The sequence below is a fragment of the Takifugu rubripes genome, chromosome 13, assembly GCF_901000725.2.
Source record: "Takifugu rubripes chromosome 13, fTakRub1.2, whole genome shotgun sequence".
Lineage (NCBI taxonomy): Eukaryota > Metazoa > Chordata > Actinopteri > Tetraodontiformes > Tetraodontidae > Takifugu > Takifugu rubripes.
In genome coordinates this window covers 6,487,515-6,772,669 of record NC_042297.1, presented here as the reverse complement: position 1 = coordinate 6,772,669, position 285,155 = coordinate 6,487,515, and the positions used below count along the sequence as shown (strand labels likewise).

Sequence of the window (285,155 nt, the reverse complement as noted above, 5' to 3'; positions counted from 1 at the left end):
CATACCAGCACTTAAATATGAAGTTTAAACAGTTTCGACCATTAGCTTACTTGCCATGACGAGTTTCGCTAATGTACGTCTTCCCGCCTTGTGTGTGTCTAGGAACTGAAGCGGGCTGCTAACTGTTTATTCGTATTTTTATTTGTTGCTGCCAGGTATGTAACTAGTTGTATTGTGCCCCCTTTTGCAATATACTCTTGTGGGAGAGGAACTGAAGCGGGCTGCTAACTGTTTATTCGTATTTTTGTTTGTTGCTGCCAGAATAAAAAGAGAATCCTGGACACGAGAGTCTCATTACAACACAACGCAGAGTTCCACCAGTTACAGTAGCAGTAGCAGCAGCAGCAGTAGAAGTAGTAGTAGTAGTAGTAGCACCAGTAGTAGTAGGAGTAGGAGTAGTAGTAGTAACAGTCATAGTAGTAGTAGTAGTAGCAGTAGCAGCAGTAGAAGTAGGAGCAGTAGCAGTAGTAGTAGCATCAGTAGCAGCATCAGTTTTTTTTTTTATTTATTATTTTTCTCACTATTATAGTTACTATTATTACTTTTATTACTCTTAGTAGTAGTATTAGTGGTAGTAATTTTAGTATAGGCATAATTATATTTATTATTATTATTCTCACTATTATTGGTACTATTACTATTTTCATTAGTAGTACACCAACAATACCAATTATTATATTTATTATTGTTTCGTTATTATGATTATTGTCATTATTGTTATGATTAGTGTGATCGTGCTTATTATTTTTGTTGTTATTGTTATTATTATTTTTTCATTCCTTTAAATAAATGCTCCATTGTCATTCATTGTGATGAATGATGACATCTGGCCTCCCTCACTTAAATTTATTCTTACTAACTTGTTGTCACCTCAGATTGCCACTTTAGAAACCTCACTCACTCACTCACTCACTTACTCACTTACTCACTTTCTACCGCTTGTTCCTCCACTGAGGGTCACGGGGTGGCTGGAGCCTATCGCAGCACAATGGGCTGAGGCAGGGTACACCCTGGACTGGACGCCAGTCAATCGCAGGGCTAACACATATAGACAAACAACCATTCTCTCTCACACTCACACCTACGGGCAATTTAGAGTTTCCAATTAGTCTAATCCCCAATCATGCATGTCTTTGGACTGTGGGAGGAAGCCGGAGTACCCGGAGAGAACCCACGCAGGCACAGGGAGAACATGCAAACTCCACAAAGAAAGTCCCCCTGGGGATCGAACCCGGGGCCTTCTTGCTGTGAGGCAACAGTGCTAACCACCACACCACCGTGCCGCCCCTAGAAACCTCACATTAATTGTTTTTTATTTTTGCTTTGTGAAACAGCAAAGCGGTGTGTAATTAAAAACAATACACTGATTATTACTAACAACCACATTAAGATTGGCTGAGTTGTTGGGGGAATTCCTGTGTAATTATCCTTAAACGTGACCTTTGCAGAGAGAAGTTAGTTATTTACTTCAGTCAGAGATGAATTATTAAAGCCTAAAAACAAACCAACTGAACAAATTAGAAATTCAAAACAGATTTTCTCTGTGTATTCAAACAGATCTTTGAACTGTTCAAACATAGAATTGAATAAAGAGTAAAATCACTTTAAAACCTTGTTAATTTACCTACATAACAAAGCAATCATTGTTTGTAATAAATCAAAGGACGATATTTAACATTTCACAATAATCTTACATGTAATTAATTGTGGAAGCAAGTTTGTGTCTGTCAACATAATTTTAATGTTGAGTAAGATTCAACTCAATAAATAACATTTTCTTGAGATAGGTCAAAGGGCGCAAGTCAGATTTGACAGGTGGTCTCCCGGGACAGGAGGACGCTGATATTGTCTAGTTTGCAAGTGATCTGCACCCTTCAAGTCTCACTTTTTGGAGAGGGGAACAAACGTCAAGAATAATGTATGCAATCCCATCATCATTCAGGTTAGTGTGGTCATGTTGAGGGTTTTGGAGCTTTACTATCTGAATGTGTCAGTAATAATGAGACAAAAGCCTTTTTAGGTTGTAAATGTCAGATCAGCCATGGCTCGTGAGGCCTTTTTTCTGTTATTTGTCCTCAGTTGCACTAATCACTCTTCTCCCATTGCTCTTTTACTCTTATATGTTCTTGTCCTCTCCCCCCTCCCCTCCATAACTCCTGGCCCAAAGTCAAGCATGCAGAACAGTGCAGGCAGGTCTTCTCTAACAGACCAGAACACTCTGTTCTCAGAGTTCTCACCTTTCACCCGGGTGAACGTGAGGCGGCATCATTTGGGCCCCTTGAGCTCCACCGAGACCAGAACACAACACCGATGAGCCGAGCAGTGCGGCGAGTCGGCGAAATGCTGAAAGTTCTCATAAAGGAGCCAGGGAGAACAAACAAGTGAGTGACATCATAGCAGATATAGAGACAACGGGGACATGAAAAAGTGGTTGAAGTGTAAGGTTGTTATTCAGGTAGCATGTGTTGGTGTTGTATTGTTCCTCTGTCTGTGAGGACAAGCTGTCAATAAGAACCAACCAAATCAAATCAATCTTTATTTATATAGCGTCTTTTACAATCAAAATTGTTTCAAGGCGCTTTCCAGAATCCCAGGGCCTGATCCCAGACAAGCAACAGTGGCGAGGAAAAACTCCCCTTTAACAGGAAGAAACCTTGAGCAGGACCAGACTCATGTAGGGGGACCCTCCTGCTGATGGCCGGCTGGGTAGAGAGAGAGGAGAGGGAGAGGGAGAGGAGAGGGAGAGGGAGAAGGAGAAGGAGAAGGAGAAGGAGAAGGAGAAGGAGAAGGAGAAGGAGAGGGAGAGGGAGAGGGAGAGGGAGAAGGAGAGGAGAGGATGGGCACAGAGCACAGAAACACATACAAAAATACACTACTTATACAGCGGGTCATACACTGGTATGTCGTGTTTCTGGGGGATCCTCCAGAACTCCTCCGGAGTCTCTGAGAAGTTTAGGAGGATCCTCCAGAAACACGACATACCGGTTCATTTCAAACCCAGCAACACTCTCAGACAGAGGTTAGTACACCCAAAGGACAAGACACCAAGACCCAAACAAAGTAATGTTGTTTATGCTATACAGTGCCAGGAGAAATGCAAGGAACTGTACATTGGGGAAACCAAACAACCTCTCCACAGAAGAATGGCACAACACAGACGCTCTTCGGGTCAGGATTCAGCAGTCCACTTACACTTAAAGGAGAGTGGGCACTCCTTCGAGGACAGCCCAGTAAGGATACTGGCCAGAGAAGACCGCTGGTTTGAAAGGGGTGTCAAGGAAGCTATCCATGTCAAATTGGAAAAACCATCCTTAAACAGAGGTGGTGGCCTGAGACACTTCCTATCACCCACATACAATGCAGTCCTCCACTCCTTCCAACAGAAAAACAAACATTCACACCATTCCAGGAGACCCAGTGACTCACCACCATGTGATCCAGCAGACAAAGGGGAGACACCTCAACAGAAACTAGGTGAACGACCCGACCAACGACCCTGCTAACGACTCTCAGGTGACCACCCAGATCATTAGCATGCAAATGGTCCACAGGGGCTATATATTTTCAAGCTCTCTCCCCAGCGATTTCAGAACTGAAGAAGCCTTCTGGATAGAAGGCGAAACGTCTTCAAGAGAAGAAACCCAGTCCAGTTGACATAGAAAACTTCCTTGGATACAATGACCTGGATGATTGAGAATCTACACAGACACTGTGACTCTTGGTTAATTTGGCCACAGTGCTGAAAAGAAACCTGGGGTTGTTCTTATTATCCTCAATTAAAGAAGAAAAATAAGCTGTTCTAGCCTTGCGGAGGGCCTTTTTGTAAACTAATAGACAGTCTTTCCAGGCTACATGATAGCTGTCTATTTTACAACAATGCCACTTCCTTTCTAGTCTTTGCACTTTCTGCTTGAGGGTCCTGATATGTGAATTATACCAGGTGACACACCTCCTCTGATTTACTATTTTCTTTTTCAGGGGGGCAACAGAATCAAGTGTGATTCTCAGTGAGGTTGCTGCACCTTCAGCAATAGAGTCAACCTCAGCAGGGCTAAGATTATAATGATTTATCCCTGGGGAAACACACAGTGGTCCTGGGATTAGCACAGGGATCGCTTCCTTAAACTTAGCTACAGCATTATCTGAAAGACATCTGCTATAGTGCTCTGAGCATAGAAGAATCCTTAATCATAAATGTAAAAGTGATCAAAGAATGGTCTGACAGGAGTGGGTTCTGAGGAAACACTGACACATGTTCTACCTCAACACCATAAATCAGAACTAGATCTAGGGTGTGGTTGAAATTATGAGTTGGTTGGTTTATCTGCTGGAGGAAAACAACTGACTCAAGTAATGAAATGAAGCCATTTCTAAAGCTGTCATTTACAACATCTACACGGATATTAAAGTCTCCAATGATAATGACTTTGTCCGTTCTAAGGACCAAGTCAGATAAGAAATCAGAGAACTCAGACAGGAACTCTGAATGTGGCCCAGCAGGGGGCCGATATACAACTACAAACAGAAGTGGCTTTTCTGCCTTCCAGTTGAGATGGGTGATGCCAAGAGTCAGGCTTTCAAATGAACTATAGCCATGTTTTGGTCTAGGATTAACTAATAGCTTGGAGTGCTGCCACTCCCCCTCCTCAACCAGTAACATGAGGAATATGATAATTAAGATGGGTAGGAGGAGTAGATTCATTTAAGCTAACATACTCCTCCTTCTGAAGCCAGGTCTCAGTAAGACAAAATAAATCAATGTGATGATCCGCTATCAGGTCGTGCACTAACAGGGATTTATACAAAAGAGATATAATATTTAACAGTCCACACTTAATTGTGATATTAGTTTCTCCAACTTGTGCTTTAGTATTAATTTTAATAAGATTATGGTGATTGACCGCTCCCCTGCTCTGTGCTTGGTGAACTTTTAACCGTGGAACAGAGACTACCTCTATAGTGATAAATATGTTATTGTTGGTGAATGAGGGTTCTATGGAAGCAGCAGAGAGGTGTGTAAGACTACAACTCTGCATCCTGGTCTGGACCCTGGATTGTCAGGTCACTTTGGGTCTAATAAAATTAGCCAAGTTACTAGAAATGAGAGGCACCATCCCGTGTGGGATGGACACCGTCTCTCCTAATCAGACCAGGTTTTCCCCAAAAAGTGCTCCAATTGTCTATAAAGGCCACCTGGTTTTCGGGGCACCACCGTGACAGCCAGCGATGAAGAGATGACATTCGGGTAAACATCTCATCGCTGGCCAGATTGGGGAAGGGACCAGAGAATGCTACGGAGTCCGACATCGTTTTTGCGTAGCTGCACACCGACTCTATGTTAATTTTGGTGACCTCCGACTGGTGAAGCCGGGTGTCGTTGGCTCCAACGTGAATAATAACTTTACCAAATTTACGTTTAAGTCTCGCCAGCAGCCATAAATTTGCTTCTATGTCGCCCACTCTGGCCCCCGGAATGCACTTAACTATGGTCGCTGGAGTCGGCTCACGTAGCGCTAAACATAATCGCCAATTACCAGGGTCGGCCTCCATGGCCGTTAATAAACTACACTTTCTGCACCTATTCCCTTCACTAAAGGAGGCAGAGGAGTAACTAAACATTTTACACTCTGAAAAGACAAAGACACCGGGTGAAACAGACGGTGAGGCCATGCTAATGCTAATAGTCGGCGAAGCCCTGTATTTGTTTAATATGGGTTGTTTCTCACTGTTGTTATCAGGTGACTAGAATGTCCCAAGTGTTCAAATTTTCGGTAAAGTGAATACAACACACCCAGTGTTCAATATTAAGTAAAGTGAATACAACACACAGTGCAACCAACGAATGATTGAGAAGACAGGAAGTGTCGCAATACGTTACCCAAGATGCACCCAGCAAGTGCATGAATTAAACATTACATGTCTTTGGGTCCAGGCTGGTCCTAAATAGGGGCATGGAGTAACCCCCACTGCCCAAAACTGACAATTTCATTTTAGAATTTAAAATACCTTTGGATGTGATGCCCCCCCCCCTTTTCAAAGAGACTCATGTGACACCTCTGCTCAAGAAGACCTCCCTCAATCCTTCTCCAGTTCCTGTCCAAGACCACTGAGAGAGCCGTTCTGAAGCAGATATCAAGTTCCTGTCAAGAAACCTCGATTTTGACCCGAACTAATCTGGTTTCAAATGTGGCACCTCCAGGAAAGTGTACCTGTTGTCAGTGATGGAGCCCGAGGATCACCTCGGTTTTCAGCTCTCGTTTTGCTCAACTCATTGGGTGCATTTGATCCATTCAACCAGCTCACCCTTCCCTCTTCTGCTGATGGTTTTTCATCCCACTGCCTTAAAACTGGTCTCGTTTTCCAGGCCAAACCAATCCATTCATCACAACGCCGACATCAACACTGACACCTTATCTCTGGCTCCTACTGAGGCTGTTGATATCACTGATCATGTAGCCTTGACCTCCTGGTCGAGCTGCATTGCTTCATTCAGCCTCATAAAAATCAGGGCATTACTGATCCAGAATGCTTCCCAGCTGCTGGAACAAGCCATACTGGTCTCCTTCATTGACCACTGCAATGGCCTTCTAACAGGTGCACGACTGTGTGTGGTGAAGCTGCTTCAGATGGTCCAGAATGTGGTGGTACATCTGGTCTTCAACCACTGATGTGGGTCCACACCAGCCCACTGCTGATGGAGCTCATTCAGTTCAAGTCCCTTCTGCTGACCCCCAGAGTACCAGCTGGTTCTGCTCCTCTTAGTGGAGCAGACTTGTTGGAGTCCATCTGCCCCTCGTCTGTTGCGTTCCTCACATGAGTGTTGCCTGATAAAACTGTTTGTTCTCATCCCTTGTTGCTTGATGGTGGAGTGAGCTCCAGAGCTCTGTCAGAGCAGGAGCCACCCTCTCTACCGTCAGAAAGCTCTTGAAGAAGCAACTCTTCTAAGAGGTCCTTCTGTCCTAACAGCACTTCTCTTTCTCCTCCTCTCTGCCTTTCTCCTTCTATATTCCCTATATTCCTCTTTATTCCCTCTCCAAAGTTCTGCTCTGGCAGTCGGTAGTTGTTCCAGGTAGTTTACTCTTTTATTCACATTGGTCTCACTTACATGGTGGCTTGGTTGTGTCTCAGTCACTTTGGAAAAAATCATCTGTAAAAGGACTAAAATGTAAATAAACATGTTTTAATCTTTATCGATACAAAAAAAGAGAATTCTGCTCCTTTCTGGAAGTGTTCCTGGTTGAAGGGACTAATGTCTTTGCTGCTCCAGCCTCAGTGATCTAAAACCCGTCCTGCTGACTGTGAGATTTAAGATAATTTAAAGTCTGGACTGTTGTCAAAATACATTACCCCAAAGTGAGATTAGTGCTATTTCAATTTGTGACTCAATACATCTCAGTCTCCACCAAACTCAGGAATAATAATTATACTAATTATATTACATTTTACATCTGTAATGTGATATTACAGTGTTTTTCTGACCTGTATTCATTATTCATTTAACTTTCAATAGATTGTGCATCAGCTTTAAATAAAAATTACCCAAACTTCCAAATACTTGTGCTACTTTGTGGCCACTGGAGTTAGCACATATGGGCTCTGCTGTTGAAGGGGGGTTGCCCCCCCAGCAGGACTGACAGATGCTTAGTAATCTGTGTGAAAGGCGAGCCAGCACTTAATGGGATTGTTTCTGTTACACCTCAGGAAGAGGCCGTTGTCAGAGCAGAGGCCAGCGAGCGGCCGTCCCTTCTAACTGCTGTCCTGGGGCCTCAGGTGGATGCAGGAGGCACAGAGATGGTGCATGTGTACTGGGCCTCACACCTCAGACTCATAAAACCACGCGCACACACACACACACACACATACACACACACACACACACACACACACACACTGAGCCTATTGTCTAATAACAGATGGCTGACATATTGACAGGCAGCAGAGAGTTGATGTGGTTTGAAAGAGTGAAAAACCTGGGACATATGGACACCCCAGTGCTAGAGGTGCTGTCAAACAGGTGTCTCTCACTCAGCAATACATTTATTATAACTGTGGGTTAGTGGCCAACTCAGACTTTAATAATATATAATACATAATAATACACATTATTCTGTATATAATGTAGAATGTACATAGTAATGTACATAACATAAGAGTATTTTTCTTTTTTCTTTTAGTACTGTACTGTACTGTACACCACGTGCTACCTCTGTAACACGTGAATTTCCCCGATGTGGGATCAATAAAGTTTATCTTATCTTATCTTATCTTATCTTATCTTATCTTATCTTATCTTATCTTATCTTATCTTATCTTATCTTATCTTATCAGCAGGCTTTTCCAACTTCCTCCTGGTGAACAAACCTTGATTTACCTTTTAGAACTCGTATTATACTCTTAATACTCTTAGACTCTAACTACTAAGGCTTTTATTATTCTCATTGTCTCATCTTGCCAACACAGTCCCACAAGTCGTAGATAATTCAGATTCAACCAGGTGATGTTTTCAGTATTAAAACCAGATTTTGAGTTCAAAACAGTTTCAACATTGTTTTTTTGGCCTAAAGAAAAACTGCATTTTTTCTCAAAAGTTTTTTGCATTGTGGCTAGTTTCAGCCATGGAAACTACATTACCCACATTAGTTATTTTGTGTTTGGACATCTACAGCATGAATTATTTAACACTCAGCTGAGCTAGCAGCTAATACTAGCCAGGAGTGCCATGAACATGTTGCTCAGTATGGATGCCGCCCAACATTAACGGTAGATTCCTCAAAAGGTGAAAAGAGAAGCAGATTATATTGTTCAGCCTTGCCAACTTTTGTATTGTCTCTGTAGTGTGTTCTAATGCAAAGTTCTAAAAATTATCTAAAATTTCAGCAGATACAACAGTCTCAAGGCTCTCCAAGCAGCATGTTTGGTCAGGTCTTGCCAGGTGGATTATGCAATCAACAAAACAGAAGCCCTGAACGTACCAGTGTAATCTTTTAATAGCTGGAGTTTTGCTGTCTCTGCAGTTCACTCTTTTGCTGACTTTGCTTGAGAAGCTGGGAGAAACGACTGCATGCACATACAGACATAAGAGCATATCGATGTTCCTGTGTAACCCTAAACCACGGTCAGGAAGAAAGAAGGAACTATAGACTCTAAAATGATTCACATTAAAGGTCACCATGCCTGTCACCATGGTAATCCAAGTTACCTGGTGTGGGACAGGGAGTTTGAAATTAAAGAGATCAAACTGCACACAAAGATGGGGAGAGGCAAAGATCCAGAAGAAGAAAGATTCAAACAGATGACAGCTCAGAGTAATACAAGAAGGAGTTTCCATTCTTCTGTGTATGATGGCGGTAAAACAGCCCATGTCATAACGCCCAGCGTGTCAAAATGATATGTTTAACCATCTACTGCCTATTATCCAGAACAATGGGACCCCTGGATGGATTTCCTCTGAGTGTGAAATGACAGATTCTTCTCCTTTTCTTGCCGAGTGCCCACTCGTCTCACTGTTCCTCTTCAAAAGACCAACAAGCATGTATCACCTTCGTAGAAGGTAAAGACACGTTAGATAGAGTTTCACAGACCACCCCTATTCATGCTTATGATTGCTTTGTCTGGTGGACAGATTTCGGTGTCCATAAGGGAGGGAAAGATGAGAGCTTCTAAATGAGCCATTGCTTTGTCAAAAAGAGTCCGCTTATCTCAAGCAGCACCTGAAAGATTAATGGACTGAGATGATATCAGCGTGCTGATCGAGCCTTAGAAATTAAGAATAAATTAGGATGAAATTAAAAAGACAACTAAAAAGACCTGGTTATTTTGACCCATTCAAAATAGAAATCTAACACTGAGTTCATGTGATATTTAATGGGCCAACATATCCATTTTCAGTTGCATTGTTGTTGTTGTTATTGTTGTTGTTATTATTATCATTATCATCATCATCAATAATACCATTATACATCTATATATAATAATAATGACACCTGTTATTATGGATAATGAGAACAGATTTTTGATAAAATTATGGATGCAGCGGAGAGCGGGATGATCCTGTTGTCCTTGAAAGAAAATAATAACTTGATAACATTAAATGATGAAAAACTATGCTGCAGATGAGCTTAAAAGAGGATCTTAGTGAGTGTGCATGTCTCAAAGTTTTGACCTTCAGTAAGGTCTATAATGTGTTATTGTGCCGGAGTCAGGCCCGTCGTTGGAACGTTCACATGTTTATTGTGCTGCTGCAAATATGAATTAAATCTCTGAGAATTGCTAATCACTTTGTAGAGCTGTGAGTCTGATGTACAGTGAAGGGCAACGAAGGTGCTGTAGACAATCTCCAGTCCAGACACAAACCCCTCTGTCAGCACAGTGACAGGGACCGAGAGCTGGAAACAGCTGCTCAGTGGAATGAGGAAAGACCTGCAGGACCTGCAGATCAGGAATCTCTTCCCTTTACCATGCAGCATTTTCAATTAAGCTTCAGCACACTGGTAACAATTTATGAACATGACCTTCCAACTCTCCAGCTCCTGTACTCAGCTGGAGACCAACCTCTCCCACCCCCAACTACATCAACACCCCCCCCCCCCCCCCCCCCCCCCCCCCCAGTACCCCACTGACCCTCTGACCTGCAGTCCCTACAACATGCAAAACCAAATATGTATTATGTATGTTCTCAAATGCAAGCACACACAGACTCACTGACAGTCCCCTGTGTTGTCATGGAGGGGTCAGTGGTTATTCTTCAGCACAGGCTCAAAGGTGAGTCATAAAAAAAATCCAATACAGTAAATGCACGCAGTCACCAGCATATCAATATATAATAAGGAAAGGGGACAGATGAGGTGCCATAAGAGGATGGAAAGCGATTGAATTCGCTGTTTCTCTCCATCTCCAGTTGCATCAATCTGCAGCTGTTGATAATTGAATTAAGAAGGAGACGTGATTAACAAGTTCTTCAAAAAAGCTGAAATTGCCTCGATTGCGTTCTTTGGGAGCAAAAACTATTTGTGAGATCTCCACAGTTCAGCCAGCTGTCTTCATTTTAATTAAAAATCTTTCAGGGACGTGAGAGTTATGGAAGGTGCAGCGGCGTTCTGGCAGTCGGCTGAATGAAATACCACATCATAAGCTGTGTGTGAATCCAGTAAGCAAAAGCTTCATCAAGCGAACGCGAGGAGGCCACCGACCAGAACGGGGGCAAGCAGCCAACGTGCAATAATGCTGGACAACTTTATTGAAACGATGAAAGTTGTCATTAACGTGATCTCAATGCATTAGCAGTAACTTTAATGCAAAACGCTTCAACTTTAGAAGGACTATTTGATCACCTGACTTTTATTCAACCTGAAACATGATGTCAAACACTGGTTGCAAATAGAAAGAGAACATTTATTGGAAGTCACAGCAGCCTTGCTTTAAGCTTCACGTTCTGGTCGGCTTCTTGGTCAATATTGCAGCACAATAGAGTTCGATCACGTTTTGCGCCTTAAAAAAGAAAAATTAGACCTAACACCAACACACAGCTGGAGTGATGACAAAAACACTTAATATCTGTTTCTTGGCCTTTTCCAGATTGCTGCTGCTGACAGCAAAGCAGGCACAGCATTACCGATGCAAGTGTAATTGCATGAATGATATCAACGTCAGACAACCGGAATTAGACACAAGAGGACAGTGACCATAAAATTAGGTGTCAAATTGCTGATCTCACTGCTTATTATGTCATGTCTGTGTGTGCTGATGAATATAAAAGAGAATATGCCGTATCTGCAATGTAGAGACAGTGGGTAAGTGGAGACACCTGTAATGACTATGTAGAACACTGAGGCCATATTTTGCAAATCATCTTAAATAGCGCTAAATGGGCATAAATGGCTGACCCAGAGCTACAGCTGCACTTTATCTTTACCCCAGATAGCATAACCTCCATGGACAAATACAAGACAGAGGGTGTATCTAAGGGAATTGTCAGGGGTTACCTTTTATTGTTGGCTATTATGGGATTTTTTTTTTTAATGCGCATTAAAGAAAAGTGGAAAAATTACCCTCTGCATTTAATTTCACTTTATTTAAGCCTGAGATCATAACTCTGCTAGGGCTGCTGCACACACCAGAAATCACAGAATCACACACCAGAAAAGTTTTTTTTCTCTTGATTTTTCTCTTGAACAGTTTCAGTTTCTATCAGGTTAGTTTTACAACTCCTAAATAATATTAATATCAAATCTTCCACACAAACAACGAGATGCCAGAGGGAGATCAAAGGCAGGCTGGATCGTAACGGGTCTAGTTTGGTGCATGTCAATTATTTGACCCAGGCAGCTCAGTGGAAAGGGAAGCAATGAATTAGAGTGTAGCATGGAAGGCATTAGAGATTAGGCTCCACTGAGGAATGAGTGCAAGGTCAGGGGTTAGGAATATACCACCAACAGTTGTCAGCGCCCCCCGCCATGTTCATTAGCCAGACATCAGCGGGACGTTGAATAAAAACACAAAGAACCCAAACTTGCACTTCATTTTCTTCCCGATGTCATTCTGTAAGCTGTATTAAACCCTTACCTGGAGATAGTTTCAACATGATGTTGGACAAAGATAAAGGGAAACTTTACCCTAGAACTAGAGCGTACACAGGATGAGATTCCTTTATCTTCCAAAGATTCATTGCTTTGGAGGTCTGATCCTTCCCATTGTGAACATAAAGAAGCATGTCCAGATCCTGCTGGGGTATAAATTGTGCCAAACTCTGTGAGGAAGACCTCATTCTCCCCTCTTGCCCCCGTCGGCCCCCTTAGGTGCGATAAGTAAAGCATGTCCATAAATCTGCAGTCATCAAAGAAGTTCGTATCTGCAGACATGAAGCCCAGAGGGGTCAACTGCGCTGGCCGTCCTTCCTCTCACAGAGGTCGTTCAGCTCTTTTTAATTTGGTTTGTTCTGACGTGCACTTTTGTTTTTCTTACAATGAAACATTGCAGAGAGCGGCGATCTGACGGAGTCGTAAATGAGGAGCAAACCCAGACGTGGGAATGTGAGTAACTGTCTGAGGTCGGCCAGGCTGCATCTGATGTCATTTCCTGCTCGACTGTTATCGATGACATGTTTTTACTGTCCATCATGTGATCCATTTCTTTTACCATTTATAAACGTTCTAAATAAAGATCAAATCGAATAAAACAATTTTAACTGTAGAATAAAAAGAAAATCCACTCTAAACCATCCGTTAACAGACAATTTGATCAGAATAACCCTCTCCTATGTTTCTTAATATAGCCTTTGTAGTTCTGGTGTTATCATGACAAAACCGAAGCATCCCTCCTTTGCATCTGTGGCTAATGTCAATTAAAGTGAGTGGCTTAGTGTCTGTGACCTAAACATGATGGCTGGTGTTTGACCTGGCCAAGGTCACGCCACAACGTTAACAAGATTTGATCCCTCCTCACACTTCTCCTTTCATCCTTTCCTTTTCTGTGCTTTCCTTCCTACTTCCTGGAACCATATTTCACTGTCAAGTTTTTGTTGTTGCGTGTTTTTTGCTACTCCCCCATAGCTCTCTTCACTTCAGCTTCACTTTAATCAAATTGTAGGTGGTGATGGTCACTGTTTCAGCCATTTCATTTTGTCCAAACGCAGTTCTGTGAACTGTGATTTGTGGCTTTGCTGTCTTTCCTCAATCAACATAAAAGTCAATTTATCATCCAGGTCACTTGGTGTTGACTGAATGCACTTAAATGCTCATTTAAATACCTACTTTGTCATGACAGGAGTGCAAGGACAGACCCTCCAAGCTGCTTGTTTCTGAGATCCTTAATGGAAACATCCTGCTTTTATCTGTACAGTTTTTCTCTTCTTTCTGGCATTGATTTACAAATCAGCTGCAACATTTTCCTACTAAAATCAGGCTTATTAGCAGATATAAATAAGAAGATATTTGTATTTTGTGCTATTGTGGGCAAGTTCATGAATGGGATTATTAGAAAAATCAATAATTGGGATGGAAACTTAGTGCTGCTGTTGTTAGGCCCTACAACACAACACATGACACTGAAAATAGAGCCATTCAATAGAATTCCTCATTCCAGCCTTTTGCTGCAGTTGCAGACTCTATAAATAAACCGTTATTAACCTTCCCCTCCTCCCCACACCTGCTGGAGTGCCTTTAGGCAAGACATCAGACATTCAGAACTGCTGCGCCTGACCACAGACAACTGCTCGGACGGCATGGGGAAGGGTACCCACTGTAAAAAGCCTTTTATAAATTAGATAAGCTTTCTGTAAATGTGATTTCCTGCTGTGTAGAGTGGAACCACAGATTACCCTCAAGGAGAAGAGTACAATCCTGATTCTGCTAATCAATATTACATTGATATGGAAGCAATAATTCTAGCCTGCTTTAGAAATTAAAAACAGACTAATATGATTTTATTGTATACAAAATAATTGTTATGGATAATTATTAGTAAATATTATAGTATTAGTATAGTATATTTTTACCCATTAACAAAGGTCAGAGAACACAACTAAACCAGTTTATTATTGATGCTAAAAACAATTTACATCTGGTTACATCAGTTTACATTGGTTTACATCTGGTTAAAAGATGAAAACTTCAACATGTCACAACAATTGCAGTTACCTGATTGTAATCAAGCCTTCAAAATGCTTATTTTGATAAAATGAAGACAGTGTTTTTCAACAGAAGCAGACTTATTGATAGCTTTCCACAGTCGAGCAGTCGCTGACGAAGCAACATTTGAGCAGATTGGTCCATCTGTAGTGGTGACGCTGAGGTCATCAGGTATGAGAAAAGAACTAAAGGTTCAGTGTGACACTGACTTTCATTCTGGTCAGAATCCCTATAATAATAATACACAGGAGCTCCTGTTTGGTCTGAGGTTGGATTTTAGACTTATCTCCTCCATCATGCAGCAGCAGCAGCAGCAGAAGCAGAAGGAACAGCAGCAGATCTCACTCACTTGATATGATTATCTGCTCCACTGGTCTTCATCTCCTGACTGCTTGTCTGGCTGGAACATTAGTGACCACCACCTTTCAGACAATGGTTAAACAATCTGTTGGGAAAATGTAAGAATTTGTATGTAAAATAGGATTTTAACTGTGATGATGGGATGTGTCTTTGAGCAATTCCAACATGTATGTAGGTCAATGCTCAATATGGTCCTGTTAGCAAAAAGAAAACGTCTGGAGGTCCGCAAATGGCACAACTGCAAACACTCGTGTGCATGCGGGCATGTGGCGCCCATAAGGAAATCCCCCCGTGAGCAAAAAAAAATTGCACCAATATGCTTTTAGACAGGAGGCAGAAAAAAGTTAGTCAAACGTGAGGAGCTGAGACCCACCACGGCTCCATGCCAGCCCGCGGGGTGGCTGCCTCCCAGATGCACGAGCATGGTACAAAACAGCCATTCACATGTGCACGCTTCACTGGAGTCACAACAAGTGGGAATGTCTCAGCCTGAGCTCATGTAACATGGAAACATTAATGAATCTCCAGCAGCAAGATGCACTAGCCGATGCAACAGCTAGTGAGGAATTAAGGGGGAAAAACTAGACATTGTCATAAACAGTTTAAATGTCCTGAACTTGACCTTTATGTTTCTCTAACTCATTGGCCATGTCTCACACACTTGTTCCCTGTTCCCTCCTCATGAAGAAGGTTGAGTGACCTCACTGAATTACTCAGAGGAGGGGCTTTAAACAGCGTTGTAGCGCCCCCTAATAATGATGTACCAGAGCAACATCAGCAAAATAACTTTGTTTCTTTCTACTTATTAATAAATATTAAACACTGACTGGTCATTTGTTGATGTACTGTTATGTCTTTAATATTCAAGTGAATCAATAATTAGCCTCATGTCAAGCTTCTTGTGTGTGACCGCAAGGGATGATGGGAAATATTGCTTGGTTACGGAGTGTCAGTTGTGCACTACTTTTTACAATGCATTATGGGATGCATTGAGTGCACCTTGTAGGGTGCAGTGACCCCCACTTAACATTTGGATGCCCAAGAATGATGTTGGCCCTACGTGGTGATTGTCATTGAACATCCTGGTGATCAGGTGACAATCAGGTGACTGGACAGGAAGTGAAGGAGGGAGCTCATTTACAAAAGCTTGTTTAACAGTTCCAGAGATTTAATAAGATGTTTGATTTTTTTTTAAACCCGCTTTGATCAGATCTGTTTATGAAATTGATTTAAAACCAAAGTCAGTTTTGATAAATAAGGAATATGTTTAACACTGAGGCCCGATGTGACATACAGGTAACACCGCACTAATTAACAAAGCACATTTCTCCTGTTTTAGCATCACTTCATTGATTATTAAATTACTTCATTTGCTTTTGAATATCTTCATGGTCTTGAGTGTCTACCTGCCTGACCTGCTCCATCCTTGTGCTTACTTCCTGTCTCACCTGACAAATAAGCCTGAACTATTAAATTGAATGATTTTAGGGGAGAGCAACCATTTATCAAAGCACAATTTATTTTCAAAAATGAGGAAATATCACAGTTAACCAATATCAGTAAAAGCTTGAAAAGTATGTTTAAAAATTAAAACTCACCAAGAGGAGCTTTTTATCTTGGGGTGATTCTGCTGCTTAGGACAGAGGAATTGTGGTGGATGCTCAATGCATTTGATGCAGGGATACTGGGTGCGTCCCAGCATCGCTTGGAGTAAGACACAGGAATACATCTCAGGACATCACAGCATACACACACCAATCAGATACCAAGGAAAGAATTAGAAGAACCTGGAGGAGCCTGAAGAGAAAGAACATGAAGACTCCAAAAAGAAAGACTGAAACATCTAACCACGTAAAAGTGTAAAACATGAGTCTTAATTAATAGAATATTACTTACTGTGTGTGTGTGTGTGTGTGTGTGTGTGTGTGTGTGTGTGTGTGTGTGTGTGTGTGTGTGTGTGTGTGTGTGTGTGTGTGTGTGTGGATGCCCTGTATCTGCTTCATCTCACTCCTCACTTCAGCTCTGGCAGGCAACTTCTGGAAATCTCGCTCCTAATTGATTTAGTGTGCATGTGGGAAAGAGGCTGGGCAGTGAGGAGGAAACCTAGCAAGACAGACCACTCAGGGCTCAGAGAATATGAAAAGGCAGGAAGGTTCTCCCACAGCACTGTGAATGACTGCTGTGTAAGCAGTCAGTCGCTCCTGAATTGCCGTCACAGACCACTTTTTACACCTCTTTCCGTGGCTTTGCCTCCACCCCCCACCCACCGACGACCCTCACACTGTAAGATTAATGGAAGAGTCTCTCTCGGGCCTTTGCTCCCATCAGTCTGTCAACAGATTGCAAAGGTTGGGTGTGTTTTTGTCTGTAAAGGTCCTCCACAGCTTCTCGCCCTCTAGCCTTGGGTTTTATCCAGAGAAACAGCAACACACATGACACAATCTGTCCCCCTGTTCTTGTTTTCCTTTTCCTTGCACCTTTCCTTGCAGATACAACATCGGATCTGGTGGTGGATCGGAAATGTGTTTGACAGCCTGAGTATAAATTATTTGCTGGGATCACCGAGCCTTCTTGCCGTCTTGGTTTTTGGAAGTAAAATATTCATGGAGCCAGAGCAGATGGCCACCTCGCTGTTGTGCTGCCTTTTTGAGGAAATGAAGGTTGACCACATCCACTAGGGATTGGATCACTCTGCCAAATGAGTCCTGACTACTCTCTCATGTGCTATCAGCGTCGACACATCGTCTCCAGTTATGAGGGATGTCAGACAGGTTTAGATGGGCTATCATGTGTAGCCAGTAAGAGATAGACCGTCTCACATCGCCGGCTTGTCGGCTCCGCTGCTGACTGATGCCTCACATTTGGGCTGATGTAATGAAGAAAATACTGGATTCTTTTCCGTAAAAGACATATTATAACAGATGTGTGATTTATATTTAGGCCTGGTCTACAACACAACTTACCAACAAGGTTTCCACAGTACAAATCTGTGTTGGAAAGTCTCTGACGTGTATAAACGTACTGTATATGGTGGCCCCCAGTTTAAAGCAGGCTGAGGTGCATTTGGATTTCATCATTTATAGTTTGGAACTCGCAGCCTGTGTTCAATGTGACAAAAGCATCTTGAAGGTGTTGGAGGCCGTCTGGGTTTAGTTTTGAAAACGAAGCCTCCTGCTGACAGATGAGATTACACTCACATCTCATATTCTTACGTCTGCTAACAAGAGGTGAACAATCCAAAATAAAAGTACTTTAGCTCATCTCAACAGATGAATGATGTTACAACAAAAATAAAAATGTACGGTTGGAAGAAAAATGAATTGTCCATTCCACAATGAGGAGGATAAAACCTTTCCTACATTATTTTCTTTAAACCTGGTGCTGTCAGGATGAGATATTTTATGATGATATATTTTTTACATCCAAATGTGTCAGTTAGAAACAAAATGTCTTCTTTGACATGAATCCACGACCTGTTGTCAGGGTTGTGGATGAAACCTTAGAGCTCTACGCCGGTGGGCCGTCTGCCCCTGTCCTGGTGTCGTAGTTCACAGCATGAGCCAGACCAGCACCCATAGATTGGTATCAATCTCTGAAGGCTATTAAAAAGCCATTTGTCTCAATCAAAATGGCAGCCAGTCATAGGCAGCCTTATGCTGCTCGTTATCCTTTAACCCGTCTCCTCCAGGGTCACACTTGAAAAACCAGGGTGGCTGTTCTCATTGTGTTGATCCTACTTGTGCTACCAAACATGTCGCCCAATTAAATAATAAACATAAAGCTCTCACAATATATTCACACCTATTCTCCAGAACTGAAACACATTTAAATTACAGACAAATCAGAGATTAAAATGATACCTCTACATGATTGAGCCTTACACAAGAATTTTAATGCTGTCCAACAGCTGCACTTATATATATTTAGTAATTGCCATTATGACTATGTAATATCAGTGATGGCGTGTAGCTTCACACTGTACATACACACGTTTTGATATATGTTGCAATGCTAAGTGTCAACAAGATCAAGAGGGTGTAAAACGAGAAGCATGAAAGAAAATATTTTATATACTGAGGCCTGAAAGAAGAGCTACAGGGAAAGTAAAGGCAATACTGGTGCCAGTAATCAGATCAGAGCACATGGTGACCCTCAAACTGGCAGAGTTTCTGCAACAGATTCCAGGAGCAACATCTGAGCTCAGAGGCTCCACACAGATGATCCAGTACAGAAAGCTCTGGGTTCAAGGCCTCTAAAGAAAGCTGCATATATACACATGCGCTCTAGCTGAGACTGAGAACTATTAGACCCAGAGACCAACAAAGACAGCAGAGGAGATAATGACAGATTTCAGTGGTGGGAAAGAAAACAAGATGAGTGTGGGGACAAAAGCAGGGTGAGACAGAGTTGTAGAGAGCAGGCAGGCTGGAGTGTGCTGGCCAGGCCCCAGCGGAACCATCGATCCAGGCTGGCCTTACATCAGAGACAGGAAACCTGAGCTGCATGCTTCATCACCTTCCCCATGGAACCCCCCCTTCTCTCCCTCCGTCCCTCGTCCTCTCTCTCTCACGGCCTGTCATCCTCGACTACAAGCTGCTGTCAATTCATCATTCCATGGCTAAGACTGGCTGCGCCTCGCGCTAAGTGCACATAGTCGTCCATTCACAACCACTCATACATTACACACACACTTAGTGAGTGAGTGAGTGTGTGTGTGTGTCCCTTGTCATTTGTGCCCATGAGTATGTTTATTATGCATAATGCAAGCTCCTTGTTTGCCTGGTTAAGGTATCGTTTTGAATGGGGTGGGGTGGAAGTGCTGTGGAGCCCAGCACCATGTGACCTGGGGTAACAAGGTTTTGTTTTTGAATTTGTTTGGGTGGGGGGATCCCCTGTGGGACTCCATACAAACCCCACTAGTCTATCCTCTCAGAGCCCTAAGTCTAAAAGATCTCAGCTGTCCAGTGCCAAAGACTTTGATGTGAAGCTTCTCTCTTCATTTACACATCATCATTTACTCTGTAACCAGCAAACACAATCAAGTTATTTACACTAAATTCTAAGGAATGCAAACCAGCCTTTGTTGACATTTTGAATATAACTGTCCATCCTCCATACCATTTGCCTTTGAGATGACCCTTTTCCGTTCGTGCTACTGTGGCTCCTCCATTGAAACTGTTTTTATTTAGTACACCAGTCCAACAATAATATCAGGAATCTTCTGTGTATGATGTTGGTGCCAAATTGTAATTTTTGGTTTCTTTAGGGGTATCAGTATTGTAAAAATAAGCTGAACACCATTTTTAAGCTTCAGAGGTTATTCTAATGTCCTCAGCAAGCTGCTAGAATCATTGTTGACTCCAGGTTCAAATTCAGTACTGACCCACTGATAGAAAAGTGCAACTCTTTAACTGTCCTTTGAATCTATGGCCCAGACATGTTGAGTCTGCAGCAGGTTTTTCAGATGGCACATTCTGTGTCTGCAGCAGCTTTTTCAGACGGCACATCCTGTGTGATACGCTCAACTTTCTCCAGGAGACACCAGCCTAATGAGCCACCCAAACAGGACAAACACACATTTTCTCCTTTCTCCCACAGTATCGATTTATACTCTTGATATCAGACCATCTCCCACATATGTACAGTCCCCCCAGAGTCTGCAGACAGTATCTCCAAGTCCAGCATAGAAAAAGTCCCTGCCTTGGTGTCTACATGTCATTTGTGTATGTCCTGATCGATGCTGGTGGCAGCAAAGAATTCAACATTTCCTATAAATAATGCAAGAACTGCAGAATGACATCATGAGGCATGACATTTTTAGAGGTGACTAGAAAAATTCACACTGGGGACGGTCCCGGGGATGGGCAGGATGTGGATATATGCCTAAACCCATAGGATGTATGAAAAAGAAGCCCAACTTGGAGACACAACATGCCTGGTTGAAGCATGCTGGAACCGGTGTATAGAAGTCTTTATGAAATATAAGGATGAGCTGTTTCTGGCATCATGGTTGTGGACCACTCTGGAGGATATTAGCCTATCCTTTATGAATGCATGAATAGCTGGTGCATGAATTTTTCAACATCACAGGTAGGTTCTGGAGCCTGATAAAAAGAAATGCAGACACTAAGAGAAAGTGAAAGCCTGGTCTTCAAATCTGGGCAAACATATTTCGGAGATATGAATAATGTAAAGACCTGAAGAGGAGATACATAAATAGCAAAGAGAGGAGAAGATATGTCTTCATCTCCTGCTGGTGGCATTTATGAGAAAAATATCTGCTGTCCTAGTAGATGGGTTTGGAAATGGATAGAGGTGTCTGTCTCTAAGGTTGCTTTTTTAAAAATTATTTCTTTAACATAAATTCCCCAAAATAAGACAGTAGCTGTCTTATTTTGTTTTCCTTTGTTTCCTGAGAACTTGAGGGTTCATGGTTCTAGCTCAAATTGCAGACACAAGTTGGAAAGTATGCTATCAGAGGTGCCATGACACTTTCAGAGCACTTCTGTGGTGCCTTAGGGAAGTCCCAAATGCTCACACAGAGCCCTGAACCCCCCCCCACCACCACCACCACCACTAAAAATCCTAAAGATCAGACTTTAGTTTCATCACACAAAACTTGTAAGATGTATTTATTTATTCGTTTATCATAGTTTGAGTCTTCCAGAAGCTCATAAAAATCAGACACAAGAATACATAACCCTGAGCATTACTGTAGCACTAAGAATCTTGTGGGTCGGTCTTCTTTAGCCTGTCATGCCGCTGAAGTGAGTAAATGCTCATTGTGATCAATATCTATTTCCTGTTGTGTCAAGTTTCAGAATAATGTCCATATTGAACCAATGTTTCAGCAGACTCCCACCACAGCTTTTCTCTCCCATCCAGGCCTGGTTTCTGTTGCTGAAGGAGAGAAAATCCCTACAAATCAGATTAAACAAATGATTTTTAGAGATGCCATTGATCAACCATCTTCCTGCACTGGCCTAACTGGGAGAGCCTAATAGTGCAGACTGGGCATCTCAGAGGAGAATGTGGCTCTAATCTGGTTTGCAATTCCTGTTTATCCTGCACAGATCAGCAGTGTTAACTTAATAGTTGGAAAGTCTTGATCTCACTCTATAGAGTGGGCGGGAAAAAGCATCTTCAAAGAAGCTTCATCATTTAAGACCATTCTTAAAATCTCAAAAAGATTCTGAGTCACTATTTTATCTCCTTTCATTGGATAGTAATATTCTAAAATTTACTGGGCTTCAGGACATCACTTTATGGCTTATTTACAAAGATATTTACAACAGTGAAGAAGAGTGAGTGTGCTAAATGTGGAAATGACGGTGAAAGAAGTGTCAAGTCAAACCCAGTAAAGTGCTTGTCAGAACGGGAAGACGTGGTGACCTAAAGACACAGAGATAAACACGTTAGAAAAACGCATGAGGAATTAAGGTCTGGACCACTCCTATTACCACTTGTACTGATAAAATGATCTGACGCCGGACAGTTGGTGATGGCTGCTTAAGAGGCCTGCTAATTGATCTGATTAACTGCAGGTGGGGAGGCAACCAGCACAAAAGATGGACCACGCCCCCTAGAGGACAAACAGAGCACCAAACAACCAGAACACATACCAGACATAGGATCATAACAGAAATCCCCCTCAAAGGTCGCCTCCTGCAACCGACCCAGCTTATAGGGGGATCGCAATAGAAATCCCTCAACAAGACCAGGATGTGGCGCCGAGGGAACCATGACTACTCCTCAGAGCCATACCCCTCCCAGTCGACCAGGAACTGAAGACTGCGTCCTTGTCGTTGGACGTCCAAAATATGTCAGACCGTGTAAGCCGGACTACCGTCAATCACACGGGAGGAGGAGGGGACTCAGACATGGGCTTCAGAAGTGACACATGAAACGTAGGGCACACCTTGAGGGAAGATGGCAACTTGAGACGCGCAGCAGTTGGGTTCACCATCTGATCCACTTCAAGTGGTCCAATGAACCGTGGAGCGAATTTGGACTACACGTGGAGGGGAAGGTCCTTCGAGGACAACCAGACTCTTTGGCATGGCTGATAGGAAGGGGCCGGAGCTCTTCGATGGTTGGCTTGCTTCTGAGACTGGTGAGATGAACGGAGGAGGGTGGCCCGTACCTGACGCTAAACGGCTTGGCAGTGTCAAAGGTTGGGCTTAACCGAGGGCACTCTCACCTCCTCCTCCTGCACCTCGAATAATGGGGGTTGATTTCCCAGGAAGGCCATGAACGGGGGACATCCTGTTGGAGGCTGACACAAGGGCATATATCACCCATGGTAGGAAGAAGCTCCACGAGGAGGGATTACAGGCTGAGATGCAGCGCAGGGCACTCTCCAGAGACTGGTTTGACCTTTCAGTCTGGCCATTGGATTGAGGATGGTACCCTGAGGAAAGGCTTACCGTTGCCCCCAACGCTTTACAAAAGACCTTCCAGTTCTGCGACGTGAACTGCAGCCCACAGTCAGACACTATGTCCCTAGGGAGCCTGTGCAGGAGGAAAACATGCTTAACTATAAGCTCTCCAGTTTCAGCAGCAGAAGGCATTTTAGGAAGAGGGATGAAGTGTACAGCCTTGGAAAACCGGTCGACCACAGTCAGGATGGTGGTGGGTCCAGCAGATGGAGGCAGCCCAGTAACAAAATCCACATCAACGTGGGACCAGGGATGTCTTCGGATGGGGAGCGGATTGAGGAGCCCCGTGGGTGAATGGGTGGAGGACTTCCCTCGAGCACATACCGGACAGGCAGTGACAAAGGACCTAATATCTTGTTACATAGAAGGCCACCAGAATTATTGCTGGACAAAGCGAAAGGTCTGGGCATGGCCTGGATGCCAACTGAGCTGCGAAGAATGCCCCATTGTAGCACCTCAGAGCGAACAGACTCTGGGACAAATAGCCAGTTGGGAGGGGTACCTGTGGGACTGGGCTGAGACTACTGCACCTCCCACACCTTCTCCTCTATTGCCAATATATCTGCTGCCACAATGCAGGAGGGGGGCAGGATGGGCACAAGCTCAGAACTGGAGGGATCGGGAGAGAACTGGTGGGACAAGGCATCCGGCTTAATATTACAGGATCCAGGCTGTGTTTGCCGAGAGTTAAGCCACTTCACACTCCAGAGATATGCAATGGTCTGTCCATACCACAACCTGCTGAGCTGACCCTTCCAGTCAGTGCCTCCACTCCTGTAAGGCCGGCACCACCGCAAGGAGCTCTCGATTACCTATATCATAGTTTCTTTCTGCAGGGTTCGGCGGCTGAAGAAAGCACAGGGATGAAGCTTCTGGTCCACTGAATCTTGCTGAGAGAGAACGGCGCCCATGCCAAGATCAGAAGCATCAACCACCACCACGAACTGACGACTGGGATCCGGGTGAACCAAGATAGGAGTGCAGGTGAATAGTGACTTCAGACGGGAGAATGCAGCCTTGCCTTACCTTGTTGTAACCTCGGATAAACCATCAATAAAAGTTGGTAAAGCCCAGGAATTGGAAGAGTGACAGCCTGCCAGTGCTCCTGCTTCTCTGATGAGCTTATTTTGGCCGTGTGGGGCAAGAGGCAATGAAGTGGCCAGCTTGGCCACAGTATAGACATACCCACGAAACCAGCCTCTTCTGCCTCTCTGGACCAGTGAGCCGTGCTCGTCCCAGATGCATGGGCTCTGCCGATGTTGAGGAAACAGACACTGGATCATCCGACTGTGTTGATCAAAAACCCGTCGCAGCTCTGTCACGACAGCTCATAATTAGCTAACGCGAGCGCACGATTCTCAATAACTACAGTGGACTACTGTGCAGCACGACCAGACAAAAGATTGACCACAAAGGCAATCGTCTACATTAAGGTTTGGAGATCAAAAACTAAAGAGCACTGTAATAAGAAGCTACCACACCGACCTACCTCACCCAAGTAGCATTTGGAATGGGGACGTGGTTTTGCAGAATTTAGCTGTTTTGAGAAGTAACGATGAGTCTAAGTTACTGTGTAGTAGATGGTTTATTCAGTCAGTCGGTCAGGATACATGCATGTAAGCATGCAGAGAGATCTCTGACTATGCGCACACAGTTCTGATCTTATGTAGCTGAAGGCCTGCCTCCAAGGCGCGGACACAGGGCGCCTGCACAGCATGTGCTCGCACCTATCTGGCTGGCGCCAGAAGTTGAATGGTTGAAGATATCCCCCTCCCCATTCGTTCGACGCAGGTCTCCTTTGAACACCAGGGCACCTTTGTTTCCTGTGAATGCACGAGGTGCCAGACAGGCTCATGTGCTCACCCAATCTCCGACACACTCTTCCTAATTTCCATTTCTTTTCCTTTCTTTTGCACTCAATTTCCATTACAGTTACCTCCTTTTGATCCTACTTGGATCAACCTGATTTGGACAGTATACTTGATATACTTCAGACGCACTCCTCCTTACATCCGGAATGTCATCCTTCATCTGTTTAAGACGTCCCATCATTGAAGGATTAGTGTGAGGACCAAAGCATTAACATCAACTTAGTTCATCTTTATAACCCTCTTCCAGTTCAGATTCGGATGAATTGTAAGGTCTGGTTTCCTGTGTGGTACTAGGGAGAAGATGGGTAGTACTGCTACGATCGATACCACACCCAGGACAAACAGGAATTTCCTCAGGATCAGGTCGGTCCGTTGCCTGGGATGCAAAGGCTTTCCTTGGAGGCTCATCTTGTTCTTTCGTTGGTGGCTTGGCACGCCACTTATAGCAGCAGGGACGCTAGTTCCACTCCCTACTGACCGGCTCCTTCGGTTCTGTCACCTTCTTGCAGTGGGATGTGTGGATTCACGTTGCTCTCTCGGCCACTTTCACCATGGTCTGAATCACCAGCAGGACTTAGAATGGGCCTTGCCACCTTTTCTGGTTCCAGCTGGTCCTCCAGAAGTCCTTGATCACCACGTAGTCCCCTGGATGTAACGGATGGAGCTGTTGGTCCGCTGGAGACAGCAGTGCTGCTTTCACTCGTGCCCGGATTTCTGAAAGAGATTTAGTGAGATTCCTGCAGATACAGTCAGCAGTGTGATTAGTGTGGGCAGTGCATTTGCGACCTATGAGGGAAGAAGGACAGCGTCCTAAAGAGCCACCACTAGCCGATGATTCAAGATAGGAGCACTGTCAGACTTGAGGAAACCCCTGTGTTTCCACAATGCTCCAAAGTCATGAACTATGCCAAAGGCGTGCCTAGAATCGGTGTAGATGGTAACCGACTGGTTGGCTGCGAGGTGGCAAGCTCTGGTAAGGGCCACCAATTCAGGCTGAGTAGTTGGACGGTAATGATGCAGATTCAACAGTGCCGTGGGAGTCACAGACTGCATAACCGGCTTTGCACTGGCCCGTGTCCGAATCCCGGGATGCTGACCCATCGACAAAGAGAACAAGATCAGGATTGATAAGAGGTTGATCCATGAGGTCAGGACGTGGGGAACAAGACACCGAGAGTTCCGCCACGTAATCATGAGGGTTGCCCTCCTCCGGGTTGGGGAGGAGGGTGGCTGGATTCAAGACATTGCAGCATTAGAACATCAAACAGTTGACAGACACACACAGACAAGCGCAGATCCCAGTACATAGTATCAGTGGTTAGGTGGACTGAGGCTTGTGCATTGTACATTACTTCTTTTTGTAAACCTAAATGAGTACCTTTTCATGTTGACCGATCAATGCACCCTGGAAGGTCAATGTCTGACAAATCGCCTCTGTGTCTGCTGGGTGCATTGTGGTCAGTTCATTCTGTTAGGACTCAAGAAGACAGTCAAGAAGGCAACTTCAGTGCACAACAGTTTATTTACAAAAATATTTACAACAGTGAAGAAGAGTGAGCGTGCTATACATGGGAACGACGGTGAACAATGTGTCAAACCCCAGTGAAGTGCTCATTGGAACGGGAAGACGTGGTGACCTAAAGACAAAGAGATAAACACAGTTCGAAAAACGCAATAAACACGAGGAATTAAGGTTTGGACCACTCCTATTATCACTGGTACTGACAACGATCTGATGCAGGAAAGCTGTGCTGGCTGCTTAATAGGCCTGCTAATCAACCTGATTAGCTGCAGGTCGATTGGCTGCCGGCGGCCAACACAAAAGATGGTTCAGCCCCGCCCAAACAGAGCACAAAAAAAACAAAACACACAGACCAGACACAGGATCATAACATAGAGGCTTTTATCCTTACCAGACCCTTTCCAGTGAACCAGTACTGGTTACTGTGGGTAGGCCCTTATGTAAAGTACATTTTAAAACCAATAAACTCAATTATTACAAGGCTTGTCCTGATACAGTTTTTTTCCCACTGGCCAGACAAAAACAAACACAAAACAAAAGCTTCCGGTTTAATTTTCACCATTTAAGTAATTCCATATTAAAAACATTGCAGCTGGGTTCTAGCCTGTACCGAACAGCACTATATACAGTCTACGACAACAAGAAGCTACGCAGGTGCTGTCACAGGTCCTGCACCTACACATCCACCATCAAGGTTCCCATCTCCCCACTATTTACTCCATGCACCCTCATTCTGCTCGGATGGACAGGAAGTGTCGTATCAACTCAGGATCTTTCAGGAATAATTGTTGGACTAATGTTCCCGGGGAATCCTGGAAGTGTGACATGCCTTCATCCTCCACAAAGAGCAGAAAATGTGGTAAAAATCTGGAAAACAGAAGTTTTCTGGATCTTAAATGATGAAATGACATAAATAAATGTCAAGGACCCTTTAAGAAACATCTTCTACCAGCAACCTTTATCTCCAATAGCAACAGATCAACAGTATTAATGGGCATCAGCAGCAACTAACGGAGCTCTTTGTGGGCTATGTCTGGAAGGGAAGAGGGGGAAGTGGCCCTGTCATAACATTCCTCACTACACCACATTAGGGAGATGAACCTTACATTCAGTCGTGGGCTAGCAGACTTTGAAAAGGATTTATTAATCTCTAAAGAGAGAAATAACTTTGCTTATTGTGTCCTATGATCTGCATTACCATGGTTACATACCACATACCATTTTTCAGACCCTTGATGACATCATCGCAGACACACCCTCTGCGGATAGGGTGTGTATAGCTAATGTACAGTATATAGCTTACAAGTTTCCTGTTACTGGTTGTCAAATCTTGAGAGCTACTGCATCAAGACTCTAATTTGAAGCTTTGCATCAAATTATATGATGAAAGGGGCCACCACCATGTTGAAACTGAATAATGTTGGGCGGTCAGATAAACTAGGCTAAAAATAATCATGTCGTTCAAAAATCACAAAATATCTGGATGTGATGCTATTAAAAGCACTTGATTTTGATGAAGAAGCCTTTTTTAAGCTATTTTGAAGAGTTTCCACCTAGAGTACCTAACTGGCCCCTGCACAGCCTAGATAGGCATCTGAAATTACCAATTAGTTCACCAATTGGCTGCAGCAGATTCGATTGGTTTGTAATTAATTCTAGTTACTGGCCCGTAGAGCAGGACGGATGGCGCCATGCCTTTGTCCCACTGACACACTATCCCACAGAGTCGGGCCTCCAGTGGGGGGCAGCGGACATCAATACAGAGCCCAGCAGCTACTGGGCTTCACCTCCACAGACACTCACACATGCATAAACAGATGCATAATACCTAACACACACTCTGGTGCATACAAACATGTAGACGGAGCAACTAAGACAACAGAAATATTATGTATGGAGATCCTGACTCCTGTGTGGGGGATGTGTGTGTGTGTGTGTGTGTGTGTGTGTGTGTGTGTGTGTGTGTGTGTGTGCGCGTTCATTGGGTGTGTATTTAAGAGACACTACAAGATCCCTGTTAAGATTGAATTTTACACCTTCAGTATAGACTTTACTTCAAATATTTCATCTTGCTTACTGAGCACATGGTGCATAGGAAGAGAGTGCACATGACTGTGACAGTAGTGAGTGGCTGGTGTGGAAGCAGTCACTCTGCATGGAGGTCAGACACTGAAGGTCAAGGCTTGAACACCCAGGATCTGAAGGCTGGGAGGCTGAAAGAGATCGATGATGTAGATAAAAATACTTTCACCTCACAAGCTCACACAGACACACACTGAGCAACACATCTGCACACCTCCAACAAATGACACATTAAATGGCACTACAAATGGTCCCAGTCTGCTTTTAACGAAAGCGATATCAAAGCGAGCGAGGTGACTACTGGCGTTTAGAGTAAGGATACAGTAACTGGAGACCATTAAAAGATCATAATAATCATCGTTTAAACGATGAGGTCTCCATTGTTGCTCCAGCCCAAACCTACAATCAAAGCGCCGTCTGCATTCAGTGCAAAAGGAGACAGCAAGGCAGGTGTTTCGTCCTCGTCTTCCTATATGGGGAGAATCAGCTCCTGAAAGGCCACATGTGATTTATGTAGGCGGCGAGGGGAGTGGTAATTGAGAGTAAAGCTCCACCAAGCTTTTAGTTAATGACAAGTGGACTAGTGAAAGATGTCTCTGCCACCACCGCCTCGTATTATGGATCCTGGTTAACAGTGGGAAGAGCACGCTCATCAGGTAATGAATGAAGAGTCAGGCTCAGGATGGATGGAGGGCATGACAGCTTCGGAACATAAAACAGAATTACCTATTCAAGACCACCTCTCTTAATGGTGAACTGGGCAGTATATTAGAGCAAGCTGCCAAAAATTGTTTGATAATGCTGGCAGGACGAGTGCTGTTGTCCTGCTGAACTCAGGTGCTTAACTGCATTACTGCACCAGCAAACAAGAGGACAATTTTCCACAAAACACTGCTACAGCATGATGAACCTTGAGGCGTCTCAAGTCAGTTGGGTAATGAAACAGCCACTTAACGAATGAGCAACATGTTTGAGCTCCGCCTCATCAGCACAGACAGATGAGTGAGATCACCCAAAATCAATATTTTTACTGTCTTTCAACAGGAGACAGCTGCTGGCATCTGCATGAAGAACATCCTCTCACAGGGCCGGAGGAAGAAGTCCAAACTTTTCCCAATCCCAGCAGGAATATTGATGTGTTCCTTCCACTCTGGCACTGACGGGCGCAGCCACAAATTGTGCAAATAGCTTTTGTTAGCGAGACAGTCTTAAGTGTTGGGTGAAATATGGAGAGACATAAATAACAGCAAGCTGCAGATGGGCCTTGATCAAAACAAATCAGGTTTATGTGCAGGGTTAAATGGGTGACTGTTATCCACACACATCAATCCATCATAATCAGAACTTCAGCAGGACTTGTTAGCATAACTACTGACACACAAACAGTCAACAGCTCTTTCTTTTATCTTCAGTTAATATTAGCACCAAAGTTTATGGAGGCTTTCAGATTAGAAACTTCGGCTCAAGTTGGAAATAGACACTTCATTTTTGCCAGGATAATAAACCTTATAATACAGTTTCTGTCATTACAACCAGAAAAAACATCCAGCAAACTTCACAGCAAAATCACAATCAATAGCTCCAGTGTGTCAGGACAAGAATCTGACAGAAGCAAGCTTAAATACATGACCTGAAACAATGTTGAATGAGATGTCCTCATTCCTGCACCACTAGATCCAAACAGCTCAAGCTTGCAAAACATGCTGGGAGGGGAGGGAGAGGCAGCGTGGGCTGGGGGTGCTCGGAGCACGCCTGTGGCAAACTCCGTCAGATAGTATTTGTGTTTAGCGGTGGGTCATATCAAGAATTGATGAAGCTCTTTGGTAGTGGCGCATTCATCGGTAAGAGGAACAATCAGAGCAAAAACTGCAACCCAGCTTCCATCATCACAAAGTTCCTGAGAGCCATCCATCAGCGCCAGCCATAGGATCCTACTCTTGTGACCAATTTGGTGCTTCAAAGGGGCTTTGGGCTCCAGCAGCAGGTGCTTAATGTAGCCATTCATTATGAAGCTAAAGCCAATATAAGTAAACCTTAACCACAAAAGTCAAATGGTACAGCGATATCCAAAATATTCACAAGTGTGTGTGTATGAGTAACTATGTGTGTATGTTTGTGTGCATGCCAGAAGGAAAAGAGAGGGATAACAATATGGTCCAGACAGATAGAAAACAAAAGGAACAAAATAACAGTAGAAGAAGCCGTGCACACACACAGACTGACGCGCACACGCGTGCCTGCAGGCCCGACTGGTTTAAACTGCCTTGGTCGTCTGTAGGCTAACCACAATCCTGCTCCCTGCAGCTCTGACCACAAAGCAGTCAACAGAGGCACACCAGGCCTCATCCTCCATGACACTCTGGTCGATAATCGTGCACACCACTCCAAAGCAAACGGCCACTGTAACTGCTATAGCTGGGCCCACTTTGTCAGCAGCACAGATGTGCCTGGACGAAGACTGGGGGAAAGAACACACACACACATGCCTGAGCACCTGTGGCAATAAAAGGTCTGATGGGCCAACAACAAAAAGAACTGTCCACGACACACAGGGACACAACAGCAGAGACAGATGTGTCCCATAAAGCTGCTCACAATGTGCATAAATACTCTATACATCTGTGCTCCTCCAAATTACTGAGCCCACTCCAAATAAATATAAAACTTTCATTTTGAAAATAGTATAAAGGATTTGATTGAAAAAGTCTGTTGTTCAATTTGTAGTCTGATTTTTCTGTTAATATTTTTTCTTTGTTAAAGACAGCACACAGAAAATAACTTTTCATTTATTAGGAACCCTTTTTCTTTCAGATAAACAGATCAGTGAAGCTGGAAAGCATCAGAATATTAATCAATATAGTTGTCTGAAGGTTATCAGGTGTGTCTGTAAGCAGCAGAGGTCGGAGGTTCTGTCGGTACAGCCTGACCAGGGTTGGGGGATCAGAAACACGACATTACCCCCTGCTGGTGAACATCTGCATCTCGTGTGGGTTCCAGTCTTGAGTCATTTTGTTGAGAGAAAAATCATAAAACAACTGCTTTATTTAAGAAAGTACTAAAGTGGCTTTGCCTCATACAAATCCAAGCTCAGATCTTTGCTGGTTTCAGTTTTCTTTTTTTTTAACTTTCTTAGTCTTGTTTTAGTTTATTAAGTCAGTTTTATGGAGGATGATAACAGATCCTTAAATCTCTATATGGAAAGCAGAGACAGTAAAATACATTGTTGTTTATATTTAATGTAGTTTTCAAGTCAATTTTTAACACACAATAGTAAAGAGACGGTAGCTGAGGGTAGCTGACCCCCCCAAAACCACTTTAGTGGCCTCGCCTTCCTGCCTTTAGATGGACTCACACTGTAAACATGCACAAGCACACAAAAATGACCTACACAGGGCAGTAAAAGGACAAGTCAACAGAGACCTGCAGGAACAGAAACATGGAGAAGAGAAGCGAGAAACACTGGAGGAAAAAGGAGGAGAGTGAGAAGGAGGTGGGGGTGAGGGGTGAGGGGCGAGGACATGTGCAGCAGAGAAGCATGGGGACAAAAAAGGTGCAACAGAGGTGAAGAAAATATTGTTTGGAGGTTGAAGGGACTTGAGCAGAGAAGAAGGGGAGGACATGGAATCAAGTGTAGAGGACAGGTTCGGCCCCCGTGGAGACGTCGGTCGCTGGGCAAATTAGCGTAACACCAAAATCCAGCCTGCTGCAGGGAGCAGAAGAGGGGCCGAGCAGGGAAGGAATTGATGGTCGATGGATCCCTTTTACAGGGTTTACCACTGGTGCACAAGAACTTAGACATAAGGACACACACTGGTCCTTCACCACCAGAAGACTGGTCTACCATCAGTGGAAAGGTTTACCACCAGTCGACCAGTCAACCACCAGAGGACCGGTTTAAAGCCAGAGGACTGGTATACCACCACCGGTTTACCACCAGCAGACTGGTCTACGACCAGCAGACTGGTTTACCACCAGCAGACCAGTTTATCACCAGTTGGAACGTCACAGTCTTTATGTGTGCTGCTTTCAAACACACTGCTGGTGTAAATGTCCACCTGAGCTGCTCATTCACTCACTGATCACAGATATGCCTGGTCACTAGATGTGAACAAACGTGTGTGTGGCTGCTCGGAGTCCCAGCAGGCAGCAACCCCCACATGAGGGTCAGCTCGATTAAGGCTCGATTAATTGATTACAAAATCAATTTCTTATTCAAATCCAGCCTCGTTCAAATGTGAGAAAGGGCTCTGCTCCTGTCATCCTCCTCCTGCTCATCTTTCTCCTCCTTTTGCTCCTCATGCTTCTTTTGCAATTCCTCCTGCCCCCCCTCCCCCAGCTGTTAGCATGTAGCCCTATTATGACAGTCGCTACAGATTGTGTCACTAGCAACTACAGCCCTCTGCGCTTGTGCCCACACATCATTAGCCATCCATCTGTCACCCTCCTAACAGGTTCCCAGTAAAGCAGCCAGGACTCACTTCAAATCCAAGAAACAGAGTCACCATCAGAGTTGGTCTGTCTTCCACACTCTCCACCCCCAGTCATGTGTAGGCTAACCCCCCCAACTTGTTTTCTGAAGTATCTGCTGAGGTTTAAGATTGGTGCCAACGGGCAACACACACACCTCCATGGAACATTAGCACTTCACCTGATTAGAATCAACAATACCAGAAGAACTTCCCAAAAGTTGAGATGCACAAAGATAGGCACCGCCTTCTTTTTCCAGTCGGGAGAAAAAAGATGCTTGAATAAAGTTTGACGAGTGTTGGTGGGGATGTCCCAACGTTGGTTCAAATGTCCACGTCAACAGGATGGACACCCTGATTGACAGCTGTCATGATGTGGACAATGAGGTTGCTTCTTAACGCACCCCTGGAGGAAGTTGTAACAGTTATGTTAACAACAGAACAATGATAAACACAATAACACACAATAACAAAAAACAATAATAAACACAATAATAAACACAATGCTACAGACAAGAACATGCTGCACAAAGTTACTAAAGGTTGACAATAACACTAAACTAACTAACTAATAACACTACACCTGTCCAACAGTCAATGTAAATGGGGGGTTACAGCAGAGGGGTAATGTGGAGGTTGGATACAACAGAGGGGTAATGGGGTCTCTGACGTGACTCATTTGACACAGTTCAATGACTGCCACTCCAGGGGTGGGGGGGACCAGCAGCAGAGAGGAAAAACACTGGAGAGCCTCTGTGTGTGTGTGTGTGTGTGTGTGTGTGTGTGTGTGTGTGTGTGTGTGTGTGTGTGTGTGTGTGTGCAGCACCCAGATTCCATCCAATGTTGCCATCCATTAGTGGCCTTGAACCCTGAGCTAAAACAGCCACTCACATCAAATGTTTGTGTGAGTGTGTGAGTGTGGGGGGGTGTTATTCTGCTCATCCATACACCCAGTCACACGTGTTTGTTTCTCTAAAAGAAAACAACCTTTAGGTCACTTTTCAGCAGTCATATATATATATATACATCAGAGATCTCTGTCCAGACGAGCGCAGTCCTAGGAACATATAGGACTGCATACATACATACGTACATACGTACATACGTACATACATACATACATACATACATACATACATACATACATACATACATACATACATCAATCAATCTTTATTTATATAGCGTCTTATACAATCAAAATTGTTTCAAGGCGCTTTCCAGAATCCCAGGGCCTGACCCCAGACAAGCAACAGTGGCAAGGAAAAACTCCCCTTTAACAGGAAGAAACCTTGAGCAGGACCAGGCTCATGTAGGGGGACCCTCCTGCTGATGGCCGGCTGGGTAAAGAGAGAGGAGAAGGGGGAGGACAGGATAGGTAGGAGAGGAGAGGAGAGGAGAGGGGTAAAGGAGAGGAGAAGTAGAGTGAAGGGGAGGTAGAGGACAGGAGAAGGAGGAGGAGGGGAAAGAGGAGAGGAAAGAAGGGGAGAGGGAGAGGGAGAGGGAGAGGAAAAGGAGGAGAGGGAGAGGAGAGGAGAAGGAGAAGGAGGGGGAGAGGAGAGGAGAGGAGAGGAGAGGAGAGGGAGAGGAGAGGCACAGAGCACAGAAACACACACAAAAAATATGATGCACAATCACTTCAGCGGGGCCGGAGGTCATTATGCAGCTCCAAGGGCGGCGATACCTGTAAATAAATAGAGGGGGGGGAGAAGCAGAAAAACTACACAAGAATCAGCATAACTAGTCTGCTTGATGAGGAGAGGAAAGGAGAGGAAAGGAGAGGAGAGGAGAGGAGAGGAGAGGAGAGGAGAGGAGAGGAGAGGAGAGGAGAGGAGAGGAAACCATGACCCAGTGGAGTGACAGAGGCCTGTCAGGTGATCATGTTTCAGGACCCCGGCAGCCTTGGCCTGTAACAGCATAACTAAGATGTGACCTAACGATTAGACGACCCCCTAAGTATGATAATTTGTCTGTCTATGATAGTAACTGGAACTCCTGAATTAGTAACAATAAGCTTTTTCAAAGAGGTAGGTTTTGAGTCTGACCTTAAAAGTAGCGATGGAGTCAGCCTCCCGTACCTGGACAGGGAGCTGGTTCCATAGCAGGGGTGCCTGGTAGCTAAATGCTCGGCCCCCCATTCTACTCCTGGAAACTCTGGGAACCACAAGTAGACCAGCATTCTGAGAGCGGAGTGGTCTATTGGGCTGATAAGGTATCACTAGCTCCTCCAGGTAGGATGGAGCTAGGCCTCTGAGGACCTTGTAGGTCAAAAGAAGGGTTTTAAAAATTATTCTAAATTTAATGGGCAGCCAATGAAGCGACGCCAGTACAGGAGTAATGTGATCTCTTTTGTCAATACCTGTCAGAACTCTGGCTGCAGCATTTTGGATCAACTGGAGGCTTCTTAAAGAGTTGTTTGGACACCCTGATAATAATGAGTTACAGTAGTCCAGCCTGGAAGTAACAAATGCATGGACTAACTTTTCAGCATCATGCCGCGTCAGCAGTTTCCTGATCTTTGTGATGTTCCTCAAGTGAAAAAAGGCACTTCTAGAGACTAATTTAATGTGTGAGTTGAAGGAGAGATTTTGATCAAAAGTTACTCCTAGATTCCTCACAGAGAGACTAGATGTTAATGAGATACCATCTAGAGTGATCATGTGATCTAATCTATCCCTGAGAGGTTCAGGACCAAACACCATGACCTCAGTTTTTCCTGGGTTAAGGAGGAGGAAATTTGAAGACATCCAGGACTTTATGTCTTTAAGACAGGTCTGGAGCTTCACTAACTTCTCTGTCTCCTCGGGTTTCATGGATAAATAGAGCTGAATGTCATCAGCATAACAATGAAAATTTATCCCATGCTGCCGAACAATGTTCCCTAAGGGAAGCATGTACAATGTGAAGAGGATTGGTCCGAGTACAGAACCTTGAGGAACTCCATGGCTAACCCTACTGTATGAGGAGGGAACACCATGGACATGGGCAAACTGGTATCTATCAGATAAGTATGATCTAAACCAGTCTAGTGCTGTCCCTTTAATCCCAATCACATGATCCAGTCTCTGTAACAGGATGCTGTGATCAACTGTATCAAAAGCAGCATTGAGGTCCAGCAGAACCAGCATAGAGACCAGTCCATGATCGGAAGCTATGAGAAGATCATTAGTGACTTTAAGAAGTGCTGTTTCTGTGCTGTGGTGAGCTCTAAAGCCTGACTGAAACATCTCAAACAGGCTGTTCCTCTGCAGGTGCTCCAGTAACTGAGTCACCACCACCTTCTCTAGAACTTTAGAGATAAAAGGAAGGTTGGATATTGGCCTATAATTTGCTAAGACATCAGGATCCAGTGATGGTTTTTTAAGCAACGGCTTAATCACTGCCACCTTGTAGGACCGGGGTACATAACCTGGCACTAAAGAACCATTGATCTGGTCCAGGATAGAACTGCCTATCAATGGTAAAACATCCTTCAACAGGTGTGTTGGGATGGGATCTAAAAGACACGTGGTGGTCTTGGATTTCTGAATTAGCGATGACGCCTCAGAAAAATATATAGGGCTGAAGGAGCTTAAGGGCTCGTTGGAGACCCTGTATGTTCCCACAGTCGGCACATCTGGTGATGGTCCAGTTGTTGGGATGGCCTGGTTAGCTTTCTCTCTGATAGCTAGAACTTTATCAGTGAAGAAGCTCATGAAGTCTTCACCACTAAGGGGAAGGGACCCAGGTAAGGAGGAGGTCATACATACATACATACATACATACATACATACATACATACATACATACATACATACATACATACATACATACATACATACATACATACATACATACATACATACATACATGATCATAAATTGGTTTATGGCTTTCATTTCTCCAAAATATAAGATTTACTCTCATAATTCTAAATTCTGTTCAGATGGAGCTGTTGGTGTGATATAGGTTGTAGATTTTTAGCTTTTAGAAGGCATGTAGAAAAGAGCAATAGAAAGAGGCATATTGATCGGTTCTGTTCCTTGAACGTGTCCTGAGCTGCGTGACACTACAATCCCCCGACATCAGGACATTCACACGTCTTCACACGTCTCGAGTGCTGAGACACAACAGCCTGTTCTCCTCACTTCACTAATCAATAAAAAGCTTTCATGTGCTCATCGTTAGAGCTCCGTGTCTTCCCTGAGAAATGCTCGAGTCACTGATTTGTATTCATCTCCGCTGGATTAGAGATTTTAGATTTGATGTCGACCCTCTGAGCAGAGCTAAGAACTCCTGAGTCGGTGAGGATGAAGGTTGATCGCACAACCGACTGCTCCAAAGGGCGAAGCTTTGCGGAGATCTCTCTCGCCCCCGTGTGGTCATGCTGGAGATTTACGAATCAAATTTGAACGAAAACGGTTTGAATAGATTTGGACCGACCAGATTTGGACTGCAAGTCTATTATTCCGATGTGGTCTGATCCAGACACCCACTAACTAAACTTATAACATATAACAAAAAAAGAAATAACAATAATAATACATTAATCCCATTTTAGGTCTCTTGGACATCTTACCAATGCAACTATGTAAATTTGATGCAACCTTTTAACCTTATAAGTTGTGACCGAACATATATCTAAATAACATTTGATATATTTTTTTGTAGATTGGCAGAAATGTGTAAGGATGTTCAAATTTACTCAGCAAATAAACTTTCACTTCCAGTAGTACTCAATGCTTTGCTGTTGTCACATGATTACCAGTAAGACTGCAAACATGAGGGTGAACATTATTCATAACAAAACACCAACAATGCACAACTCCAAATTTATATAAATATTATCTAAAGATATGCTGGCTGTATGAGTATTCATCTGCCATATCTGCTGTCAATAGTTCAATAGTTTTAATAGAAAAAAATATTCAGGAAGGAAGAGGAGACACATGTTAATCTAAGAGGAGGAGTCTGAGTGTGGAAGGAGACCGGTGAGGGAGGTCTCCACAACACTGATGACCACTCTAAAAGAGTCAAAGTTGTAGGGTGAGAAATTAAACTAAACCTTCACTAGAGGTTAGAGGATATTATCTTGTTCATTATTATCATTATTAAAAAGGATCCATTCAATAAGATCTGTGTATTTGTTAAATAAAAATGATATCTAAAAAAGGCCTTGCAGAAAGACCTGCAGAGTTGGGGGGGACTGACAAAGAGGCTGCCGGCTTCACATGTGGCCTCATGTGTTGAGTGACATCAGGAGACCTGCTCTCTTCCTCATCCGGGTGTGAGAGCCACACTGAAGCAGGCCAAGCAACCACGCTCACTCGAGACTTTATGTTGCTTTGTGTGATCAGAGTTGGGCAGCGGAGAGTCATCGTGAAAACTGGGTCGAGCTGAAAGAAGGAAGAAGTGGGATGACAGCGTTGCTGTTTAAAGACAGTTTCTGGGTGAGTTAATCTGGAATTTTACTTCTTAGAGTTTCTGATGAGAGGCTGAGCGTCAGACCTGGATCTGAAGGCGAATTAATAACAACATAAAAAGACAGATACTTGTTATGACATGGGAGACTATTTGTGTTATATTACATAGATGATTTAGAACAATATAGCACATTTACAACTTTTTTTTTTCTACTTCTGCATTTTTATCACAGAGCATTCAGGGTTGACGTAGGGCTGTGTTGCAATAATGGTTGATTTTGTTATAACACAGGGGTCAGATTTTACCTGCCATGCTGGCTACGAAGCTGTGATCCAAAGGTTACGTGATGGGAGGCAAATGTGCAAAGATGTGGAAGAGCTTTTAAAGATGAGGTAACACAAACAAACCAGCGTATGAGACACCTTTATAAGTCCTTTGTAGATTTTGAACAGGCTCCTACAGAACATTCATTTGATCTGATGAACACAGATCTAGAAAGAATAATTATCTGGAGAGATCAAAGTCTGAGAAGAATGGAGCACTTGGACAAGATACCTACCCACTTCCTGATAATGACAGAACAAATGTTCCCATCCGTATCAGCCTTGTGAAAAGGGTTGTTAGTTAAGAGGAATTTTTAACAGGTCCATTTTCAAATCAATCCCTAAAACAAGCTTTGGCTGCTCTGTTGTTGTTGTGCAGGGCTCTGGCAGAGGAGAAATATGGAAAGGAGCTGCTTACTGTTGCCTGCAAAGCAGGAGGACAGACAGAAGTCAGGTAGAGAGAACAGTGGGTAAAAGCCAATGTCATGATGTGCCTATATGGAAGGTGTAGGTCAAATACATGTATGACACATTCTAGTGGGAGAAACGGACCCAGGTAAGCAGGAGGTCATTACCTGTAGCTCTGCTCTGCTGATATCAGACAACCTTCACAGTCACAAGTTCAGGATGTTCACTCACCAGCAGCTTCACTGTGACCGCGTGTGTGTGGAAACCTTCAGAAAGAGGCCCAGTTCAGACTGGTTGTATTTTAATTCTGCTGTTCTTCTCCATGTTTTAGTACTTTGAGAGCATCTTTTGAGCAATTAAGGGCACGTAAGTCAACCAGAGTTCTAATGAGACACTGCTGCTGTTGCTGTTGCTGCTGTTGTCCAAACCAGGAGTGATTCATTTTACTACTTTTGGCTGCAGAACTCGAGAACATCGGGAACTTTCACATCCAGCTATCTGACACACTGAAAGAGGAGGTGAAAAAGATCGAGGTGTTCAGAGAGCGTCAGAAAGAGCAGAGGAAGAAGGTAGCATTAGATTTGGCTTGACCACCGACATGACTGTGATGGCTGTGGGAAAAACTGGCTCCTGCTCTTCCTGATGGTTGCGGAGGTGCAGCTACATTATATTGCCAAAAGCATTCAGTCACCCGTCCAGATTATTGAGTTCAGGTGTTCCACTCACATTATTATTATTATTATTATTATTAATAATAATAATTTTATTATTATTATTATTGTAGTAGTAGCTGCTGAGAAAATCTTGGAGCTGCAGCACACCAAGGAATTCTGGACAACTGAATGCTCCTAACTTTATAGGAACAATTTGGGAATGGCCCCTTCTCTTCCAACATGACTGCGCACCAGTGCAACAGGCAGCATCCATGAAGCCCTGGATGAGAGAGTTTGTGGGAGTTAAGTTCTTCCACTCATGGAAGAACTTAACTAGCCTGCAGTGGAGTCCTGAGCTCCACCTTTAGGATGAATTAGAGCAGACAAAGTGGGCCAGAGCTCCTCATCCAACATCTGTGCCTGACCTTCCATAAACACTCCTAAACCTTGTGGAATGATTTGCCAGGACAGTTGAAGCTGTTATAGCTGCAAAGGGTTTGATCAACATCACATTAACCCCTATGGATTAAGAATGTCACTCAAGTTAATGCGTGCCTGAAGGCAGGCGAACGAATACTTTTGGCAACATAGCGTATTAGACAATTATTCCTAAGAAAGAGGTCACATTTCATGGTCAGAACTGCTCACTGCTGAAGGAAGCTTTGTCCCTGCATGTTCTTTCTGCTTCTTGTTCCTTCTCACAGTTCCAAAGCATCATGGAGAAGATTCACAGGAAAAAGTTGTCTTTGCACAAAAAGGCCATGGAGGTAACAAACAGCAGGCACATGCAGTTGTTGGGGTCCATCCTCACTAAAATCTGCTGTTTGGTCATAGTCGAAGAAGAATTACCAGCTGAGGTGTAAAGATGTCAGTGAGGTGGAACGTGCGGCTCAGAAGACGGACCTCACCACCAAAAACTCAGACAAGGTGCAGCAAGTACATGGGCCCCCTTCCCCAGACTGTTGCCTTTCAGATGCTGAAGCTGTCATCAAGAACATTCTGGGGTGATTCCGTCATGTGTGGAGGGTCAGAACTCAACATACATCTGTATTACAGATCCGACATCGGGCCAAACAGTGCAGACAGTATGCTAATGAAGCAGGTTGGTCTCATCGTTCATTTGGGAGGGAAAACCTTGTGAGCAACCAGCAATAATACCCAGCACATGTGTAATTTTATAAATAGATAAAAGATTGTTTAGAAAATTTCAAGCATTTGGAGTTTGGAGCCTACAGACATAATCAGCCATTAAACTGACCTATCCAGCAAAGAAGATAAGGACAAGTTGGTCTGAGGGGATCTGATCTGTATGAGCTTTATTTTTACAGAGAAGCTGCACTCAGCCACCATTGGTGACCTAGAAGGTATCCGGCAGGATTGGGAGGAAACCCACAAAAGCACATGTGAGGTAGTGTAGAATTGGTGCGCACTACATCTAAATTTATTCACAACACAGTCACCTTAGCTGCTAACCACATCCCCTTCAGTTTTTTTTATATTTTCACTTGCTAAAAATAAGAGCCCAGCCAGTAGAATGATGCATAATAGCATGTTTTCACCTAAAAGAGCCCTGCTGACCTTTAGAATACTGCACAGGGCTTCAGAGAGCCAACAAGTTGTCATGTTTGTCAGGTCTTCCAGCAGCTGGAGGCAGATCGCATTGCCATGCTGCGGTGTGCTCTCTGGGACCACTGCAACCATCTTTCTGTGCAGTGTGTCAAAGATGACCAGGTCAGCTGCATTTCTTTTTCTGTTCTTTCCTTTGTGCAGACTCTGACAATCTCTCTCTCTCACACACACACACACACACACACACACACACACACACACACACACACACACACACACACACACACACACTTTACCATTGTAGATATGTCAGTGATGGATTGTCAGAGAGGTAACAATGTAAAAGATGTAATACATTAATATAATTGCGAGAACAGCTGATTATGCAACTCCTAAGATGTCAAATTCACCTCAGCTGAGTTTTCAAAAACAGAATTTCAACATCTGAGTGGGTGCCATAAGCAGTGCACCTGGCCCAGCTCTCTATATAGCGTCTATAGTGCGAGTAGTGTGATTCCAAACACAGCCCATGTAAAAGCATTTGGTATCTGGTAGAACAAAACCCCAACTGGATCTTGGGCCTCGACAACTGGGTTCAGAGACCTCTGACTTAACAGTTTAGTGTGTAAAGTCTACACAATATCTAAAATCCAGATACAAATAAAGCAGTGCGATGAAGCTCACGCTTCTCTGATTCACAAATGTACAATAAAGCAGCAGCGGAGTACATTCACCATGTAATCACGGCCTGAACATTGACAACTAGTTATGCTCCATATCTTATTTTAGATTTCTATTCAAACACACGAGTACGGTGTTCATTTAGTCAAAAAAGAGGTTAAGTTTCCACAGAATTCACATCTGCTCATTTCAAAAGATCAACTCCTTTAAAGCTCCAGAAAGTAAAGAGGAAAAAAGCACGTTTGACCTCAGATTTTCAAAGGTATCGGTATAAAAAGCGTTATTCAATTTTAAAACATTGTTAAATAAAAGGAGACCAAAATAGTATTTCTTTTACATTCACTAATATTTAGTTCCATTTAAATCAGGGTTATCCAAACCAACGCGTTCAACTAACGCGAAATGTCATTAATGTGCGTTAAGGCTGACAGCAGTGTGGCAGGACGAGGAAAGACTCAGACTGAGCAGATGGTTTAAACGTCTTTATTCCACATCCACCAGACAATACAGAATGGCGCTTCGAACAGTGCATCTAATCAAGGGCTAACCACGCCCATCACCCCATGCATCACCTGGGTGTGAAATACACCCCTATGTGTCCGCCACAGCAGTACTTTAAATATTGGAGTTTCTCCACTTCATCCATTTAAAAAGGTAAAAGAAGAGGAAATAAAAGAAAAAAGAGAAAAGTAAAATAAAGAAACGCGATCAAATCTTATGACCTTACCTTTACTTGTAATTGACGTGCGTGTGGTTTTCTTCTACGGTGGTTGAACATCGGCTACAAGAACCTATGGGCTCACAGCGCCTCCTGACGGTCAGACAGAATAGTGCCGTGCGCTATGCTCCTCTTCACTGCGGTTTTATTTATGTCTGCTCAATAACACTACATATACTGCTCAACAGCACTACATGTTATGCACACAAAGTAAATGTATTAGCCAGACTACAGAAAGTCGGGGAGTAATTAAAGTGTGTGAAAACATGACGTTAGTGACAATCAACAAACAGTCATATATCAATCGCATGTGAAGGATTGCGCAATCCGAGATGAGGCCAGTAGCTGCTTCTCTCTGAATCACTTTTTAAACAGAAAGAACCACAACCATGACCCCCATGTATCCCTGAATGAATTAATGTGCACATTTGACTCTACAACACAGAAGATGTATATTTTAACATTAGCCTTTACAGATATTATGTAGGATGTATATTTTAACATTAGCCTTTACAGATATTATGTAGTAGCTAGTATGTACAGTTGATCCACAGAAACCGATGTGTCAACACTTTCTTTCAAATGTAGGTAATAGTTGGCTATGCCACTTTTTTTTAAAATTAAGTTATTGCTTTTGTTTGAAAAAAAAGTCTTATGAGGAAGTGCGAAAAGAACTGGAAAAGTGCGACATCGTCACAGACCTCAACTGTTTCATTAGGATGAAGAGCACAGGAACAAAACCTCCAGGTGAGCTTGAATACTTTATTTTAGAGAGGTCGCTCAACACTTTAAATGAAAGAGTGAAGTGGATAGAGACACTAACCCTCAGAATTTCTTTTGTAGTCAGCATGCATTTGAAAAGCAACAGCTCATCTCAGTTCTGCAATAAGCCACTTCCTGTTCCTCCACAGACCCTGTGTTGTTTGAGAGCTACAACAGGACCAAGAGGTCCACGAAGGACAACCAGCAGACTGCCTCTGCAGATGGGGATGACCTCACAAGGTTTGAAACAGTCCACGTTTGCAGGGCTGCTCTTAAAGTTCAGCCTCCCATTAGAAAATAGGAGTGTAACATAGAAACACTGTTCAACAATTCCAATCAATTGCTCAGGAGTTCTGATCATCTAGCTCCCAAATCAGTGAATGCCAGCACGGACACTCTTCAGCTCTCCGAATCAGCCTCTCGTAAAGACAGTAAGTTTTAGATTTACTTGTGTTGTACTGGATGAAATTAGGCGCCGTCAGTCATCGTGCTGCTGCAGCTGTTGCCACTGCATCTGCTGCTTCATAAATATTACATTTAAGAATAATAGTGTTTTATTTTTCTGCTATGGAAGGTCATAACCCTATGGATACTTGGGTCAGAGGTGCATACATGGCAAAACCTACACAGCCACAAAGTGTTTTCATGTGTTTCAAGTTCTTTCCTCTCATTTTATAAACCACTTGAACACAAGCAAAATGTGTTGCACTGTCTTAACTGTCATGTTACTTTTGTAATAGACATTTACAACAGACTGCACTGGACTACTTCATGCACTGAAATAAAATGTAGCGCTGTTCTTTTTGAAACTGCATTATGTGTATTAAAAGCTGCTAGAGATATTGTTTTCAAGGAATAACCCATTTCTCTTTCCTTTTAGCTGGGGGCTCAGTTGGAGGTTATGCACCACTCTGCTTTGGAAGATCACTGACCAGCGTCTCAGCTGATGAAAGTGGCTACATTGTTCTTTTTGAATACATGGCACAGGTAATCACCAAACCTTTTTCACCACATCATTCATTTGTACATTCTGACAGTAGTGATGGCATTTGTGTTTCAATGATCCAAGCAGATCTCTTCTGTTCTCATCTCTCTCAGGAGCTTGATGAGCTGTCAGTCAGCAGAGGAGAACATGTCCAAGTGTTGGAGCGTGGGGAAGATGGCTGGTGGATGGTGGAAAAGGAGGGGATGACAGGACTGGTGCCTGGAAATTACCTGGGAAAAATGTAATCCATGTTTCTCAAACCTGTGTTTAAAATCTGAGCTTCTACAAATGATGGCAGAGATTTAATATTTCACACATTGACCTGTGGAGTAAATAATTCATTAGGAAAACTTAATAAAGCAACTCCAGCCCATATCATTTCATTTTGAGAACTGTTAAAACTATGCAAACTAAACTTAAACAAGGTGCTTTAAATTTGCTTCCATGGACAAATGTCAATAGTTCGTCACCAAATGGCTCAAGTCTCATCGTCATCACATCACAGAATACTTTTTGATATATTGAACAGATTTTTTGTAGGTGAAGGGGAGCTGGACACAGTGTTGATTTGTATTTTGGCCTATTGTGCAAAAATGATCATCTACTTCTGTCTGATAACTGTTGTGTTAAATCTGATCAGGACACCAGTCACAATAAAATTTCTCCGACTCTGTAATGTGTACTCAGGTACAAGCACAAGATTTAAGCCCATTCGACACTTTTATTTGTCTCCTCTTAGTTCTAAAGGCTATGTACAATATTTCTTGTCTTGACACTAAATTACTCAACATCTAAAAAATTCACTGAAATATAGAAAAGTGATTCAGGTATATGTCTGGCAGACCAACAAAGGATTCCCATTAACAGGATCTACAGCTACCAGGGATCTCAACTAACACTGAAATTAATATTAAGACTGGAGACACTAAAGTTTCAGTCAAAAGTGACAAACTGGCAATGCTGCACTAACATGCACACCAAAAAGGAAGTTCATTATTCACAAACTCAATATTATCAAAACACAGCTTTGAAAGTTTCAAAGCTACTGGGGGACAAAAATAAAGGACAATAATAGATTGATCAAAGCTATGTTGAAGGATTATTGTACAGATTCTTTGCAGCATTTTCATGGAGACATATCTCCAAATGTGAGATCGATATTGGGAGTGTTGATGAAACCAAACAGGTTTCATGTGTGACATTTCATGATGTCACATTTGTGCTAAACTCTGAGTCTTATTAAGAGAGTTTGTGCCCAAATGCACAGAAACTCAAAATAATAAAAACATCATCCTGATTAGTGCTGATAAGCCATCTACTAATTTAGCTTGCCATCTACTAATTTTAGCGAAAATTTCCATGTAAAAAAGAACATTGAAAGTAACATTAATTATGAAGCATGACAATAAATAACAGATTTCCCCTTAAAGCCCCCTCCACCCAAACCCACATCAGCAGTACTTGTTGTTGTCGGGTGTGTGCAGAGTGTCCGAGCTGATACAACTACAGCACAAATCTACGGTGGACTTGTCCAGAGAAGCTGCCTTCGGATGGCTGGGCCTCTTTCACGCATAGCTATTGGTTGTGACCAGCAGCTCGTATGCCGGGTCGTGAGTCCTCCTGCACAGCACCACGCAGGCGCAGAGCATGCCCAGCATCTGATTGGGGAGAAAACTGCTGTCATTTGGGCTGTGGTGCAGTTCCATACAGGCATCAAGAAGAACAGTTACAGAGATAGAAAAGGCTGAATTATCATTTGTCAGCTGAGATCATGAGAGATCATGAGATCTCATGAGACGTTGTGCTTCACACTAGTTCTGCTTGAAAGAAATTCAGTGTTCATCACAGCTTCTAATTCCTTTTATAGACATATGAAGTGAAGACACTGTGATTCCCTATTTTGCTTTATAATCATGGAACCTCCTACTCCTCCTCCTCACCTGTACAGATGCAAAGGTGAGGGCAGCCCATATGACATACATCATGATCTCCTTTAACTTCTTCACAACTAGAGCTTCACAACCCTGTGCCAGGAAGCATATGAATCAAAAGTAACACATGTTACTGACAAAACAAAACACATGAATGTCAGAGCAGTGCTCTGACAAGTTCTGTGGTTTAGTCAACCTGTTTGTACCTCTTGGTAGAGCTCAGATGGTCGCGTGAGAACACCAGTACAGTTACCGATGCTGGGCTGACAGCAGCTGACTGGGACACTGTTGTTCTTGGACTCCCCAAACCAGCGTGTGTTTCTCCAGTCAGAGTAGTTGTGAATGCCGCAGCAGTGCAGCTGAAAAGGAAAAATGCAACAGAATATCTGCAGTCAGGCTGTTAAAACAATTGTTTGACATCAGTTTTACAATCAAGAGACGATACGTGAAGCAGGTCAAACAGGAAGGGAAAAAAAGGTCTGTGAATCTGATTTGCTGTAGTCTCACAGTAAGACATTTCATAGTCTGACAGTGTCCTTTCAGTCAATTTAAAGAACATTTATTTTGTTTCATCTCTTTCTTTGCCTCTTACCTGCCTCTGGACATAGTCAATGGCACGGCTGGGAGCGTCGCTGTTGGTGCCGTTGTATTCACTGTAAACCTTCTGAATGGAGTGATTGACTTCATCTTCAACCTGTAACAAGACCAGCAGGTGGGATTCTTCCTGTACTTTCCTATAAGTCTTAAAACAACTTGCTTTCATGCATTTAAGTGAAATGTCATACTGTCACTAAATGCAAATGCTGAAAACAAGTGTTCATGTATGAAATATTGCCACCCTAGTAACCATTTACTCATTTTGTATATGGGAGAGCACAAAACTCTGCCAAGCTGCTCATTTCACTACATATTGGGACTTACACCCATAATATAGTGAGAGAGAGGGGTGTGTGTGCATGTGTGTGTGTGCAGTAGTGATTCAAGGTTACATAACATAGTAAGTTGCTTTCTAAGCAAAGCAGCTTACCTTTGATCTTTGCAAGGTGAAAGTCCCTCCACAATCTCAAACATGCCCGAAATTGAATGTCTTCCTTGGCCTGTTATTAATTTTTCTAAAAAATTCTTTGAAATCCCTTCATAGCTTGGGAGTTGTTTTAATGACTTCCATTGCAGAGTTTATAAAGGCAAAATCAAAAGGTATTCAAAATACACACCCTGAAATTACACTGTAAACCTTTATTGTTGATGCTCAACTGCTACTCTTGGAGATATAAGGTATTTAACAATATCTGACAAAAATTCATGTGCTTACCTTTGCCCTATATGTGTAACCGAGCACCACCACCACACATTCTGTTAAAAATACCAGCAGGAGAATGGCTGCAAACTGGACAAAATAACAAAGCTGTTCAGCACTGAGACTAAAGTTGACCTTTCCTACCACTGCATTGTGTTGATGATGTGCTAATGATGCCCACTCACTGTTGCCAGACCACAGGAGCTTTCACGGATTGTGGCGCAGCATCCAATCAGACCGATGATGAAGAGAAGCGTCCCAACTGCTATTATAATGACAGCAGGGATCAGAGTGTACACATCTTCAAAGAAGTGATCGTAGTCGTCATATGTGATGAACACATAGGCTCCAATATAGCATAAGATTCCAGCTGCCGCCTGCAGACACAACAGCCACGTAAGTCAGAGAGCTCTTCAAAAGTCAGTTATACATTCATATAGAGGACATATTTTCAGGCCACCTTGGGACCCTGCAAGGGAAAAGTGGTAGAAAATGGAAGGATTAATTTACCCCCTTTACTGTTATTTGCCCTAGCTAAAAACTCGGTTTCCTACTGATAAACTAAACTAGTTAGGATTTTTTTAAACCACTTTATTTTTTACTAATTATTTTGCTGTACTTTCATTGAAAGACTTAAATCGATATAAAACTTTTCGTCTTTCCTTCATTCACATCCCATCGTACAAAAGCATGCACGCTTTCTTTTACGTTTGGCCACTTCATACTGACCATATTTTGCATTCTTAAATGATGCAGCTAAAACCGCAGCAGCTTCACTACCTGCTGCAGCAGCAACATGACGTCATAGGTACAAGTTGTGAGTGGCACTATTCGGTCAGATTGTTTTCCTTTCCAGAGCCCCCATTAGGAAGTGGCCCCATGTTTTAAACAAAGTCAACCCTAGAAGCGCCTCTAAATCGCTGATCGGTAGACTGCACATTTTTTGCGGAGTTTGCTAGCTTGCTAACGCTAATGCTCTTTCTTGGCGTCACCGGGATGCTGCACATTGTATTCACATCTGTCGACTACTTACCCAAAATATGAGATTGAGAAAAACCAGAACGGTTTTGGAGGATGTAATTCCACACTGCCCCATGGTACTGCGAGCCTTAGACATAACTAACACTATAAACCCACAATTGCACCTGCGAGACCCTTGTGATAATAAAATGGCTTCGGCGGCCCAGCTGTGCGGATCCCTGCACGTTCGAGCAATCGAATGTTTGCAAGCCAGTCACGTGGGCAGATCCCGAAGTCCTCCAAAACAAAGCGGCCGATTGAGGCCTGAAACGGTTCCACAGATCTTTGTTGTGTTCTAGAGTGTTACATAATACACACGATACGGTCCACAGTTTTCTTTTATTATGAAAAATAATTTTCATTCAGAGTCCAACGTTTAATTGATTTACATAGATTTTTCTAGACGTTTTATGATGTTTTCTAAATCAGTCACAGTAGTAGCAGCTTCTTAACAGAGCCAGAAAGTAAACAGATGTTTTCATTTCAATCCACAAACCTAAAAGTCTATACACTCATATGAGAAATTACGTTTCAAGCCGGATGGGGGCAGTGCAACACAGCAGTGCAACTTGTTAATTACAAGTTTGGATCAGAACATAATATACATGTAGCCCCCACATATGAAGGGACGCATGCAGTATTGATTTCTCCATGTTAAATGACTGCATTACAGCCTGGGCTTTATTGAGTTTGCTACATTTGTCTCTGTCACCGTGGTAACCACTTATAAACACAACAATATACATCCACACTGAATTATGCATCAAGGTACAAAGCGAGTCATTATGTATGTCATGACATATGCACAGAAATCTTTACCTCTGGTTCAATATGTGCTCGGATTTATGAAAGTGTGCTCAAGGCTACCTGTGCTTGGATGCCCGGCTGCTCCAGTAACGACGCATGTTGTGCTGAAGCTCATGAGTGAGCTGAAAACTGCAGCCATGTTTGGACAATTGAAACTTCGGCTGATTTCCTTCCTTACATCTGCTGCCTGTGGGAAACATCTCAGCAGCAGCTCACATACACCAACATGTTGGGACCTGCACCATGAATCCAGGAGATAATTGACATGAAGAGTCTCTCTATATTCTCTATATTCCAATCTTTATTGTCACACCGGGTGGTGTTTATTCACTTTGGGGAGCACTTTTCTGCAGTTTCGAGCGCTGATTCACTGTCTTTGGTGAGGTTGTTTGGTGACCACGGTCGCCATGCCCGTCATGGCAGCGGCGCCGGGAGCCTCCGCTTTTGAAAAACTCACCCGCAGACACGGCGTCAAACTCTCTCCACCGACCGGTGTGTCCGTGTAGGAGTGCGCGCTGGCTGTGGGGGACAGTGTGGGGCACGAAGTGTGAAGTCCGCGTCCAGAATGAGTAAAATGGTGGTGGTGTTTGTGGACAACACGGACAAAGCCGATCAGCTGGTGGCGACGGGGGTGGTAATGGTGAACTGACGCCGGTGCTTCCCCTGTCGAACGTAAGAAGGTGGTGGTGTCCAACGTCCCTCCGTTTTTTAAGAATGACATGTTGCGGGAGCTCAGCAGGCACGGGCGCATAGTGTCCCCGATGAGGCTAATTCCTCTCGGGACCAAGTCCCCACTGCTGAGGCATGTCGTGTCATTTAGACGGCAAGTATCCATGGTCCTGAACAATAATGTGGAGGAGCTCCGGCTGAGTCTTCGTTTCAGGGTGGATGATTTCGATTATACTGTGTTTGTCACCACCGACTCCGACACAACACCGACAAAAATGTCTGTGTTGTGGGGAGGAGGGCCACCTGATCCGGTCGTGCCCGTCAGTGCAGCGCCGCGCGCGCACGACGGGCACAGCGAGCCCGCGCAGGGTGATACAGGTAATATCACGCCTACGGGCAAAACAAACACAGGGTCACTGGGACACACACAGGGCACAATGGCAGGCACGACCGTGGAGGCGGAAGAGCCAGCAGGGCTGCAGGGAGACCACCTGGAGCTGGGGAGTGAGTGTACCACCAGGGAGCGGGTGGAGCAGACGGCCATAAGAGTGGCTGAGACTGTCCTAGAGATGGAGGATGCTGTCGTGGAGGAGAACGGCCTCAATGTGTCGATCAAAAGAAAGAACACAGATACAAAGGCAAAAAAATGATAGGATAAAGAAACTGTCCACCGAAGAACAGGTGTCTCCTGCTTTTGGGCCGGCGGTGGACGCACCTGGCCTGCAGGACGGGCAGGTCATGGTAAGGTCGCAACACGCAACCTCCCCACCACAGCACACACAGGTTATAATTGACTCACCTCACACACACAACTCACTGGACACACACAACTCACAGAACGCACAAAGCACCCCAATGGACACACAAAGTGCACAAAACGCTTTGTTAGATACACAGGAAAGCAACGTTTCACAGGACATGCAGGAGACCTTTAATGATAGTGATGACTTTCAGGTGGAGACACATCATCATTATTCTCTCTCAAAGATTAGGCCTTTCCTCAAGAACACAAAGGGGATGAGGTCTGTACAGGCAGGGGACTACTTCCCGGACCTCCAGCTATTTCAGGAGTCCGTCAGGCACCTCATGAGGGCTGGGAGCCTCGGCGAGCCCTCTTTTACTGACCAGGAGATATACCGCCTCAAAAAACTGCTGCAGAAGGTTCGGTCTCGTCTTGAGGGCGCCGACTAGGCCTCACACGTTCCCTCTGTGTTGACATGCAGCCTCATCATGGCAGATATCAGGGTAGGAACTCTGAACATTAATGGTGCTCGGGAGGACACAAAAAGAGCTGAGCGTGACCTTTCTTCAGGAGACCCACAGCACCCAATGGGCCAGATTCACCAATATGTTCTTAAGAATCTTCTTAGATTCTTTCTTAAGTTGTTCTTAAGAAGTTCCTTAAGAAAACCCTACGTCTGATTCACCAACGCGTTCGTAAACCCCAGAATTGTTCGCAGCTGTGTTCTTAGATTGATGAATGCCATCTGTTCGTAAGTTGAAAGCGCGTGCCAGGTGAGTCTAATTAACATATGATTAGCATAAGTCACCGCCCACCAATGCCCATAAAAGGAACTGCAGCAGGACCCTGTAGACAGAGCAAAAAGCAGCAAAATGCCCAAAGCGAAATGCCCAAAGCTTGCCTCTCCACGCCTGATTTCTGACGCCGTGTTGAACAATCAAGAAAGGATGGCTAACATGCTTGATAAAATTGCCTCAACCCTGATGACTATAGCCAACACGCTTAAAGAAATCAACGAGAATGTAAAAAGAATAAAAACGTGTAAAAGCTGTGCTCTGAAACCGGTCTCTCTTATTTTTTCTTTTTGAAGTGAATCAAGACTGTTAGACTAAAACGTGAACCGCGTGCCTGCAGTCTGGCCCCATCATTGCGTCAGGACGCACATCCTCAAGGGGTTGTGGCTCTGTGTCCAAACACATCCAGCGCCCCTTTAAAATGCCGATGGTGCGTTCAATGGTGGAGCGACTGCGCGCATGCATCTGATTGAATAAAATTTCCTGTGGAGTCTGAGGGTTGGTCAGTGGTGTCAACAACCAGGGAGCCAGGGCATATCCTCGATCCCCTAATAAAATAAATCAAGATAAAATCAAATAAAAAGACAGTTTTGGCATGGTTTCCAATTTGGTTGATTAAAGTTAAGTCATTGGCACATTTACGTAATTTTAAAATTCTCCGTGAATCACCAAAAATAGGAAATAAATAAATATGACATAATTATCATTGTAATATTGAATTTTATTGAACTCCACAAGAGAAGAAAACACAACCATGCCAACATGTCGGCACTGAAATGTGCGTAAGAGTACTCCTGAGTGTTCGTAGGATTTGTTCTTACCTACGCATAAATCCAGGATAAGAAGAAATTGGTGAATGCCACAATCTTCGTAAAATGTTCGTAAGTGGGACTTAAGAACAAATTTGTTCGTAAGAACGTTTCGTGAATCTGGCCCAATGAGCCTGACTGGAGAAGGGAGTGGGCAGGGCAGCTTTTTCTTAGCCATAGGAGCAGCAACAGTGGGGGGGTGGGGATCCTTTTCTCCAGAGACTTTGTACCTCTCTCCTCGGCTGTAGAGGAACCTGCACCAGGTAGATTGTTAAAAATAACCGCTGTCTTTGAAAATGTTAAGCTTGTTTTTGTGAATGTGTATGCTCCCACTGCTGGGTTGGACAGGCTGCTTTTGTTAAATGAGATAGAGAAGGTTGTCGCAGGTTGTAACAACAATGAGTTTCTGTTCCTGGGCGGAGATTTTAATTGCACGGAGAACCCCCTGCTGGACAGAAACCACCCGGAACCTCATCTGCCATCCAAAAGCACCCTCACAAAGCTGGTGCAGGCTCGTGAGTTGTGTGATGTGTGGCGGTATTTCCATCCGGGTCAGAGTCAAATCACCTGGACCCACTCCAGGGGGAACCAGCTCTCTCTGGCCAGGTTGGATCATTTCTATTTCTTTAGGCACCATATAAATATAGTTACAAGGGTGTTTTATCAGCCCGGTTGGTCTCTCTGATCACTCTCTCTTAAGTTGTGTTGTTCATATACGGAATGCAAAGTGTGCAAGTGCATATTGGCACTTTAACACCCACCTGTTGCAGGATAACATTTTTAAGGAAGCCTTCAGAACCCTGTGGAGCAATTTTCAAATGACAAAACACAGCTACAGCTCCATCCAGCAGTGGTGGGATGTTGGGAAGGTCCATATCAAACAGTTTTGTCTGCAGTACACCCTCAATGCCAGCAGGGACGTGGCCAGGTCCATGAGAGACCTGGAGAGAGAAGCAGTGGAGCTCCAACTTTTGGCAGAATCCACAGGAAAAAGAGAGCATATTCAGCTTCTCAAGTCTCAAGTCTCAGGGCGCTCTGGTTCGCTCAAGATTCCAGCACATCGCCCAGATGGATGCCCCCTCTCACTTTTTCTTTGGCCTGGAACGGAAGAATGGCCAAAGGAGGATGATACACTCCCTGAGGGCCAACAATGGACAGGTGCTCGAGGACCCTATCGAGATTCGCCAGCGGGCAGTGACATATTACCGGGATCTTTACAGGACGGAATGCCGGGGAGGGTCTGGGGTGGAGCGTTTCTTCCTGAATGGTCTACCCCAGGTAGGTGAGGACAGTAACAGGGAGCTGGATGCTCCTCTGTCCGCGGAGGAACTGACAACGGTGTTGCATGGCCTGGCTGGTGTGAAAGTCCCAGGCATTGATGGGCTTCCAGCGGAGTTTTACAAGGCCTTCTGGCCTGTTCTCAGCGACTACTTGCTGTGCGTCCTCAGGGACAGTCTGAGCCAAGGTCGGCTGCCACTGAGCTGCAGGAGAGCTGTCCTCGCCCTCCTCCCAAAAAAAGGGGACCTACAGGACGTAAAGAACTGGCGCCCAGTGTCCTTGCTATGCACCGACTACAAGCTGCTGTCCAAGGTGTTGGCAACTCGGCTGAGAAAGGTGATGGAGAGGGTGATTCATGAGGATCAGACGTACTGTGTGCCCAGCAGGTTGATCTCTGACAACATAGCTTTAATTCGAGACATTTTGGACCTCTCTGGTTCATTGGATCGTGGGCTTGGTCTGATTTCTCTGGACCAAGAAAAGGCTTTTGACAGGGTTGAACACCAGTCCCTGTGGCGGACGCTGCAGGCCTTTGGATTTAGCCCAAGTTTCACAACCAGGATCCAGGCTTTGTACTGTGGCATTGAGAGTGTGCTGAAGATCAACTGTGGCCTGAGTGCTCCTTTTGCTGTCCGGAGGGGGATCAGGCAGGGCTGCTCAATGTCAGGGATGCTCTATGCCCTGTCTATTGAGCCCCTCCTCCGCAGGCTGAGAGCAGAGCTATCGGGTTTCACCATTCCAGGTTGTCTGAGGCGTTATGTTGTGTCTGCCTACGCCAATGACATCATTGTTTTCATCAACGGTCAGAACGACATTACTAACCTTTGTGAAACTGTTAATAGTTTTAACAAACTGTCATCGGCGAAGGTTAATTGGGCCAAAAGTGAAGCCCTAGCGGTGGGAGAACGGTGTAAGCAGCTAACATTACCGGGGGGCCTCTCTTGGAGGGCAGGGGGGTTGAGGTACTTGGGCATCCACCTTGGTGATGAAGCCTTTATGACAAAGAATTGGGAGGGGGTTTTAGAAAAAGTTGAGGGGAGGCTGAAGAGATGGAGATGGCTTCTTCCAAGGATGTCTTTCAAAGGCCGAGTCCTAGTCATTAATAATCTAGTGTCATCCATGCTGTGGCACCGCCTGGCATGTGTGGACCCCCCCCCCCAAACCTCCTGTCCAGGATACAGGCGGTTATGGTGGATTTCTTCTGGGACCATCTGCACTGGATACCACAGAGTGTCCTTTTTCTGCCGAGGGAGGAGGGAGGACTTGGCTTGGTCCACCTGGAGAGCAGAGGAGCGACTTTCAGGCTCCAGTTTGTCCAAAGGCTGCTGTGTGGTCCATCAGATCTGGTCTGGAGACCTGTGGCTCAAGCCGTGCTGAGGCGATGTGGTGGAATGGGGTTGGCAGCAACCCTATTTCTAATGGACCTAACAGGGGTCAGACTGGATGAACTCCCAGGGTTTTACAACGGACTTTTTAAGGTATGGAAGTTGTTTACACAGGGGAGGCGGTCCGCCTGCAACTCCACTGTTTGGCTTCTGGAGGAGCCGGTGGTCTATGGGGCCCGTTTCAGGTGTGAGGCAGGACTGCAACTGGCCCAGAAAATGCGTGAGGTATTCACACTGAGGCAGTTGGTGAATGTGTGTGGCCCCCGGTTGGACAATGCAACAGCACTGGCTCGACACACAGGCGTGAGGTCAGTGAGGGTCCTGAACCAGATGCTGGGAGGATGGAGACACCAACTGGCGGCCAGTGAGCTGGAGCTGGTGAGCGAGTTCTGTAAAGGACGGAAACCAACCAATCATAATGACCCCTTTCCAGAAATGAGGCTAACGCCTGTGCTGGGGGATGTTCCTGGCTTGCAACCACTCTTGAGAAATGTGCAGCCCGTCGATTTAAGCTCCTCGGCGGGGAAGCTTATGTACAGCACACTGGTCAAGGTCCTAAACCAACGCAGCTTGGCAGGTCGCGTCGATACCAAATGGAGGACGCAACTGGCCCTCACAGAGACTCAGAGGCCAGAGTGGAGGGCCCTGTACAAACCACCTCTAACGTGGAGGGGCGGGGATCTACAATGGAGAATCCTTCACGAGGCCATCGCAGTCAACGGGTTCTTATCGCACATCAACCCAAACATCAGTGCCGAGTGTCCCTTCTGTGACCAGAGGGAGACCGTGTTCCACTGTTTCTCCGAGTGTGATCGCCTCTCTGTGCTGTTCCTGCTGCTAAATCAGATTTTCTCCCTGCTTGGTGAAACTTTCTCACAAACCTGGGTTTCAGATACCACAAGAGAAGGAAAGCTAAGTGCCAGTTGCTGAATTTCTTCATAGGTCAGGCGAAACTAGCCATCTACATGAGCAGGAGGAACAAGATAGACGGGTCCTTGGACTGTAACCTTCAGACCATCTTCGCTCGGATGGTCAAAGCTCGGATAAAAATGGACTTTAATTTTTACCGAGCAACGAACAATATTGAAGAGTTTAAGAGCACATGGTGCCTAAATGATGGACTATGTCTGGTGGTGGGGGAGGAACTGGTCTTTGGAGGCCTCCTCAACTGAGTGTCGTTTTCTTTTTTTTCCTTGTTACTCAGATCATGTTCTTGGTTTTTGTAATGTCAAATTAAATTGAGTTTTAAAAAATTAAAATCAAATCTCTCTCTCTCACTCACTCACTCACTCACTCACTCACTCACTCACTCACTCACTCACTCACTCACTCACTCACTCACTCACTCACACACACACACACACACATATGGACCGCCGCAGAGTTTTGGACAGATGTGATGCCCCTCTGACCCATTCAGTTCTTGCTCAGCATCTTCAGCATTCTCCCATCTGAGCTTGGTCCTGCTCAAGGTTTCTTCCTGTTAAATTGATTTTGTGTTTCTGTGAAGATTGAAGGATGGTGTGAAGTGTTTATATCCCGGTATGAGTTAAGCATCAAACTCAGTCTGGGTTTACTGATTTTTAGCTCACATGAGCTCCTGTGTGAAGCTATTCAAACATGCGACCACCTTCCTCTCAGCCCTTGCTGCACCCTCCCACTGCTGTCAGACATCAGGAAAGGTGTTGTGGGAGGATTATTCAAATAGTCTTCAAAAACACCAGCCCAAGGTGAAGAACGTACCTGCTCACGTCACCGTCCTCAAAGACCATGAAGGCAGAAGTCTGAACCATAAAATCGATTTCATGTCCACATAGCTGGAAAATGGGATTTATATAAGTTGCCTATGTTTGAACTTATATAAGGTTATTGCGAGAAAAATGGCCGGTGGGAAAAGGAAAGACACAATAGTTAGTGTTTTTGTTTCAAACTGCTGAAACGAGAGTGAAAACGTCAATTTAATTTATCACCCAAAGTCAGAACAGTGCAAATAATTAGTTTTATTTCAAATAAATAACTTGACATAAGTCATCAAACAAATAAAAGTCAGTACATTTATGACCAGTGGCGCATGTAGACGTGGCAGAAGGTTACAATCATGACCATTAAACTCACTGGAACCAAACCCAACCGAAGCGAGACGACCTGGTACCGGTCCTGATGCGGTGGCGCTCATCATTTTCTGCTTTGAAAGTAGCTTTCTAAAATCTTCAACAGCAAGTCCGCCTCCTGAAACAACAGCTCAGAGGATGACTTTGAACCGTTCCAGCAGGTGGAAAGAGGCGGCAGCTCACCTGGTTTTTGGCGCCACTGTCTCGTGTCTCCACCTGCTCTCGGAGCGCCACGCGCAGGAACTCGTGCAGAAGCTCCGCGGGCGCGCTCTGCTCCGCCGGCGCATCAGCGGCCTGGGGAGGGGGCAGCAGTGGGGAGTCCTTCACGCTCTTCTTGCCCATGAAATGTCCTGAGGAAAAGAGAAATAATCCATACACTGAAATGAAGGTCGGTTTGGCTCTGCCTAAAAGCATTGAGCATTAAAATGACATAAAAGCATCCAATTGAATTAAACAGGTGACCCGACGCAAGCATTAACGACAGATTTGTTCATTATTCTTACCTGTAGCCCAAAGATTGCCTCTTGGATTGACTTTGATTTTAGCCACTTTATTCCTGAGCTCAGTTAGGTCAAAACTGACCGCAGCGGTAAAATAAAGGAAGGAGAAAAGAAGCAGAGAAGTAAAGACGCCGCACTGGCAGACTGCGCTCGGCGCGAAGCCTCTCATCTCCGCGCGTATCGGTCAACTGTCCTCAGGGCGCCGCGTCGTGGACTGCGCAGACGCTTTTATAGCCCCCGGGAACGGGGAGGGCCCCCTTAATGTGGCATGTGGACACTTTTTATACACGCTCAAATGCGCGAAACGGAATGTTTGAGAATATTTTGCTGGTCAGAAGCAGTTTTAAGAAGAGCATCTTTAACCCACTATTAGACGTAATTTTTTGCAGACGTGTACACGGTTTTCCTTTTTATCAGTATTTTATTCATTTCAAACACATCCACAATTTAAACAATTCTGATACATCGTCACGGTTAAATGAGGCCTCACCGACAAGAAATTTCACGCTACCAGTGAAACCAAAATGTGTGAGCACATTAGTTTGTTGGCCACTGCTCCCTCCCCACCCCAACGATCTTCCTTCAGCATGGACAGCATGATATTTGGCCGCCTGCTGCTATGATTGCCAGCAGTCTTCTGAGGACAGAAGAACCTGCTGCTTCTCTCTGCTCATTTCGACCTGATAAGAATGGCGGCCTCCTTGATTCCCCAGGACGCCAAAGTTGCGCGTTTGGCTAGAAGCTGCAGCTTGGCCTGTTCTTTTTCTAACGTTTGGTATTCATGCTCGCACAATTCTGAGTCTTTCCTCAGCTGAATCTCACAGAATCAATCATACTTGATCATTAGAGGTTTTTCAGCATTAATGGTTTGTTTGTTGCTCTGCTGTAAACAATGTAACTCACCATCTACTTGATTTCTTTATGGAATTAAGATTTCCTTATTTCAATCATTTTTGCTGTTATGTTACACTATGGCTGAAAAAGCTACAAATAAGCTCAAGGTATTCATTCGTTCGTTTTCTCCTGCTTTTCCAGGTCCGGGTCGCGTGGGCAGCAGCTTCAGCAGGGATGCCCAGACAGCCCTCTCCCCGGCCACTTTCATCAGTTCCTCCGGGGGGACCCCCAGCCGCTCCCAAGCCAGACGAGAGATGTAATCCCTCCACCTAGTCCTGGGCCGGCCACGAAGCCTCCTCCCGTACATGCACAGGTGTCCTGAAGGCATCCTGGCCAGATGCCCGAGCCACCCCAACTGACTCCGCTCAATGTGGAGAAGCAGCGGTTCTTCCTCGAGCTCCTCCCAGATGTCCGAGCTTCTCACCCTATCTCTAAGGTTGAGCCCGGCCACCCTGTGGAGGAAACTCATTTCGGCTGCTTGTATCCACGATCTCGTTCTTTCGGTCATCACCTAACGTTGATGACAGCCATAGGTGAGGATTGGGACGTAGATCAACGGGTAAATCGAAAGCTTCGCCTTCTGGCTCAGCTCCTTCTTCACCATGACAGATCGGTTAAGCGCCCGCATCACTGCTGACGCCGTTCCGATCCACCTGTCGTTCTCCCGTTCCATCCTACCCTCACTCGTGAACAAGATCCCGAGATACTTGAACTCCTCCACCTGAGGCAGACCTCCTCCCCGACCCGGAGAAGGCACTCTACCTTTTTCCGAGCGAGGACCATGGACTCTGACTTGGAGGTGCTGATCCGCATCCCTGCTGCTTCACACTCGGTCGCAAACCGCCCCAGCATGTGTTGGAGGTCCCTGCCCAATGGTGCCAGAAGAACTACGTCATCCGCAAAAAGCAGCGACGAGATCTTCCGCTCACCGAACTCGGCACCCTCCACTCCCCGGCTGCGCCTAGAAATTCTGTCCATAAAAGTTATGAACAGAACCAGTGACAAAGGGAATCCCTGGCGGAGTCCAATCCTCACTGGGAACGAGTCCGCCTTACAACCGGCTATCCGGACCAAGCTCCTGCTCCTTCGGTACAGGGACTGGACGGCCCTTATCAAGGGACCACCCACCCCATACTCTCGGAGCACCCCCCCACAGGATGCTCCTGGGGACCCGGTCATAGGCCTTTTCCATGTCCACAAAGCACATGTGGACTGGTTGGACAAACTCCCAACTCCCCTGAAGCACCCCGGTCTGCCAGTCCAAGGGCACTGCCCCCGATGTCCACGCAATGTTGCAGAGGCGTGTCAACCAGGACAGCCCTACAACATCCAGAGCCTTAAGATACCATGGGCGGATCTCATCCGCTCCCGGAGCTCCGCCACCAGGCAGCTGTTTCACTACCTCGGCAACTTCCGCTCCTGAAATTGGATGGTGCACTTCCTGGTTTCCCAACTGTGGATGCGTGTTGGTAGGATTGAGGAGCTCCTGGAAGCATTCCTTCCACTGCTGCATAATTGCCCCAGGAGACGCCAGCAGCTCCCAACACACACCTAGCACGGTGTGAGCAAGTTGCCGCCTGCCGCCCCTAAGGCGCCGGACAGTTTGCCAGAATCTTCTCGATGCCGACCGAAAGTCTTCCTTCATAGCCTCACCGAACTCCTTCCACGTGAGACTGATCCATGTGTGATTAGATGGGACGCCTCAGCCAGATTCAGTCCATGTACCATGTTGGGTCTTGTGAAACCATTCTTTGTCTGACCCTTCACCTAGGACCAATCTGCCTTAGGAGACCCTACCAGGGGCAAACTGCCCCGGACAGCATTGCTCCCAGGCTCCTTAGGGTACACAAACTCCTCCACCATAATAAGGTGATGGTTGACGGAGGAGACGATAAGGTGATGGTTCACAGTGGACAGCTCAAGCTGTCAAGGTCAAATAAAGTCCGTAGAAGAAAAAAAAGGAGTACGAGTTTAAATTCAAATGATCTAAAGTACTTTGGTATAGGCTCTTAGTGAGACTGATCCATGTGTGATTTGATGGGATGCCTCAGCCAGATTCAGTAAGAGTTTAAGGACACTTAAACGTGCTCAAAAGCAATAATGAAGTCCGCTGGTGTGGAGAAGCAGCTTGTGTCACCTTCCAACCTATAAAATATGTATATTTTTGTGGCATTTGACAGGAAATTTCTGACCTCACAATCCTCCTGCAAGGTCAAGGGACAGCTGGCATTGGATTGACAACTCAAAATAACTTCAATAGAATTGAATGAAATATCCAGGAAAAGTTTAAAACAGGTCAAGGAAAAAAATTACCTACCTACTGGTCTATCTACCTACCTGTTTGTCTATCTAGCTATCTGTCTATCTATCTATCCATCTCAGCTTTGTGAGGGAGGTCTGAGCTCTGCAAGTACTTTTTTTCTAGTTTTGGATGAGCAACAATCTTCATTTGACAGACACCATTAAAATCAAAAGACTTGAATCAGTCTATAGTGGATGATAACCAGGCTTCATATTTAATATTATTTATATTCCATTGTGATAAAATATGTAACGCATCTCTTTTGTCAGGACAATAGTTTGAGAGGGAAAGAAAAAAAACACATGGAATGCTGTTTCAGAATCTGAGCTTTACAAAGCAAGATTGATTTCAAACTAAATCTAATTGTGTTCCTCCACAAAAATATTTTAAAGCTTTGATTCTTTTAAAAGCAAACACCCTATCCAACATGTCTACAAAATCAAACAGATGGTAGAAAAAGCCAGTTGAGTTGAAACCTAAAGGAATTCTGTCTAAGAGTTTCTGGACTTCCCAAAGTCTGGCAGCCTCACTCCCGATGGACCAACACAAAGAGACCGAGCATGAAGAGAACGGCATACTGTGGAATAAAAACAGGACAAATTTACAAGTATGTTGAATATGTTAATGTTTAAGAGCAACTGAATGGGCTACGAGCTTGAACAACTTACCTTGAGTTTGGGGTAATCGTTCATGAGAATGGTGACAATTCCGATGTAGGGAACAAACCTGAAGAAGTTAAAAAGCTTGTCAACAACATTATCTACACATAATATGACACTTTGGAAAAGCTCAGTGTGTCTTTAATGCACACAGGTTATACAATATTAAGTCAAAAATATAAACCATTAGTAGCAGCAAAAAGAAACTGCAACTTATGTCAATAAAATTCAGTTAAAACATATTTGTACACATATATTTTGTAACATATATTTTTAGATAGTCCCTGGAACTGAGATTGAGATTAAAAAAATATATTAAGCCAATTTTTCTCTTAAAACATGCAATTTCATGGCTGATGGCTAACATTAGCCTCCGTGCTCACCAATCATATCTGGGCAGAACATTAAAATGAGTGGCTCCCATATGTCCCATAAATCATGTTACACTTGGAAGGCAGTCTGCCTTTACATTAACAGTGATGGTGCTCTGGCCAAAAACAAAAACTGTGGTCTTCCCGACAAGCTCTGCTATCACTTACAGTAAGTCTCAGCCCATTCGGGATATATTAAGTTGAACACCTATAGCATGATTTAACTTATAAAGTGTTGAATGTAAACCTTACCTGCAGAATATAGGACACTATTTTGCCGAGATAAGATGTATGTTTTATAGTTATTTTGGGCAGTTCTTTACTCACCCCCTCGCTCGTCCCACAACATCTTTCTTCTCCAGCCAGTGTTGACCCTGTTTGTACAGTCCTCTGTCATCCACTGCATTATTGTCTCCTTTGGTCAAGAACTTAATATCCCCATTTTCCCTGCAGACATAGTATTAGCTGGTAAACTAGCTGGTAATTGCACATGCTACACATCACATTAAAAAAAAACAATCCAAAACTCTTTATGACAATTTAACACCATGAGTGACATCCTTAAATAAGCAGATGTTGACATTATGAAAATGTGTTTCCTGTCATACTTTTCGTGGATCTTTAGTACACGGTGTACTATTGGGATCTCCCTGCCTTCTATTCTGAAGACAACGATCTCTCCGACTCTGATGGGATCCTCTACCCGATTGGTTAAAAAGAGCAGATCTCCTCTGTGGAAAGCTGGCTCCATACTGCCGCTGTAATGATATGTGCATGTACATATCATCAAAACGGGGTGCTGTCATCTATAACTTTTAAAATAATGTAACAACACTGCTACATAAATCACAAAGATTATCGACAGCAGACGTGTGTAAAAATATGACACATGCTGGAGTTTGGCTGAGATTAAAAACATCAGGTCAGCACAGAGAATTTATTATTTGTAATACATAAAATGACATTATGATCAAACCAAATACATTTTCCAGTGACTTCACTGAATGATCACCACACAATAAACATTCAGCTGTGACAACAATAGAATAATCAATGTCCGCAGCTGATCAGCAGTATATTGTGTGTACCTGGTTACTGTGGGCAACACATCACTGATTTAAACTCTGTTATTATATGTAATAGCTAAATACTACTTCTCTGTCTTTTTTTTTTACTTTAGTCACCTAAGTTATTTTGAGCTGATGAAGAACTGATGAAATTCCTTCCTCCATCTGCCAAAAGTAAAGAAGAAATGTGTCTTATACAGCAGCATCACAAGGTTCTTCAGTTAAACTTTGAAAAAAATCTATTTTATTATAGAACCGAACAGGATAAAACTGATTAGTGCTGACTATGGTAATCTTTATGGCACGTTGATGACAAAAGATAAATATGTGCAGCTGGCACTAAAACGCTTGTCAAATTTATCTTAGTTGTTAATTTTTGAGAACGATCTCATCTGAATCTAACCGATGAGTATCATCCACATTTCAAATATGTTCTGACACACTGATAACCACTGTATTACCACATCCCATTTGATCTGTTTTATTGCACGTTCAAAGGAAAAAATCCAGTCCAGCAGCTAGGTTATATGATGTGTAAAACGGGGAAAGTTACAACGATTCTAGCCAGATTAATCCGAATTGTGATAAACCACCAACTCACCTGAGAACAACAACAATTGGACTTTCACTTCCAGTCACAACCATAAGTCCCTTCCAGATCATTAGCGCGGAGGAGACAATCATGCCAAAATTCAGCACCTGGTAATAGAGCTACAGACAGAGATATTTTGTGAAATAACCTGTTCCACGTTCAAAGGAATCGGGATTGTTAAAGCTTAGACTTCATAGGAGACAAAGAACTCGTGGTCACGTAGCTTTCAAAACCAAGAAAAAGCTAGTATTTCCCTGGATATTTAATTTACATTAGCTTTTACGTGTATTTCTGTCTCGTATAACAGACCAAATGTCAAAAATGTCATTTATGGGATAGGACTCAAACGAGTGGCAAGTTCCTACACGTCTAACCGCAGATAGCGGCTAACGTTAGCGCTGAGCTCGTACAAAGAAGGAGCAGCAAAGTGAGTACTTACCTGCCGCTTATTCATGCGACGAACATCGTCAAGAAAGTCTAAAGATAACATCCCTGCAAACGCGATTCTGTGCAAAGGCCACCCAATTCACAATCAAATGTGTAAAGTAACGAGCATATGGATGCACAGAGCGAGCAACATCCAAATCTTCCGGGTGCGCTACACCGGAAGTCCCGCCTTTCCGGTTGAGGTGTCGTTTCGCTATACGAGAGCGCCAGACCGCGAGGGGACTTCCAACTGAAGACACGTGGTTTCGTGATCAGCTGGGAAGGGAGGGGGTGCACAAATAAGTGCTGCCGCACAATTCATATCATATTAAATCATGGCGGAACAGGCCACATGGAGTTGAGTCTGTACAGCAAGTCAGACATCTGAAGTCGCCTTCAATCAATCAATCAATCTTTATTTATATAGCGTCTTATACAATCAAAATTGTTTCAAGGCGCTTTCCAGAATCCCAGAGCCTGACCCCAGACAAGCAACAGTGGCAAGGAAAAACTCCCCTTTAACAGGAAGAAACCTTGAGCAGGACCAGGCTCATGTAGGGGGACCCTCCTGCTGATGGCCGGCTGGGTAAAGAGAGAGGAGAGGTGGGAGGACAGGTAGAGGATAGGATAGGTAGGAGAGGAGAGGGGTAGAGGAGAGGAGAGGTAGAGTGAAGGGGAGGTAGAGGAGAGGAGAAGGAGGAGGAGGGGAAAGAGGAGAGGAAAGAAGAGGAGAGGGAGAGGAAAAGGAGAAGGAGAGGAGAGGAGAGGGAGAGGAGAGGCACAGAGCACAGAAACACAAACAAAAAATATGCACAATCACTTCAACGGGGCCGGCGGTCATTATGCAGCTCCGATGGCAGTGATACCTGCAAATAAATAGAGGGGGGGGGGGGGAAGCAGAAAAACTACACAAGAATCAGCATAACTAGTCTGCTTGATGAGGAGAGGAAAGGAGAGGAAACCATGACCCAGTGGAGTGACAGAGGCCTGTCAGGTGATCATGTTTCCGGACCCCGGCAGCCTTGGCCTATAACAGCATAACTAAGATGTGACCTAACGATTAGACGACCCCCTAAGTATGATAATTTGTCTGTCTATGATAGTAGCTGGAACTACTGAATTAGTAACAGTAAGCTTTTTCAAAGAGGTAGGTTTTGAGTCTGATCTTAAAAGTAGCGATGGAGTCAGCCTCCCGTACCTGGACAGGGAGCTGGTTCCAAAGCAGGGGGGCCTGGTAGCTAAATGCTCGGCCCCCCATTCTACTCCTAGAAACTCTGGGAACCACAAGTAGACCAGCATTCTGAGAGCGGAGCGGTCTATTGGGCTGATAGGGTATCACTAGCTCCTCCAGGTAGGATGGAGCTAGGCCTCTGAGGACCTTGTAGGTCAGAAGAAGGGTTTTAAAAGTTATTCTAAATTTAACGGGCAGCCAATGAAGCGACACCAGTACAGGAGTAATGTGATCTCTTTTGTCAATACCTGTCAGAACTCTGGCTGCAGCATTTTGGATCAACTGGAGGCTTCTTAAAGAGTTGTTTGGACACCCTGATAATAAGGAGTTACAGTAGTCCAGCCTGGAAGTAACAAATGCATGGACTAACTTTTCAGCGTCAGGCTGCATCAGTAGCTTCCTGATCTTTGAGATGTTCCTCAAGTGAAAAAAGGCACTTCTAGAGACTAATTTAATGTGTGAGTTGAAGGAGAGATTTTGATCAAAAGTTACTCCTAGATTCCTCACAGAGAGACTAGATGTTAATGAGATACCATCTAGAGTGATCATGTGATCTAATCTATCCCTGAGAGGTTCAGGACCAAACACCATGACCTCAGTTTTTCCTGGGTTAAGGAGGAGGAAATTTGAAGACATCCAGGACTTTATGTCTTTAAGACAGGTCTGAAGCTTCACTAACTTCTCTGTCTCCTCTGGTTTCATGGATAAATAAAGCTGAGTGTCATCAGCATAACAATGAAAATTTATCCCATGCTGCCGAATAATGTTCCCTAAGGGAAGCATGTACAATGTGAAGAGGATTGGTCCGAGTACGGAACCTTGAGGAACTCCATGACTAACCCTACTGTATGAGGAGGGAACGCCGTGGACATGGGCAAACTGGTATCTATCAGATAAGTATGATCTAAACCAGTCTAGTGCTGTCCCTTTAATCCCAATCACATGTTCCAGTCTCTGTAACAGGATGCTATGATCAACTGTATCAAAAGCAGCACTGAGGTCCAGCAGAACCAGCATAGAAACCAGTCCATGATCGGAAGCTATGAGAAGATCATTAGTGACTTTAAGAAGTGCTGTTTCTGTGCTGTGGTGAGCTCTAAAGCCTGACTGAAACATCTCAAACAGGCTGTTCCTCTGCAGGTGCTCCAGTAACTGAGTCACCACCACCTTCTCTAGAACTTTAGAGATAAAAGGAAGGTTGGATATTGGCCTATAATTTGCCAAGACATCAGGATCCAGTGATGGTTTTTTAAGCAACGGCTTAATCACTGCCACCTTGTAGGAGCCTTAAATGTTCATGTTTGCTACATGGAGAGAAATTAATAAAAGCTCACCGTCCATAAATCAAATATCATTACTCATTAACCCCAAAACCGGCCAACAAAAACAAACACTCTGGTTCAATGATTGCGACATCCTGACAGCTGCCATTAAAGGTCGACACACTCGATTCTGCAAATGTACGAAGAGAACAGGAATCGATATTTGGTGACATCTAGACCGCTTAAAGTGTAACAATCTGACAGAAAACAGAACAAATCAGGTTTAAGTCCACATTAATAACTATACTGTCTATATCATAGGAAATTATGTATCTAATCATCCAATACAGGTCTGTGAGAGAGAGAGAATACTTGATTATATAAATAGCGAGACCCACCAGTTCTGTTTGGTTATTGACTCAGCCCAAGGGCATCATTACAGCTCCATGTTTAAGACCTCATTATAGAGACAGAATTGAACTGTAAGTTATCATTTTCTGACTCACACTTAGATTAACTGTCCACACTGTGATCTGGAAGGCTGCTTTTACACGGCAAAATAATATATTCAACTTTCAGTCTAACATTCAAGTGACATTATTGGACTAAAGCTGCTGCAAAGTGCAAATGCTGTTTAGTTATTGTAGGATCAATTTAAACCAAATTGTCTATATTTCATCTGCATTATTTAGCGGATAGCGGATCATCACATTGATTTATTTTGTCTTACTGAGACCTGGCTTCAGGAGGAGGAGTATGTTAGCTTAAATTAATCTACTCCTCCTACCCATCTTAATTATCAAATTCCTCGTGTTACTGGTCGAGGAGGGGGAGTGGCAGCAATCTATCACTCCAAGTTATTAATTAATCCTAGACCAAAATATGGCTCCAGTTCATTTGAAAGCCTGACTCTTGGCATCACCCATCTCAACTGGAAGGCAGAAAAGCCACTTCTGTTTGTAGTTGTATATTGGCCCCCTGCTGGGCCACATTCAGAGTTCCTGTCTGAGTTCTCTGATTTCTTATCTGACTTAGTCCTTAGAACGGACAAAGTCCTTATCATTGGAGACTTTAATATCCATGTAGACGTTGTAAATGACAGCTTTAGAAATGGCTTCATTTCATTACTTGAGTCAGTTGGTTTCCTCCAGCAGATAAACCAACCAACTCATAACTTCAACCACACCCTAGATCTAGTTCTTACTTATGGTGTTGAGGTAGAACATGTGTCAGTGATTCCTCAGAACCCACTCCTATCAGGCCATTCTTTGATCACTTTTACATTTATGATTAAGGATTCTTCTATGCTCAGAGCACAGTCTTACTATAGCAGTAGTCTTTCAGATAATGCCGTAGCTAAGTTTAAGGAAGCGATCCCTGTGCTAATCCCAGGACCACCGTGTGTTTCCCCAGGGATAAATCATTATAATCTTAGCCCTGCTGAGGTTGACTCTATTGCTGAAGGTGCAGCAACCTCACTGAGAATCACGCTCAATTCTGTTGCCCCCCTGAAAAAGAAAATAGTAAATCAGAGGAGGTGTGCCCCCTGGTATAATTCACATATCAGGACCCTCAAGCAGAAACTGCGAAGACTAGAAAGGAAGTGGCATTCTTGTAAAATAGACAGCTATCATGTAGCCTGGAAAGACTGTCTATTAGTTTACAAAAAGGCCCTCCGCAAGGCTAGAACAGCTTATTTTTCTTCTTTAATTGAGGAAAATAAAAACAACCCCAGGTTTCTTTTCAGCACTGTGGCCAAATTAACCAAGAGTCACAGTGTTTTAGATCCACGTATCCCTTCTTTCCTTAGTGGTGATGACTTCATGAGCTTGTTCACTGATAAAGTTCTAGCCATCAGAGAAAAAGCTAACCAGGCCATCCCAACAACTGGACCATCACCAGATGTGCTGACTCTGGGAACATACAGGTTCTCCAGCGAGCCCTTAAACTCCTTCAGCCCTATATATTTTTCTGAGGCGTCATCCAAGACCACCACGTGTCTTTTAGATCCCATCCCAACACACCTGTTAAAGGATGTTTTACCAGTGATAGGCAGTTCTATCCTGGACCAGATCAATGGTTCTTTAGTGACAGGTTATGTACCCCGGTCCTACAAGGTGGCAGTGATTAAGCCGTTGCTTAAGAAACCATCACTGGATTCCGATGCGTTAGCAAATTATAGGCCAATAACCAACCTTCTTTTTTATCTCTAAAATTCTTGAGAAGGTGGTGGTGACTCAGTTACTGGAGCACCTGCAGAGGAACAGCCTGTTTGAGATGTTTCAGTCAGGATTTAGAGCTTATCACAGCACAGAAACGGCACTTCTTAAAGTTACTAATGATCTTCTCATAGCTTCAGATCATGGACTGGTCTCTATGCTGGTTCTGCTGGATCTCAGTGCTGCTTTTGATACAGTTGATCACAGCATCCAGACTGGTTTAGATCATATTTATCTGATAGATACCAGTTTGCTCATGTCCATGGTGTTCCCTCCTCATACAGTAGGGTTAGCCATGGAATTCCTCAAGGTTCGGTACTTGGACCAATCCTCTTCACCTTGTACATGCTTCCCTTAGGGAACATTATTCGGAAGCATGGGATAAATTTTCATTGTTATGCTGATGACACTCAGCTTTATTTATCCATGAAACCCGAGGAGACAGAGAAGTTAGTGAAGCTCCAGACCTGTCTTAAAGACATAAAGTCCTGGATGTCTTCAAATTTCCTCCTCCTTAACCCAGGAAAAACTGAGGTCATGGTGTTTGGTCCTGAACCTCTCAGGGATAGATTAGATCATATGATCACTCTAGATGGTATCTCATTAACATCTAGTCTCTCTGTGAGGAATCTAGGAGTAACTTTTTATCAAAATCTCTCCTTCAACTCACACATTAAATTAGTCTCTACAAGTGCCTTTTTTCACCTGAGGAACATCACAAAGATTAGGAAGCTACTGACGCAGCATGATGCTGAAAAGTTAATTCATGCCTTTGTTACTTCCAGGCTGGACTATTGTAATTCTTTATTATCAGGGTGTCCAAACAACTCTTTAAGAAGCCTCCAGTTGATCCAAAATGCTGCAGCCAGAGTTCTGACAGGTATTGACAAAAGAGATCACATAACTCCTGTAATGGTGTTGCTTCATTGGCTGGCCGTTAAATTTAGAATAATTTTTAAAACCCTTCTTTTGACCTACAAGGTCCTCAGAGGCCTAGCTCCATCCTACCTGGAGGAGCTAGTGATACCTTATCAGCCCAATAGACCACTCCGCTCTCAGAATGCTGGTCTACTTGTGGTTCCCAGAGTTTCTAGGAGTAGAATGGGGGGCCAAGCATTTAGCTACCAGGCCCCCCTGCTATGGAACCAGCTCCCTGTCCAGGTACGGGAGGCTGACTCCATCGCTACTTTTAAGATCAGACTTAAAACCTACCTCTTTGAAAAAGCTTATTGTTGCTGTAGTTCCAGTTACTATCATACACTGTTAGAAAAAGACCGTCGTTTTTACAGGAAAATGCTGGCAGCTGGGGTTACCAGAGAATTCCTGTAAAAAACCCAACAGGACAGTAAATTTACAAAGAAAATATGTAAATGGTTTTACAGTGAATGCCAAGGCTGAACTGTTAATTCTACAAAAAAAATCTATCAATTTCATGGATCATTGTTGTATATAAATAGATCATTTCCTGTACTTTTTACTTATTATGCGTCAATAAATTGTAAAATTAACGTGGAACTACCAGGCAAAAAACGATTTAAACTGGTAGAACAACAGTAAAACTTTGCATGTTAAATGGAGCTGTTCTGTATATTATACATACAAGCTACTCATTATATGCAGTAGTTGTATGTTTTAATAATCAGTTTAAAATGATTAGAACTACACCAAAAAAATGCAAAAATACATCATGATAAAAGACAAGAGAATATCACTTTTAGGAAATTTATTGAACAGCCATTGTGATTAGTTGCAAACAATTAGATTCATTTTTTCAAAATATAGAGCATGCAAAGAAGTTGGGGTCCAGGGTTGTGTTGCTGGTTTCTTCCTGCAGTGGCGTGGAGGAGCCACTCATCAGCCACGGCTGGCGCCGCAGGCAGACGCACCTACGGGCTCTCTTCAATCTACCGTGCCATTTAAGGACAGAACTCCCATGTGTTTTGGCTTTGATGCTTTGTTCTGCCTGTTTCCCTTGCGTCTTCCCTGCTTGTTCGAGGTCTCCATGTCGTCTGCTGGACCTGCGAACGTTCACCGGTCCTGCGGACGGCACGGGGACCTCAACCGTGCCGGGAAGACACCAAGGACACAAAGGCAGTCCTCCTGGACTGCAGGAATCTCAGGAGTCCGATTCTGCACATTCACAGATCCAGCAGATGACATGGAGACCTCGAACAAGCAGGGAAGATAGCATGGTAAATAGCATGGTAGATTGAAGAGAGCCCGCAGGCGCGTCTGCCTGCGGCGCCAGCCGTGGCTGATGAGTGGCTCCTCCAAGCAACTGCAGGAAGAAACCAGCAACACAACCCTGGACCCCAACACAAAGAACTTTCAAGCATTGGCTCTTTTTAACTGCTGAACAGACAGAGTTACAGGTCATACTTTATCTGTGTTATTTTTTGCTAAAACATATTCTATTTGAGTAATTGAAGATAGACAAGATTTTTACAATACTGTGGAACATTGTTGGATAACAAGGACAACAAGCAGGTGGCAGAACCTCTTCATAGAAAGTTACAAAATGCACCTTTAAAAACTTGCATGTTGTACATTTAACAAAGTGAAAATTAACAGCACCTCTTCTCTAGGAGTCAACAGAGTCCTTGTTTAGCCTTCACGCCACTCATGATCAGCGAGATCCTGTATCAGGGTCAGAACTCGAGGGTTCACGTTGAGACGACGCTTTGAGTTTTTATTCTCTACTTTGGTTCCTTTTTCTGGGTTTATCAAGAAAAAACACCTGTAGAATAAAAGCATATAAAAACATATTAAGCATTTTAATGAGTTAAAAGAAGACTACAGGAATGAATGAATACACACATCCATATATAAACAAACAGTCTGAGTCTGGGTCCGAGCCAAGACTCAAAGTCGTATCAAAACCAATGCTGCACCCAGAGCCAAGGCCGAGAATCAGACCCACACCAAGACCAGGTGTGATTACGGCTCTTAGTCTGGGTCTGACTCTTGGCCTTGGCTCTGGGTGCAGTCCGGACTCCAGGTCCCAGGAAATGTTTACTCACCTTTGAAGAAACTCCAGTGTAGAAGCCAGCTCAGATGGATAATGGATGTTGAAACAGTAGTAGCTCCCAAACATTAGCCACAATGCAGAAATGAAGGAAGAGATGTTTGTGTTGACAAGGTTCCGATCCAGACTCAGCATGTACCTTGTTGGGGAATAGCAGGACTGGCCTATAATTTAACAGGTTATATTAATAAGTGCATGGTGGTCATAACTGTCACTCACATAACAAATTCAGACACATATGCAAGAGACTTGTGGATTTTTTTGTAAAAACCTGCTTACAACCACTTACTGGACATGACACAGACCTGCCTTCACCAATGTGATCCTTTAAGTGTGACACTAGCTCTTTCACTGTTTGAAAATGGCGGACACACAAAGAAAGCGCACATTTTAAATCCGCAACAACAGAAACAGCTTGTGGCTCAAGTATATTGTGCACACGGTAAAAATGGCCCTTGAAAGCCGAGTAAGTAGTAAAGGTTTTATTACAGTTGGCGCCAACACATTTGAAAAGACAGCATGGCTCATTCCTATGCACTCTGCAATGTTGCACATAGCATCTTAACGTAACCAATTTCTTTTTACAAAAGACACAGGTGATCATTTTTAAAATTTCAAGTGTTTGTCTGTCTCTTTCTGCTTAATAATTACGAACTGATGTACTGAAATATGGAGAATTGCTAACTTAAGCCATTTGCTATTAGCACACATTTTTGCTAGGTCTCCCAAAGAAAGTAAGTTTACCGTGCAAACTTTAGACTTTCCAATTGCGCAGTCACTATAGACCCTGCAAAATCTTGCATGTAGTGTGTCGATTTTTAGTAAAATCTTTTGAAATGAAAAATTTCTGCGATTTCTGCTCTGTTCCGACCCGTTCGCGAGTGGTGTCAGTTGTGTCGAGGAGTTCGCGCCTTTCCACATCTTTCCATCATTATCCAATCAGAGACGAGCTTAACCCGCGCAATTTTAAACTCAAAAAAATAAGTATCGGAAGGAGGCGGCTTTATTGCACAGGTATCAGCCTCTGGAGAGAGGCGCTGTTAGGTTGATTAGCCAGTGATGACGATGAACTGCCCATTACGAGTATTATGAATATTGTACCGGTATTGGCTTTCTATTTGAATTATTATATAAATAAATATTATTATATAAATAATAATAATAATAATTGTTGTTGTTATTGTTGCAGTTGTTATTATTATTATTAACATCAATAATAATAATGGGCTGTAATGCATTCAAATTTAAAGACAAAAAATATATAAAGCAAGGGTTAAGATTGAACAGTACAATAGGCTACTAAAAACAATGTCATTATAAGTTTATATTTTTAAAAAATATAAATAGATAGGCAGTAAACAGTTTCACGTTACAATGAAATTTTGTGTGAAATCACATTTGGTTGACCTCAATTAACATAATTTCATCAATGTTAAAAGGAATAATTTTGGTAAAAGAACAAACTTGTGAAGGGAATAACATATAGTTTTTGTATTTAAAAAAAAAAAAAAAAGACTAAAACAATAGTTTTTGCAATATTTGCACGTCAATTTATCAAAGTTGTTTTGTTATGAGTATTGCAGTATTTCCCGGTTTCTTTTACCAATATTTGTAATTTTAACAAATAAATTCCATTTAAATCACATATTGTTGTAGTAAATCTAACAAAAAATTCTATTTAATAGTTTACAAAATTTCACAGTGATTTAAACAAAAAATATATGTATTTGGGTTTACAAGATTTTTTTGTAGGGATTTTACAATGTTTTATGTACATTTCACGGTCTTTTTTTAGAGTGTAGATAGACAAATTATCATACTTAGGGGGTCGTCTAATCGTTAGGTCACATCTTAGCTAAGCTCTCTTCTCTTCTTCTCTTCTCCTCTCCTGCTCAAGGTTTCTTCCTGTTAAAGGGGAGTTTTTCCTTGCCACTGTTGCTTGTCTGGGGTTAGGCCCTGGGATTCTGGAAAGCACCTTGAAACAATTTTGATTGTATAAGATGCTATATAAGTAAAGATTGATTGATTGATTATTTACTTTACAAATTGTATGTAGTCTTGTACTTCAGGGTTTGTATAAATGAGAGAGAAGAAAGTGTTCAGGCTGAATATATGCATTTTATGGTTGCTTCATGACCAATTGGTGCATGTATTACACTTTATCACTCTCTTCTTTATTCATCTAAACCCTTATTTTACCAAGAAGTTCTTGGTCATGAAATCTGCTTTTGAGGGAGACCAGGTTGAGGCACAGCAGTAAATGAGAACAAGATAAGTCTTTCAATTCTGAAGTCATAGAAGCATCTAAATTTAAGACACTCGTCTTTTTATCTAGAGTTCAGAGTTGGTCCACTGAAGCTCTATTAAGTTTTCAGGTTGTTCCTCGATGAAAGTGAATTACTGGTAAAAGCCAGCCTGCTGATGGATTCTCACCATCTTGATCATCCCTTCTGCTCTGAGTTGAGGGTGGCAGAAGCTGTGAGGAATCTTCTCCACTCCCAAACAATGCTGAGCCTTACAATAATTGTCCATAATCAAAGTGAGAATAAATGTCCTCATTGAAGGATTTAAAGTTATTGTTTGAGTCCTCCTGTGAGAGGATGTTTGTGAGATAAGCATCAGAATATTTCAGTCAGCAAAAGCATCTGTGATCCCCCATACGGTGGGTTTTCTCAACACAAAGTCAGCAATGGCACTAGCACCAGAGGCAGTAGCGGCAGCAGCGCCTTTTGGTGCCCCAGAGATAAAAAATTTCCACAAATGCCAACTAGTCTGTGGCATTTAGCAACGTGCAATCTTTTTCATACAATCCGCCACAACCACCCTGGGCCGCCATGATAATTGAGGTCAGCCATGGAACAACAGTTTGAGGTCAGAATTAGAGGCAGCGTGGGTGGTGGCGGGTGATGGTGGTGGTGGTGGGCGTGTGTTGGATAGCACTCGTCATTCATTGTTGCTGTTACCATTTTCATTTAATGAGACCTTGGCCAGTGCAGCTACTTTGCTGTTTTGTGTCAAATGAATAATGTCGGCCTCATTAAGTTTAAACATTTGAGCACCATTTGCTAATTTAATTTCAATTTTATTCATATGCACAATGAGAAAAACTATATATTTAATTATTCAAAGAAAAATTATTGCGCAAGAGAAAGATATATTATATTTTACATTATTAGATGTTCCCCTCTAATAAATCACTAAAAGTGATTAACCAATAAAAAGGGGAAAAGAACCAAAAAAGTGATAGCTTTGCTCACTCTTGCTAACTGTAAAAACAAAGCCGCTAGCTTTGGTTGCTATGTAATGAGCCAAATGTAAGGCTGGAATGCTGCAAATGTGTTTAATGTGCTTTATCACATCCTCTTAGAGGATTCGGCATAATACTTGGACAGAAATATGCACATCAGACTTCTACATTTAGGGACTGATAATTCTTTCATTTTCAGTGATTGATCATGAGTATTAATGTCCAGATTCCTGTCTTCTGTAGAGCATTCCATCAGAATTATCTCAGAAGAGCTGTGGCGCTGCATTTTCCCTCTTTAATTTCTGTGAGTTGCTCCTGGTTTTAATCTGTGATTCCTTGCAAGAAGTGTATGTGGATTAGTTTGCCTGATTGAAACATTCCTGCCTTCATAACAAACAAAAATCTTAACACTTGATAAGTGGGGTTATCCTACACTCATCCCTGTGCCTTCCTGTGCTTTAGAATGTCAACTTACAGAATAGCCTAAATAAAAACAGACACTATTTGGTAGCAAGCCAAAATATCAGTTTAATATACTTCAATTTGCGTTGCAATGATGTACTGACAGCAGGAGGCAGGAGAGCATTGGCTTACATGAAGCACAATGGAAACTGAATGCCATCACTACCAGTGCGGTTGTGGCTGAACTATCACCAGCATGGTTGTTGGCTGGTCAGGTGAAGATCACACAAAATATTCTAAAAACTGTGCCCCAATATGGAGCCTGACAGGGAATGGACGGGGGTGTTTTTGGTTTCTCCAGCAGCGAGATTCTTCCTCTTGTTTTTTCAACGCAAATTTGTAATAATTAATCAAATAGGAAAAACATGAGGTGCTGGACAGCATCAGAGGCGATGCTCTGAGAAAACCATACATTTAATTCCCCATCACAAGTCCCTCTTGTGTGCAAGGTCCTTGTAAAGGGTGTCTCACTCCTGACAGACTCACAATGACCGTGATGAACTTAGCCCCTTCCCTTGTTAAAAACCACCAAAAAAAACAAAAAGTGCTTTCACACACGGAAAGAAATCAGATTCACCCTGAGTGACATTAAGCACACATGCTATGGTTGACAGAAGAACATGTCTGCAGTGTTAGTCTCTTAACACGCTGCATCAAATCATAAAGTGCATTAAAAAGTGCTCTAATTATTAAATACCCTCTGCGTATAAACATGTATTCTGTTTAGCCACACCACTCTCATGCAGCACACTCCTCTCGCAGCAATCACACATGGTTACTTGTCTTTCTCAAGATTCAGAATCCATTCATTTGTCACTCTCTTGCAACCTTGTGCACATGGAAAGCAACCCGGTGTTTCCTCCAACCCAGAGAGAATATAATACAGTTATGGAGTGAGTGCTGAGGTCACACAGACTGGCTGTCAGTGTTTGCATAGTCAAACTTCATGGCTTCTCACAATATCTACAGATATCTGAGTAATCATATCTTTTCTTTCCCAGCCAGACATAAAGGTGCAGTTTTTAAAAAGGCAGTGTAATCATGACAAGACACATTATAAAAGTCCAAAACCACAAAGTTGTATGAAATGTTGGTAAATTCCCCACTGATCAGGCTGTTTATTTCCAGCCTTTCAAACTGGCTCTAGACCACGCAAGAGTGAAATCACGTCACATCACTACAAAAGCCCAAAATGAAGTGACAGTCAAGAACACAGACCTGAGATTGACGTTGATCACCCGGAAGTACGTGGACTGTAAATACCAGCGCGGCTGTGAAGCAGTAACAGAGAGGAATGGTGGCTGAAAAACTTCAACGGTTCATTATTATCTCATGCGGTCCTGAATCTCCTTAAATGTTAAATTCAACTTCTGAGCAGATGTTTAATCCCGGCTTTTTAAGGTAATAATTATTCAGTTTTGACAACAGTGGGAGCATCAGCGGGGGGGAGGGGGGATGATAAATAGGTGTTTTTCCTGCCATCTTGTTCAGTCTTCCTGGACAGTCTGGGACTGCCAGAGGCCTTCCGGCCCATCTGAGGACTGGAATCAGCTGCCATTTTGCGCTGAAGCAATGGGCTCTTGGAGGCTTTTGACTTTCCTGTCATCAGTAGAGAGTCCACGACCTTGAGGGACCTTAGGCTGAGCAGTCCACAGAAGTAGTTACAGCGGTGCTGCGAGACAAAGTGCTCAAACACTTTGGGACTCCCTTCAACAGACAGACCTTGATGCCTGCAGCAGTGCAAACACACACAAAAATAATGTTATACTTTTCTGCTCCTTAGAAATGTTAATTACCTGTGAAATTAGGTTTCCACACTATGATTTACAAAAGGATTCATCCATACAAACCCTGTTGATTTAACTGAGATTCCAACATTGGTGATCTTCATGTCAATACCTGCAAAATAACATCACAGAACTTAGGCTATTTAATTTCCTGTTTAGTAAATCACCATAATTTTATATTAGCAAAAACTGTATATACTTTACACACAATGTACAACACAACTACTAAGAAGTGATGGATGTCCCACAATGTCCACAAAAACCTGAATCACACCATAATGACGAGCAAAAACGTTTAGCTCAGTGGTTACCATGTCCATTTAATGTTCTCTTTATACGTTTATATTTATATAATTTCTCATGGAAGATGCCAAGCTCTACATCAATTTTGATGACTGTCATTTGCTGCCTCTTCAGGACAGTACTGACATTACACACAGCTGTCAGTATTTTTGTTGTGGACTGAAGGAAGGCACTGGCTTCAGTTCCACTCCATCATTTTATCACATATTATCAGCAAATGTGTGACAAGGTACCTTCTAGTCGAGTGAGAAGCATATTGCCGTTGGTCCACTGAAAGATCCAGTGCTGCAGGGCACAACACTTCTGCTCCACATCTGAGCCAGTCCTCATATCTAGTCTGCCTGCCTGATCTAGAACAGAGAATCTCTGATAGTCTCCCGGTAGATCAGCCTCCACTGTGACATAAGGCACCGCATTAGCTGGTCGGTACATCAAGTAGACAGGAAGCACCCTAGGCAACACAGATTGCCATGTTGTGAATGATCTTTAGCGACCTTTAACGTAGCATGAACAGTCAGCAATCTTTTAGAGGGTGTTATATTTTGATCACTAAACTGATTACACTCACTCAAGCGAGGGGCCAAAGTTGTCAATGACTCTTGCTTCTGCAGAGAAGATTTTGCAGTATTCACGGGCCAAGTTCTGAATTTTACATTCCTCCAAATGAGAAAAGGGTAGTGAAGATGAGCACAGAGACAGGTTATAAGTTCCCTTGACAAATTAAAAGTTCACTTCACCTGTGTGATCATTTCTAGATTCTTATCTGTGAGACAGTTTTCCCCTTTGCCACTGTAGGAAATGTAGTTCCGCACTTTGACGATACAAGTGTGTCCAGACTCAAACACAGGCTCCAGACCATAGATGACTTTAGCCCTCCAGACCTTGTGCAAGCAGCCATCGCCAATGTGAGATTCTTGCATCACCACACGGCCGAAGAATTTGTTACCCCAAACGCCAGAATCAGCCACGCCCTTGCTGAAGATCATGGGTGTCATTTCAATTTCTTCTCCAACTGCATACAGAAAAAGGTAAGAATGGGTGTCAGCAAAACATCTGAGCTCTGAAGAAAAGCCTAAAGATGTCTAAAAAACATCTTACCACCAAGATCCTCACATATGGACATTCCAGTCAGGACTGATGCAGTGAGGAAGATGACAGGATGAAGGAAACATTACTGTCCTTCAATTACAGTGTAATTTTGAGCTAAGAAGTCCTTACTTTCAGCACTGAGTAAACAGTCTGTGGAGTCTGTTCCATATTCGTTTGTGATTGTGCATCTGTAAACCCCCGAGTCTCTGTGTGATGCCTGAACAACAGCCAGGTTAACCTGAGTTTCATCTCCTGCACTAAAGAACAAATTACACAGCTTTAGTAACAAAACCACCTCTCGAACCCACCAGAATGACAACATTAGAAATATACATGCTTCATTTGTTTTATCGAGTCCATTCGCTGTGTTTTCCCTGGAAACTCACCTTCGTTTAACCTGAGCGATGTCCTCTTCATCCCTGGACCATCTTATTGTAGAGTCAGTCAAAACATTGAAGAACTGACACCACAGTTTCAAATGTCCTGAGGCGTCTGCAAATGTTTCAGACCTAATTTTACGAATCACCTGAGGAGCTGGAGACAATGACACAAAGCAGGAAATTTGCCATACAAAGAGTTTAGGAATGCCCAGATATAGCATTCATTATACATGTACTGCTATAAACATGTCTCCTCTTTATTTATTTTTTTAACCATTTTTAATTATGAGCAATTCAGATACCTTTTGAAGGGACTTCGTGGTTGTATTCCAACACTTTCTTAAAGTTTTCACAGCTGCTGGCAATCATGCCCGTGAGTCACTTCGCCCCGCACACCTGTTGTGCATCTGGACACTAATGAGCCCCTTTCTTAATCCCCGGAGGCACACCTGCTCCCTGCCGGATCGCTATTCGTGTTCCGATGACTTTCCAGCGTATTCCTGTTTGCCTGCCTGGTTCCGACCTTGCCTGTTCCTGACCATTCTGTTTTGCCTGCTCCCCGGTAAACCCTGTCTGCCTTCTGCCCGATCTCGACCTTGCCTGTCCCCGACTATTGTATTCTGCTCGCTCCCCGGTGAATCCTGTCTGTTGTCTGTGTCGCATTTGGGCTCTCATCTGGTTCGTGACAGTACGATCTGAACCCGCTGGACTGATGGAAATCATTCAGCTGCACGAGGAGGCGGTGGTGGCTGCCGCCGCGGAGGCAAACCAGATGAGAACCCAAATGCGACACAGGAGTTTGGCTGAACACCGTTTTATTGTCAGACACAGACAACAGACAGGGAGCGAGCAGAATACAATAGTAGGGGACAGGTAGTGATGTTCCCTCTGACATGGGGCTCCGAACCACGCCCCAAAACTCGGTAGTTTTTTTCTGAAGCACTGCTCCGGAGCTCGCTTCAAATCACGTGACTGATGACGTTTGAACCACTTCACTGCTTCATTCAGACTGAATCAGCTGACTGGTTCGGTTCAATGGGCGGGGCTTTGAACAATTGGCGGGTCTCAGTTGTGTTTAAAAATGGATGAAACAGCGCAATACGTTGCCTATATGGTCAATACCTTTTTGGATTGATTTGATTAGCGTTCTTATTGCTTTCGGTTTGCTTTCTTATTGCTTTGCAATGGAACCAACCAGGAAGAGATCTCAAGTCTGGGACCACTTTGAAATGGTGCTGCCGAACAAGGTAGGTGTTACAAACGTATTTTTCAACTCTTATTCACACAGTAACAAATAATAAACCACACACATCTCATTTTTAATTTGCATTTGAAGTGTTTGCTTTGTTCCCGACATCTGGCATATAATAACGCGTCATCAGTGATGAGGCATTACTAGTGATGGGACGAGCGACACTGGTGCGTCAACACTGTGCCGAGAGCTCAAGAGTGAAACCCCGTATCGGTGCGTGTATCGCTTTAAGAATCACGTGACCGATACAGGAATTGTATCGTTTGGATGTGCCGCGCCAAAGTGTGTTTATAAGGAAACAAACTGTATCGACATGTCGTGGGTTTGTTGGATGGAGTTTTGCAGTTGCGCAATTTATGGATCGTTCTAAGAAGTTTTCCCCAGTGTGGAATAATGTTGATCTTGTGACTCCAAACAAGGGAAATCTTTTTCTCCTTTGAGCATTGTTTACTGTTGTATACAATTTTTAACGGTGGCGCTTTATCAGTTTATCAAGTGAATGACCTGTGATACATATGATAGTCAAGTCAAGAGCCTTACAGTTGCTTTATTGATTTTTATAGGGTGTCTATTTTTTTTAACTTTTTTTAGTCTTTACTCTGTTCTAGTAAGAGGTTTGAATTGTTTGTAACTTTTTGTTATTGTAGGTGAAGTGTCGGCTCTGCTCCACAGAGCTCTCTTACATCAATAAGAGCACTTCATCAATGCTGAGGCATTATAGAGCTCAGCATGGCAATGAAGAATTGGCAGATACTCGTGACAGAACCAGAAAACATATCCACATCTGCATCAACTTGCACTTAAAACTCTCTGCTCACCATCGTCATCTGTACCGTGTGAAAGAGTATTTTCTAAGGCTGGGGAGCTGGTGTCTAAGAGGAGAAATCGCCTCCAAAAACTTTTGTTCCCCAATAAAAATTCATAAACTAATCACTTTTTTGTATTTCATATGATTTAACAGTTAAAGAATGTGTGTACATAAGAAATTGTAACTCAAATTTGCTATATTTTACATACCAACTCAGTTTAGCAAACAAGGAATTCCTTTACCTGCAATCATTTTATAACTACTGCAGGGTCACTATCGGGTGACCAATACAGTGGCGACACAGTTTGTGTAGTGTGTCAATACACTCCTTGAGGTATCATCGTCCCATCACTAGGCATTACCGAGCCAAACATGAGAATGAAGCTGGTGGTGCTGCTGTGATGACGTTTCTATCAGGTGAGTGGGTGCTGTTCCAGGCAATATTGATGGCACAGAACTCAAACAAAATGGCAAAAGACCTTGGCATAAACCTCAATAGAATTATGAAAGAAACTCAGTGGAATAGAAACCACAAGCATCTTCTCTTTATCATCATTACTTGACCCAAGATTTAAAACACTCGGATTCCAAAGCCCTTCAAATGCCGAGTCAGCTGTGCACCGGTTAAAATCAGAGTGTGCGGCATTGTTGTGGAATGCACCCACCGAAGAGGACCCGCCATCCACTTCAACAGCACAGCCAGAACCAGCTGCTTCTTCCCAAGGTACAACAATTATAGAATTTGGATCAATAGATTTATTTGCATTGATTCATGTACGGACTAAATTTTATTTAATGTTTTATTTTAAGTCATTGATCTGTGGAAGCTGTTGGACAGGGATGCTGAAGAAGCAAGAGCGTCCAGGAATGCCACCACTGATGCCATAGTGGAGGTGCAGCGTTATCTGTCAGCCCCTCCACTTGAATGATCACAGGACCCTCTGGTGTACTGGATGATAAACAAAGCCCTATACCCAAACCTGTACCACCTGGCAAACCAGTACCTCGCAACACCAGCATCCTCTGTGCCCTGTGAGAGGGTGTTTTCTAAAGCTGGGGAAATAGTTTCAAAAAAGAGAAACTGCCTCAAACCCTCGACTGTGGAGAAGCTGTTTTTTAAATAAAAATGCATAAGCACACCAGTTCACCCAAGCACCTTAGGCCCATACCCCCCATATGTTCCTAAAATATAATACAACATCAAAAGTGCACACTTGCTGGGTCATCAACCTTTTGCATGGCTGCAGTACAACCAATGCGCCAGCAGATGACCCCCGCGTTTGAAATGATTGAAGGTTCGAGTATGAACCAATTTTCAACACAATGGTCCAAAAGGGTTCAAAGACTCATGAAGCCTCATTTGGACATCACTAGGGACAGGCAAGGTCGAGATTGGGCAGACAGGGTTTACCGGGGAGCAGGCAAGGTCGGAACCAGGCAATATGCTGGAAAGTAATCGGAACACGAACAGCGATCTGGCAGGGAGCAGGTGTGCCTCCGGGGATTAAGAAAGGGGCTCATTAGTGTCTAGATGCACAACAGGTGTGCGTGGCGAAGTGACTCACGGGCATGATTGCCCGCAGCTGTGTCAAAGTATGGTTGTGGTAAAAACTAAGTACCAATTACCTTCCAACATTCAAGTTGTGATTGTCTGCTAAGGTTTTCACCTTCTCTTGGTTCTCTGACTATATTATAGGCCCTGACCATAGCATGGCATGGCATGTCATATATAGTTATGTGGGTCAGTGTCCACTGAAGCAACCCATTGTTCAAGAATTCCTACCTTTGAATGGGTCATGCTTCTTCTTTAAGAGTTTGTCCTCTGTTTTCTGGATGTTTGTCTCCTCACTGGTCTTCTGACTTTGTGTTGCATCCTCAGATTGGATTTTCCTCCTGCTGAAGACGGGAGAATGCCTCTCCAAGGAAGGAGTTTGCTCAGCCTGCTGTGATCTTTTCTGCAGGCTGGGTGATAATGGCAGGGACGGTGGACATGCAGAGAACTTAGGACTCTGAGTAGAAGGGTTGTGAATCTGGACTTGGTTATCCACCGGTGATGGGGCTTCAGAAACATCGTCAGGTGAGGTTTTCTCTTTTGGGAATTTGCGTCGAGCCCCAGAAGCCAGCTCTTGTTCATTGGCAGCAGGAATAGATGGAGTATGACTCTTTAACAGAGGACTGGTCTTTGGAGATAGACTGGCTAAAGTGTGAGTTTGCTGGAGGTCCTCCACCATCAGCCTGTCCTGCTTATTAATCTCATTGGGTTGTAAATGTGTGACCTGCTCAATTTCAGGAGGAACCATTTGCACATTGTTTTCCATGTGAAGTTTATCTATTTTAGAATGATCTGAAAGATTTTCAGAAGTTCCATTTTGAGTCATGAGGCCATCTACTGAGGATGATTTTTGCAGGCACTCCACTTGTTTGTCCTGATCGGATTTGTCTTCATCGTGCTTTACAATAGGAATGTGTAATCCTGTGTCAGTTTCTGGACTGACATGTCTGGATAAATCTGAAAGCAGAGCTGCTCCGGTCTCCCGACCAAGGCCATTCATCTTTTTGTTGGTTTCAGGAGTTGTCCCAGTCTCTACGGCAGAGGTAGGTGGGATTTTTTCTGAGGGCTGAACAGCTTCTAAGACTACATCATGGACCTCTAGTTGCTCCTGATCACGTTGTAATTGCTGATAAACCTCCATCAGTGTTTCTTTTATGTTTCTTAGAGGCATATCTTCAGTTTTCCTGTTGGATGTATTCACTTCTGGGATTCTTTGGCCTTCATCACCTTTTAAATTTCTCTGCATTGGTATGGAAGCTTGCTCTTGTGCTAATGAATTTGCCAACATGGAGTCGAGAGCTTTGATTTGTGTTCTCAAAAGTTCAGCTATAGATATTACTTTTGGAGGTGTGGGCTGATGATTTTGGCTGTCTTTTGCTTGGAGCTGGGAAGTTTTTTCTGGTATGTTGGATGACCTGTGCAAAATGTTTTTCTTTAATGTAAGCTCATTCTTTTCAGATTGTTTCTCAGATCTATCTGAATTTTTTTCTATTTCTTTATCTGTTGTTAGTTTCATTTGTTTCTCTATTTTCTGTTGGTGATCAACACTTTCATGTTCTATCTCAACCTTCTCCAGCAAGATCTTGCTTTTAGACCTTGTTGACTCACCCACCTTCATACTACCAACCTTGGTTTCCACTTGTTTTCCCCTCTCTTGAACAGTTTTTCTACCTGTATCAACCTGGATGTGCTTGGTTCTGGGCGAAACCTTACACCCTCTGCTGGTCTGACCAGTGCCAGGGTTTTGGAGCGATGACTTCTGTATGTCTGTAAAAGGAAGCGTACGGCTTCCATTTCCACTGGAATGATCCCATCTGTCCTTTACCATTTTGCCAGTGGCTGACCCAGTGCTGAAAGTCAGGCTCTTGATGTCATCTGCTGGGGTATCTCTCTGTGATGGGGACTTTTGAGGCGGTTGAGCTTCCACTGAGCGATGGTTGAGCGGGACCTCGAGGCTGACGGGTGCATCATTCCTGGACATCTTTTTTCGGGCCTGTGTAACCTTGGGACACAAGACAAGCAGAGTTTTCCAAGCTATAAACACTAATCCTTTATCCCCGGCTACATGGGACAATCACATGTTAGCTTAAAAACAGCAACTGTGTCAGCAGTAACACACACAGATCAGTTTGGACAGGAAGTGAATAAAAATAAAGATTCATTCTGCTCAGTCGAACAAATCCATTTTTCAAAATGGTCAGAAATGAATTTTGACCTCGGGTGCTTTTCTCTCTACTGAAGTTACAATTCATGTAAACCCTTTTACAAAACAAAGAGCTTGTTTATGTGAAGCTATTCTACTGTGTTTCTGCCTGAGCAGAAAAGAATGAGAACCATTTTAAATGGTGCTTTAGTGTTCTCTGAATGCCATCACTGCTCAGACACGTAGCGACAGCTATTCAATAAGCAGCCTGCAGCAAATTCATAGTTCCCACAATCACACAGCTTTTTTAAGCCTGTGAAATTGCAGGTTTAGAAAATGTCATTGAAAATGATCATTGATTAATCATGAAGATTTTTAATACAAAACCACAGATTTTCCATAGCAGCCTGCTGTTCTGCTGTTACAGTTTTTCCAAAACAATATTGCCACCATTCCTAAACTATAGACAATTCTTTGAGGAGCATCGTTAGCTAAGTGTGGCGGAAGTTCACGTCCATTCTTGGTCAAATAAATAAAAGTGGTGAGTGAGAGATGCCACTGGGAAGTTTTATATATTGGATTACTTTTAAATCACATCATCCATCAGGCAACTCTTGTTAGCCTCCATATTTAGATGGACACGAAAGTAGGGATAAATATGCCGATTTGTCTTCAATATATTCTTGTCCCTTGTAGTATTTCATCTGCAGCCATAATGAGAGTTTATTTCTTTAAATTAGCATGAGAAGAAACAATTATTACATTTAATATCAAAACAAATGCTTGATATTCTGGTGTGAAGCAGCCATTGTGAATAACGTTGCCTCCCTACTCATGCGTCATGCAATTCTTGCCACCAGATACCAGGGTGCACTTAAGTTATTAATAGCTGATGAGAGGAGGCCTGTGTTGGCAGGACAAAGCACACACGAGCTGATGTGTAAAAGTTGACTCACCTCCCTCAGCAGTCCTGGACAAGTCTCTGATAGATTTTTCTGGCAGGGCCCAGTTTCCTTGTAGGACAGTTGATCTCCAGCCCATCCACAAAGACGTAACCCAGCTCTGCTGTCAGGAGCTGCAGCAGAGCTGGTTTCTGACTTGTCTTCTGTTTTGCTGACTGGAATAGCATCTGTCGTCTGTGCTTTGCTGGGCTGTAGTGCTGTAGCAATTTGTTGCAGTTTTGCTATTTTATTATCAGGAACAAACTTCTGCATTTGGGAGGGCTCTTCCGTGACTTTATGGTCATGTCCTTTACCTTCAGTTGCTTGTGCAGTTTGACCAGGGCCAGCTTTTGAACCCATTAGATGGGCTTTCTCTGGAGCCCCAATGGCACCATTTTCACTCACTGCCTTTGAAGGCTTCTCATCAGAAGTTAAAACCTCCTTTTCTTTTTGACTTTCGGTCACATTCCTGGAATCCACAACTGCCAATGAAGTAAATATGTCGTCTACTTCCATAATCTCCTCTGAAGTCATGGTGCCACATTTGGAGCCCTCGACTTTGGCTCTTTGTTCCCCAGATACCCGCTGACCCTTTTCACCTTGGGAAATCTTAATCTTCTTTGTGAAGGGTGATTTGGGTTGATTTGCAGTAAAAATCTTCTGGGCAGAGTTGTATGTGTATGTCCCCGATACATTGCTGATGGATGTCAGTGTTTCTTCCAACTCATTCTCTACAGCCTGAGGAGTCTCCTCTCTCCCCTCATCCTCCATGGAGCTCAGCACACTAAGAAAACCCTGCATACTGGAGTAGCGTTTCCTCAGTGTGCGGTCTGGACTGATGGTTCGGAGCGGTTCTAGTTTTTTTTTACCTGCCTCTTCTTTGTATCTGTGAGCCTTTTGTTTCAGCTTGGCGAAGTAGCGCTGGTGGATCTTAAATTCGTTCATTTCCCCCACCTCCAGAAGCCCAAAGCAGGACACAATACCCTTATTGTTACTGGCTGACGCCTGGTAGATCGCAGCATCCTCTAAAGTGCAACTGCACAAGCACAAAGTCGCCATCACTAAAATGTATTGAGCTCAAATGTTTTTAAATATTATTTGAAAGCTAAAACGGTCACAAATGAGGGTTTCATCAGAAATCCTGAGACAGACGTTTTTTTCCTGTTTATACTTGCATTTCTATACTAGGGTTAAGGTTAGGGTTTCTATCAGGGTGTGTCGGGCAGAAACAGTTTTGTTTGCCTTTTTCCCCAAATTCCAGAATAATTACAGTAGAATGTTCATGTTTCCAAACATACGTACTTGTAAATGTGCAGAGAATGGTGGTGTCCATTGTGGGCTATTTCATATTTAGGGAGGCCACAGTATCTGTCTAACTGCACATCTTCTTTATACCAGACGAGCTGAGGAGCTGGATGTCCTAAAACAAAAAGAATGTCTGAAGATGAGGATTTACAGTATTAAAACTGCAGCGCTGATGCACCATTTGCCTTCAATTACATATTGAACATATAATCTCAGACTTTTTCTCTTTTTTTTTTTCTCAGAGTTTTGCCACATCGTCTTCATCCCTCCTCTGATCTAATTTAAGGGGCTGGGTGTGTTTTCATGATGTGCAGTATGCCGATTTACCTGTAACCACACAGGAGAATTTGACGTTGCAGTTTTCAGACACAGCCTTTGACTTGAGGGTGGCTTCAAAGAACGGCTGCGTTTCTTCTGTCAGCTGTGCCTTCATCATGCAGAGCGTGCTCCTGTGAAGAATGATGAGACGCTAATTCTATTTTGATCGTTTTCAAATCTCATGCATTTTTCATCAAAGGCCATATTTGAATTCATGCTCTCTCAGACATTCTTGTCTCCTGTCAGATTTCTGCATTATAAACAGTTGTCTGAAGCCTCCTTACATGGGTCTCAGTAATGAAATCAATTATAAAAATTACGTCCATCCCCATAAATTGAACAGTTGAAAGTCCAGCTTGTGGAAACGTGTAAGCATCATCACGTGGAGCATCTGGAAACATCGCACTGTCACAGTAAAGGATATTATTACGCTTTAGTGCTCTAACTTGGCATTAGATGCTAAGCTGTTGGTAATACAAGAACATTACTCTAGTAGTCAAAAATGTAAGGGAGAAATTTTTATTCATTTTATTCCCCTTCTAAATCAGTCACGTGAGCAACTTATTACAAATTATTACATAGTTCAATGGTTGCACCTATAAGATTTGAAGGGAAAAAAAACCAATGCAATATCTGGGTCAAGGTAAACACTACAGTAGAATCTAGAAAGACTCTGGATGGTCTGGTTCTCTAAAATGGAGTGTGACCTCATGACTTTTCCATGCAGAAGCTGCTTGTTGTAAAATGGGGCCCGTGCTGCATAACTGAGATGCTGCTCCTAATCTGCAGTTTATTTCACCGCTGGTGAGCCCATCTGAAGCAGCACTGCAATAGGCTGTACCTGTTTTCTGGCCTCACGTTAGAGCTGTAGCTGCAGCCATTGGGCCGACTCGTCCCGTTACTGTCCTCCCCACTGCTGGATCTGCCATTGCTGAAAGACGAGCGTGTCATCCGGCGAGAGCCCATTACTTCCACTGACAAAAGGACTAGAAAGGCGGGACAGTTCCCAGATGATAAAAAGCTGATATGGCCACTTGCGTTATTTTCCAAAGCTAAAAGAGAGCAAAGATGATCGAAACCAGAATTACAGAATTGCCGAAAAAAGGAATACAATTTGCAGCGACACATCTTGTCAACCTATTCTGTGTGAACATACACCAGCAGACAGCTATTCATCTGCATATTTAGGGCGGTTACCTCAGCATTCACAGGTTTCCTTCCTCCTTAGTCAGATACCCCAGAGCACTGACTTCAGCCTCTGATTCCCGATCAAGCAAGAGCACGCGGAAGCTGCTCCGCTATTTATAGTCAGCCTGCAAATAGGCACAAGAGCACATCCAAAATTTGTCTTCGGACCATTTCATAAAAAAACTCTTTGCCAGTTTTCTGAGATAAATTGGTAAAAGTTTTGTACAAGCACGAAAAAAAAATCAATCAGTTTGAGGGAGAATGCCAACGAAATCCCATCTCCGTGATACGTATGCTGGAGCCCTGAAGAAGAATGAAGGAGTTTAATCCGTCAGTTAAGGCTTGTTTCTCTTGTAAGAGCTCCACTTGTGTGGTCATGAGTCTGTGCACACACTGCTGTAAAGAATCATGTGAGCCTGTCAATCAGGAGAAGGATGACATCATTGTCCAGGTTATTATGAGCAGAACTTCTCAGATGAGCCACATTGGTACCCTGTTAAGCAGATGTCTGGACTTAGGATGGTGCTAACTGAGGGCTCGCTCCAAATGTTCAAACCAGAAGATGACAGAACGAGAGCAAAACACTGGATTATTGCGTATGTGGTCAGATTTATTTTGCATTATTTGTCCCAGTGAGGGATGATCATCTTGTTGATCCCCTGAGTAAAAGCAGTAAGAATAGAACAGGCTTATATAGACCGACCCACAGACAGTTCCTGTCTTATCTTACACGCACTCATCCTCAGAAATACACACAATACACTTCCTGAAAAGAGTTAATTCAGATGAATTTACATACTGAGCTGCACTGACAAACACATTAACAGTCTCTTTGACGTTTATCAGACTTGTCATTTATATAGAACACCAACAGGTTGATCTTTCAGTCAGTGAGGTATAAAAACATCTTGTGTTTTGTACCTCAATCAAGGTCACAAAGATTTCAGTTTTCTCTCATGTTACGCGCGCACGCACACACATGCACAAACACTACAGATGCCAGTGAGCAATTTTCATTGTCTTTTATTCCACCTCTCCCCATAAAACTGCCATTACCTGCCTCAGATTCCATATTTCTGGCTAGAAATGTTATATATGTCCAAGTTGAAACAGGAAAAAAAGCTGACTGAAAATGTTATTCAATCCCAAACTAGTGAAAAGCTGAATATATCGGTAAGAAAAATATCCTCAGGGGACTTTTAACCCCTCCATCAGCAATCATATCATTCATGTTTCTACTGTCGGAATGCAAAAAGGGAGAAAAAACCCCCCACCTGTTTGTGTGCACCCAACATCAATCCAGCTCTGTGTGTGCGCGTACTGGCTACACATTATACTAGCAAATGAGGACATTTTGGCTTGTCCTCACAACAAAGAACTGTTAGAATTAGACATTAGAATTGGGTTTGGGTAAGGGTTGGTACTGATGGGGTGAAGGAATGTTTTATGTCTCTGTATCATACTTAGTCCTCACACAGGTAAAAGTACAAGGATGTGCATGCATGTGTATGTCCCATTTGGGGCAATCTTAAATTTACAGTTCAAATCCTAAACCTGAGCCCAGAATTCAACCACGCACAACCAGTTGGTGGAAAATGTCAGGTCAGGTGATGTTATTGAGCGAATATGGACAAATTCATGTTTAGAGGCCCGTTGCTGTTGGACACTGGCAGAAAACTAAAAGAGGGAACTGACTTATTGCCCAAATCATCACCTCTCACTGGCCATGTGGTCATGAGCCCTTTCTGGGGATACTTCCTCCTCATCTTCCACCTGCTGTAGTGGAGATGGGCATAGAGCAAATTTGAGCTCAGCAGGTAGTTTGTTGCAGAAGCTGCTGTGCTAATTGTATAACCCCTCCGCCCCCTCAAATCAACTCCTTCAACAGGCAAACACAGTTGGATCAGGGATTGTTTTGCTGTTTGACAGGTCTCTGTGGAAACTGGCTATGTACAGGCTGCCTGTGAGGCTGTGACATCACCCTCTGGATATTCACACCAGTGTCAGCTCCAAGGAAGCAGCAACAGGAGACGACCTGAGGACGCGCACGCATGCACGCACACAGGCATCTTTGTGAGGACATTACCCTCAAACTGTCCTTTGAAGTTAAGAGGACCAGCCAAAATGTCCTCGCTTTCCAAAAATATGATCCAAATTAAAAAAAGAAATCAAGACACTTAAGATTAAAAATCTCTTTTACAATTTACAGACAATATGCAGCAGAAGAAACAGCAGAAAACATAAAGGTCCTCACTTTGTTAGTCGAATGTAGATTTTGGTACTCAATATATTGCAAGTACAAGAACTCACAGACACACACTGGCTTTATGTTGCAAAGCAACCCTATGTGCTGTCATACAGTATATTGACTAATGGACCCTGTTTAAATTGAAGCCTCTGTCCTGGAACTGACGAATATTGTTATTATGATGCATTTGGAATATTTAAGAATAAACGAACTGATTAATAAAATATACTTTATTTATGAAAAGAATCTGCATCAGAGTTAATAATATTTCACTCCAAAATGCTCGCATATGGTTGCCATAGGATTTAATAGCTAAAAAGAGAACAATGAAACAAAGGCGACCGCTTCTGGGTCTGCGGTGTAACACTGACCCCTAGTGGTGACAAACTATAAATGACATCAGCGAATATTTGGTATTACTATTATAGTATAAAAAGCAAAGAATGAAACGATCAAAACGAAAAGCAATTTTGTTTCAGTAGCAATACCAATGAAGTTGAATAAGGAAATGCCCGACAGCCGCATAGCTTCTACCTTCCTTCAGCATGTCCAGAAGTTCAACTTTTTCTGCGATATTTAGCATCTTTCTCTTCCTTTTGGGTGTGTCCTCCAGTGCCTTTGCACCGGTTACAGGTTCATCGACATTGTGGGTTTTGTCATGAAGAAAATTTACAAACGTAAATTTGACAAGCTGTACAGAGACGAGGCGCGGAGACTGATCACGTTAATCAGTCCCTTAGCCAATCAGGATGCAGAACACAATGTACTGTTAAAAAAAAAAGCATAAAAAACTGCACTAAAAAAATCCGCGAAAGAGCGAAGCCACGAAAGGTGAACCGCGTTACAGCAAGGGTTCACTTGTATTGTTTTTTTTTTTTTTCTTCAGCATGTCCACAGAGGAGGATGGCTTTCGTTTTAAACCTGGGGGGACAAAACCAAGGCAAACACTTGAAATGCTGTTTAGTTCATTTAAAACCAACAGAAAATGAGGACCAACTCTATATGGATGTCCTTTGATACCTTGTATTTTGCTCAGGGATTTTGCAGTATTTGCAGATCTCTTGGCATAAGCTGCCTTCATCCTCTGGATGTTCTTCTTGCTGACCACCTCGTGTTGAACGATGGGATGTGGATAGTCTTTGCCTACGATACATCCAGCTGCCTGCTGGACACTTTGTGGTGCCTTCCAGGGCTCAAAGATGTACTCAGCAGGAAACTTTTTCAGATGTGGAAGGAACTTTCTTCAAAGGAAGAGAAAAGGGAAAATTAAAATCTAATAAATAAATGATTACTGAGAACAGTCAGTCAGACCGTACTTGATGTAGTCCCCATTTTTGTCGGTCTTCTTTCCAAAGGCCACAGGAGAGTAAACCCTGAAGAACTGGTGAAAGAAAGCACTGGCAGAGAGCCACTGCCAGTTCCCAGCATTCAGAGCCCAGTCACCATCCAGTAACAGCTCCTCAAAAACCTTCCCAAGAAAACAAAGTTCCAATTGTTGTAAAAGAGGTTGTAGCTGTGACTGAGCTGGCTCAGTTCTTCATTAATAGACAAATTATGTTTTTGCTGAATAGACACATTTACAATATAAAGCTGATGCAGTGAGCAGCACTACCAATAAGGGAATGCAACAATAATAATGTTGTATAAGCAATCAATCACAAAGGGTTAGTGCTATGTGCTGTACTGTGGCGTGCTTTAACCTTTTGACCTTCCTCCCAGCTGATCCACAGGTCTCCCCTGGTGAGGAAACAGGCGACAGCATGCCTGGCCAGGTGGTGGATCCATCCCTGCTGCCTCAGCTGCGTCATGACGGCGTCGATGAAGGGAAATCCAGTCCGAGCCTACGTGGAAACACAGAACATCTGGGTTGAGGGGAACATTTTAACTGGACTCATTTCAAGGTACACTAATAGTTCTCTACCTCTCTCCATGCAGCCAGGTATTCAGAATTTATGTCCCAGTCCACCTGGGTGCACACTGGGTTGTCTACCATTTTATTAAAGTTGGAGATTCCCACGCTGGCGGTGTAGAAGAACTCTCTCCACAGGAGCTGGCCGTGGAGTGAGACTGGAGGAGCCGAATGTTTCTTCTAAAACAAAGATGCACATGGACGACAATCACAGGTCTGGAATTGAATCTTGCTAATTGCTCATTTCCCTGATGGACACCCCCTAAAGGGATCAATAAAGTACTCTTGAATCTTGAATCTGAAGAAACCACTCATCCGTGAAGCCATGGCAACACTCACCCCTTCATAAACATCAGACAGTCTCCACCAGAAGGTGCGCACAGACAGGCAGCCAAAAGTCACATAGGGACTGAGAACAGTAGTGCTGGGACTTAGCGAGTTTGGAGATGTCTTGGGCTTCTCAAAGTTGCAAACCCAAGCCTGGAAAAAACAAAGATCGCAAAAAAACATCCTTCTGTCATTAAACACACAGGGTTCTGCTGATGGTTCAGTCATGCTCCAGTACCGTTCTTTTCATGTGCTCCTCCAGTCTCCTCAGAGCCTCCTGCTCCCCTCCTGGGAACTGCTCCTCCGGAAGATCTGCAAGGTTATGGCCAAAGTCCTCCAGGGTGGGAATCCTGTATTTCTTCTCATGGCTTTCTGAACAAGGTGTGTTCACATCTTTGGAAGTAAATAATGGATTTGAATCAGTTGCCATGTTGTGATTTTTCACAAAACTGTACAAATGTTCTTAATTGTACCTTTCAAATCCTCCATAGAGGGAGCGGAGAGCGGTCTCTTAGGTGGTCCCAGCTTCTTAACTATTGCCTGCATACTCTTATATGTGAGGGGAGTTTTGCCATTGTTCTCCTCAATTATCCTACAAAGAAAGACAGTTAAACAATCTTGAGGAAATTAAATGTTTCACATATTCTATATGAGTGATACCTGTTGATGTCAAACAGAGTATGCGACACTTTGCAGACCACATCAATTCCATGTTCTTCGGCCAGCCTTGTCACGGTTTTGTCTCGACTCAGGCTCAAGGGTTCTGTGTCGTACTCATAGGTCAGCTTGGTGATTTTCCATTGGCAGAACAGCTTTGGAAAAACTTCTTCTGGCTTCCCTCTTACAACAAAGAGCCTGGAGGAGGCACAATATTCACCAATAATGTCTACACAGTTAAAGCTGTGAAATCAGTGCAGTGGCTGCAGACAACAGATACCTGGTGTTGAGTTGCCTCAGGCTAAGGTCAAGGTCTTTGAGAGCTCCAATAAGGAACCTACAGCGGTTGACACCAACACTTTTGTTGTGGAGCTGAGGGTCCAGGATGAACACTGGGTAGAGCTCCTTGCAGTCTCTGAGAGCAGCCATCAGCCCTGGGTTGTCATGCAGCCGAAGTCCCTTGCGGAACCAGTGAATGCACGTATGAGTCATGTCGGTTAAGCTGCGGACGAATCACCACAGCTCGCTTTAACATTTTACAGAGGTACATACACATGTCGACATGACAGAAATCGCGATCTCCATGTGTAATCGCTCAGAAATAACAACTCGTTGCAGAAGCAATAACCCCAGAGGGTGAAACGACAAACAACAAAACGCAAAAGAACCGATCGAAAATCAAAGAATGAACATGGCTGGACTAAGACTTACCGTAAATCAGAGTTCTACCTCCGTTCAGCTGGAAGAAAAGAGCGTTCTTCTAAAATTGGTGTTTGGTAACTGCCACGTTGGAGACGTTACAAAAGCAAATGAACCAATCAGAAATGGCAATAGCAACACGGAACTAAGCAGTGTTTGGAATATGACAGTATGGTTAAAGAGCTAGTGTAAACCCATTGGCTCATCGTAGCTCGCCGTGATCGTATAGTGGTTAGTACTTTGCGTTGTGGCCGCAACAACCCCGGTTCGAATCCGGGTCACGGCATTGTTTAACAACAATACGGCAGGAGAGCTCTTTTTGGCTCTTGAGTTCCTAACGTAAATTATTTTCCACATTTGTTGTCCTCGAGGACAGAGAACTTTCGAACACGCAAACTGGCTGTTTTGTTGTCAATTCCCTTTGCGGCACGTTAGGGCTACATCGAGTTCTTAACTGTACGTTTAAAACGGTATTGTGTCACAAAGGAAAAATAAATTATTTTTGTTAGGTTGTGTTGCGAGTTCCTATTTACATTTAATTACAAGTAGATGCCACGAGATGAAGTTAAAGTAGAATAAAACCGGTTACACTCTTAATTTATCATAACTCATAAATCAAAACAAAACTCATACATTAAAACAAAAAGTTAACCATATAAATCTCTCTCTCTCTCTCTCTCTCTCTCTCTCTCTCTCTCTCTCTCTCACACACACACACACAGTTGAAAAGTGCTATTCTGTATGCATTTCCTCCCTATATTTCCATATTTTTCACAGGAGAAAATGATTCCAATCTGTAGAAATAATGGTTGCTTTGATTTTTGTCATGTATTCACGTTGACATTTTGACAAAGTTTGCCTGTAATTTACAGTAATTTAAGTAATTAATTCATAGCACATTTTATTTCATATATATCAGAAATTAACAATGCTTAACCTTAGCAATGACTAAACTCATATAATTCCAACACCTTTTCGCTAGGTGAAAATATATATCTGAGGGGAAAAAATGTAAAACTCAAAAAGTCTTCAAATCGAAAAGTAATGAGGGTTGTGTTTTGAACTGCGAGGCCTACTCGTTATTTAGTTGAGATGGACAAGAGTCAGTCTGTACCAGAATATAAAACGATATCTTCTGCCAGTTAATCGTTCACACTTGTCTATTTATGATCTTGTTTGATCGAGTATCACGTTGCTCCCACTCTACTAAACAATGTGGCAGAACTGTGTTGTTCCTCCTCCATCCTCCAGGACAGCAGCAGTGTGTCGGAATTTGAGCTGAAGCTCCGCCTCACTGTGCACCGTTGGCTCACAGACTCGCCATTTACCCGCCCCAGCCCGCCCAGCTGCATGACAACGGCGAGGAGACAAGGGGAGGTGTAGTTAGGGGGGAAGCAGCGTTCGAGGAGACAAGGGGAGGTGTAGTGAGGGGGGGCAGCAGCAGCGTTTCCTCCCTCTCCGAAAAGACGCCAGCCGACCGAGAGACGATGCACTGTCGCTGCGCAGCGCCCCCGGAGACAACGTCTCCGACTAGGTGTGGGACCTGCGAACACACAGGTCGTTAGCGTGCCCCGAAATCAAAGTTGTGCGTGCGTGCACAACTCATCTCTCCTCTCCGTGCTCCAAACAGACGCAATAAAATGCTGAGCCGACTGATGAGCAGTAGCGTCAGGAGTCTGGACCGGGAATGCAACTGCACCGTGAGGCTGCTGGACGACTCCGAGTACACCTGCACGATCCAGGTCTGTGATTGCTGTTGTCTGTTTATCTTGTTATGGAGGACACGAATGGGGGTCAGATGAATTCCTCTTTCATGTGGACCAACAACAGCCTTGGCTGCAGACTTTACTGCTTCTGCCTTTAGCAGCAGATTCGTGACTGAAGGTTTGTGAATGACAGAGAAAGATGCATCTTTTTGCAGCAGCAGTTGTGCTTGCACAAATGATTGATGTTCCTTTATGAATCAAGTCTGTTGTTGTCTCTGTGGTGATTTTCTCACTCCCTCAATCTCCATTTAGATGTCTGCTGTCTTTAGTGATTTTCAGATCTGAGGTGTGTCCACTGGCTCTGAAAGCTTTGATAAAATAAATGAGTGATGCATGTCTCTTTGTTTCCCGCACTTGTCATATATTTATGAAAGTGGAGGATGACCTGAGTCAGTGAACAGGGCAGAAGATGAAGTGGCTTGTGTATATTGTAAATCGGGGGTGTTCTAGCTCAAGTGGGATAAATTCTGCTGCATCAGCCTTACTGCTGTTCCACCTTCTAATCAGCCAATCTGTGGCAGAGCTGTGTTTAATGTTTGCTACTCTCAGGGATTCTACTGCTGCTGTTGGGGAAGATGCCAGCACACACAGACTGTCACCACCTGTTCAGTTGTGGGATGTGACAGCAAAGAGAGCCTTTCATGGAGTAACTAATGCAGCAGCACTAGGGTTTTTTCGCAGCTTCTCCACGTCTGAAGCTGGGTGGCCATGAGTGGATCTCATTCCTGACCTGAGAAATTGTGCAGCATCCAGGAGGGGCAACGTTCTGTGGTTGAAGTGTGGCTGAAGTATGTGCAGTTTAACTTTAGTTCTGGTGATGATCTCTGGCTGCTCTTAGGTCCTTGCTTGTTCCTCTTTCATGACATCTTTAATGTCACTCTTCTAATCAGTGAAAGCAATATGAAGTGCTGCTTTGATTTGAGACAGGAGGGACTTTCAGTGATCACCATTGATATACTTTTACAGCTTTATCAGTTCATCTTCAGTGCCATTAAGACCCTAACCCTGCTCTGGCTTGTTAGCATTCACCCTCAACTGTTGCTGTTCCAGTGAAATCACATCAGACGATGAAGCTATGAGGACCTTCATCTGAGTGTTACAGGAGTGTAAATGCTGATTTTTGACAATAAAAGAAAAGTCCAACTCTTTTTTGAAACCAGGTGTTGAGCTTGAATAGTGTCTTGTTTCCAGGGCTTATACAGTTACCGGCCACTAGAGGGTGCTCAAGAATGGCCTTTCGACTGCACAAGCCTCATCTGCTCAGATCCAATTGCAATTTCCCCCACACGTATAATCTGAACATATACAGAATAATCAGAGATCCATCAGAGCACACGTGTAAATCCCTGCTGTGAGGAAGTGCTTCACTCACCTGACTTTGACTCGCGCTGTCAGCACTGCAGTGGGAAGTAGTTATCAGCAGGGAAGCTCCTCACTATTGCGGGACCTTTATGTTTTTATCATTCAAAAGGTGCTCTTACATCTAATGTGTGCATCTCTTTCTCTGGGTCTTTGTTCTGTTTGTTCTGTTGTGAGGGAATTGACAAATAGAAATGAATTTTGGCCAACAGTCCCAAACAAAGATGTTGATCTCACTACAACACTGGAAATGTTTGAGGATGTCCTGACGCACGTCTGAGCCACATTGATAACTATAGCGCACAGAGAGAGCATTTCTGTAGATGGAAACCGTGAAGTTTTGAAAACTGGAAATAAGTTTAAGTCTATTTATTCCAAGTAAATATGGGTCTTAAATGTTGTAGCTGAAATATGATTTAGTAGGAGAGAGACTCTGGTTGATTTGGAATATTGCTGCTCCCTTACTTGGCACAGCTGTAGCAAGTTTCAGAAGATCAGCAGCATGAATGCACCTAAGCCCAACAGTGCTGGTTGTCATCCCAGCACAGGCAGGAAGATCTGAAAGACTTTTTAACAGTTATGTTGTGTTGTACCATAGAGCTGCTGCTCTTCTTTTCTACCTCTTTCATGTGTAACCCAGCTCACTGCAGACTCCAACACATCAGATATGATGAAGAGTACAGGCATCAGCCTTAACCGAATCTGTGTGCTTCCTCTGTCCATCTAAACATCTGATCATCAGCTCTGAGTCTTTTGGAACTCCAACACAGGCTATAAAAGAAAGGATGCTGCTGCCTTTATTGCACCTGTGGTGGATTGTAAGGGACCAAAAGAGAAAAATCATTCTGCTTTCACAAAGCCACCGCGTCACATGCCGCTCCATTTTTAATCTTGTCCCTCCTGGTCAAATAGATGGCAAGTTTAGCCTCACTTATTAAGAAATTTAAAATCAGGCATTTCCCCTTTTCTGCCCTCTTGTGTCTTGTACCACAAATAAAAACAGCAGTGGTGAACATGACATTAAAAAGCCTAAAAACATCAGTTAAAACCCTAAAAAGACCCACCAGCCTACTGCACCCGGTAAAAACATGGAAAACACTATCGTTAAAATCACAGAAAGGGCAGTTGCTTAAAGTGTTCGGATTTAAAATTGACAGGAAGCCATGGTGGCGATGGCTCCATGCAAAATTCTCCATTGACCAGCATTTTCTTTAGGCGATACATCTCCCGGTCGGTGAAAGCGGGTTCGCCGTATCTCTCCATCCTCATGAACATCTTGACATGATCGTGGAAGAGCTGGAGGTCTGAAAAGTAGTCCTCTAATTGTACAGACCTCTGCCCCTTCGTGGTCCTAAGGAAAAACTTAATCCTCTCTAGACAGTAACCAGGGTGTACCTCCACCTTTACGTCATCACCATGAGCTGAAGCCTCCTGTATGCCCACCAAAGAGCTTTGTGCACTTTGTGTGTCCATCGGGGTGCCGTGCATGTCCTGTAAGCTGTGTGTGTCTTGTAGGCTGTGTGTACCGTATAAGCTGTGTGTGACCTGTGAGCTGTGTGTGTCCTGTGGGGTGCGTGTGTCGTATAAGCTGTGTGTGACCTGTGACCTGTGAGCTGTGTGTGACCTGTGAGCTGTGTGTGTCTTGTGGGGTACGTGTGTCCTGTGGGGTGCGTGTGTCGTTTCAGCTGTGCGTGTCCTGTGAGCTATGTGCGTTCTGTGGGGTGCGTGTGTCCTGTGGGGGGTGTGTGTCCTGTGAGCTATGTACATTCTGTGGGCTGTGTGTGTCCTGTGGGATACGTATGTGTGGTGAGCTGTGTGTATGAGGTTCTGCTGTGGACAGTTTCTTTACTTTGTCGTTGTTGACCTTTTGTGTCCTTGCTCTTCCTTTTCGTGGGCACACTGAGGCTGCTCTCCTCCACTCCGACATCCTCCATGTCCCGGACGGTCTCAGCCGTTCTTGGAACCATCCGCTCCACCATCTCTCCGGTGAGACGTTCATTCTGCAGGTCCCGGTGGTCCCCCGGGTGGCCCCCCTGCGGACCTGCTGGCTCCTCCACCTCCTCGGTTGGGCTCATGTCGCCCTGCATAGTTTGTGCGGCCTCTCTGTCCTCGTCGTGCGCGCGCGGGTCGGCTGGCCGGCGGGCCTCCACGCCATTCGGGCACGACCGGACCAGATGGCCCTCCTCCCCACAACCAAAGCATTTTTGGGATTCGGTGGTAACATAAACAGTATAATCAAAACCATCCACTCTAAAACAAAGGGCCAGTTCGAGCTCTTTCTCGTTATTATTGAGAACCATCACTACATGCCGTCTAAAGGACACCACGTGCCTCAGCAGCGGGGACTTGGTCCCGAGAGCGAAGAACCTCATCGGGGACACAATGCGCCCGTGTCTGCTGAGCTCCCTCAACAACATTTCGTTCTTAATGAACGGAGGAACGTTGGACACCACCACCGATTTCGCCGGGTTCAACAGGGGGAACACCGGTGTGTGTTCACCCTTAATTGCCACCCCAGCCGCCACCAGCTGATCGGCTTCGTCTGTGCTCCCCACAAACACCACCACCATTTTATTCATCCTAGACGCGGACTTAACGCTTGTGTGCCCCACAATGTCCCCCATAGCCAGCACGCACTCCTCCACGGACACACCGTCCGGTTGGGAGAGTTTAACGCCGTGTCTGCGGGTAAGTTTCTCGAGCTCGGAGGTTCCTGGCGCCGCTGCCATGACCGGCACGGCGACCGTGGCCACCAAACAATTTCACCAAAAGCAGTGAATACACGGTCGAAAATTCAGAACAGTGCTCCCCAATGTGATTAAACAATAAAGATTCAAATAGAGGAAAAGTTTAGAAAAACGCTGAAATCTGTCTCTCACTCCCAGAGCCGACACACTCACCACCCTCCCGCTCAGAGAGAGAGAGAGATTTTACAATACTTTATTTACAAGTTTACACAGGGGCACAAGCATTCAGAAACACAAAATCAACAATAAAATAAATACATAAATACTATAAAACAGCGATACAACTATCCCATAAGGGGTTGGGCAAATTGCAAATTGTCCTCTTTTAGTGCAGAGTACATCATTATAACACCATATTTCACGAAATCGGCTGAGGTCATTCATCATTTTATAAAAACCAAACTCCAACCTCAGCCTACACCGGATGTTACCACGCCACACTGAGGTGACCTCACAATCTCCGTTTTTCTCAATTTTGTTTTTCCGGGAGATGTAGATTGCCATCTTGGCTTCTCCACAAATAAAATTAAGTAGCTGCCATTTGTTTTCCTGTACCTTGCTCCAAAGATAAAACCTCTGACAGAAAACGTTTAATTAAAACCATTAAAAACACCTTTTAAAACATTAAAAAGTACAGTGAGTTGCTCACACTCACTGTACGCGTGAAACACAGTCTCTTGCCCTGAGCAGAACGGGCACTGGTCCGACACTGCGGGGTCCAATCGAGAGAGGTAGACGTTCAGTGCCACAGCTCTGTGTAGGATCCTCCACTGGAGGTCCCCGGTCCTCTTTTTGCTAGGGGGGTTTATATAGGACCTTCCATTGTGGATTCTGTTTCCCCAGCCTGTCTGTCCACACAGAGAGTTGAGTAGCCCCTGTCCGTTAATTGTCTTTTCAATGTTCACATATATAGTCTTATTGTTAGTTCCATGGAGGCCCAGTTTGTCCTTGCAGAGGGCTTTCAGGAGAGGCCCGCTGAAATCCTTGCATCCAGGGTTCAGCTGGAAGTTACGGAAGATGTCCATGGGGTCCGGCTCAGCTCTCCCTCCGCCGTACCGCAGGAGAAGACTTCTCTCTCTCACAGAGAGCCTCCTCCTCCACAGCTCCAGGGTCCTCTCCACCACCCGTAGTGAACGTAGCCCCAGTACAGTGCTTAGGGTCCGGGCATCAGCCAGTGCTGGACCGGCTGCCTCCACCAGCTGCTTCAGTGTGACAGTCCTGCAGCCACACAGCGCCACCATCAGACCGGGCATGGCGCTGCTGCAGACATCCAGTCTGCCACTGTGAACTAGGGGCTCCTTCAACAGCCAGTGCAGAGAGCTGGACTCCTGGATCTTCTTCCATTTAAAAAGAGCACAGGATTTAAAAACACTCTGATAAAAAGCTGGCAGACCCCTTAAATTGAAACTTTTGAAATCAGTTAAAAACAGAGCAGCATCCAGTCCCAAGTTGCTCACACGTCTGAGTAAGCAGCTGGCCACATCCCTCCACACTAAGTCAGGAGGTCCCATCAGGTACCTCTGCACAAACCGTAGCCTGAAGGTGGCTGTTCTACTGGCCAGGTGGATGAGGCCCTGGCCCCCTTGGTCTCTGGATAAAAACAGGACTGACTGTGGCACCCAGTGGTAGCTGCCCCAGAAGAAGTTAACCAGTTTATCCTGGATCTGGGACAGCAGGCCTGGTGGTGGCTCTAAACAGGCCAAACGGTGCCACAGCAGCGAGGCTACTAGGTTGTTAATAACTAAAACTCTTCCTCTGAATGACATCTCAGAGTGCACACACCTCCATTTCTTTAATCTTTCTTCGACCTTTTAGAGAACATTCTCCCAGTTCTTTTCTACCATGCGTTCATTTCCCAGGTGCACTCCGAGATATTTAAGGCCATCCCTCCTCCAGGTCAGACCTTGAGGGAGAACAGGGAGGCCCTGACGCCCCTCGCTGATGACCAGGGCTTCGCTCTTCCCCCAATTCACCCTCGCAGAACTTATTGGTGACATTTAAAACTACATCAATGTCTGCTTGGTCTTTAATAAAAATGGCCACATCATCAGCATAGGCAGATAAAACCACATTACTGTTAAAACCCAGTAAAAACAGACCTTGAACACAAGAGCGTAGTTTGTGGAGGAGGGGTTCCAGGGAGAGCGCGTCGAGCATCCCAGACAGAGCACAGCCCTGTCGGACACCTCTAAAAGGAGCACACAAGCTGCCATTGACCTTCAGGACACTCTTAATGTTACTGTACAGTACCTGGATCTTGGCTATCAGACCAGCACTGAACCCAAACCTCTCCATGGTTCTCCACAGGAAGTTGTGTTCAACACGGTCAAAAGCCTTTTCTTGATCTAAAGAAAGTAGACCAGCACTCATCCCCAATGAACTGGAGACCTCCAAAACAATAATGAGGCAGACATTGTCTACCATTGACCTGCCAGGTACACAGTATGTCTGGTCCTGATGGATGACCTGTTCCATGGCCTCCCTCAGCCGGATGGCCAAGGCCTTAGAGAGTATCTTGTAGTCCGTGCAGAGGAGGGACACAGGGCGCCAGTTCCTTATGTCTTGCAGGTTCCCTTTCTTCGGCAGGAGGGTGATGACGGCTTTCCTGCAGGACAGTGGTAGGGAACCGGTGGCGAGACTCTCGTTGAAGACTTCTAGGACGTCTTGAGCGAGGATGTCCCAGAAAGCCTCCACCGAGAGTCCATCGATGCCCGGGGCCTTTCGGCCCTGCATTGACTGCAAAAAAAGCTTTAAACATTTTGGGAGGATAGGACTTGTCCTCCTGACTGCCCAGGTTCTTCTGTTGGAGATCACCATCATCAGACACACAGCCCTCGCTGTCGCTGTCTCTCTGGCTCTTCTATTTTTCCTCCTGTTTGTCTACCTGTCTGTCTGCGTATTTTAGCTTGGACAGGACCAGGCCTGTTGCTGCTGCGGAGCGTCGATGGAGCTGGAGACCAACTGGCTTCCTGCTCCATCAACTCCACAGCTTCAGCCGCTCCACTACAGCCCAGCTCCTCTTCCTCACCCACCTCACCTACCTTAAGCCCAGCTTCCCCCTGCTCACTCAGAGAGAGAATACGATACAACATAATGGATTACTGCAACACACTCCTCATTGCCTTCAAAAGCTCCAATAAATACAAGAATGTGCTGCATAGTCTCCTGATGAGGGCATAGTCATCAACACATCGCACCTATTCTCCAGCCCCCCACCGGCCTCCTATTATCACCAAATATACAATAAAATCCCTCCCTGTGTTCATGGATCTGCCCATGGGTACACACCAACCTTACAGTGGGAGATCAGTCTTTCCAGCCTAACGGATTTAGAACAGAAGCAAAGGAACAGGGGCAAAACAAAACTCTCAAAAATCAGATATTCCTTCAAGAGTTCAGCAGGGAAAAGACCAAGAACCTGGCTGCAGTTTGAACTGATATAAATAATCTTTTCTCTTAATCTCTCTTAATCTTTCATCTTTTCAGAAGAGAGACGAATTTCATCATGTGTTTCTGCTTCGTCCCGGGTGTTCTAGAAAGGAAGAGCTGATGTTTCTGTGTAATAAACCCCTCTTTAAATTTCTTCTCATTTCATTCAAGCTTAGATGACTATTCAGAAGAAATACTTGCTGGGCAAATCAATTTAGGAGCTTCTCTTGATGGATCACCTCTTATCATACTGCAGCTGAAACATGCTCATGCATGACCAGATGGGACTTGTGAGCTGTTTTCAGGTCCACCACTGGCACCTCTTCCTCCCGGAGCTCCGCCGCCAGGCAGATGTTTCACTACCTCAGCAACTTCTGCTCCGGAAATTGGATGGTCCACCTCCTGGTCTCCCGACTCTGTTCCTCCTTCTGGATACGTGTTGGTAGGATTGAGGAGCTCCCGGAAGTATTCCTTCCACCGCCGGATAATTGCCCCAGGAGACGTCAGCAGATCCCAATGCACACCTAGCACGGTGTGAGCAAGTTGCCGCCTGCCGAACCTAAGGCGCCGGACAGTTTGCCAGAATCTTCTTCGTTCCGACCGAAAGTCTTCCTCCATAGCCTCACCGAACTCCTCCCACGCCCGAGTTTTTTCCTCCGCGACCGTCTCGGCCGCGTTCGGTTTAGCCATCCTGTACCGGTCAGCTGCTTCCGGAGACCCACAGACCAAGGACAAATTATCTTCACAGCTCATTTAACTATGATCAGAACTCTGTCTGACCACAAGTGGAGCTCACAGTAGGCAAGCCCCTGCATCAGATTGACCCACAACTGCTGCAGGTACACTGGTCATTTGAGAAAGTTGTGAGGTGGGTGGAGAGCATATTTGGACCAGATAGGATCTGCATGTCTACAAAGAACCGGGAGTATCTCTCCTCTGCACAGTCCATTCTATTATAAATGTCACACCTCCTGTCAGTCAGTGAGCCCGCTTGGTGCTGAAAAAACTGACCTATATGACTTTTCAACAGATAATATATTTAAAGAGACAGAAAACATGGTCCACTCCAACTCAATTCCTCCAGCCTCCCTTAGACTCTGGGAGATGTGGGAGTTGAAGACTTCCTTGATGGAGGGCTTGGCCAGACAAGCCCAACAGACCCTCACAATACATATGGGTCTGCCAGGTCTGTCCAACTTCTTCGCCCACCAGTGGATCCAACTCATCATCATGTGCTGATCAGGTGCCAGATTAACCCCTCACTTCACCCACATGTCAAAAACATACAGCCGGAGACCAGAAAAAATGACAAAGTCGATCATTAACCTCTGTTACAGGGTGTCTCGGAGCACTGATGGACAAGCTGTGACTAGCACAAAAGTCCAATAACAGAAATACCACTGAGGTTCAGATCAGAGAGTTTGTTCTTCCCAATCATGCCTCTACTGATGTTGTTGTCATTGCCCACATAAGTGTTGAAATATCCCAGTGGAACAAAGGGGTCCCCAGTCAAGAGCACTGCAGGAACTCCAAGAAGGTGGGGTCCTCTGTATTGCTGTTTGGCCCCGTAGACACATATTACAGCAAGAGACACCAACCTGACCCGAAAGCGCAGTGAAGCAATCCTCTCATTCACTGGGATGAACTTCAAATCATGGCGACAAAGCTGTGGAGCTATAAGTAAGACCACACCAGCCTGCTGCTGCTCACCCTGGGCAACTCCAGAGTAGTGGAGGGTCCAGCGAGCTGGGATTCAGAGCCCATCCTGTGTGTGTGGAGGTGAGCCCGACTATCTCTAACTGGTATCTTTCAACTTCCCACTCTCTGCGATGTGTCATTCCATGTCCCTATGACCAGAATTTTGGTCCAAGGGTTAGGGTATAAGACAGTCATCCAAACCATATTGCACCAGTCCCTCATGGACCTTCTTGTAGGTGGTGACCCTACTGGAATAGGCTGAGCCTAGCCAGGTCCCAACGTCAAAGACCCAGCGACCAGGTGCTCACACGTTTGCTTTCGGCCATTTTTGATACCTATCCCCACTTTCCAGCTCAGCACAGGGCCAACATATAGAGAAAAAACACTCACAATCACATTAACACCTGAGGCCAATTTAGAGTCAGCAGTTCACCTGACCTCCTAAATGCATGTCTGTGGACTGTGAGAGGAAGCTGTAGTAGAACCCACAGAGAGACAGGGGAACATGCAAACCCACACAGATAAGCCCCCTGACAGTCCCAGGATATTTGGAACTACAAAATTTTTGCTTAGCCTTGTTTCATATATGACCTAAACACTGTTTTTTAAACTAGAAAGATGTTTTAGATTATGTCAACATTCTGCATTATAATTACACAGGGGTACACAATTTTTGAATAGAAACTGCGTAGTGCCTGTGGTTTCATGACGCGTTCACTAGATCGAGCTGCGCTAAAAGGAATGTCAATAAAACAGCCAGATAAGTCAGTCAAACTTTATTAATAGAATACAAACTGTCGTTCTCACAACTCTATTCACTCCCAAAACGAATAAACAGCTGTTTTATTATTTTTCCCGAGTGACATAGTGTTTTCGCGTAACACAGTTCGTTTAATAACAGCGAGTTATAACAGGCAGTGCAACATTTTTATCACAAGTGGATAGTGGAGTTTAATAAATCTTCGATTTAGTGCAACATTTTTATCACGTAGTACCGTTGCGGTAAATCAAACGTTAGTGCAAACACAATATACGGTAACTCGAACTCTCGAAGTAGTGCAAAGCGATAGCAATAGCAATATAACAATAGCAATATAACAACGTTGTTCAAACGGTAATTTCCATATTCACAGTATGACCAGCCTTGTTAAGTTGTAAACACACAAAAGAAACACGTAAAGATCACTTTATCAGTTCATTCCTCATCCAGGAATCCCTCGAATTCTTCTTCTTCGGTGTCCGAATTGAACAGTTGTGCGAATACGGCGTCCAACATGGCCGGCTCCGTCTCGTCAAAGTCGTCATCAGGGTCGGTGTCGCTGGTGTTGTCTGGCATTTCAGTGACAATCCCTGCCTTCCTGAAAGCTCGGACCACGGTCGATGCCCAGGTATTTACGATCCACTGGCAGATAGTGACGTATGACGCTCGGCGCCGTCTCCCCGTCTTGGTGAACGTGTGTTCGCCGTTCGTCATCTACCGCTCCAACGCAGTTCGCAGTCTAGTTTTGAATGCCCCGTTGACACCAATATCTAGCGGCTGGAGTTCCTTTGTTAATCCACTTCTTGCTTTGTTTCCTCGGAAGCTCCGTTGAGTCTTCTTTACCTGGCGCAGGTCGTCTTGTTGCTTCCTCCACTTCCGCACCATTGATTCGTTCACGTTAAATTCTCTTGCCGCTGCTCTATTTCCGTGTTCAACTGCGTGACTGATAGCCTTCACTTTGAACTCTGCGTCAAAAGCGCGTCTCTTGCAAGGAGCCATTTTGGGGTCTTTACAGACAGAAATGGTTTGGGACTGAATTTACTGCTGTTACCTCGGCCACACCTACTGACTACGGTAGCCGCGATTAACCAATATTACCGTAATCCATACAAAAGGCGCTCCGGGTCAAAAGGCGCACCGTAGATTTTTTAGAAAATTCTAGGCTTTTAGGTGCGCCTTATAGTCGTGAAAATACGGTAACTGCAATTTTGGAATCAGCATGTCAATTTTAGTTTTTTAATCAGCATAAAAATCGAACTCCACAATTTTTTTTTTTCAAATTGTTACCCAGTGTTATATGCTACCAGTTGATTGTTTAAGCAGATCAAGAACCAAATTCAACAATTTTTTTAAAAATATGTTTCATATTATTTACTTTAGCTGAGTGGATGAAGGTGCTTCACATGTCCCTGGACCACTGCTGTGTTCCTGTGTTCCACTTTCCAATGCCCTTGGATTTTTAGAGAGGCCAGAGGAACCACTGGTCTCTGTCGCAACCACATTATTACTTCACTACTCTGGCTGGTGTCATCAGGATTGTGTATTGTGTTTTGCCAGGGTGTGCAGAAACCCCACAGCCCCCCCCCCCCCCCCCCCCCCCCCCCACACACACACACACACAAACCAAGTTTGTCCAGATACTAAAAGTATTCCGATAGTTGGGAATGTAATATATTCATTATGGTTGTGTTTTATTGAATATATTATTCATGTCATAAAATTTGGTTATACTCTTCATTAAAAGTATATTTAAGGATACAAATGTTTCCCTTCAAACTAACTTATAACTGCTTGAACAATGAAGCCAGACATCCTTATGATAAAAGAGAAGATAAAATTAAAAGGAAGGTGATCTGGTCTCTCACTGTCTTGTTCTCTGCCCCAGTTTGTATCACCTTGGGGCAGGTTGGTTCTTAAAATATTTGGCACTGTTTAAATGGGGTTAATAATATGTGTTAGCCCAATTTTCAGGGGGCGGACTCCCTGTGGACCCTGTGATGGATGGAAACATTAAAGCATCCCAGTTCATGCAGAGGAGGTAGGCCAACAGCCTTGGGGATGTTCTGCTACTCCTCGTCTCTACTGTGTCTTGGCTGCCCCATGAGGCCCCAGGAAGCGTGACCTTGCTGCAGGCCCTCTCTGCTCACAGGGGGTAAAACAGGGTTTCTGTTGGGTCTGATGAATGAGGTTACTGACTTTCATCTCAACATACCATTCTTAGACTGAAGATGTTCACTAGTAATGCTTTCTGACATCCTGTAGTCCACACATCCAAATGGGGACTATCATAACATGCTTGTCTTCACCACCCTTGTGGCTTAGGGTTAAGGTTTAGGTTTAGGGTCAGGGGTTAGTGTTAGAGTTAGGGTTTAAGGGTTGGGGTTTGGGTTAGGATTAGTGTTAGGGTTAGGCTTTTGAGTTAGGGTTAGCGTTAGCATTAGAGTTATGGTTTAAAGATTCCAGTTCGGGTTAGTGTAAGGATTAGGCTTTAAGGGTTGGGGTTAGGGTTAGGGTTTAAGGGTCAGGATTAAGGGTTAGTGTTAGCATTAGGGTATAGGGTTTGGTTACCGTTCGGGTTAGTGTTAGGGTTTAAGGGTTGGGTTGTCCTCAGTGAGCTGTTGTCTCTTTTCAATGTTCTTCTTCAGGGGTTGTGACAGCCTCCCATCATTTCTATTTTGAGGCGTTCTCTTCAAAGGATGTAGTCATGAATTCACAGAAACAGCCTCTTGAAGGAGCTCAGAGAATGGACACAGCCAACAGTTTCCTCTGTTTGGAGCACTGTGAATGCTGCAGCATTGTTCATCCACTCACAATCTGCTACACATAACAAGAGTTGATTTTAAGAACTATTCTTATAATGTGATCTGAGCAATAGTTAATTTAAGAATAAACTATTATCTTGAATAATTCAATGAAAATGAACTAGCTATCACAACTGCAACCAGAATTATTATTCTTTAATGATTTTTTCTATATCAGCTTAATGGGAGCTTATGGTGTTTTTAACCATCATTGCTCAAGATTTTTTGGCCTGCCATTACGAGCAAGTTTTTGGTTGTGATGAACATATAGCAAAAAAAAGCTATTGTGTACCTTTTATAGTGGGCCAAACTAGCCTAAAAAAGAATTTTTATTTCAAAAATAAAAGGCCAAACCAAATTTTTTAAAATGATGTGCACTTAGATGTTGCCGTTCATAATTGTGAAATTAAACTACTTTGGCCATCCCATCCACCTGCTTATGGGGTGTCAGGGTCCTGGGTGTTGTTTTGGTGTTCTTTGTTGGTTCTTTCTCAAGGGGTGTGGTGGAGCCACTTTCCCGCAGCTGTCGCTCGTGACAGTAACACCTACTGCCTATTGCTAATCAACTGGCTATTTAGGCCCTGGGCTCCTATTCACCAGTGTCTGATTGTTTTGTCAGTGTTGATGTTGTGATGAACGTGGACTCAGTTACTTGCCCTTTTGTTTGAAGTTCAGACGTTGTAATCCTTTTTGTTCTCTGCTCGAGGTCACCACACCTTTTCCTTTTCCCCACGTCGAGCGTGTTTTTTCTCCTACTGCGTTCGAGGCTTCTTTTGGTTTCAATAAACCCTTTTGTGAGACCTAGTTGGCTGTTTCCTCTCTGCAATCGGGTCCTGATCAAACTAGACCATGACACAGAAGTTCACGAGCTGGTTCATCTTGTTACTGATGATCCGTGCATGTAGCCCTTTACAAATATTCTGATTTAGGCTGTCCTGTATCTGTACCACATTGTTTTTTTCTTCCCCCTTCCCCAATTTGTCACTCTGACAAACTCATCAGATGATTTCTGTGGGATGTTTTCCTAAAACAAAAGGAGGATTATTATATTGGCTACTCATATCACAGCAAGACATGATTGTTCCTTCAAAGCTGTTCTATGAGCAGGACCCCCGCCTCAATGAGATGATGCAGGAGCGCTGCCACTCTCTCCCTACTGGCAGGTTTCAAACAAACATCAATGTAATTCCAGTGCAGACAAACATGGGAGGTGGCATTTAGCTCTGAAACGTGCTACTTAGCTTCTTGAAATGGCAGACGGTGATGATAAGTTAGAGCTGAAGAAAAAATCTAAATGGACTTTTTACAATGGGCAAACAGGGCTGTAGGGACTGGTTACAGTGGGCCGATAAACAAACAAATATAAAAACTGTCCAAGCTAATGTTAACACAGTTTACAGTGAAATACATTTTCATTTATTCAATAAATATGAGGTCATCAAGTACAATGGCACTAGAAGGAGGTCCTTAAGGTTTCATCCATCCTCTCCAGCTCCGTCTCATGGTAGAGCTCCTGGATTGTTCTAGGATTGTCCTCTAGTCTAGGAGTCCAGTTATTCTGAGGCTACAATTAGAAGAATGCTTTTAAATATCAACTTTTCTTCAGTCAAATCTAAAGTCCTGATATTAACACTCACCTTTCAGCATCCAACATGTGAAATAGCATAAAGTGGCTTTTACTGGTTCCTTCTTTAATAACTCATCAATACGGATTTAAGTATACCAACTGTCACTTAAAAAAATGAGCAGTCCCATATTTATATGCCACTGTACTTGTCCTCTATTGAGCTGAGACAGGATACTTAGTTGAATATGTTAGTCAGAACCAAAAATAGTCCAAAACCAAAAATACAAATGGAGTTAATGAATGATGAGGCACTTTATAGTAAAGTTTTCTTGTCCTCTGTGACCATCGGCAGCACTCTAACACAAATATGATGACATGAAATTCAGCCCATCTCATTGGTTCCAGTATTGCTGCTTGTCAAAAAGATTCCTGAAGACAGACAACAGTCGGACAGTGCAAAGGAAAAGAGCTGCAATGATACAGATTGTTATGGATCAAGGAATGCATGCAGTTTGAAAAATGCATATTTTGGCAAATTGGGGTGCGGGGGTGATCAAAGACAAGCAGAGCTGTTTGTTCTGCATGTTCTTGGCTCTTTCCCACATAGAGAATTTGATGTAGAATTTTTGCTAGTCTGCCTTCCTTGTGAGTGTTTACTTGTCTCTTCTTAGTCTTGTTTTTTCTATTTCTGCAGCTCCTGGTTCATTGTCTGTGTAGATTCTCAGTCATCCAGGTCATCGTTATCCAAGGTAGTTTTCTCTGTTAACTGGACGGTGACATCACTAATGTCATCACTAATGAGAGAGAGAGGTCTTCTCATCAAAGTTTGCCTTCACGCCCACCACCACTCTAGTTTCATACCTCCCAAAGAAATACAAGAATGTAGTTCCTCTGAGCACACTGCACACAGACAGTGACATTAGTGACGGTGACATTAGTGATGTCACCGTCTGTGTGCAGCCTCCCGTACCTGGACAGGGAGCTGGTTCCATGGCCTGGTAGCTAAATGCTCGGCCCCCCATTCTACTCCTGGAAACTCTGGGAACCACAAGTAGACCAGCATTCTGAGAGCGGAGCGGTCTATTGGGCTGATAAGGTATCACTAGCTCCTCCAGGTAGGATGGAGCTAGGCCTCTGAGGACCTTGTAGGTCAAAAGAAGGGTTTTAAAAATTATTCTAAATTTAACGGGCAGCCAATGAAGCGACGCCAGTACAGGAGTAATGTGATCTCTTTCGTCAATACCTGTCAGAACTCTGGCTGCAGCATTTTGGATCAACTGGAGGCTTCTTAAAGAGTTGTTTGGACACCCTGATAATAAAGAGTTACAGTAGTCCAGCCTGGAAGTAACAAATGCATGGACTAACTTTTCAGCATCATGCCGCGTCAGCAGCTTCCTGATCTTTGTGATGTTCCTCAAGTGAAAAAAGGCACTTCTAGAGACTAATTTAATGTGTGAGTTGAAGGAGAGATTTTCATCAAAAGTTCTCCTTTGATGCAAGCAGTGCAGGTGGGAGCTCAGGCTTGTTCTTTCGAACTGTACCAACCATGGTGATCTTCCTCTTCAGGAGCTGCTGTCCAAGTTCATAAGAGGTGAAGAAATTATCACATGTCACATTGTGACCCCTCAGTCCCTCTGTCACATCAAGCACAACTCACATCCCCTGGTTCTTCTCTGGGCATCCACTGGTCGGCTTCCCGGTATAGATTTGCATTTTCCAAGCATAGCTTGATTTGGCATCGCAAGCCACCCATGACTTAATCCCATATTATGCTGGCTTGCTGGGCATATACTGCCGGAAAGGACAACGACCTTTGGACAGAAGACATTAGCATCAGTGATTAGTATCAGTGTCACAGAAAACAGTCAAAGAAATCAATAGTAAAAATCACTTTTATTAGAAATATGTAAATAGATTACCTCTAAATCAGGGGTAGGGAACCCCCGGCCTCCGTATACGGCCTACGAGACCATTTCTACCGGCCCGCAACGCAATAAGATTTTTATATTGTGGCGAGCTCGGGTTCTGGGTTGCGGAAGAACTCAGATGCAGATTTCAGTCAGCTTATTCTGCTGTTCAAATGCAGAAAGAACCACTTTAATTAACACTCAACAGAAAACACACGAACAAAGGGAAGTCTTCAATGACACACATAATCTTGCTTATGGTGTCCAGGTGCAAACAATAATTAAAACAGTAATTAAACACATTAACGACCAGAACTCAATAAATAGAACATTAACATTGAAAGTTACAAAGGATAACATTTACAACAAATAAAAACAGGGTTAACACAAACCTGTACCCACAGAACATACTACTACAAAGCATGCTGGGAATTTCCCACTCTGACCCTCCCCAACACGCTACACTGCCCCCACCTAGGTGGTTAGCTGTCCCCAGCAACCCATGACAAAGTCCCTGAGGTGGTGAAGGAGCCGGCGCTGTCGCCGTGTGTTCTCGGAAAGCCCATTGGTGGTTCCAGGAGGTGGAGTGGGCGAGTGAGTGGGCTGGTCCTCAGACCCCACCTCTCCCCCAGATTGGGCCAAATGGTGATAGGGTGCGAGCCTGTCACGGTGGAGCACCACCACACGGTTCCTTTTGACTAGCCACACCCGGTACACCACATCTGACAGTCTCTCGAGCACAGTACAAGGTCCCACCCACTGGCCCACCAATTTAGGGGAAAGGCCCTTCTTCCTCTCAGGGCTGTAGACCCATACCTGCTCCCCTGGGGCAAAGTCTTGTCCTTTACAACGGGAATCATAAGCCCGTTTTTGCCGCAGACCAGCATCAGAGAGTGCCTTCCTGGTCATCTCATGCACCAGCTGAAGTCGTTCCCGCAGACTGTGGAGGTAGTCCAGGCTGGGTGCACCTTCCAGCTCTGGCTGAGGGGGAGACCCAAACACCAAGTTCACAGGAGTGCGGAGATCATGCCCAAACATGAGTACTGCTGGGGTGCATTTCGTGGACTCCTGAACCGCCGTCCGGTATGCCCACAGAACCAAGGGTAAGTGCTGATCCCAGTCTCGCTGCCGGCGGCTGGTCAGGATTGCAAGCTGGGTGGCCAGGGTGCGGTTGAAGCGTTCGACCAGTCCATCGCTCTGGGGATGTAATGGTGTGGTCCGGGTCTTCTTGATGCCGAGCCTCCGGCAGACCTCACTGAACACTTTTGCTTCAAAGTTGCGACCCTGGTCACTGTGCAGTTCCTCTGGCACACCAAAGCGGCAGAACATCTCGTTGACCAGGTGCTCAGCGGTGGTGGATGCGCTCTGATCAGCAACGGCATACGCCTCGGGCCACTTGGTAAAATAGTCCATGGCCACAAGGACGTAGCGGTTTCCTTGGTCGGTGGTAGGAAAGGGGCCCAGGATGTCTACACCCACACGCTCCATCGGGGCCCCCACCTGGTACTGCTGCAGGGGAGCGTGCGAACGCTGAGTCGGTCCCTTCTGGACAGTGCAAGGGTCACACCGATGAACGTAGAGCTCTACGTCCTGACGACACCCCGGCCAGTAGAATCGTGACCTGAGCCGGTGTAGAGTCTTGGTCACTCCAAAATGACCTGCCCCCACTGAGCCATGGACGAGCTGAAGGACCCTGGGGCGTAATTGGCGGGGGACCAGGAGCTTGAAGATATCTCGGTGGCCCCCAGGGGTCTGCCAACGACGATGGAGGAGGCCATCACGAATGATGAGGCTGGTCCACTGGGAATAGAGAGCCTTGGTCTCAGGGTCCACTGCTGACACTGTATTCCATGCTGGCCGTTGGCCGGTCTCTATCCAATCTTGGACCCGAGAGAGGACAGGGTCTTTGCTCTGGTCAAGCTGGAGCTGTTGGAGGTCGACGGTCTCCAAACCATCATTGACAGCTGTTGTTTGGGCTGAGACCTGGGGCCCACTCTTGTCATCCAAGGGGAGGGGTTGCAGGGCGGATACTGTTGGGTTCGTGATACCCCGTTCCTCCACACGCTGGCAGTACCGACACTGTTCCATTTCACAAGGGCGTTGGGACAAAGCATCTGCATTGGCATGATGACGGCCAGGCTGGTGGCGGATTTCGAAGTTGTAATCCTGTAGCGTCTCTAACCATCGTGCAAGCTGTCCCTCTGGGTCCTTAAAGTTTAATAGCCACGTGAGAGAGGCATGATCGGTGCGCAGGAGAAATCTTCTCCCGTAAAGGTATGGCCTGAAGTGACGGAGCCCGAGGACGACAGCCAGCAGTTCTCGACGAGTGACACGATAATTCCTCTCTGGTCGGTTGAGGGAGCGACTGTAGTACGCGATGACCTGCTCACCATTCTCTCCCTCCTGGGACAACACGGCCCCAAGTCCCACATTGCTGGCATCGGTGTCCACAATGAATGGTAGTTGGGGATCTGGATAGGACAATACGGGGGCCCCAACAAGTGCTGAGCGGAGCTGCTCGAAGGCGTCAGCACAGTCCTCACTCCACTGAAAGACTTGGCCTTTCTGGGTCAGCCGATGTAGTGGGCTGGCAATGGTGGCGAAGTCCTTGACGAACCGTCGATAGTAGGAGGCCAGACCCAGGAAACTCCGCAGTTGTCCAACATTTTGGGGGACAGGCCAGTCTCTCACAGCGGCTACCTTAGCAGGGTCAGTAGACACCCCTGCTGCACTGACGACATAGCCCAAGAAGGATGTCTCTCGTCGGAAAAGGTGACACTTATTAGGATGGAGACGCAGCCCAGCCCGGCGAATGGTGTGGAAGACCACCTCCAAGTTGGTCACAGCATTCTCGAAATCAGCAGCGTGGGAGAGGAGGTCATCCAAGTAGACGACACAGTGACTTCGAGGAATTCCAGCAAGGACCCTCTCCATAAGGCGCTCGAAGGTGGCCGGAGCGTTGCAGAGGCCGAAAGGCATGACTTTAAATTGCCACAGCCCCTGGCCAATGGAAAAGGTGGTCTTTGGGCGTGCATCCGGTGCCAACTCCACCTGCCAATAGCCGCTGCGAAGATCAAGGGAGCTGAACCAGCAGGACCCTGCGATGTAATCAAGGGCATCATCCACACGGGGTAGTGGATAGGAGTCCTTGAGGGTGACATCGTTAAGGTGGCGATAGTCAACACAGAACTGCCAAGTGTCATCTTTTTTTCTTACCAGGACAGCGGGAGATGCCCAAGGGCTACTGGAGGGTTCGATAATGCCTGCACCTGCCATCTCTTTGATCTTTTCTTCAGCTGCAGTCTGCTTGGCCAGCGGCAGGCGACGGGGGCGGAGACGGATGGGGCGAGCATCACCAGTGTTGATCTCATGTTGTACCAGACTCGTGTGTGTACAGTCCTCATCCTCGTCCTCATTAATAGCCACGAAGCTGAAACCTCACGCCGAAGGAGAGTTCGTGAAGGAGTGCCTCGTAGCCGCCGCTGAGGCGCTCGCGCCGGACAAAGCTAAATTGTTTCAAAGCGTTTTTTCGTGAATAACTATTGAACTAAGACATATATTGTTATGATTCCAGTGGCTAACGGTATGTTTTTATGGTCAAGGAATCTAAATATGTAGTCAAAGTATATGTGGGACTAATATTTATAATGGAAATCACAATATGCCAGGAATTGTTGCGCTTGGCGGAGGTCTGCGCTCTCCGAGTGCTTTCTAGTTGTTATTATTGTCTTTATCTTTCTTTCTTTTCATTTATTTTCTTGATTATCTTGTTGTATTGCAGTTTTCTTGAGTAGAGGCCTCGAACGGGCCCTTACGGGTCTCTTGCCTCAACTCTGCACCTCTTTTTTTTTAATTGTTTTGTATGATCATGAAAACATATTTTACTTGTTTGGTATTTTATTCTATTTTTTTGGTGATTTTATATGCATGTGTGCTAAATAAATAATTCAAACTCAAATGCAGCAATCATGAGACTTAGTAACACAGTGGTTATAGACTTTTTTTTGTCTTTTTTTTTGCATCCCTAGGTATGTGTTCATAATAGTATGGCCCTCGGAGGACTTTATAAAAATTGAAATGGCCCTCGATATGAAAAAGGTTCCCCACCCCTGCTCTAAATGGAACCAGTTGCTCATCCACTGTTACGTCAGGCCCTGGATTGTATAGATAGGGCAGCCGCTCCACCCACTTGTCCCAGACCTCTCTTATGGCTGCAAGTTTGTCTGTCACACGTCTTGCTGGTCTTGACTCACGGTCATCAAATCGTAGCAGTCTTGAGTAGGTGTGAAAGAGTTTGAGTGGCATTGTGGCTCGGAAAATTGATCTTCCACTCTCTGCGTCCCATAGACTAGCTGCAGCCTCACCTCGGGACCTGTATACACCTGCTAAGATTAGCAGCCCTAAGTAGGCCTGCAGGTCTCATCCATCTTTTTCCAGCTGTCTCCATATTTGCGAAAACCCTGCAGATTTGTCATCTCCAGGATTATTTTTTCTATTGCTGGTGTGATAAACAGGTAGAATGTAGAGGCAATGTCACGGGCATGAGAAACGGCATACCTTTTGGGTCCTGGAGTCATCTTTATGACGTTTTGTTCTGCATGCCTGCCGTGTTGGTCATATTCTGCTGAGGACCATGTTATTTTGTCATTTTTTGAAAGGAAAGTCTCTCTTTCAGCTTCAGGGTTTTCTTCTGAAGATGATTCATCATGCTCTGGATTGTATTCCTCCCCATCTTCTTCTGATAAATCCTCCACTTTCTCTTCTGAATCAGAGTTGTCTTGTTGGATATCTGAAAAAAATCAGCTCTAGAGTCTGAGACACAACTAAAACACTGTAACATTCTGTGGTGTGTAAATAACTCTGTGACCTTGATTTCAACTCTATTTGCCTCACAGCTCATTTTGACCTGAAGACCACATTTGTACTTTTTTTTGTTTTTGTTCATGGAAATGTGAATAAAAGCAACATTTCACTTTTTGTACTGTTGGGGCCAATCTAGGAAAAGTCATACAATTTCAAGTTAAAAGGAGATTTTTTTTTGGTTTTTAATGCAGTGGCTGGTCATTTTCACCCAAGGACAACAGGAGGGTTAACATAACACAGCAACTTAATGTTGATGGTTAAACCCTAAACAGCACGACATGCAGTTTCTTTTATCAAGGAAATGCAACGAGCTCATAAGTGGTTTATTACTTCTTTTTTTTAAGGCTCATTCCTGTTGCTGAAACTTCAGCACTGCTCATAGATTTGAAAGTAGTATTTAAAAGTGCGCCATTTTTCAGTTAAAATTTTATCTTGAAAAACATTGTTTCCTGCAGCAGTATCACACTCCTGTGCTTAGTACCTCCACAAAGCAGCCCACAATTTTTCTATCTATCCAACTTTAAGTAAAGTAACTCAATATGTATTTGAATGAAATTTTCAGGAAATGATAACAAATGAAGAAAAGGCTCAATCAATTTTTGTGGCTTTGACCTTTGTTCTCGCAAAGATAGCTCGACAAGGGGTTTGCTTCATAAATAAACCAACTGCTGTATTCCACCGAGGTCTCCACATTCTTTATGGGCACAAACAAATTTTGCTTATTTGGGATTTGTCTAACTGGAGTATTTGAAGAAATTATGCAAACTTTGAATATTTGACCTTTTTCCCCTTAATGAAATGAGGCTAACAACAATTTGAACCAGCACAAACAAATGTGCTTGGAAAAATAGATATTAGTGAATATCCTTTTTGTTCCCAGCATGATGCTTTGGTATTTAAATGACCGCAGGGAGATCGTAAACACATAGTTATAAATTCTAGGATATAGGACCATATCTGCTCAGAACTAAGACATGGTCCTATATTTCCCATTTGTGCATACATATCATCATCCATTCTGAGGCTGCTCTCCTAAAAAGATTCCAGGTGAATGCATCAGAGAAATGTGCATGCCTGCAGAAAAAAACTGAAATATGGAGGGGGCTCCTAACTAGATCATTTCCATACATAGCACCGTGTCTTCTGTAATGATGATCATTAATGATTTTGAGAGCTTTTACAACTAGTGTGGAGAATCTTTTCACCTGGTCCTAAAGGCTGGTTGAACTTTGGGGACAGTGGGTGCTGAAAACTTCCATTTGATTCCAACTCAAGTCTGATTTTAACCAAGAGACTTTGAACAAAACCAAATAAAATGTTAGAAAGCAAAAAGGAAATAGTTGCAGCTTCATCTCAGCCATCTGCAGTTGAGTTTTTGTAGAAAGACGATTGACTTTAAGATTTGATCTGACACGATGGAGCAGCCTGTGGACATTGTTAACTGTCCTCAGACCTTTGTCCCATCACAACAGTGACAGTGACACTGTAGTCTTAAGAGAACCATGTCACTATCATGAGTGTGATTATCTAGAAAACTAAGGATTTTGTTCAGAATGGAGAGAATGTCTGTGGATTCTTCCCTGGCAAAAAATGTCATTTAAGGCAGCATTTTTGATTTTTGACAGCTTGGTGATTAGCACATTATCTCCAAATGAAATAAGCTACATCATGCTGAGTACAAGGGTGTTTGCATTGCATTCAGGGGAGCATAAGGAAAGAAGATTTTATATGGAGGAATTTCTGCCTCTTAGTGCCTGATAGCTGTCTGACTTCTGTTTGTACACCATCTGGCACCACAACGCATCATGGTGAGCTGTTTTGTATGTTTGTGTGCCTGAATAACTGTGCTGGTGTGTGCTCATGTGCATGTTTGTGGTGTAAACCAAAACAGTGTCCTTCTAAATCTTTGTCTGGATGCAAGCACAGCAGATGCAGGGCACCTCCCTCCAACACGGAGGATGATCAGTAGCACGCTGACTCGCTGTTTGCTCAGTCAGGGCAACCGGATCAGCCGATGCCACGTTTATCATGAATGAAATGTCTGCAGTGTCACATCTATGAGCCCTTTGTGGTTCTGCTGCTTGTAGATGCAGCTTATTGTGAATCGGAGATCTCTCTGAATGGTGCAGCTCCAGTTTTGACTAAAACTAAACCATGAAAATGAATTAGTCCGGTCCTAAAGTCCTAAACCGGGTTCCCAGTCAGATATATAATATATTTATTTTGAAGGCCTTCCAATGCTCTAAAAACCACAATGTATTTCCAGGTGATTTAATGCCACTCCCTGAGAAATAAAAAAAAAATATGTCTCCCGTCGTTACCTTTGATTTCCTTCCACTAGAAATTACAGCTGAAAGTGGTGCTGTATGGCTGCGATACAGGAATGTGAATATATAGAGCAAGGGGCTGACATAGCTGCTCTAGAATGCATTGATTCATCAGGTGTCACAATAAAAAATATAAATGACTAAATTCTAATATCAATCATGCCCCCAAAGAAATCTAATAAGGTTTAAATGTCTTAATAATTGGGATTGCCTTTAAATTAAAATCATCTTAACCATTACCTCAACAACAAATTTTGAATTAACAGTTTTGCTGCTTCCTGAGGATGCACACCTGAAAAATAGTGATCATTAATTGTAATTCAGTGTGTTTTAGCTGCCCAATCATTGGCATTTTATTAGTAAAGTTCTGTATCCACCAGTAAATGTTAATCGTCATGTGGAATTCTGCAGTTTTAGGTAGAGAACATCGTCCTCTATTTACAGACAATCTCCTGTCATCACGAATATAGATTTTTGGCATGGGTTTGGCTCCAATGCAGTGCCTCCTCATTTCATAAATGGCTCAGTTCAAATTCACACTATGCCGCATGTGATGTCACTAATGTCTCCATAGTGGAGTTTTGTTGCGTTCTTTTGTTCTGCGCTGTCATATGTTGGCAATAGAGCCCCTGGGAACATAATCACTAATTGAAAGGCAAAGGATTTACACTTGTGAGGTGTAATTCCAACACAGGCCCAGCCTCATCCAGTTCCTGTCAGATGAGACGGCAGCAGCCTGGATGTGTGTCTATTTTCACATCAGCATCCATCTTAAAGTATGAAAAAGTGTTTTGTCATTATAATGGCATTATAATGTAGCTCAACACCTGCAGCACAATATTCATAAAGATAAGTTAGGAGGACCAAAAGGCTGTCAAGTATTTCCAGGTGGGAACTAGTGCTTTTAAAGCTCTCCAGGATGGTGAGCATAGTCTCCACATTTGGTGGTCCTCCATCTGTTTCTCAATGAAATCAGAACTTTATGCCTATGATTTCCCTTTTGTAAAGAAATAATTACAGTCCTTGGTGAATGTAAAAGGCATGATCAGTTGATTGTTGTGCTGTTGGAGAGAATAGTGTCACATAGTGATGGGACGATGATACCTCAAGGAGTGTATTGACACACTACACAAACTGTGTCGGCACTGTATTGATACTGTGTTGGTCACCCGATAGTGACCCCTGCAGTAGTTATAAAATGATTGCAGGTAAAGGAATTCCTTGTTTGCTAAACTGAGTTGGTATGTAAAATATAGCAAATTTGAGTTACAATTCAGAGTTACAATTTCTTACTTATGTACACACATTCTTTGTGTCTTCTTAACTGTTAAATCATATGAAATAATACAAAAAAGTGATTAGTTTATGAATTTTTATTGGGGAACAAAAGTTTTTGGAGGCGATTTCTCCTCTTAGCCACCAGCTCCCCAGCCTTAGAAAATACTCTTTCACACGGTACAGATGACGATGGTGAGCAGAGAGTTTTAAGTGCAAGTTGATGCAGATGTGGATATGTTTTCTGGTTCTGTCACGAGTATTTGCCAATTCTTCATTGCCATGCCGAGCTCTATAATGCCTCAGCATTGATGAAGTGCTCTTATTGATGTAAGAGAGCTCTGTGGAGCAGAGCCGACACTTCACCTACAATAACAAAAAGTTACAAACAATTCAAACCTCTTACTAGAACAGAGTAAAGACTAAGGTGGCGCATTGCATTCACTTGTTAAAAAAATAGACACCCTATAAAATCAATAAAGCAACTGTAAGGCTCTTGACTTGACTATCATATGTATCACAGGTCATTCACTTGATAAACTGATAAAGCGCCACCGTTAAAAATTGTATACAACAGTAAACAATGCTCAAAGGAGAAAAAGATTTCCCTTGTTTGGAGTCACAAGATCAACATTATTCCACACTGGGGAAAACTTCTTAGAACGATCCATAATTGCGCAACTGCAAAACTCCATCCAACAAACCCACGACATGTCGATACAGTTTGTTTTTTTATCAACACACTTTGGCGCGGCACATCCAAACGATACAATTCCTGTATCGGTCACGTGATTCTTAAAGCGATACACGCACCGATACGGGGTTTCACTCTTGAGCTCTCGGCACAGTGTTGACGCACCAGTGTCGCTCGTCCCATCACTAGTGTCACACACACAGACCTCTTCATCAGCTGAGGAGACTGAGAAAGTCAGAACAAGTCAAAACACTTTCCAACATCAATGTTAGTACCTTTCCATAATCAGTCAGTTTTTTCACTTTTCCGATCCTCAGCTTAAAGTGACATAATAATTTATTGATGTGGTGTTTTCCAACCTGACATGGAAGCCTTCTTAATAATTAATCTAATGTCCAGCCTGAGAGCACCATGCCACAACTCGTGCTGCACTAAGGACTAGGCTGATCATTTTCTCTTATTGTTTTCTCTATTTTTGGCTCATGTTTCATTCTCATTTTCTCTCACTTGGCTTGTTTCCATCCCTCTGTTTATCAATTTTATTACAGCTGTTACAAAATGCTGCACATGCCACCACGAAGCACTTACAGGCCTCTGCATGCCTGTTTAATACAATCTACTCTGATGTCATTATCCATGAGTCTATCTCATTTATCATCCCCCACACTGTTACTACTTGGATCCCTGACATAGCGCCCTTCTTATTAGGAACTTATTGCCTACATGACCTTTAGGACATGTTAATGCTGCTGCCAACTGACAATGACAAAGCATTGATTTGAAGTGAAATTACTCCTCAAGCATTTCAAAGGTGGGTTAAAATATGGCTCTTCTAATTTTCTGTGTGCTTTTTCCATCCATCCGTATTTAGAGCTTGTCCAAAGTGCATTAGAACATAGGTTATGTTGGCCCCTAATTAAAGCTGTTTATGATGCATTATTGTTATGAAATAGAAGCTGAACGTATGGTCGTGCAAAGGAGTGATGAGGTACTGCCTGCACCACTCTCCAACCACTTCGTGCACATGGAAAAAGTCCAAATTCGTGGCTTTTATTTTCAGCAAAGATGTAGTTCAGATGCAGACGATGTCGACCAGCATCTGTGGATGGGTCTGGACATTCAGGTGACTTCCTGGAGGGTCCCAGTTAATGGCTTCCTGTCTTCTTAACCACTTTATCGCCTTCAGGGTCATGGAGAGGGTCTACAATGGGCAAAGGCAGGTCCACCATTGGATGAGTTGCCCATTTATCATAGGGCCTTATATGAGCATTTGTGGGTTTGGTACCTTGTTCAAGGGTACCTCGGCAGTGCTCTGTAGGTGTTCTGGCAACTTCCCCCTACAACCAGAACACCCTTCATGTTTTGTCTGCCCTGGGGCTCGAGCCAAGAACCCTCTGCTTCTCAGCCCAGTTCCTAAGAGACTGTAAAGGCAAAATTGATCATTTTGCCTCCACAAATGGTGTGATGGTTGAAGATGGTCCTGGCTCTGCCTCCATCTTGACGTTTATTTCTTTGAGACCAATTGGAAGTCTGACATCTCATCGAAAACTCACAACTTCTCCTCAGGTTGACCCTTGCACCGATTTTTAAATCTCTCTGATCTCAAAAGGACAGGCTCTGGCACAGAATTCCTTCTGGTTATAAAGAGGCTGTGGAGTTCACCAACCACATCACAATATAAGTGCAGTGAATGGACTCAAAGACAATAAAACGGAGCTCTCAAGGCCAGCTGAGTGTATTTCCTGGGTGCCTGCTACGTTTTAACAGTGGATCTGACTAAGGATGCTGAAGAACACTTGATTTCAGATCGATTGATGTTTTGGCCTCAGAGCTCACCTTTGTTTCCCAGTGGATCGTTGTTCAGCCCACAGAACTTCACCATCCCTGTTCAATATGCAGTGCAGCACCACGTTCATGATCAAACCTCTACTCCAGCAGCATAGAAAGCCATTTGTGTTTTGTAATCTGAGCGGTATCGCTGGTCAAGACATATGTATGGAAATCATATGCTAACCAAACTCTACATATTACTAGATGCTCAACTTAGTTTGGAACATTAAAATGAAATTGCAAACAGTGCAAATAAAATGTCTTTGCTTCACCGTCTGCTTAGTTTTCTTTATGTTCTATTTTATATTTATTTCCTCTGTTTCTCCAAAATGTTGTTGCTGGCTCATTGTGTGTTTTATCACTGCACAAGGATAAATATTAGGCCTGAGCAGCAGTGTGTCAGAACCACATAATGTCAACTGTCTATTGTTGGGTTTAAATGGATGTTTCTGTCTTTTGCCTCATTTCCTGGTTTGCTGTGTATTGCCTTTGTCTTCCTGTCAAGCTTTCCATCTGTGTGATTGGGTACCCGGTCTTAATATTACATATCGAAGGAAAGATACTCACAAACTTACAAACTATTTTTGGCCCAGAGTGATTTCAAACTGTTTTAAAGAGTCTTTTGATGCATCTGCCCCTTCTATAGGCTCCTCTGCAACAACAACAGCTTCTATTTCCACTTCTTAGGTTTATCTTTCAACAAAAACATCATAAAAGTTGAGTTTTTGGGTCAAACCTCTCCCTCTTGCAGCTTTTCTTCCTGTTTGCTGTAGAAATGTTCACAGCCTTTCACAGGTGGCTGCTGCCTTCATATGAATATTTGCCCCCACTGCCCCCACATATCTCTCGTGGGGGCAGTGAAAAATAAGATGGCCATTTAGACTTAGAGAATGAGAGTTTTGAACCATCTGTTTGTATTTAAATGTGCTTTTTAAAGGATTTTCTCCACTAGTGTGATTCAGATTCAGGTCCTTTATTGTCCCACACGGGGAAATTTACAGCGCAACAACAGCAAGAGCACGCAGAGAAAAATAAGATAAAAATAAAATAGAATAGAATTCAGAATATACAAAGAGGATGTATATTTACAATAATCCAGATAAATGGATACTCAGCCTCGGTATACCTGAACATAGTACAGAGGGTGAATACAATATACATATCAGAATATATAATATTCAGATTGTGCTAGCGGGCGTTATGTTTATTGTGCAGTCTGACAGCAGCCGGCAAGAATGATCTGCGATACCTCTCCTTCACACAGCGAGGGTGGAGCAGTCGCTCACTGAAGGAGCTGCCCAGTGCTGTCAGGGCGTCCTGTAGGGGGTGGGATGTGACAGCTTAGCCATCATCCTCCCGTTTCCCACCACCTCCACCGAGTCCAGGGGACATCCCAGGACAGAGCTGGCCCTCCTTACCAGTCTCTCCATCCTCTTCCTGTGCCTGTCTGTGATGCTACTGGACCAGCAGACAATCCCATAGAAGATGGCTGATCCCACCCCAGAGTCATAGAAAGTCCTCAGGAGTGGTCCCTGCACTCCAAAAGACCTCAGCCTCCTGAGCAGGAACAGTCTGCTCTTGCCCTTCTTGACAAGGGCATCTGTGTTGTGTGTCCAGTCCAGGTTATTGTTTAAGTGAACACCCAGGTACTTGTAGGACTCCACCACGTCAACATCCGTTCCCAGGATTTTCACTGGTGCAGGCGGGGGGTTGTTAAGCCTGCGGAAATCCACCACCAGCTCCTTGGTTTTGCTAGCGTTGATCTGGAGGTTGTTCCGCAGGCTCCAGTCCACAAAGTCCTGATAAGTCCTCTGTACTCCTTATCATCCCCATTAGTGATGAGGCTGACAGCAGCAGAGTCGTCAGAGAACTTCTGGAGGTGACATGATGACGTACTGTATGAAAAGTCTGCGATGTAAAGGGTGAACAGGAAAGGAGCCAGAACTGTTCCCTGCGGGACACCAGTGCTGCAGAGAACCTGATCTGACTCGGAGCCCTTCACCCTGACAAACTGTGGTCTTTGTGTGAGGTAGTCCAGAATCCATGTCGTGAGGTGGTGATCCACCCCAGCTACCTGCCGCTTGTCCCCCAGCAGCCTGGGCTGGATGGTGTTGCACTAGAGAAATCAAAAAACATGATCCTCACAGTGCTTCCAGCTTTCTCCAGGTGAGTGAGGGAGGTGTGGAGGAGGTAGATGACAGCATCGTCCACCCCTATGCTCGGCTGGTAGGCGAACTGCAACGGGTCCATGAAGGAGCTCACCAGTGGGCGCAGGTGGGTGAGGATGAGTCTCTCCAGCGTCTTCATTAGATGAGACATCAGAGCTACCGGCCTGTAGCTGTTGAGCTCCTTAGGGTGCGGTGTCTTTGGCACTGGGACGATGCAGGACGTCTTCACAGCTGTGGCTCTCTCCCCAGCTTCAGGCTCAGGTTGAACGTGTGACTGAAGATCCCACAAAGCTGGTCTGCGCAGGACTTCAGGAGCCTGGAGCTGATGCCATCCGAACCCATCGCTTTCCCGGCCCTGTTCTTCTTCAGGGCCTTCCTCACCTGGTGTGGTGTGAGGGACAGGCTGGAGCAGGGAGGTGTTGGTGGGGGGGATGGGCACGGGCCAGAGTGTGAAGAGTCAGGTATGTGTGAGCTGAAGGTCATGAGAGAGGGGGAGGGGGGACAGGAGGAACAGTCGATTGGGGGCACAGACAGTGGCGGGGGTAGCAGCAGAGGAGACTGGGCTGGGGGAGGGGTGGGTACCTGATCAAATCTATTGAAAAACAAGTTCAGGTCGTTAGCCCACCCCCGGTCCCTCACAGGTTGAGACTTCTGCTCCTTGAAGCCTGAGATGGTCTTCAGTCCCTTCCCTACCCCACAGATGATGTTCTGTTGCAACTGGTTTTCCATCTTCCTCCTGTAGTTGTCCTTCTCCTGTCTGATCTTCCTCCTCAGTTCCCTCTGCACAGTCTTCAGCTCCTCCTTGTCTCCAGACACAAAAGCCCTCTTCTTCTCCTTCAGGAGGAACTTTATGTCTGAGGTGATCCAGGTCTTGCTGTTGGAGAAGCTCCGTACAGTCCTGGTGGGTACGGTGTTCTCCACACAAAAATTAATATAGTCCGTGATGCAGTGGGTGAGGTTGTCAATGTCCTCCCCATGGGCGTCGCTGAATACATCCCACAGGGTTGTGTTGAAACAGTCTTTCAGGGCTTCCTCGGCTTCCTCGGACCATTTCTTCACTGTGCAGGTGACAGCAGGCTGCCTCTGCACAAGAGGTTTGTACACAGGCTGGAGGTGTACACGGTTGTGGTCGGCACGGCCCAGGGGACGAAGAGGGAGAGAGTGGTATGCCTCCTTGGTGTTGGCATAGAACAGGTCCAGTGATCATGTAAATATGAATAGAGATAAAGAGGAAGGGAGCGAGGCAGTTTCGATGCCCTTGACTAAATTGTGTGTGTGTGTGTGTGTGTGTGTGTGTGTGTGTGTGTGTCTCCCATCTTTTTCTCCTCAGCGGGATGCCAAGGGTCAGTACCTGTTTGACCTCATCTGCCACCATCTCAACCTGCTAGAGAAAGATTACTTTGGCATCAGATATGTTGACCCGGACAAGCAGAGAGTAAGTTTTAATCAGGCAGACAGCCAGCTGTTTGCAGTCTTTTAACGGGGAATTATGATGGCTTTTCAAATTCAAAGTATGATTTTGATGCTAAAAAAATTATGTGATATAAATTTGAATTGAGGGTGGAGGTGGTGGTAGCTTGGTCTGTAGGGTGGAGGCAGCTCGGTCTGTAGGGTGGAGGCAGCTTAGTCTTTAGGGGGGAGGTAGTTTAGTCTGTGGGGCAGAGGGAGCTCAGTCTATAGGGTAGAGGTAGCTTGGTCTGTCGGGTGGAGGTAGCTTAGTCTGGAGGGAGGTGGTAGCTCAGTCTGTAGGGCAGAGGTGGGCAAATCCAGTCCTCAAGGGCCGGATTCAAGCCAGATTTTCTGTCCTACAGGTAAACACTTTCAACTGGGGTTCCATTTACCTTGGTGAAAGGATTTCCTGCCTGGTAGGACGCAAATCCCAGCTTGAATTCAACCTTCGAGGAATGGATTTGACCTCCTCTGATGGGCAAGTCCAATCCACGAAGGCTTGAATCCAGGTTTTGCATCCTAGCAGGGAGAAACCGCAGAGAGAACAGAACCAGAGGTAACAGAACCAGAGATAATGGAACAGAACCAGTAAGAACAGAACGAGAGAGAACAGAACCAGTGAGAGCAGAACCATAGAGAACAGAAACACAGAGGACAGAACCAGAGTGAACAGAATCAGTTGGAACTGGCAGCAGCTAAAACTCTGATGAAGAGCAGCTTCTGTCCATTTCAGCACTGGCTGGAGTTTACAAAGTCAATCACCAAACAGATGAAATGTAAGTATTTGACTTTATGATTCAATAAATGACATCAAAGAGATGCATCGTGAAAGATGGATCTGTCTCCCAGCTCAGCCCCCGTTCACCATGTGTCTGCGCGTCAAGTTTTACCCACCTGATCCTGCCGTACTGAAAGAGGAAATCACCAGGTAATGTGTGTGCGTGTGTCTGTGTGTGTGTGAGTGAGATCTTATTTTCCAGCGGAACCTCATGATGAGTACTTGTTGGACCGAAAATCAAACGCAGCCACTAAAACACTGCATAGTTCTCCGTCTGCTGGTTTATTAACATGGTTGATTGAGAAAAGCCGATCAGATCAGATAAAGGCATTTATCAATAGGTTTTAGTTTAAGAGGCTGAAAAGAGTAGTGAGTGGAATCTGTGTGAAAAATGTCAGGAAACCTCTCAGCATTGTGTGTGTGCGTGTCGGGGGCAGCCCTGTAAGCTGAAAAACAGCACACAGGCCGGTGAGCACCTAGATCCCCTAGACAACATCAAACTCCTGGCTGTCGAGCCGAAGAAGCTCCAAGAGGTAATGCAGCTCTGTTCTGGTATAAGGTGCCAAACTTAAACAGCCCTTTTTTCCCCTCTTATCAGCTTTCAGACTGGATGAGAAATTAAGTGAGTAAGGTTGCAGACCAGGAGAGAAGACTGAGTTGCTCTCAGCAGAGACAAGCAGCTCTGCTTTTGTAAATCACTGTCATGTCTCCAAATAGCCCTCATTTAGCATTAGTTCTCTCTCCAGGGAAGGCCTCTGTTACATTATAACATTTATTATTCTTTGTTTTATTCCACAGAAACCACTGACTTATCAATGGCCCGAACACACTCAGAGAACATCAGCCTCTTTTTAAATGTAACCTGCTGGCACCCAAAGTCACAGTTGACTGAAGCAAAACAGAGCCGTAACCAAAAGAATCCTTTGTCTACATCTGCACTGCTAATGGCGTTTATGAAGGGAAGTTGGGGTATTAGTGGCCAGTTGGCTCACCAGAGGCCTGTTTGTGTGACAACGAATGCAGTGGGAAATGGCCTAAAAGGGCCAGCTTTTGCAAGTGTGCAACATGAGATCGTTGCCCAGAGGTGCCTGAATGTGTAAACTTTTGAAAACGGGCTCCAGGGTGAAAAAGTCATTTTTGTCTCTGTGTGAACATGAAGCAGTGTTCACAGTACAAACAGTGACAGGTAGCACCTGCGCATTACTCTTCCAGATAAAGGTAGCTTCCAGATATAGGAGCTGAGCTACCCTGCAGCATGTGCTGCTGACTGTGCTACATTTCAAATCAAATCAAATCAATCTTTATTTATATAGCGTCTTATACAATCAAAATTGTTTCAAGGCGCTTTCCAGAATCCCAGGGCCTGACCCCAGACAAGCAACAGTGGCAAGGAAAAACTCCCCTTTAACAGGAAGAAACCTTGAGCAGGACCAGGCTCATGTAGGGGGACCCTCCTGCTGATGGCCGGCTGGGTAAAGAGAGAGGAGAGGTGGGAGGACAGGTAGAGGATAGGATAGGTAGGAGAGGAGAGGGGTAGAGGAGAGGAGAGGTAGAGTGAAGGGGAGGTAGAGGAGAGGAGAAGGAGGAGGAGGAGAAAGAGGAGAGGAAAGAAGAGGAGAGGGAGAGGAAAAGGAGAAGGAGAGGAGAGGAGAGGAGAGGAGAGGAGAGGAGAGGAGAGGAGAGGAGAGGAGAGGAGAGGCACAGAGCACAGAAACACACACAAAAAATATGCACAATCACTTCAACGGGGCCGGCGGTCATTATGCAGCTCCGATGGCAGTGATACCTGCAAATAGATAGAGGGGGGGGGGGGTGGGGAGAAGCAGAAAAACTACACAAGAATCAGCATAACTAGTCTGCTTGATGAGGAGAGGAAAGGAGAGGAAAGGAGAGGAAACCATGACCCAGTGGAGTGACAGAGGCCTGTCAGGTGATCATGTTTCCGGACCCCGGCAGCCTTGGCCTATAACAGCATAGCTAGAATGTGACCTAATGATTAGACGACCCCCTAAGTATGATAATTTGTCTGTCTATGATAGTAACTGGAACTACTGAATTAGTAACAGTAAGCTTTTTCAAAGAGGTAGGTTTTGAGTCTGATCTTAAAAGTAGCGATGGAGTCAGCCTCCCGTACCTGGACAGGGAGCTGGTTCCAAAGCAGGGGGGCCTGGTAGCTAAATGCTCGGCCCCCCATTCTACTCCTAGAAACTCTGGGAACCACAAGTAGACCAGCATTCTGAGAGCGGAGCGGTCTATTGGGCTGATAGGGTATCACTAGCTCCTCCAGGTAGGATGGAGCTAGGCCTCTGAGGACCTTGTAGGTCAGAAGAAGGGTTTTAAAAGTTATTCTAAATTTAACGGGCAGCCAATGAAGCGACGCCATTACAGGACTTATGTGATCTCTTTTGTCAATACCTGTCAGAACTCTGGCTGCAGCATTTTGGATCAACTGGAGGCTTCTTAAAGAGTTGTTTGGACACCCTGATAATAAGGAGTTACAGTAGTCCAGCCTGGAAGTAACAAATGCATGGACTAACTTTTCAGCATCAGGCTGCATCAGTAGCTTCCTGATCTTTGAGATGTTCCTCAAGTGAAAAAAGGCACTTCTAGAGACTAATTTAATGTGTGAGTTGAAGGAGAGATTCTGATCAAAAGTTACTCCTAGATTCCTCACAGAGAGACTAGATGTTAATGAGATACCATCTAGAGTGATCATGTGATCTAATCTATCCCTGAGAGGTTCAGGACCAAACACCATGACCTCAGTTTTTCCTGGGTTAAGGAGGAGGAAATTTGAAGACATCCAGGACTTTATGTCTTTAAGACAGGTCTGGAGCTTCACTAACTTCTCTGTCTCCTCGGGTTTCATGGATAAATAGAGCTGAGTGTCATCAGCATAACAATGAAAATTTATCCCATGCTGCCGAATAATGTTCCCTAAGGGAAGCATGTACAAGGTGAAGAGGATTGGTCCGAGTACGGAACCTTGAGGAACTCCATGGCTAACCCTACTGTATGAGGAGGGAACGCCGTGGACATGGGCAAACTGGTATCTATCAGATAAATATGATCTAAACCAGTCTAGTGCTGTCCCTTTAATCCCAATCACATGTTCCAGTCTCTGTAACAGGATGCTGTGATCAACTGTATCAAAAGCAGCACTGAGGTCCAGCAGAACCAGCATAGAGACGAGTCCATGATCGGAAGCTATGAGAAGATCATTAGTGACTTTAAGAAGTGCTGTTTCTGTGCTGTGGTGAGCTCTAAAGCCTGACTGAAACATCTCAAACAGGCTGTTCCTCTGCAGGTGCTCCAGTAACTGAGTCACCACCACCTTCTCTAGAACTTTAGAGATAAAAGGAAGGTTGGATATTGGTCTATAATTTGCCAAGACATCAGGATCCAGTGATGGTTTTTTAAGCAACGGCTTAATCACTGCCACCTTGTAGGACCGGGGTACATAACCTGACACTAAAGAACCATTGATCTGGTCCAGGATAGAACTGCCTATCAGTGGTAGAACATCCTTCAACAGGTGTGTTGGGATGGGATCTAAAAGACACGTAGTGGTCTTGGATTTCTGAATTAGCGATGACGCCTCAGAAAAGTATATAGGGCTGAAGGAGCTTAAGGGCTCATTGGAGACCCTGCATGTTCCCACAGTCGGCACATCTGGTGATGGTCCAGTTGTAGGGATGGCCTGGTTAGCTTTCTCTCTGATAGCTAGAACTTTATCAGTGAAGAAGCTCATGAAGTCTTCACCACTAAGGGAAGAAGGGATACGTGGATCTAAAACACTGTGACTCTTGGTTAATTTGGCCACAGTGCTGAAGAGAAACCTGGGGTTGTTCTTATTTTCCTCAATCAAAGAAGAAAAATAAGCTGTTCTAGCCTTGCGAAGGGCCTTTTTGTATACTAATAGACAGTCTTTCCAGGCTACATGGTAGCTGTCTATCTTACAGGAATGCCACTTCCTTTCCAGTCTTCGCACTTTCTGCTTGAGGGTCCTGATATGTGAATTATACCAGGGGGCACACCTCCTCTGATTTACTATTTTCTTTTTCAGGGGGGCAACAGAATCAAGCGTGATTCTCAGTGAGGTTGCTGCACCTTCAGCAATAGAGTCAACCTCAGCAGGGCTAAGATTATAATGATTGATCCCTGGGGAAACACATGGTGGTCCTGGGATCAGCACAGGGATCACTTCCTTAAACTTAGCTACAGCATTATCTGAAAGACATCTGCTATAGTAAGACTTTGTTCTGAGCATAGAAGAATCCTTAATCATAAATGTAAAAGTGATCAAAGAGTGGTCTGACAGGACTGGGTTCCGAGGGAACACTGACACATGTTCTACCTCAACACCATAAGTCAGGACTAGATCTAGGGTGTGGTTAAAGCTGTGAGTTGGTTGGTTTATCTGCTGGAGGAAACCAACTGACTCAAGTAATGAAATGAAGCCATTTCTAAAGCTGCCGTTTATAACGTCCATATGGATGTTAAAGTCTCCAATGATAATGACTTTTTCCGTTCTAAGGACCAAGTCAGATAAGAAGTCAGAGAACTCAGACAGGAACTCTGAATGTGGCCCAGCAGGGGGCCGATATACAACTGCAAACAGAAGTGGCTTTTCTGTCCTCCAGTTCAGATGAGTGATGCCAAGAGTCAGGCTTTCAAATGAACTGAAGCTATGTTTTGGTCTGGGATTAATTAATAACTTGGAGTGATAGATTGCTGCCACTCCCCCTCCTCGACCAGTAACCCGTGGAATATGATAATTAAGATGGGTAGGAGGAGTAGATTCATTTAAGCTCACATACTCCTCCTCCTGAAGCCAGGTCTCAGTAAGACAAAATAAATCAATGTGATGATCCGCTATCAGGTCGTGCACTAACAGGGATTTACACAAAAGAGATCTAATATTTAACAGTCCACACTTAATTGTGATATTAGTTTCTCCAACTTGTGCTTCAGTATTAATTTTAATAAGATTTTGGTGATTGACCGCTCCCCTGCTCTGTGCTTGGTGAACTTTTAACCGTGGAACAGAGACTACCTCTATAGTGTTAAATATGTTATTATTGGTGGATGAGGGTTCTAAGGAAGCAGCAGAGAGGTGTGTAAGACCACAACTCTGCGTCCTGGTCTGGACCCTGGATTGTCAGGTCACTTTGGGTCTAATAAAATTAGCCAGATTACTAGAAATGAGAGAAGCGCCATCTCGAGTGGGATGGACACCGTCTCTCCTAATCAGACCAGGTTTTCCCCAGAAGGTGCTCCAATTGTCTATAAAGGCCACCTGGTTATCGGGGCACCACCGTGACAGCCAGCGACGAAGCGATGACATGCGGCTAAACATCTCATCGCTGGCCAGATTGGGGAGGGGACCAGAGAATGCTACGGAGTCCGACATCGTTTTTGCGTAGTTACACACCGACTCCAAGTTAATTTTAGTGACCTCCGACTGACGAAGCCGGGTGTCGTTGGCTCCGACGTGAATAATAACTTTACCAAATTTACGATTACGTCTCGCCAGCAGCCATAAATTTGCTTCTATGTCGCCCGCTCTGGCCCCCGGAATGCACCTAACTATGGTCGCTGGAGTCGGCTTCACGTAGCGCAAAACAGAGTCGCCAATTACCAGGGTCGGTTTCTCGGCGGGTGTGTCGCCGAGTGGGGAAAAGCGGTTAGCCACGGGAAGCGGTTGGTGGTGCACCGTGGGCCTTTGTTTTGGGCTACGCTTCCTACGAACCGTCACCCAGCCGCCCTGGCTAGCCGGCTGCTCGGCTGCTGCCGGGGGACCGCTAGCTGTAGCTACGCTAGGCGGCTCCGCAGCAGCTAGCTTACCCTGGCTACATGACGCAACTCCAGCTAACTCCAAGCTGCGGAACCGCGTCTCAAGCTCGCTAAGTCTCGCCTCCATAGCCATAAATAAACTACACTTCTTGCACCTATTCCCTTCACTAAGGGAGGCAGAGGAGTAACTAAACATTTCACACTCTGAACAGACAAAGACACCGGGTGAAACAGACGGTGAGGCCATGCTAACGCTAGTGATCGGCGAAGCCCTGTATTTGTTTAATATGGGTTGTTTCTTACTGTTGATATCAGGTGACTAGAATGTCTCAAGTGTTCAAAATTTTAAGTAAAGTGAATACAACACACCAAGTGTTCAATATTAAGTGAATACAACACACCAAGTGTTCAATATTAAGTGAATACGGCACCCCGTGCACAATGCAACCAACGAACGATAGAAGAGACAGGAAGTGACGCAATACTCACTCCATTTGCTAGCAAAAATGTGGATTTTGCTGCTCTGACCAGTACCTGCTATATTCACCAACATTCTGTTAAATATCGCCACTCAGTGGCCTGGCATGCTCACTACAGTGTTTTCAGACGTTATTAGGGATCGGTGTAAACATGCATTGTTTTCACACTGTCTCCGTGTGAACGCAGAGTGCTTTTGAAAATGCAAAGGAAAGCTCTTAATTTCTAGTGACACAGTTGTAGTGTAAACTTGGCCCAGAGAATGAGCTTCCTGCACATTCATTTCTCCGGTGGCAAATGTGATGTTACATAGACTGATCAGCAGCAACTTCTTAATTAACAGCAGGACACTAACATGAAGCATACAAATAGCATTCAAGGACAGATAATACATCCATGATAATACATCCATGATTTCATCAAGATCGGAGATTTCAAAGCCTAGCGGTTCTGTTCTGTGTGTTGGTGTGACCAGGGACCCACACTAATGAAACCTATGCCCTGAATCACAACCTTGTCATTCCTTTTGGCAGATATCTTGTCTTCCTGCAAGTTAAGAGGGACCTGTACCACGGTCGCCTCCTGTGCAAGACCTCAGATGCTGCTCTGTTGGCTGCTTACATCTTACAAGGTGTGGGCATTAACCCACTGACACATAAATACAATTATGTTGGAAAACCCCAGGAAGTAAAGACAAAGGAATTCTGCAACACTCGAAAGCTGCAGCTGATGAGCTCTTTAAAACCCAAATAAAAATAGCCATTGAAGATGGAACTTAACATTTCCTTTTGTTTGTTTTTCTACTCATTTTCCAGCTGAAATTGGTGACTATGATCCTGGGAAACACCCAGAGGGTTACTGCTCCAAGTTCCAGTTTTTCCCTAAACACTCAGAGAAGCTGGAGCGACGGATTGCTGAGATTCATAAGACTGAGCTGATGTAAGGTGACACTTGTCCATGTACCTGTACCTGTACCTGTACCTGTACCTGTACCTGTACCTGTACCTGTACTGCTCAGTGCAAGGGTCATAACAAGGTCACTGACATGAGCAACTGCACTGATGGATTTAGCTGCTTTGTTAGCTGTAACACCATCAATGATTAAATCACAGGCAGGTTTCTTCCCTGTTAACCCAAGTCGCTAACATCAACCCTCATCTGACCCAATCCAAAGTGTCGCAATAGTCTCGTAATGCTCGATGTCCCTATTCAAATAGATTCATTGACACTTGCAGGTCAGGTGCGTAGAGCTTAGTTTTACTTTTAACTCTTCCAAACTCTTGACTGGTCCTCCCAACATTACCGACACCTTTATAAAGAATCAAAGGCAACATATATGCAACATAACTCAGGTGAACACCCAATAATATCCAGCTCAAGGAATTTTCAATTTTGAAATTAAGACCCACCGTTACTTACGGCTGAGTTCAGCGAACATGTGTGACTGCATCATGGGATGGATCAGTCCGACCCCCAACTGGTGCCTAACTTCATCTCCCATCACTTCTGTTAAAGCTTATCCAGATACTGTATCTCAAGCGTCAACAGCTTCCATAGTAGCAGTATGTTACGATGGTAGAGTGGCTTCCTCTGTTGGTGCTTGCATGTCTCCCAAGAAGTGAATTTCTGCTCATCGGTAATGTTCACTTACTGTAGATGTGTCCTCTCTGCCTTAAGTGTAGGTCATGGGAAATAGTCTGCAGTCAACATAGATGAGCTCCAGGCACAAATGCAGGTGACGGTTCTCAGTCTCTTTAGTAAACGGATGCTGTAAGCAGAATGATCATTGCGCAGAAGGATCTAGAAAGCTGCATGAGGGATTTTGATTTTCTGGATTAAAGAGGGTGCTACAAGGCAAATGAGCTTCATAAATTTTTTTGTCCTTGTTCATGTGAGTCAGTGTCCATCAATCTAGCGAGTAAACTATTTATTTTGATGCATTTACTACAGCCACAGCCCCACTGATTAAAACAAGCACCTCCATTTTCTTTTTGTTAAACTGGATATACAAGTAAAGAAAAACTGACTCTCAGACGGCATTTGCCATCTTGTTTTTGATTCAATCTCAGAGCTCAGAGTCCTGAAACATCAGAGCTGAATTTCCTTCAAAAGGCTCAGATGTTGGAGACGTATGGAGTTGATCCGCATCCATGCAAGGTGGTCTTTAGCTTCTGACTGTGTGTGTTTAGCTCATGTTCAATGATGCAAAGTGTCTGCTTAGTTAAGAAATATATGAAGCAAGGTCCCTGTAAAATAATTCTAGGAGATAAACATGTATGTATTCGCTCAGGATGTATCTGGCAACCCAGCTTTTCTGGCTTTTACTCCTTTGGGATTCACTGTGCTGCAAGGAAACAGAAGGATCCATTTCCTCAAATGGTGAGCCCAGATGACCAGTAAAACCCGGATGCAAGGCTTCATAACCCTTTAAAATAAATGCTACATTTGCACTGTGAACTCTGTGAGCATCTTGTGTCTGGACTTCTAGAATAATAAAATACTTACGATATTTATCCATCCACTTCTTTGTCCCTCCACTTTTTTGTCCCAACCTTTGTCTGTCTATCTGGCTGTATCAAACTCAGGGACGAGGTGACCAAGCTCAAGTTTGAAGCCAAAACTTTCCACATATATGCAAATCAGAAGGAGGTACGAGAGTATATGCATTATAAAAATGTAGATTTGTGATGATGGTTAACAGGGTAAAATACTTTGTCTTGTTTAAGGACAGAAAGATCATTCTGACATATTTTGCACCTACACCTGAGGCCTGTAAGCATCTGTGGAAGTGTGGGGTGGAGAATCAGGCCTTCTACAAGTTAGTTAAAGCTTCAGATCCAAAGAAGCAACACAAATAACATGCTCAAGTTGATGATGTTTTGCTCTTGACTTTTTACTGGCAGGTTGGAGAAGTCAAGTCAAGTCCGAACTGTGTCCAGCAGTAATCTTTTCTTCAAGGGTAGTCGCTTCAGATACAGGTATGAATACACAACCTGTGATTAACAAGCAGCCTTATTGGAATTCTTACATACATGCAAACACTGGTCAGCTACGTCATTGAACCCTCTGAATTTACGGAATTTACATGGATTCTATGTGACTCATAAAACTCAAACTCTATACTAGCCCACTTAACAAAGGTGCTGAGAAGTTAAAGTAAGATCTCTGTGTAGATTATCAATCATCCAGGTCATAGTTATCCAAGGTAAGTTTTCTGTGTCAACTGGACTGTTTTTCTTCTCTTGAAGGCGTTTTACCTTCAATCCAGAAGGCTTCTTCAGTTTTGAACTTGCTGAGGACAGAGCTTGAAAATATAGCCCTTGTGGACCATTAGCATGCTAATGATCTGGGTGGTCACCTGAGAGTCCTGAGCTGAAGAGGTGGCACGTCTGTGTTGTGCCATTCTTCTGTGGAGAGGTTGTTTGGTTTCACCAATGTACTTGCACGCATCCTAGCACTGTACAGCATAAACAACATTACATTGTTTATGTCTTGGTGTCTTGTCCTCCAGGTGTACCAGCTTCTGTTTGAGTGTGTTGCTGGGTTTAAACTGCACCGGTATGTCATGATTTAGGAGAATCCTCCTAATTTTAATTTCTTCAGGTCAGAACTCAGTCCACTTACACCCAAAAAAGAGCGGGCACTCCTTTGAGGACAGCCAAACACGGGTACTGGCCAGAGAAGATTGCCAGTTTGAGACGGGTGTCAAGGAAGCCATCCATGTCAAATTGGAAAAATCATCCTTAAAAAGAGGTGGTGGACTAAGGCATTTCCTATCACCCACATACAATGCAGTCCAACAACAAACCAAGAGTTCACACCATTTCAGGACACCTGGTGATTCACCACTATGTGAGCCAGCAGACAAAGGGGAGACACACCAACTGAAACTAGGTGAATGACCCTACCAACGACCCTGCCAATGACTCTCAGGTGACCACCCAGATCATTAGCATGCTAATGGTCCACACGGGCTATATTTTCAAGCTCTGTCCCCAGCAAGTTCAGAACTGAAGAAGCCTAATGGATAGAAGGCGAAATGTCTCCAAGAGAGGAAAAACAGTCAAGTTGACACAGAAAACTTACCTTGGTTAAAGTAAGATGATTTCTCTTCACCATAACTAATCCTGGGTCTAGACGGGGCATCATGGGAAGACTTTTTAGACATTCCCTCAGTTCGGGATCATTGGGATCAATCATTCTCATGTGCAAGGAGACCAGTACTCCCTGAAAGAATTAAGACACATCATCAGCAAACATGATGAATAATTATTTGCTCTATATGCTGCTGGGACACACAGTTAAATGTTTAAAGGTCCGAGTTTACCGGGGTATGTCCTCCACCTTTCACAGAGGTGGTTTACTAATTGGATCTGTGTACATAAAGTTTAAATATTTATTCAACTTGGTCGTTCTTTGTTTTTTCAGTGGAAAGGTTGCAAAAGAGGTTATGGAGCTGAGTGCCAAAATTAAGAGAGACCCACCAGAGATACACAGGTCCAACTTTTTCCTCTAACATGTCTGCTCCAGCTCATACGCAGGATTACAGTGATTCATACATGTGTGTTTTGTTCAGGGCTGGCATGGTGCCAAGTAGAAGCTGCCCGTCAATCACCCATGGCCCTCGTTCCACCAGCATGCCCAGGACACGGTGGAGAGCAGTGCACATCTCCATCATGGAGGGTATGACACAAAGTGGAAATAGTACAGAAATGTATATGACTGTAACTCAGGTAGAGCGAAGGGCTCAGTGTGGAGCCCCTGTTGGGTGAACCTTCTCTTCTAAGGCTCAGACAGTCTCATGTGGGTCCACCCCCCTCTTCTAGCCAGACTAAACATATACATATGGAAGAGAATATAGATCACAGTGTCATTTAGAGTCAATTTATTAACTATGGTCTAATGGACTGTAATGATACTTTATTTATTTACTTAATTTATTAGGCTATTGTTGCCCAAAGGTTTCCTTGCACACATTATCTCAGTTTACTTCTCTCTGAAAGAGCGATGTCTTGTCTGTTATGACGTTCGTGCTCTATCATTTCTGGAAGCTCATACATTTTATAGGTAGAAGCCTCCACTTAGGTGAAACATAGTTCTTCCATTTTGAATGCATGATCTCCAAAAACACATTCTGGTGTTTTCCACGTCCACCTGCATTTGCAGTGCTTATTGTCCATCCATCCATCCATCCATCCATTCTCTACCGCTTATCAGGGGTCGGGTCGCGGGGGCAGCAGCCTAAGGAGAGAAGCCCAGACTTCCCTCTCCCCAGCTACCTCCTCCAGCTCATCCGGAGGGATCCCCAGGCGTTCCCAGGCCAGTCGAGAGACATAGTCTCTCCAACGTGTCCTGGGTCTCCCCGGGGGTCTCCTACCGGAGGGACATGCCCTGAACACCTCACCAGGGAGGCGTCCAGGGGGCATCCTGACTAGATGCCCAAGCCACCCCATCTGGCTCCTCTCAACGCGGAGGAGCAGCGACTCTACTCCGAGCTCCTCCCGGATGGCAGAGCTTCTCACCCTATCTCTAAGGGAGAGCCCAGCCACCCTACGGAGGAAGCTCATTTCAGCCGCTTGTACCCGTGATCTTGTTCTTTCGGTCATTACCCAAAGCTCATGACCATAGGTGAGGGTAGGAACGAAGATCGACCGGTAAATCGAGAGCTTCGCCTTTCGGCTCAGCCCTCTCTTCACCACAACGGACCGGTGCAGAGCCCGCATTACTGTGGACGCCGCTCCCGCTCCATTCTTCCCTCACTCGTGAACAAGACCCCGAGGTACTTAAACTCCTCCACTTGGGGCAGGATCTCCTCCTTTACCCGGAGAAGGCACTCCACCTTTTTCCGGTCGAGAACCATGGCCTCGGATTTGGAGGTGCTGATTCTCATCCCAGCCGCTTCACATGCGGCGGCGAACCGATCCAGTGATAGTTGGAGGTCACGGGCCGATGAAGCCAACAGGACCACATCATCCGCAAAAAGCAGAGACGCGATCCTGAGGTCACCAAACCGGATCCCCTCAACACCATGACTGCACCTAGAAATTCTGTCCATAAAAATTATGAACAGAATCGGTGACAAAGGGCAGCCCTGGCGGAGGCCAACCCTCACCGGAAACGAGTTCGACTTACTGCCAGCAATTCGGACCAAACTCTGGCACCGATCGTACAGGGAGCGGACAGCCCGTATCAGCGGGCCCGACACCCCATACTCTCGGAGGACCCCCCACAGGACCCCCCGAGGGACACGGTCGAATGCCTTCTCCAAGTCCACAAAACACATGTGGACTGGTTGGGCAAACTCCCATGCACCCTCGAAGACCCTGCTGAGGGTGTAGAGCTGGTCCACTGTTCCACGCCCAGGACGAAAACCACATTGCTCCTCCTGAATCCGAGGTTCGACTATCCGGCGGACCCTCCTCTCCAGTACCCCTGAATAGACCTTACCAGGGAGGCTGAGGAATGTGATCCCCCTATAGTTGGAACACACCCTCCGGTCCCCCTTCTTAAAAAGAGGGACTACCACCCCGGTCTGCCAATCCAGCGGCACTGCCCAGTGCTTATTGTGATGTAAAAAAGTCCTAATGACAGTTTTTAAAGGGCACTTAGTGCCCCCTGTTTCCCCCAACAGGCCGTTAACCTTTTTTCAGTGCTGCCACTGTGAGTAAGTTTACTGTCAACTGATCAACCTGCTGAAAAGTAAAGTGATTGTGGAGTTTCCAAGGCTACTGTTCATATGTCACTAGCACGGACAGGAGGTCTCAATGTTCTGTCACCCAGAGAAACCCCTCGTGTTTGCTGCTTGTGTGCTGGTATGTGTCAGGAACCAGACGAGAACCCAAGAGCGACACCAGAGTTCGGTTGAACACAGCTTTATTAACAGGAACAGAAGGCAGACAGAATTTACCGAGCAGCAGGCAGGTTCGACTTGTCGGGGACAGGCAGGGTTGAGACTAGGCAGACAGGCAAGCAGGAAAATGCTGGAGAGTCATGTGAACCACATCTGGCGGGCAGGCAGCGTAACGCAGGGACCTAAAAAGGGGGCTCGTTATGGTGCTGATTCGCCACAGGTGCGTGGGGCAAACTAGGACTCACGGACGGGGTTGCCCGCAGCTGTGACAGGTATGTCTACTGGACACTAATATCACAGCCTGAAAATAGCTCCTGCTGTCAGGGGCCATGATTGGATGGGCGACTGAACCACATTCCCGAGCCTTGTCTTTCACTCAGTCTTTCCTCTTTATCTGCACTGCCATTCTGAGACAGGGTTGAGTGTCGCTCAGCTACCTGGCAGAAGACAGTCTGAGCGGAGACAAAGAGTGTGAGTCAGATCAGGCTTGGTGTTCTGATGTCCATAAACTATCAGGTCAGGTGTTTGATCCGGATCGAGACGAAGGTGAACGTTCACCTGCGCATGATAAATCACTGCTATCGAGATGTGAAGGTGCATGTGTTGTCTTTGGGAGCCAGGCTCCTGGGTAAAGCTGTGGGGGGGGGGGGGGGCTTCCCCTCTTTCCTGCCCTGCCGGGGGGATTCCTCTGCTTCAGGGTCACATCTTGGGTCAGAACAGAGCTCCAGAGCAGCACTACGGCTTCAGCCCACCAGCCAGCCAGGCAGGCAAAACCCACGATGGAGTTTCTGTAATCAGATGTCCAGTTTACCAGAGGTTGTGTTCAAAAAGTTTAACATAACAACAAACAAATTATAAATCTGGATGTTTTTCTATTAGATGTAGCTGAAGGGAATGAGACTGGGAATGGCAGTTTGCAAAAATTTTATCTTCTGTGCGCCATCAGGCTTGGAGTCCCTTCAAGATAGCGTTCACTCGACGCCAGTGCACTCCATTTCCCATGGTGACTCCTTCATGTCCTCTCAGGGCCACATGGTGGTCAGTGGCGAAGCGAGCACCTCGGCCATAATCTCAGATGAGATCTACAGTCCTTCAGACAGCGTGCTGCCTACACCTGTGAACGAGCACAGAGTGGAGATGCTTCCTGGACGTCACCTCAATGGCGCCACCTGCACCATCGACAAGGAAGAGTCGAAGGAGGCAGTGGCAGCAGCAGCGGCATTGTCAAAGGAGGCCCCAATGGGGGATTCTGGCAGGAGAAGGTTGGGCCTGGTCAGGAACCGAGCCCCTCCCCAGAGCGAAGTGCAGGAACTGAACAAGTTCTTGCTGAGCGTGCTGCGTTTGTTCCTGGTTACCATGGGGCTGTTGTTCGTACTGCTGTTGCTGCTCATCATGCTAACCGAATCAGAGCTGGACGTTGCCTTACTGAGAGACATCCGCAAGACTCCCGAATTCCAGCAGTTTCACTTTGAATATTTCTGCCCTCTGCGTCGCTGGTTCGCCTGTAAGTTTCGATGGTTGGGTAGTTTCCTCATCAGCAAGTGAGACGTGGATAATGACAGAGACAAGACAGTCACAAGACAGCATCTGATCAACACTACGAGGAACAAAACCATTGAAATTCAGGTCTTCTCGTGTCCACACACAGCACCAGTAACAGGGTCTAATGGAAACACTCCAACAGAGCTGAAAAAGCTTTAACTGCCTTTATTTTTGTCTTGATTGACTTGATAAATGTATTGGCTTTGTCCATTTTAGCTTCTGAAATATTCATTTTGTTGACTTGGACCAGTTTAGGGTGGACAAAGCATGCATGACTTGACAACCATACAGAGCTTCCTGAAGGTAGAACAAATCATTTTAGAGATTATAGCTTTAGTGCTAAATAATTAAATGAAATGAAAATGAATCCAACACACTTTTCTCTCTGGCATTCCAGCACAACAAACCAGCTCGCCTCAGTTTGTGGCAGCTGATGTTACTGCAGACTTGTTAAAAAGTCTGATTTATCCTTTTTAAAATACTCTTTGCAGTGAGATGTTCATTATTGGCAGTGCTGCTACTCATGTTATCTTTGTTGCCCAGCAGCATTAGCACCAAAAAAGGTTTTGCTGTCCAGTAACGAGAAATGAAGGGTGATTAGTTCTGCAGCAAGATTTCTGAGCCAACTTCTGCAACAATCATCATCTTTGCAGTTCTCACTTTGCCATAGATCCTTTAGCAGTAATTGCTATAAAGGTGATTGATGGTAGTTAACACTAAACAGATAGAACAGTGTTTAGTTAGTGCTCCCAGACCCTGTGGGAGTTTATCTTGATGTGCAATACTCTTTTAGAATAAAGAACCTTTTGAGAAGAGATCTGTCATTTCTCTTTAAAGTGTAGCTTTTTAGTTCAAGAGGACTAAATAAAGGTCAGTTAACTTCAGTCCTGCTGTATTTATTCCATAAATCACACTTTTTTCCACAAGCTGGCTTTTTTATGGTTTTCTCGAGTGGATTTACCAGTTTCCAGGCAGGATTACGTCCCACAGCTGACATCTTTCACACCTACCAAAGAAGCCTTCATTATCAACAGATGGAAACTGGAGTCTTTCTGACTTATTCTCATTTCAGTGTTTAGTCCAGTACATCTTAGTTGTCTCCTTATCAAGCTAATATTACCTTAGTCTACATAAATCACAGGATGGAGCCCGACATACATGTACAAGTATCTGCTGCGTTCCTGCTGCTTTTGTGTCTGCAAAGCTGGTCATTTAATTTGCGACTGACTTTCAGACTTAAATATGAGTTTGATTTGTAAGAAGGAAAGTGGTTGAATTCAAGATCAAATGGCAGGAATTTAGATTCTTTTTCTATACAAACATATCTCAGCAACGTATGTGTCTCAGCAAGTATGTGTAACATAATGAATATGAAGAATGATTGACTAAAAAGTAGTGTTTGTGACATGTCTTAAATTCACCAGCAACCCAGAGTCGTGATGAGGAAAGCAAACTTGATTCCATGGGTTGCCTCATATTTTCTCACCATTTTTCAGTTAACACTGTGTTACCATGACGTCTTTATTAATTTAAAAAACAGTGAAAGTAATTAGGTAAGATTCAGCCAGCATGCCTTGTGGTAATCAGGGTTAGGGAAACTGTGAGGACAATGATTCTCAGACTGAAGGACCCACAGTCACACAAAACTTTAATTCAACTCGATAATTGAGCCTTTGTTACCTCCAAACATGTGTCATCCCTGACTTTAGGCAAAGGTAAAGTATTTATGAATAAACATATTCTTGACATCTGGCAGGTCAATCTAACTGACTGATTTCTGCACAGTTCCTCATAAAAGACAATGCTGACACCTTCTGGTTAGAATTATATTGCTGCTGCTGCTGTTAAAATTCAAATGCTTTATTTGGAATAAAATATGCATATTTATTGTATTTGGTCCAAGAAACACAAGCAAACATGAAATGAACTGGGCTTCTGTAATCCAATAGCATCACAAACACTTTACCAACCACTTGGGAGGTTGTCCATATGCTTATTTTGTATTAATAGTGGATCAAAATGCACCGCATAAGTGAGTGCAAAAATCGGAACCAACAATTATATTGCATGTGAGGACAGAATCATTGTTTCAAGGCAAAACTAACAGTACTGACTTTGCAAAACAGATGCATGAATATAAAAATAATCATGCTAATGAGCACATAACATCAACTCAGCTGTGAAAGCATTTGAGACACAAAGGTGATCAAGGAAAGGAAAACCTTTTAGCCAAAAACATGTACACGGATCAGATCATCATTTTTGGTCCCATGCAACTGAAAGCAGCCACAAGCCTTAGTCAGTGAACACGTGCAAGCGCCCAGAAGCATTACCACCCAGTAGCGCGTTCCTCGTGGGATGGAACACGGTGACAGGCAACACTGTGTTGAAGTTGTCTTGGTCTGTGAATGTGTGCTGTTCCCGACCACTCTCATGGAACACTTGCAACCTGCGGGGCCTCAGCATGCTCCCAGCCACAAAACAGTCATCCTGCTTTGGGTCCCACACGGCAGATATTTTGCTCAACCAGCGGCCGGTGTGCATGTTGTGTCTGAAAATAAAGGGTTGTCTCACTGTAAAAGATGCAGCAGAAACATAAATCAGTGAAACAGGTGAGTGACCTACCTGATGGATGTCAGCAGGGGAGGTGTGGCAGCACTTTCAGATGTGTCAAAGATCCTGTCAGAGAAGGACAAGCATGTGGAGCTGGGACTGAAAAGGGACCGTGGCTAAAACAGATCAACAGACTGCCCAGCTCACCTGATGCGGTCATCACTGCAGGAAGTGAGAACTCGGTTCCCTGTGCTTGGGGAGAAATAGGCACTGGTTATACTTAAACTATGTCCGTACAGCTCAGAGACGGCCTTGCTTTTGGACTTCAGGTATCTGTTGTCATAAATCTTTACTGTCCTACAGGAAAGAGCGAATCAGTCACCACCAAGAAATCAAGCTGACAGGATGTGTGAGCTTTGAGAAAGTGTATTCCCGAAATAGTCTGACTTACTTGTTTTCCGCCACAAGGAGATACTGCCTGGCTACAGGGTGCACATGAATGCAACGCAGAACCATACTGTTGAGTGAGTGGAGAGACTGGTGAGAGTTCCTGTGTTCACAAAATTTTCCCCATGAAGTTCCAAGAGAGCACCGCTCAGGTACAGTAATGGTTCAATAAAAGCTCAAAAAGAGTTCCAACTAAAATGCAGCCTCTCACCCTGGGGCTCGCCTGTCAACAATGGCAATGCTACCATAGAAATTTCCAACAACAAGAGTCGAGCAGTCATGAGACATGAAGTCAAAAGATTTTAGGCCATCGTCAAAGTCATACACCTATAGAAATGGGGAGCGTGACAAATTGAAAGCTTTACATTAAGTAATGTTATTCATTTGTGATTCATCCACATACTCACTAATGTACAGGAATGTAAAGACAAAGGGCAGCTCACATCGTCAAATATAGCTTTCTCTACGTCCATGCAGCGTAAAGAGCCATCATAGCTGCCGCTCAGCAACTGGACGGGACACGTCCTGGAGAACGCCATGCAGCTCACACACCGTGCATGGGGCTTAAATAGCAGCACGCCATCATCACCCCAGGTGCTGTTCTGCAGAAAAGCAGATGGTGAGGGCAAAGGTCAATGTCATTCACAAGGTACAATAATTCACCTTTCTATAAAAGCAAACACACCAGACCCCATAGACCAACGTTCCCAATGGTATCCCCAGCGGCCATGAACAGGCTGCTGCAGGAGGGGTGAAAGGCAGCACAGTAAATACGGTTCATCACCACTTTGGCCACCTGATCCTCATTTATCCTCATCTTCTGAAGAGTCGAGCGGTACCTTGGTGAATTTAGCACTGTGAATTACATTTTACTCAGCAACAATACAGTGAAAATTATCACAGCGGAATTCGCACTCAATATGAAATCCTACCTTTCCAGATCAAGCACTACCTTTCTGTCTTCTTCTAAACCCTAAGAGGAAAATTCAGAGTGTCACCCACGAAGATGCAAGGCTTCATATGATGTGTCAAAACACTGGACCTTTTCAAGTAGCAAATGGAAGTTATCAAATTAGCACAGAATCATCAGCCTGACAACCTGAAAGCATTTACAGTCACCATCAAAGGGATTGGAAAACAGGTGTTCCAGGCCACTTACAACTGTGCTCTAGTGTGACTGAAGCATGAATCAAAGAGAGTTCTACCTCAAAGGAGAGTTCCAGAATCTGTAAAGGCAGCTTGCTTTCCTCCATATTGATTGGCTCCATAGGCTGCGGTCCAAATAATTTTGTGACCGCAGAACTCTTAAATCAGGAGAAATGACTAGAGTGAACAATCACAATGACGGTAAAGCCATAAAATTTCACCTACCTGTTCTGTGGTCACCTTGGATTCTGTGTGTGCTGGCACCACCTCTGCCTCTTTGTTTTGGAGACGGAGGGATTTGCGTGCAGGTGGCAGCTCTTTGACAGTTGATGACCTGCTACAGAAAGCAGATCATTACAGCACCGTGTCGAGTACGCTGAGGTCTGAAAATTGGGGTATTGTGTCAACAGAAATCTTTTCTGTCTTCAATTGACTTGATAAGAGCTTTTAAAGACCTTTGTTGGATGATCGTCTATTTTTCCTTACAAAATGCATCTATTTGCTGGCTAGAGCTACCTTGCAAGACCCCGCTGAGATGGCCGTTTCAACTTCTTCACTTCCTTTTTTGCCTTTTGAATTGAATGGAAAAACAACAGTCACTGCCAATACAGCCAACGCAATATCACACGTGGAGATGCGTCTTATCAGAAAATCTCTGGACAAATCAGCGTAAGCAGCATCATCACCTCAAGTAAGTTGATGGAAGACAGAAAGGCTTGGTTCTCTCTGATGGTTTCCAGGCGCTTCAGTTCATATTCTGAAAGTTGTCCATAACGACCCTGTATACACAGAAACATATCAATGAGCTCAATCCCAATGGATAAAATCTGTTTTAATAATAACTGTAGGAATTATATAGCAAAAGTATAGTATTTATACTTACAGTTTGATCCACAATAGTGTTTTCATCTTCATCACCGATTTGCAGTAAGTTGCTGTGGGTGTGTTTGTGAATCTTTCGGACTTTCTGTCAGCAGGTTTTATTCAAATTATTGAGGTTTTTAGTATCAATACTGTAAACTCCGTGATTTCGGAGTGTTTCTGCGGTTTCTCACCCGTTTTTTAACGTCGTGTGTCTCTTCTGCATGAGGGGCGTATGAGAGGCGTTTAGGTCCCAGTTTGTTCCGCGTAGACCTGGGCACCGTTTTATGGGGTTCTTCAGGGGTCATGTCCTGTAATGAGTATATCATGACATCTTATAAAATCCTATTTGGTCACACTCAAGTGAGAAAATACTAACGCGGAAGCGCGGTAGTAGCTCAGAACCATGTCAAACAGCATCCAGACTTTTACCGCCTGCTTTGCAGTTGTACCTTCACAACATCTTCGTTTCTTCTCAGTTCGGGCGCCATTTTAGCAGCTAACGCCGGCATGAGAAGAGCGCGTGAGGCTTCCCTAACCCACAGCTGCACGAGTCGACCAAAATTTGCTATGCGCGAGGAAAACGCGCTTGTTTTGTAATGAGTCCTTCCCCCTCTGTTGGGAAACAAGGCTCCTGCATATCATTGGTTAAAAAGCTCTTCGTCACAAGGAGAGGCGTGAGCCAACAGCCAATGAGTACTTGAATATTCATGTGACGTAATATCCCTTGTTCCTGTTCCTCACGGATCTTCTGGTAAAAAAAAAAATGTCACTAGCATGTTATTACATGAGTAATAACACGTTGCAGATACTGCTGGCATAATGTGACCTATGTTGTATACTGGAGTAGCAATGGGACCCCAACTGCAGAGCAGTAAATGACTCGCATAAACATCGTTGGTCCAAACTTTCAGCAGTACCATTGCAAACGACCAATTCCACAATGTCATATCATAAATATCATTGCGTCATAGCAGAAAATCAGTCCGAATAAACACAAATCTGTAAATCAAGGGTGCATAATGAAACACCACAAACATACCACACTGAAGTAACAATAACACAAACCCAAACCCATATTAAACAGACACAATACAAATACAGGACACACAAAACAGTGACGTGCGGTGAGATTCATGGCTGGTGAGGCACTGACTCCTCAAGAGTCAGATTTACGATTGTAAGAACTGAAAAAAGCATCTTATTTCACCATTGTATTTGTATTGGCTCATGCAGTCGCACAATTCATAGGGGAATAAATAAAGATTGATTGAATTTGCCCCTGGCAATTCTGCCGGGGTTTCTGCCCTGGATTTGATCGGAAAAACTCAAATCCAGTAATTTTTAGTCAATAAAATGGCAGAAATGTGTAGTCATACTCCAAATGCATTTTTAACACATATCAGTGGAAAATATTAATATTTATTTATATACACTTTCTTTTTTCTTTTTTTTGACCGCACATCACTGGCACAAAATGTGACAGCGCATACTTTGGAACAATCAGAAAACAGGAATTTGCCTTGCCGTAACAACAAATTTTGTAGTTACATCATCATCCTTCAAATGTATTAATGTCAAACCACAGTAAACAAAAAACAGTCTCTTCAATTGAGACATCCGGACATCAGTTGTATTGGGTCACTTCCTGTTTTTCTCAAGAGAGTTCGTTGGTGCACTGTATACAGTGTTTGTTGGCTTTACTTTATTTAAAAATTTAAATACTCGGGCAATTCTAGTTACTTGCCAACAACAAGGGGAAATAATTCAAATCAAATAAATAAAGGACTCACGTCTGTCACCAGGATTTTTGATCCACCGATTCTACCTAGCATGGCCTCATCTTTTTCACCTGGTGTCTCACCCTGTGTCTGTTCAGTGTGTGAAATGTTTAGTTACTCGTGTGCCTCCTTTAGTGAAGAGATTAGGTGCATAAAGGGCAGTTAATTAATGGCTCTGGAGGCGGGACTTAGCGAGCTTGAGACACGGTTCCACAGCTTGGAGTTGCGTCAGGTAGCAAGGAGAAGGGAGCTACCTAGCGTAGCTACAGCTAGCTGTCCCCCAACAGTAGCTGGCTAGCCAGGGCAGCTGGGTGTCGGTTCGCAGGAAGCGTAGCCCAAACCAAATGCTTACGGTGTACCACCAACCGCTACCCGTGGCGAAAACTACCTTAGATTAAGGGTTCTTCTATGCTCAGAACACAATCCTACTATAGCAGATGTCTTTCAGATAATGCTATAGCTAAATTTAAGGAAGTGATCCCTATGCTAATCCCAGGACCTCCTTGTGTTTCTCCAGGGATTAATCCAGGTCGACTCTGTTGCTGAAGGTGCAGCAGCCTCACTGAGAATCATGCTTGATTCTTTTGACCCCCTGAAAAAGAATATAATAAATCAGAGGAGGTGTGCCCCCGGTATAATTCACACATTAGGACCCTCAAGCAGAAAGTGCGAAGACTGGAAAGAAAATGGTATTCTTGTAAAATAGATGACTACCATTTAGCCTGAAAAGACTGCCTGGTAGTTTATAAAAAGGCCCTCCGTACAGCTAGAACATCTTATTTTTCTTCCTTAATGGAAGAAAATCAGAATAATCCCAGATTTCTTCCCACATTGTGGCCAAATTTACCAAGAGTCAAGTGTCTTAGAGTGTCCACGTATCCCTTCCTCCCTTAGTGGTGAAGACTTCATGAGCTTCTTCACTTATAATGTTCTAGCTATCAGAGAAAAAGCTAATCAGGCCATCCCAGCAGCTGCTGGACCATTACCAGATGTGCTGACTGTGGGAACATACGAGCCCTTAAACTTCTTCACCCCTATATATTTTTCTGAGGCATCTTTCGCAAATTCACAAATCCAAAGTGTCTTTTAGATCCCATCCCAACACACCTGTTGAAGGATGTTTTACTAATGATAGGAAGCTCTATTCTTGACCAGATCACTTGTTCTTTAGTGACAGGTTATGTGCCCCGGTCCTACAAGGTGGCAGTGATTAAGCCGTTGCTTAAGAAACCATCACTGGATCCTGATGTGTTAGCAAATTATAGGCCTATATCCAATTTTCCTTTTATCTCTAAAATTCTTGAGAAGGTGGTGGTGACTCGGTTACTGGAGCACCTGCAGAAGAAGAGCTTGTTTGAGATGTTTCAGTCAGGCTTTAGAGCTCACCACGGCACAGAAACAGCACTAATTAAAGTTAATAATGATCTTCTTATAGCTTCAGATCATGGACTGGTCTCTATGCAGGTTCTGCTGTAACTCAGTGCTACTTTTGATACAGCTGATCACAGCAACCTGTTACAGAGACTGGAATATGTGATTGGGATCAAAGGGACAGCACTAGACTGGTTTAGATCATATTTATCAGATAGATACCAGTTTACACATGTCCACGGTGTTCCCTCTTCATACAGTAGGGTTAGCCATGGAGTTCCACAAGGTTCTGTACTTGGACCAATCCTTTTCACCTTGTACATGCTTCCCTTAGGAAATATTATTCGGCAGCATGGAATAAATTTTCATTGTTCTGCTGATGACATTCAGCTATATCTATTCATGAAACCAGAGGAGACAGAGCAGTTAGTGAAGCTTCAGAACTATCTTAAAGACATAAAGTCTTTAATGTCATCAAATTTCCTTCTCCTTTATTCAGGAAAAAACGAGTTCATGGTGTTTGGTCCTGAACCTCTCAGGGATAGATTAGATCATATTATCACTCTAGATGGTATCCCATTAACCTCTCTCTCTGTGAGGAATCTTGAAGTAACTATTGACCAAAATCTGTCCTTTAACTCACACATTACAATGGTCTCTAGAAGTGCCCCTTTTCACCTGAAACTGTGACAAGTTGAAAACGTATTTAGTTCAGCTGTTCTGTTATCCATTGAGGAATCTTATACTGAAACTCTCTGATCGATTGCTATTGGCTCTGCTCGCATACCTGAGGAATCGTGGTCTTTTTCCTCATTGCACTAAAGTTGCCGCTGAGGAAACATCACCAGATCACTACTGTGATTATTTTGCCCCCTTTTTACAAGTTTTGTACCTTGTGGGTGCACGTGAAGCAATTTGCTCTGCAATTAAGAGTAATATGGAGCCGCATTAAGTGCCACGGGAATTTCGTGTTTATTGCGGGCTCATATGTACATGTTTGCGAATGCATTTTATACGTTGAATGCATTTAATGTATTTTTGGTGAAAGTGTTAGTGGATTTGTGCATATGGAAATTGTTATATTATTCGAAAAGATTGCACTATGGTTGCCACTGAGGAAACATCACCAGATCACTACTGTGATTATTTCTCCCCCTTTTTTCAGGGGCATTACATTTTGGAGGCACCGGTGGGATTGCTGTTCAGATGTCCGGTGTCCACAGACAGGCTGCTGAATTCTGGACCAGCTAAATCCCCCCATTACAACCCAGGCAGTTTGCAGTGAGGAAAGCGTTGCCATCTGAGGAAAGCAGGAAGCTGGTGGTTAACTAGATGTCATCTGAGGCCAAACAAAGATCATCAGGGACCGTAACAACAATCTCATCCAGAGCCAACTCCAGCACAGCAAAAGTTCCTCCTGTCCTGTCAATATGGCGATGGTTTTGGAGCAGCTACAGGAAGAGGTAGTAGGGGCACTGCACACCTTAAGTAGAGACAAGTTAAGGAGAATATGTGATTTTCTCAACATATCAGGTGAACAAGGACAAAACATTCAGGGAAAGACTTGTATGTCATTAGTGACTCACATAATGAAACACCTGGAAAGAGAGGAGGTTGGAGAGTTAGAGGATGATGGCATGTCAGAATTGTTGCTTTTGCGGGACAAAATGTCAGATATGAACAATGCCACCGATAATGGAACTGTACAGAGTGAACAGGGCACACAAGGAGGAATGGAGGGATTGAGGGTAATGAGCCAACTGGAATTAGGAGCCGTGCAGGTTACGGCAGTCAATGCCACTCTTGATGATTCTGTGCACCAGCAAAAAAAACCTCTCCACCCCCAAGTGAGCATGCAGCCCTCACGTCAATCAAACCCATACTGGCATAAAGACAGGTAGAGTTAGTAGATGCTGTCATCAGAGCTATTTCTTCATGCTCCCAGCTACTCAGCTATTTGGAGGGGAAATCAAATTTAACTCTCCCCATGCTAAGACACATCCTTTGCTCCCAATTTCAAGAAAAGAGGGTTACAAGCAGCTAGCCTCAGAAGTTCAGCATAGCAAAGAGACCCCTCAAAGCCTTCTTATGCAAGTGTTTGATCTGAGACAGAAAGTATTATTTGCATCTCATGAGTCAGAGTCAGGGCTCAAGTACAATCCAGCTTTAGTTCAGTATATGTGCTTACACACTGTGCTTACTGGTCTTCAGAATGACAGTGTTAGGATTGACATGCAGCCCCTTTTGTTAGACCATGAGACTTCTGATGAGCTTTTGTTAGAGAGGTTAAACATTGCATGCGCTAATGAGGTAGAAAGAAGGAATAAAAAGAAGTTTAGTACCCCACAGACAGCTAGAAATACAAATGAAGGAAGGCAAAACAAAAGTACCCCCTGAACTTTTAACAGAACAGAGCTTAAGACAGGTGTCACTTCCCTAAAGTTCTCAGTGCAGAGATAGCTCAGATCAAAGAGGCTTTACAGCAGCCTATGTTTCAGTCACAGCCCAATGCCCCACTTGCAGCTAAGAGGTCAGATAGGGACCCCCGGCCACCTGGTCCACAGGTACAAGTGCTACAACTATGGCCAGATCCAAACACCTCAACACCATTATGCAACTCACCTGTACACTGGTCGCTCAGCTCAAGCCCCCAAGAGGTGTTTTGTCTGCCAGCAGACAAGAGCAAATGAACGCTGAATGCACTGTTACCGGTGTGGAAGTGGAGAACACCTTCAAGCAGGATGGAAAATCAGGCGAATCAGACCCTCAGGAGAGGTCCCATTAAAAGGGCAATGGTTACCACCAAGGGACAAGTGTTAACCACGTCTAGACAAAAGTCCCAGGAATGTGCAAATTGCACCAGAGTAGGTTCAGTGGAGGAGTTGAAACATTGTTCATCCTGCAAAGAGACCTTGAACTGTTCCAGATCATGTCAGAAACACCATTGGGTTAGACATAAGGGGAAATGCACATCACTAACAACTGACAGTGACAGTATAAATCCTCCCAGTAAACTAAAAACTGCACACCATGTGTTGCCCCTCGCTCAAGTTGGCCATGCCCATAGAGTGACCTCACTAGTTGGTAGACAGCGCCTTGTTGAGTGTTATGGCCACCACCTCCAAGTTTTATGGGATACAGGCTCTCAAGTGTCAATCATTGATGAACGATGGAAGGAAGAACATCTACAAAATGCAAGAGTGAGAGAGCTTACAGAAATCGTGGACTCACCTGATGATCTGAGACTATCTGCAGCAAATGGTACTGAAATGCCTTACCTGGGATGGGTTGAGAGTACTTTCAGGCTAGCCTCTGAAATCAACCAAACAAAAGAACTGATCATCCCAGTGCTGGTGATGAAAGGTGGTCACCTTTCTCATCCTATCATAGGTTTCACTGTCATTGAGCACATCCTAGCAAACACTGAAAAGACAAGACAGTACAATGCAGTGAAGAAAGCTTTCCCAAGTCTCAAAAGGAATAAGTTGAAAGCAAACAGATGAGTACTCAGTACTCGGTACAAAAAAAGAGATGGTTTCAGTGGCCAAGCACAGTGGTGTTCAGATTGCGTGTCGCGTAACAACCCAGCCTTTTAAAGAAAACGTGACCATGCTGATTCAGCCAGATCTGAACCCCCAGTGGCCTTGAGTCTTGGTCTTGAGTTTTTGACACTCTAGTCCAGGTTAGGAAAGGTGTTGTTCCAGTTGTCTTTCTGGATGTCTCCAACCTAACTGACAATAACATTACTCCACCTGGGCATACTGTAATTGGCATAGTAGAAGCTATTATGACCGTGTTGCCTGCCAAATTCTTTGAAAAAACTGTGACACCAGCCACCGTGAATCACACAAGTGTTAAAGTCACTGGTAATGCTAGCGAGCAGTGGGATCTCCCAGCAGATTTAGATCACCTCACTGAAGATCAGAGGCAGGTGGTTGTGCAGATGCTGAGAGAAGAGTGTTGTTGGTTCTCAAGGTCAGACAACGATATCGGCTGTATTGAACAACTAAAAATGGCCATCTCCGTAAAAGACTCTGAACCTGTCCAGCGCACACACATGTTGGTGCCCAGGCCCCTATACCAAGAGATGAAGAGCTATCTCCATGACCATAGCACAGGGCTGGGTGAGGAAGTCAAACTCTTCTTACTCTTCAATCAATCAATCAATCAATCTTTATTTATATAGCATCTTTTACAATCAGAATTGTTTCAAGGCGCTTTCCAGAATCCCAGGGCCTAACCACAGACAAGCAACAGTGGCAAGGAAAAACTCCCCTTTAACAGGAAGAAACCTTGAGCAGGACCAGGCTCATGTAGGGGGACCCTCCTGCTGATGGCCGGCTGGGTAGAGAGAGAGGAGAAAGGGGAGGACAGGTAGAGGATAGAATAGGTAGGAGAGGAGAGGAGAGGAGAGGAGAGGGGTAGAAGAGAGGAGAGGAGAGGTAGAGGGAAGGGGAGGGGAGGTAGAGGAGAGGAGAGGAGAGGCATAGAGCATAGAAATACATACAAAAATACATTATATTGAATTAAATTGAATTAAATAAGCTGCTGGTTGAGTGGGTCAGCGGGAGGTCAGTATACAGCTCTGAAGGTGGCGATAGCTGTAAATGGATACGGGTGGGGGGGGGGGAGCAGAAAAACTAAACAGGAAATAGCATTACTTGTCTACTTGATGAGGAGAAGGAGAGGAGAGGAGGGAAGAGGAAACCATGACCCAGTGGGGTGACAGAGGCCTGTCAGGTGATCATGTTTCTGGACCCCGGCAGCCTTGACCTATAGCAGCAGAATTAGTAACACTAAGCTTTTTCAAAGAGGTAGGTTTTAAGCCTAATCTTAAAAGTAGCGATGGAGTCAGCCTCCCGTACCTGGACAGGGAGCTGGTTCCATAGCAGGGGGGCCTGGTAGCTAAATGCTCGGCCCCCCATTCTACCCCTAGAAACTCTGGGGACCACAAGTAGACCAGCATTCTGAGAGCGGAGCGATCTATTGGGCTGGTAAGGTGTCACTAGCTCCTCCAGGTAGGATGGAGCTAGGCCTCTGAGGACCTTGTAGGTCAAAAAAGGGGTTTTAAAAATTATTCTAAATTTAACGGGCAGCCAATGAAGAGACGCCAGTACAGGAGTTATGTGATCTCTTTTGTCAATACCTGTCAGAACTCTGGCTGCAGCATTTTGGATCAGCCGGAGGCTTCTTAAAGAGTTGTTTGGACACCCTGATAATAAAGAAATACAATAGTCCAGCCTGGAAGTAACAAATGCATGGACTAACTTTTCAGCATCATGGTGGGTCAGTAGTTTTCTAATCCTTGTGATATTTCTCAGGTGAAAAAAGGCACTTCTAGAGACCAATTTAATGTGTGAGTTGAAGGAGAGATTTTGATCAAAAGTTACTCCAAGATTCCTCACAGAGAGACTAGATGTTAATGAGATACCATTGTGAGAAGAATTATTGTTATTGTTACTATTATCGTTTAAATGCTATGATGAGTAGATTTGAAGTGTCTGAGGAATGTTGTTAAGAAAGAGGAACATGTGAATGTTTTACAAGTAGATTTGAAGTGTCTGAGGAATGTTTTTAAGAAAGAGGAACATGTGAATGTTTTACAAAAGTGTTGCTTGCAACCTAAACCAGTACTCGGATGTCTCCTGTTCCTTAAAGATAAGGAGTTGTAAGGATAAAGGAAGTCGTAAAGATGGGAAAAGTAGATAGGAAACAAGGAATCGTGAGGTCCTGATTGACATAAATCTTGTGTGCACCAAATAAAAGAGGCGAGCGAGCAGTAGACAAGCAGAGTTGACAGAGGAAGCCTGAACTGCTGCTCGGCTCTCCCTTGCAAGGCCTCCTGTTGTTTGCGTGGTTTGTCTGAGTCTTAACATAAGAGTAAAGAAACAGCGCGGGTGACAAACTTCACCCTCACACCATCTAGAGTGATCATGTGATCTAATCTATCCCTGAGAGGTTCAGGACCAAACACCATGACCTCAGTTTTTCCTGGGTTAAGGAGGAGGAAATTTGAAGACATCGAGGGACTTTATGTCTTTAAGGCAGGTCTGAAGCTTCACTAACTTCTCTGTCTCCTCTGGTTTCATGGATAGATAAAGCTGAGTGTCATCAGCATAACAATGAAAATTTATCCCATGCTGCCGAATAATGTTCCCTAAGGGAAGCATGTACAAGGTGAAAAGGATTGGTCCAAGTACAGAACCTTGAGGAACTCTATGGCTAACCCTACTGTATGAAGAGTGTTGAGAATTGTCTTTATCTTGTTATGTGTTTCACCATATGTTCCTGTCTTCTCTTAGAAGTTAGGCAAGGTAGACTCATTGGTAAATGTAATAAAAACAGACATTCCATTTGCAGGATTGTTGTTTGTTCTATTGTTATCTCAGGAGCCAGTCAGGCAGGGGGTGTCAAACACTCATTGTAAATGCGACATCAGGGGGGTTGATGATGATCACATTTGCATGAAGAATGGGAGCTGGCCACCTGGGAAAACAATGGAAGAGAAGAACTCTACCAACACCAAGTGGGACTGGAGGAAGAGGACGGGGACATCTCAGCGGGGGATCTGGATTGGATTGCATGGATTGACATTGTGAATTTGCATGTGTGTGACTATAAAGGACTGGGCCAAGGGATAGTTAGGTTGTCAGACTTCGTGCCCTGACAATTAACTCTGTTGTTGCTAGGGTTATGAACTGGCCCGGAGCTCTGTAATATTTGTATCTGGAATTGATTCTATTGTTAAATACATTTTGAAATTGGTACTTTACTTCTCGAAGTCTTCATTCAACGAACACGCGGATCGGCAGCTACATACGGGAGGTATTGCGATCCAACAATTGGGAATGCCATGGACATGAGCAAACTGGTATCTATCTGATAAATATGATCTTAACCAGTTTAGTGCTGTCCCTTTAATGCCAATCACATGTTCCAGTCTCTGTAACAGGATACTGTGATCAACTGTATCAAAAGTAGCACTGAGTTACAGCAGAACCAGCATAGCGACCAGTCCATGATCTGAAGCTATAAGAAGATCATTAAGAATCACTTTAAGAAGTGCTGTTTCTGTGCTGTGATGAGCTCTAAAGCCTGACTGAAACATCTCAAACAGGCTGTTTCTCTGCAGGTGCTCCAGTAACTAAGTCACCACAACCTTCTCTAGAATTTTAGAGATAAAAGGAAGGTTGGATATCGGCCTATAGTTTGCTAAGACATCAGGATCCAGTGATGTTTTTTTAAGCAACGGCTTAATCACTGCCACCTTGTAGGACCGGGGTATATAACCTGTCACTAAAGAACAATTGATCTGGTCCAGGACAGAACTGCCTATCAATGGTAAAACATCCTTCAACAGGTGTGTTGGGATGGGATCTAAAAGACACGTGGTGGTCTTCACATGTCATGTTTGTTAGGAAGAAAGATGGCACCCTCCGTTTGTGTATCGATTACAGAGACTTGAACAGGAAGACCCATTCCGACCAACAGCCTATCCCTTGGGTCCAAGACATCCTGATTAAATTGACATGATTGACCCACCCCGGAAAAAAAACAAAAGCACCAAAGGTGAGCCAAGACATCTTGGACCCAAGGGCAATTCCTGGTTCTCCCTCTTGGACCAGGGAAAAGCTTCCCACCAGGGGTTCATCTCTGAAAAAAGCAGACCACTGACAGTTTTTGTGACCCTGTGGGGACTTTATGAGTGGATATACATGCCATTCGGCCTCATGAACGCACCTGCAGCCTTTCAGGGTTGTATGGAGGAATGCTTGGAAGGGCTACGCGATAAAATCTGCATCCCTTATCTGGATGACACACTAGTTTTCAGTAAAAACTTTGACAGTCATCTGAACGATGTACGGAGAGTGTTGCAGCGACTCAGAGAGTACAGTATGAAGCTCAAGCCAGGTAAATGTGACCTCTTCAAACCAGAGGTCCGTTATTTGGGCAGAATAGACTCCGCAGAGGGTAACAGGGTTGATTCAGCTGATTTTGAAGCAGTCGGAGCGTTGAAAGACATCAGGCCACAGAATGTAGGTCAACTCAGAAAGATACTTGGTCCCCTTACCTATTACAGACAGTACATCAAAGACTTTTCAAAGAAGGCTTGTTGTCTCTATGATCTTCTGAAAGCTGATTCAATTGACATGATTGACCCACCCCGGAAAAAAAACAAAAGCACCAAAGGTGAGCCACGTTGTACCTTCTAATAAGCTGATCGTTTGGACTGACCAGCAAAAACAGACACTTGAACAGCTCATTGACTTAACATCGGTGTTAAGTTTCCCTGATTTTACTCAGCAATTTGTAGTGCATACTCATGCATCACACCAAGGCTTGGGAGCAGTACTGTATCAACAGCAAAATGGAAAACTTAGAGTTATTGCCTAAGGCTCTCGCACATTAACAGAAGCTGAAAAGAACTATCACTATCATGCAGGCAAACTAGAGATTTTAGCTCTGAAGTGGGCAATCACTGAAAACGTTTTGATTATCTATATTATGCTCCAACTTTCACTGTGTATAGATAATAACCCAGTCACTTATATCCTGTCCACTGCAAAACTGAATGCTACCACTTCAAGGTGGGTTGCCGAGTTTGCTGATTTCCACTTTACAATAAGATACAGGCCAGGTAAAGAGAACAGTGATGCTGATGCTTTGTCAAGAATGCCATTGGATAAACAAATGAAGGAATGTTCTGCTGAGCTGTCACCTGACACCATTGCTACCACAATCCAGTCAGTTGAGGTACAGGAAGCGTCATGTGCAACTTGGCCACTTTCATCTGCATCTATGTCAATCTCAGCTGAAGGCGAGAACGTGACTGCACCAATCAGCGCCATCCCAAAAGGTCAGTTACAGAGGGTGCAAAATTCTGATCCAGCTATCCTCCCAGTACTTGATTGCAAACTGTTTGTGTGACGGGTATAGTATGGACCCAAGTGCAGTACAAAACAGCTAATGAACTGATGATCAGTTAATAGGTTTATTAACTGCAATCTGGCACACAAAAACAGTTCGAGGGCGGGGCAGTGGACTTGGTCGAGGCAGGCAAAAGTTCAGTAACCGGGAGGCAGGCAGAATCAGGCAAACAGTCCAGAGGGAGACTGGCTGAGCTCGTGGTCAAAACAGAAGACAGAGGTAATTTACCGGGGGTCAGGCAGAACAGGCAGGTTGTACACAGGCAGGGTCGATACCGGGAAGACAGGCAGGTAAACGCTGGAAAGTCTTGCATTGCAGAGAACAATCTGGCACCGAGTGAGTGTGAGGCTGGAGAATATATACTGGTAGGTGAGCTGATTGATGAGTGAGAGCAGGTGTGTGATCAGTGACTGAGAGTGGGTGTGGTGATCAGAGGGTGTGGTGTGAGCAGGGCAGTGGAAAAGTACTGAGTCCATGGGCTGGAGCAGAGTGTGACAGTTTGGTTTTAAACTACCACTTAGGGAGCAAAAGAAACTTGGACCGAATACAAAATGCCTGTTTAGAGAATGGGATAAATTGACAATGGACACTGATGGTCTTCTGTACAGAAGTACAAAAACCCGTAGACAGTTAGTCCTACCAGACTTTTCCTACAAAGGAAAAGCGCTGGAAGAAATGCACAACAATATGGGACATCAAGGTGTTGACCGCACAGTATCACTAGTCTGCGACCACTTCATCTGTCCTTATATACAGTCTGATATTGAGCACTATGTGAGCCTGTAGTTCCCTGAAGCAGAAAAGGCCATGTGTTAAGAAACACAGCCCTTTGAACTGGTGTGCATTGATTTCCTTCATCTTGACCAGTGCAAAGGAGGATATGAGTACATCTTCGTCATTGTTGACCATTTCACGCGCTTTGCTCAGGCATATGCCATCACATCAAAATCAGGAAAAACTGCTGCAAATCTCATCTTCAATGACTTTGCCCTCAGGTTCGGTTTCCCTCGCATCCACCATGACCAAGGGGGATAATTTTGACGGAGTGGAGGAGACCGGTCTGATCAACATTCCTCTCACGGAAGCGCCCCTGGCCTCGTACCTGGCAACGTCCCATAATCATGGTGTCGATGGCTCTGCCTCACTCCCTTCGAAGCACTGCAGGTTCTCTGCTTCACAGCTGGAGAAAATTTACCGGTCGCAGGCAAGCACAGCTCATGCTTTGAGCTCTGTCACTATGCTCCAGACATACCAAGCTATGTCTCTGGCAGAACTCGGGGAGAATATGCCTCCGGATAGTCCACTGGTCCCTCTGCTTTAGGAAGTTAGGATCGCTACGGATCACATCCTTCGTGTGTCCTGCTGTGCCAAAATCTTCCTGGGGAGAGGGATGGCTTCTGCAGTCGTGGCACAGAGGCACCTGTGGTTAACTCTGTCTCACATCCCAGAGAAGGACCGGGCAATCTATCTGGATGAACCTCTATCAGCTGGTGGCTTGTTTGGTCAGTCACTCGACGCCATCCAGACGATGTTCAAGCTGAGGAAGAAGCACGCTGAAGCTCTCAGCAGCATAATTTCCAGGCGCAACACCAAACCTAAACAGCCTGCTAACCTCCGCAGATCTGCGATACCGCATCCTCCTCAAAGATTGGCACCAGCTGCGGGGTTGGAGCCTCAGCCAACAAAGAGTTTGTCTGGTGGAAACCCACGCCACTCGGCTTGGAACAAGGGCCCGCCACATAGCCTCCATAAAGGCTCAGCACCCGGATGGAAAAAGCCTCAGTCTTCCTCACTTAGGGTTGACTCAGGAGGGGCTTATGCAGCAGCAGAGACACCGCTGCCCCTCGTCTGTTGCTGCCGAAAAGGCCATACTTTCATTTTGTTCGGACAACGAGCCCCGAGAGGCGCTCCGTTTTCCCCATACAGTCTCCCAAGCACAATGTTTCAGATCATACAAATGCCCCAATAAAGCTGCCTATTGTTCACTGGGTAAATGTGAATGTGACATTTGCCTTTCGGTCTGTCGCTTGCTCCCGGCACCTTCACTAAATGTGTCGAGGCAGCGTTGGCTCCGCTTCGAAAAACGGGTGTTCGCATATTAGCCTATCTGGATGATTGGGCTTTAGTTGCAAGCTCCGAGGAGCGGGCAGTTACGCAGCTGTCACAAACACTGACGCACATCCGAGCACTTGGGTTTCCACTAAATCTTCTGAAAAGTTCAATGATCCCCAGTAAACAGGTTTCCTTCCTCGGGTTGGAAAGATGTTCCCTCTTAGGTCGGGCACATCTGTCGGAGCACAGGGTGGTGGTGTTTCACCGCTGTCTCTCTCAGTTTCAGTTGGGACGCATGGTGGTTTCTTATATAAACAGACAGGGAGGGACTTGTCCTCTTCCCCTCTTGAACCTATCTCACTCTGCAGGTCACTTGAATCTCTAGAGCAGGGGTGGGGAACCCCCGGCCTCCGGGCCGTATATGGCCTACGAGACCATTTCTACCGGCCCGCAACGCAATAAGATTTTTATATTTTATATGTGCACTTATACAGTGGGACCGTTCGCTAAACTCCGCGAGCTGCGAGTAGCAGCGGTAGCGTATTTTTGCCTTTCGTGTCCTGAAATTTCTTTCGTAACAAGAGGAAATATTTTCCCATTTTCTGAGATAAAACAGACGGTTATGTTATGTCCGAGTCAAGGTCAGGGTCAGTGAACACAGCATGTGATGTACGTAGTGGGCTGGACTGATTGACACGGACGAAAGATGCGTAGCGAAACACGCTAAACTTGACGAGTTGAAAGGACAGATGCGTTTCGATAAAATTAACGCTCTTCGTCGGAGTTTGGAGGCTCAACAAGCAGCTTTCACACGACCATGTACCGACAGAGAGAATATTACGCGTGCAAGTTTTGTGATGAGTGAATTAATAGCCACGAAGCTGAAACCTCACGTGAACGTGCCTCGTAGCCGCCGCTGAGGCGCTCGCACCGGACAACGTAAAATTGTTTCAAAGTGTGAATTTTTTTTCGTGAATAACTACTTAACTAAGACATATATTGTTATGATTCCAGTGGCTAACGGTATGTTTTTATGGTCAAGGAATCTAAATATGTAGTCAAAGTATATGTGGGACTAATATTTATGGTGGAAATCACAATATGCCAGGAATTGTTGCGCTTGGCGGAGGTCTGCGCTCTCCGAGTGCTTTCTAGTTGTTATTATTGTCTTTATCTTTCTTTCTTTTAATTTATTTTCTTGATTATCTTGTTGTATTGCAGTTTTTGTGAGTAGAGGCCTCGAACAGGCCCTTACTGGTCTCTTGCCTCAACTCTGCACCTCTTTTTTTTATTGTTTTGTATGATCATGAAAACATATTTTACTTGTTTGTCATTTTATTCTATTTTTTTTGGTGATTTTATATGCATGTGTGTTAAATAAATAATTCAAACTCAAATGCAGCAATCATGAGACTTAGTAACACAGTGGTCATAGACTTTTTTTTGTCTTTTTTTGCATCCCTAGCTATGTGTTCGTAATAGTATGGCCTTATAAAAATTGAAATGGCCCTCGATATGAAAAAGGTTCCCCACCCCTGCTCTAGAGGCAGTCCTCTAGTGAGAGAATGGAGGCTCCATCCATCTGTGGTGGCACAGATTTGGAGCCATTTTGGCAGGGCAGAGGTGGATCTGTTTGCCTCCAGGACAAACACCCACTGCCCCCTGTTCTTTTCCATGACAGACTGCAGCGCACCCCTGGGGACGGATGCCTTAACTCTATGGCCCCTGTTAGAGTTGAAACAGAGCAACCTGGCAAAAACCTGCGTGAATCAAATAAACAATCAACAACAATCTACCTCCTGTTTATGATTAAATGCATCTAGATTCTCATTATCCATAATACATCTTTTCACTTTTATGAACTTTAAATGTGTTACTTATGTATTTTCCTAGACAACACATTTCTTACACTCAGAGTTCAATGTGGGTGCAACTTAAGACATTTCAAACAGTTCTTTGACATTAAGTAGTGCATTAGTCCAATTTTCTTATGAACCTACTTCTTTTCCTTCATCCACTAGAGGTCGTTCTTCCATCTGCCGCAAAGCACTAGTAACAGCCAAACCCACAAGCCAATCAATGCAACCCGGAACACGAGGTACTACACAACAAGCTAATATGGCTAATACTATCAGTACTATCCCTATTACTGCCTCTGTCTTGAACAACAGTTCCCTCCATCTTAAAATTATACTAGTAAACCAGTCTAATGAGGGACTGCCGTCGTCAATCATTGCCTTCTGTAATTTGGTCAAATTCTTCAGTGCACTATAAGTGGTCATCTGCATCATTTTCTGGGAAAAATATGTAACAGTAATCATCGCGCAAAACTCCTCCTCTAGATGCTGTCAATAGATCTAAGGCCATCCTATTCTGCATAGTCATTAATCTCAGCGCAGTCAGTTCTTCTTTAACTCCTTTAAGAGCAACATTTGTCAAATTAGTAAACACTTACAGTCTGTAATCAACCATTTCTAATCTCTATGTTCTTTGCCACACCTACCCAAGGGACTGATACACTGTAAAATCCAATTAGTTATCATTACTTAAAAAAAGCATGCAAACCGATTGCACTTAAAAAAACAATTAAAGAGAACTAGTTATTTTAAGTTGTACTAACTAGCACTTCCTTCTTAGAGTACACTTACAAATGAGTTTAAGCAACTAAAAGAAGCAAGTAGAGTGTACTTGATAACTTAGTTTAGAATACTCTTGACTTAGTAAAGACTACTCAGAATTACAATTTTAATCTACTAAATGATTGCATGTTAAATTTACTCGCTTCAGTCCATATAACACACTTATCTAAGTTGGACTGACTTAGCATTTCTAAGTTATATATTTACTTGAACAGCAATCTGACTTACTTGCTAAAACCTGCAAACTCGACTTCAGCAATCTAAGACTTCAAAAATATCTGTACAAGAATGAAAAACAGGCTCCAATCTCCTAAAATAATCTGAATTACAATTACATAATAAATCAAGGTAATAACACAGTTGAAAGTTCAAATATATCAATTGTTTTTTATTTTTTAAAGATTGCCTTTAATGACATCCACAAACACAGCTTTAATACTGTACAATCAATAATACAGTAAACACAGCTTTAAAACTGTAATAACTAACAGTTTATAGACCACAAGAACCAACATGCTAACAAGTGCACTTCTATATTCCTGAATAATGCTACTCAAAAATCACTAAATAATTTTTTTTTTTTTTAAAAAGTACTTTAGAAAAAGTATTCTTCTCTTTAATAGAAAGTATTTTTTTAAAAAAACATGCCATCAAGTGCAAAGTGGCTTCATTAAATGAGTCCAAAAACCTGAGAGGGTAATGACTGGCAATGGATCTCACCTGTGTCAATGAATGTACATACATCTACAGCCTCTAACTTGCTGATGAACCCGTGGGCTGACAATTTTAGTGGCGTGTCTTAAACTGAATCCACTCGTACATTTGCATTCTAACTCAACAAGAGATTTTTAAGACTTTGCAATTTTGGCGGGAGCTTGCTCTCTCCCAGGCCGAGCATCACTCTTTGAATGAAGCCGAAAGTGTTTTTCATGGCTTTTGGGTAGTCTAAATGTAAAGCGTATGACAATCCAAACAAAAGGCAAAGTGCCTCAGGTAGGTTCTGGACATCATCCATTACAATACCTCCCTCAACAATGATGGCAGTAGATATTGGGTGAAGGTGGAGCTGATTTGGAACGAGTTGCTCATCTTCAGGGACAACAGTCAGCACCCCAACAGATACTTGTGCCCAGGTCTCATCAGTGTCACAATCCTGTGATGAAACCAAACAAACATTACAACAGGGAAATGTTGTAAATTGTCAATTCAAAATTGTCACCATTTCAACTGTCCTGCCGACACTGCCTTCCAGCCTTGTGCAGTAAAGGAATACTAGGACGATTTGGGAGTTAACCCTTTCTCTATCATTTTCATAGAGAGACAACATGATCAATATCTTTTCTGTGTCTGTACGTGCAGTAGCTGGCTTTCAGCTCTTAACATCATGGCTTAGCTCAGTGCAAGCAATGGCAGTGAACAGAAGTCAGTGGTTCGGTAAAAGTGAACAAAATATTCACTGTCATGATTTGCGCTAAGCTAAGTTGCAATGCTAACAGCTGGAAGCCAGCCACTGGACTATATCAATCTAGAAATCATTTTAAATTTTTTTTTAGGCATTTCTGCTTTATTTGATAGTGACTGTGGAATCAGCTCTCTCCATGGGTCAGAGAGGCAGACACACTCTCTACATTTAAGTCTAGGTGTAAAACCTTCCTCTATGACAGAGCTTTTAGTCAGGGCTGGTTCAGGCAGCCCTCTCGCCCTCTCTTTCTCTTCTCCTCTCCTTTTTCTCTTCTCCCCCTCTCCCTATCTCTTTCTCCTCTCCCCCTCTTCTCATCTCCCCATCTCCTACTACTCTGCTCTGCCCCTCTCCTTGTCTTTTCCTCTCCCCCTCTTTCTCTTCTCTTCCCCCCTCCTCATTTCCCCATAACTGTGTGTGCTCCTTTAGGAGGCTCATAATATAACTTACAAAGCAGGTGTTGTAGAAGTCACTGGGATCATCACCAAGTAGAACAGGGAGGCCTCGGAGTACCATGGTGCGCATTGCTGTCACATCTGGATTCTAGAAGTGGATGATGAACAAATTAAGCTCAAGATAATGCAGCATTCAAAAAAACTACAGCACAAAACAATTTTTGCAAAAAAAAAAAAGCAGCAAAACAGCAATCACTATTTGAAGTCACCTTACCATGAGAAATAGACAGACAACGTCTTTCATAGACTTACCCCGGCATGAACTTGCCGCACCAACTCCGTCAGGGTCTGCCCCACACTTCCTTTCTTTGCCTTGAAGATCTCGACCAAGCGTGGTGTGTGGCGGTCCAGGGCCTCGAATAAGTCCCCCTGTAGGTTCTTGGTGACTACCCTGTTGAACTCTGCATACACCTGCAACACACAGCACAAAAGCATGGTGAGTAAAGAGGGTTGGGCCAGTGTGGAAAAATACATTCACAACCGTTAGCTTCATTTTATTACAACAGTAATTAGCAGACTGCCATTTTGTATTTAGTCACAAGGCAGAATGACAGAACTACAGAAGATGGGAAGAGTATTAGAGCCACTGAACAAAAAAAAAAACAATAATACAGGCGTAAAAAAAAAAATCTGTTCTGGGAAAGTCATAATTCTGAGGAAAAAAGTCAGAATTTCTCAGATGTCTGACTTTTTTCTCTGAATTCTGAGATTAAAGTCTGAATTCACAAGAGGAGGTGGAGTACTGCAAAAAAAAAAAAAAAAAAGGCTCAAAAAGGAAAAACTATTTTATTATAATTATTATAATGTCAGTACATACTTGTCTCTCCGTAAAAAGAGCGGGCCACCGCTCCTTCAAAGTTTTCACTGGAGGTCCGGCCTCTACAATCTCTCTTCTCCGCAATGGGAAGGTCTGGTCCATCTTTGAGGCGATGACAGCTCCACTGGGGTTCCGTTTTTTCATTTCTTCAACCAGGAGTTTTCTCTCAGCCTCCAGGCTATCCTCACTCTGCCCCTCAGGAATGTCCGGTAGGTAATTAACCTCATACCTTTTGGGTCTTTTGAGGCCTTTCGAAGCCATTTGTGGTCTTCCTCCTTTCCCAGCATTTATTGCAACCTCTATACATCCTGCTCTTTTTAGTTTACCACGATAGTTCCCCATTTTGAATTTCAAACTATGCTTCCAGCCAGAACACCCATCTGGTGAACCTGGCTCCCTCAAACAGGGATGTTTACTGATGAGTGCAAGTGCCACAGATTGGAGCCGCTCAACACTTGTGTAGGTATCAAATTTGTAAATTGTTTCAGCAAGCTTTTCCAGAATGCCATGCTTCACGTCTTTTGGTGGATTCCAGTGCGTTTTGTCTCGTAGATACACAAGATTGGCTTGTCTCAGTCTAAATTCCAAATCAACAGAGAAATTTGGAATATCAAAAAACTCTGGCCATGGCTCTTGTCTCATTGATGAAGTTGAGCTTGGTGAGGACAGAATCTCTGTGTCATCGGAGGCACAGGAGGCATCAGATGTGCTGCTGGTGGTGGCAGTCACCACCAGTGGAATCACCTTCACAGTAGCTCTTGTAGCTGGCAAGTCCCCTATATCTTCGAGGTTGCAGAGGGCATTATCAAAGTCCGGATCTTCATACATAACACTGAAGCCATACTGCAGCTTGCATTTTTCCTTGATTTTGGTCTTCAGTTCCTCAACCGTTTCTGGTTTTTCATCTAGTGACACTTTCTGTATGTCCTGTTCTGTTATGATGACTCTCAGTTTGTAGCGTTCCATGGTCCTAGAAAAAGTGAACATAATTTAAGTCCATAGTCTACATGCTGTCATTCAGCATGATATGTAACGCTTAAGTGTCACATATACGTTGCCTTTCACTCGATAGGAGGATAAGGGGAAAATATCATTCAGCTCAGATAACTGGGTGAGAGTGAGAGAACCTGCCCCACGGGGGCACAACTCATAGGAACGTAAATGTTCAACGTACCACGCAGTCAAAAGCCTGCACACAAACAGGATTTCTGTGTTGATGACAACAATGTGTGTTATTTTCCTGAACTCAGGGAGGCCAGAGCAACTACCAACTGAAATGATCATATCTGTGCTGTATTTAACACCATGAACATTAGCAGAAGATGCAACTAGCACTGTACATTGCTTGGCATTTCGCTGATGTAACAAACTCTGAACATTGTCAGGGAAAGATGCGACCATAACTGACTTCACTTTATCAATTTCCAAAGGAGGCTTGAAGAATGTTGAGGAGTCTAAATGAAAGGCCATCATCTTCTGGTGTCTTACAGCCAAGGTTTGTGCCACATTCTTGAAATTGCGAGTGTCATGCACCACTTTTTTGAAAAATGTATGCTTCCCCTCAAAACGCATCGTCCACACATCTACTAGCGGGCCAAAGATTTTTATCATTTTAGGGTAGTGCTCAATGAAATGATGCTTTGGACGAAGTTTGTAGTTCGGAAAGGTTTCCCGCAGCAACCCTCTGTGTTCTGAGATTTTGCAATCCAGGACGTGGATCAACTCATCTGTAAAGTGTGATGACATAACCAACTCCAGGATATCTTTGAGAAGCATCAGAATCTCCCATGATTGGTCCCCCTCGGGGATATCGTGGCCTATCATCAATGGAAGCAGCCTCAGAAGGGACCAATTTTCATGGCCATTTCCGCCAATAGTTCCCTTGGAGATGAAGGTCTTTGGAATGATCTGTGGTTGGTCAGTTTTATCAGAAAATGTATAAGCAAACTGCCTAATAGCCTTATTCAAGGAGTCTAAAGAAACATACTTCTTGGTAATCAAATCCTTTAGACACAGTGACAGTTCTGCTGGTATTATACCCTCCAAAAAATCGTGGAGAATGTCAGGTGGGAAACCATGCACCACATGGAAGTGTGTCAGGTTTTCATTTAATGGACACGCTCTTTTAACACCATGATGTCTGGCCGTAGTAGGGTCATGTATAACCTCTTGCACATGTAAATCATGGTTCTCCCTTGTCCTTAGCTGGTGTAGACCTGATTGGACCTCCTTATCCTGTATGTCATCTCGCTTACACAGACAAAACCGACAAAACTGATCTGCTCCAAAACTCTCCTGGAATCCTGCCAGAGAGTGAGCCCCCAAGTTGTCTGCTGCTACATACAATACAGTGCCTCTGACACTTTCGGCTAGCTGTTCTATATAAACACCATGTTCCTCAAGAGTTGCAAGATCTTGAAGGAGTGGACGAAGAACCTCTGCATAGCCATGTTCTGTCACAGTGTTGACCTTACATAACAGTGCTAGTTGAATGGAGTGAAGAGCTGATCGATATTTGGAGTCAAGATTAGCAAGTACCCAATATACGGCACATAGTTTATGTTTTTTCTTGGAAGTTCCCAGTGGATTAGCCACTTCAAAATCATCAATATAAAGCCCAAGAGCAATCCTAAATTCTTCCACATTCAAAAGAACATTTTCTTTGAAATGAGAGCCATCTCTGAATGAGTGGTATCCTTCTGATGGATACATCTCTCCACACAGCACCTTGTCCAAAATATCCTTATTGCTTAACAAAGCCTGTAGCATTTTCAGTATGGGGACATATACAATGGACTGACTATCTCTCTCAAGAAGAAACTCAACTGGCATTACAACTGGAAATTCTCGCAGTATATAAGATGCTCTCCTGGCAGCTGTTGATAGGGATCCTCCTTTATTGGTGTACTTCAGCAGGACATTACTTTGTGAAACTACACCTAAAATCTCACTCACTATGGAATCATCCACATCACCACAATGTTGACTGATAATCCTCTTGACTGCACTTTGTAGTAATGGTTGTGAAAGTAAATGAATCTGGTTGAGCTGCTGAATTACTTCTTGGGCAGCACTTTCAGATATGTGCAAGATTGCTTGCATTTTCAAAAAAAGTGCAGCCAGGTTACGTTCCAGTTGGATTTCCAAATCCTGTGTCATCTTCAGACTCAAACTCACCCTCAATGTCATCCTGTAAAGGGTTTTCTTCCTCTACTTCAGTCAGCTGATCTGGACCTTCAATGTTTGACATTATTCCAGTTTTAAACTGTGATGTAGCACTCCCACTGTGGACTCGACCTTTATGTGCATTAAATGTTGCATATACACTGCTCTGAAATTTGCAGCCTTCGTATGGACATAGAACTCTTTGTTTAAGTTTTAAATGAGTGCGTAAATGTTTGAAAAACTCATCTTCAGTGCAGGGCTCTATGAATTCACATAACTGGCAATGAAACACAACTGTGGGTTTACTTGCTTGTCCAATGTCTGATTAAGAATGCCAAACAGATAAATGAACTTTGAGTGCATTAAAAGATTTGAAAATGCACAAGCAATCCATATGAAGGCATGGTGTTGGTTGTTGCCGAGTAAAACCTCCATGTTTTAGGGCGACAGTGTTTTAACAACTTTCCTCTTTTGTCTGCGGAAAAGAGGCACTGCTTACAGTTCCAATGCATCTGCAAGAAATATTTTCGAAGGAGATTTTAAGTAAGAACAGTCTCTCAATTTAATCTAATTAAGGTGCAGCACTTTGTCAAAAACGTTTCTACTGCTGGTGGTTATAAACCCTTAAAGGAACAGTTCACCCAAAAATGAAAATATAGTCATCATCTACTCACCACCTTGCAGGTAAGATGTCAGGGGAAGTTTTCTTCAGCCCTCTCAGCACTGCTGGAGCTCCAGCTTCCTGTATTTTTTTTTTTTAAACAATGGATGTCTGTGGTAACCATGGGCAAAATCCAATTAACAGCTAGCGGTAGCGGTTAGGCTAACGTTATGCCGCTAATAATTCAATTTCCCCACGGGGATGAATAAAGTCCATCTTAATCTTAATCTTAATCTTAACGTTAGCTCGCTAACGCTAACAGTCGTAGCAGTAATTAAAACATATTAACAGGCAAAAAATGATGGATAACTTACCTTACCTTTCTTCAAAAGAATAAAGAAGACGACGAAAAATCCAAATCAGCAGGCTGCCCTCAGTGCCCCGGCCTGCGTACTGGGCTGGTGCATTGGTAGCTGAGCGGGAAACTGAATGTTGTTACTGCGCAGGCGCACTTCTTTGAATGCGCAGTGTGAGTGAGACTGTGTTGGCTACTTATTGTTGCGAGTGAGCTTAACTATAAATGAAGTAATCTTCACTCTAAACACTAAGTATTTTGCGTTTTTCACCATGCAAGTGACTGTTACTTAATAAATACCAGTAACATATGCATATTTTGGATAACCTAGTAAAGTTAACTAATGTTTGCATGTCAGGGCAGCTATTGGATTTTACAGTGTAACAACCTTTTCTCCCTCTGTCCAGTGTTTAAACTCTTGCGGTACACTGAGTCACGTGGTTTCAAATCTATATTTAAGTCTCTCCTGCGACGTGACTGTGGAACGGTTCTAGCATTAGCAGCATAATTTATGACTGTATGATCATTGAGGTGGACCGGAGCGCACACTCCCGACCAGTTTGCTGGTAGGTGAGCATACGTGTTGTGTCCACAAAGCCACCAACCGTTGTTGATCAAATATGTGCCATTCTGTCCTGGTGCACCTTGTGAATAAGTGCACGATGTAGTGTGTAGTCTTGTTAAACATATAGGAACCACAATGACGATCTTGGGCACATTCTTCATTACAGGCTGTATAATTGTAGTTGGTTCGCCTTAGACAGGACGGTTGGTAAATCAGCGTCGCACTTCGTTCCCAATCTTTTGTTACCTTGCAGGGTGTATAGATGATCCTGCAAGTGTCAGCATGTAGCGATCCTAGTTGTGTCTGACCTTCTTGCGCATAACAGTATGTGTGATTACCCATAATCTGCACGGGGATTTTGTATTGCTCAATCTTTCCCGCCATTTCTCTCAGGGGTTCTTGAGAACAATTTTTACGCATGTACTGTGTTACATTGTTTAATCAAATCTTATACACTCCCGTTTTGCCCACACGTATGTGAACAAAACAATGCCCTTCCGGGTCCTTCATTGGCTTGGGGGTTACCCGTGGGGTGTGTGCGGAGATCGGTAGCATTGAGCATACATAGCAATTTAAATGGTTATTGGGTGTGCGCTGTAAAGTTAGCATAGCGCCACCATGTGTTTAGCTGTAAGTATGTGACAATTCTCTACTAGGATGTAACCATGAATGATCTAAGTGATTGACTACAGTACGTTTTGTACTTACATGTTGGCTGTTTCGCTCTAAAGTAATATTCTGTCCCTGATTACATCCCACCTGATGGAAATTCCAATGGCCGAAACTCACAAGTCCCCCCACCACAGCACTTACCACAACCAGGAAGAACAACTTCATTTCTTTTTCTCCTCTTCTCAGGTTCTGACGAGGTTCAGCCGTTGCTGGACCTATACAGGCCGTCAGCCGTTTACGGACAAACCGTCACTGCTCCCTTGTTTTCACCTGGAAGTGTCCCTTGTTTCTTATAGTGGGAAAGATGTACCCACGAGGGTCGTTCCGCTATCCGCACTGCTGTAGGTGTCTTCAACAGGATCTGGAACGGGCCTTCCCAGCATGGGTCACTCCACTTGGCTCTTCGAATGCGCTTCACCCACACATAGTCTCCCACGTCAACGCTGTTATCTTCTTCCTGGGGAGACAAAGGCATATCTGGCAGATTATTCATTCTTTGAACATCTTTTGCTTGCAGTATTTTTCTCATGTAATCTGCAACTCTCATTTCTACTTCATCATCTCCTGTCTTTTGTTGGAATGGAGGTAAGACGTAAGGTCTACCGTACATCATTTCAAATGGTGACAGTCCTGTGGTTGCATGTGGCATGATATGCATCCACAATTTCACTAAATCTAGACAATAAATCCATATATACATACACACACACACACACACACACGCACACATATATATATACTGTATATATATATATATATATATATATATATATATATATATATATATATATATATATATATATGGCGCTGTCTCAGGCGGCAGCCAGTAGTAGCAGCTCCCTAAACTTAATTGTTCTTTTTAAACTTTCGTAGTGTTTTCTATACTTGTTTACATTCTTTTCTATTTGGATTTTCTTTCTTTCTTTCCATTTTCAACTGGAGTATTCAGACACCATGTTTTGGAGGCTCGAATACTTTTTTCTCTGTTTTGCGGTGCTTGGGTTATTCGCGGCCCCCATCAGCTGTGCCGAGAAGCGGAGCGGTATTGTCTATACACGCGACCAGCTGATGGCTCTAAGACCACCATCCTTTGTGGTCGGAGAGAAGCCCCAAATCCCTAAGGAGGTGAGGAGGAAACAACGAGGGACTAAGGCTGGAGTTAAACAGAGGATGAAGAGGCGACGTTTTAAACCCTGCGTCCCCGCGGTCATAACGGGGAATGTCAGGTCCCTGGCGAATAAGATGGACGAGCTGGAGGCGCTCACACGGACCCAGCGGGAGTACAGAGAGGCCAGTATCATGTGTTTCACGGAGACGTGGCTCCATGGACTGATACCGGACTCTAATGTGACGATCGCTGGTTTCACCACTGTGCGAGCGGACCGAGACACCACCGCGGCCGGTAAGAAGAAAGGAGGGGGACTGGCCGTGTTCGTTAGCAACAGGTGGTGCAACCCGGAGCATATTCACGTCAAGGAGCGCGTGTGCAGTCCCGACGTGGAACTTATTGCTATCGGACTCCGTCCATACTATTTGCCACGGGAGTTTACTAACGTCATCGCCATCACCGTTTATATTCCTCCGACCGGTAAAGCGGACTCGGCCTGTGACGTCATCCACTCTGTCACGGCTGACCTGCAGACTAAACATCCCGGAGCCTTTATCCTCATCACAGGGGACTTCAATCATGCCTCCCTTAAGTCCACTCTCCCTACATTCCACCAGTATGTCCAGTGCAGCACGAGAGACAGGAAGACTTTGGATCTACTGTATGCTAATGTCACCAGTGCATACACCTCCACTGCACTCCCTCCGCTAGGCAAGTCTGACCACAATCTCGTGCTGCTCTCCCCATCATACACACCTGTGGTTCAGCAGCAACCAGTCACTGTGAGGACTGTTATGAAATGGTCTGATGGTGCCATGGACTGTCTGCGGGATGCCCTGGAGACCACCAACTGGTCTGCTCTCTGTGAACCACATGGTGAGGACCTGGATGGACTGACAGACTGTGTTTCCGACTACATCAAGTTCTGCACTGAGAACTCCGTCCCCACCAAGAAGGTACGCTGTTACCCAAACAACAAACCATGGGTGACAAGTGACCTGAAGGCCCTTTTGAATAAGAAGAAGAGGGCCTTCACTGCTGGGGACCCGGCTGAGCTCAGGAGTGTACAGAAGGAACTGAAACGCAGTCTGAAGGAGAGCAAGTACGCCTACAGGAAGAAGCTGGAGGAGAGACTGGAGAGGAACCAGACCAGGGATGTTTGGAGTGGGATGAGGACGATCACTGGCTTCCAGAAGAAAGGAATACGCTCAGCTGATGGGAACGTGGACCAAGCCAATGAGTTGAACCAGTTTTTCAACAGGTTTGACTCTAGCTCCCCCTCCCCCAGCTGTCCCAATATTCCTCTGGATAACAATGGGTCCCCTTCACACCTCCCAGAGCCCCTAACACCTCTGCCAACTTCTTCCCCCTCCCCCCTGCTGACACCCTACATGGATCCCAGCATGTCACCCATCCCCCCGACAGGACTATCCTTCACGTCTGGCCAGGTGAGGAGAGAGCTGGAGAGGCTCAACCAGAGAAAGGCTGCCGGACCGGACGGCATCAGCCCACGAGTGCTGAGGAACTGCTCCAGGCAGCTGTGTGGGATACTGCAGCACCTGTTCAACCAGAGCCTTCATCTTCAGAGGATCCCAGTGCTTTGGAAGACATCCTGCCTGGTCCCGGTGCCAAAGAAGACCCATCCTGTGGCACCGAGTGACTACAGGCCAATAGCACTGACCTCCCACATTATGAAGGTCATGGAGCGGCTGGTGCTGTCACACTTCAGACCTCTGGTGAGCCCCTTTCAGGACCCTCTGCAGTTTGCCTATCAGCCCAAGGTGGGGGTTGATGACGCAGTGATATACCTGCTGCAGAGGGCTTACTCCTCCTTGGACAGACTAAACACCACAGTGCGGGTCATGTTCTTCGACTTCTCTTCTGCCTTCAATACCATCCAGCCAAGACTGCTGAGGGCGAAGTTGGAGAAGATGCAGATGGATGCTCCCCTTGTTTCTTGGATCGAGGACTACCTGACAGGTCGGCCACAGTTTGTGAGACTGCGGAGCTGTGTGTCCGACCCCCTGATGAGCAACACAGGAGCTCCTCAAGGAACTGTGCTCTCCCCATTCCTGTTCACCACCTACACAGCCGACTTCCAGTACCACTCTGAGACATGTCATCTCCAGAAGTACTCGGATGACACAGTCATAGTCGGGTGTGTGGAGAATGGACAGGAGGATGAATACAGGGACCTTGTGGAGAGTTTTGTCAGGTGGAGCAGGGAGAACCTTCTGCAGCTCAACGTGACCAAGACGAAGGAGATGGTGGTGGATTTCAGAAAAAGCAAGTCCCCACCCTCCCCAGTCTGCATCAGTGGGAAGGACGTGGAAATAGTCCCATCTTACAGGTTCCTGGGTGTTCAGCTGGACAATAAACTGGAGTGGTCCACAAACACCGATGCTGTCTACAAGAAGGCCATGAGCAGACTCTATTTCCACAGGAGACTCAGGTCCTTCAGTGTTTGCAGCAGGATGCTCCAGATGTTCTACCAGTCTGTTATGGCTAGCACCATCTTCTTTGCTGCAGTGTGCTGGGGTGCAGGCATTAAAGCAAAGGATGCCAACAGACTCAACAAACTCATCAAAAAGGCAGGGTCTGTTGTTGGCTGTAGACTTGATAACTTGGACGAGGTGGTGAGGGACAGGATGGTGTTGAAACTGCGGACAATCATGGACAGTCCCTCCCACCCCCTCCATAACACAGTGGACAAACTGAGGAGCAGCTTCAGCAACAGACTCCTGCAGCCTCGCTGCTCCAAGGAACGGTACAGGAAGTCATTCCTGCCGTCCGCCATTAAACTGTACAATTCACTCAAACCAACTCAACAATAATTGTGTAATGTTTATGTTGTAATTTTATTTCTAATTTATTCTATATTTATGTATATATGCTTATAATATGTATATATTATATTATGTATATATTATATATATGCTTATAATATATGCTGTATATATGCTTATAACATTCTAATCTATCTGTATTTATTTTTTTCTGTCTCTTTACTCTGCATTCGCTGCTACTATAATTCAATTTCCCCACGGGGATGAATAAAGTCCATCTTAATCTTAATCTTAATCTTAATCTTATATATATATACTGTATATATCAGTCGCTGACAGGGGGTTTAATCAACCTGCCGTAACAGCTCTTGTGGGGCTTCCCTCTTCAGGGAACACAGATGAGTCGCAGGCAGGAGTAAAAAAGTCCACAGCAGGCTGTAAATTAGAACAAAAATCATCAGACAGGACATTCTGGACCTTAGAAGGAGGACAGCCCCGACGGGGGCCTGAGCCGGCAACACATCCTGCCCAACCAGCAAATGCGTAGGCTTCAGTCTATCTAATGTGACCCTCTCTGACCGACCACCTATATCGAGCACGAAACTCTTCGCTCCCGCCTCGAGCACCCGGAATGGGCCATCATACGGAGGGCAACAAAACAAAACGGGCCGTTGTCAATTCCGTCGGTACAAACAACGGAAAACAGTGGAGCACGGGGGCTGGAGCCAGAGTGGGCCCGGCTGAAAAGGAACTTCTGGCAGGAAAGTTACAAGGGAGAGCACTTTCTGCCAAAATTTCCCTGGAACATGAAGTGGTTGCCCCAAAACCAATTCCACAGGAAAAGCATCCAAATCCTACTTAGGAGCTGAACGCAAATCAAGCATCATCCAAGGTAAACGATCTACCCAGCTGTCATCTCAGAGCGCGGCACGCAATGCAGCCTTGAGTGAACGGTGGAAGCGTTCACATAGCCCATTAACCTGAGGATGGTATGCGGTAGTACAGTGAACTTGAGTGCCCAATGATCTAGCCATTGATGACCAGAGTTCCGAAACAAACTGAGGTCCCCTGCCAGTAGTAATGTCAGAAGGGGAGCCAAAACGTGCGACCCATGCAGAAAGAAATGCTCAAGCGACGTCTGCCGATGTCGTGGAGGAAAGAGGGACCACCTCCGGCCACTTGGTGGTCCGATCCACCATAGTGAGCAGATGAGTGTACCCTTGGGAGGGAGGTAAGGGTCCCACCAGGTCCACATGCACGTGGTCAAACTGTCTGGCTGGAATTGTGAACAGTTCAAATCAAATCAAATCAAATCAAATCAAATCAAATCAATCAAATCAAATCAATCTTTATTTATATAGCATCTTATACAATCAAAATTGTTTCAAGGCGCTTTCCAGAATCCCAGGGCCTGCTGATGGCCGGCTGGGTAGAGAGAGCGAGAGGAGAGGAGAGGAGAGGAGAGGAGAGGAGAGGAGAGGAGAGGAGAGGAGAGGAGAGGAGAGGAGAGGAGAGGAGAGGAGAGGCACAGAGCACAGAGCACAGAAACACACACAAAAATACACTATACAGCAGGTCAGCGGGGCCGGAGGTCATCATGCAGCTCCGAAGGCGGCGATACCTGTAAATGAATAGAGAGAGAGAGGGGGGGGGGGGGCAGAAAAACTACGCAGGAATCAGCATAACTAGTCTGCTTGATGAGGAGGAGGAAAGAAGAGGAGAGGAGAGGAAACCATGACCCAGTGGGGTGACAGAGGCCTGTCAGGTGATCATGTTTCCGGACAGCCTTGGCCTATAACAGCACAGCTAAGATGTGACCTAACGATTAGACGACCCCCTGAGTATGGTAATTTGTCTATCTATGATAGTAACTGGAACTACAGAATTAGTAACAATAAGCTTTTTCAAAGAGGTTTTAAGTCTGATCTTAAAAGTAGCGATGGAGTCAGCCTCCCGTACCTGGTTCAAGGGGTGCCTTGGTGTGCTGGTGAACCTTAGCACGCTGATATGCTACACAAGCAGTTGTCCATTCCCTGACCTCTTTGTGAAGGCCAGGCCAGACAAACTTGGCACTCACCAGTTTCACCGATGCGCGAACCCCCGGGTGTGAGAGGGAGTGGACCATATCAAAGACCCTGCGGTGCCAGGCCACCAGGAACACAGGTCAGGGACGACCGGTGGAGACGTCACAAAGGAGGACAGGACCACCATCCTGTACTACTGCCTCCTCAAACTTCAGGCCTGTACCGGTGGACTCTAGAGCCCGTATTTCCGGGTCCCCAGACTGGTTGGCCACAGTGGCAGAGAAATCCAGCCCTAGGTGCACAGGATAAATCAGCACATGCAACAGACAATCGGTCACTGGGTTAGCTTTTCCATCTAGGTGCCGAATGTCAGTCGTGAACTTTGAGACTGCCGCCAGGTGACGCTGCTGATGCGCAGACCAAGGCTCAGAGACCACTGACATAGCGAATGTCAGAGGTTTGTGGTCGACATAAGCCGTGAAAGATCGGCCCTCGAGCAGAAAATGAAAATAACGTGTAGTCATGTACAATGTGAGTCAAAAATGCTGTACTTTCGCTCATTGTCCCGCGGCTGAAAAATGTGAGGGGCTGCCATGCACCACCCACGCTCTGTTCAACCACCGCCCCGACGGCCACATCTGACGCGTCAGTCGTCAAAGTGATGGCTGCCCTAGGTGCCTGATGCACCAACAGTGTGGCGTTGGCTAAGGCAGCCTTGGCCCCCTCAAAAGCCTGGACCTGCTCGGTAGTCCAGTTGTCCTGATCAGTAGCTCTCTTCATCCGTAGGGCCTCATACAGTGGCTGCAGGAGATGGGCTGCCCTGGGGAGAAAACGGTTCTAAAAATTCACCATCCCCAAGAACTCCTGCAGGGCCTTAACAAAGACCGGAAATTCTGCCACCGCCTGCACCGTAGATGGCAACGGAACTGCACCCTTGGAAGAAATGAGGTGGCCCAAGAAATCAATCACCAGCAGACCAAACTGGCATCTCACTGGGTATATGATCAGGCCATGATCTGCCAGCCGCTGAAAAACCTGCCCAAGGTGTGTCAGATGCTCATCTGCCGATGGACTTGCTACCAAAATGTCGTCCAAATAGACTAACACAAAGGTGAGGTCACACAATACCGAGTCCATCAATCGCTGAAATGTCTGCGCTGCCCCCTTCAGGCCGAAAGGCATGCGCAGGAACTCAAACAGCCCAAACGGGGGTAATCACCAGCCATCAAGTGCCATCCGCCTTGGGCACCATGTGGAGCGGAGAGGCTCATGGGCTGTTAGAGCACAGCACAATTCCCAAACGCTCCATTGTGGCGAATTCCTCCTTAGCCGTCGCCAACTTCACAGCATCGAGCCGCCGTGCGCGTGCAGACCCGCAGACCCGCGGTGGGTATGAAGTGCTCCACCCCGTGCTTCATGGCGACCATGGAAAACGCAGGCGTAGTAAGCAACGGAAAATCACCCAGCAATCGCTGAAAAACATTACCCGCCGCAGCAAAACTGGCATGTGCCAGCGCCACAGGTCCCCCCGTCAGACATGGAAAGGTGGCAAAGGAAATAGCATCGATTAAACATTGGTTAGCAACATCCACCAGCAGACCATGTGAACACAGAAAATCTGTACCGATAATGGAAACAGTAATGGAGGCTAACACAAAGTCCCATGTGAAACTGCGCCCAGAAAAACAGTCACTGACCTGCTACCAAATGTCTCAATGGAGGAACCATTAGCGGCAGTCAGCTGGGGGCCTGTGCCCAAGAATGACAGGTTTGCACTGCCTGGAGGGAGGAGGCTCTTCTGTGAGCCAGAATCCACCAGGAACCGCCAGCCTGACAGGGAGTCTTTCACAAACAGCAGCTCCTCTTGTTCACCACAGCTGCTACTGAGTGCTGGCCCTGGCGTTTCCCTGCATCTTGAATGCACATGGAGGAATGCAGCACCGGGCCTTGTGGCCAAAACGCTGGTGGAAAAAACACAGGTCACTCTTCCTCCTCCGGGAGGAAACTCCAGCCACCATCGCCTGGTCTGTGTCTTCTGGTACCAGCCGCTGAGAATCCACCAACATGCTCTGAGGTCCTCCTAGCAGTCAGCAGCACACGATCCACCTCCTCAGCCAAATCCTGAAAATTACCTGCAGCCAAACTTGGGAAGTTCGCCAAGGTCGCCCGAACCGGATGTGGAAGCTGGCACAGGAAAATGTGCGGGAAAAGGAACCTGTCCTCGTCTGAGCCCAGCAATGACAGCATGCTGTCCATCAGGTCCACCACAGAACCATTGCCCAAACCCGGCAGGGAAAGCAGTTTATTCGACCTTTCCGCGGCGCACTGGCTGTACCTCCAGAGCAGGAGTTCCTTGAGCGCTGTTTACTTGCCGTGCAGCTGCATGACGCGGCATGTGGACTGCTGGTCCAGAGCCGCGACCACCATAATACCTGTAGTGGTCCTCGGTGATTCCTCGCAGGTGGAACAGCGTTTTGACATGCTGGAACCACGGAGCCGGGTCGCTCTGCCAGAAGCGGGGCTGCTTCACGGACGCGGTGAAGCTAGCTGGCTGCGTGAGTCGGGGCGACGTGGCGAAGAGGAGATACCTTCGTCTGCTGCCTCGAACATGTTCAAACGGGGTCACCAATGTGGCAGGACGAGTAACGACTCGGACAGAGCAGATGGTTTGGACGTCTTTATTCAGCAACCACCAGCTACTAAAGCTGGCACCTCGAATAGTGCATTAACTAACCAGGGCAAACCACCCCCATTACCCCATGCATCACCTGGGTGTGAGATACGCCCCTAAGTGTCTGCCACAGGGGATCAGTTGTTGCATCCCAGTGTTTTCCAAGGTAGTTTTCTCTGTCAACTGGACTGGGTTTCTTCTCTTGAAGACGTTTTGCCTTCTATCTAGAAGGCTTCTTCAGTTCAGAACTGAACTTGTCACTGTGCAGGTAGTCTTTTTTATTATGGCCGCTAGAGGGCGCTATTTGTGAACGCGTGTTCTTTACCATTGTTTCAGTTGTAGTATTAATATTCTGCTTTAAAAGTTTTACTTTTGGTATGTTATTTTTTTATTATTTTATTATTTATTCTTTTTCTTAACCGCTATATCTGGGGCGACGGTGGTAGCTCTAAGAACTCTCCAGTAAGAAGGGGAGGGTTTTCGGTTCAAGCAAGTCAAAAGTGGAGGTGGAGAGGTTCTGGTAGCATGGGGAGGTAAAAGGGCATCCTCACTGCCTAAGTACCCTTGAGCTGGGTACCCCGCGGACTCTGTGATGAGCTGGCAACTCATTCAGGGGTGAAGCTGCCTTCAGTTTACCAAATTAAGCATATATTATAGAAATTCTTTACACACAGACCGATGTATTTCAAGCATCTTTAAATTTTGACTATTATGGCTTGAAGCAAACAAAAACCATAAACTTGAATCATGAAAAGAATGAACATCTATGGGACTCAAATACCGTACTTGGTTGAGACCGCCAGACTACAGAGCTGCCACCATCCTAATTTTGAACACAATTAAGAACAAAAATAAAAGAGAATACCTTTAATTTAGGAAACACAAATACATATTCAAAAAGGAGCAAGAAGAATTGTAATTTCTAAGCGCCCACTCTTTCTTCATGAATATTAATAAATAATATCAAATAATAGTAATAAGATACCTGGTCAAAACCTGTCCAAACACTGAAGCTTGATGGCTGGAATTACTATGTGTGTGTGTGTGTGCGGCTTGGAGTTAGCTGGAGTTGTGTCAGGTAGCCAGGAGAAGCTAGCTGCTTCGGAGCCGCCTAGCGTAGCTTCAGCTAGCGGTCCCCCGGCAGCAGCCGAGCAGCCGGCTAGCCAGGGCGGCTGGGTGACGGTTCGTAGGAAGCGTAGCCCAAAACAAAGGCCCACGGTGCACCACCAACCGCTTCCTGTGGCTAACCATTTTTCCCCACTCGGCGACACACCCGCCGAGAAACCGACCCTGGTAATTAGCGACTCTGTTTTGCGCTACGTGAAGTCGACTCCAGCGACCATAGTCAAGTGCATTCCGGGGGCCAGAGCGGACGACATAGAAGCAAATTTACAGCTGCTGGCGAGACGTAAACGTAAATTTGGTAAAGTTATTATTTACGTCGGAGCCAACGACACCCGGCTTTGTCAGTCGGAGGTCACCAAAATTAACTTGGAGTCGGTGTGTAACTACGCAAAAACGATGTCGGACTCCGTAGCATCCCCTCCCCAATCTGGCCAGCGATGAGATGTTTAGCCGCATGTCGTCGCTCCGTCGCTGGCTGTCATGGTGGTGCCCCGAAAACCAGGTGGCCTTTATAGACAATTGGAGCACTTTTTGGGGAAAACCTGGTCTGATTAAGAGAGACGGTGTCCATCCCACAGGGGATGGTGCCTCTCTCATTTCTAGTAATTTGGCTAATTTTATTAGACCCAAAGTGACCTGACAATCCAGGGTCCAGACCAGGATGCAGAGTTGTAGTCTTACACACCTCTCTGCTGCTTCCATAGAACCCTCATCCACCAACAATAACATATTTAACACTATAGAGGTAGTCTCTGTTCCACGGTTAAAAGTTCACCAAGCACAGAGCAGGGGAGCGGTCAATCACCATAACCTTATTAAAATTAATACTAAAGCACAAGTTGGAGAAACTAATATCACAATTAAGTGTGGACTGTTAAATATTAGATCTCTTTTGTGTAAATCCCTGTTAGTGCACGACCTGATAGCGGATCATCACATTGATTTATTTTGTCTTACTGAGACCTGGCCTCAGGAGGAGGAGTATGTTAGCTTAAATGAATCTACTCCTCCTACCCATCTTAATTATCATATTCCTTGTGTTACTGGTTGAGGAGGGGGAGTGGCAGCAATCTATCACTCCAAGTTATTAATTAATCCTAGACCAAAATATGGCTCCAGTTCATTCGAAAGCCTGACTCTTGGCATCACCCATCTGAATTGGAAGGCAGAAAAGCCACTTCTGTTTGTAGTTGTATATCGGCCCCCTGCTGGGCCACATTCAGAGTTCCTGTCTGAGTTCTCTGATTTCTTATCTGACTTGGTCCTTAGAATGGACAAAGTCATTATCATTGGAGATTTTAATATCCATGTAGACGTTGTAAATGACAGCTTTAGAAATGGCTTCATTTCATTACTTGAGTCAGTTGGTTTCCTCCAGCAGATAAACCAACCAACTCATAGCTTCAACCACACCTTAGATCTAGTTCCCTCAGAACCCACTGGTGTCAGATCATTCTTTGATCACTTTCACATTTATGATTAAGGATTCTTCTATGCTCAGAACAAAGTCTTACTATAGCAGATGTCTTTCAGATAATGCTGTAGCTAAGTTTAAGGAAGGGATCCCTGTGCTAATCCCAGGACCACTGTGTGTTTCCCCAGGGATCAATCATTATAATCTTAGCCCTGCTGAGGTTGACTCTATTGCTGAAGGTGCAGCAACCTCACTGAGAATCACGCTTGATTCTGTTGCCCCCCTGAAAAAGAAAATAGTAACTCAGAGGGGGTGTGCCCCCTGGTATAATTCACATATCAGGACCCTCAAGCAGAAAGTGTGAAGACTGGAAAGGAAGTGGCATTCTTGTAAAATAGACAGCTATCATGTAGCCTGGAAAGACTGTCTATTAGTTTATAAAAAGGCCCTCCGTAAGGCTAGAACATCTTATTTTTCTTCTTTAATTGAGGAAAATAAGAGCAACCCCAGGTTTCTTTTCAGCACTGTGGCCAAATTAACCAAGAGTCACAGTGTTTTAGATCCGCGTATCCCTTCTTCCCTTAGTGGTGAAGACTTCATGAGCTTCTTCACTGATAAAGTTCTAGCTATCAGAGAGAAAGCTAACCAGGCCATCCCTACAACTGGACCATCACCAGATGTGCTGACTGTGTGAACATACAGGTTCTCCAACGAGCCCTTAAACTCCTTAACCCCTATATATTTTTCTGAGGCGTCATCGCTAATTCAGAAATCCAAGACCACCACTTGTCTTTTAGATCCCATCCCAACACACCTGTTGAAGGATGTTTTACCAATGATAGGCAGTTCTATCCTGGACCAGATCAATGGTTCTTTCGTGTCAGGTTATGTACCCCGGTCCTACAAGGTGGCAGCCGTTGCTTAAGAAACCATCACTGGATTCCGATGCGTTAACAAACTATAGGCCAATATCCAACCTTCCTTTTATCTCTAAAGTTCTTGAGAAGGTGGTGGTGACTCAGTTACTGGAGCACCTGCAGAGAAACAGCCTGTTTGAGATGTTTCAGTCAGGCTTTAGAGCTCATCACAGCACAGAAACAGCACTTCTTAAAGTTACTAATGATCTTCTCATAGCTTCAGATCATGGACTGGTCTCTATGCTGGATCTGCTGGACCTCAGTGCTGCTTTTGATACAGTTGATCACAGCATCCTGTTACATAGACTGGAACATGTGATTGGGATTAAAGGGACAGCACTAGACTGGTTTAGGTCATATTTATCTGATAGATACCAGTTTGCTCATGTCCATGGTGTTCCTTCCTCATACTGTAGGGTTAGCCATGGGGTTTCTCAAGGTTCTGTACTTGGACCAATCCTCTTCACCTTGTACATGCTTCCCTTAGGGAGCATTATTCGGCAGCATGGGATACATTTTCATTGTTATGCTGATGACACTCAGCTTTATTTATCCATGAAACCAGAGGAGACAGAGAAGTTAGTGAAGCTCCAGACCTGTCTTAAAGACATAAAGTCCTGGATGTCTTCAAATTTCCTCCTCCTTAACTCAGGAAAAACTGAGGTCATGGTGTTTGGTCCTGAACCTCTCAGGAATAGATTAGATCACATGATCACTCTAGATGGTATATCATTAACATCTAGTCTCTCTGTGAGGAATCTAGGAGTAACTTTTGATCAAAATCTCTCCTTCAACTCACACATTAAATTAGTCTCTAGAAGTGCCTTTTTTCACCTGAGGAACATCACAAAGATCAGGAAGCTACGGACGAGGCATGATGCTGAAAAGTTAATTCATGCTTTTGTTAATTCCAGGCTGGACTATTGTAATTCTTTATTATCAGGGTGTCCAAACAACTCTTTAAGAAGCCTCCAGTTGATCCAAAATGCTGCAACCAGAGTACTGACAGGTATTGACAAAAGAGATCACATAACTCCTGTAATGGCGTCGCTTCATTGGCTGCCCGTTAAATTTAGAATAATTTTTAAAACCCTTCTTTTGACCTACAAGGTTAGTTCCATCCTACCTGGAGGAGCTAGTGATACCTTATCAGCCCAATAGACCGCTCCGCTCTCAGAATGCTGGTGTACTTGTGGTTCCCAGAGTTTCTAGGAGTAGAATGGGGGGCCGAGCATTTAGCTACCAGGCCCCCCTGCTATGGAACCAGCTCCCTGTCCAGGTACGGGAGGCTGACTCCATCGCTACTTTTAAGATCAGACTTAAAACCTACCTCTTTGAAAAAGCTTATTGTTGTTAATTCTGTAGTTCCAGTTACTATCATCCTCTCCTTTCCTCCTCCTCATCAAGCAGACTAGTTATGATGATTCCTATGTAGTTTTTCTGCTTCTCCCCCCCCCTCCCTTCTCTATTTATTTACAGGTATCGCCGCCTTTCGGAGCTGCATGACGACCTCCGGCCCCGCTGACCCATTGTATAGTGTATTTTTGTGTGTGTTTCTGTGCTCTGTGCCTCTCCTCTCCTCTCCTCTCCTCTCCTCTCCTCTCCTCTCCTCTCCTCTCCTCTCCCCCTCCCTCTCCTTCTCTCTCCTTCTCCCTCTCCTTGTCCCTCTCCTCTCCTCTCCTCTCCTCTCCTCTCCTCTCCTCTCCTCTCCTCTCCTCTCCTCTCCTCTCCTCCTTTACCCAGCCTGCCATCAACTGGAGGGTCCCCCTACATGAGCCTGGTCCTGCTCAAGGTTTCTTCCTGTTAAAGGGGAGTTTTTCCTTGCCAATGTTGCTTGTCTGCGGTTAGGCCCTGGGATTCTGGAAAGCGCCTTGAAACAATTTTGATTGTATAAGACGCTATATAAATAAAGATTGATTTGATTTGATTTGATACTTATTATATAGTGAGGAAAATATTTGAATTAAAGGATTTAGGCTCCAAATGGTCTTTTTAGTGTGTTAATGGATTCCTTTGTTCTTATTCTTCTATATCTATTATTATGCTTGCTTGTTTGCTTGTTTACTGTGAATAATGTCCTAAAATGAAAACACTGGCAAATAGTCCCTTGTGTCATTGATTAACAAGTCACTATTGTCTTATTATCAATGTCATGAGTGACAATATCAGGATCAGGTCTCTGCTCTTTGCAGATGATGTTGTCCTGTTGGCGTCATCGGCCCGTAACCTCCAACGATCGCTGGATCGGTTCGCCGCCGAGTGTGAAGCGGCTGGGATGAAAATCAGCACCTCCAAATCCGAGGCCATGGTTCTCAGCCGGAAAAGGTGGAGTGCCTTCTCCGGGTCAAGGAGGAGATCCTGCCCCAAGTGGAGGAGTTTAAGTACCTTGGGGTCTTGTTCATGAGTGAGGGAAGGATGGAACGACAGGCGGATCGGTGTGGCATCAGCAGTAATGTGGACTCTGCACCGGTCCGTTGTGGTGAAGACAGAGCTGAGCAAAAAGGCAAAGCTCTCAATTTACCGGTCGATCTTCGTTCCTACCCTCACCTATGGTCATGAGCTTTGGGTAATGACCGAAAGAACAAGATCACGGGTACAAGCAGCCGAAATGAGCTTCATCTGTAGGGTGGCTGGGCTCTCCCTTAGAGATAGGGTTAGAAGCTCTGCCATCCGGGAGGAGCTCAGAGTAGAGCCACTGCTCCTCCGTGTTGAGAGGAACCAGATGAGGTGGCTTGGGCATCTAGTTAGGATGCCCCCTGGACACCTCCCTGGTGAGGTGTTCAGGGCATGTCCCTCCGGTAGGAGACCCCCGGGAAGACCCAGGACACGTTGGAGAGACTATGACTCTCGACTGGTCTGGGAACACCTGGGGATCCCTCCGGATGAGTTGGAAGAAGTAGCTGGGGAGAGGGAAGTCTGGTTTAAGAGCTAAGTTTGTCGGGCTTTTGTTATTGGCCAGGTCCTAATGTTTTTGCTGAGGCTCAGCAGAATTACATACAGCTAATCAGTACAATATGAAAATAACTTTCTAGTCAGTCAGTAGAAACGGTGTGTGTCAGCCTTAATTTACCTTAATTTCTGAGTATGGTCAAGAAATGCTTAGAAATTCAAAGGTAGGTAAAAACTTATGACGTGTTTATTATTCATACATGGGTGAACATATGACACCCTGTTGATGTGCTCAGCTGAATTTTTACTACAAGTGAAGGTGTTTTCATGAATCTGGTGCAGCTAGAATTTAGACATTGTACTAATAAATGATTTAGAAAACCTTGGCTGCAATATTTTTTTGAGAATAAATGTTTTCAAAAATCTCTTTTTAATAGAAAACTGAATTATGAGCCAAGTTGATAGCAGATATTTATCCTTGGGTACATGAAGCAGGTGAAGAGCAAACTTCTGGATTTAAATAACTCAAAAAAAGGCAGCAGTTTCTCAGAACAACCCGCAGACTTCATCACTGAGCATTTTCACACTTTGCCCAAAAGAAGGCGCCACACCACTGGAAGTAAATGACAACAGTTTAAATCTTTAAATCATGAAATATTTACACAGATCTCATTAAAAATGCTGCATGAGAAAAGTGGAAAAATGTAAGGTATGATAACGTGATGAAACTTCAAACATTATACATTTTATCCCTATCTACCTGAGAAATATCTCTGGATAAATCTTATAGGCAAATTTAAATTTTAGGTTTCTTTTTGAGATTATGCTAGATTTCTACTTGGAATAAAGATGATAATTTATAATGTTGAGGATCTATGGTTTTAAAGGAGTGTAGTTTATTTCACATTTTGTGCATGTAATAAATATTTTCTGTTCATTTGTCGCAGCTAGATGAACTCTTGACTATTTTGGCTTCAGGAGGTGCTACTCTTTGCAACTCTTCACCACAATCAAGGCAAATTAGTCAACCTGTCACTCTGTCCCCAATCATCAGTCATTCTCCCAGTACTTAAGCCCCAGCAACATGCAATTTCAGCCAGACTGTCTGAAGTGCATGCCTGAGTTTCTGGTGCCGTTCGTTGGCCTGATTCCTTGTTTTCAGCACCAGTTTCCTGTCCCACCTTTTCTCTGTCTGCTCCCTGCTCTGCCGGGTTCCTATTTTCCCTGTGGGGTTTTCCAAGAATGGATTACAGATCCACTATCAAACTATATTGTATGCTTTGTTGGTGAAAGTTTTGCCATTTACACCTGTGCTCTTATTGTGCTGCAGTTCTGATTCCATCATGCAAATCTAATGTGAATAAATATTTGCACGTTGCACGGCAGCTCTTTGGTGGCCATAAAATAGGACATTTGTTAATTGTGATTTGAATGTACTTAATTGAAAACATTCTAATTTTTAAATGTAGCCGCTGGTGTGTCTGGATACTAACAATGGTCTGAGTGCGGCTTGTGGTGTTGCAATGGTTTGTTTTAGATCTAGTGGAGTACAGTGGCCAGGAATGTGCCTGCTCTAATCCCAGTGAGGGACAGGAGGTGTTTTAGTAGATCTCCTCTGCTCCACATGAGTGGCCCCTGCCATTGGTGTCCGTCCAACCTCCGGAACTGGATAAAGGGAAGCAGACGTGTGTTTGGTTTGCACCAGACCTTCACACTCACCAGAGGAACTGGACTAAATAATCCAACATCAATGCTGAACACACAGTGGAAGCGGCTCCTCTGGCACTGAAATGCTGAGACATCACAAATTATCAATTATTCTTCAACCAAGCAGACAAAAATTCCAATGCAAACGTAAACCTAGAAAGGTGTCTTTCAAAGCTGCAAGTCAGAATTTTATTGTCTCTGACAACTTTTAAGATCTATGGAGGATAAAGAAAACAGCCAATCCCTCATTTTTGGAATTCAGCATTTATAATAAAAAAAATCAAACCTGTTTTTAGTCCAACTACTGACTGGAGATTCTGATGGGAACATCCAGAGCAGCACAGCATGTTAAATGGGATGGACAGCTGACTCAGCGCCTCACCTGTTGTCTGTGTGCTCGCTCAACAATGTCTTTATTCCAGATGACACAATGCAGCCCCGGGGCCGAACACCAGAAGCCAGGCCCTGGAATTCTTACTGATCCCAATCTTGGTCTTTCCAAAAACATGAGACATGACGAAGAAGATCAGAATATCGAGTGCCTTTATCCCTGGATTCTTTCGGGATTTCCCAACAGGTTTGTCACGGGTGATGGGTTGAAGATAAAGTTACATGGAAATCCAAAAATGTAAATGAACTTTATATTCACTTACCACAATGACAAAGGTGACATTCATAGGTCAACAAATGTCCAGGAGGGTCATCCTGCCCTATGATGGACCCCCAACAGCACCCAGCCTGTGACTGTCATCGTGGGTGTTCAGATTTCATGTTACAGATCCACAGTGCTGCTCACATCATAACAGGAGCGTAGCAGTGTGATGCTGCAAACACACAAACTTATAACTTATAGTATCAGATGTATTCAATACAATAATCTATTAAAATGCAACATAGACTAATAAACTGAGTTTTGTGGATCTTATAGTCACATCTTGTTTCTTTGCTAAACTGTTTTAACTACAGGAATGAAAGTGTAGAAATACAAGTTCGAGTCATTCTGATTCTGTCCTCTGTTCCCACCACTGCACAACAACAACAACAACAACAAACATGTAGAACACAGGAAAAAAGGGATATTTCAGTGTGAAAAGTTGCTCTCATGGATGTATACAGTACTCTGCTGACTCATTCTATAACTGCTCTGATGAGAAGTTCAGGCCAAACAGCGACTGGTGACATGGAGCAGCTTCGTCAGAGCAGCATCTCTGGTTCAACTCAACACGCGCCGACATGTCTGAGGGTAATCATGCTACTCTGCTCTTCAGGCCTGTAAATTCTATTCCCACACCATAACTGTCCGCTGATGTGCTCAGAGAAACTAAGTAGAGTACAGTGAGAGGAAGAGATGAGAAGAGAGGGAGGACAAAAGAAAAGCCTGCCTACCAGCGAGTAACGCGGCACAATGCTGCGCGTCACATAAATCCTCGTTAAGCATTTATGATCTCCAGAGGGAGAAAACAGATGATCTGAGATTCTTTGCTGGGGGGTTGGAATGCACATGCCACAACCTGCACCTGTATACCTGTAAATAATGACATCCAATAATCTGTGGATGCTGGAGAACTTTCAAGTATGAAACAATCAGAGCAGAGAGCCAGTGGTCAAGAGAGATCCTTCTAAGAGCAAGTGAACATCAGAACAGCTAACAGGTATGTACATTTTGGAATGTACTCCTAAGCCACACCTGTAGGGAACACATTCGCCAAGCCTGGCCTCTCTCCTCCCACTGGCTGATATCCCTCTGATTGACAACTGGAAGAAGTATTTGGCTTGAGTCCACAAGAGCCAGGAGGCAAGTATGACGAGCTCTGCACACGAACCAATGGCAGGCGGAGAAATACCTCCAAGCCAGGCGGGGCTGCAGTCAAATAAAACTCATCAATGGGGTGTGTCTCAAAAGTTTTTAACATTGCAACAGAGAAGGGAGGCCGCTGGAGGAGCACTTAACCAGTTACAGCGTACCCAGCGTGGGGCAGCTGCAGACGCTTCTCAGCGGCAGGTGATGGCATGTCCAAGGCGACTCCCAGCTCTGCTGATGCTGAACAATGGGAAAGAACCTGCAGATCTTCTCCACAGTGACCTTAAGGACTCATCTGTTAGTGTGGGGATGTGGTACCCCAGTTTCAGTGGACCATCAATGCTTCATGAGATTCTCAGCATCAGCGTCTTCAACTCTTGTAAGATTTAAGGGCTGTTGTGCTTCTGTGGTCGCTCACATCTCCTTATCACTTTTCCAGCCCAGCTATAGGTTTTGAATCCGTTGGACGGAGAACTGATAAGGGCATGTGCATGACATTACCTGCACTTGATGGACATGGCATTCCTTAGATACTCGTGCTGTGGTGTAATTTGAAGTTAACACAGAGGCTGATAGTACTGAAGGACGTGTTTGGGTTCGTATTTGGCTTTAAAGCTGCTTGATAAACATCAGATATGGTTTTTATATAGGTATTTATTCCATCCTTAATTAAAATCTTTTGTAGAACTTTGATGGCTGATGCCGAATTATTCTTTATGTCCAATGACTAAAAAATGCAAAGGGTTGTTTTCACATTTATGTCCTCAGAATTGCTTCAGGCAGTCTGAGCGCACCTGGTTTTATGTCCAATTTCCCGTAAAAAAAATAGGACAGAATGCAACTATGCAGCTTCTTGTGATGTTTCTCACAGGAAAGAGAAATCCAGTTTTCTGTATGGTCAAATATTATTAGGGCTGCTTTTGACCTTTACAAAGGCTGCTTTACAAACTATTGTGGTAAAAAGTGACAGCCCATCATTGTGCCACACATAACAGGCAGCCTGGATTGGAAAATATTGGTGACTAATTTTAATAATTGTGATAGTGTTCAATGCACAATTTAATTGTCACACCCAGATATATATTTGCACATTTCAACTATAGATCTGGGACTGCATAAAACAGTTAATGTACTGCAAAACAACAATACTGGTGGTTTCATCATGAAAGCCTGAAGTTTGAAATTTCAGAGTAATTGCTGAAAAAATATTGACAAAGCTAGAGAAATTGTCAAAAATAAAGCAAACATCTAAAAAGAAAAAGAAAACAATTACTGTTGACTTTATGTTGGTATTCTGTTTGATATAATCCCACATATCCAGCCCTCAGATCATCCTCTAATCTGCCTTCTGCATGTTTATGTCCTTTGATTTGTTGTGTCTCTACTGATCAGTTGTGTCAGGTACCTTCTGATTCTTATTCATGAAAAGGAAGCAACCAGGTAGATCAGGTGTGCCTATACCTATAAAACACTGCATGCTTTATTTCATCCTTACATACAGGCCTCGACTTGCAGATATATTACATTTGTTAAAGGCTTTCAGAAAATTCTGGATTATTCTACTGTTTATTTCAGACTGTTGTTAGATATCGTGAATAAAAATGACACTAAGAAATTAAATTCAAGATTCAAGAAGATTCAGGATTTACTTTATTCATCCCCTTAGGGAAATTGAATTGCATAAAATGTCAGGTGTGTGTCAGAAGAAAATGTCCCAGAGGGTTCACACCAAACTGCATTTCAAATCCATCTTCTGTTAATTGATGACAATAAAATGTGTTTAACAAACCATTTTCTGCTACAGAAAGTTTGAAAACTTTCGTTCTCTCTCTCTCGTTTTGTTTGCGTCATGACTGACAGGTGAACGGATGCATCACCGTACACCTGCACATGAATTGGCCCATGAATTGGCCATGACCACCATAAAAGGTTATGGTTATGAATTGGCAATTCATTTGTATAAATGAATTGGCAATTCATTTATACAAATAGCTGATTACCGGGAGCGCGCTGTCAATTTACGATCATTTGGCATTCATGATCGACCCACATGTTTACTATCAGATCTGAGTTTTCTGAACACAGTTTCACGTGTTCCTGAATCCAGAGTAGTTTTTTAGTGGAGTAGGCTTTTATGTGTAAATTTGTTAGCAAATATTCCAACGTTTCATGAATGACACCCACTGATCACGAGTAAAATCCAGAGAAAAATGTAACCTTGCCTCCAGCCAATTGAATGAGAGGGAATAACTGCAGATTACCTGCGTTGTTAATGAAGAAATCCAAAGGCTCCTTGTTCTCCTCAACATCTTTGTTAAGATCTCTGACAGACTACAGATAGGCAACGTCCAGTTTTCCCACCACTACATTGCTGTTTCCGCTGCTGGATTTCAGCGGAAATGGCAATTGGAAATGACAGCGGAAATGGCAAGACGACCTCTGGTCAGATCTTGACAGGTGAGAATCACTGTGGCCCCTGGAAGAGAAGTTAAGAATCTGACTCAAAAGAGGTAAACTCAATAACACTATTAAGAACAACAACAACGACAACAATGGAGCCTTGGTTTTGACTTCTCTAGGCAATATCCAGAGCTGTCTCTGTCCCAATGCCAGTCCCAGTGAGGACTGTTTTCCCATCCAGTCTGACCATACTCTTAACATTTTTTTTTATTACCCACTTGTGAGAGTGAAAAGGATATATGGTGAAATAAAGCTGTTGTCATGCTTTTAACATAAGGACAGTGTAGTTATTAAACCGGACATTTTACTGACAATTGCAGTTTGTCCTGAACGACAAAGATACAGGCACCAATCTTAGGCGCTGATCTTAATCTGCAGACTGTCATTTGAACATTCCCCTCTAAACTCCGATGGCTAAGGACAAAAAAGGGATTTACCTGCTACAAAAACAAATATGATTGCAGTTGCGTTAGTTCCCACGAGCTCGCGGGTGGTAGAGGCGAAGGTTAATATCTGCATAATACGGGGTCGCTGCGTGGAGCTCAAGCCCGCGGCGGCCTCCCTTCCGCTAGTTTACACACGCTCTACGTTCAAATGTTACGGACATAACGTCTCTGACCGCATTCCACACAGAGAGCACTGAAATTCGCTGTAATGGAATGTAATGGAAAATCAAATTTACATTTGTTTAAAGTGACAATGGTTTGTAGCTACAACAAAGCATTTGCAACATTAACATTTTTATTATAGCGAATGAAAAATATTTGCGTTATCTAAATTTTCAAAATAGCGGGTTAACAGCAAAAATACGTGTTACTTTTTAAAAGTGTGGTTTTATTCAAATAAATAAATAAAAGTAAACAACCCTAACCCGGAAGTGTTTGGGGCTCGTGCCACGTCAGGCTGTGGTGAGTGACAGCAGCTGTGTTGTTATGCTAACGCAAAACGCTAATGTGCCTCAGTTGCTCTTCCAGCAGCTTCCACCATCATGCTGCGCCTGGGACTGAGCTGTTTGCTACTGCAGGTCTTTGTGGTGTCTGGGAGTGAATTCACATTTGAGCTCCCCGATAACGACAAACAGTGTTTTCACGAGGAATTGGAGCAAGGAATCAGGTTTGAAATAGGTTACCAGGTTAGTTCCTGTAAGGGCTTTGGCACCTTGGCTTCATTATAAAAGTAACTCTTGGCCATGTCAGCGGGCTATTTTTTTGGAGAATAGTGTGAGATGTATTTTGCTTAATCGAATGGAAGAACTCCATAGACTCCACGTTTCCCAACTATCTTAAACCGCACTGCTGTTAGAGGGCACTTGATTTCTTCCACAAATGTTGATGTTGCAACTAAACCACCAATGTTGCACATATCCTGTTACCCAAAAGTGGGGTGTGTGTTATCTTTTCTTGCAGGTCATTTCAGGGGGCAACTATGATGTGGACTGCTTTGTCACTGATCCTCAAGACAACGTCTTGTATAATGAGAAGAAGAAACAGTATGACAACTTCTCCCACACAACGACTATGAAGGGCATTTACAAGGTCTGCTTCAGCAACGAGTTCTCCACCTACACACACAAAACGGTGTACCTGCACTTCCGACATGGAGAAGAGCAGCCCCTCCTGGAGAGCATGTCCAGTGTTACGGCACTGACGCAGGTATGTGAGAGAATGTCTACCGGTAAATTAAACCTCAGTGTTCATTTCAGAAACATTCTCCATTCATTCCTGTAGATTTGTTTCGATGGTATAGTTCAGCAGCCAATCTAGTTTAATTTACTGTCTATGCTCAACATCAGCCATTGTGTCAAATATTACTGTTTCAAATCAATGTTTGGAAGTTGCAATTTAGTGTTTGTTCATGCAGATGCCCCACCTTCCACAGTTTGGCCCTGGGCTCTCGCCGTCTTCTCAGTTAAACTGCTTTCTATTTTCAGTTGGAGTCATCTTGCGTCACCATTCACGAGCTGATAAAGACCGTGACTGAATTGCAGACGCGGTCCAGGCTTAGGGACGCCCTGGACCACACCAAAGCAGAGGACCTCCTCAAACGTGTGACCTTCTGGTCCATCGGAGAGACCCTTCTGCTGTTTGTTATTGGCATCGGACAGGTCATGATGCTCAGAAGCTTCTTCACAGAGAGGAAAAGTTCTGTTGCAGCCACCACTTAGAACTCAGAGGCATGATGCTCCTCCAGACAGATGAAATTGTTACATCGTCACACAGGAATATTTCTTTATGTCTGACTCCAAAAATGTCTTAAAATTGAGCTCAATGCCTTTCAGCCTTGAATAAATGTATTATTTATTATAGTTCAAGATCTGTTTCACTTCAACACTGTTACACCAACAGCTACATTATTGTTGTTAAAAAAAAGAAAAGTTTTTAGGTATTTATATGCCTGTAGCAGATGTTTCTCCTTGGGTAAAGTAACTTTCATTCCCTTTCTGGATGATCCTTACTTTTACCTTGATATTTCAGAGTAAGATATATGCTTAATGGGTATAAAGTGGCCAAATCTTTTTTTTTCATAACAAAGCCACAAATTCTGTCCCATTAATCTGCAGATTTTAGTAAAACTCACTGCCTTCTTCATTTGTGAATGTTTTTGGTATCAGGGTGAAGATTTCCTTTCCCATGCCAGTGATGTCATGTCAAAACAGATTCTGACCTAAACAAATATTTGTTTTTGTTTTTTTGCTTTTGGATTCCAAATTGAAACATTGTGAAACCAAATATCAGAGCAAGACAGATAGAGTCACAGATATGCTTCAGCATTTGAGTCAAAGAAGAAGAACCAAGGCTCCTTCAGGGTTGGCTGAGGCAGATTTGATTTGTTTAATCCAAAAAGTTGACTTAGAACATTATTATTAGAGCATTAATGCAGATAAGAAAGAAACTCCCACGGATGAAGACACGTTGAACAGCAGGAGTATTTCACCCATAAGCCAACCTGTCACCGGTCCGCAGGTGCTCACCTCTACTCCGTCCAGATAAACATGGCTGCCTTGCTCAAAGTTCTGACGGCCGTGTCACAGAATTCGGCGGCACTGGCCCATACGCCTAAATTGATCTCGTCCGTCGCCCTACGCCTCCACGGAACCCAACAGAGGAAATGTAAGTTGAAAAACGCAGTTTTCTGAATGTTTTCATTCTGCTGAGCACGCTGGAGAGGGCGCCTGCGCCGGAGTTTGGAGGCGGCAGGAAGACGGCGTGGCTCAGGGGACACATCAATTCATCTTCAAACATCCATATTTTGGAAATTTGTTAACGATCCCTTAGTTCGAAAAACCTTTTCTTTAAAAGAAAAGAATTTAGTCTGCTCTCCATTAGGAGTATATAAAGTTGACGGGTATGAGTTTGACAGAGGCCATAAAATCCCATGGTCACTGTTTAGCCACCCGCTAACAAAAAACAATTTCGCTTAAAATTCAGCCGTGTAGTAATTGTACATAACATGCTTTTTCACTTATATATATTTACAAAAACTACTGTAAGTACTCTAGTACTTTTAACCTGTTGTTAACTGTTGTTAACTGTTAACCTGTTGTTTCTTACTATTTATGTATATACTGTATATACTGTATGTCTTATTTTATTTTATTTATCTTATTCTAGTGTTGTCTTCTTTATGTTGAATGTCGCAGCGTCACACCAAGACAAATTCCTAGCTTGTATAATACTGTGTATTACATGAACAATGGCAATAAATCTGATTCAATTCAATTCAACTGGTTTATTAGTAGTTGTTATTAACTACTAGGGTAGTTTAATAGTAGTTAGTTTATTAGTAGTAGTTTAATAGTAATAGGAGTTTGTTTACCATTAGTAGTAGTTATTAATGGCTACAGTAGTTTGATAATAGTAGTAAATAACTACTAGTTTATAAACCACTGGCTACAGCAAGTGCTTGATATGTGACGCTTACTACCTGCATCTTGTAACCATCATATAATCTAATTTCATTTATATTTCACTTGTATTTTCCACCACAAAGCCAGCTGTGGGCTCAGGCCATTCTATTGAATTTTGCTTTAAAAGGGAAATTAAAACAAAATAAATGTTGTGGTAAACCTGTTTATTGATGTTAAATGCCACTAGGTGGGACAACGTGTTGTTTACTGTTCGGGAAATTTCTTGTGTAGAAGAAACTAGAGCGGAAGTTAGCTATACCTGTGTGCTGACCGAAATCAATGCTACCTGTTCGAGTTCCCGAAATAAAATAAATTCTTCAGTAAGAAGAAGCCTCCTGCAAGTTACTACATAAATGGCGACGAGGATAAAGTCACCACAGATGCCTCGGATGGATACAGAGGAATGAAAGCGGCTGCTGAGTGGCTAAGTAAACCTTGCAGACCGGACTCTGTGGCTGTGGAAAAAAGAACATGGCGGCTATGATTGGAAGCACCGCTCCTTTTGATGGTCAATCCCAGAAGTGGGAAGAATATTGTGAAGTACTCCACCATTTTTTCAGAGCTAATGGGATCGACGATGCAGGTAGACGTAAAGATATTTTGCTGAGTGCAGTGGGCAGTCAGACTTACAGTCTCATGAGGAACTTAGTCAGCCCCGCCAAACCGGGTGACAAGACTTTTGATGAACTGGTGAAGTTGTTGAAGGATCATTTCAACCCAAAACCGAGCGAGATTGTGCAACGTTGTAAGTTTAACTCCAGATACAGGAAGCAGGGGGAGACAGTTATGGAGTTTGTAGCTGTGCTGAGGAAACTGGCTCAAGACTGCAACTACGGGGACAAGCTGTCGGAAATGATCCGGGATAGGCTGGTTTGTGGCATCGTGGATGATCGCATACAGCGCAGACTGCTTTCGGAGCCGGATTTGACCTTCGACAAGGCGCTGAAGTTGGCGCAGGCCATTGAGACGGCGTGCAAAGATGTGAAGGACTTGCAGTCTCCGGAGTTCGTGCCCCAGTACATGAGGGCACCCCAGGCGGTGCATAAGGTGTATTCAAAGCAGACCCCATATACCCAGCAGAACCAGCGTAAAGTTTGCTACAGGTGTGGTAGTGACCAGCACATGGCTGGGGACTGTAGATTTATTAAGGAAACCTGTCACAAGTGTGGGAAAGTTGGCCACATTCAAAAAGTGTGTAGGTTTAAGGGCTCAGCAAAGAACTTGAGGGCCAAAGGAGGTGGAGTGCAGACAGGCAAACAGGGGAGAGCTCAGGGAGCAAATTATGTCAGCCAGGGGGAAGGCGAAAAAGATAACATAGACTCAGAGGAAGTCATGTACACATTGTACAAATTGGACGAACTTGACATACCAGCAGAAGCTCCATTTATAGAGACTTTGACAGTAAATGGGACAGACACACAGTTTGAAATGGATTCAGGTTGTGGTGTTACAGTAGTTAACTACTCAGTTTTCAAAACTCTCAGGGGAAAAGGAACACCAAAGTTATGCCCATGTCGAGTCAGGCTCAAAACATATACAGGGCACAAGGTAAAAGTCTTAGGAGCCGCTGTAGTTAAGGTGCAGAACCAAGGGCGAGCCCTAGACTTACCTGTGGTTGTGGTAGGAGGTGCAGGCCCCAGTTTGGTAGGCAGGTACTGGATTAGGAGGCTAGGTTTACAGTGGAGAGAAACACCCCAGGTCCATCACGTCCGGGTAGAGACTGCAGAGGAAGTCCAGATGAGACCCGAAACCCAAATCCACAATGTGGCAGAAGAGACGTTGGATGAGGTACTGGGGGAGTATGGAGAAGTGTTTAAGGATGAACTTGGAAGATTTAAAGGCCCCCCAGCGAAAATATATGTAGACAAGGAAGCAGCCCCCAGGTTTTTTAAAGCCCGACCTGTACCATATGCCATGAGAGGAAGAGTAGAGGCGGAGCTTGACAGACTCCTTGCACAGAAAATCATAGAACCTGTGAAACATTCAGAGTGGGCTACTCCAGTGGTTCCCGTGTTGAAACCTGATGATACAGTAAGGCTATGTGGAGATTATAAACTGACGGTAAACCAGATCTCAAAGTTGGAGCAGTACCCAATTCCCAAAATTGAGGATCTGTTTGCCACACTGTCAGGTGGACAGAAATTCTCAAAATTGGATCTCAGTCATGCATACCACCAGATTTCCTTGGACGAAGAAGCAAAGAAGTATGTGACCATAAATACTCACAAGGGGTTATTCACCTACAGGGTGCTACCTTTTGGGGTTTCATCAAGCCCAGCAATATTTCAACGAACAATGGAGGGACTGTTACAGGGCATCCCTCAGGTGACCATTTTTTTGGATGACATCCTCCTCACAGGGAAAGACGACCGGGAGCACCTGCAGACATTGGCTAGGGTGTTGAAACGGCTACAAGAAGCAGGTCTCAGACTCAAAAGAAGCAAGTGCCTGTTCATGAATGAGGAAGTGATGTTCTTAGGTCATAAGGTGGACGCGACAGGACTGCACCCAGTACATGAGAAGGTACAAGCAATCAAAGAGGCACCCACACCTTCAAATGTAACAGAGTTGAAGGCGTACCTGGGACTGTTAAACTATTATAACAAGTTTCTGCCCAATATCTCAACTGTACTTGCACCAGTACACAAACTGTTACAAAAGGAGACAAGGTGGCATTGGGGTGATGCTCAACAAGCTGCTTTTGACAAGTCAAAGGAATTGATGCAGTCTGCCGAGGTTCTTGTGCACTATGACCCAGAAAAGGACCTTGTATTGTCATGTGACGCATCACCTTATGGAGTAGGTGCTGTGTTGTCGCATTTTATGCCGGACGGAACCGAGAGACCCATTGGATTCACCTCAAGAACACTAAACCCAGCAGAAAAAAAATATTCCCAGCTGGACAAGGAAGGACTAGCTGTGATGTTTGGAATAAAGAGATTCCACAAGTACATTTATGGAAGGAAATTCACTATTGTGACAGATCACAAGCCTTTGTTGGGACTCTTCAGTGAGATGCGAGCTGTGCCACAAATGGCTTCACCCAGAATACAGAGGTGGGCGGTAACCTTGAGAGCCTACGAATACACAATAGTGTATAAAGAAGGAAGGTATCACTGTAATGCAGATGCCTTAAGTCGCCTTCCTTTACCAGAGGTAACAGAGGAGGAGCTGGAAGAGAGGGTTCTCATGTTGGAGAGCTCTGACATCACACTGGTGACAGCTGACCAAGTGAAAGCATGGACAGACGCAGATCCAGTACTTTCAAGAGTGCGGGAGATGGTACAAAACGGCTGGTCATCAAAAGAAAAAAGGGAGGAGTTTGGCCCCTATGAGGTGAGAAAATATGAACTCAGCATCAAAGATGGATGTGTGCTATGGGGTTCAAGGGTGGTTGTGCCAAAAGCAGGACAAGAAAATGTCATGAGACAGCTTCATCAGTGCCACCCAGGAGTGTCCCGAATGAAAGCATTGGCGAGGAGTTATGTGTGGTGGCCAAAGCTGGACAAAGAGGTGGAGGATACTGTTAAGAGCTGCATGACCTGTCTAGAATACCGCAACGTCCCTGCACCTGCCCCATTACACCCGTGGGACTGGCCAGACAAACCCTGGAGCCGCATTCATGTGGATTATGCTGGACCGTTTATGGAGAAGATGTTTTTTGTGCTCATTGATGCACATTCCAAATGGATGGATGTGTATCCCGTGAACTCTGCAACATCAACCACCACAATTGAGTGCCTGCGTACCAGCTTTAGTAACCATGGACTGCCGGAATTGATAGTGTCTGATAATGGCACTTGTTTCACCAGTACAGAATTCAAAGAATTTTTGAAAAAAAATGGTATTCGTCATGTGACCTCTGCACCCTATCATGCTGCCAGTAATGGGTTAGCAGAGAGGGCTGTACAAACTTTCAAGAGAATGATGAAAAAATGCCCCGAGGGAACACTGACAGCTAAAGTAGCCAGAGTATTATTTAGCTACAGAGTGACTCCTCACACCACTACTGGGTTATCACCTGCAGAGCTACTTCTTGGGAGGAAGCTTCGTTGCACCCTGGACTCGATTCACCCAAATCTAAGCAGAAAAGTGATGAAAAAACAAGAACAACAGACAAAAGATCACAACAAAAAGGCGAAGGAACGCTGGTTCAAAACAGGAGACTCAGTGCTGATCCAGAACTTCAGTTTCGGACCAAAGTGGATCCCAGGACTCATTGAGTCAGTGACAGGACCAGTGTCATACAAAGTGATGCTAGGTGATGGGAGAGTGGTGAGGAGACATGTGGATCAGATACACACACACCACCGGAGACCAGAAGAACGCAACAACCTTCCACAGACGGCCTCTATGACACTCAGTCAGACGGATCAAGGAAGTGAAGCCTGGCTGGAAGCTGAGGAGGTGGTACTCAGTGAGGAGAAGTTGGAGGAGCCTGCAACTACTGAAGCTGTAGGAAGTTCTGAGACAGAACAAAGAACTGTCACAACCCCAACTCCACTGAGGCGACATTCAAGAAGGGAAATCAAGTTGCCCAGTTACTTGAAGGACTTTAAATTGGATTAAGAAAAGTTCATAATGTCCTATTGAAGGGTGTAGAAAACACTTAAGGGGGGAAGGGTGTGGTAAACCTGTTTATTGATGTTAAATGCCTTCCAGGCCACTAGGTGGGACAACGTGTTGTTTACTGTTCGGGAAATTTCTTGTGTAGAAGAAACTAGAGCGGAAGTTAGCTATACCTGTGTGCTGACCGAAATCAATGCTACCTGTTCGAGTTCCCGAAATAAAATAAATTCTTCAGTAAGAAGAAGCCTCCTGCAAGTTACTACAATGTATTCACTTGAATTTACTGTTTACCGTTCTGAAGTGCTTGATGAGATCAGATCAGTTGATCATTACAGTGATCCCTCGCTATATCGCGTTTCATCTTTCACGGCTTCGCTGCTTCACGGATTTTTTTTTGCGAGTCGTTCGTTGCAGTTCTCAAATATAATCGAAAGGTGGCATATCCGTTTATAAAAATCTTCTTGCTCAGAAAAAGAAAGAGCGCCAACAACTACCCATAACAATGTTCTTCTCTCGGAGAAAGACTCCTGCGCCTTCAGTAGAAACAGACGCTACAGCGGAGCGGAGTCAGGACGAAGAGGCACAGCTGGGACTGTGAAATACGCGAGTGACAATATTTCCAACCTTGTATTACTAGATTAAAATTATTGTTTTAAACAAATTTTGGGCTTTACTGTATCACTGTATAGGATTTTTTTTTTTTTTTTTTTGCAGTCACTTGCTCTTGGTTTAATGATAACCAAACCCACGTGGTTGTAAGTTTAAAGTCTTCTCGCTCACCTACAGAAGGATCAACCAGGGAGATCAGTGGAATTCAAACGGAGTCAAAAACCCAGATAAACAAACCTCACAATCCTTGAAAGTGTGCATTAAGTTTGTTTTTACTTTTTACTTTTAGCCAATGTCATTCAAACTAAACATGCCTGCCAACCATTTAAGTCATGATTTGAACTTTACCTCAGTAGCTCAACTGTAAAGCTCTTTTCACACTGAGCATATGAGGCACAGCTACACCGTCAGAAGCCCATTTACTGTGTGTGGTTGCAAATCAAATCAACCTTTATATAGCGTCTTGTACAATCAAAATTGTTTCAAGGCGCTTTCCAGAATCCCAGGGCCTAACCCCAGACAAGCAACAGTGGCAAGGAAAAACTCCCCTTTAACAGGAAGAAACCTTGAGCAGGACCAGGCTCATGTAGGGGGACCCTCCTGCTGATGGCCGGCTGGGTAAAGAGAGAGGAGAGGAGAAGGAGAAGGAGGGAGAGGAGGAGGAGAGGAGAGGAGAGGCACAGAGCACAGAAACACACACAAAAATACTCTATACAATGGGTCAGCGGGGCCGGAGGTCATCATGCAGCTCCGAAAGGCGGCGATACCTGTAAATAAACAGAGAGGGCGGGGGGGGGGAGAAGCAGAAAAACTACACAGGAATCATCATAACTAGTCTGCTTGATGAGGAGGAGGAAAGGAGAGGAAAGGAGAGGAGAGGAAACCATGACCCAGTGGGGTGACAGAGGCCTGTCAGGTGATCATGTTTCCGGACCCCGGCAGCCTTGGCCTATAACGGCATAGCTAGAATGTGACCTAATGATTAGACGACCCCCTAAGTATGATAATTTTTCTATCTATGATAGTAACTGGAACTACAAAATTAACAACAATAAGCTTTTTCAAAGAGGTAGGTTTTAAGTCTGATCTTAAAAGTACCAATGGAGTCAGCCTCCCGTACCTGGACAGGGAGCTGGTTCCATAGCAGGGGGGCCTGGTAGCTAAATGCTCGGCCCCCCATTCTACTGCTAGAAACTCTGGGAACCACAAGTAGACCAGCATTCTGAGAGCGGAGCGGTCTATTGGGCTGGTAAGGTATCACTAGCTCCTCCAGGTAGGATGGAGCTAGGCCTCTGAAGACCTTGTAGGTCAGAAGAAGGGTTTTAAAAATTATTCTAAATTTAACGGGCAGCCAATGAAGCGACGCCAGTACAGGAGTTATGTGATCTCTTTTGTCAATACCTGTCAGAACTCTGGCTGCAGCATTCTGGATCAACTGGAGGCCTCTAGTCCAGCCTGGAAGTAACAAAAGCATGAATTAACTTTTCAGCATCAGGCCGCGTCAGTAGCTTCCTGATCTTTGAGATGTTCCTCAGGTGAAAAAAGGCACTTCTAGAGACTAATTTAATGTGTGAGTTGAAGGAGAGATTTTGATCAAAAGTTACTCCTAGATTCCTCACAGAGAGACTAGATGTTAATGAGATACCATCTAGAGTGATCATGTGATCTAATCTATCCCTGAGAGGTTCAGGACCAAACACCATGACCTCAGTTTTTCCTGGGTTAAGGAGGAGGAAATTTGAAGACATCCACGACTTTATGTCTTTAAGACAGGTCTGGAGCTTCACTAACTTCTCTGTCTCCTCTGGTTTCATGGATAAATAAAGCTGAGTGTCATCAGCATAACAATGAAAATTTATCCCATGCTGCCGAATAATGTTCCCTAAGGGAAGCATGTACAAGGTGAAAAGGATTGGTCCAAGTACAGAACCTTGAGGAACCCCATGGCTAACCCTACTGTATGAAGAGGGAATGCCATGGACATGAGCAAACTGGTATCTATTAGATAAATATGATCTAAACCAGTTTAGTGCTGTCCCTTTAATCCCAATCACATGTTCCAGTCTATGTAACAGGATGCTGTGATCAACTGTATCAAAAGAAGCACTGAGATCCAGCAGAACCAGCATAGAGACCAGTCCATGATCTGAAGCTATGAGAAGATCATTAGTAACTTTAAGAAGTGCTGTTTCTGTGCTGTGATGAACTCTAAAGCCTGACTGAAACATCTCAAACAGGCTGTTTCTCTGCAGGTGCTCCAGTAACTGAGTCACCACCACCTTCTCAAGAACTTTAGAGATAAAAGGAAGGTTGGATATCGGCCTATAATTTGCTAAAACATCAGGATCCAGTGATGGTTTTTTAAGCAACGGCTTAATCACTGCCACCTTGTAGGACCGGGGTACATAACCTGACACTAAAGAACCATTGATCTGGTCCAGGATAGAACTGCCTTTCACTGGTAAAACATCCCTCAACAGGTGTGTTGGGATGGGATCTAAAAGACACGTGGTGGTCTTGGATTTCTGAATTAGCGAAGATGCCTCAGAAAAATATATCGGACTGAAGTAGTTTAAGGGCTCGTTGGAGAACCTGTATGTTCCCACAGTCAGCACATCTGGTGATGATCCATGCAGAAGTCTGAACTGACCTGGGGGTTCATTTTGCATTGTTACATCACATGCAAAGTTTTCAAAAAGGTGTGTAGTGATACAAAGAATAGAGGAAAAATTGAGTTCAGCCATGTCACAATTTGGTGAGCTGTGGGGCACAAGATGGGAGATATACTGGGATTTAGGGAAAAATCTCAGAGATCTCCAACACTTTGGGCTTACCAGATAAAAGAATTGTACATATTTCCTAGCAGCTTAATTTTGAAGCTGTTTTATTCTAGCTGTTCCTGTTTCAGATGCCACAGGTCAAATCAAAGTGGACCAACCCGTGGTGGAGATGGATGGAGACGAGATGACTCGCATCATATGGGAGTTTATCAAAGACAAGGTATTTAGCAAAGGAAGGAGAATTCCCTGTCTCCCAGGGTTTTACATGTTGCAGTGTATGTCTCCAGCTCATCCTGCCAAATGTTGATGTGGTGCTAAAGTACTTTGACCTTGGGCTGCCCTACCGTGATCGGACAGACGACCAAGTCACTGTCGACTCTGCCCTGGCAACTAGGAAGTACAACGTGGCTGTCAAGTGTGCCACCATAATCCCAGATGAGGCTCGAGTTGAGGGTGCGTTTACTGTAAAGTCTTACATGTCTTGTCTCATTTTCTTAACCACTTTATGCCTTTCGGGGTCACGGGGAAGGTCCACAATGGGGGAAGGCAGGTCCACCCCAGGAGGAGTTGCCAGGTCATAGCAGGGCCCTATATGAGCATTTGTGGATTGCTCAAGGGTACCTCGATAGTGCCCTGAAGAAGTTCTGGCACCTTCCCTTCTACCAGAACACCTTCCATGTTTTATCTGCACTGGGGCTCAAACCAAGAACCCTCCGCTTCTCAGCCCAGTTCCCAACAGACTGGCCTACCACCACCTCCGTCGTAAATGTATCCAAATATTTGCCTTTCATGCATAACTTCTACATTCTGGGGCAGAGTTTAAGCTAAAGAAGATGTGGAAGAGCCCAAATGGAACCATCAGGAATATTTTGGGTGGTACAGTTTTCCGTGAGCCAATCCTCTGTAAAAACATCCCTCGCCTCGTTCCTGGGTGGACTCAGCCCATAACAATCGGCAGACACGCTTTTGGTGATCAGGTGAGAAACACAAGCGCTTGTTTGGAAAAGTCCTTCAGAGTTAGAACAGATGAACAGCCCCACCAACCATCACTCTTTTTTTTTTTTTTTACTCCTCAGTACAGAGCAACTGATTTTGTCGTTAACCAACCAGGAAAGTTCAGGATAATTTTCACCCCATCTGATGGAAGCAAACAAAAGGAATGGGAGGTGTATGACTTTAACTCAGGGGGCTGTGGGATGGGGATGTACAACACTGATGAGGTATGAGTAGGATGCATGTCTTGTTCTTTGGAATGGGGAAAACCCCATTTTTTTAATTTCCTTTTATTGTTGTACAGTCTATCTGGGGATTCGCTCACAGCTGCTTCCAGTATGCCATTCAGAAGAAGTGGCCTCTGTACATGAGCACCAAGAACACCATCCTGAAAGCCTATGATGGCCGCTTCAAAGACATCTTCCAGGACATTTACGAGAAGTACGAGGACTTCGTGGCTGGTGTGCGTGTTGTAGCTCCATAGTTGAGCTCGGCACAAAAACAAAGGAAGTCTTTCAGGGTCGTCCGTGTCAACTCCGTATGGTTAAAAATACAAACACAAACTCCATGTCTTCTGGCAGCAGTAGACAAGCACAGCCTACTTATCTACAATGGTTCTTCACCTTGAACCAATTCCAGCTGGAAAATTAAACCAAGCACAAACTCATGCTAGGGCCATATAATCAAATATTTGGCTTATCATGTCTTCAGGGAGTACCAGTCAGAGTTTGAAAAGATGAAGATCTGGTATGAGCACCGTCTCATCGACGACATGGTGGCTCAGGTCTTGAAGTCTTCTGGAGCTTTCGTTTGGGCTTGTAAGAATTACGATGGTGATGTGCAGTCAGACATCCTGGCACAGGGTTAGTGAGCCACAGTTGTTTTGGCAGCTTCCATCCGAGCTGTGTGACGTGGCTGATGAGTTGATGGTGATGGCGGGCATGTCTCTGTACTGACTTCAGGTTTCGGTTCTCTGGGACTCATGACATCAGTGCTACTGTGTCCTGATGGGAAGACAATTGGGGCTGAAGCTGCTCATGGCACCGTCACCAGGCACTACCGTGAACATCAGAGGGTAAGGTCCACGATTACATCACCTGGTGTGATGCTATATTGTGCTATACTTTTAAAAACTCCATTCTTCTTTTTTGCAGGGGAAACCCACCAGCACCAACCCGATCGCCAGCATCTTTGCTTGGACCAGAGGGCTGGAACACAGAGGCAAACTGGATGGAAATCCTGACTTGATAAGGTATGTGTTTGCTTATTTAGTGGCATCATTTAATGTGACCTGAATATTTCTGCATCATAATCTGTATTATCACCCTTCAGGTTCTGCCAGACATTAGAAAAAGTGTGTGTGGAAACAGTAGAAAGTGGTGTGATGACCAAGGACCTTGCAGGTTGCATTCATGGCCTGGCAAAGTGAGTTAAACACAGTGAAAACATTTGTTCTAGTTGAGCTGACCCAAACCCTACTCCTTATTGCTCACTAATCCCCGGATGTAATCTTGCAGCTGTAAAATGAATGAACATTACGTCAATACCACAGACTTCCTGGATGCCATCAGAACCAACCTGGATAGATCTCTGGGTAGATGAAAAACAATCAGAAGACTCCTTATGAAGAAATGTATGTTGACAGCAGATATTAAGGTTGCTTTTTCTAACCATCCCTCTGTTGGTATGAGCACTTTAAAAAAAAAAAAAGCCTTCTGTATTTTAAGGACTGTTTTCTACTTTTGCCATTTTATTTTTTATTTTTCAGCCCACAGCTCTTAACCATTGTTGCTCTCTCCCACTCTTTATAGTTGATTATCTTGTATAAGATAAGACTGATTTGTAATAGTCACTTTAACTAAAGGATCTTTGGGGAACAACATATAAAGGACTATGTCATATTCTACACTTGATTAAAAATGTAATTGAGAAATGGAAGATTGCCCAGATAGAATCTTGGGTGTGTTGAGGTGTTTTAACGCATTCGTTTTTGACAGATTTGTATCACGAGTCTGTCAGTTTATCCGCCATGCAGTGGTTGTAGGCCGTGTTTTGTCCAGCAGGGGGTAGACCTAATATAAGCTGATGCAATAGCAGTGTGTCACCAGCAGATGTCGACGCCGTCTCAGTCACTGCCCCTTCAACGTCACTGAAAATGTCCTGGAAAATGCTGCCTGGCGGGGGGGAAAAAGCCATCTGGATTTAGCCAAGCAAATTCAAAAACTTCCTGTTGGATAATCCTACATGGGCAAGTATCTTTTGAGGTTTTTCAAGTGATCACCAATTGTGTTTTGGTCTCACCCTGTGGCAAAAAGGTCAACTGGTCTGACAGATCTTGATGGAGCATCAGGATAAAAAGAGAGGCAGATGATGTGGCATACCCATCATGCCTAGTGTCTAATGGACCGGCCGGGGAAGGAGCAGAGTTCTGATCTGGGGCTGCTGCAGGTCCTCAGGTCTAGGTTCAGGTTCAGCAACTTTATGGAAAAATGAATGAGGTCAGCTGTCTACCTGAAGATACTGAATGACCAGGTTATTCCATCAGTGGAGGATTTCTTCCCAATATGACAATTCCAGGATTCCTGGGGCTGAGATAGTCAAAGAGTGGTTCAGGAATGGCAAGACATTTTCACACATGGATCTGCCACTGCAGAGTCCAGACCTCGACTCCACTGAGAACGTTTAGAATGTAATGGAGAAGCTTTTTTCAGTGGTTCGACTCTCCCATCATCTTTGTGGAAAATGAATGCAACACTGGATGGAAATAAATCTGTGAGCTTGTAGAAGCTTATCTAAACGATGTTAAAGCGAATGTGTCGTCATCAGAGCTGAAAGAGGTCCAACCAGATATTAGAGTCTGACCTTTTTCTTGGTGACTAAGGATTTACACCTCTGTGTGTGTGTGTACACACACACACACACACACACACACACACACACACACACACACACACACACACACACACACACACACACACACACACACACACACACAGAGCTTATTCACACGACCAGACTACATCACTTAAACCAGACAACCTTTATTAAATAATCCATGGTCAATTTCCATGAGGTCTGGGTTTTATAATCCTAATTTCAAAACCAAAAAAGACCATTCCTCAAGTTTAGTGTGCATATCAAAGCTGACCTGCATGGCAGGACAGGGGGCGTTTCATCCCCAAAAACAGAAATAGGAAACGCAGCACAAGTATCAGTCCACTTTCATTTCAATCACTCAGAAGGTACCTTCTAATTATGTCCTGTTTTTTCTTAAAACAAGTGGAAAGTGTATAAAGTCTTTTTAAATCTGCCCTCGACTGAGGCAGAACAAAGACGATTTAAACGGTATAAGTGAAGACAGTCCTGCCTTCGAGTGCTGCAACTACAAAATCAACGGCTCATTCCATTCACATATGACCTGAAATATTCTTGCCAAAATATTTGCAGTTTACAAATAAGATGCAGGGAAAACACCCCCACCCCATTTTTTAACGGACTTGTTTGAGAGAAAATGACAAATCTCAATGGAAAGTGCAATTGTATTGTGCACTTAGAAGTTCTAGAGTGGCTTATTTTACTACACCGGATCCAATAATGCAAATTGTCACCATGAAAAACAAGAGTGTGAACAAAGGGAATTAGTGTCAGTCCTGATCAAATATTCTGGGCGATGAAACAGCTGACAGCTGGAAGTTTGGTTGCACGTGTCTCTTAGTCCAAAAAAAGGCTAATGTATGAGTTATGAGTGATAAACTGCCAAATTTAAATTTATACTACCGGTACATGAAATGTGACCGATATCTCTGCAACAGTAGCTCCTTTTTTAATGACTGATACATACAACATACAGGTGGGGCTGTCTGTGAGAGCAGCTGGAATGTCTCATGTGAAGTGCATTTCCTTCCTGGCCTCATCAGTTCTTCCGGAATGAGGCCTCGGTTGACATTAAACCCCCCTTCAACAAAATCTCCCTTTCCTTCAAAGTTGTGATAACATTTGGGCAAAGACAGACACGTGTTCTCTACTCCAGCAGCACTCAAGGTGTAGCATAGCTGCTTGCATCTTTTCCAAAGTTGTAATACTCCTCCATGTCCTCCAAGTTAGCTGTGGTGAGCTTGGTGAGGTTTTGAGAGCCTCCGTTGTCCAGGTTATCTGGCGATGTAAAGTTAAAGTTCTGTCCTTCATATTCCCCTTGATTCTCTATCTCTGGAAGAACTTCTGTAAACCAGAGAAGCAAACATTGATCATGCTGGATCACCCGCACAAGAACAGGAAGGTGTTTGAAGTTATGGGGGGCTGGTTATGGCAAAAGCACGAGGGGAACATTTGTAGTATCACATCAGGGATTACACACAACACTGAAGCATATGAATATGCTCGCTGAGGCACAATGCCCTGCATAATATAAAGACTGAATTGTACAACAATTTCTGTGTGCTGTAGCACTGCTACTGATAGATGGACCTCTGAGTGGGACTACAAATGGTGACTCACAAGCTTTAGCAAAATCAGTGACAGAATGATGTCATGTTGAGAATAACCTTTTCTTCCTGTTTCCTGATTATTGTAGTATATTGTGCTACTAAAGTTATATTTAAAAAAACAAAACAAACAAAAACAGGTAAAACCCTTGAATGACAAATATGATAGCCTTACTCGTAAGCAAGCCTTACCTTGTCCTTCTGGAGAGACATCCATGCCGTGTTTGACCTTCATGTGCCTGCTGAGGTTCCCCTTCAGGTTGAACTTACTGGTGCAGTAAGGACACTTGAAAGGCTTGTTGCCAGCATGAAGATGCATGTGGCCCAGCAGATTGTACATTCTGTTAAAGGACTTACCACACACCTGGAAAAAGGGCAAAAATACATTGATGAATATGGACAGATTCAATGGTGTCGTCTAAACGTGTGATATTTGCGTCTTAAAATACCACATTAGCGCCGAACCTTGCATTTGAATGGTTTCACAGGCAGGTGAACGATCATGTGTGTCTTGAGTGTCTGTTTCTGGATGAAGCTCTTGAAGCAGACATGACACTGGAAGGGCCTTACGCTGTTGTGGATCAGCATGTGCCTCTTCAGGTTGGCAGAGAGTGTGAACTCCCGTGAACATACATCACACTTGTGGCCTTTCATTCCCTGCAAACAAATGGAAAAGGTTGCACATGTTTACCACATCACTGTTATTTACAGAGAAAATGCACTGCCTTTTTAAATAAATTCCCACCTTTTTAACCTGAGGAAAACGCGTGTGAGACAACTTAGGAGGGGGCGAGACAAAAACAAAACAGTGTGAGGTGAGGAGGGGGAATGTAATATGCAGTAAAGAAGCATATCAAAGTGAAGCTTTGCACATTTTTATTCTATTCCTGTCCTGTTCTCAATCATATGCACCGAGAAATGCCTTATCCTTGAGCAGCAGGTCACTCAAATTATCTCACACCCTGAAGCTTAAATGAATACACTCTGCCTTCAATGTCAGCAGAAAATACACGAATAAGTGTTGTCAGAGTTATTGAGGAAAAGAAATCTGTATGCAAAAAATAGCAAGATGAAAGAGCAAGAACAGATAGATGTGGCAGTCTGTCCTCCTCTGCAAAAAAGGTTATTTTACAACTGTCCGCCAGGGGGAGCAGTAAAAGAAATGGGACAAATGAAACGCAACAAACGCAACCGTCCTGTCCATCCTTCTTTCTGCTCATACATGGATGCAATCATGAATTCTGCATTGACTGCTCTAATTTTATATTATTGGTTTGTAATCACATTTCAGTAAAGCCTCAAAGATCTGAATTTTATTTGTGTTTTCAAGTGTCATATGAGCCAGTCATCATTCAAATTCTGGAGGGGTGCTCCATAACTTGTATTGGATGGAAATTAGTCAGATGATCATATTCAATAACATGCCTCAATTGTGCTGCAGTCAATAAATGCATTCATGCAGAGGTGGTCAAATTCTTGTGAATGTATTAAAAAGATTAACATTAAGCTGACATACTCTTGTTTCCTCTACAGTTTCCTTATTTCTAAGCTGGTTTTCCTCCCAATGCAGATGTATATTGGATAAGTTAGTTGAAGAAGCCTTTCCAGTCACTGAGTTTATCATTTAATAATGTAATGTCAATACGCTGTCGCTGATCATTCAGTCTGGCTGGGATATTTTGTGCCCACAGTCGGAGTCGGTACCTTGTGAGTGAGCGAATGCTGTCGCAGGTGATGTAGCTGCACAAACTCTAAGCCGCACTGGGAGCATGTGTAAGGCCTAGGACTCTGGTGCTTCAGGAGGTGGTTCTGGAGCTGGCTGCGGTAAGCAAATGACTTGTTGCACTCTGTGCACTGGAAGGTGTGTGGGCCCTGGTGGCTGGTTTGGTGGCGTTTCAGATGTGCATATGTGGGGAACTCCATCCCACACTGGGAACAGACGTGGCACCGTCCACGCTCGTGCTTCACCTCATGCGCTCGCAGCTCGCTGGGGTAGGCGAAGCCTCGGCGGCAGAAGCGGCAGCTGTAGGGTTTGACATCAGTGTGCTGGAGCATGTGTCTCTTCAGGTGGCTGGTCTGGGTGAAGCCCTTCTTGCAAACAGTGCACTTGTGGGGTCGAGTGCCTTGGTGGGTCAGCAGGTGGGTTTGGAGGTGACTGGGCTGCTTGAAGAGTTTGCCACAGTGTGGACATGCATGTGGCTTGATGCCATTGTGGCCCAGGATGTGTGTGACCAGGTTGTACTTGGAGGTGTAGGATTTATCGCACATCCGGCACTTCCAGCGCTTCAAACCATCTCCCACATCTACGCAGTACGATTCATCGATCTGGATGTTTATATCAAGTCGGTCAACTCTACGGCCACCTTGCCGACGAGGCAGCTGGTGGTGCAGAGGTTGCTGCTGGTGTTGGCCCCCTGTGCTTCCATCTGTCCACATCATGTTCTGACTGTTGTCTTCGTACTCACCCCCCATGTTCATCTCCCCTGAATCGTAGCTGCCGACTTCACTGGTCTGGAAGTAGCTGCTGATGGCTTCATCCTGCTGCGTGGGTTTCATCAAACTGTTCCTTTGGCGTTCTACATCTTCCTCTGCCTCTCTCCCACTTCGGCCTAGGGCACCCATCGTTCGCTGGACCTGCAGTGCTCTGTGGCTCTGTTCTGGTCCCCTCTGGCCCACTTGGGGTGGAGGTGGGTGTACATGTGTGTTCGTCTGCTGCTGGTTGGACACTTCCCGCTCACACTCTGCACAATTCTTATTGGTGCCTCTGAGCGTAGCTGGATCTACTTGTACCAAACCACCTCTGGGAGCCATATTATTAAGCATGTGGACACAGGATGGCATTGCAGAGTTCACCACTTCCCCTTTCACGTGGGAGGAGGACACCTCAGCAGCTTGCAGGGTGTGACGACTGGGGACTACAATTTTCCCTTCTGGGTGCTGAGGGGGCCCCTGCTGCCACCTCCTTTGACTGCAGCTAGGATGCATCTGGTTGTCTTCTCCCAGGTTGTCTCCAAGATAGTCTCCGTTGGCTCCAATAAGCTGGTCCGCGTACTCGTAATCAACGCCGTCTACTGGCGGTGCGGGGGACTCTTTGGGTTCACCGGTGTAGAAGCCGTTGGGTGCAATGGTAGCTCCAAAAACTTCATTCTGGGATATGAGACCTAGCACGGCAGCCTGGGCCAAGGACAGCACAACTACTGGATCTGTTTGTGTGCCTATGTCCACCAGCCTGGCCATTACTTTGGGCTCACATCTACCCAGGCGCCGGCTCGCCTCCTCCTGGAAGAAACAAAATAAAATAAAAAATCACATAAATGTCATCAAGACACCAGAAGGCACACAGACACCGGTGTGAGTGTTGTTTTAAAGGATGCTGACAATTGTTTCAATTAGAAGTGGATGTCATGAGATAAAGTCGCAAAGAGCTACTGCAATGCATAAAGGCAGACCATAAAAACATGAAGGTACAAGAAGATGAAAAGAATTAAGACTATCCAAAGGCAAGACCTGGTGACAGATATATGAAGTATGGACAGCACTATGCTAATACAGCACGCTAATGTGCAATGTTTGTGTGAGGGATTAGATCAGGGGTGCTCACATTTTTTCAGCATGCAAGCTACTTACAAAATGACCAAGTCAAAGGGATCTACCCACCACAAAAATTCAAAACATCTAATTTTCAAATGTATTGAGGATTCTTTGTATGTACAATGTATGTTGATGTACCTTGCATAACCAAATGAGCCAATTTTGAAAACACACATAATAATTAACTATTAACATTTTTTTTGTAATTGCCTGAGTTTACTTTAATGACTTGCACTGAATTGAATCAGCCAGGGATGCATAGTCCAGACAGTAGCTGCTGACAGCCAGTCTCAAGCACACTTCCAAATGTTCATCAGTCATGGTGGAACATATTTGGACTTAATAATCTTCATGTACTTAATAATCTTCAACGCACTTCAAAAATGACATCGTGAACAAAAGTCCACCTTCCATTCCGTATGAAAGTGATATGTTTTTGTCTTCTTACTTGGTCCCGCTCCCTCATTCATTTTGATGACCATAAGCTTTAGCGATGGCTTAAAATCAGAGGTAATTCGCTGAATAGCTCAGCGCTTCTGACTGGTTGCCCTGTATGTCAATCAAGTAACGGGATTGATGATAGGCTGACATCGTAAGTTCTGCTGCATTTAGCGCCGTTGTTTGCGCTTGATTGGTCACCTGAATGTCAAATTCAGTTGTCATCTAACTGGCTGCCCTGTATATAAATCAAGTGATGGGATAAATGATAGGCTGATATTTTTTAATGCCACGCCGCGATCGACCAGTACTACCTCCGCGATCGACGTAATGAGCACCCCTGGATTAGATAGTCTCTTTACTCACTGACACACAGTGAGACAGAGAGAGACAGAGACAAACACAGAGAGACTTAAGTGCAGAAAAGATGGAAATATGAAGGGATATAAAGGGAGAGGCCAAATCAAGAGAAAGAACCAGAGCAGAACCAGAACAAATCAAACATGGAGTGAAATCTTAGAGCAAGCAAGAGTGTCTAGGGGAGAAGAGGAAAAATAACTGAAATGTAGATGAAAGGTAGAGCAGGGAGAGTGAAGGAGATAAGAGCAGGAAAGGAGTGAAAGAGAGAAAGAGCAAGAGTGTGAATGTTCAGCAGTGGTAAAGAGAGCAGAAGAAAATGCAGAGAGGGAGAGAGCAATTGACTAAAAAAACAGTAAAAGATCTTCCACAAAATGAAGGACAGAAGAAAGAGTGATAAAAAGAATGGAGAATAAGTGAGACAATAAGGAATAAAAGAGTTGGATAAGCATGGAAAACAAGGGAGGGCATAATTACAGACACAAGTCACATGGTGGGAGGAGTGGAAAAAATTGAAACTTTCAAAACAAAGAAATCCTGCAAAAAATCTGGAGCAACGGCTACAGCCGTCCAAGCGTACTCCACCTACGTTCTTCACTCACTAACTACCGAACATGCGACAAGCGAGAGCCAGTAAACTCACCAGGCTCCTCCTCCTGTGAGGTTTCAGGTGCTTTAACGATCTCATTCTTCAGTCAGACTGTTGAGTGGCAACAAGCATGGCTCCTCTCCTACTTATATGGCAGCCTGAGGAGGCGGGGCCTAACACTAGCCACCTCCTCCCCTCCAGCACGCTTTCTGGTCACACCAGTGCAAGCAAACACACAAACAAACGGGCAGCTCATATATCAGTGACACCCACAGCTGCCTGGCACTGTTGTGATAGATGAGCTATGTCACAAGACAAAAAAAAAAAAAAAGTAAAAATAAAATCAACATTATATCACTGTGAAATAATGGATCCTCAATGCTGCTCCCTCCTATGCTCAGCATAATTTCTTCTTTCTGTCTAATTATAATGCTTCTCCTTCTCTCCATTACAGGCTAATATCAACTGTTCTATCTGTTCACTGTTCATTTATCAACAGAGCTTTGCAAAAAAGTGTTAAGAATGTTGTTAGAGAGATGAGAGGGAGAGATGGATGGCGAATGACAGCGATGATGATGAGAGGGATGATCGAATGATGGGGGTGAGAGGAAGGAAGGAAGGAAGGAAGGAAGGAAAGAACATAGAAGAAAAAGACAAGGGAGGGGTGTAGAGGAGAGACAGACAGACATGGAGGTGGAGGGGGATGGGAAGAGAGGAGCACACTGCAGTAAAAGTGGGAGAACTGGAAGATAGGAAAGAGGCCTTTCTAAGCAGGCCTGCTACTTTCAGCCATGCAAAGTTGGAGCTATGGAACACTTCCAAAAAGCTCCCAGGAGAGGAGAGTAAAACAACAGGTGAAACACCTGACAGCTACAAATGAAGTAGATCACATCAAAGAATCAAGGTGAATGAAAAGAAGCAAAACCTGGAAGAGATGATGAGGAAATATAGGACAATCTCGGTCTAGACAGCAGGTAGAGTTCTTCAAACACTAGTTGAAATTGACTAGTTGCCATAACGGTTTCATGCTTTATGTTGTTTGATCTATGATAGAAATCTACTTCTTAGTCTACACACAAACACATGTCATACAATTTCTGGCAAGAAAACCTACAACACCTAACTGCAAACTGCAGACCTTTGACATTTAATTATGACAAATGATCCATCAGACATTCACAATAATGAGTAAATTCAGGGCTGACATTCATTCTGCCACTGCACATTTGTTGAAATGCACCCTGGGAGCTATTGACTACCTCTTAACAAAATCAAAACAAAATATACAAACACTGAAAACATGTCAAGACCCCTCAGCAACCCCACGTTTCCCTGTGGCAGCTGCTGGTGTCAGGGAGGGAGGTGATGTATTCACACATGTTGTTCTCCCAACCCTGAACACTTGTTGAATCCAGACAGAAGGGAGCATCATGTTGGTAATAAAGGTTCGCTTTGGTTCCTGAAAGAGTTGTGGAAATTCTGGACCAACATGGGCGGTCCAGCAGCAGAGATCAAAACACACAAGAAAATATTTCCATGCTGGTCTTATTGTCGGGTACATTTTTAGATAGGTGGCATCAATCATTTGATTTAACCTTCTGATATAAAACATCAAGCGGGTGTGGTAAACAACAGAATAGATAGAACATGGAGGAAGGAGTAAAATGGCAGAGGACAAAATGGGGGCATAGTAGAGAATGCAATCAGAGAGAGAGGGAGGGAGAGAGAAAGAGAGAGAGAGAAAACAGATGATTGCATGGAATAAAAGGGATTGAAGAGAGAGGGCGATGAAGAGAAGATGGCCGGGGAGAGGGAGAGAGGGAGAGGGAGAGAATGAGTGGAAAAAAATGAGAGGCTGCAGTGGGGGAGGGTAGGATGTAAATGGAAAGAGGAGGAGGAGATGGGGCAGAGAACGTGAGAGTGAGAGAGAGAGAGTGAGCAGCAATGTACAGAGAAAGAAAAAAATGAGGGACAGAGAGGGAGCAGTAAATGTGAAGAGAAGAACAGAAAAAGAGAGAGCAGTAAAGTGCTGAGAGCAAGATGGGGAGGGAGGGGGTAAAACATGATTGCAACCCAAACCAATAGAAGGAGAAAAAGTGGAGAGAGAGACAGACTGAAAGAGGGAGAGAGGAGGAAAGAGAAACAGGGAGAGGGGGAGGGGAAAAGCTGGGGAAAGGAAAAAAGCTGGAGGGATTGAAAAAAATCAGTGAAAGTCTACAAAACCATTTGTGGTTAGAAAAATATAAGTGAAGAACAACAGAATGGCCTGCTGTGTAACAAACACACACAGGAGCATCACTGCAGTGTCACACGTGTGGGGTGTCGTGGTGGTCTAAGTGCAGGGTCACACTCTTCATTTCAACGTGATAGTCAGAAAAAGAAAATTTTTCTGAACAGCACTGCTGATCTTGATGTACTGTTGCTTCACCGACAGGTGGTGCTGCTTCTTCCACCCTTGTGGTATTTCAGAGATGGTTCTGCAGATCTTTGTCTCCTTTTGACAACATCAGCGTGACCTTATTTCTGTCTTCCCAATGTGTCACCATTAGGCCTGAATGTGCCACTGCAGCTGCTAAATAAAAGACTCACAACTGCTCACATCCAGGATCGACCTGATCATCACATGCTTTCTGAAGATCGGATATTTCACATTTTATACAATTTGTGTGATGAGCCCAAATGCCTTAATTCACCAATCCGATCAATGACGTCCCTTTGTGGTGAGAATTTTTGATAATTATCATTGCCTATATTGCAGATAGTTTGTGTTTTACCTGTCTCATCTACTCCAAAGTCTTACTGCACTGACATGTTTGTTTGCAAGCTGACGATATTGCTAGGAAATGATTCAAGTTTCAATCAACTGTATTGTCTGTCTTATTGGTTTAAATGTTTTTTATATCTATGTGGTGTCTGTTACTGAATGATGGACAATAAGGTTTTTTGAACAGTGAATACCTTAATATGCAAGGGATTTTGAAAGACAGTGCTCCCTTGCGTGATCTGTTATTGATTTATTTAAACTCAATAATCGGCCCCAAAACCCCTGATCGTCTAAAGACTACCCGATCACATTCAGGTCAACACAATCAATCTGAAATCCCGCATTAACTCTGCATCGAGGAGGAGCCAGGGGACAATCTGAGGGGACTCAGGGGGTCAGATCATCTTAGATAAATGCAGCCTGTAGGTTCATATTAAAGTTTCACTCCTGTTCAATTGGGAAATGCTGGTGGTGGGCCCCTCGTCAGTTTATCCTTTTCTCTGCACCACATCACTCCTGTTCTGTTCCCCACAACCAGTTTTTCTTCTGCATATCTGGCCTGAAAGATGTGCAGTTTAGTGAATAAAACAATCTCCTTTTTGAGGGAAATATAATGAATTAGGATTAATGTTCACACACTAAATTAATTAATCCCCAGAGAAAAAAATCCTTTTTACCGGTTTTTCACCTTGCAGCTTCTTGGGGTTGCTCAAAGGCACATCAGCAGTCCACCCATTTGTTTAAATGGAGATTTGAACCCTGAACCTTAAATCAACAATGATGCATCATCTGTCAGGATGCAACCATTGCTACTTTAGGTGCTGTTCAAATTAAGATTCTCCTTTTAGGGTCAAACCTTCCAGTAGGTCCTCTGACATCAGTGATTTGACCTGAGCTGACAGCCACTTGCTCAGCTTGTATTTTCTTGAGCTGCAAGTACAATGCGAAACCTTACAGCCTGGTGTTTACGTCCCATATTCTCTGTCCAGTTCAGACTTTGATTTCCGTAGCAGCCTTGGTACCATGCCAGAAACTAGTTTATTCACGCTAAAGCTGTACTACCCACTACCTGAATTTGGATATCTGAACATACCACTACTATTGCGATACGAGAGCTCTGTTTGCTTTAATATTAATAATCATTACTGTTGGCTGTAATAAACTGCTCTCTACTGGCAAATATATGCATTTATGTATTTTTGGTCGCACTAAAAAAAAATTGCAGTTGTGTGTACTCAGCACTCTGCTCAGAATGAATCATCACTGTTCCTATATTTTATATCATTAACTGTGGTCTAGGTTGATTTATTAATATTATTGTCCTAAACAGATCAGACAGATACTCAAAGCTGAACAGAAGTGTTATAGTTAGTTTAACATGCCCTGTGGGTGCAGTGTTTCATTTTCAATATGATGCGATTGTGTTCAATTAATTCTCCGCAATCTCGTTCCAATAATAGTGCAGTTTTTTTGATTAAGTTTAGACAAGCTATTATAGCAGCAGAGTGACAAGTTACTGAACAGTCTGTCCTAACCTCGTGCTGCATCCCAGACAGACGGACATACAGACGAAAGACACGGCTACAACTTGAAGAGACACATATGGAGGAGAAGTGGATATGAAGAGGAGTCAAAAAGGAGGCACATGCACACACACTTTCAGATACACACAGCAGACACACACATGCTCACACAAACACGCGCGTACGTCGAGCTAAAATTACACCCCAGAGGACATGAACTAGGCCACTGCTATGGAAACTTGTAGTTAGCTTAGAAAATCAGACACTTCTTCAAAGCGGAAATATTATTTCACCAAACATTTAAACACACACAATATGGTTATTTCAATTATTCTGTGATTTATAAATATGTTAATTAACACTCAAAACCAACAGTTAGAATAGGGTATAAAACCATGAGAAAAAAAAACAGTAACATTTTGAGCTAATATTAGTTTCATCTACCAAATAATCAACTCTTAATGATACAGCAGAACACAAACTGTAAAAGTATAAGGCAAACAGCTCAAATATGTTAGACTTCAAAAGGACAGTGATACACCGACTCCCCAGACAGATAGTAACAACTTCACACAGCAGAAGCTGGCAAAAAGAGAAGCAAGGCTGACCAGTGTGACTATATCAGACTGGAGTCAAATGTCAACAAATGCTAAAACCACTTTTCTGGGAAAACAGCATTTCTACTTTTCAAGCACATTTCTTGGAATGTTTAAATTATGGCTGCAACGATTTCTTGAGTAATTCGAGTAACTTGATTACAAAAAATAGAGGAATTTTCTCTGCCTTGAAACCTTGTTTAATTAAATTTAAAGCTCAAGTTTTGTAGGGATTCTTTTATAATTATTTTATTATCTTTTTTATGATTCTTTTATTATCATAAACAAATATATTGTACCAGTAAATGCTTTTTTTCCCTCCTCACGGTGTCTGTAATGCAGCTACCTTGAAATATACGTTTGTATCAGCTACATACAAGCTACACGCAGTCTTCCAGAAAGTTTTCAAGCTCGGGCCACCTGCTATGTTTACGTCTAAAAGCTTTGGATCAGTTCTTTATGCGGGCGTCTTCACTTTCTCGCCATTGATTCATTTATGCCAAGATTACACGCGGCAGCTCGATTTCCTTCTTCAACCGCCACAGTGATCGCTTTTAACTTAAAAGCCGCATCATATGCTTTTCTTCTGGTATTTTCCATGTTGATGAGGGTTAGTAAAAATGACTGATTCACAGTAGTTGTGATAGTGCGCTTGACTATCATACAATTTCATTGGACCTCTGTCTGGACCTCTCATCAATTTTATTGGTCTACATACTGTTGCCAGGCAAAATGTTTTTGGCGCCACAAAAAAAAAAAAAAAAACATAAATAAGCCGCACCGTAGAATAAGCCACAGTGTTTAAAGTGTAGAAAAAAAGTAGTGGCTTATAGTCCGGAATTTACGGTACTTCTGCTCTAAAAATAATACTAAATAATACTAAATTTCTACTAAACTAATACTTTTGCTTCACCACAATTATTTGATGATTTACCAGTTACAATGTGGATTTTATATTATTATTACAAAATTTCAGCTATTTAAAAATAGCAATGTGGGCATGTAAATCTGCCATTAATAGATTGACCTTACCACGTCTATCAACTTTAGTTTGCAGTATATTGGGTCCATAAGGCTTATTGTAGAATTAACACATTTAGCCTTTAAAATATCTATTAAGTAATTATTATTTTCACCTCTTTTTCAGTCAACCATCACAGCCCCTTATGGACAAGTTTCTCAAAAAGAAGCCTCGTGGATTACTGACTGCTGCATCCTGCGTGAACAATAGCCAGAATCTGACTGGAGTGGAATGTAGTCTTTGCATTTTCGTAGAAACTACGTTGGTGCTTGGTATATTATGTATTCTATAATAATACAATGTATATGTGTGTGTGGCTAAAATCTGACCATTATAAAGTCCTCACTAATACAATTCAAAAGTAAGATCTCTGCATCGACTGTACTCAGGGTTTTCTTGAAGATGTTTGGCCTTCTCTCCAGAAGGCTTCTTCAGTTCCTCCTTCTGGAGTGAAGGTGAAACGTCTTCAAGAAACCCCGAACAAGTCTAGCCGATGCAGAGGTCTTACTTTGGATAACTATGACCTGGATGAATGAGAATTTTCAAAGACACTTATCAATATAAGTTTCCAGTTGTAATGAGTGGATTTTAACCATTAGCCTGATGATTCCAATAGAGAAGCCAAAAACTCGACCCAAGTCATTTCAGGGGGCATGAATCACTCCTCAATAGAATAGGTTGGTCATGCTTTGAGGAAGCTGGTGACATTTTTCATGGTCTCAGCAGAGATCTCTAGAGATCAGGACATAAAATGGCAATTTGCCAGTTTACCCTCCTGAAATGAATCTGAATATCTGAGCTGCTTGTACCGTCTATGGTCGAGCACGGCTCTGAAGAAAACATTGTTCCTTTCAGCTGTTTGTCACCACATGAACACATAAGTCAAATAATAGAAGACAGTCTATAACAATGCTCATCATTTCACTGTAAATGAGTGTCAGCGTCACAATAGCAGAGGTGATCAGATCAATAATCACACTGAACTGACATTACTTACACGGATGGTATTTAATTACCCAAATGCATATTTATGTCATTAGTTCAATACATACATATCCATCCAGTCAACTGATAATCACCTTTATTAAACTCTACACAGGACATCGTTGGCACATTCAAACCCACAAGTCAGAGTTTGAGGCTACTTATAAACACTGTGTGTCTGCGATTTTTCCATGCTCCTCTCAGACAGCACATCCAAACACACCTGCATCTTACTGTGGAGGTCACGCTGCATGCCTGGAATAACCAAACCCTCTGCATCAGACCTTGGTGCTACCAGAATCATCAGCCACTTTTAAAATTCCCTGCCTGCTGCAGTGCCGAGCACAGCAAAGTGCTGACACCATCATCAGCTATTCTAAACCCTGAACCACAGCTAAATTCTGACAGGGGGCGGAGCAAAGCTTTATCATTAGGCTTCATCCACAGGAGGTGTGCCTACTTTCCAGATGACCCTTTGCTGTGGAAAGCAAGGTGTGTGTCATGATGTTGAGGGGGGCTCACTATGTCGTGGGCGGCATGGCAAAGCTGTCCAAGTCTAATCATAAAAATATATTATTGATCCAAAGTTCCACAAAATTCATTCAGCGCAGTAGCAGTCAAGATGAGCAAGAATTAAAGTAGATTTCTGCAGAGTCCTCCTAACCCGAACTATGGGATGGGTCCATGTTCTTAACAATACTACTGATCTTTTCTGGTCATCAAAATACCGTAAATTTCGGACTATAAGCCGCTATTTTTTTTCTACACTTTAAACACTGCGGCTTATTCTACGGTGCAGCTTATTTATGTTTTTTTCATGGCGCACTATCACAACTATTGTTAATCAGTCATTTTTACTAACCCTCATCAACGTGGAAAATACTAGAAAAAAGCATATGATGCTACTTAAGTTAAAAGTGATCACTCTGGCGGTTGAAGAAGGAAATGGAGCTGCTGCACGTAATCTTGGCATAAATTACAGTAATCAATGGCGAGAAGGTGGAGACGCCAGCATGAAGAACTGATCGAAGGCAAAAAGTCGACAAAAGCTTTTAGACGCAAACATAGCAGGTGGCCCAAGCTTGAAAACTTTTTAGAAGACTGGGTCAACACACAGAGCAGTGTTTCCGCTCTACAAATCAGACGGAAGGCAAAAGCAATCGCCACCGCGATGAAAATAGAAGATTTTAGAGTTGGACCATTGTGGTGTTTTAGATTGTTCATTGTTTGAGTAAAAAAGCATAAACAACGTAATTTGTGTGTAGCTGACGTATATTTCAAGGTACCGTATTTTCCGGACTATAAATCACACTTTTTTTCATAGTTTGTCAGGGGGTGTGACTTGTACTCCAGAGCGACTTATATAAATACATTATTACAGAATTTCACATGTTCGTTATTTTCACACTGACAACCACAAGAGGGCGCTCTAGGCGTGTGTACCTGAGGAACAAGTTCCTTTATCGACGCAGAAGAAGAAGCGGTGCTTCGTCTATGGAGTTAGACTTGATTGTTTGGTAAACTTGCTCGGATGTTCTTTATGCTATAGTTATCTGAATAACTGTTAATATGTTACGTTAACAAAGCAGATACGTACTCAGTTCGTTGTGGGTCATGTAGCTGAATTTGTTACGTTAGCATACCGTAACGCTATTGCTAATCCATGCTAATGGATTGCTAATTGCCTTTCAAGATGAAATGTATGTTCTTGGTCTCGGATTTTATCAAATAAATTTTCCACCAAAATGCGACTTATTGTCCAGTGCGACTTATATATCTATTTTTCTTCTTTATTATGCATTTTTTGGCTAGTGCGACTTAAACTCCGGAGCGACATATAGTCCAGAAAATACGGTAGCTGCATTACAGACACCGTTAGGAAAAAAAGCATTTACCGGTACAATATTTGTTTATGTTGCTAAATTAAATTAAAAGAAAAGATAAAAAATCCTGACGTGATAAAAATTGGATTTAAGGTCTCTGTATAAACATACAAGTGAAAAGAGTGGCTGTTGTTTCTTACCCGTCTGTCACTCGTTGTCAGTGACTCGTCTCTTACGGTAATAAAAACATATACCGGTACTGAATGTTTTCGATCTAATTTATCATATTACTACGTGGGATACCTGCGGCTTTAAATCTGGTGTGGCTTGTATAAGTACAAAATTGATTTTCTTTCTAAAATTAGATTATGTGGCTTTTAATCAGGTGCGCTCTGTAGTCCAGAATTTACGGTACACGGACTGGCAGCTTTAGTTCCAACTGTTCAATCGCTTATTCACACAAATCGCTTAGCAGCCAATCCCATGAATACTCCATTAATCGAAGGAATTTTCTCTAAACAATATTTAATCACTCTGAGAAATCCGTGAAAGCACAACACTTCCAACCTTGAAGAAGATGGGCTAGAGCAGGAGACCACACAGGTGCCCCTCTGTCAGCAAAGAACAGGAAAATGAGGGTGCAATTCACAGACTCGGCAAAACTGGACCAAAGATCAGAACAACCTTTCTCGGTCTGACAAATCTCGATTTCTGCTGCAACATTCGGATTTCAGCTCAAAATTTGATGTAAACAGCATTAATTACAGGGATCCATCCTCACTGGTTTCAATGGTTCAGGCTGTTGCTGGTGGTGTAAGGGTAGGGGGATATTTTCTTGGCACACTTTGGCTGAGTGTCGTTTAAACACTGCAGCCTACTTGAGTATTGTTGCTGACCAGTCCCATTTTATCACTTAAAAAATGTGAAAATCTTAAAGAGAGCTTAAAATAGAATGAACATGAGGTTAACATGGAAAACAAAAACAACACCAGCCAACTGAACAACAGCCAGGTTGTAATACAAATGAAGATTTGGCAAGATGCCTTTAAGCACAAATAGACCGGATTTATTTTTTTATATTCAGCCAAAACCATTAAAACCCATTCAGGGAAGCAAAGCACTCAAGTTAACCATGAGGCAGAGGAGAAACAATTCTCAAGATGGACTCCTGAGTGAAAACATGTCTAACGACATCAGCATCTCACCTGATGGTCCCTCAAAGACACAGGGAATGGTGCCTGGCTCCGGATCAGCTATAAAACACTAGAACATGGTGAGCTGGGCAGAAGCAGGAGACTCCCTGCAGGTATTGACGCTAGTCAAGACTTTTTACAGGACGCATGTTTGCTCAAATGGACTAGCAAGGTGCATCACAGCAACCTAACAGGGAGACCTTGGCCAACATGCTGAGCTATCTGAATGAAAACCAATCAGATGTTCTCTTGACAACAAAGGGAGGATGTGTTTGATTATTACTGTCCAGTAGCCCCAGGTGGCACGCTCAATGCGCAGCTCATCCATCTCAAATATGCAAAGAGGTGAAGCGAGAGGTCAGCAATGTAATGATTTGTGATACTTTCAAAGCCAGACAACAGCATAAAAACAGTCCACAAACCGAGCCAGGGACATGGGACCCCTGTGATAGCCCAACTGTTGGGACCCTGTCTCCCCGCCTGAAGAAGCCATCAGCTAGGGCTACAGTTCATATGCTGCAGAGCCTCTTCTAAATGTCTCAAAACATCCATTCTGCATGTGTTTCGGGCCCCAGATGCGTAAAGTGTGCGGAGTCTGTCAATGAAAATAAGCCCCTCCACCTCCAAACCTGCACTGTTACTTTAAAACAACATAACCGCCAACTTGACAGCAGAAGAACTTTGTTGAGGCCTGTCGTGTACTGGCAAGACAACTAGGGCTCAGACCAGGGCTAACACGGCCTGGTGTCGCCCCTCCATTCCTTTATGCGGCTCTTTCCCCGCTCCCCTCCACCCCCTCTCGGCACCATCTGTTTGTGGCGTGACAGAATGTGGAAGTAAAACAAGAAAAGGCGACATTTAGGACCGTAATTTTTGACCTATGCCGTCCGTTTGTTGGTGGAAACCGCGAGTCGGGCACAGTCGCGCGGACGACGCAGGCGGCATTCATGCCGCGCAAAACGGTTTCCTGGTCGGCCGGGAGCAGAATTTAATAAGTTACGTTCGAGAAACTGCTCATCTGAGGGCCCCGACAGGTCCGCAAAGGCGCCAAGGTTTTAGTCGTCAAGGGGAAGAACTGCAAATCACAACTCACCTGGTTCCAAAATCGGTTTATGGTGGCGACCTGATAGCGGTGAAAATTAGTATGGGGACCGAGTTGGAGCGGTTCGTCCCCGCCGAGTGGAGCAAGAAGGAGGGAAGGAGCAGAGCGAGAGAAAGCGAGCGAGAGAGAGGGAGGGCTGACGTGATGAATAAAGAATCGAGCTTCTCCTCACTCACGGCGTTATTGAGCTCAGAGCACAGCCTGCAGTCAACCGGCCTCCGTCTGCTGCTTTTACTCATGAACCCTTGATCAAGGTTGCCATCAATAATATTAAAGATGACTGCAATTATCTGCAAGAAATGTCGACTAAAAACGTGAAAACTCTTGCGAGTAATTTTGATTTTCAATATATCTGACGTTTTCTGTTATACGACTGTTTTTCCCGATGTTTTAGCACAAACCAGCAGGGGGCGGTATATCCGCGGACAGGTACTATTATTCCCCAAATATATAAATAAATCTTTATAACGACGTTTTGGGTTTTTCTTGTAGTTTTAAAGGATGAGTTCTTGCCAAATTGATAATGTGCATTTCGGTTTGCTAAGAAATAGAGTGTGATTCTGTTTACTTCACTTTTGTGATCTATTTTTTAAGAGGACAAATGCTTTACCCCATTTTTGAGATGACGATGCAAATTTTTCTGGCTTCGATATTCAATGATATTCTCTAGAGGTAGAATGGGGGGCCGAGCACCAGGCGCCCCTGCTTTGGAACCATCTCTACTTTTAAAATTAGGCTTAAAACCTATTATTATTGTCACTAATTCTGTAGTTCCAGTCACTATCATAGACAGATAAATTATCATACTTAGGGGGTCATCTAATCATTAGGTTAACATCTTAGTTATGCTGCTATAGGCCGAGGCTGCCGGAGTCCAGAAACATGATCACCTGACAGGCCTCTGTCACCCCACTGGGAAATGGTAACTTTTCCTTGCATATTTTAAGAATTACCCCATTTTAATATGAACATGGCTCAATAACCCCTTATAGGTTTTCCCTAAAATGCACCTATCTGCCTCATTCCATTTTCCCCTAAGAGCTGTGTGTGAAAGGTCTTTGAGCAGAGCAGCCAATAAAGCGTTAGATCTTTTTAAGGCCTGAACCATTTGTTCTGCCAAAGGGAAGACAAAACACACTAAGCACTGAGGAAATGTTGCTTGAAGACAAAATGCAGGCACTTGCAGCTGAGGAAAGTGATAAGCATTCTCTGGATGGTTCATTAAATCATTTTAACACAAGCATGGGGAAAGGCCTTTCAACTTGTGTTGGTCTTTAACACAATGTGAGACTCCAGACCAAAATAACTTTCTCCCACTTTTCAGCAGCTTATGTTTGTGTCTTAAGCACCTGTATTGTTTAGTCATGCAGCATTCAATGAGATGATTGCATCTGGGATTTCCTCTGGTTTACTCAACTGAGGAACCAACATGGACTGAGGTGGCTTTTATTTGTATCCGCAGCAGTCCATGCAGAAAAAAAAACAGCTTCTTTATTAGGGGGTGTGTTAGACAGAGGCTGAAGCACAGCCTGGAAGGGCTGCTATGTGAATACGGCAATCAAACAGCGAGGCAAAAACATTGGTAAAGTGATGCCAATCCCATCAACTTCATAACCTACAATCTTTCTTTCTTTTGGACAATTCTTTAAAAATATGCTACACTATATAATATAATGTTTGTTTTATAAAACCTTTTGTCAGTGAAGGTGAGTGTGTGTTTTTTTGCTCTGAGCCTTGTGACAAAGCTGCCAGTTATTGAGGTGTGACACTAATAACACAAGATCAACCCAATCCCCACACACTCTACCCCATTAGAAAACTGAGATTGATACTAATTTATTTTTATTACAAAACCCAAATATCATAAATTCACTGGTGACTGTGTAACAGTAGCAGTAACATAAAGCACTTGTTACAGTTAGCTATTAAATATAATACTGTTCTTACCATTCGGAGCTTTTTGATCTGCCAAAAATGTTCTAAGCAGCATATTATTAATCACAAACCATAATTTAGCCACAGCTGCTACAATAGTCCTGACAGAGAAAATCAGCCGTATTATTTTTCTGGTTGGATCTTCAAAATCCAGATAAAGGTGTAAAGAATATTTCCCAAAATAGAATGAACCAAAAATCAAATATACATTCATGAATCTATTTTCTGTTCTTTTGTTCCAACGCTATATAAACATCTCTTTCAGTCTCCTTCTCTTTGGATACAATGCATTTACAAACATCTTGTTAATCATATTTAGACTTTGGGTTTGAGAAAACCTTTGTACACAGTGACTTACTTTAAAACTAAACTTTAAAAATCTCTAAACGATTTGCATTACTGTACCATATTTTCAAAACCATAAGTAGCACTTAAAAGTCTCAAATTGTCTACAACATGGACGGGGCACCTTATAATGTGGTGTGCCTTATGTGTGCACCGAGTTCCAAAATCTGTAAATGCTTTTCGGCTTGCCGGCTTTCGCAAAATCCATTTCGGATTTATTTCATTAATTTTAGATACAGAAGATGAGGACTTTAATGAATTTGTGGATGCGGATTGATCAAAAAAAATAACGTGAGTACATTGCTACATCAATCAATCAATCTTGACCAGGACCAGGCTCATATACGGGGACCCTCCTGCTGATAGCCGGCTGGGTATAGAGAAAGGAGAAGGGGGAGGAGGACAGGTAGAGGAGAGAATAGGCAGAGATCATAGAGATCAGAGATAATTTATTTTCAAGAATTTTAGAGATAAAAGGAAGTTTGGATATAGGCCTATCATTTTCTACCATATCAGGATCCAGTGTTGGTTTTTAAGCAACAAGTTAATCACTGCCACCTTGTAGGACCGGGGTACGGAATATGATAATTAAGATGGGTAGGATGAGTAGATTTGTTTAAGTTAATACTCCTCCTCCTGAAGTCAGGTCTCAGTAAGACAGAATAAATCAATGGTGATCGGCTATCAGGTCATGCACTAACAGGGATTTATACAAAACAGATCTAATATTTAATAGTCCACATTTAATTTTGCTGTTAGTTTCTCCTATTTGTGCTTTGGTATTAATTTTAATAAGGTTATGGTGATTGACCGCTCCCTTGCTCTGTGCTTGGAGCATTCATTCACTCTTGAGGTCCAGTGGTTTTTCTTTGTGGCACGTTTAGACATCGTGAAAACGGTCGGACTCGCCACTAGGAAACATTAGCGCTTCTGACAGAACCGTCCCACCGTGCTCAACCAGGCTGGCAAATCAATAATTAATTAATACGTGTCTGTTGAATTTTATTTTGTGCGCTGCATAGATTTTCTTGTGCGCTGAGTATGTGCAAGCAGTGCGCTATTCTGCATGCGCGCAGTTTAGAGGGAACATTGCTCTGGAGGCGAGACTTAGTGAGCTTGAGACGCGTTTCCGCAGCTTGGATTTAGCTGGAGTTGCATCAGGTAGCCATGAAAAGGAAGCTGCTGCGGAGCCACCTAGCGTAGCTACAGCTAGCAGTCCCCCGGCAGCAGCCAGGTACTCGGCTAGCCAGGGCAGCTGGGTCATGGTTCGCAGGAAGCGTAGCCCAAACCAAAGGCACATGATGCACCATCAACCGCTTCCCATGGCTAACTGTTTTTCCCCACTTGGTGACACACCCGCTGAGAAACCGACCCTGGTAATTGGCGACTCTGTTTTGCGCTATGTGATGCCGACTCCAGCGACCATAGTTAAGTGCATTCCGGGTGGAGAGCGGGCGACATAGAAGCCAATATAAAGCTCCTGGCGAGAAGTAAACGTAAATTCAGTAAAGTCTAGTAATTCAGCTTCCATAGAACCCTAATCCACCAACAATAACATATTTAACACTATAGAGGTAGTCTCTGTTCCACGATCAAAAGTTCACCAAGCACAGAGCAGGGGAGCGGTCATTCACCATAATCTTATTAAAATAATACCAAAGCACAAATTGGAGAAACTAATATCACAATTAAATGTGGACTATTAAATATTAGATCTCTTTTGTGTAAATCCCTGTTAGTGCACGACCTGATAGTGGATCATCACATTGATTTATTTTGTCTAACTGGCTTCAGGAGGAGTATGTTATCTTAAATGAATCAACTCCTCCTACCCATCTTAATTATCATATTCCTCGTGCTACTGGTCGAGGAGGGGGAGTGGCAGCAATATATCAATCCAAGTTATTAGTTAATCCAAGACCAAAACATAGTTCCAGTTCATTTGAAAGCCTGACTCTTGGCATCACGCATCTGAACCGGAAGGCAGAAAAGCGACTTGTGTTTATACTTGTATATCGGCCCCCTGCTGGGTGAAATTCAGAGTTCCTATCTGAGTTCTCTGATTTCTTATCTGACTTGGTCCTTAGAACAGACAAAGTCATTATCATTGACTTTAATATACATATAGACGTTATAAATGACAGCTTCAGAAATGGCTTCATTTCATTACTTGAGTCAGTTGGCTCAGTAGGCTGGACTACTGTAACTCTTTATTATCAGGGTGTCCAAACAACTCTTTAAGAAGCCTCCAGTTGATCCAAAATGCTGCAGCCAGAGTTCTGACAGGAACCAGCTCCCTGTCCAGGTACGGTAGGCTGACTCCATCGCTACTTTTAAGATCAGACTCAAAACCTACCTCTTTGAAAAAGCTTATTGTTACTAATTCAGTAGTTCCAGTTACTGTCATAGACAGACAAATTATCATACTTAGGGGGTCGTCTAATCGTTAGGTCACATCTTAGTTATGCTGTTATAGGCCAAGGCTGCCGGGGTCCGGAAACATGATCACCTGACAGGCCTCTGTCACTCCACTGGGTCATGGTTTCCTCTCCTCTCCTCTCCTTTCCTCTCCTCATCAAGCAGACTAGTTATGCTGATTCTTGTGTAGTTTTTCTGCTTCTTCCCCCCCCTCTATTTATTTACAGGTATCGCCGCCCTCGGAGCTGCATAATGACCTCCGGCCCCGCTGAAGTGATTGTACATCATATTTTTTGTGTGTGTTTCTGTGCTCTGTGCTCTGTGCCTCTCCTCTCCTCTCCTCTCCTCTCCTCTCCTCTCCTCTCCTCTCCTCTCCTCTCCTCTCCTCTCCTCTCCTTCCTATCCTATCCTCAGTCTGTCCTCCCCCTTCTCCTCTCTCTTTACCCAGCCGGCCATCAGCAGGAGGGTCCCCCTACATGAGCCTGGTCCTGCTCAAGGTTTCTTCCTGTTCAAGGGGAGTTTTTCCTTGCCACTGTTGCTTGTCTGGGGTCAGGACCTGGGATTCTGGAAAGCGCCTTGAAACAATTTTGATTGTATAAGACGCTATATAAATAAAGATTGATTGATTGATTGATTGATTGATGTCACCCATCCCTCCGACAGGACTATCCTTCACGTCTAGCCAGGTGAGGAGAGAGCTGGAGAGGCTCAATCAGAGAAAGGCTGCCGGACCGGACGGCATCAGCCCACAAGTGCTGAAGAACTGCTCCAGGCAGCTGTGTGGAATACTGCAGCACCTGTTCAACCAGAGACTTCATCTTCAGAGGATCCCAGTGTTGGGATTTCTGGTTTGTGTCTGTCTTTGGCCTGCAGGGTGTGGTGTTGAGCACAATTGGGTGCAGCTGGCACTGCAGGTGGGCGCACCTGTAGGCAATTTACATCTTGCTGCCTATTTAAGCAGGTTGTGCCTGCCTGTCAGTGCCGGGGTGTCTGTTCGTTTAGGGAGTGTGTTTGTTGGTCTAGTGTGGGAGCTTGGTTGGGTTCCTTGGTGTTGGCTCCTGTTCCTGTTGCCCTGGAGGGCCGCTCCTATTCCCGTGCTCCCAGTTTTCCTGGAGGGCCGTTCCTGTTCTGTGTCTCCTGGAGGACCGCTCCTGCTCCCCTTGCAGTCTAGGAGGACTGCCTCTGCCCTCAGTGTCTCGGAGCACGTTTGTGTTGCGCCGGACTCCCGAGTCCTCGCCGGCCAGGAGGACTGCAGCGTGTTGAGGACTCACCGGTGTTCTGAGTTCCCGGCAGTCCAGGGGGACTGCGTCTGGTTTGGAGACTCGCCGATGGACCTTGGAGGGGCAGACGCTGCCTCCTAATCGCCGGCAGTCCAGGAGGACTGCTTTGTCGCCAGTGTCTCGGGGCACGTTCGGGAGGCGAGCGTGTTGCGCCGGACTCCTGAGTCCTCGCCGGTCCAGGAGGACTGCAGCGTGTTGAGGACTCACCGGTGTTCCGAGTTCCCGGCAGTCCAGGGGGACTGCGTCTGGTTTGGGGACTCGCCGATGGACCTGGGATGGGCGGACGCTGCCTCCCGATCCCCATGTGGTCCAGGAGGACTGTTTCTGTTAATGTGTGCTCCCCTTCCCTGTAAATAAAGCCTTTGACCTCCCCACCACTGTGTCCTGGCCTGCGTTCGGGTCCGCTACCACCATGTATCGTAACACCCAGTGCTTTAAAAGACATCCTGCCTGGTCCCGGTGCCGAAGAAGACCCATCCTGTGGCACCGAGTGACTACAGGCCAATAGCACTGACTTCCCACATTATGAAGGTCATGGAGCGGCTGGTGCTGACACACCTCAGACCCGGTGAGCCCCTTTCAAGACCCTCTGCAGTTTGGTGGGGGTTGATGACGCAGTGATATACTTGCTACAGAGGGCTTACTCCTCCTTGGACAGACTAAACACCACAGTGCGGGTCATGTTCTTTGACTTCTCTTCTGCCTTCAACACCATCCAGCCAAGACTGCTGAGGGCTGTGAGAAGAATTATTGTTGTTATTACTATTGTCGTTTAAATGCTATGATGAGTAGATTTAGAGTGTTTAAGGAATGTTGTTAAGAAAAGGAATGTGGGAATGTTTAAACTAAGTGCTGGAGCTGTTTATATAACCAGCACTTAGAGGTACCCTGTTCGATAAGACAAGGAGGTCGTAAAGATGGGAAAAGTAGATAGGAAACAAGGAATCGTGAGGTCCTGATTGACATAAATCTCGTATGCAGCAAATAAAAGAGGCGAGCGAGCAGCAGACGAGGAAAGTTGACAGAGGAAGCTTGAACTGTTGCTCAGCTCTCCCTTGCAAGGACTCCAGTTGTTTGCGTGGTTTGTCTGAGTCTTAACATAAGAGTAAAGAACAGCGCGGGTGACAAACTTCACCCTCACAAAATATGGTCCTTCGAGCCGGATTCCAAGACCTGGAGAGGAGTGTTGTGGGATGACCGAACGCCGAAGTCAGCGGGCAGCCGGAGTCAAAAAGACGTCCGAGTGAAAGACCTTTCATCACGAGGTGACGGAAGACCGGTCTTCGTCCTCCCAGGGCGACCATCTCCAGTGACAGGAAGAAGGCACTAAAACAACTCAGAGAGAAACCATAGAGACAACGGAGTGAGTATAAGACACGAAAAGCGCTACACTGAAATACCGCGGTATTACCTGCCTGGTCATCGGGAGAGAAGCAGAGGCAAGATACACCCGCCTCTTCGGAGGTAGAAGCTTGGTGTATACTCTCCTGATTGGGAACAGGGGGCTATAAGGCCACGGCAGAAGGACTGAACTAGATATCCCGTAGGGATTGAGGGTTGTTCAGTCGGAGACCAGAAATCTCCACCCAAATACACAAAAACTGATAAAATAAAGTGCAAACATGGGCAACCAACATTCCACAAAAGGTGCTGAATTCGAAATCCCAGCATCATGTAAACACATGGAAGATAAACATCCAGGTTCATGTTCACATGTTCAACTGTGGGTGACTAAGTTTAATTGGGACGGTAACTTAGACAGGCCAAGCAATATTACAAAATTAAAAGAAGATGTAATAGAAAATGGAAAGAAACATCCAAAAGTATATGTGGGGTTGACACAATGTCACCTCTGGCTCACTGAATCAAAATATAGAAGAGAAAAACAAAATCAAGAAAAGGAGAAATGAAAAAGAGAAAAAGAAGAACCCCTTTTACCCATCACTGAGTGCGTACGTGAGAGAAGAGGACAACGAAACAGGATGCAGAAGTCGACTGATAAACATGCCTCCTCTGTATGTTCCTCCACCTCTTGTTCCACCAGCTCCCCCTCTGGCGGTCCCATTGGACCCGCCCGGAGCCTTAGACCCCCTGGCTCTGAACACTAATCCCTTTTTGGGCCCCTCTCCATCGGGAGCCCAGTGCAGAAATTACCATATGCAGGACAACACTGTGCAGATGTACCCAATGATCCAGGTTGCAAACCCACAAGCTGGTGTGCAGGGTCAAGAACCTACTATCTTGGTGTATAGAACCTGGACTCCAGAAGACTGTAAAAAAGCTTGTGATGGCATAACTTCGCCCCAAATGGACGTAGAGTCGTGCATCCAAGACATAATACAGTTACTAGGTTAGTTATCATACTAATGGTACTGGAACCCAGCAGGTCCTAATGTGCGTTAATGGCAAGAAATGGGGCACTGTTAGAGGAGATTGGGTCCCAGTGGATCCAGCCACTCAACAACCATGGCAACCTGGCAGCCAAGAAGTAAATGACAGACTTGACAGACTGTACGAACGAATGCGAACTACTTTTAACAGACGAGCTGACTACAGCGCCATTACGGCCACGAGACAAAAGACTGACGAAAGTTTTGAAGACTATAGTATGAGAATGAAAGATGTGTTCCGGAAGAAGAGTGGAATTCCGTATCCGGAAGAACCAGAAGGTCCCTACCAACAGCAGTTAAAGCAAGCTATACATGGGGGATCAAAACCAGAGATAAAAACCTGGGTAGAGAGACAGTTAGTTGATTTCGGAACCTGTTTCCTAAACCGCTATGAACAATACGCTATGCATGCTGAAAGACAATGCCAAAAGAGTAAGAATCAATTCCCAGGCATGTTTTTCAATGCCAACCCCCTCCCAAGCCGAGGCCGGGGCGTGGGCGAGGCTGAGGCGGAAGGGGAGGAGGAGGCAATTCCCGTGAAAATGATCAGTGTCGTTATTGTAAAAATTATGGACACTGGGAACGTGACTGCAGAAATAAACAACATGACCAGAGATACAATAGAGGACAGCAGCAAGGTTCTAATCCACCCCAGCAATGACTAGAACCAGAAAAAGATGTCACAAAAATTAAAACAAATCAGGGCACAAAATTTGACCAATCTGAAAAAGATGACTTAGAAGATGTTTTAGACTTAGAAACCACCTTCCTGTTTGCTGAAGGCAAACGAGAAATACAACTGACCGTGTTAGGTAATTCTTTAACATTCTTAGTAGACACGGGTGCAAGTAAATCAGTAATTAGAGATCCAATGGCCCTGAAGCCAACCTCTACACAGATTTTTGTGAGATCAGCAAATGGTCTCGTAACCAAAGAAAGAATGTCAGTCCCTGTAGATGTTTGTGACCCTGTAAGTGGAATCACACTTAAAGCCCCTTTCGTGATCTCCACCACATGTCCCGTAAATCTATTAGGAAGAGATCTTATCTCTCGGCTCCAGTTAATGATTCGTACCACACCCCAAGGGATGTGGTCTGTAGATAGAATGATTGATTTGTGGGTAAGAGAAGGAGAGACGTGCAGTAAATACTGGTCACTCGACATTCCCGAAAAGCAGCCCCCTCCATTCTCTGACCCAATCATTATGATATATGGTAAAGCTCTGTCATACTTACAGCCCGAAACCCAGCTCCACAATCAAGCTGACTTGCATGTCACCATGCACGTGGAGCGCATAGGTGAAATCTGTAAATCAGACTCACAAGGCACACCAAGCTATACGGAGCAGTTTGCTAAACTTAAAGATCCACAAATGATCTAATTATGCATCTATATGTGTGTGGTCAGACGGCTGTCTGCACGGCAGGAAGCCTTTCCACCGAAGCAGCAGCGGTATTCAAAGTGTCAGGTTCTGTACCACATGTTTCTATTGCTAAACCACTTAAGAAAAGATGGCAAGACTTGGGATGCGACGTAAAACACTGGAGCAGCCTGCCCTATAAGCCTATGGGTGAGGTTGATTTTAATGATCAGTTCCCGGTGTGGCGTATTCCCCTTAAAGCGTGGTTGCTGACTCATCCAGCAACGCACCTCACAGTTCATGAGAAGAAAACATCTTCCTCACAAAGGAGGAAGAGGAGAAGCTGAAAGAGCTTCCCCCTGAACTATGGTCGGAAGGACCTGCGGATGGAGGTCTTATAAAAGGAGCAGAACCTGTAAAAATAATCCCTAAATCAGATTATAGACCATTCCAGAGACAATATCCCCTTAAGACTGACGCACAGGAGGGTATTGTTCTGATATTTAACTCACTGCTTAAAGCAGGAGTTATCAGAGAGTGTCCTGAATCTCCTGTAAATACACCCCTATTTCCCGTAAGGAAGGCACCACCATCTACCGGCTGGCGGATGGTGCAACACCTGCAAGCTGTAAACACTGCAGTGGTCCCTAGGTCTCCCTTAGTTGCAGATCCACACACTCTGCTGAACGACTTAAACCCTGAACATCAGTGGTACACAGTGATAGATGTATCCAATGCATTTTTCTCTGTACCAGTACATCCAGACAGCCAGTTTTGGTTTGCATTTACGTTTCAAGGACGGAGGTACACCTGGACAAGGTTACCTCAGGGCTACTGTGAGAGTCCCACAATCTTCTCTCAGGTAATGATGTCATCATTAGCTAAGTTTAAACCTCCGTGTGGAAGTCAAATCCTCGTCTACGTGGATGACATCCTAATGGCGTCAAAAACAGAGGGAGATTGTTGGTCAGACACTCTAGCATTGTTACACTGGCTAGCCTCACAAGGCCATAAATTTAGCAAAAGCAAACTGCAACTGGTGAAGCAGGAAGTGGTTTATCTGGGCCATGTTCTGACACGTAATGGTAGAGCTATTCTCAAGTCAAGGAAAACAGCAGTGCTTGATGCCCCGAAACCAAAAACAAAGAAGCAGATGATGTCATTCTTAGGACTAGTGAATTTTTGCAGATCATGGATCTTAGACTATGCGAAAATAACTACCCCTTTACAAGCATTGATGTATGATAACCCCTTAGCAATGACCGATGCATTAATATGGACCCCTGAAGCTGAAGAAGCATTTACACACAAAACAGGCCCTTGTAGGTGCTGGAATGTTAAAGCTGCCAGACTATCAGAAGCCTTTTGAGCAGGTCGTTGATTGCAAGGGTGATTTTATGACTTCAGTTTTATTGCAGAAGCACGGAGATAAAAGGCAGCCAGTGGCCTACTACTCCCACAAGCTAGATCCCATAGCTTGTGCACTCCCGCCATGCGTTAAAGCAGTTGTGGCAGCGTCTGAGGCAGTAAAAGCCTCCGCAGGAGTGGTGCTATATCATGAGCTAACTTTGCTAGTTCCACATGCAGTGTCAATACTGCTGCTACAAAGTAAGATAGCGTTCCTGTCGTCCGCATGTCATCGTTCCTGCATGGCAGTATTGCTGTCTCAGCCGAATCTGACGATTCGACGCTGTACAACCCTAAACCCAGCAACGCTGCTACCCACCGCAGAAGAGGGACACCAGCACAACTGTCTGGATGAGGTCTCCACTAAGGTCCTGCCGTGACCAGATCTCAGTGATGTCGCGTTGACGACAGGACAGACACTCTTTGTGGATGGATCATCAAGAAAGGATGACTGTGGACGCACTAGAACTGCCTATGCAGTAGTTACAGCAACCGAGGTGGTGGAGGCGAAATCACTTCCCTCCTTCTATTCTGCTCAAGCAGCAGAACTCGTCGCACTCACACGTGCCTGTGAACTAAGCAAAGGACAAGATGTTACCATTTACACAGATAGTCAATATGCATTTTCCACGCTGTTTGTGTTTGCTCAACAATGGAATTTGAGAGGGATGAAAACGTCAACCGGCAAACCGGTCATGCATACAGAACTGTTAAAAAAATTATTGGCTGCAGTACAGCAGCCACGCAAAATAGCTGTATGTAAATGCACTGCACATACTAACAACACAGACGCAGTCTCACAAGGCAATGCCTTTGCTGACAAAGCCGCAAAGGCTGCAGCAAATAACAACACACTTCTTGATAATGATGAGGAATCATTTACCTTAGAATCTGCGGACAACAACATTCTAAAAGAAATGCAACAAAGTGCTCCAGAAAAAGAAAAGGCCATGTGGAAGAAGCGAGGAGCCAAACTGGATGACAAAGGACTGTTAACCATAGGCAATAAACCAATCCTTCCCCGGAATATGCATAAATGGGCAGCATTAGTGAGCCATGGGCCATGCCATGTCTCAACAGGAGGGATGGTACAGATGGTTAATGAACATTATTACACTATAGGATTTCACACATATTAAAAAAAAAATTGTTCACAATGTGCTATTTGTGTAAAACACAGCCCACAGGGAGCCCTTAAGACCCCTGCAGGCACTACACCATTACCAAATCACCCATTTCACACAGTTTTTCTAGATTTTATTCAGCTAACACCACGTGAAGGTAAACAATATTGTCTAGTAGTGTTAGATGGATTTACTAGATGGGTAGAAATTTTCCCCACGGCAAAAGCCGATGCACTGACAGTGGCAAAAGTCCTATGTAGAGAAATCATTCCCAGTTTTGGCATTCCGAAGGTCATCTGGAGTGACAATGGAAGCCATTTTGTAAATGAGGTAGTGAAAACTGTAGGAGTAACTTTGGAAATTGATTTGAAGAATCACTGCGCATACCACCCTCAGAGTGCAGGATTAGTTGAAAGAGTCAACGGTACTATTAAGAACAGACTAAAGAAGTGTATGGACGAGACAGAAAAGATCTGGATGTTTTGTCTCGACCTGGTGAAATTATGGATGCACATAACACCACACAAGAAAACAGGCATCACGCCTTTTGAAGCATTATATGGGCGGCCTTATTGCCTACCATACTTTGCAACAACAAATGGGTTAGAACATGTTGAGGAAACAATAGCAGATTATCTAAAAAAGGTGTTACTCAATCGATGTGTGAACACTGTAAATGTTCTGCCTAGTCCTGTGTCTTCCACAGATTCCGCCCCCCAGGAGGTGGGAAGGTCCTTATCAAGTACAGCTGGCCACAAAGACTACAGTTCGAGTGGACGGGAAACTGTCGTGGATACACCTTTCCCATTGTAAGAAACAGAAAATTCTTCCAGGTGAAGGCGAGGGAGCAGTGGCGGACTCTCCGTAAAAGGCTGACGGCCTGTATAGGCCCAGCAACGGCTGAACCCCATCGCAACCTGTGAAGGAGAGTTAAAAGGAAATTAAGTTGTTCTTCCTAAGTGTGGTGAGTGCTGTGACGGCGGGACTCGCGAGTTTCGGCCTTTGGGATTTCCGACAGGAGGGAGGTAATCAGGGACAGAATAATACTCTGAGACAGGATGAGAGCTACGCGCGCGCTAAATGCACCGTAGTTAGCCACTTAGAACATTCGTGGTTAGAACAAAATCCAGAGTCCCCACACACTTACAGTTTGAATACATGGTGGCGCTATGCTAATTTCACAGCTCGGACACGGAATCATTCTAGTTGTTATGTTTGTTCTATGCTACCAGTTCCGTGCATACACCGCGAGTAACTGCTGAACCGATGACAGGGAGTGTAGGACAGCGTTTTGTCCATATAGGGCTTAGCCGTGACACGAACTTCACACTCAAGTTGTTGGATGGAATGTGGTTCGCTCGCAGCAACTGCACCCAAGAGCCACTACGGACAATGGCAGGGAAAGTCAATAGATTTAGATTCCCTGTGCTAGGTGCGATAAATCACACATACTGTTATGCACGAAGTGGTGGTAGAGATTTGGGGTCATTACACAAGGATGTCTGTAAAGTTGTTTATACGTCATGCGCACTGGGAGTCAGTGGAGATGTGAAGTTAAACTTTACAACTGATCGGTATTATCGGAAAACGTGTCTACAGCAAAATAAAAGTTCCGAACAGTGCAAACAGGAGTGTATTGATGACCCCCGGTACTTATTTGGTTTCTTTACCTTAAATGAATCAACACAGATGTGTCCAGAAGGTTATAACTGTACATGCAACTATCCCGCTTTCGTCCCAGGAGACAAAGGCATGCAATTAGTGGATAAGGGATGGTGGTTATGTGGACACAATGCGTATGCACAGCTACCAGCAAACTGGTCAGGAGTGTGTGCTCCAGTACATCTCAAGGATCACACAGTCATAATTTATGCTGGTAATGCTAGATCCGCACCACAGTTGCGTTCCAGGAGAGATTTGACTGACTACAAGTTCAAACCACACGACTCAGTGTGGGGCAAAGATGTACCACAAGAGTTTAAACACTGGACAGATGGAGAAAAGGTCTCCATTAGCCTTTTTGCCGTGGGTAGGTGTGGCAAAGAACATATTGAGATTGGAAACGGTTGATTATAGGCTGAAAGTGTTTACTAATTTGACAAAAGTTGCTCTCACAGGAGTCAAGGAAGAAATAACAGCGCTAAGACTCTCCCCCTTTCTGTTCACCACCTACACAGCTGACTTCCAGTACCACTCTGAGACATGTCACCTCCAGAAGTACTCGGATGACACAGTCATAGTCGGATGTGTGGAGAATGGACAAGAGGATTAATACAGGGACCTTGTGGAGAGTTTTGTTAGGTGGAGCAGGGAGAACCTTCTGCAGCTCAATGTGACCAAGACGAAGGAGATGGTGGTGGATTTTAGTAAAAGCAAGTCCCCACCCTCCCCAGTCTGCATTAGTGGGAAAGAAGTGGAAATAGTACCATCTTACAGGTTCCTGGGTGTTCAGCTGGACAATAAACTGGAGTGGTCCACAAACACCAATGCTGTTTACAAGAAGGCCATGAGCAGACTCTATTTCCTCAGGAGACTCAGGTCCTTCAGTGTTTGCAGCAGGATGCTCCACATGTTCTATCAGTCTGTCATGGCTAGCACCATCTCCTTTGCTGTAGTGTGCTGGGGTGCAGGCAAAGGATGCCAACAGACTCAAACTCATCAAAAAGGCAGGGTCTGTTGTTGGCTGTAATCTTGCAAATTTGGACGAGGTGGTGAGGGACAGGATGATGTTGAAATTTCGGACAATCATGGAAAATCCCTCACACACCCTCCATAAAACAGTGGACAAACTGAGAAGCAGCTTCAGCAACAGACTCCTGCAGCCTCGCTGCTCTAAGTAACGGTAGAGGAAGTCCTTCCTGCCATCCGCCATTAAACTCTATAATTCACCCAAACCTACTCTACAATAATTGTGTAATGTTTATGTTGTAATTTTATCCATCCATCCATCCTCTACCGCTTATCCGGAGTCGGGTCGTGGGGGCAGCAGCCTAAGAAGAGAAGCCCAGACTTCCCTCTCCCCAGCTACCTCTTCCAGCTCATCCAGAGGGATCCCCAGGCGTTCCCAGGCCAGTCGAGAGACATAGTCTCCCCAACGTGTCCTGGGTCTTCCCGGGGGTCTCCTACTGGAGGGACATGCCCTGAACACCTCACCAGGGAGGCGTCCAGGAGGCATCCTAACAGATGCCCAAGCCACCTCATCTGGCTCCTCTCAACACGGAGGAGCAGTGGCTCTATGCCGAGCTCCTCCCGGATGGCAGAGCTTCTCGCCCTATCTCTAAGGGAGAGCCCAGCCACCCTACGGAGGAAGCTCATTTCGGCCGCTTGTACCCGTGATCTTGTTCTTTCGGTCATTACCCAAAGCTCATGAATTGAGAGCTTCACCTTTCGGCTCAGCTCTCTATTCACCACTACGGACCGGTGCAGAGTCCGCATTACTGCCGATCCGCCTGTCGACCTCCTGCTCCATTCTTCCCTCACTCGTGAACAAGTGTGAGAAGGATTATTGTTATTGTTGTTATTAGTATTATCTTTAAATGCTATTGTATGTAGACTTTGAGTGTTTGAGGAATGTTGATAGGAAAAGAAGAACATGAGAGTGTCGTAAAAGTGCTGAAGCTGCTTACAATCAAGCTCAGCAACCAGATGTATCCTGTTGGTCAAGATTAGAGAAGTTTGTAAAGATATCAGAAGACAATGAGTTACGAGATCCTGTTTAGACACCCATTCTGTTTGCACCAATAAAAGAGGTGAGCGAGCAGCAGACGAACAGAGTTGACAGAGGAAGCTTGAACTGCTGCTCAGCTCTCCCTTGCAAGGCACTCTTGTTGTTTGCGTGGTTACTCTGAGTCTAGTGAACGAACAGCGCGGGTGATCAAAACTTCATCCTCACACAAGACCCCGAGGTACTTGAACTCCTCCACTTGGAGCAGGATCTCCTCCTTGACCCGGAGAAGGCACTCCACCTTTTTCTGGTTGAGAACCATGGCCTCGGATTTGGAGGTGCTGATTTTCATCCCACCCACTTCACATGCGGCGGCGAACCGATCCAGTGATAGTTGGAGGTCACGGGCCGATGACGCCAACAGGACTACATCATCTGCAAAAAGCAGAGACCTGATCCTGAGGTCACCAAACCGGTCACCAAATTACAATGTTGTAATTTTATTTCTATTTTATTCTATATTTATGTATATATGCTTATAATGCTTATAATATATATATTATATTATGTATATATTATATATATGTGCTTAGAACGTTCTAATCTTATTTGTATTTATTTATTCTGTTTCTATACTTTGTAAATACAAAACCTAGTCTACAGTTATATTAATCCACGTTAGGCTGCTACTACAATTCAATTTCCCTACGGGGATGAATAAAGTACATCTTGAATCTTGAATAGGGCCTTGGTGTAATTTTCCATCTCGCTATGAGTTTGGAACCTAAACATGCGAGGAAGAAGTCTTCAGTTCACCCCTGTCCTCAGGGTTGCGGCTTCTCCCTGCACGAAAAGGATCTCCATGAACCCTGGGGATTGTCCATGCCAGGAGGACATTGACAAAGCCAGTCAAGCGCACATTGCCGCCTGCTCCATGGTCCAACCCTCGAGAGAGTTAAATTTGTGAATTTGTTGCAGAACTAACTTTGATGTGGCACAAACCACTGTCTATCTGCGACATGGTGCCCAGTTATGGACAGTTTTTGGAACTGGAAGGAGCGGAGGAGAACGGTCTGGTCAATATTCCACCTGTGGAAGCGTCCTTGGCCTCGTACATGACCCCACTCCCGTAATAACGGTGTCGGTACTACACTCCCATCAAAGCACTGCAGGTTCTCTGCTTCACAGCTGGAGAAAATTTACCGTATTTTCACGACTATAAGGCACACCTAAAACACTGAGATTTTCTCAAAAATCGACGGTGCGCCTTATAATATGGAGCACCTTGTGTGTGGACTGAGTTCCAAAATCTGCTGTGCGCCTTTGGTGGGTGCACTACGGTAAACGCTCCGCCAATCGATTAGCAGCACACCTACGCGTAAGGATCCCCTAAAATGGCGCCGGTCAAGTGAGACGCGTATGAATGAGGCTTACTTTAAACCGCAGGCCTTCGAATATGCGGCTGAAAATGGCAATCGAGCAATCTTAGTGTTTTCGCTTTATGAGGAGGCGGCATCTCTCCATACGCGCGAGGACAACTGTTGCGCAGCGGCTGCCCGCGGATTACCAGGAGAGGGCGGCCATCTTACGCACCTACTGCCACGACAAGATAACCGCGCCCAGCCACATTACCAACATGGATGAGATCCCTCTGACTTTTAACATCCCTTTGACCCACAAAGTGGAGAAAAAGGGACCAGCACGGGGCACGAGAAGTCGTAGTTCACCGTGGTTCTCGGCTGCCATGGAAACAGACAGAGCACTGGATGATGGAAGGCGAACACTCCTTCACAAAGACTATGAGGCAGCGGCGGGCAAGTAAAACAAAACAAAATCAACGCTGAACCGGAACCGGTCGGTGAGTCCGATTCAGATGATTAAGAAGAGGAATTTGGGATGTTGGACATTGAAATAGTGCAGCTGTTTAATTCAGATACAGAAGATGAAAACTTTGATGGTTTTGTAGCGGAAGAATGAATATTTTGTTCAATAAATGTGTCGAAACTCACTGGGCCAGATTCACCAATATGTTCTTAAGAATCTTCTTAGATTCTTTCTTAAGTTGTTCTTATGAAGTTTCTTAAGAAAACCCTACGTCAGATTCATCAACGCGTTCGTAAGCCCCAGAATTGTTCGCAGCTGTGTTCTTAGATTGATGAATGCCATCTGTTCGTAAGTTGAAAGCGCGTGCCAGGTGAGTCTAATTAACATACGATTAGCATAAGTTACCGCCCACTAATGCCCATAAAAGGAACTGCAGCAGGACCCTGTAGACAGAGCAAAAAGCAGCCAAATGCCCAAAGCGAAATGCCCAAAGCTTGCCTCTCCACGCCTGATTTCTGACGCCGTGTTGCACAATCAAGAAAGGATGGCTAACACGCTTGATAAAATTGCCTCAACCCTAATGACTATAGCCAACACGCTTAAAGAAATCAACGAGAATGTAAAAAAAATAAGAATGTAAAAAATAAAAACGTGTAAAAGCTGTGCTCTGAAACCGGGCTCTCTTTTTTTTCTTTTTGAAGTGAATCAAGACTGTTAGACTGAAATTGTGACAATAATGCATTTTATTCACAAACGGGCAATTAATCGCGCTCAAACGTGAACCGCGTGCCTGCAGTCTGGCTCCATCATTGCGTCAGGACGCACATCCTCACGGGGTTGTGGCTCTGTCCAAACACATCCAGCGCCCCTTTAAAATGCCGATGGTGCGTTCAATGGTGGAGCGACTGCGCGCATGCATCTGATTGAATAAAATTTCCTGTGGAGTCTGAGAGTTGGTCAGTGGTGTCAACAACCAGGGAGCCAGGGCATATCCTCGATCCCCTAATAAAATAAATCAAGATAAAATCAAATAAGACAGTTTTGGCATGGTTTCCAATTTGGTTGATTAATGTTAAGTCATTGGCACATTTACGTAATTTTAAAATTCTCCGTAAATCACCAAAAATAGGAAATAAACAAAGAAATAAATAAATATGACAGAATTATCATTGTAATATTGAATTTTATTGAACTGCACAGAAGAAAACACAACCATGCCAACATGTCGGCACTGAAATGTGCCTAAGAGTACTCCTGAGTGTTCGTAGGATTTGTTCTTACCTACGCATAAATCCAGGATAAGAAGAAATTGGTGAATGCCACAATCTTCGTAAAATGTTCGTAAATGGGACTTAAGAACAAATTTGTTCGTAAGAACGTTTCGTGAATCTGGCCCACTGTTTTACTTCCGTTGTCATTTTTTACTGTATGTTTCAGCATGCGCCTAATAATACGGTGCGCCTTGTGTATGTTTTAAATACAGAAATAGCACCCATAACTGAGACTGCGCCTTTTAATACAGTGCGCCTTATGGTCGTGAAAATACGGTACTGGTCGCAGGCAAGCACAGCTCGTGCTTTGAGCTCTGTCACTATGCTCCAGAAATACCAAGGTATGTCTCTGGCAGAACTTGGGGAGAATATGCCTTCAGATAGTCCACTGGTCCCTCTGCTTAACGAAGTTAGGATCACTACGGATCACATCCTTCGTGTGTCCCGCTGTGCCACGCTCTCCCTATGGAGAGGGATGGCTTCCATGGTCGTGGCACAGAGGCACCTGTGGTTAACCCTGTCTGACTTCCCAAAGAGGGACCAGGCAATCTAGTCTCTAGTTTGAGCTGAGGAAGATGCACACTGAAGCACTCAGCAGCATAATTCTCAGGCGTGATACCAAACCTAAACAGCTTGCTAACCTCTGCTGAACTGCGCTACCACATCCTCCTAAAAGATCAGTACCAGCTGCGGGGATGGAGCCTCATCCAGCAAAGAGTTTGTCTGGTGGAAGCCCACGCCACTCGGGTTGGAACAATGGCCCACCATGTAGCCTTCATAAAGGCTCAGCACCCGGGCAGAAAATGCCTCAGTCCTCCTGACTTTAGGATTGACTCAGGAGGGGCTTATGCAGCTACCTCTCATCTGTTGCCACCAAAGAGGCTGCACTTTCGTTTTGTTCGTAAAACAAGCCCCAAGAGGCGCTCCGTTTTCCTCATACTGTAGTCTCCCAAGCACATCATTCTCGATCACACAAATCCCCCAATAAAGGTAACCATGGTTCACTGTGTGACTGTTCCAAATGTGCAATTAAGTTCAATAAGGGTCCAATTATTTTCCTGCAAAAATATGAATCACGAACACCAGGGTGGACTAGTAATGCTGCTTCCTGCCAGCACACCAGGGGACGAGAGTTCCTCGCCCACAGTACTGCAGGTCAGTCGGCTGGCCATTCACCCTCAGTGACACGCATGCGCATTCTCACCCTGCATAGAGAGGACCGTTGCCACAGGCTACCATTTACAGTTCAGGTTCCAGAACCCTGGTTTCCACAGTTGTGGGGAACGAGGCAGCAACAGTAAGGGAAGAAATAAACAACTTGCTGAACAAAAAAGCGATAAGAGTTGTTCCCTTTTTGGACAAGAACAGAAGTTGGTACATCCGTTGTTTTGTTGTTCCGAAGAAAGGGGGAGGACTCCGTCCTAATCTCGATCTTTGAGTGCTAAACAGATTCCTGCGAACGTACAGATTCAAGATGTTAACACTCAGAGAGATGCTGAGTGCTATAATCCCAGGAGATTTGTTCACAATGATCAATTTCACAGACGTGTACTTTCACGTAGCGATACACCCAAAGCACAGCAGTTTCTCAGGTTCGCGTTCGATGGCACAGCCTACGAATACTTGGTTCTGCTGTTTGGTTTGTTGCTTGCTCACTGCATCTTAACCAAATGTATTAACCAAATGTTGGCTCCGCTTTGGCAAACGGGTGTCCGCATATTAGCCTATCTGGACGATTGGGCTTTAGTTGCGAGCTCCAAAGGGCAGGCAGCTTCGCAGCTGTCAAAAACACTGACGCACATCCGAGCATTGGGGATTTCAGTAAATCTTCAAAAAAGTTCAATGATCCCCAGTCAACAGTTTTCCTTCTTCGGGTTCGAAATATGTTCCATGTCAGTACGGGCACGTCTATCAGAGCACAGGGTGGCGGCGTTTCACTGCTGTCTCTCTCAATTTCAGTTGGGACGCAGACTGCGTTTCCGAACGGTTTTACAGCAGACAGGCATGATGGCGTCAATGATTGGAGTGGTACCATTTGGGCTTTTAAAGATGTGAGTATTTAAACGCTTGACGCTATCTCACCGGCTTTGTGTACCATGTCACCTCCAAATGAAACTGCCGATAACGACGTCTTGCATGATAACTCTCTTCCCGTGGAGGGAACCTGGGATGTTACGCCTAGGATCTCCTATCGGGAGGGAGTCTTTTCGCAAAGTGGTGTCCATAGATGCATCCCTGACAGGGTGGGGGGCTCTGTGCGATGGAGCAGCAGTGGGGTTGGGGGTTGTAGACTGCAGTGCAATGCACACTCCACATCAACTATTTGGAACTGTTGGCAACCAATTTTGGCAGTGGTTTCTTATATAAACAGGCAGGAAGGGACTCGTTCTCTTCCCCTCTTGAACCTGCCTCACTCTCTGTTGCTGTAGTGCAACACTCAGTTCCTGTCTCTCAGAACTACACATATTCTGGGTCACTTGAACCTGGGACCAAACCTTCTCTCCAGAGGCAGTCCTCTAGTGAGAGAATGGAGGCTCCACCCATCTGTGGTGGCACAGATATGGAGTCGTTTTGGCAGAGCAGAAGTGGATCTGTTTGCCTCTAAGACAAACACCTACTGCCTCCTGTTCTTTTCCATGACAGACCGCTGGGATAGATGTGTTCGTGCACATATACTGTATGCATTTCCCCCAGTGGAAATGATTTTGCTGTGGCTAGACGGAGTACGCCAGCAGGGGCTCTCCCTGATCCTGGTGGCCCCCTGCTGGCTGGCAAAATCGTGGTATGTGGAGATAATCAGTTTGCTGGCATCCAGACCCTGCCAGCTTCTTCTCTGCATGGACCTCCTTTCTACAATTAAGGTCTATTTGGCAGCAATTTCTGCCTGTCATGTCGGGTTTAATGGGGTCACGCCAGGTGCTCACCCTCTGACCATGCAATTCTTAAAGGGAGTCCGTAAGTTAAGACCTGTAATTAAGCCCAGTGTTCCCTCAAGGGATTTGTGGTTCCATCTTTGAGCCTACTGAGTCTGTTGATATGACATTTCTTTCTCTTAAGACTGCACTTCTTGCTCTGACTTCGGCAAAGTGAGTGGGTGAGCGTCATGCTTTGTCTGTTCATCCCTCATGTACCCAGTTCACTCCGGATGGTTTTAAGGTTAAACTGCGTCCAAATAATAATTCTATGGCTTTTCAACCTTTGCATTTCTCTCCTCCTCCATTTGCTTCTGAGAAGCAGAGGAGGTTGCACTCCTTATGCCCTGTGCATACATTACGTCCATACAGTATATGTTAGGTCACATCTTAGCTATGCTGTTATAGGCCAAGGCTGCGGGGGTCCGGAAACATGATCACCTGACAGGTCTCCTCCTCATCAAGCAGACTAGTTATGCTGATTCCTGTGTAGTATTTTCTGCCCCCCCCCATTCATTTACAGGTATCGCCGCCTTCGGAGCTGCATGATGACCTCCGGCCCCACTGACCCGTTGTATAGTGTATTTTTGTGTGTATTTCTGTGCTCTGTGCCTCTCCTCTCCTCTCCTCTCCTCTCCTCTCCTCTCCTCTCCTCTCCTCTCCTCTCCTCTCCTCTCCTCTCCTCTCTCTTTACCCAGCCGGCCATCAGCCCCCTACATGAGCCTGGTCCTGCTCAAGGTTTCTTCCTGTTAAAGGGGAGTTTTTCCTTGCCACTGTTGCTTGTCTGGGGTTAGGCCCTGGGATTCTGGAAAGCGCCTTGAAACAATTTTGATTGTATAAGACGCGATATAAATAAAGATTGATTTGATTTGATTTGATATGGACCGCACCCAAGGTGGCATCTTTTCTGCGGCCAGTTGGTCATCACTGCAGACTTTTGTACGGTTTTATTGTTTGGAAGTGACAGCCCCTTCGGTGGCTCACTCTGTCCTCTCTGATGGGTCAACGATACACTAGCGTGTTATTGTTTTGATTCCTGTTTGGTAGCTGTCCCATACAAATGTGTTATAGGAGAGGAACAAGGTACACTAGGTTGCCCCACCGTGCAGCCAGGAATGCTGAGCTAAGCAATGTGTCAGCCTAAAGATGTCACCTGGATAATATAGTGTTTGATATCTTCTGTATTTCACCAGGATGATTAGGTTCACCTCGTATACAACGCTCCGTAGATAAAAGGTCAAACTGGTTTGAAAAACATAAAGTGTTGCAGAAAAGAACGCTACAGCATCGCTTCAGTCATTTATCTGAAATTCTCTGGTGGAAAATAAACATAAAATGAAGTTATTTAGGCCACAATATTATTACAGGCTAAATTTGCCACAAATTTTACTTACATTAACTTGCGAAGGAAATATCAAGATGCTGGCAGCAGCACTTGGGATTGCTGGTATAATACAAGTTCCAGAAAATTCATAAATAAGTAACTATAATCAATCATGTCTGTCTTTTGGTTTGTTTCTCCATTGAATTTCCCCTCAGACGTTCCAAAATGTCTGAACCCACATTACAGCTGAATGTGTTGCCTAAATCAGTCAAGGTTAGCAGCTATGTGCTAGGTTAAATCAAGGTGTCCACATCATTGCAGCTGTTGAGGATTCAAATTAAAATAGAAAATACCTCTTCATTGTAGTCTCTGCTGTTTCCTCACAATTGAGAACAAGAGTTTATTTGATTCTAAGTAAGTGTAAAGGGGTGTGGGTGTGTTTGTGTGTCTGTCTCTCTGATTTTACTTTTGCTTTGATATGAAGCACTTTGTGCTATATTTTTTGTATGAAAATGTTCTATAAATAAAGTTGATTGATTGATTGATGTTTTGAGCTGGGTTTTCCATGTTGTGATCCAGAGGTAAGTATATCATGACACTGTCATGACCAACAAGTGCTTGTCCAACAAGTTCAGGGGTAGGGTTAGGATTAGGCTTTTAAATTGAACCTTGCTGGGCTGAAGATAGATGTAACCTGACAATGAATGGAGAGATATGAGGAGTAAAATCCTCCTTATCTCCATGTTTCTGCTTTTTGCTCCCCTCCCACCTAATTATCTGCCTGTCTAATGCAAAGGTGCAGAATAACCCTCAACTATCATTGTTTTCCAGCTAACATCCTTCTCTCTGTTTCTTTTTCTTTCGCTCTTTTACTCTTTACACTGTTACTGCTGCTGCTATAGGCTAAAAAATGTTATTTTTCTTTTCCACTTCTGAAGTTTTGTGTCAAAGCCTGCAGAAAGCATTGGGGATTACTCTTCTGTAGTCTTCCTAATGGGTGGCTGTGTCCTGAGGAGGAAAGAAGCGCAGCAGAGACGTTTCTCATTGTCCATCTGCAACAAACTGTGTGATGATCAGTGTGAGACCGAGTAAATAGAGAAAAGAAATAAACAGCATCTAGAAATTATTTCACCAGGATTAATATTGATTAAATGCATGCACAGACACACAGACACACAAGCACTCATGCACGCACGCACGCACGCACACACACACTATCAGACCCCTCCTCGGCTGTCTCTCCCTCCTTCGTTCTGCTCACACACTCCTCTCACTCCCTTTCTCCTCATTCTATTGGTGGCTCTTGCCTGTATCTGCTGGATCAGTGCTGACTCCATACACGCACACACGCATGTACACACACTCCCACTCCCACTTACACATACACTACCTGGGGATTCCACCACCACTGGAGCCTCCATTTGCTCTACTTGGCTCCTGTCTTCCACCGTAGGGGGTGAAAGCCTGGTGAGTCCCTACTTTCTTTGATGACAGCAGGCAATCGTGGCTCACTGTGAGACAAAAAGATCTTGGACTTTCAGGGGTAGGTAAACAGGAAAGCTGCTGCTGCAGCCTGTGAGGTGAGGCTGACGTTGGAGTAATGGTGTTGGTGAGAGGTTGCTCAGATACTACAGATACTGGTCATTCAAGCTTGAGATGCTATGGTAATAGATGCCTCGAGTCTCTGTATTGCTTGTTGCATGTTTGTGCCCTAGTAAGGTGCTAGGCCATGAGTTGCGGTGCATGTGTGTTATTTTAGTAAGATGAGAAATGTGTTTGTACACTCACGTGTTTAATCCTCAGTGTCCTTGTGCATTATATGATCTCTCTCTTGTGTGTATCTGGTGAGAACTCATGTACTGCCTGGACATTTGCTCCTTCTCTCTCCTCACTCCCTGTACAGCAGCTCAATGTTTCTCTGCTATTTTCAGTTACTAGCAAGCTCTGGTAGAGAACCCGAGTCTGAAGGAGGCACTGCCCAGGAGGGCGGGGAAGATATCCATACATCCATACACACACACACACACACACACACACACACACACACACACACATATCAAATCAAATCAAATCAAATCAAATCAATCTTTATTTATATAGCGTCTTTTACAATCAAAATTGTTTCAAGGCGCTTTCCAGAATCCCAGGGCCTAACCCCAGACAAGCAACAGTGGCAAGGAAAAACTCCCCTTTAACAGGAAGATACCTTGAGCATGACCAGGCTCATGTCGGGGGACCCTCCTGCTCATGGCTGGCTGGGTAGAGAAAGAGGAGAAGGGGGAGGACAGGTAGAGGATAGAATAGGTAGGAGAGGAGAGGAGAGGAGAGGTAGAGGGAAGGGCAGGGGAGGTAGAGGAGAGGAAAAGAGGGGCATAGAGCATAGAAATACATACAAAAATACATTATATTGAATTAAATTGAATTAAATAAGCTGCTGGTTGAATGGGTCAGCGGGGTCGGAGGTCAGTATACAGCTCTGAAGGTGGCGCTACCTGTAAATGGATACAGAAGGGGGGGGGGGAGCAGAAAAACTACACAGGAAATAGCATTACTAGTCTACTTGGTGAGGAGAAGGAGAGGAGAGGAGAGGAGGGAAGAGGAGACCATGACCCAGTGGGGTGACAGAGGCCTGTCAGGTGATCATGTTTCTGGACCCTGGCAGCCTTGACCTATAGCAGCATAGCTAAGATGTTAACCTAATGATTAGACGACCCCCTAAGTATGATAATTTGTCTGTCTATAATAGTAACTGTAACTACAGAATTAGTAACAATAAGCTTTTTCTAAGAGGTAGGTTTTAAGTCTGATCTTAAAAGTAGCGATGGAGTCAGCCTCCCGTACCTGGACAGGGAGCTGGTTCCATAGCAGGGGGGCCTGGTAGCTAAATGCTCAGCCCCCCATTCTACTCCTAGAAACTCTGGGAACCACAAGTAGACCAGCATTCTGAGAGCAGAGCGGTCTATTGGGCTGGTAAGGTATCACTAGCTCCTCCAGGTAGGATGGAGCTAGGCCTCTGAGGACCTTGTAGGTCAAAAGAAGGGTTTTAAAAATTATTCTAAATTTAACGGGCAGCCAATGAAGAGACACCATTACAGGAGTTATGTGATCTATTTTGTCAATACCTGTCAGAACTCTAGCTGCAGCATTTTGGATCATCTGGAGGCTTCTTAAAGAGTTGTTTGGACACCCTGATAATAAAGAATTACAATAGTCCAGCCTAGAACTAAAAAAAGCATGAATTAACTTTTCAGCATCATGCTGCGTCAGTAGTTTCCTAATCTTTGTGATGTTCCTCAGGTGAAAAAAGTCACTTCTCGAGACTAATTTAATGTGTGAGTTGAAGGAGAGATTTTGATCAAAAGTTACTCCAAGATTCCTCACAGAGAGACTAGATGTTAATGAGATACCATCTAGAGTGATCGTGTGATCTAATCTATCCCTGAGAGGTTCAGGACCAAACACCATGACCTCAGTTTTTCCTGAGTTAAGGAGGAGGAAATTTGAAGACATCCAGGACTTTATGTCTTTAAAACAGGTGTGGAGCTTCGCTAACTTCTCTGTCTCCTCTGGTTTCATTGATAAATAAAGCTGAGTGTCATCAGCATAACAATGAAAATTCATCCCATGCTGCCGAATAATGTTCCCTAAGGGAAGCATGTACAAGGTGAAGAGGATTGGTCCAAGTACAGAACCTTGAGGAACTCCATGGCTAACCCTACTGTATGAGGAGGGAACAACATGGGCATGAGCAAACTGGTATCTATCAGATGAATATGATCTAAACTAGTCTAGTGCTGTCCCTTTAATCCCAGTCACATGTCCAGTCTATGTAACAGGATGCTGTGATCAACTGTATCAAAAGCAGCACTGAGATCCAGCAGAACCAGCATAGAGACTAGTCCATGATCTGAAGCTATGAGAAGATCATTAGTAACTTTAAGAAGTGCTGTTTCTGTGCTGTGATGAGCTCTAAAGCCTGACTGAAACATCTTAAACAGGCTGTTCTTTTGCAGGTGCTCCAGTAACTGAGTCACCACCGCCTTCTCAAGAACTTTAGAGATAAAAGGAAGGTTGGATATTGGCCTATAATTTGCTAATACATCAGGATCGAGCAATTTTTTTTTAAGCAACGGCTTAATCACTGCCACCTTGTTGGACCGGGGTACATATCCTGTCACTAAAGAACCATTGATCTGGTCCAGGATAGGACTGCCTATTAATGGTAAAACATCCTTCAACAGGTGTGTTGGGATGGGATCTAAAAGACACGTGGTGGTCTTGGATTTCTGAATTAGCGATGATACCTCAGAAAAATATATAGGGCTGAAGGAGTTTAACGGCTCGTTGGAGAACCTGTAGGTTCCCACAGTCAGCACATCTGGTGATGGTCCAGTTGTAGGGATGGCCTGGTTGGCTTATATATATTTATATCTCCTGATACTGGTACTGATACACCACATCCTCACTGACTAAGAAGCTGCTGTTAGCTCAGTGTTCGAATATCCGTAATAAGAAGTTGCTATCACATCTAGAGATTGATAAGGTAGAGCATTGTACCTCATCCATGGTACAAATATGCTACGGCAAGAGGGAGCCAGGATGCCAGGTTTGCTTGGGGGTGGTTTCACCATATATATATAATCTCTTCCTTACCTTCCAGGGCAGTGCCTCCTTCAGACTTGGGTCCTCTACCAGAGGGCTGGGAGTCTGGGGGTTCTGCGCAGGATCTGTTCCTAATACTGCGCTCTTCTGGAGATCTCTGATGTGGTTCCTGGTATATGTTGGAGCCATCTACTCAGCTTGCCCCTAGTGTCACAATCACTACTGGGACCATTGTTGCCTTCACACCCCACATTGTCTCTATCTCCTATTTCAGCCCTTGGTATTTCTCCAGCTTCTCGTGTTCTTGCTTTCTGATGTTGCTATCACTTGAGATTGCTACATCTATCACCACCACTGCCTTCTGGTGGTTATCTACCACCACTATGTCAGGCTGATTGGCCACCACCATTTTGTCAGTCTGGATCTGGAAGTCCCACAGGAACTTGGCCTTCTTGTTCACCAGCACTTTTGTCTCCCAATTGGACCCTGGTACCTCCAGGTGCAGATGTTCCTGTAGACTATGCCAGCCACCTGGTTGTGCTGCTTCATGTATGCCTTGCTTGCCAACATCTTGCACCCTGCCGTGATATGCTGGACTGTCTCAGGGGCGTCTTCACACAGCCTACACCTGGGGTCTTGTCTGGTATGGTAGACTGTGGCCTCTGTTGCTCTGGTGTTAGGGGCCTGTTCTTGTGCAACCATGACCGTGCCTCTGTGCTGTCTTTCAGCCCAGCCTTTTCCATCCACTGGTATGTTTTCTTGATATCAGCCACTTCCTCAATTTATTGGTGGTACATACCATACCATGGTACATAGCCTTTCATGATAGCCCCTCCTCCAGGTTCCTCCTCCTTGCTGGGCTTTTGTTGCCTGAGGCATTCACTCAGCAGGGCGTCAGTGGGGGCCATCATCTTGATGTTTTCTTGGAGGCTTGTTTTTTCCTCCTTGACAGTAGTTCCGACACTTACTAGTGCTCGGCCCCCTTCCTTTCGCTTCGTGTACAGCCTCAGGACGCTGGACTTGGGTGAAACTCTCCATGCATGGTGAGGAACTTCCTTATCTTGATGTCAGTGGCTTGTATCTCTTCCAGATACAATAGCTGATATATCTGATTACTGGCAGGGTGTAGGTGTTTATGGCCTGGATCTTATTCTTACAATTCATCTGACTTTTCGGGACCTGCCTTAACCTCTGTAGGTATTTGGCTGTGGCTGACCTCCTAGCTACCTCCTCATGGTTACCACTTGCCTGTGGGATCCCCAGGTATATATAACTGTCCTGCACATCTGTGATGTTTCCTTCAGGTAGTTCAACCCCATCAGTTGCAATCACCTTTCCATTTCTAGATATCATCCAACCACATTTATCTAATCCGAATGACACCCGATGTCTTTGCTGTAGATCCTAGTGAGGTGAATTAGGGAGTCAATACCACGCTTCCATGTGGTGCTGAGGCAAGTTATGGGCCAGTAGTTGGATGGTATTGTGCCCTTCTGGGGGTCTTTCATGATGAGGACTGTCCGGCCCTGGGTTAGCCACTCTGGGTGGTTCCCTGATGTTATCAGCTGGTTCATCTGTGCTGCCAGGCATTCATGGAGTGCAGTCAACTTCTTAAGCCAGTAGGCGTGAATCTTATCGGGCCCTGGTGCTGTCCAGCTCTTCATTTTGGACACTCTTGTTTGGATGTCTGCTAAGGTGATGACTACTGGGTCTTGTTGTGGAAGTTGGCTGTGCTCTGTCCGTAGGTCTTCTATTGGAACTCTAAAGGCAGTCTCTCTTCTGTTGTGATATCATGTGAGAGCAGTGTAATTGTGCAGGGAAGGATGGATGCAGGTAAAACAGGGCCTCTCTCATCTTCAGTATTGACAGGAGTTGCCAGCTCTGATCACATTTCCTCTTCCGCCAATGCTGTTCATCCACACCTGTGTTCCAAAACATGTAAGTTTGTGCTAATTGCAACCACATAGAACTCACCATCAGAGAGGGTTTTATAAGCTCTAGTTTTTGAATTTTGTCTTCTATTGACGTCATAATGACGGTCTTTGATGCCCTCTCAGTGTTTTTATTTTATTTTACAGGTATCACGTTTCCATAAACTCTTCAGAATTCAGAACATCTATGTTGATTAAGTAGATCTCAGGATTGTCTGCAGTGACCAGGGCAGTTTTTTTTATTTGTTTTTGTAGCTGTGCTTGAGAATCTTTTGGGACACTGTTGGTTTTGTCAACTATCCAGACTGAAATATGCCAGCAAATGGTTAAGCTTTTTAACACAACAATTGAGACCAAACTATGATTCCAGGTCTGATAATACCTCCAGATGTGTTCAATATTAGGCTCATTGAAATTTTAGTGACACAAACCACATTTCAAAGGTTTCTAAAGTTTCATCACCATCTGGATGTGTGTTTGGAAAAAAAAAACTACAAGCATCTTTGAAATGGTGAAGTGAGGGTAGCATCATTTGCGGCTTAGATCTGCTCTGTCCTGACCTGCTGCACATTCTCAGGACAAAATAATAATAAACAGAGACATTGTCACAGTCTGTCTTCTGGGAGTCATTTCACTCACCTGTTCTGCATCTGCAATCAACCCGGCATTTAAGCTCCTGCCCCCCCATTCCCTCTCTGTCAGATTGTTTTCTACATTCATGCGAGTCATTCCAGCGTTCTTCTACGGACTGAGCACCCGGTACCCTGCCTGTCTTTGACCATCCTGCCTCGCCTCTGTCCCGGTAAAAGACCTCAGCATTCTGTCTCTGATCCCGAGTTGGTGAAGATCTCCTCCGGGTTCTGTTTGCTCGTGGCCAGCCAGTCGTCTCCTGCTCGGTTTGCTCCGCCGGCGCACCCGGATCTTCTTCCCGAGCGTGCAGCGTTTGGGTCCGACTGCTCTGCCCATTTGAACGCCATTGAATATTAGGTCCACTGAAATTTTAGAGTAAGACAAACCACATTTTAAAGGTTTCTAACGTTTCATTACCATCTGGATGTGTGTCTGTCTGGAAATGCTTTTGAAACCGATACAAGCATCTTTGTTTAGGAACTGTGGAGTTTTTAGACGTGGCACACATTGAAATAACAAATGGGCATACTCTGGCTGATGGCTAAACAATATGTTCCCATAGATAGTTGTTTTATTTTTTTTCATAGAAACCTTTATTTTTTAAGTGGAAAAAGTGATGCCTTTGACTTAAGTGTATTTTTCCTGCAGGAGAGTCGAATCAGAAAACTTGGTTAAAAGCATGTTGACATCGTCATTCTGAGAATATCAGCCTCTGTGTGACTGCACTTTTAAAATGTGAACTGCTGATGTTGAGTAAAAGAGATTTTAACATAAACAAAGCTGAAAACCCACTGTGAAATGGTGAAAGTGTATTTCGTAAGTTACCTTCTAACAGTAGGCACCTGCCCATTTCCTAGAGGGTGCGCCAGCCTCTTTCTGCTGTACCGTTTTGATGGGGTGAGTAGGGTGCAGACATTTCATGTCTGATTCTATTAATCGCGTCTGGAAGTCTTTACTTGTGTATTCTGGGCCCTTATCAGATCAAATGCACCGGACTTTGCCATATGGAGCTACATCTGCCAAGAAACGCTCTGTTGCTTGCACTGCATTACTTTTAGATTTTAGAAAATGTACCTTCATGGTACTTGAATAATCTGTAAAAGATTGGTAGTTGTGGACCTGCTAGACCAGTGTAAACTGAGGGTTTCTTAGCTCTTGTACTAGGTTCTTTGTTTCTTGTTGGTGAATTTTCCCTTTGCGCACTTCACATAATTGTGTCTGTCTGACTACACTTCCCTTCATCTCCATCCCTTTCACAACACCTTGTAACTTTTGTATATCATCGTAATTACAATGACCTAGTATTTCATGCCAGGTTTGAGCATCATGACATACTTTACATTGTCGTCTTTTGTTGACAAGTAATACAAGTTACCACTCTCGTGGATGGCAAATCTGTTACATTCCTGGTGACCATTCAGCTGTCCCCCTTTTGGAAGGTGATTATCGCTCCTCCATTTGTGGCCCTTGCCACAGAAAAGATGTAATGCGGGTATGTATAAAGCCTCTTAGATGTGCCATGTGCTGTTAAGTAGGCAGATTGTCGCCGTTCCTCTTCTTTGTGCTATTCCTCTGCCCTTCTGTTGGCTAACTCCACTGAGTGTGAGTCAGATTGGAAACGAAGCTCTCAAACTTCCTAATGTCATTCACGATGTGGGATTTCGCGCCCCCAACCACCATGATGCCCTGAATCTTCACACAGGCTGGTGGTCTTTCATCCTTTTGTCTTGAGCCTTGAAGAAATAGTCTTCATTGTCTTGTTCCTCTACGACCTTCCTGGCACCGTCTTGTCCCCTTTTCTTGCACAAGGATTGTTGGTGTCTGTTACTCTTACAGTAGCCACACCACACTTTTCTAGTGCACTTCCTTGCCTTATGGCCTTTTATTCCACACCAGTAGCACATTACTTTGCCATCTTCATCCTTTTTGTTGCTAGTATATAGATGGATAATCCTTGGTTTGCTTTTTCCGGAGTAATGTTCCCTCAATATTTTCAGGGCTTTCCTTCCATCTTCGACCAAAATGTCTATTGAAACCTCTGGAGGTGATTAAATCGGGGTATAGATCTGTGGCAGTTATGGTCCTAATGTTCATGAGCTCATCTCTTGTGAAAGAGCTCATGCTGCCGTTGCAAAACACATGATTTACGCAAAAAAAAAACAGCTCATCTGTGGCGCCTTATTAGGAGAATACTTAAATCTCATATGCAGAAGCAGCATTATAGTATCTGAAGCCTGTGTATCCATTCTCTGCAGACCTTTACTTCTGTAAGGCCGCAATGTGTTTAGCAGCCAGCCTAGTGCCATATTAGGATATGCTCCATATGTGTCGTGTGTCTTCTGCCTTTCTGTAAGATCGCAATAGAAGGCTTGTTATGGCTAAGAGATGACGCTGGAGCCTGTGGGCTCCTGGTTCTTCTCCATATGAGGATGTGTAGCATGAAGCCTTTCTACTACTCCCATTTTTGGTACTAACTGAACGCTATACCATTGGGTTTGCTATGCCGTGTATCATGAGGTCATCAGAAAAGAATGTGTTTACTTGACTGTATAATTGAATTGAATTGAATCAGGTTTATTGCCATTGTTCATGTATTACACAAGCTAGGAATTTGTCTTGGTGTGACGCTGCGACATTCAACATAAAGAACACAACACTAGAATAAGATAAATAAGATGAGACATATATACAGTATATACATAAATGGTAAGAAATAGTGCAGGTCAATGCAGGAGTAATGTGATGTTCATGGGTCCGACTGGCTGTACATGGTGCTTAAGTGATAAGTCACTTGGTGTTCAGCAGCCTGATGGCAGAGGGGAAGAAGCTGTTCATGTAGCGGGAGGTTTTGGTCCGAATGGACCGTAGTCTCCTGCCTGAGGGGAGGGGGGAAAACAGTCCGTGACCAGGGTGGGAAGGGTCGGCCGTGATCCGACTTGCACGCCTCCGGGTCCTGGAGATATACAGGTCCTGGATGGATGGAAGCCTGCAGCCGATCACCTTCTCGGCAGCCTTAGTCTGTCCCTGGCGGTGGCACCAGCATACCACACAGTGATGGAGGAGGTGAGGATGGACTCGATGATGGCTGTATAAAACTGCGCCAACATCCTGGGAAGCAGTTTGAGTTTCCTCAGCTTCCGTAGGAAGAACATCCTTTGCTGGGCCTTCTTGATGAGGGAGCTGATGGTTGGCTCCCACTTAAGGTCCCGGGTGATGGTGGTGCCCAGGAAGCGGAAGGAGTCCGCGATGGTGATGGGGGGGGCAAAGGGGCTGTGACTTTCCTGAAGTCCACAATCATCTCCACTGTCTTCTGAGCGTTCAGCTGCAGGTTGTTGTGTCCGCACCAGGACACCAGTCGAGCCACCTCCCTCCTGTAGGCAGTCTCATCGCCATTGGAGATGAGCCCGATGAGGGTGGTGTCATCCGCAAACTTGATCAGTTTGACAGACTGGTGGCTTGAGGTGCAGCAGTTTGTATACAGGGAGAAGAGGAGGGGGGAAAGTACACAGCCCTGGGGTGATCCAGTGCTGATGGTGACGGAGTCCAAGACAGTCTTCCCCAGCCGCACATACTGCCTCTGATCCGTCAGGAAGTGAGTGATCCACCTGCAGAGGGAGTCAGGCACACTAAGCTGGGACAGCTTGTCCTGTAGCAGAGCGGGGCGGATGGTGTTAAGAAGGAGCTATCGATGTAAACACCTCGGAGTTCTTCAACGGGACCGCGAAACCTCCCTCGGGCAAACTGCAGTGTCCGATAGATACCTGACTGTTCTCTCCAATAAACATCTATGATAACCAAGTCGGTGTCTGCAAAGATTCATCAACACATCTCAGCTACCACCAGAAGAAAATTCACAACAGCATCTTCAGTCTGCCCCAACATCTAAGGAACAGTCATTTCTTTTCTTTTTTTTTTTGGTATAAAATGTGGACTTGTTGACTTCAATGTCATTCTCTTTGGAGAACACTGAATCAATTACTGGTTCAACCATGCTCTTAAATCACTTGTAGTTAAAAAAAAATTAAAAAAAATTGTCTTTTTATTTGATTTTATCTTGATTTATTAGGGGATCGAGGATATGCCCTGGCTCCCTGGTTGTTGACACCACTGACCAACCCTCAGACTCTACAGGAAATTTTATTCAATCAGATGCATGCGCGCAATTTTTTAGAACTTATACTGCTGAGTGATTGTGCCCCTTCGTGCTATTAAAAGCTTGATTTTGTATTAAGAGGTTGTTTTTTTTAGTGATGCTATACCATCACATAGGCTGTCACTGAGAATAAGCAGCTGAAGACTAACTTGTCTACTCTGTAGATATATAATCCTTTTTATATGTTGTTACATGTTTGTTCTTCAAGAAAACCAATAATGATTTAGAAGAGCAAGGGGCAATTGCACTGCTTCGAAAACTGGTCCACACTTTCTTGAGGGGGAAAAAGTGATTACATGAATGGTGACTGTGTATCTGTTCATAATCCCCTGTTAATTCTTCATGTTCTCAGTTGTCATTCATCATCTGCTTTCTGCAGCTTTTCCTGATAGGGGAAAAACTGAACTGATGACGGCAACGCTGTTCTTGGTTTAGCTGAAATGCTGAAATTAATAATTTGTTGAAATTGCACAGCAAATTTTAGTTTTGCTAAAGTCAGACATTAAACTGCAAATATGGGTGACTTTTACATGACATTAGAATTGTTTTCATAGACTAACAATGATGATTATGGAGGTTATGAGGCGAGGCTACAGTGTTATTTCGGTCGGGGGACCATTTGATGTCAGGCCGCATGTCCTGTGGGAGGAGCCAAGTTTTCCACGTGCCGAGTGTCCCGCCCATTCGGTCGTGGTGGGGGAGTGGGTGCGGGTGGCTCAACCTCAGAAGGGGTTGCGCCTCGCGGACACTGGGCCTCATTCACGAACCGTTCTTACGAACAAATTTGTTCTTAAGTCCCACTTACGGACATTTTACGAAGATTGTGGCATTCACCAATTTCTTCTTATCCTGGATTTATGCGTAGGTAAGAACAAATCCTACGAACACTCAGGAGTACTCTTACGCACATTTCAGTGCCGACATGTTGGCATGGTTGTGTTTTCTTCTCTTGTGCAGTTCAATAAAATTCAATATTACAATGATAATTGATTTACGGAGAATTTTAAAATTACGTAAATGTGCCAATGATTTAACATTAATCAACCAAATTGGAAACCATGCCAAAACTGTCTTTTTATTTGATTTTATCTTGATTTATTAGGGGATCGAGGATATGCCCTGGCTCCCTGGTTGTTGACACCACTGACCAACCCTCAGACTCCACAGGAAATTTTATTCAATCAGATGCATGCGCGCAGTCGCTCCACCATTGAACGCACCATCGGCATGTTAAAGGGGCGCTGGATGTGTTTGGACACAGAGCCACAACCCCGTGAGGATGTGCGTCCTGAGGCAATGATGGGGCCAGACTGCAGGCACGCGGTTCACGTTCGAGCGCGATTAATTGCCCGTTTGTGAATAAAATGCATTATTGTCACAATTTCAGTCTAACAGTCTTGATTCACTTCAAAAAGAAAAAAAAATAAGAGACCGGTTTCAGAGCACAGCTTTTACACGTTCATTTTTTTATTTTTTATTTTTTTAACATTCTCGTTGATTTCTTTAAGCGTGTTGGCTATAGTCATTAGGGTTGAGGCAATTTTATCAAGCGTGTTAGCCATCCTTTCTTGATTGTTCAACACGGCTTCAGAAATCAGGCGTGGAGAGGCAAGCTTTGGGCATTTTGCTGCTTTTTGCTCGGTCTACAGGGTCCTGCTGCAGTTCCTTTTATGAGCATTAGTGGGCGGTGACTTATACTAATAGTATGTTAATTAGACTCACCTGGCACGTGCTCTCAATTTACGAACAGATGGCGTTCATCAATCTAAGAACACAGTTGCGAACAATTCTGAGGCTTACGAACACGTTGATGAATCTGACGTAGGGTTTTCTTAAGAAACTTCTTAAGAACAACTTAAGAAAGAATCTAAGAAGATTCTTAAGAACATATTGGTGAATGAGGCCCACTGTTCGGCGCTTAAAAACACCACGAAATTCAGCATTTTATGCGGATTTCAATTTGGAGGAGTTAAAGTTACAGGTCAGTCTAGATCAGGGGTCGGCAACCCGCGGCTCTGGAGCCGCGTGTGGCTCTTTAGCGCCGCCCTAGTGGCTCCCTGGAGCTTTTTCAAAAATATAAAAATGTAAAAAGATGTGTGAATATATGTTTTGTTTTGATATAATTTCTGTAGGAGGAAAAACACAACAAACATTCTACAAGTTTTCCAATGCTGCAAAAATGTGTATAATAAGTATTTAATTTCAAGATCTCATTATAATGGAAGTTAAAGCACCATCGTGCAGCAGAGTGGTCACGTGGTGCGTCATTCTCTCCAGGATGCTGCAGGGAAAATAAACATTTAATCATGATTGCTCATTGTGTATTTGTAGCCTACTGATTTTTTTTTTTTTAATGGGCTAATATAGACACTTACAGCATGTGTTGACTTCATAATAAAGGGCCAGATTCACGAAGCGTTCTTACGAACAAATTTGTTCTTAAGTCCCACTTACGAACAGTTGACGAAGATTGTGGCATTCACCAATTTCTTCTTATCCTGGATTTATTCGTAGGTAAGAACAAATCCTACGAACACTCAGGAGTACTCTTGCGCACATTTCAGTGCCGACATGTTGGTATGGTTGGGTTTTCTTCTCTTGTGCAGTTCAATAAAATTCAATATTACAATGATAATGCTGTCATATTTATTTATTTATTTGTTTATTTCCTATTTTTGGTGATTTACGGAGAATTTTAAAATTACGTAAATGTGCCAATGACTTAACATTAATCAACCAAATTGGAAACCATGCCAAAACTGTCTTTTTATTTGATTTTATCTTGATTTATTTTATTAGGGGATCGAGGATATGCCCTGGTTGTTGACACCACTGACCAACCCTCAGACTCCACAGGAGTTTTATTCAATCAGATGCATGCGCGCAGTCGCTCCACCATTGAACGCACCATCGGCATGTTAAAGGGGCGCTGGATGTGTTTGGACACAGAGCCACAACCCCGTGAGGATGTGCGTCCTGACGCAATGATGGGGCCAGACTGCAGGCACGCGGTTCACGTTCGAGCGCGATTAATTGCCCGTTTGTGAATAAAATGCATTATTGTCACAATCCGAGCACAGCTTTTACACGTTTATTTTTTTTTACATTCTTCTTTTTTTACATTCTTGTTGATTTCTTTAAGCGTGTTGGCTATAGTCATCAGGGTTGAGGCAATTTTATCAAGCGTGTTAGCCATCCTTTCTTGATCGTTCAACACGGCGTCAGAAATCAGGCGTGGAGAGGCAAGCTTTGGGCATTTCGCTTTGGGCATTTCGCTGCTTTTTGCTCCGTCTACAGGGTCCTGCTGCAGTTCCTTTTATGGGCATTAGTGGGCGGTGACTTATGCTAATCGTATGTTAATTAGACTCACCTGGCACGCGCTTTCAACTTACGAACAGATGGCATTCATCAATCTAAGAACACAGCTGCGAACAATTCTGGGGCTTACGAACGCGTTGATGAATCCGACGTAGGGTTTTCTTAAAAAACTTCTTAAGGACAACTTAAGAAAGAATCTAAGAAGATTCGTAAGAACATATTGGTGAATCGGGCCCAAAGTTTTTATAAGGCTTTAATTTATTGCGGCTCCAGACAGATTTGGTTTTTGGTTTTTTTGGTCCAATGTGGCTCTTTCAACATTTTGGGTTGCCGACCCCTGGTCTAGATATTGGCTGTTTCCGAAACCACACACTCGTTCCCTATTCACTACTCACTACATGAGGGACATGGATTGAGTGAACTACGTAGCGCACTCAATTTAAAGTTAGTGGGCCAGATTCACGAAGCGTTCTTACGAACAAATTTGTTCTTAAGTCCCACTTACGAACAGTTTACGAAGATTGTGGCATTCACCAATTTCTTCTTATCCTGGATTTATTCGTAGGTAAGAACAAATCCTATGAACACTCAGGAGTACTCTTGCGCACATTTCAGTGCCGACATGTTGGTATGGTTGGGTTTTCTTCTCTTGTGCAGTTCAATAAAATTCAATATTACAATGATAATTATGTCATATTTATTTATTTATTTGTTTATTTCCTATTTTTGGTGATTTACGGAGAATTTTAAAATTACGTAAATGTGCCAATGACTTAACATTAATCAACCAAATTGGAAACCATGCCAAAACTGTCTTTTTATTTGATTTTATCTTGATTTATTTTATTAGGGGATCGAGAATATGCTCTGGTTGTTGACACCACTGACCAACCCTCAGACTCCACAGGAAATTTTATTCAATCAGATGCATGCGCGCAGTCGCTCCACCATTGAACGCACCATCGGCATGTTAAAGGACCCCTGGATGTGTTTGAACACAGAGCCACAACCCCGCGAGGATGTGCGTCCTGAGGCAATGATGGGGCCAGACTGCAGGCACGCGGTTCACGTTCGAGCGCGATTAATTGCCCATTTGTGAATAAAATGCATTATTGTCACAATTTTAGTCTAACAGTCTTGATTCACTTCAAAAAGAAAAAAAATAAGAGAGACCGGTTTCAGAGCACAGCTTTTACACGTTTTTATTCTTTTTACATTCTTTTTTTTTTTTTACATTCTCGTTGATTTCTTTCAGCGTGTTGGCTATAGTCATCAGGGTTGAGGCAATTTTATCAAGCGTGTTAGCCATCCTTTCTTGATTGTTCAACACGGCGTCAGAAATCAGGCGTGGAGAGGCAAGCTTTGGGCATTTTGCTGCTTTTTGCTCTGTCTACAGGGTCCTGCTGCAGTTCCTTTTATGGGCATTGATGGGCGGTGACCTATGCTAATCATATGTTAATTAGACTCACCTGGCACGCGCTTTCAACTTACGAACAGATGGCATTTATCAATCTAAGAACACAGCTGCGAACAATTCTGGGGTTTACGAACGCGTTGGTGAATCCGACGTAGGGTTTTCTTAAGGAACGTCTTAAGAACAACTTAAGAAATAATCTAAGAAGATTCTTAAGAACATATTGGTGAATCTGGCCCAGTATTCGGGCAACGGCGTCATTTACGGCGCACGTAAAGTGACGTAGCGGTAGAGAATGGATGGATGGATGGTAAAGTGACGTCATGGTGTCGCATAATAATTACGAACCGGTCGCCGGGAAAAGTGGCCAGGTCCATTTAATTATTTTAACCCATCAGAAATACGTTCAGCGGTCATTTTATGAAAATGCAATATATTACCCTAAAATAAAATGAAATATTAATGTCAATAATACAATAATAATTACTTATTACCTAAAATAATTAGTGTCCCTTGACATTTTCAAGTCAAGACGTGATGGCACATTCTCAAGTCATATTTCGCTGTAGTGAAAACATTTAATAAAGCAATTTTTCATCAAAAAATGGATCCAGAGCTACTTTTCATCTTTGGAAATATTCTTTTACTGAGATTCTGTCGCCTGGTGAGGAACAGACAATTCCGAAGAACAATTAAGTGAGGGGGGGAGGGGGGGATCAGTGAAGATTGTTTTTACACATTTATGTTATAATATTTTAAGATGATCATATTGGACCCCTACTGAAAAAAATATTATTTACAAAAATTTCATATATCAAACCTCACAGTAGAAATTACGTTAAAAAAAATGTATCCCATATATATACCGTAAAGGCTGATGGGATACATTTTCCGAGTTAGGGTGCTCGCTTGTACACTACTTTTTGCAGTTCATTGTGTGATACATTGAGTGCACTACATAGGGTACAGCGATGCTCACTAACAATTCGGACATGGCGTCCACACTGTTGAGTGCACTATGTAGGGTATAGGGGGTGGTTTCGGAAACAGCCATTCTGTGGTAGGTTTCTGAGCTTTTAAACACCATCACAAAGTTTTTGATCCATTTAAAGAGGATCCAATGGACTGCTTTGTGAGATAGATTGGTCTTGAATGTTATTTAAATGGATGGGCGGTGTATTGCAAGCGAAGATTGTCTGGTATCATCCTGACAATGGTGACATTTAAATCGAGGTTAGTGACACTTTCGTGGATTTCTGTGTGAACTGGATGGTTTTGTTCACCCCAGAGAGCAGCTGCAAGTCATTTCATTAAAAAAAAAAAGCATGCCCAGGGCGGAACACACAGTAAAATTGCTCATTTAGTTGAATCTGTGCTGATTACATTAAAAATAGCCTTTTAATCAGTCCAAATAATGAAATAAGCAAGTTCTGTTCGAAGCAGCCCCCTCACCTGAACTGTATTCACATGCATCCGTCTTCACACATTTCTATCAAACAGACTGGAAATGTAGCTTTTTAAAAACCTGGGCTGATAAATTTTGGATTATGATTAATTGTTCGCCTGGGCTTGAATTTGGGTTGTTTTTACTTGATTCTAAAAAAAAAAATGTTGATACCCCCCCCATACCGGATCAGCAGGACTAATTGTCCTTTTTGCTGTTGTAAAAACTGCAGAAACCTGAAAGCATCCCCTGATTTTACCCATCTAAGCCTTAACTGCTTCTCGCAAAAGTACATGCATGTTGTGATGCTATTTCTTGTGTAGTTTTCTGCCTCCAACCCCCCCCCACCCCTTCTTTCCTTCTATATTCATCTACAGGTATCGCCGCCTTCAGAGCTGCATACTGACCTCCGACCCCACGACCCACTCAACTTGACTCCACCGGCAGCATAATTTACTTCATAAAATGTATTTCTGTATGTATTCTCTATGATCTATGATCTATGCCTATCCTATCCTCTCCTCTCCCCCTACCTATTCTATCCTCTACCTGCCCCCCCCTTCTCCTCTCTCTCTACCCAGCCGGCCATCAGCAGGTGGGTCCCCCTACATGAACCTGGTTCCTGCTCAAGGTTTCTTCCTGTTAAAGGAGTTTTTCCTTGCCACTGTTGCTTGTTTGGGGTTAGGCCCTGGGATTCTGTAAAGTGTCTAGAAACAATTTTGATTGTAAAAGACGCTATATAAATAAAAATTGATTGTAGACCCCCACCCACATTGTGGCACTCATTCTGCACAGCGCTCAAAACAAACAGGCAGACTCCACCCTCTGGGGCAACTTCAGAGGAATGGTCAGTATGTGGAGAGGTGGTCATGATCCCCGCAGAGTCTGGTGTGCCATACAAATTTAGGTTGGGGGATCCACACATGCAGTACAGTTTATCTGCCAAATTGTCCGAAATCCCCAAAACACTGGCTGGTAAAAGTCTTGTGCAAATCTCCCTGAGGCCTGCACACGAGAGTTAAGGATGCCCTGCTGCAAGAATTCTTTATGGCAACCTGAGCTGTGAAAAGTCACACTTTGCCTTTACACATGGCCAAAAAGTTTTAATGTTTCGTATTTGCATTCACTAAAAATTGTTTTCAATTTCATTCTTCTTTTTTTGCCCAAATCAACTTAACCATGTTTGTAGTGTGATGGTGCAAGCACAGATATTGTTTGCCTCCAACCTTAATTGACACATTGTGTTTGCTTTTTGCAGGTTGTGAAGCACTGCTCAGTAAATTTACAGTGAGTGCTTTCATTTTTATTGTGGTTTCTGGGTGTTTACACGTCAGCATGCCATTTATTGTGCATTTGGTTGCTTTGGTGAAAGATGTAGCAAGGGAGCAAGATGCAGAACCTGGATGTAATTGAAAACGGCATTAATAATTCAGTTGCTGCTGTTGTGCTACCCTCATTGTTAGCTGTGGTGTGAAGCAGCCTACATAACCATGTTGGTTCATTATGTCTATATTTCTTATCCTCTTTCTGATAAGTGTTAAACCTGTCAAAACTGTCCTCTACTGTGTTCAAGGTAGTGACTGTAGTTCTGGTGGAAATATTATGTAACGTGAACCCGTTACCCATTTTTCTTGTCTTGTTTTGATATAGAGGTAGATGTAAGGATAAACTCTAACTCTGTATTAGAAGTCGGCTCTCTGTATGCTGGGAATGTATTTCCTTTTCCTGAATGTTCTAGCGGCTCTTTTTCACTTGGTTGCATTTCCATCTAGCAGCAGAGTTCAGTTCCGCTCTCTGTGATACAGGTAGGTAAAGCTTGATTCTGGAATGCATGTAGTTATTCCAGATGCTAATGGCTGGATGATAGAGTGGAGCCCTCCCACGAATGGCATAAATAAATGTACCCTTATTAAAGTATCTTGCTTTTAGCAGTGCTATTTTCTCATGTGCATCTTTTTTATGGTCACAAGTAATGATATCTTTCCTTATCTGTAAACATATCAGCTGTTATCGGAGTGATGTTAGCAGGAGGGACCACTCTGGTAATTTTACTATTATCAGATGAATCCACTGTAAACAAAAACCAACATCTTCAGCTGTTCTTTTGAAGTTGCCGCATTTGTGTATGGTAAACAGTCAACAATGCTGGCAAGGGAGGCTGACACCCACTGGCATCGTCATCCTCATTATCATGTCATTTAGTATTACATTCTGCTGCTTGATGGAATTTCAGAACAGTCAGAAATGTGTGACTGAAGGGACCAGCCGTGTTTAAACCTTTCCTTTTTCTCACAAAGAACAGTAATCATATTTCCACTCTTCTTCTTTGTCATACCTCTTAGTTTAAAATTGACTACATCATCGACTCAGTCTGTGAATGAGACATTGTCCAGTGTCCTGCTATTTTTAGCTTTACAGCAGTGAATATTCCTAATTATCAAGGCCAGGAAGTCAGAAAGCAGGGTGGCATGGACATTAACCAAATTTCAATTTTTTTTGTAGCAAATTTATAGGGCTAAGATGTTTGTTTCCCACATGAAGCAAATGCTTCGTCTTCAATGATGAAGATTTCCTTATTGGTCAGCACACCTGATTTATCTAAATAGGTAGAGTAGATGCACATAATGACCAAAAGCAAACAAATGTAATCTGTTTCCCCATGAGGTTTTAGCCTAATAGCGACCAGTTGAAAAAAAATTACTATATAGGGATTTCCTCATAAGGAGCTTTTTCCAATGTTTCTGCAGTGATTAATTGGGACTGTCAATCAATCAATCTTTATTTATATAGCGTCTTTTACAATCAAAATTGTTCCAAGGCACTTTCCAGAATCCCAGGGCCTAACCCCAGACAAGCAACAGTGGCAAGGAAAAACTCCTCTTTAACAGGAAGAAACCTTGACCAGGCTCATATAGGGGGACCCTCCTGCTGATGGCTGGCTGGGTAGAGAGAGAGGAGAAGGGGGAGGACAGGTAGAGGATAGAATAGGGAGGAGAGGAGAAGCAAGGCGAGGCGAGGCATAGAGCATAGAAATACATACAAAAATACATTATATTGAATAAGCTGCCGGTTGAGTGGGTCAGCGGGGTTGGAGGTCATTATGCAGCTCTGAAGGCGGCAATACCTGTAAATGGATACAGAAGGCGGGGGGGGGGGGGGGGGGGGGGGGGGGGGGGGCAGAAAAACTACACAAGAAATAGCATCACTAGTCTACTTGATGAGGAGAGGAAAGGAAACCATGAGCCAGTGGGGTGACAGAGGCCTGTCAGGTGATCATGTTTCTGGACCCTGGCAGCCTTGGCCTATAGCAGCATAGCTAAGATGTTAACCTAATGATTAGACGACCCCTTAAGTATGATAATTTGTCTATGATAATAACTGGAACTACAGAATTAGTAACAATAAGCTCTTTCAAAGAGGTAGGTTTTAAGTCTAATCTTAAAAGTGGCGATGGAGTCAGCCTCCTGGACAGGGAGCTGGTTCCATAGCAGGGGGGCCTGGTAGCTAAATGCTCGGCCCCCCATTCTACTCCTAGAAACTCTGGGAACCACAAGTAGACCAGCATTCTGAGAGCGGAGCGGTCTATTGGGCTGATAGGGTATCACTAGCTCCTCCAGGTAGGATGGAGCTAGGCCTCTGAGGACCTTGTAGGTCAGAAGAAGGGTTTTAAAAGTTATTCTAAATTTAACGGGCAGCCAATGAAGCGACGCCATTACAGGACTTATGTGATCTCTTTTGTCAATACCTGTCAGAACTCTGGCTGCAGCATTTTGGATCACCTGGAGGCTTCTTAAAGAGTTGCTTGGACACCCTTATAATAAAGAATTAGAATAGTCCAGCCTGGAAGTAACAAATGCATGGACTAACCTTTCAGCATCATGGTGGGTCAGTAGTTTTCTAATCCTGATGTTCCTCAGGTGAAAAAGGCACTTCTAGAGACTAATTTAATGTGTGAGTTGAAGGACAGATTTTGTTCAAAAGTTACTCCAAGTGTACTGCCCTCACGACGCGTTCTCTCTCTGGGGCGAGGCTAGGCAGTCAGCTAACAGTATGGAGTTCGAAAGAACCACAACAAGGCTCAACTGTGTTGTTTCTTTCTTTTATCCATTGAGTTATATTTTGTAAAACTGAAACAATACAGAAAATAGAACAGCATAAAAAACACTCAAGTCCACCAAACGCACTAAGACGATCTATATATAACTCACGACACGGCTCCACATGCTAATATGTTAGCTCGCATCACTCGCTAATTACCACGGACTAACAACGCAAAGAATAACTAAACTAACGCTACAGAATCTACACTACAGCTACAACTTCTGTATAGAACATACGTGACATCAACATACTTACCGACAAATCGTCTCCAAGGCTGGAACGCTTTTTAGCTCAGCAGCTGGAACCACGATGCTTCGCTACCGTTGTGCGTCATCAAAACCGCGGTGTTTTGGGCGAGAGCCGTCAAAGCGCCTGAAGGTGCAATGCTAACTTTCCCAGTAGATGGCAAACTACACTCATATTTACACAGGTGCGCTGCTCTGCTAACATACTTTAAACTTTACTTCTTTTTTTAAAATATATTGGACATCTTTATGTTTTTTTTTAACAGACTTGACTATCAAATTTTAACATATACAATGTTGTGATCAGTACACTCCCTGCTTGATATAATAACATTATATCACTACAAACACAAAATATGAATTTCTACCAAATATAACACCACACTTAAATCTCTGAAAGAAGAACTACAATCTCTGTGATTGGTCTCAAGAACACCTTGGCCTTCCCTTCTTTCACAACCCGCACCTCCACCTTCCTGACCTTACTGTCGCTGCTTGGTAAAGCTTTCACAATCAGTCCAACAGGCCATTCATTTCTGTGCGCCTGGCTGTCTTTCAGTGGGACCACATCTCCTTCCTTCACATTTGGCTTCACATTAGTCCATTTTCTGCTGCACTGCAGTGTTGAAAGATACTCTCCTTTCCACCACTTCCAGAAGGTGTCAGCCAGACACTTGGGCTTGTTTCCATTGTTTCCCGTACAGCGAAGCTGAACAAAAGTCTCCAGAGGGAGCGGAGACAGTACTCATTTTCTGGGTCAGAAGCATCGCCGGAGTAAGAACTGCAGGCATCTCTGGGTCGGTTGATATGGGCACAAGGAGTCTTGCATTGATTATTGCCATCACCTCTGCCATGAATGTAGACAGGATTTCATGCGTCAAGCGAATTGGACTTTTTTGGAGCAAGATGGCATCTAGAATGCGCCTGGCAACTCCAATCAACCTTTCCCTGGCGCCTCCCATGTGAGAAGCATGCGCAGGGTTGAAGGCCCAGGAGCATCCTTTTTCTTGGAGAAACCTATTGACTGCCGAATCGTTTGTTGCCATGTCCAGTTCTCGGTAAGCGCCCACAAAATTGGTTCCCCTGTCAGATCGCAGAAGTTTTGCTGGGCCTCGAATTGAGAAAAACCTTCTCAATGCATTAATAAAACTGTTTGTTGACATGGCTTCAATAAGTTCAATGTGGACTGCTCTGGTTGCCATGCATGTAAAAAGCACTGCCCAGCGCTTGCTATCTGCACTTCCTCTTGTGCATCGCGTTGACACAGTCCAAGGGCTGAAGATGTCAAGACCGACAGTAGTGTATGGAGGTTCAGGACTGAGTCTATCAGGTGGCAGATCTGCCATTTTCTGTTCTTCTAATCTGCCTCGTAGCTTGCAAAACTTGACACACTTGTAAATGATTGAAGACACCAAGCGCTTGCTGCCAATCATCCAGTAGCCAGCAGCTCGTAGTGCTCCTTCGGTGATGTGTCGCCCTTGGTGAGCTACTTGTTCGTGAAAGTACGTTACCAACAATGTTGAAACGTAGTGGTTGTGAGGCATAATCAAAGGGTGCTTCTCGTCTTTTGACAAATCAGCTGAAGATAGCCGACCTCCAATGCGAAGCAGACCCTCTTCGTCTATGATTGGATTGAGCCTTTCCAGTGTACTGTGTCTGGGCATTTTGTGTCCTTTTCCCAGACATTTCAATTCCTCCTTTAAGGCTTCCTGTTGGACAGACCGAATAATCACAGTCTTGGATTGTGGGAGTTCATGCAAGCTCACCTTCTCTTTGAAGCATCTCCAACCTTTCTTCCCTGCCTTTACTGATCTTCCGTAAGACGTTCCAATGTGAATGAGTCTGTCTATCGTTTTGTTGAGGCCTGTCCAACTTGAACATCTCTCAAAACGATGTGAGCCCAACTGACCATTGGAAGTTTTGGTAACAAAGGTCTTGACCTCAGGACGAATTTCTTCATCAGCTTCAGGCTCGACCAGTGAGAAGGAGCTTTATTCAATTGTTTCTATGTTTTGTCGTGATACAGGAAGGCAGGACCGGAGAACCAAATACTTCTTTGGAGTTGGGTTGAAGGTATGGTTCTGGTTGCCACATCTGCTGGATTGAGCTCTGTGGGTACATAGTGCCACTGATCGGGGTGAGTGGACCTTCTGATTCGGATGACCCTGTTTGAAACATACATGTAAAATCTTCTTGTGGAGTTACAGATATAACCAAGCACGATTTTGCTATCGGTGAAAAACTTCACGGCATCCACTTCTACATCAATCTTGTCTCTGATCAACTCATATAGCTCCACAGCCAAAACTGCAGCACAAAGCTCTAGACGGGGAATTGTGTGGGCAGGGCGTGGGGCCAACTTTGACTTTCCCATAACAAAACCCACGTTATGTTGTCCTTCAGTGTCAGTTATTCTCAGGTAGGCTACGGCGCCAATAGCCTTGGTGGAGGCGTCTGAGAAGATGCAAAGTACTTTTCTTTGGTTGAAAGACAAACAGGTTGAGATGTAGCACCTCGGTATCTGTAGGTCTTCGTGTGCCTTCAAAGAGTCTTTCCATAAGTTCCATTCTGATTCCTTCTTTGGGGAGAGAGGAGCGTCCCACTCGGTCTGTTCAGATGACAACTCACGGACTAGTGCTTTTCCCTGCACTGTTATGGGAGCTACGAAGCCCAAGGGGTCGTGCAAACTGTTGACAGTTGATAACACTCCCCTGCGTGTAAATGGCTTCTCTTCTTGAGACACAAGGTAAGTGAAGCAGTCTGCTTCCAAATTCCAAGAGAGCCCTAGGCTCCTTTGCAGTGGGAGAGGATCCACTCCAAGTTCCAGATCCTTCAGATCCTTGGCGAGATCTTCTGGAGAAAAGGCTTCCATTACCTCTTTCTTATTTGACGCCACTTTGTGCAGTTGTAGATTGGATTCTGCCAACATTTCTTTGGTTCGGGTCAAAAGATTTACAGCTTCTTCGCAATTAGGAACTGAGGTGAGACTGTCGTCGACATAAAACTGCCTCTCAACAAACTGTCTTGCGTCCGAACCATGTTCCTCTTCACCTCTTCTCATGCAGTAGATGGCGACAGCAGGTGAAGGGCTGTTCCCGAACACATGGACTTTCATTCGGAACTCAACTACCTTTTTATTGTCGTTATCTTCATACCAGAGGTACCTTAAATAGTCTCTGTGCTCTTCTTGGATGATAAAACAATAAAACATTTGCCGGACGTCGGCTGTCAGGGCTACCGGGTCTTTCCGGAACCGCATTAGAACTCCGAGCAATGAGTTGTTCAAGTCCGGTCCCTTTAACAGCACGTCATTGAGGGATGTTCCTTCGTATTCAGCGCTTGAATCGAAAACCATCCTTATCTGGTCTGGTTTTTGGGGATCGTAAACACCAAATGTTGGCAGGTACCAGCATTCTGTACCTTTGCCGATAGGTGGGGCTGGTTCCGCTTGATCGTTTTCAATCATCTGCTGCATGAACTTGATATAATGCTCTTTCATTTTCATTTTTTTCTCAAGCATTTTTCTGAGAGATTGGAGACATTTCAAGGCTTGTTCTCTGTTGTTAGGCAACTGTCTTCTGGGCAAACGAAAGGGTAAAGGTGCCACCCAGCTGTTTCCTTCATCCTGTTTGACTTCTGCATCCATAATTGCGAGAAAGGTTTTGTCATCAATTGATAACGCTGGTTTGTCGTCCTCCTTGGACCTTTCAAAGATTGAGTGTCCCAGGTTGTCTTTGAGCTGGCTTGGTTTAGCACTTTCTTCTCTTACTGTAAGACTATTACACTGTGACATGCAAGCATAGCTGTCCTTTGCAAACATGGTGTTTGGACAAGGTGGGAGAAACGATGAGCGACCGCTGTGTAACATGTTTGTTTTGTACACATTGATTTCTGACGACTTATGTGCCTGCCCTAAACAAACATCCCCCACAATCACCCACCCCAAGTCAAGCCGCTGTGCGTAAGGTGCATCATGAGGTCCGTTGATTTGCTCACGAATCTTATGGAGTCTCACCATATCTCTTCCAATGAGCAGAAGAATTGGAGCGTCGTAGTCAATGGGTTGGATCTTGTCAGGAACTGGCTTTAAGTGGGGGTGATGTAGTGCAATCTGGGGAGGGAATCTCAGCTCTATCATCAGGCACCATGTCACATTCAATTAATGGTGGAAGGGGAAGGTGCAACTTCCCGTTTACAGACTCTAGAATAAAATTGGTACCTCTCCTCCCAGAAGTGTCTATTTTTCATGAACACGTCCTCAACGTGTATGGAGTGGAGTTGGTTTGGATGTTAAAGAGGTCGAAGAACTCACTTTTGGCAAGAGACTTATTGCTCTTGTGGCAGGGCGTGGCCTGCCCTCCGAACAGGTGCCATATGGAGGTAGTGCCTTAATTGGTGGGTGGGGAGAAAAGGTTTATATAAGGCACTGCCTCCAGCTGGCTTTAGTTGTTTTCCCCCTTCGACGGTACGGCGGGGTTGCGGCTTATCTGGGCGGTTCGACCAACAGAAATTGTTTCACAGAGCGAGCATGCTGTTTGGCAGCGCTAAGAAGGTTGGTGCTTCCTCCCGCCATCCTTCTGCCTAGAACGCTTTGCCGTAAGGGCACGCGCGCTAGTTTGCACTGGGCAGGTAAGGCGCAGCAATGCGTGTCACTGACTTCCCCCACTCAGTTGATAAATGTTAATGGGGCTGTTCTTGCTGCAGTTGGCTGCCGGCTGGCGTCAGTGGGTCGCGTTGCCCCAGCGGGAACCCTTCACGGAGTGGTGGCGCCACCAAACACAGTCGGCACGGACTACCTCGCGTACTGGACCCACTGCTGCTTTGGCTCAGTCCTTTGGTTCGGGATTCTCTCTCGTTCTCTCTCTCTTGCGCTCTCTCTCCCCTCGCTCCCCTTTGCTCGGAGAAACGGTGCTGAGACGTGGTGGTGCCGCCGTTTGCCTAAATTTTAGACTCGTAACGGTGTGTAAATTGTATCAATTTATATTTACTTTTTTTAGGTCTTGTTGCTTTTCGCGTCTTGGTTGACGTTGTGTTCTTTTAGATGACCTGGTCACCATTTATTTGCCTGTGTGAGGTGTGTGTGTGCGTGTGCGCTCGTCGCGTCTGTTTATCATTGTAAATTTGATTGTTCTCTTTTCTTTGTGGACAGGTGCTGCGGGCCACGGCGGGGACCCAACCCCTGGTGGAGGGCGTTTTCATCACCCCTCGTGTGTAGTTTTAGTTTGACTTTTGTACAGCCGAGTTATTTTTTGTTGAGTATTGGATTTAATAAAATTGTAGTGCCTAACCCTCAATCCTGTCTCTGCCTCTGGAATAGAACCTTATCTGCGCATGCCTGTTCTCCGGTTAATTCCTGGGGTGAAACTCCCCAGGTGGCGTTGTCGTTAACCGTTCCACCTCTCTCCACCCCGCCACACTCTGTTCGTCCAGCACTGCGTACATCTTCACTGCTTTCTCTTTTTCTCCGGCAGGATACACTTTCACTAAAAGTATTTTGGCACATGAGCGTGAACCTTTTCCACATACCTCTGTGCACTTGGAGGTGACAGAAGGAGATGAGCCTCCACTTTGCTCTTCGGCATCATCTTTGTCAGCTGCTTGGTTCTGTAGTCTTGATGGAGGAGGACCTGGATGTAACGCTGAGATGTGTTTATCACTGCCACATTCAAAGCATTTGACATCTATTTTGCAGTCTCTTGCTATGTGTTGTACAGACCCACAACATCTGAAACAAATGCGATTTTCCCTGAGATACACTTTGCGTTCTTCTAATGGTTTTTCCTTGAAGAGTTTACATTTTTTCAATGGATGGGGCTTTTTGTGTATGGGGCACTGGCGATCTGGTTCTTCTGGTTTATTTGTGAAGAGATTGCCTTGTGTGTCTGCTGGTTCTGCAGGAACGTCAGTTTTGTGCACTTTCACAAAAGGTTTGCTGTAGTGTCTTTCAAGTTTGTCTTCAGAGGCGGTGAACTGTTGGTAGCAGATATGGTGAAACTTGGGTCATTTTTCATCTTTGCTTGTTGCCTGACGAAGTTGGAGAAAACAAAAAAGGGAGGAAAAGCCACTCTGTGATCCTCCTTGTATTTGCTTCCAAAACCTGTCCATTTTTCTTTCAGGTTGTATGGCAGTTTCTCCACAATTTGCTTTATTCCACGTGATGTATCTAAATACAGAAGACCCGGAAGTGCACCATCTTCTTTTGCACACTCAAGTTCGAGGAGAATGTCACCTAGCTCTCTTAACCTGACGGTGTCTCTGTTGTGCAGCTTTGGAAACTGTTCAGTCTTTCTTAGAAGAGCATCCTCTATGACTTCTGGCGTCCCATAACATTCCTCAAGACGTTGCCAAACCATGTTGACTCCTGCTCCGGGATTGAGGACGTGGACTGCACGAATTTGTTTAGCTTGTTCTAACGATCCAGGTCCAAGCCATTTTGTCATCAGGTCAAGCTCTTCTCTGGCTATAAGATCTAAGTCTTCTGTTGCACTTATGAATGAGGCTTTCCATGACCCAATAATTTTCAGGTTTGTCGTCGAATTTCAGGAGGCCAGAACTCACCATTTCTTTGCGGATGAGATATCTTGCAATGGCTTGTGCGCCTTGGGGCTCGGGCACATATCTTTTTTCTGGGAAGCTTGTGCGTGATGGATATGGATGAGGCGTTGTCTCATTAGCCTCTGCTTGTGCTGTTGGTTCTCCTTTAACCTCTTTGTAAGCTGGCTGTGTGGTATTCTTTGCGTCTGGAGAGGCTGGTCTGGTGTCTGATATTACCATTCTGCTGGTTTTCTTCTCCAGTAGCTCCCCAGTCTCCCGTTCTGCTGGCTGCTCAGAAAAGAGAAGCTGGGACTGTTGATGAACATAGTCGCTGGTGCACTTAGCTGTGTCCATGGGCTCATCCCCGATCCGGCTCAGCTCCCCGCTTTCGACTTCCTCATAGGCGGTGGCTTCTGCTTCAGCTGCAGCAGCAGCCTTTTGGCACTGGAGAAGATGGAGGCTGGCATCATAGTCAGCCTTTTGCTTTAACATACTTGCTTCAATATCTGCCTTCTGTTTCATCACACTTGCTTCCTTTTCAGCATAGACAAGTTGGGCTTTGGCTGCCTTTGCCTTTACATAAGCCTTTGCGGCTGCTGATGAAGCTGCTGATCGTTGCGAGCTTCTGGTGGATTTAGATATTTGGGATCTGGCATACATTGTTTTTGGAGGGTCTTCCTTCGTAGCCTCTTGTTCCACAACCTCCCACGTAGAAGGAGGCTCCTGGCTTGTGTTTTCTGTCGCACTTGCTGGTGGTTCTTAATTTGTTTTATCTTGAAGTAGAGGAAACTCTTTCAAGTAATACTTTCCTGATCGTGGACTCATGTTTGCTGAGCTGTTATTTTTCTTCAGCCTGCTGTGCTCTTGTCTTTTTACTGTACTGCCCTCACGACGCGTTCTCTCTCTGGGGCGAGGCTAGGCAGTCAGCTAACAGTATGGAGTTCAAAAGAACCACAACAAGGCTCAACTGTGTTGTTTCTTTCTTTTATCCATTGAGTTATATTTTGTAAAACTGAAACAATACAGAAAATAGAACAGCATAAAAAACACTCACGTACACCAAACGCACTAAGACGATCTATATATAACTCACGACACGGCTCCACATGCTAATATGTTAGCTAGCATCGCTCGCTAATTACCACGCACTAACAACGCAAAGAATAATTAAACTAACGCTACAGATTCTACACTACAGCTACAACTTCTGTATAGAACATACGCGACATCAACACACTTACTGACAAATGGTCTCCAAGGCTGGAACGCTTTTTAGCTCAGCAGCTGGAACCACGATGCTTCGCTACCGTTGTGCGTCATCAAAACCGTGGTGTTTTGGGCGAGAGCCGTCAAAGCGCCTGAAGGTGCAATGCTAACTTTCCCAGTAGATGGCAAACTGCGCTCATATTTACACACTGCTCTTCTAACGTACTTTAAACTTTACATTTTTTTTTTTTTTTTATATATTGGACATCTTTATGTTTTTTTTTGACAGACTTGACTATCAAATTTTAACATATACAATGTTGTGGTCATTACACCAAGATTCCTCACAGAGAGACTACCATATTTTCACGACCATAAGGCGCACTGTATTAAAAGGCGCAGTCTCAGTTATGGGTGCTATTTCTGTATTTAAAACATACATAAGGCACACCGTATTATTAGGCGCATGCTGAAACATACAGTAAAAAATGATAACGGAAGTAAAACAGTGAGTTTCGACACATTTATTGAACAAAATATTTATTCTTCCGCCACTCTTAGCTTTTTCTCTGATAGCTAGAACTTTATCAGTGAAGAAGCTCATGAAGTCTTCACCACTAAGGGAAGAAGGGATACGTGGATCTAAAACACTATGAGTCTTGGGTAATTTGGCCACAGTGCTGAAAAGAAACCTGGGGTTGTTATTTTATTATTTGTTATTTATTTTCCTCAATTAAGGAAGAAAAATAAGATGTTCTAGCCTTACAGAGGTCCTTTTTGTAAACTACTACTAGATAGTCTTTCCAGGCTACATGATAGCTATCTATTTTACAAGAATACCACTTCCTTTCTAGTCTTCGCACTTTCTGCTTGAGGGTCCTAATGTGTGAATTATACCAGGGAGCACACCTCCTCTGATTTACTATTTCATTTTTCGGGGAGGCAACAGAATCAAGCGTGATTCTCAGTGAGGCTGCTGCATCTTCAGTAACAGAGACTTCGGCAGGGCTAAGATTATAATGATTGATCCGTGGGGAAACACACGGTGGTCCTGGGATCAGCACAGGGATCACTTCCTTAAACTTAGCTACAGCATCATCTGAAAGACATCTGCTATAGTAAGACTGTGCTCTGAGCATAGAAGAATCCTTAATCATAAATTTAAAAGTGATCAAAGAATGATCTGACATGAGTGGGTTCTGAGGGAACACTGACATGTACACATTGTTCTACCTCAACACCATAAGTCAGAACTAGATCTAAGGTGTGGTTGAAGCTATGAGTTGGTTGGTTTATCTGCTGGAGGAAACCAACTGACTGAAGTAATGAAATGAAGCCATTTCTAAAGCTGTCATGTACAACGTCTTCATGGATATTAAAGTCTCCAATGATAATGCTTTGTCTGTTCTAAGGACCAAGTCAGATAAGAAATCAGAGAAATCAGATAGGAACTCTGAATGTGGTCCAGCAGGGCGCCGATATACAACTACAAACAAAAGTGGCTTTTCCATCTTCCAATTCAGATGGGTGATGCCAAGAGTCAGGCTTTCAAATGAACTGGAGCCATGTTTTGGTCTAGGATTAATTAATAACTTGGAGTGATAGATTGCTGCCACTCCCTCTCCTCTACCAGTACCGTGAGGAATATGATAATTAAGATGGGTAGGAGGAGTAGATTCATTTAAGCTAACATACTCCTCCTCCTGAAGCCAGGTCTCAGTAAGACAAAATAAATCAATGTGATGATCCACTATCAGGTCATGCACTAACAGGGATTTACACAAAAGAGATCTAATATTTAATAGTCCACATTTAATTGTGATATTAGTTTCTCCAACTTGTGCTTTCTTATTAATTTTAATAAGATTATCGTGATTGACCGCTCCCCTGCTCTGTGCTTGGTGAACTTTTAACCGTGGAACAGAGACTACCTCTATAGCGTTAAATATATTATTGTTGGTGGATGAGGGTTCTAAGGAAGCAGCAGAGAGGCGTGTAAGACTACAACTCTGCATCCTGGTCTGGACCCTGGTTTGTCAGGTCACTATGAGTCTAATAAAATTGGCCAAGTTTCCAGAAATGAGAGAGGCACCATCCCGTGTGGGATGGACACCGTCTCTCCTAATCAGACCAGGTTTTCCCCAAAAATTGCTCCAATTGTCTACAAAGACCACCTGGTTTTCGGGGCACCACAGTGACAGACAGCGACGAAGCGATGACATGCGACTAAACATTTCATTGCTAGCCATATTGGGGAGGGGACCAGAGAATGCTATGGAGTCCGACATTGTTTTTGCGTAATTGCACACCGACTCTGTTAATTTTGGTGACCTCCGACTGACGAAGCCGGGTGTCGTTTGCTCCAACGTGAATAATAACTTTACCAAATTTACGTTTACTTCTCGCCAGCAGCTTTAGATTGGCTTCTATGTCGCCCGCTCTGGCCCCCGGAATGCACTTAACTATGGTCGCTGGATTCGGCTTCACGTAGCGCAAAACAGAGTCGCCAGTTACCACGGTTGGTTTCTCAGCGGGTGTCTCACAGAGTGGGGAAAAACGATTAGCTACGGGAAGCGGTTGGTGGTGCACCGTGGGCCTTTGGTTTGGGCTACACTTCCTGTGAACCGTCACCCAACCGCCCTGGCTAGTGTTGGATCGCAATACCTCTCGTGTGTCACTGCTAATCCGCGTGTTCTTTGAAAGAAGAATTCAAGAAGAAAAATGCCAATTTCAAAATGTATTTAGCAATAGAACCAATTCAAGATATAATTATTACAGAGCTCCGGGCCAGTTCATAACCCTACAATAACAGAGTCCATTGCCAGGGCATGAAGTCTGACAACCTAACTATCCCTTGACCCAGTCTTTTATAGACACACATATACAAATTATTGATGCTCATACAGTCCAATCCAGTCTGTAACCCGCCTCAGCCCTCACCGCAAATGGTGATAACCGGGAGGCACAGATATATTATACCGTATACTAGTTTAATTTTGTGGGCCAATAGGTCAAAAGTCCAGATTCTCTACAGGAGAAAGGGGTATCAGCAATATCATCAATGTGCTTTGAGTGTAGAGTAAAGAATTCACACAACACAGGTTGAATGTATTTATATTGTATTATTTAAAGGAGAAAAAAACCGAAATGACAATACACACATAAACATTAACATTAATTAGACTGACTGAATCTCAACTCTACTGCAATTTCTTTCTCCCCACTACTCACTCAAAAAAACAGAGGGAAGATAATGTAAATATAATAGTTTCGTATGAACAATTTCTTTTAAACACAATATACATTAAATGAATATCTCTTTACTGCATTAGCTCACCACATACACATTTTAACACATTCAAAATGAACATACCATCTCAGCAAAGGTTTCTCACCAGAGGCTCAGGCACCAAACACGAACACACTGGCACAACCGCAGACCACGTGGCTATCGTCCGTCCAGACCCAGGCCCTCTCGCCTCCCCGACAAAACGCACGGTCCACCAATGAACCCCCGGCAAAAGAAAGTTTCGCTCTCCACACCAAAAACCAGCGCGATGAAAACTCTTGAATTATCTTGCCCTCCTAGACGGGAAAAACAACAGCATCTGCAGCAAAAAGTCAGCAGGCGGCCATCCCGATGTCGGTCCGGCAGAGAGAGAGAGAGAGAAAAAAAAACGCATGCCACGACACGTACACTCTCCCCCTAATTGGTCAATTACATCCCGCGAACTCCTCATGCCACCCGGATCCTGCACATTCCCTCCACCTCCACAAAGGCACGCCCACCACGCTTAAATTAAAGTAAAACGCCCTTTTTAACAGACTTTAACAAACAAGCTTGTGTGGATTGATTTCACCCATCCATCAACATATTCAAGATTTTTAAATCAAAAATACTGCCCATCTCTTCTCCGTAGGAACATTTCAATTCAGCTCCCATTCATTTACCCGCTGCAACAAAAGATGAACTTATTTATTCTAATGACCAAAACAGCTACTATTTAATATCTAGTAACCTGGGTTACAAGTCCTTCTTCTTGGATGACTTCGTCTTCTTCTTCCAGTCCCATTGGATGCTGGTACAGTCCTTGTTCTCTGGTGTTTCCCAAATGGCCAGATAAGCTTATCAAAGCCACTATGCTGTCCAGTTTTACGATGTATGTTTAACACCTTCAGCTTGACTGGTTCCTGCGATTACAACTGTCTAAACAACAATCCTGTCAAGGAAGGGTCACTGATCTTTAAATCAATCTTTAATCAAATCAGTCTTTATTTATATAGTGTCTTTTACAATCAAAATCGTTTCAAGGCACTTTCCAGAATCCCAGGGCCTAACCCCAGACAAGCAACAGTGGCAAGGAAAAACTCCCCTTTAACAAGAAGAAACCTTGAGCAGTACCAGGCTCATGTAGGGGGACCCTCCTGCTGATGGCCGGCTGGGTAGAGGGAGAGGAGAGGAGAGGAGAGGAGAGGAGAGGAGAGGAGAGGAGAGGAGAGGAGAGGAGAGGAGAGGAGAGGAGAGGAGAGGAGAGGGAGATTACACTTGCTTATTACACTTGCTAATGATTCTACCATTCCTAACTTCTAAAGTACTTCTAACAGAAAACAGAAACATATGATAGAACACATGGTAACAAAATGAACACAATTCTGTTCACTAGCCGGCTGCTGCCGGGGGACCGCTAGCTGTAGCTACGCTAGACGGCTCCGCAGCAGCTAGCTTCTCCTGACTACCTGACGCAACTCCAGCTAACTCCAAGCTGCGGAACCACGTCTCAAGCTCACTAAGTCTCGCCTCCATAGCCGTTAATAAACTACACTTTCTGCACCTATTCACTTCACAAAAGGAGGAAGAGGAGTAACTAAACATTTCACACGCTGAACAGACAAAGACACCGGGTGAAACAGACGGTGAGGCCATGCTAATGCTAATAATCGGCGGAGCCCTGTATTTGTTTAATATGGGTTATTTCTCACTGTTGTTATCAGGTGACTAGAATATCCCAAGTATTCAATTTTAAGTAAAGTGAAGTAGGTAAAGTAAATCCAACACGCACAAGTGAACACAAGTGAATCCAACACACCGTGCACAATGCAACCAACAAACAATTAAGACAGGAAGTGACGCAATACGTTACCGGATAAGGGGGACTGTGGGAAACACTGCCTTCCATCAAGAAGCATTCTGAATGACAGGCACTCTTCATTATCTGGACTTTGTGAGTGTTTTTGAACAGATCTCCCAACTGTTCCGTCAGTCTTGATTAATTTGGAGCA

The 285,155-nt window shown here is 44.3% G+C and overlaps 14 protein-coding genes, 1 long non-coding RNA gene and 2 other non-coding genes across 41 annotated transcripts; 7 read left to right on the top strand and 10 right to left on the bottom strand.

The window, feature by feature from the left end:
• Positions 1-38,604: 38,604 nt before the first annotated feature.
• Positions 38,605-45,538, top strand: LOC101062992 (proline-serine-threonine phosphatase-interacting protein 1-like). The gene is made up of 15 exons (XM_011609652.2): positions 38,605-38,792; positions 39,058-39,158; positions 39,469-39,543; positions 39,829-39,863; positions 39,960-40,066; positions 40,855-40,917; positions 40,985-41,077; positions 41,207-41,252; positions 41,479-41,558; positions 41,783-41,881; positions 43,769-43,865; positions 44,030-44,120; positions 44,229-44,311; positions 44,761-44,867; positions 44,979-45,538. Exons 1-15 carry the CDS (start codon positions 38,760-38,762, stop codon positions 45,108-45,110), a joined length of 1,242 nt encoding a protein of 413 aa, XP_011607954.1. The 5' UTR covers positions 38,605-38,759; the 3' UTR covers positions 45,111-45,538.
• A 36-nt stretch (positions 45,539-45,574) lies between these two features.
• Positions 45,575-49,329, bottom strand: LOC101079604 (tetraspanin-3-like). 2 transcript variants are annotated; one of them, XM_003969506.3, is made up of 7 exons: positions 49,127-49,325; positions 48,279-48,470; positions 48,109-48,183; positions 47,389-47,490; positions 47,003-47,155; positions 46,806-46,889; positions 45,575-46,523 (listed from the first exon to the last, which is right to left on the bottom strand). In XM_003969506.3, exons 1-7 carry the CDS (start codon positions 49,208-49,210, stop codon positions 46,431-46,433), a joined length of 783 nt encoding a protein of 260 aa, XP_003969555.2. In that variant the 5' UTR covers positions 49,211-49,325; the 3' UTR covers positions 45,575-46,430. The 2 variants fall into 2 exon arrangements, with proteins under 2 accessions (XP_003969555.2, XP_003969556.2); XM_003969507.3 differs by lacking the exon at positions 48,109-48,183 and having other exon boundaries at positions 49,127-49,329.
• An 8,249-nt stretch (positions 49,330-57,578) lies between these two features.
• Positions 57,579-58,461, bottom strand: nmbb (neuromedin Bb). The gene is made up of 3 exons (XM_029846183.1): positions 58,212-58,461; positions 57,892-58,058; positions 57,579-57,826 (listed from the first exon to the last, which is right to left on the bottom strand). Exons 1-3 carry the CDS (start codon positions 58,375-58,377, stop codon positions 57,773-57,775), a joined length of 387 nt encoding a protein of 128 aa, XP_029702043.1. The 5' UTR covers positions 58,378-58,461; the 3' UTR covers positions 57,579-57,772.
• Positions 58,462-61,590: 3,129 nt separating this feature from the next.
• sec11a (SEC11 homolog A, signal peptidase complex subunit) lies at positions 61,591-64,730 on the bottom strand. Its single transcript, XM_003969505.3, has 6 exons — positions 64,533-64,730; positions 64,103-64,212; positions 63,043-63,192; positions 62,762-62,881; positions 62,073-62,130; positions 61,591-61,981 (listed from the first exon to the last, which is right to left on the bottom strand). The coding sequence occupies exons 1-6, from the start codon at positions 64,581-64,583 to the stop codon at positions 61,931-61,933; spliced, it is 540 nt and encodes a 179-aa protein (XP_003969554.1). The 5' UTR covers positions 64,584-64,730; the 3' UTR covers positions 61,591-61,930.
• Positions 64,731-71,635: 6,905 nt separating this feature from the next.
• On the bottom strand, positions 71,636-73,317 carry LOC115252223 (uncharacterized). Of its 3 annotated transcripts, XR_003890640.1 has the most exons (4): positions 73,001-73,312; positions 72,562-72,607; positions 72,252-72,420; positions 71,636-71,968 (listed from the first exon to the last, which is right to left on the bottom strand). It is a non-coding gene; the product is annotated as an uncharacterized lncRNA (long non-coding RNA). The 3 variants fall into 3 exon arrangements; XR_003890639.1 differs by having other exon boundaries at positions 72,252-72,607; positions 73,001-73,317; XR_003890638.1 differs by having other exon boundaries at positions 72,252-73,306.
• Positions 73,318-76,006: 2,689 nt separating this feature from the next.
• Positions 76,007-84,025, bottom strand: LOC101062772 (alpha-protein kinase 3-like). Of its 7 annotated transcripts, none has more exons than XM_029845800.1 (9): positions 83,368-84,019; positions 79,531-79,678; positions 79,274-79,401; positions 79,154-79,189; positions 78,793-79,067; positions 78,624-78,712; positions 78,289-78,506; positions 77,816-77,864; positions 76,007-77,695 (listed from the first exon to the last, which is right to left on the bottom strand). In XM_029845800.1, the coding sequence occupies exons 1-9, from the start codon at positions 83,960-83,962 to the stop codon at positions 77,374-77,376; spliced, it is 1,860 nt and encodes a 619-aa protein (XP_029701660.1). In that variant the 5' UTR covers positions 83,963-84,019; the 3' UTR covers positions 76,007-77,373. The 7 variants fall into 7 exon arrangements, with proteins under 7 accessions (XP_029701660.1, XP_029701664.1, XP_003969564.2 ...); XM_029845804.1 differs by having other exon boundaries at positions 79,154-79,163; positions 83,368-83,505; XM_003969515.3 differs by lacking the exon at positions 83,368-84,019 and adding an exon at positions 79,827-79,932.
• On the bottom strand, positions 83,971-89,412 carry LOC105417237 (alpha-protein kinase 3-like). Its single transcript, XM_029846068.1, has 7 exons — positions 89,041-89,412; positions 88,685-88,895; positions 87,853-87,974; positions 87,523-87,640; positions 86,236-87,256; positions 84,036-85,138; positions 83,971-83,995 (listed from the first exon to the last, which is right to left on the bottom strand). The coding sequence occupies exons 2-7, from the start codon at positions 88,807-88,809 to the stop codon at positions 83,971-83,973; spliced, it is 2,514 nt and encodes an 837-aa protein (XP_029701928.1). The 5' UTR covers positions 88,810-88,895; positions 89,041-89,412.
• Positions 89,413-91,491: 2,079 nt separating this feature from the next.
• cry5 (cryptochrome circadian regulator 5) lies at positions 91,492-95,023 on the bottom strand. Its single transcript, XM_011609648.2, has 11 exons — positions 94,884-95,023; positions 94,453-94,674; positions 94,176-94,370; positions 93,989-94,107; positions 93,754-93,908; positions 93,528-93,668; positions 93,201-93,368; positions 92,980-93,120; positions 92,596-92,747; positions 92,300-92,520; positions 91,492-92,200 (listed from the first exon to the last, which is right to left on the bottom strand). Exons 2-11 carry the CDS (start codon positions 94,662-94,664, stop codon positions 92,121-92,123), a joined length of 1,584 nt encoding a protein of 527 aa, XP_011607950.1. The 5' UTR covers positions 94,665-94,674; positions 94,884-95,023; the 3' UTR covers positions 91,492-92,120.
• Positions 95,024-95,052: 29 nt separating this feature from the next.
• Positions 95,053-143,826, top strand: LOC101062330 (FERM domain-containing protein 5). 5 transcript variants are annotated; one of them, XM_003969513.3, is made up of 16 exons: positions 95,053-95,102; positions 96,123-96,405; positions 96,502-96,613; positions 127,393-127,497; positions 128,245-128,287; positions 128,361-128,439; positions 135,096-135,193; positions 135,378-135,501; positions 136,632-136,719; positions 136,853-136,941; positions 137,148-137,211; positions 137,289-137,380; positions 137,466-137,540; positions 138,991-139,059; positions 139,139-139,245; positions 142,359-143,826. In XM_003969513.3, exons 2-16 carry the CDS (start codon positions 96,359-96,361, stop codon positions 142,955-142,957), a joined length of 1,791 nt encoding a protein of 596 aa, XP_003969562.2. In that variant the 5' UTR covers positions 95,053-95,102; positions 96,123-96,358; the 3' UTR covers positions 142,958-143,826. The 5 variants fall into 5 exon arrangements, with proteins under 5 accessions (XP_003969562.2, XP_029701665.1, XP_029701667.1 ...); XM_029845805.1 differs by lacking the exons at positions 95,053-95,102; positions 96,123-96,405 and having other exon boundaries at positions 128,229-128,287; XM_029845807.1 differs by lacking the exons at positions 95,053-95,102; positions 96,123-96,405 and having other exon boundaries at positions 96,589-96,613; positions 127,874-128,287; positions 128,366-128,439.
• On the top strand, positions 95,086-95,157 carry trnah-gug (transfer RNA histidin (anticodon GUG)). The gene has a single exon. It is a non-coding gene; the product is annotated as a tRNA-His (tRNA).
• A 759-nt stretch (positions 143,827-144,585) lies between the features above and the next one.
• wdr76 (WD repeat domain 76) lies at positions 144,586-148,596 on the bottom strand. Of its 7 annotated transcripts, none has more exons than XM_029845815.1 (15): positions 148,341-148,596; positions 148,156-148,272; positions 147,984-148,067; positions 147,787-147,879; positions 147,617-147,669; positions 147,326-147,437; positions 147,160-147,258; positions 146,887-146,927; positions 146,640-146,793; positions 146,398-146,556; positions 146,166-146,281; positions 145,959-146,057; positions 145,715-145,864; positions 145,580-145,633; positions 144,586-145,505 (listed from the first exon to the last, which is right to left on the bottom strand). In XM_029845815.1, exons 2-15 carry the CDS (start codon positions 148,267-148,269, stop codon positions 145,250-145,252), a joined length of 1,584 nt encoding a protein of 527 aa, XP_029701675.1. In that variant the 5' UTR covers positions 148,270-148,272; positions 148,341-148,596; the 3' UTR covers positions 144,586-145,249. The 7 variants fall into 7 exon arrangements, with proteins under 7 accessions (XP_029701675.1, XP_029701674.1, XP_029701673.1 ...); XM_029845814.1 differs by having other exon boundaries at positions 148,394-148,596; XM_029845813.1 differs by having other exon boundaries at positions 145,959-146,024; positions 148,414-148,596.
• A 16,774-nt stretch (positions 148,597-165,370) lies between these two features.
• On the bottom strand, positions 165,371-194,588 carry LOC115251927 (uncharacterized). Its single transcript, XM_029845739.1, has 11 exons — positions 194,161-194,588; positions 193,525-193,739; positions 190,116-190,286; positions 189,845-189,956; positions 189,475-189,548; positions 171,604-173,278; positions 171,303-171,370; positions 167,464-168,433; positions 166,899-167,057; positions 166,642-166,734; positions 165,371-165,885 (listed from the first exon to the last, which is right to left on the bottom strand). The coding sequence occupies exons 8-11, from the start codon at positions 168,427-168,429 to the stop codon at positions 165,562-165,564; spliced, it is 1,542 nt and encodes a 513-aa protein (XP_029701599.1). The 5' UTR covers positions 168,430-168,433; positions 171,303-171,370; positions 171,604-173,278; positions 189,475-189,548; positions 189,845-189,956; positions 190,116-190,286; positions 193,525-193,739; positions 194,161-194,588; the 3' UTR covers positions 165,371-165,561.
• Positions 191,675-191,747, top strand: mir184 (microRNA mir-184). The gene has a single exon (NR_105295.1). It is a non-coding gene; the product is annotated as a microRNA mir-184 (primary transcript).
• Positions 194,589-194,619: 31 nt separating the features above from the next.
• tmed3 (transmembrane p24 trafficking protein 3) lies at positions 194,620-196,031 on the top strand. Its single transcript, XM_003969504.3, has 3 exons — positions 194,620-194,855; positions 195,130-195,375; positions 195,654-196,031. The coding sequence occupies exons 1-3, from the start codon at positions 194,712-194,714 to the stop codon at positions 195,885-195,887; spliced, it is 624 nt and encodes a 207-aa protein (XP_003969553.1). The 5' UTR covers positions 194,620-194,711; the 3' UTR covers positions 195,888-196,031.
• Positions 196,032-196,461: 430 nt separating this feature from the next.
• LOC115251928 (uncharacterized protein K02A2.6-like) lies at positions 196,462-202,204 on the top strand. Its single transcript, XM_029845743.1, has one exon. The coding sequence runs from the start codon at positions 198,102-198,104 to the stop codon at positions 202,197-202,199; it is 4,098 nt and encodes a 1,365-aa protein (XP_029701603.1). The 5' UTR covers positions 196,462-198,101; the 3' UTR covers positions 202,200-202,204.
• A 797-nt stretch (positions 202,205-203,001) lies between these two features.
• Positions 203,002-208,829, top strand: LOC101078926 (isocitrate dehydrogenase [NADP], mitochondrial-like). Of its 2 annotated transcripts, XM_029845741.1 has the most exons (12): positions 203,002-203,061; positions 205,717-205,808; positions 205,876-206,041; positions 206,405-206,565; positions 206,665-206,808; positions 206,886-207,022; positions 207,293-207,444; positions 207,544-207,656; positions 207,736-207,833; positions 207,914-208,006; positions 208,099-208,214; positions 208,693-208,829. In XM_029845741.1, exons 2-11 carry the CDS (start codon positions 205,758-205,760, stop codon positions 208,181-208,183), a joined length of 1,200 nt encoding a protein of 399 aa, XP_029701601.1. In that variant the 5' UTR covers positions 203,002-203,061; positions 205,717-205,757; the 3' UTR covers positions 208,184-208,214; positions 208,693-208,829. The 2 variants fall into 2 exon arrangements, with proteins under 2 accessions (XP_029701601.1, XP_029701602.1); XM_029845742.1 differs by lacking the exons at positions 203,002-203,061; positions 208,693-208,829 and having other exon boundaries at positions 205,445-205,808; positions 208,099-208,285.
• Positions 208,830-209,602: 773 nt separating this feature from the next.
• On the bottom strand, positions 209,603-227,245 carry znf710b (zinc finger protein 710b). Of its 5 annotated transcripts, none has more exons than XM_011609645.2 (6): positions 227,035-227,245; positions 212,767-214,341; positions 211,808-211,840; positions 211,528-211,719; positions 211,255-211,426; positions 209,603-210,799 (listed from the first exon to the last, which is right to left on the bottom strand). In XM_011609645.2, the coding sequence occupies exons 2-6, from the start codon at positions 214,297-214,299 to the stop codon at positions 210,618-210,620; spliced, it is 2,112 nt and encodes a 703-aa protein (XP_011607947.1). In that variant the 5' UTR covers positions 214,300-214,341; positions 227,035-227,245; the 3' UTR covers positions 209,603-210,617. The 5 variants fall into 5 exon arrangements, with proteins under 5 accessions (XP_011607947.1, XP_029701598.1, XP_011607944.1 ...); XM_029845738.1 differs by lacking the exon at positions 227,035-227,245 and adding an exon at positions 225,954-225,972; XM_011609642.2 differs by lacking the exon at positions 227,035-227,245 and adding an exon at positions 216,092-216,293.
• Between the last annotated feature and the right edge of the window lie 57,910 nt (positions 227,246-285,155).

Bases quoted from the DNA above. Each gene is read 5' to 3' on its own strand.
- wdr76 (XM_029845809.1), bottom strand. From the start codon at position 148,473: ATGCCGGCGTTAGCTGCTAAAATGGCGCCCGAACTGAGAAGAAACGAA. The intron at 148,068-148,155 runs GTGAGAAACCGC...ACCTGCTGACAG, and splicing joins CACACGACGTTAAAAAACGG to AAAGTCCGAAAGATTCACAA. The intron at 147,670-147,786 runs GTGATGATGCTG...TCAATTCAAAAG, and splicing joins CTTCCATCAACTTACTTGAG to GCAAAAAAGGAAGTGAAGAA.
- cry5 (XM_011609648.2), bottom strand. From the start codon at position 94,664: ATGACTCATACGTGCATTCACTGGTTCCGCAAGGGACTTCGGCTGCAT. The intron at 93,369-93,527 runs GTGAGTGTTGCC...TCTTTGTTTTAG, and splicing joins TGTCTGATGTTTATGAAGGG to AAGAAACATTCGGCTCCTCC. The intron at 92,748-92,979 runs GTTAAAGCACGC...TTTCTTGGGAAG, and splicing joins GCTGGGAGGAAGGTCAAAAG to GTTTTTGAGGAGCTGTTACT.
- nmbb (XM_029846183.1), bottom strand. From the start codon at position 58,377: ATGAGAGGCTTCGCGCCGAGCGCAGTCTGCCAGTGCGGCGTCTTTACT. The intron at 58,059-58,211 runs GTAAGAATAATG...TCTTTTCCTCAG, and splicing joins AGGCAATCTTTGGGCTACAG to GACATTTCATGGGCAAGAAG. The intron at 57,827-57,891 runs GTGAGCTGCCGC...CTGTTGTTTCAG, and splicing joins ACAGTGGCGCCAAAAACCAG to GAGGCGGACTTGCTGTTGAA.
- LOC101062992 (XM_011609652.2), top strand. From the start codon at position 38,760: ATGACAGCGTTGCTGTTTAAAGACAGTTTCTGG. The intron at 40,067-40,854 runs GTAGCATTAGAT...TCCTTCTCACAG, and splicing joins AGAAAGAGCAGAGGAAGAAG to TTCCAAAGCATCATGGAGAA. The intron at 44,868-44,978 runs GTAATCACCAAA...CATCTCTCTCAG, and splicing joins TTTTTGAATACATGGCACAG to GAGCTTGATGAGCTGTCAGT.
- LOC115251927 (XM_029845739.1), bottom strand. From the start codon at position 168,429: ATGGAACGCTACAAACTGAGAGTCATCATAACAGAACAGGACATACAG. The intron at 167,058-167,463 runs GTATGTACTGAC...TGTGTGTTGCAG, and splicing joins CTCTTTTTACGGAGAGACAA to GTGTATGCAGAGTTCAACAG. The intron at 166,735-166,898 runs GTAAGTCTATGA...ATCCACTTCTAG, and splicing joins TGCGGCAAGTTCATGCCGGG to AATCCAGATGTGACAGCAAT.
- tmed3 (XM_003969504.3), top strand. From the start codon at position 194,712: ATGCTGCGCCTGGGACTGAGCTGTTTGCTACTGCAGGTCTTTGTGGTG. The intron at 194,856-195,129 runs GTTAGTTCCTGT...CTTTTCTTGCAG, and splicing joins GGTTTGAAATAGGTTACCAG to GTCATTTCAGGGGGCAACTA. The intron at 195,376-195,653 runs GTATGTGAGAGA...TTCTATTTTCAG, and splicing joins GTGTTACGGCACTGACGCAG to TTGGAGTCATCTTGCGTCAC.
- sec11a (XM_003969505.3), bottom strand. From the start codon at position 64,583: ATGTTATCTTTAGACTTTCTTGACGATGTTCGTCGCATGAATAAGCGG. The intron at 62,131-62,761 runs GTGAGTAAAGAA...TAACTTCTTCAG, and splicing joins GTTGTGGGACGAGCGAGGGG to GTTTGTTCCCTACATCGGAA. The intron at 61,982-62,072 runs GTAAGTTGTTCA...TTTATTCCACAG, and splicing joins ACGATTACCCCAAACTCAAG to TATGCCGTTCTCTTCATGCT.
- LOC101078926 (XM_029845741.1), top strand. From the start codon at position 205,758: ATGGATGGAGACGAGATGACTCGCATCATATGGGAGTTTATCAAAGAC. The intron at 206,566-206,664 runs GTGAGAAACACA...TTTACTCCTCAG, and splicing joins GACACGCTTTTGGTGATCAG to TACAGAGCAACTGATTTTGT. The intron at 207,023-207,292 runs GTACGAGGACTT...TCATGTCTTCAG, and splicing joins TTCCAGGACATTTACGAGAA to GGAGTACCAGTCAGAGTTTG.
- LOC101062330 (XM_003969513.3), top strand. From the start codon at position 96,359: ATGCACTGTCGCTGCGCAGCGCCCCCGGAGACAACGTCTCCGACTAG. The intron at 127,498-128,244 runs GTAAGTTTTAAT...TGTCCATTTCAG, and splicing joins TTGACCCGGACAAGCAGAGA to CACTGGCTGGAGTTTACAAA. The intron at 137,381-137,465 runs GTTAGTTAAAGC...TTTTACTGGCAG, and splicing joins GAGAATCAGGCCTTCTACAA to GTTGGAGAAGTCAAGTCAAG.
- LOC101079604 (XM_003969506.3), bottom strand. From the start codon at position 49,210: ATGTCTAAGGCTCGCAGTACCATGGGGCAGTGTGGAATTACATCCTCC. The intron at 47,491-48,108 runs GTAAGCACATGA...GTCTTGTTACAG, and splicing joins GTTACACATATAGGGCAAAG to GTTGAAGATGAAGTCAATCA. The intron at 47,156-47,388 runs GTAAGAGGCAAA...TTTCCTTTTCAG, and splicing joins TTGACTATGTCCAGAGGCAG to CTGCACTGCTGCGGCATTCA.
- LOC115251928 (XM_029845743.1), top strand. From the start codon at position 198,102: ATGGCGGCTATGATTGGAAGCACCGCTCCTTTTGATGGTCAATCCCAG.
- LOC105417237 (XM_029846068.1), bottom strand. From the start codon at position 88,809: ATGGGCTCTCGCCGGATGACACGCTCGTCTTTCAGCAATGGCAGATCC. The intron at 87,641-87,852 runs GTAAATCGGCAT...TTTTTGTTTTAG, and splicing joins ATTCTCCTGTGTGGTTACAG to GACATCCAGCTCCTCAGCTC. The intron at 85,139-86,235 runs GTGAGTCAACTT...TTGTGTCCCAAG, and splicing joins GTCCAGGACTGCTGAGGGAG to GTTACACAGGCCCGAAAAAA.
- LOC101062772 (XM_029845800.1), bottom strand. From the start codon at position 83,962: ATGACTCAAAATGGAACTTCTGAAAATCTTTCAGATCATTCTAAAATA. The intron at 78,507-78,623 runs GTGAGTGTAATC...TGTGTTGCCTAG, and splicing joins AACTTTGGCCCCTCGCTTGA to GGTGCTTCCTGTCTACTTGA. The intron at 77,696-77,815 runs GTTTGTATGGAT...GCACTGCTGCAG, and splicing joins ATCTCAGTTAAATCAACAGG to GCATCAAGGTCTGTCTGTTG.
- znf710b (XM_011609642.2), bottom strand. From the start codon at position 216,136: ATGAGATCGTTAAAGCACCTGAAACCTCACAGGAGGAGGAGCCTG. The intron at 211,841-212,766 runs GTACCGACTCCG...CCCCCTCCTAAG, and splicing joins AGCATTCGCTCACTCACAAG to TTGTCTCACACGCGTTTTCC. The intron at 211,720-211,807 runs GTGGGAATTTAT...ATTTGTTTGCAG, and splicing joins GTTTTCCTCAGGTTAAAAAG to GGAATGAAAGGCCACAAGTG.